Source organism: Microtus pennsylvanicus, chromosome 7 (assembly GCF_037038515.1).
Source record: "Microtus pennsylvanicus isolate mMicPen1 chromosome 7, mMicPen1.hap1, whole genome shotgun sequence".
Lineage (NCBI taxonomy): Eukaryota > Metazoa > Chordata > Mammalia > Rodentia > Cricetidae > Microtus > Microtus pennsylvanicus.
In genome coordinates, this window is record NC_134585.1 from 100,439,234 (window position 1) to 100,727,591 (window position 288,358).

The 288,358-nt window shown below is 44.3% G+C and overlaps 2 protein-coding genes and 1 non-coding gene across 7 annotated transcripts; all 3 read left to right on the forward strand.

Moving 5' to 3' along the window:
- The first annotated feature begins 23,567 nt into the window (after positions 1–23,567).
- LOC142855226 (U1 spliceosomal RNA) lies at positions 23,568–23,723 on the forward strand. Its single transcript, XR_012911484.1, has one exon. It is a non-coding gene; the product is annotated as a U1 spliceosomal RNA (small nuclear RNA).
- Positions 23,724–46,093: 22,370 nt separating this feature from the next.
- On the forward strand, positions 46,094–199,687 carry Cdc14a (cell division cycle 14A). Of its 4 annotated transcripts, XM_075981533.1 has the most exons (17): positions 46,094–46,257; positions 47,028–47,118; positions 64,232–64,307; positions 69,958–70,002; positions 77,195–77,287; positions 101,452–101,531; positions 115,461–115,527; positions 119,615–119,677; positions 134,405–134,492; positions 148,023–148,253; positions 154,620–154,758; positions 166,178–166,337; positions 175,020–175,132; positions 176,310–176,357; positions 178,614–178,736; positions 179,414–179,762; positions 197,531–199,683. In XM_075981533.1, the coding sequence occupies exons 1-17, from the start codon at positions 46,209–46,211 to the stop codon at positions 197,558–197,560; spliced, it is 1,845 nt and encodes a 614-aa protein (XP_075837648.1). In that variant the 5' UTR covers positions 46,094–46,208; the 3' UTR covers positions 197,561–199,683. The 4 variants fall into 4 exon arrangements, with proteins under 4 accessions (XP_075837648.1, XP_075837646.1, XP_075837647.1 ...); XM_075981531.1 differs by lacking the exon at positions 197,531–199,683 and having other exon boundaries at positions 179,414–179,958; XM_075981534.1 differs by lacking the exon at positions 69,958–70,002 and having other exon boundaries at positions 46,137–46,257; positions 197,531–199,687.
- Positions 199,688–220,058: 20,371 nt separating this feature from the next.
- On the forward strand, positions 220,059–224,067 carry Gpr88 (G protein-coupled receptor 88). Of its 2 annotated transcripts, none has more exons than XM_075981535.1 (2): positions 220,059–220,579; positions 220,995–224,067. In XM_075981535.1, exon 2 carries the CDS (start codon positions 221,067–221,069, stop codon positions 222,219–222,221), a length of 1,155 nt encoding a protein of 384 aa, XP_075837650.1. In that variant the 5' UTR covers positions 220,059–220,579; positions 220,995–221,066; the 3' UTR covers positions 222,222–224,067. The 2 variants fall into 2 exon arrangements, with proteins under 2 accessions (XP_075837650.1, XP_075837651.1); XM_075981536.1 differs by having other exon boundaries at positions 220,998–224,067.
- Positions 224,068–288,358: the final 64,291 nt, after the last annotated feature.

Below are 288,358 nucleotides of genomic sequence, written 5' to 3' on the forward strand. Positions count from 1 at the left end.
TGCTACCAGGCCACAGCAGAGACTGAATTTCTGATCGTGGGAGATTTGCTAACCTGTGAACTGAACTGCCCATCGTGAACTGGGTGTGTTCCAAACCATCTATATGTAAAGGCTGTGCCAAGAGGCATCAGATTAGGTAAAGCAGAAGTTGTGATCATGTACACTGCGTGAGAGGCGATGCCACTTACAGATGACTGCACCATACACTAACATTGATAGACACAGGTGTCTGCAGCACCGCACCCCATTCAGCTGCTGCACAGAATGTCAGTCCATGTAGTCCATCTGCTTGTCTGTTAGACCGGAACCCAAGTATTCTGACTCACAGACTGTAGCTGGCAGTTTGACTGAAGTGCTGGGGACTTAGAAAAATGTCTGGTAGTTTGATGACAAGGAGGACTGGGGGAGAGCTATGAATGAAATGTTCTGATGAACAGAGGACAAGCACTGTACCCCATATATACCCATGTGATACTCAGCAAAAGGTACACACCATGGAGGAGCCTTCCAGTGTACCAGATGACCTGCTTTGGGTGACGTCAGCCTTTCTGCAGTTGCTTACTGCTTTTTCAGTGACCGCGGTGGAGGGGATGCAGACTATGCATGGGCTCAGCAGCATGGACTTCTCTTTCCAAGACTTGTCTAGTTGTTCTGGTGCTAAGTGCAGCACAGAACTCTCTAGGTAGCACCTTGGCCTGGGAGAGGCCAGAAAACCACCTCCAGGGAGGCTGGTGTCAATGGAGAAGATGGCGATTTCAACTCCCTGGAAAATACGTACTCAGGATATGGGCTTGTCTTCCCCGACTGTGATGTTTCAATCATAACTATGTCTGGGTGCTTGGGACAGCATTTTTCTGATGAAGACCTAATTTCTAAGTCATCCTTATGCTATGAAAACACACTTTTCTTGAGATAGTGTCTTGCTATGTAGCCTAGGCTGGCAATGAATTCACAGTCCTCCTGTCTCAGCTTCCTGAATGCTGAGATTATAGGTGCATACCACCAGGACTGGATTAAACAGCATATAACACACACACATATATACTCTTTATTATATATTCTTATATATAATACACACACACATATATATACTCTTTATATTATATATTCTTATATATAATACACACACATATATACTCTTTATTATATATTCTTATATATAATACACACACACACACACACACATATATATATATAAGTTAGGCATGGTTAGACACATCTATAAACCCCTGTAATCTGTAATTCTTAAACTTTGGAAGAGTAACTTCAAGATTAGCCTGGACAGTGAGATCCTGCCTCAACAAACAAAGCCAACACGCATGAAGAAAACCAAAAATATGATGGTACTATAACAAAATATTTGTCTAATTAGGATAATGATATGGTTAATTTTTTTCTGTTTTTCAAGTTACTTCTGTGCCCAGGGAGAGATGCCAAAATAAGCTATAAAGAAAATAAAATGAAGATGATTTTTATTTTTAATATTTTGCTCTTAGATTACACGGATTCAAGTCGCTCAGCCTGACCTTGAACTTTCAGTGTAGTTGAGACTTCCTTGAGCTCTTGATCCTCCTGCTTCTCCTTCTCCGCTACTGGATTACAGGCACCACCAAGCCCAGCTTTGAAGACAAGTTTTAAGCCACAGTGGCCACAGGGCAGTTTCCCTGACCAGGAAACGAGCGAGCGTTGAGATTCTGATAATTTAACCCTGGTCGCAGTACTGTTAGGTTCTTCCAATCACTCAGACTGAGACTACTTCCATCCCTCCTTAGACAGTCTCTGTTGTCTCAGGGAGTCTCAAGCTTCAGGGCAATACTCGTCTTTATAGATATAAAAGTCTAGTCCACTCCTCTCCCAGGACATTCTGAATGGGTAGGTCTGGGTGTGACCTAGGGTTTGTAAGTTTTATTATAGCAATGTAGTGACTTTGTGTGTGTGTGTGTGTGTGTGTGTGCGCGCGTGTGCACACACATGCGTAAGTGTGTGGAAGTCGGAGGACAACTTTCGGTACTTGGTTCTCTTCTTCCATTATGATAGTCCTACAGATCCAACTCTGATTTTCAGGCTTGGTCGCAAGTGCCTTTACCCATTTCACTGGCCCCAATCTGTTTCTATTCCCCCAGGATTCCCGCGTGACTCAGGCTTACAGGTCCCTTCAAGGTCACGTCTTTAAGGAATAGTAGCCCAGACTTACAGGTGGTTCGGGGCCTGAAGGGACTGAGGGAGAATTTAAGTTAAGACGCGGAAGAAACAGAATCAGATTTCAGAAACACTAGTAGGAAGACAACCTCAAATCCTTTACCCCCGCCCCCTTTGCTTAGCATTGATTCAAGAAGTAGCACGTCCCTGTGCTCCTGTTACCAGCTTGGGTCTGCAGAGCGGCTGTCTATCGGCCCGCAACACAATGCGCGCTGGTATCAGATTGCGCTTCCACAACCCTATCAGAGCTGCCTCTAGAGCCGGCCGAGATAGATCTGACTCAATACCCACCTTGCTGCTTCTCAGTTACCTATTTTAAGGTTAATAACCTAACCTTGGATTTTTCACTGGAATGCTAGAAAAATCTATTCCAGCCATGTCAGACTCGGGGATTGAACTTGGATCACAAGCACTTTTCCCTGCTAGTCATCTCTTTGGCCCTGGAATAATGTATTTTTTTTTAGCTGCTCCGGAGATATAAATTCATTGGGAATACTTAATCATTTTAGATGTCAGACCTTGCACATGCTCAATAAGGCAGGCATTATCTCGCCGATGCACTCAGGGAACGTACTGTCAGGGTGAAAGTGTCCCCTGCTGAGAAACTGGGGTTGTGTCCCACTGACTGTCACCAGAGAATGGCGTGACCTTCCTGAAGAGGCTTTGAACTGAAATAGGACATGGCATCTCATCTCCCTCCTGGAGCAGCTCAGGTTTCCCTTGTCCTCTGTCAATGACAGAAAATATAAAGAGAGTTTCTATCACAGCCTAGGAGCCTGGAGTCTAACCTGGTTGTTCTTTCTCTTGCTTCTCTGGCAATCTCCCACCCCAGCTTCAAGGTGTATTGTTCAGGTTGATGTGGACAGCTGACCTTTCTTGCATAGCATATCTCTGAGAATCAAACACTTGAGATTGTTTCTTTTTCCTCAGGTAGACTTCAGATTATTTGATTGGTTTTACATAGTTATTAAAACTGCAAGTCATACACGCTTGCCAAGAGGGCTTGCGTGTTTAAAGGGCCTCTGAGAATCAAACACTTGAGATTGTTTCTTTTTCCTCAGGTAGACTTCAGATTATTTGATTGGTTTTACATAGTTATTAAAACTGCAAGTCATACACGCTTGCCAAGAGGGCTTGCGTGTTTAAAGGGCTAACCAAGATAGTCTTCTTAGCCTTCTATTGAGCTCTTCTGGCTCTGTAAGAACCTCACTCTGGGGATTACGGTTTTGGCTGAACGGTCCTTTCCCTCCACTGCATCCTAGGGAATTCTCTATTCACTAGAGAACTATCCACAGACAACATCAAAGAGGAAGAGAATAGGCAAGGTAGGGGAACAAAGACGCAAAGCAGCACCGCGAACAAAACGCCACAGAGGCTGGAGGGGTGGCTCTGGGAGGAATGAGCTCACCCAGCAAGCACGAGGGGCAGAGTCGGTATCCGCCACAGTCAACAAATGCCACGTGTGAGAACAGTGCCAGGGACCCCAGTCCTGGGTGGAGAGAGGATGGGTCAGATCCTGGGGGTTGAAATGGTGGGCTTTAGTTCAATAAAAGATCCTCTCTCACAGCCAAGATGGTGAGTGAAGGAAGCAGGGATCTAAGATTGATCTCTGGCTTCTACTCGTGTGTGTGTGTGTGTGTGTCATACACACACACACACACACACACACACACACACACACACACACACAGAGCCAAGACTGAAGCACTAAAGCAGATGGGGGGGCTCCCAAGTCTCACAGTAGGATGACATTTATCAGAAGGCAGAGAGGTTGAGGCGCGATTGCAGATCAAACAAGGAAAGCCAGAAGCAGAAACAGAATGCCACAGACACAGACCCCAAGTGACTGCAGTCCACCTCATGCAGGTAGCATCCCATGGTGCTCTTTTCTGTCTTGCTGAACCCTGGCCCAAGGACCCCAGGTGGCTCACTCTCTCAGACAGGCTGGTCCAGACTCACCTTTCCGTCAGAGGCCTCAATGCTGTTCCTTTCATGGTCCTCACGTACATTCTAGCTGTTGATAAAGCTTTGGTCAGTTTTCCTCATTTGCCTGGTATGCCTTTTCCTTTGTCAGGCACAAAGATTCTGGATACTTTATCTTTTTTTTTCTATCCCTTCTCTTCCCTTCCTCCCCTCTCCTCCTTTTCCTCTCCCTTTCCCTTTCTCTTCCTCTTCCACTTTCCCTCCCCCTCCCTCTTTCTCTTTCCCTCCCCTCCCCTCCCCTTCCCTTCCCTCTTTCTTTTCCAGATTCCTGTCCTCTTCTTTATTCCCTCCGTCTCCTGTCCTTTCTTTCAGGCCAGGCTGTGCCATTTGTTTAGTCTCCCTTGGAGAGAGTCCCATTTGTCCCTCTGGACCACCATGCTTTTGCTCTGTGCAGTTGCTTTGGTCCTTTTCTTAGCATCTCCCCTCTTTTCTCCCACAGCATTATGTCGTTAGCCACACCCTCATGTTCTGTTTCTTCCTCATTATCAGAGCTTCTGAACAAACCAGGTACCTCTTTTTAGCAGTTCTCTTGATTCAAATGCATCTGCGACCTTCTCCACACGGCAACCCACTTGAGAAATGTCTTATTGTCCTGTTTTGAAAGAGTTTATATCAAACGGCATTGTTTTCCTGGGGCTTATTTTTTTAATTTCACTTTTCTAAGTCTACAATTATTGACAAAAAAACCCCTAAGTATATTCAGGATGATTAATACGCCCTTTTGAATCGCCAAGCAGTGTCACAAGCTCATATCCAGCCACACATATAATTGCCCAGGCATCAAAGAAAACAGGGCTCGGCTCATCGTTTAAGCGAAGCATTTGAACTGAGTGGAGGCTGAATGACATCATGGTCCATTGTGCAGGTGAATGAATGTTCTCCAGTGATTCACACAGACGAACGAAGGGGGGAAATGAATCATGGCAGCACACGTAGTAGAAACCCTACCACGCAGACACAAACCTGCGACAGAGCAATCGGGACTTTGATAGTTTGAGCTAAACCACATTTGCCACCTGAAATGAAAGCAATTAATTTGACTTTTATTTACCTTCTGGATTTTTAGAATTAATTTACGAAATCTAAAAATGCTTTGTTAGTTGTTTAAAAGCTATATGTTGGTCACAGATAGCTCAGTGGACCTTGTCACTCTCATCACCTGAGTCCCACCCCTAAGACCCATGTAAAGGTGGAATGACAGAACCACCTCTACAAAGTTGTCCTCTGACCTCCACGTCCATATTGGGGCACGTGTAACCCCACACACCATGTTCACACAAAAATCATAATCAATAAGAAACAATTAAAATGTTTACATGCTGTGATGGCTAGTCTCGTCAGCCTGACTCACCGAGGAAGAGGGACCGTCCACTGAGAGCTGCCTCCATCACGTCAGCCGTGAACAAGTCGTGAGGCTTGATTGATGTAGTTCTGACCCAGCCCACAGTGGGTGGTACCATCCCTAGGCAGATGGGCCCGGGCTGTGTAAGAAAGGCAGCTTCATGGAAACAAAGGAGTAAAGCCAGCAAACAGCCTTCCTTTGTGGTCTCGGCTTCAAGCTCTGGCCTTCGCTTCCCTTGATGATGGTCTGTGACCCATAAGATGAAATAAACCCTCTCTCTTCCAAACAGCTTTTGGTCATGGTGTTTATCACAGCAATAGAAAAGCAAACTAGAATATATGCACACATGGTTTATAATTATTTATATATATATATATATATTTAGATAATATAGCAATACAAACAAAGGTTCATGCTTCTGCTTCCAACTGAAATGGAGTAATTTATTAGAGAGCTGAGCGACGTCCTAGTGGGTAAGTACTTGCTGTGCTAGTGACCTGAGTTCGAAACTGAGAGCACCTTTTATATAAAGTGGTGGTGTGCATCTGTGACCCCAGTGTTCCGACAGCAGAGCGGGGAAGGAGACAAGAGAATCATCGAACAGCAAAGAGACCTGTCCCAGCAAGGTGGGAGGTAAAGGCTGGCTCAGAGATAGCCACTGACCTTCACAAGGGCACCATGGCATTCATGCGCCAGCACGCATACACATATGTGAGCATGCGTGTGAGCGTGTGCATGTGTGAGAGAGAGACAGAGGAAATTAGAGCTATCCCCCCCCCGTGACAGCTTAAATGGTGAGTCAAAAATAGCATGGTAAATTTCAAGATATTAGCTATCAAGCAATTAGAGACGGTGTTCCTTGAGATATGGAAAACAAGCACAGATTGTTCCTTGCAGCCAGGATAAAGTTCTCAGGCCATAGCACAGTGAGAAGAAACCCAGGTGGATCCTGTGGAGATTCCCCAAGGTGAGAATATTATTTAAATTGAGATAGATTTTTTCATACCATATATTCTGATTGCAGTGTCCCCTCCCCTTACTCCCAGTTTCCCCCATCTCCTCTCCCACCAAATTCCTACCCTTTCTTTCTCTCCTTAGAAAGCAAAAAAATGGGTGGTGGGGATATGAGGGATCAGATTGATTGACTTGGGAGCAGGAAGGAGGGGGAGAGTAATGAAAGAGATATCCATTGAGCCCCGAGGGGAGAGATTTGATGGAGACATCCCTTTTGGGGCTTCGTGTTCTGAGGTCTCTCGCTTTCTGCATATTTTCTGGCTGTGGGTCTCTGTCCCCATCCCCATGTCCTGCAGGAGGAAGCTTCTCTTCTGATGACTGAATAAGGCATAGATCTATGAGTAAAGCAGAGTGTTGTTAGCAGTCATTTTATTGCTACATTCCCTTAGCAGAACAGTAGTAGGTTCTTCCCCTAGGTCGCTGGGCTAGTCTCGGGTTCTTGGCCACCCACGCAGTATTGGCTATGGTTTCTATCTCCTGGAATGGGCCTTAACTCAAATTAGATATATTGATTGGCTACTCCCACAAGCTTTATGCCACTGTTACACCAGTGTATCTTGCAGGCAGCTCACCCCTGTAGATCAAAGAGCTTGTAGCTGGGTTGGTTATTGGGAGAAGCTGTTAGATCCAGGCTGCCCAGACCACAAAATAACCACACAGAAACTGTATTATTTGCCACACTGTTTGGCCAATAGCTTAAGTGTATCTCTAACTAGCTCTTAGATCTAACCCACTTCTATTATTTTATATTTTACCACCAAGGCTCGTGGCCTGTGGGCAAGGTTACAGCAATAGGAAGAGCCACCAGCCACCAGGGGCCTTGGCAACAGCCTGGGTTATTTGGTAGTTTCCACGGGACCCCTTTGGCCAAGAGCTTGATTAAATGTAACCCATTCCTGGTCCTGGAAGCTTCACTTGGTGATGAGAGATATCCAACTGGGGCTCTGTCTCCCCTGTTATTAGGGAATTTTGTTTAGATCATGTTCATATACACACGTACTTTAGAAAAGGTTCTACTGTATTAGGTTTCCTTACTATCCTCAAATGGCCCTAGTTTTTCTGTCCTTTCCCATATTCCCTCCCTTGTCTCCTTGTCCCCTCCTCCTTCCTGTTTGTCTCTCCCATTCCAGCACATAAACCCCCATCCATCCCTAGCTATCCATTCTATCCCTAGGGAGAGTCCTCCCTCCCCCACAGTCCCTAACTCTCTGCCTAAACTGTGTTTATATGGACTGTAGCTTGTCAAGATGAGGATTCTGATGAAATGTTGAAGGGCCTTGCTTGCCTAGAGTTGGCAGGACAGAATACTAGGGAGATGAGAGAAAGCATCCCAAAATGAAGTTTAAAGAGAAACCCTCACCTACTCTGTAGAGCATTGAACCTCACTACCGTTGGCTGGGAAAGAATCACTTGAGAGGATTAGAGGAATTGCCCTCACACAGGGCTAAAAGGCTAGTCTGCCTGCCACCATGCCTAAAACCCTTGCCAAATTAGAAAACACCAGAATTCACAGGTAAGTGTGTTCTGTGCAGAGTTTAGGGTAGTCATGCCGCCATGTCAAAGCCAAGACACATCTAAAGGACAATTATTTTCTAGTAACATAATTATGGCTCAGAACCAATTCAAGGAATTTTTTTTTTAATCCAACCACCTAACATAAAAATCCCAACAGTAGCTGGGCGGTGGTGGCGCACGCCTTTAATCCCAGCACTCGGGAGGCAGAGGCAGGTGGATCTCTGTGAGTTCGAGGCCAGCCTGGTCTACAAGAGCTAGTTCCAAGACAGGAACCAAAAGCTACGGAGAAACCCTGTCTTGAAAATCAAAAAAAAAAAAAATCCCAACAGTATTTGATACAAAAAATAAAGAAAATAAAAAAACCAAAGTCAAGGAATAGCAGAGAACCGGTTTAGCATACAAGTAAGTGAACAGATAAACATCACCAGGCAAGGATACAGGAAAATATGAACCAGGATTAGAACTACAAGAACAAAACTCAATAGGAATTAGCAGACACTACTAAAATAGTATTGTCACTGTATTCCATGTGTTCAAAAGCTAAAGGAAAAGTTAAACAGGTTGGTTAGAGACAAGGGGCACATAGAAAGGACTCAAGTAGAATTTAGGGATAAAATCTGTGATACTTGAACAAGGGACACCCAGTGGGGCAAGCCTGGACTCTCAGCACTTGGGAGGTGGATCAGTAGTTCAAGGTTAGTTTTGGCTTCATGGTGTGTTCAAGGTCTGCCTGAGACCATTTTTCAGAAAAGCCATAAAAGAAAAAGACCTAAAACCGAACAAAACAAACAAAACTTACCAGCCAAACAGCGAAACAAAAGACAAGGAGACAGAAACTATTCCTAGGATATCTGAGATGACCAAGATACAGAAGGTAATTAAAGGGGAACTAAATATTGTAGAAAAATAGGTTAGTAAGCCTGAAGACACAGCGCTAGAACACTCCAGAGTGAAACACACAGAAGGAAAAATTCTGACTTTAAGGGAAATCGGAAGCAGAAACAGTGGGGCAAGTCGAGCTAGTATAACTACCTGCGTATAACCATAGTGCCCGAGGAAAGGAGGCAGCAGATGATGATAGCAGCGTCCTTCTGAGTGTCATGGAAACTATGAACCCATGCACCTTAGAAGCCCAGCAAACCCCAAACACAAAAGGAGAAACTCCAAAGTACTAGGGACCCATAAAAGCCAAAATAACTAACCTTAGTAGATCTGTACTACAAAAACATGTTAAATGAAGTCCCTAAGGGAGAAGGAAAATAACACAAAAGAAACAGGCAGGTGTAAGGGGTGCCCATCAGAAATGGCAGTGCCAGGGGTAACTGGATGCATGGAAATAGACTCATGACTGTTGGCCTTAAAGCTCTTTAAAGGGGAATGGGCTGTTTAAACAGCAGCACCGTGTGCAGTTGATGGCGTAGATAGCAATCGTCTGCATGACATCATAGCGCAAGGCCTGGGAGAATATTCCATAGGCTTCTTAAGCTGCATGTGGGGTAATTGAATCGCTTCTGGCTTTGCATCCTGGTTGGTAAAGACACTATAAAATAAATGAGTTAGATTTTTAATGGGATCAACTTAAATCTATAGATCTGTGATTTTTTTTTTTACTTATAAACATAGTGTGTCTTTATCCTGTTTTCTTTGGGCTTTTTGTATGAAGAATTGGAAGATTTCCTAGGACGGTCTATTCCAGGTATGCAGTGTTTAACAGTTAGTGTAAGGGGCTGAGAGTTTAGCTCAGTGGTAATGCCTGTTATATGTGCGGAACTGGGCTCAATCCCTAGCACAAGACACTCTAAGATTCTCAAAGCCTAAAGTGTAAGGTTCTCTAAACTTTCCTGTGAAGATAGGATGATAGCCACAAAACTTCTTTTCCTCATGTATAAAAGCAGAGGGCTCGGGAAATGGCTCAAGTTCTCTTATTTGCATAGCATGTATGAGTTGCTGGGTTCTGTTCCCACTCTTGCATAAAAAATAAAACAAGATAAATATGCTGGTTAGTTTTGCGTCAACTTGATCCAAGTCCAGGTCATCTTGGAGGAGGGAATTCAATTGAGAAAATGCCTATCTCTGTGCGGGGCATTTTCTTGATGGTGGAGGGCCTAGCCCACTCCGGGTGGTGCCACCCATGGCCAGGTAGTACTGAGGTGTCTAAAAAGCAAAGTGAACGAGCCAGGAGGAGCAAGCCAGTAAGCAGCAGTCTTTGTGACTTCTCCTTCGGTTCCTGCCTCAAGTCTGCTGCTTTGAGTTCCTTCCTTGTCTTTTTTCAGTGATGGAGTATTAGGATGTATACTGGAAGTATATGATGAAAGACACCTGTAAGACTTTAAGGCACTGTTTCTTCCCCAAGCTGCTTTGGTCGTGGTGTTACTGCAGCAATAGACACCCTAATTAAGGCAATAAATAATGTAAAACTGAAGATGTGTGATTGTCTTTAAAAAGGGTTATAGTCAAAATAGTTGTTTAGAATTTTATTATTTATTATTATCATTGTGAGACAGAGTCTCACTAGGTTGGCCTGACTGGTCTGGAACTCACTGCACAGACCAGTCTGACCTTGAATTCAGCAGCGCTTCCCCTCTCTGCCTCCCAAATGCTTCGACTGAAGCCCTGCCCAGCCAGCTGTCCAGCTTTCTCTTTCTATTTGTTTCCTTCAGGAAGGCTGCTTCAAAGCCTTCTTACTTAACTTTACTTTCTAGAACAGAAACAGAATTCCCCGAGCAAGCCCAGTGTGACCCCTAGGCTCAGGACGATGTGATTGTCCCCAAATCAGAGAGCAGAGGGCAGAAAGGCAAGCTGTGTGGTTCTTCAGTAGATAGTGAATCTTCCCATCCCCTCCCCTGGATAGCATGATAAACCCGAGTGATTCCTTCGGGTCTTTTTTTTTTTTTTTCGAGACAGGGTTTCTCTGTGGTTTGGGAGCCTGTCCTGGAACTAGCTCTGTAGACCAGGCTGGTCTCGAACTCACAGAGATCCGCCTGCCTCTCCCTCCTGAGTGCTGGGATTAAAGGCGTGCGCCACCACCGCCCGGCCCCTTCGGGTCTTTACTTGTGTTCTGGGCTTACTCAGATCTACAAGTTCTAGGTCTGAGACAAAAATGACTCTTTTAGGAAAGAAAAACTAAACAGGAACTAGAACAAAAATGAACTAAGAAGTCTGCGAAATCCATAGCTTATTTGTTTACTGTTTTTTTTGATGTGCTAGAGCCTTGAGCAGATGGATGTCAAGTACTTACTACTTAGCTACACTCCTGCCCTGCTTGGTATCTGCTTGCTTATTGGAAGATAAGGAAATGGTGTATATCCTGGCTGGTTTTCTGTCAACTTGACACAAACTAGAGTCATCAGAGAGGCGGGAACCTCAATTGAGAAAATGCCTCCCTAAGATTTGGCTATAATTTTCTTAATTTGTGATTGATGGGGGAGGATCCATTCCATTGTGAGTGATGCCTTCCTTGGGCTGGTGGTCCTGGGTTCTATAAGAAAGCGGGTTGAGGAAGCCATGGGAAGCAAGGCAGTAAACAACACTCCTCCATAGCCTCTCCATCAGCTTCTGCCTCCAGGTTCCCACCATGCTTGAGTCCCCTGCTTTTGATAATAAACAGGGAGTGAAATCAATCCCAAGTTTCTTTCCCAAGTTGCTTTGGTCATGGTATTTTTTCACAGCAGCAGCAGTGACCCTAAGACAGGTGTGAGACAGGTGTTAGTTTGGCTTTCGGTTCTCAACCTGTGGGATCACCTAAGACCATTGGGAAACACAAATATTTACATTCTGAATCATAATAGTAGCAAATTACAATTATGAAGTAGTAATAAAAATAATGTTATGATGGGGAGGTCACTATAATGTATTAAAGAGTCGCAGCTTTACAAAGGTTGAGAACCACTGCTTCAGGGAGATGGGCAGGCTAGTTCCATGTCAACTGGACGCTAGCTGGAGTCATGAAAGGAGGAAAACTTAACTGGGAAAATGTCTCCACAAGATCTGTCTGTAGGGCAGATTGATGGGGGAGGGCCCAGCCCATTGTGGGTGGTGCCACCTCTGGGCTGGTGGTTCTGGGTTCTGTAAGAAAAAGCAGGCTGAGCAAGCCAAGGGGAACAAGCCAATGAGCAGCCCTCCTCCATGATCTCTGTTTCAGCTCCTGCCCCAGGTTCCTGCCCTATCTGAATTCCTGTCCTTACTTCCTTCAGCGGTGAACATTGAGGAGGAAGTGTAAGCCAAATAAACCCTTTCCTCCCTAAGTTGTTTTTCGTCATGGTGTTTCATTGCAGCAGTGACAACTCTAAGTAAGACAGGAGAGCTCCATAAAAGCAGGAGCACGGAGAGTTATCTTCATTTCACGTTAGCAAAGGCATCGTGAATCCCAGGAGAACCATTCAATGCATGGTTCCTGATTTCAGCGGCAGCTCCTTTTCCTGTATTTTCAGTCATGAACCTTAAAGCTTCATCTTACTGTCCCAATTCCCTTCCTCCACTGCCTGCTCTCGTGTTCTCTTTCCTCTCACTCTGTTTGTTATTGTTGCTTGTCTTGACCTAAGAAGCATGAGGCCCCATGCTGTGCTTAGATACTGAGGATGAGACAAGAGCTGAATCTCCATGGACTTGGAAGGTCCTGAGGACACAGTGACTGTTGATGGAAGAGGTGCCCTGGGAGTCTATGCACTGACGTATATTTATGCAAGGAAAACAAAAGCAGTTCTTAAGTTCAAAATATAATTAACTAACCAACCCCTCCCAGTTTTTATTTTGTTTTATGTTTATTTGTTTTGGAGACAAGGTGTCCGATAGCCCAGGCTAGCCATTTGCTGTGTATCCCAGGGTATCTGTGCTTCTTGATGTTGAGATGGCAGATACATGACACTACCTTGTTTAATGGGATGCTGGGACTGAACTCAGGGCACTGTATGAGTTAGGTAAAGACTCTACTTAATGAGCTCCGTCCCTGGTCCCTTATCCTGGTCTTCTTTTCTCAAGCCACTCTAGGAACCCTGGTCATTGGTGGTTCAGTGGACAACATAGCCTTGAAAACCATTTTGCATTTATTTAATTTTAGTTTTTATTTGTGAGTAGATGTGTGCTGTGGGGTGTAGGTGGAGCTCAGAGGACAGCTTGCAGGAGTCTGTACTCTCCTCCCACCATGTGGGTCTCAGGGATTGAGAACGGCAGCCAAACTTGGCAGCAAGTGTCTTTATCTCCAGCTCCAGCCTGGCCCCTTCTTTTTATTTTTATTTTTTAATAGTTTTTCAAGACAGGGTTTCTCTGTAGCTTTCGAGCCTGTCCTGGAACTAGCTCTTGTAGACCAGGCTGGCCTCGAACTCACAGAAATCCACCTGCCTCTGCCTCCCGAGTGCCGGGATTAAAGGCGTGCACCACCACTGGCAAGGCCCCTTCTTGATATTGTCTCTATTTCTTCATTTATTCAACCTGAGATTCGGACTAATCTTGTACATAGCTTTTGATGCCCCAAGGGACTACTGAGTCAGGGGGTTGCTCCATATCTTCTCTCCCTCTCTTTCTCTTTCCTTCCTCTCTCTCCTCTCTCTTCTCTCTTCTCTCTTCTCTCTTCTCTCTCTCTCTCTCTCTCTCTCTCTCTCTCTCTCTCTCTCTCTCTCTCTCTCTGTATGTGTGTGTGTGTGTGTGTTTTGAGATATGTGTCTCAAATAGGATATGTGTCTCTACATATCATTGGCTGTCCTGAAACTCACTATGTAGACCAGGCTCACAGAGATCCATCTGCCTCTGCCTCCGGAGTTCTGAAATTAAAAGCACATGCCACTGCCCACCGCCTGGCCATATCTGCTTCTTGAGAGCCTTATTATTTTATTATTTATTTATTATGTATACAATTTTCTATTTGCATGTATGCCTGCAGGCTATTATAGATGGTTTGTAAGCCACCATGTGGATGCTGGGAATTGAACTCAGGACCTCTGGAAGTAACAGGCAATGCTCTTTCCCTCTGAGCCATCTCTCCAGCCCCCTCTGAGAGCTTTATTATTAAACCTCACTAAGGCTGGCACAATTTCTCTGTTGCCATGCCATTTCTTCTCTGCTGTAGGAGATGCCATTCTCCTTCCTGTCTTTGAGATTTTGTCCCCATTTTCCTTTTGCTTTAGCCCTTTCCCCTCCCATTCTGCCTTTTCGAGTCCCTCGCGTTTATTAATACAGTCCAAATCAACCTTTCTCCAAGTAACCTTTTTGAGCGCTCCAGCCCCCACTACAGTCTTCTCTGAATTTCCAATGTACTGTAGATTTCGGTCCTTAATTACATGCTGTCTCCTAGAATTACATGTTATCTCTGAGTAGACCCAATTATTTTCATTCATCCACTCAACAATTATCTGTTGAGTAGCTCCAACGTGAAGCACTCATTTTCTGTGTTATAAGCGCCTTGTAGCAGGTACATATTCCACAATAACTGAACTTTAAATGCTTAATCAATTCTTAGATCTGGGGGACAGGACAGATGGCACTGGGAAAATAAAGAATCAAAGTAGAGCTTGGCTGTGAGTTAGGGGTAATTCGTTTTCTCTCTCTCTTTTTTTTTTATTCTCCACCTTCCTCTCTCCTCCCCTCTGCCTCCTCCTCCCTTTCTTCCTACTGCTCCCTCCTCTTCTTCCTTCTTTTAAAGACAAGTATAAGTAGGAGCCTGTAGAGATGGCTTCGTGGTTAAGAGCACTGCTGGCTGTTCTTTCAGAGGACCCGGGTTTGAGTCTCAGCATCCACAAATGAACAACAGCTCCAGGGGATCCGACACCCTCTGCTGGCCTCATGTATACTTCACACACACAGTACGAAGACATACATGCAAGCAAAATACTCACACACATAAAATACAACATAAAATAAGAAGTCTGTAACTACTATTTAGTGCTTTAGAAATTTTTACTAAGAAAAGGGTTAAAATTTAGAAGAAGCCATTGTATTTTTACAACTTGGAAATTATTAATCACTTCTCAGAGAGAAACACCTCCAGAATGATGAGACAAAAAGTCCTTTGAAAAGGTTCTTGAGCTGGGGATGGAGCTCAGTTGTTTGAGAACTTGCCTTGCATGCACAAGGCTCCAGGTTTCGTTCCCAGCACTATGTACACCAGGCTTGGTGGCTCATGCCTGTGATCACAGCACTCACGATTTGGAGGTAGGAGGATGAGAAGTTTGAAGCCATTATCCACTGTGTAGGGACCTGGAGGCTGGAGGCCAGTCTAGAATGAGATTTTGCCAGAAAAAAAAATGAAGATGAAGAGGAAGTTATCCTATAAATCTAATACTAATGGAGCTATGAACAATATCAATATACTAGGGACTGTTCTTAGTGTTTGATATATTTATTCGTGGAATCCTCACTATAGTCAGGATATAGTAACAGATGTAGAAATGCCGAGGCAAACTCATTCCCAGTGAACCGATTTTCAAATCCAGAAGATGGGCACCAACCAAACCCTGAACACTTGAATACACTGTTGAAAAATGAGTGTTTCTCTGCTGCTCTTAGGGCAAGGCCTGTGCATTACTTTTTTTTTTTTGTTAATCAAAAAAGGCTCTCAGGAGTGTATTTGGCCTAGGCATACCTTGAGACTTTTGCTTTTTTTTGTTGGGGGTAACTCTGCAATTTCAGATGTAGTTGAAAGACATTGGCCAAGAGTTTACAGAAGTGCTGGGCAGAAGTGACTTTCAGAGCAGAAGTCAAAACTGTGAGAGAGAAGACTTGCTCAGCTGCTGTCCACCCTCCTTCCATGAGCTTCTTCTTTTTTTTTTAATTTTATATTGAGAAAAAGAAAAAAAAAGTTTCCGCCTCCCCCCAGCCTCCCATTTCCCTCCCCCTCCTCCCACCCTTCTCCCCCTCCCCCTACTCCTTTCTCCCTCCCTCTCCAGTCCAAAGAGCAGTCAGGGTTCCCTGCCCTGTGGAAAGTCCAAGGTCCTCCCCGCTCCGTCCATGTTTAGGAAGGTGAACATCCAAACTGGCTAGGCTCCCACCAAGCCAGCACATTAAGTAGGATCAAAACCCCGTGCCATTGTCCTTGGCTTCTCATCAGCCCTCATTGTTCGCCATGTTCAGAGAGTCCGGTTTTATCCCATGCTTTTTCAGTCACAGTCCAGCTGGCCTTGGTGAGCTCCCAATAGATCAGCCCCACTGTCTCAGTGGGTGGGTGCACCCCTCATGGTCCTGACTTCCTTGCTCATCTTCTCCTTCCTTCCGCTCCTCATTGGGACCTTGGGAGCTCAGTCCGGTGCTCCAGTGTGTGGGTCATGAGCTTCTTTTTAAAGATGGGTTTCATTTTGATGAACTGGACTTGTGTGTGTCTGTCTATGGGTGTGTGCGATGTCAGTGAGATGCTGTGGAGTCTCGGAGAGGGCTTGGACCTCCTTGAGCTGGAACTACTACACGTAGTTGGGATCTGCCTTACAAGAGCACTGAGAGTGGAACTCGGGTCCTCTCAACAAGCAGCAAGCTCTCTCAACCTCTGAGCCATCTCCCTAGCTCTGACTTCCATGACCTTTGCTGACACATTAACAATGTATCGAGTACTATTGTGAGCTGATTATTCTTTTTGTGGGCGTCTGTGTGTCTTTGTGTATATACGTATGGTACATGTGCATGTGTGGGTGTGTGCACCTGTGCCCATGTGAAGACCAAAGGACATCAGGCGTCTTGCTCCATCATGTTTTGTATTACTCATTTTTGAGTCTCTCATTGGACCTGGAGTGACGCTGGCAGCCACCAAGCCCCAGAGCGCCTCTCACAAAGCTCAGGCTAGAGGCATCCCTGTGGCCATACTTGGCTTTTTATTTGGGTGCTGGGATTCAAACTCAGGTCTCTATCTTTGTGCAGCAAACACCCTCACCCACCGATCCATTTCTCCCTCCACTTTCCCATCCCGATTATTCTTGTATGTTGTGAGGGCTGAATAGAGGGAATGCCGCCTGCTGTTCTGCATTGATGATACCATTTAAAAATAACATTGCAGGGCATGAACGAGTCCACTTTCCCCCTTTAGGTAGGAGCACAAAGGAAGCAAGAAGTTTGGCAGATTCAACTCTGTATAAAGAAGAGAAGGCAAGGCATAGTGGCACATAACTGCAGCCCTGGGAGCCTCTCTGGGAGGGAGGAGGTACGCAGTACAAAACAGCTTTATAGCAGTCCTGGGCTAGCCTGTGCTAGAGAATGAGACCTTGTCTCAACAAAATAGAAAGAAAACAAACAAAACCACGCCACACAGAACAAACGGGAAAACAGGAATCCATTCTAGTTTCTATCCCAGGGACATAACTGAGGAAGACTGTTAAGTTGGGCGAGCTGTGGGGTTTCTTTATCTTTGCAGTCGTCTTCTCCCTCATTTGCTTTGGTCCCTTTCAGCTCCACAATGTTAGCAGGAAAACCTCAGAATTGAGTTTATATCTCTTTGGCTCTTGTTGTTGTTGTTTTGATTTGCTTTTTGTTTTTGAGGACAACAAGACAGACCAGCTGGAAGACAAAGCCCACTCTCAACCTTGGGCCTGGTGACAGCATGTCTGTGGAATGTGTACTGCCTGGCCTGGTTAGAGGATGATAAGATTAAATGCTCAGAGGAAAAAAAAGCCACTTAAGAGCCAGGGCTGAGCTGTTCAGAAGCCCCCGTGGAGCTTCCAGGCAAAGGACTATGTTCTTCAATCACAACTGATGCTCAAATTGGAAAGAGTCATCCAGGGATAGTCTTGGTTTGACTTTCGTTTTTTTTTCTGTTTGTTTTGTTTTGGTTTTTTTGAGACAGGGTTTCTCTGTGATTTTGGAGCCTGTCCTGGAACTAGCTCTTGTAGACCAGGCTGGTCTCGAATTCACAGAGATCCGCCTGCCTCTGCCTCCCGAGTGCTGGGATTAAAGGCGTGCGCCACCACCACCCGGCTTGATTTGACTTTCTAACATAGATACTACTAAATTTATTTCTAATGTTCTAGTTTTTCTCTCTCTCTCTCTCTTCCTTTTTGCTATATCAGAGCTGTGTGAGATTACTGGAATGCTAGAAGTGAATTGTCAGTGTGTCCTGTCAGAAGTTGAACACCGTCTTCCTTGTGAAGAAAGAATAAACCTCTACCCCTGTCCGGAGTCTTTGGGGGTGTTCTCTTTTCAGAAGAGTGCACTCCCAGGTCGGGTGGGACGGATAATCTCATTGTCTTCAGAGACGCCTCCTGCTGGAAAAGTTTAGAGTAGTGGACAGCTGGGCTTGTCGATTTACAAGCTAAAATGAAGTTGCACCTGAATACAAACAACTGCACAGGGTGAAACTGGAGATTTGGGAGAGTCCACAAACGCAAAGTCAAATTCAAGGTCGTACCAGCAAAAGGAAGGAAAGTGGACCGCAAGAGGGTGAGCTCAAGAGAGCCGAGTTCAGGTGGAAGCTTCAACCCAAGTCCCCTCCTCCGTCTCCCTGCAAACCTGTTGCTTCTCAGAAAGTTTGCCAAGCTGCGCAGTGGTGGCACACGCCTTTAATCCCAGCACTCTGGAGGCAGAGGCAGGCAGATTTCTATGAGTTCGAGGTCAACCTGGTCTACAAAAGCTAGTTCCAGGACAGGCTCCAAAGCTACAGAGAAACCTGTCTCTAAAAACAAAACAAACAAACAAAACACAAATATTATTTTTTTAAAAAAAAACAGCAGAGATACAAGGAATGGAATTACTAAAGTGACTGGGAAAAAATTATAGCATTGGGTTGTCATAGAGTCTACAGAGAGAGAATTCATTTAAATGCAGATGTAACCTGGAGAGGATCCTACTAGACAGCTAGCAGAAACCAGCAACGGCGATTTTAGTGTTAATTTTAAGATTGGCTAGCAACTTCCTAGAAAAGAGAAGTTGGAAAGCCAGGGCTGCGGCTGGGCACAACCAAGAGCTAGAAGTTAATCCCGTCCCTCTCCACTTCTCCTTTCAGAATGTTGACTTCTATTCAACATTACTTCCCCCCCTTTTTTTCCAGGGCTAAGCCTGGTATCCCCCCACCCCCACCCCCACCCCAGTTACTGTAAGAGAGCTATCAGTTAAAATGATGAGTTTAGCTGCTACTCTCAACTTTCTGTTTCTGAGGTTCAAAGAACTTTCTAGAGCCACGTAAGTCACTCTACAAATGATCTTGAGAAGAGTAGAAACTCAAACCATGTTCATTCAACTGGTTTCCATCAAACACTAGGGAGTATAGGCTCTTTTCAAAGAGGCATATTTGGGCATGGGCATATTTGGAAATCGACCCTCTGTACTTGTCCGTAGAATAAACTCTTTATAGTTTTCAAAGGATGAACAGCATGCGGAATTCAGCTCACACTTGACTATTCAGATTTAACCAGGGATAATATTTTCTTAAAGAAACAATTTTAAATGGAAATTTTTTTTATTTAAGCATGTACCTTTGTATGGGTATTCACATGTGAATTCAGAGGCCTACAGAGACAAGAAGAGGGTGTTGGGTCCCCTGGAGCTGGAGTTACAGGTGGTCATGAGCTGTCTTAATCACTGAGCCATGTCTCCAGTCCCACACTCCTCATGAGTCATCTCATCAAGCCCAGGGATGGTATTTTTAGTAACAATACGATTTTATCAATGACTCCACCTACATTTTGGAATCTGATGCTGAATTAGATTGAATAACTAAACATTTGTGTTATATTATGCTAGGATGCATTGAAGGTTGGCTAGACTCTGGCCAAAGGCTTCTCTTGAAGCGCATTTCCTTTGCTGGAATTATCTCTTCAGGAGGGCGGAAGTGGGTGGTCTCCCGGTTTGATAAAGAAATGATAACAGGGCTTCAGAGCCCTGTTTATAAATTACAAAGTGAGGCTAATCCTCGAGTCTACCCTCCCTGCCCTTTCTGTGTATCTTCTCACAGCACCTTCTCAGACACTGTCCTGAACAGGTACCCCGGACACTGCACAGTGTGTTAACCCTTCCAAAAGATGTTTGTCTGCTTTGCCTTTTTAGGGCTCTGACCAAACCCAGGCTCTTGGGCACACTTCGAAGGTGCTCTGCTACCGGGTTACTTCCCTAATTGAATGCTGTTTTTTTTTTAAATCATGAATTCTCAAAATCAATAAGCTCTGGCCGGGCGGTGGTGGCGCATGCCTTTAATCCCAGCACTTGGGAGGCAGAGGCAGGCAGATCTCTGTGAGTTTGAGGCCAGCCTGGTCTACAAGAGCTAGTTTCAGGACAGGAACCAAAAGCTACGGAGAAACCCTGTCTTGAAAATCCAAAAAAAAAAAAAATCAATAATCTCTGAAAACTAAAGTAGGCAAATACGTAATTAAATGAATGAACAATACTGTGAGCTTCCTAATGCTTCTTTCCCATATATTATCTACCCAAGACTGTTTTCGCCCCGTCTTTTACAGGGCTATGTAGAATTTTTTGATCATTGTTTTATTTCATTTTTATTCAGCTCTTGCCTCATTTTTCCAAAGTATGTGAGGTCACTTACAGTAACAAGTGACAGACTTGGAAATAGTAAGCTATAACATAATAAACACGGGCTTTAAAATAGCAACCTATAAATCAGGCCCAGAGAAATAAGAACCAGAGGAGAAAGTCATGGCCAGGCATGAAAGTAGAAGTCAAGTGAACCCCTAGAATTAAGTTTCAGGACTGGTCTAGGATTCCAGTGGAAAGGGAGACGTGATCTGTATACATCGATCCCTCCTCACCTTTCTCAACACTCAGCTTCTTAGGGGAAATACACGCAGCTTTGCCCAATCCAGAGCCCCCAGAAGAAACTTCTCCTGTGAAGCTACTGTATGTTTCAATATCATCACCGTTCCCACAAAACTAAAAGCGAGTAAGTCTTAATTGAATAAAAGAACGAGTGCCTGTAAGCCGTGCTTGAGGTATGAAGGAAACAGTGAGTGTACATGGCATGACTCGGGAGACCCGTGTTTGTTTACCAACTTATGTCTCAGGAGCAAATAACCAGGGATTTAAGAACTCTCGCTTGTGTGCTCTGGAAACATCAGGCAATCACCTGCACGCTTGCATCATCCTTTGATTCATATGGAAAGAGCTGAAATGATGTTCACTTGATAACTGTTTGCTGAACAACGCGGACCGTGGGGTATCTTGTTGTGTGTTTATGCTGCTCTTCACATAATGAAATACTTTTGATCAATGGGCCATTAAGAAAGTGATAGTAATGTCTAAGGAAAAGTTTTCTTTACCCTGTTTATCTCCATCCTGGACAATATCGACTAGACTGTAATAGATGCTAGGCTAGCAGGGGTTAATTCAGACACGTCTCAGCCCATCTTGATCATATCACACAGTATTGCCTGGAATGCCCTAATCCCCTTCTCCCTGCCTGTGGGAGTTTCCTGGGCCACTTCCTGTTCCCAGTCCCTGCTCCTCTCTTGTTCTGACCCCAGCAAGGACCTTGGCCCAGTTTCCTGGAGACAATCTGTGTTTAGCCTCTGACTCCTTACCCTGAAGGTCTGTGGATGGGGGCTTCTGCTTTGCTCTTCTCTTCAAGTTCCAATGCTGGGCCAGCTTGCCATGTTTCTTTGGCTCTGTGAGTGGGTGTGCAACCAAACTTAGATCCTTCCTGAGTGTACTGGAGTCAGAGAGTAAACCCATGTGGTGAGCACAATGGTTTAACAAGGTGAAAATACTCAAAGGTGCGCGCACGCACACACACACACACACACACACACACACACACACACATACACACATACACACACACATACACACACACACACACACACATACACACATACACACATACACACACACATACACACACACACATACACACACATACACACACACACACACACACACATACACATACACACACACACACATACACACACACACATACACACACACACATACACACATACACACACACATACACACACACATACACACACACACACATACACACACACACATACACACACACACACATACACACACACACATACACACACACACACACACACACACACACACACACACACACCCCTGAAATGTTCAAACATGTACCCTTCTGTTCTAGTTATCTTCTTGTTGCTTTGATAAACACTATGACTAAAGAGTAACTTGAGGAGGAAAGGGTTTATTTCACATCACACTGGCATTACTAGGTAAGCCAAGGGAGGACATCAAGGCTGGGAACCTGGAGTTAGGAAGTGGAGATCGTGAAGGAATGCTGCTTGCTAGCTTGCTCCCTCTGCTTTGTTCAGCTATCTTTCTCATACAGGCCAGGCCCACCCGGCTGGAGATGGCATTGCCGGAAGTGGGCCAGACCCTCCTACATCACTTAACAGTTAAGAAGATACCCCACAGACACAAGCCAGTATAATCTGGTCAGTTCTTCAGTTGAGGTTCCCACCTCCCAGATGACTTAGGTCTGTGTCAAGTTGACAGCTGATCTAATAGGACACCATTCATCCATCTCTTTGCCCATCCATCTGAAAAATGTTCCAGTGTGTCGCCATCAGTCCATTTCTCCGTCATGTGCCTGGCACTGAGATCATGGAAGTAAGTGCGACGCTGGTTTTCTTCATAGTCTTATATTAATGATAAAGGAAAAGTCATTTTAAGACTTTTTGCTATGTAATTTATCATTTAGCTATAGAGAGGAAATAACTAAGCAGACAATAGGAAGAATGATATGGCAAAGATGATGTGTTTTTTATAGAGATTCTCAAAATGGGGTGAACATCTGAAGAGGTTCTGTTTCAGTTGTGAAGAGGTGATACAGTGGTTGGAAGTCAGGCATGCCCCTAACCAGCCTACAGTACACAGGACAGCTTCTTCAATATTACTAACTATCCCACAGTATACAGGACAACTCCCATAATGCCATTAACCATCCCACAGTACATAGAACAGCTACCCCAAATGTCACTAACCACCCCACAGTACATAGACAACCTCCCCATCAAATGTCACCAACCATCCCGTGGTACATAGCACAACCCCCCCCCCCCCCATCAAATGTCACTAACCATCCCACAGTACACAGAACAGCCTCCCATATGCCACTAACCCTTCCACAGTACAGGCCAGTATAATCTGCTTAGTTCTTCAGCTGAGGTTCAGGAAAGCTCCTCCATATGCCACTAACCATAACATGGTACACAGGGCAGCCTCCTATAATGAGGAATTATTGAGACCAAATTATCAACAGAACCAAATTATCAACTGGGGGTGTGACTCAGAGGGAGGATGCTCGCCTGTCATATGCAAGGGCCCTGGGCTCTGTCCCTGAAGAAATTGTGAATAGAACTGAGGTTTAAACCACCCCCCCCAACTGCTGTATATGCTGATCCAAACGTATCCAGTAGAACCAGTCTACAAAGTTTCCTTTAGCCTAATACCCATTGCGAGTTCCAATAATAATGTCTGGCATTTGTTGCTCATGCTGTGGCAGGCATTCTGATAATACTTTCAGCTGACTATATCATCGAACTCTGAAACCCCCAAAGGGTAGACATCATTATTAGCTTGATTTTAGAGGTGAGATGAGTTTGGTGGAATAAAGAAACACACACAAATCCTTACCTGGCAGGGGAGATGCCATGGTAGTGAAGGGGGTTTTCCCAGGCTGAGGCTTATCCAACGCACTCCAGATAAGCTGACCCCCGTGACTGCCACAAACTCAACGGCATACTTGGTGGTGGTGGGGGAGCTGGATACACATTCTTCCCTGTTGAAATGAAATTTTCCTAACTAAAGGAAGAAACCCACACAAGGGCTGGGGGGAAGGTATAACAGTTGCCTAGCATGCGTGAAGCTCCGGGTTCGATGCCAGAGCTGCCAAAGAGACAAGGTACTAAAAAGAAAAGAAATCTCAAAGCTTGGCCCAAGGGCTCACTGCGAGTGGCAGAGAAGGGCTTTCTGTTGACCCCAGGAATTGTGCCTCTTCATCTTCATCACAAGTGACCCCTTTAGCTCAGATGTGGAACTCCCCCTTGAGCTCGCTAGCAGCTGCTTTCGTGAGCTTGTGTGGGCCACAGGCTTCTGGTGGGAATCCGAGGGAGAAGAGGGTTGGCATACAAGTGCATACATTTAATCCAAATTTGGGGAAAGAGCGTTTTACACTTAAAAACAACAACATCTAGTTGAGATGGCTAATTAATGGTTCTCCCACGCAACTGTGCGGTGGCCATATTAATCCAATCTAATTAAACCAAATCAACCCAAACTGTTAGTCATCTCCAGTCCGGAGATGGCTGTGTTGACACAGAGTCAATGGTAGCTCTATAAATAGCAGATGCAGGCTGACAAGCTCCTGCACAGCCGGTCCTGCACAGCCGGTCCGCCTTCACTGCTGAAGCCTTCACTGCTTCGGCCTCCCCCGCCCCCACTTCTCCTTTACTAACAGTCCCTCGGCAGTTATGATTTAGAAAAAAAATTAGTATCCGACTGCATTCTTTGACAAATTTTGGTGTCTCCTCAATGCAGGGCCCTTAGTGCACCGGCATCCACCCCGTTGCTTGCACTACTGTGTCTGAACACTCACAGACTGTAAGCTGATCAAGTTCCTTAACCCCATAATCTAGCCGATAGAAGGTAATCGAATACCACCTCTGCCCATGTGATAGGGACGAATTCCTCTGTCTTCTCACCTGAGTACAACAGGCCTGTGCCACCCAGAAGAATGAAAAGGTAACTCAGAATATGTGGGGTCCGTACAGCCCAAGAGGATATCCCTATGAAGAGGAGGAGGTATGGGCCCCACAAATTGCAGGTCAGTGGGAATTCAGAATCTAGAACTCAGAAGCTGGTTTCCTTGCTCCCCGTGGGTTTTAAAAATGACTTGTGTTTGCCATAAGCTATTGATTTGCCTGTTTCGCTTTTGGGATTTTGAGACATGTGTGTGCCTGTGGGTGTCTTTAACACACCTGGAGGCATTTTTAGGCAGGATAACTTGAGTAGAGTTCATATCTGTTCGGTTGCCAGTGAATTGTAATGCCCTCATGTGAGTGGTCGATAGCAGTGTCTAGTGGGTTAAATGTCAAAGGTGTCACCCTTTCTTGAAAAAGCAAGCTTGACAGGTGCAGATGTTTTTGTGAGCAAGTGTCCCTTTGTCCCTTTGTCCTGTTTGTTATCGAGACCAGAGCATCATTTTTCTCCCATAAAAATTAGAGTGTCTCACAGAAACCATTTTATTTCTGACTTCTCTGAATTCATTGCATAGTAGATGGCTGCCCAATTTTGTGTGTGTGTGTGTGTGTGTGTGTGTGTGTGTGTGTGTTTCTTCCATCCTTTAGAAGCTATGGAAAAGTTAAATACTCTTTAAAATGTCAAGGTCCGCCATACGTTTAGGTCAGTACTATAGTCCTACATTTTAGAACCTTTCGGAAGGTATGCAGAGGTCCTGCTGTTAATCAACCTCATTCTACGATATCCTTTCACACGGCTCATACAGCTGCTTGGGACTACAAATATTCAGTGTCCTACTGAGTGAGAATAGGAACTGGCACCTGGTGCCTGCAACCAGTACCTGGAATGCTTTCTCAGTCTGGTTCCTCAGGGCTCTTTCATCTGTTCCGGTTTGACAGAGGAGAGGAGCGTAGTTCCTACGAAGCAGCGCAGACCGGTCATACAACAAAGCTGCAAGGGCCTGAATGAGGGGCTGCGCTGAAGCCACGCGTCAGGGGCTCCGAGTGGGAACTGTCCTCTGTGCTCAGATCTAGGGTTTCGCTGAAGGACTGCGAGGCAGGGAGGCAGCAGAAAGAGAGGTAGCCGAGCAAAGTGAAGGCTGATGTGGGGATCCGGTTGCCTCTAATTTTCTTCACCTGAGCTTCATAGCAGTTGTGAAAGGAACAAATTGCTCCAGAAAATTGGATATCCTTTCCAAATAGATAATAGTGTATTTTATCACTGTTAATTTTATCGAGAACTTCATTAGTTCATATAATGTTTTGATCACCCCCCATTCCTTTCTCTTCACTTGCTCCCCTGCCACCCACATCACTTTTCCCTCCAAACTACATGTGTTCTCTCTCTCTCTCTCTCTCTCTCTCTCTCTCTCTCTCTGTGTGTGTGTGTGTGTGTGTTTGTGTGTGTCTGTCTGTTTGTCTCAAAGCCCCAAATAAACTCTTCTCTAAATTGCCTGGTAATGGTATTTTATCACAGCAATAGAAAAAGTAACCAAGACACTTACCGAGTAGCTAAGGTTGACCTTGAACCCGTGCTCCTGCCTCTCCCTCCCAGGGGTTGGGATTATAGGTGTGAGCTACCATTCCTAGCTCTGAAAACAGAGTTAAGATACAGGTGGCAGGATATGCTGGAGACTCTGCAGACTTGAGGTGTCACGTGATGTAAATGAGGGTGTTGAAGATAAATCCAAGGTCTAAGGCCCACTGTTAATCAAATGAGGTGGTTGTACAGGGAGTAAGCTTTTTATTTTTAGCATCAGAAGTTTTGGGCTTGGAGAATAATAACATTTGCAAGATTGCATGCAGATCATGGTCAAGAGCCATGGGACTGGGTGAGGTCATAGAAGGAGTGGCTGAGGCAGAAGCATACCTGCCCTGAGCTCCGGGTGTTCTGGTTTTAGAAAGCCAAGAAAATAAGGAGCGGCATCGAGCAAAGAAGGTATTTTTGTGGACTTTTAAATTTCATTTTACTTAATTTTGGCATTTTTTTGTCTTATTGGTCTCTCGCTTGATTGTTTTGATTTACATTTTTGTGTTTCTTGGTTTTTTTTTTTTTGAAAGAAAGAGAGAGAAAGAATATAAAGTTGGGTGGGTAGGGAGGTGGGAGGGACCTGGGAAAAGTTTGGGGAAGGGAAAAATTATCAAAATATACTGTATGAACTTTTTTTCCAATAAAAATAATAAAATAAAAAAAAAGAAATTACAATAAGACTAAAAAAAAAAAAGGAGTCCACTAGACAGAAAAAGGACCAGCAGATTAGTCGGAGAAGCCAAGGAAGGGTGTGACTGGAAAGGGAGAGAAAAACCGCATTCAATAGTGCTAGTAAGTCAAGTAAAATGAAGAGTGAGAATTAGGGCGATTAGCAGGGCCCTGGTGACTTCATTAGGATAGCTTTGATGGCTTTAGTGTGATGTGGCCCAGAGATCTGACTGCAGTATGTTCAAGTGAGAATGAGCTGAGAACATTCGGAGACAGAAGCTAGAAAATTTTTGAAGAATTTTGCTAGGAATGGCAGCAGAGGAAACACACACACACACACACACACACACACACACACACATACACACACAGAGGTATGCTAGTGTGTGTGCACCCAGATGCATGTGGAAATCAGTGGACAATCTGGGTGCCCCTCCTGTCTACCTTGTTTCATTTCTTTGTTTTTGATACAGGATCTCTCACTAGGACCTGGGCTCACGGATTAGGTGTGGCTGACTGGTCAGCAAGCCCCAGTGGTCCTTCTGCCAGGCTTCCATAGCGTGGGATTAGAAGTGTGCCACCATACCTGGCTATTTGCATGGGATAACTGGGTTTAGATATGGTGGTGGCTTGAGCAGCAACACTTCACCAGCTGAGCTGTCTCCCCATGTCAGAGAAACAGCCTTTTATTTGAATAATCCAGAGAAGCTTATTATCATTTTTGAAGTTTCTTTTCTGGTGCTGGGATTTGAATCTGGGGTCTCTTGTATGTAAGGTGAAGCATTCAATAAACCCAGCTCTATTTATCTCACACCTCCCTCTTTTCTTTGGTACAATGTATTGTCCCTTCTGACTTGCCAATTTCTTTTCTTTTTAAATATTTACTTATTTATTATGGATATAATATTCTGTTTGCATATATGCCTGCTAGAAGAGGACACCAGACCTCATTACAGATGGTTGTGAGCCACCATGTGGTTGCTGGGAATTGAACTCGGGTCCTTTGGAAGAGCACACAATGTTCTTAACTGCTAAGCCATCTCTCCAGCCCCTGACTTGCCAATTTCTGTATCTCTCTATGCCTGGGGTTGTTTTTCTTTCTGGAATCTTGCATGCATGCAACTAACAAAAGTGCCAGGATATGAACCAGGGAGCAGCTCTCACCGATGGGTGATGGGATCTGGAAGGTAAATCTCCTCTTTTTGGGGGAAGAGGAGGTGGGTGGAGCTTAAGGTACTGTGACACCACTGTGGAGTGAATCCATGGGAAATGCATTCCAGCTGTTCACAGGGGTTGCTAGGCTTGCAGACAACATCCTCTGTCGATTGTCTTTTCTTCCTTCCTGGCCTCATTGTCCTCTACTCTCCAGATGGCGTTTCCTGTAACTCCCACTAAATTACTTGTACTTGAATCTTGTTTCAGGGGAACCTAAGATGCTTCATATTTAAATGTCATCTAAAATTTCGCGCAACTCTACGGCCCCGTGTGCTGGAAGGGCCACACTAGCAAGAGTGTGGAAGCTCCTTGCTTCTCCACACCTTCCTGATTCCTCACTCCAGCTGGCTGTTCCTGATTCATGTCTTTTATAACACGGTTTAGAGTTTGCAAAACTGTGCTTGAAAGTCTCCGTCTCAACAAATGCTTTTCTGGGGGGCAAGTTCACTCAGTGCATTAGAAAACCGCAAGATTACAAAACTTCTGCTAAAAATTTCTAGGCTTCTTTTTCTATCTGTGGCAATAAAACATAGACATAATTGGTCTTAGTTCCTAGTTTCAAAACTCTTAAAATCTCCTCACTAGTGAGGGTGATAGGAACATCTGTAATCTGTAAACGGTTTTAGACTACAGCTGAGTTCATGTTGCCAGGGTGACCCTAGATGGCTTCATGATGGTGGATGGCTGCTAGAGAAACCAAGCTCTCGGTGCAGTCGGCTCTACCCGTCTGAGGAGAAGCAAGGGGCTGGAGATTTAATGGAATCACGAGTGCCTAGTGGTTTATCAACTACTCCTAGAAAACAGAACTTCTCAATCAAACAAACGCAGGGTTCTGAGAGCTTCCCAATTGGTGAACACTTGGAGGAGCTGGGAGGGAGGTGTACCCAGAGAGAGAGTGGAATCTCTGCTGTTCTTCCACACGATTCCTATGCCTCTCCTCAGTGGGCTGTTCATGATGAGTCGTTTATAATCAGCAGGTGATGGTAAGAAGCTTTTCTCTTTAATCCTATGAACTATTCTTGTGAACCACTAGACAGAAGGAAGAAAGTGCAAGAACTCTTGATGAGTAGCTAGCTGGCCAATAAGAAGTGTGGGTGGCAACCCAAGTCTTGCCACTGGTGTCTGGAGTGAGACAGTCTTGGGGTAGGCAGTCCTTGACTTGTGGGATTGGTGGCTCCAGGTAGACCCTGTCAGTATTAAATCAAATGACAGGACACCCAGTCCATGTTGGCAGAGAAGTGCTTGGCATGGGGAAACCCTCACACATTCGTGTTGGAAGTGCTAGGAGTAAACTGGCAGGGAACTCCCATAACATAAATTCTCTTAAAAAAACATGCTCATTTCTTTAATTTTTAGTCATTAGTGCACTATGAGCCTTGCCAGATATAAGGATGAGGGGAAAGGTTAACTTCACGCCAGGCATATTAATTTTGCATCTGTGATATCTAATTATATAAAGTCTGAGGAAATTATTAGACAGTAATTCTCAGGGATCTTGGGCAATTTTTCTTTTAGGATACTCTATGCATATTAATTATTCAACCAGGAATCTCTGAAGGAGACAGCTGATTTTTGACTCGAGAAGGTTTTGAACTCCTCTTGAGAGACTAGTTTTTTTCTCAATGTAGTATGCTCACTGGTTATTTAAATAAACTTCTTATAAGTATCTGAAGAACACCAGATACCTCCTCTTATTGCTGCTAAACATGCAATTTCTCTTCTGTCTACATTAGACTCAAACGTGTTTTCAATGTAAAATAATCTGGCAGCTTGCCCGCTAAGTTGAGGACGCTCTCGCACTAGGAGCAGAGCACTGACTCTTCTCCCATCTGTGCTTCAGTGTCCTCGTGTCCGTGTCTCCTGAGAGGAGAGAAGTTGGTGGAAGTGTCGCATCTGTTCTTTACCACGTCTTAAGATGCTGACACGGTCACCAAAGCCTAAACCAGCACAGCGCACCAGTCTCTGATAGGACAAGTTTTGCAAAGGAGACTTTATAAGGCTTCTGTCATGTAGAGACCAGCAAAAGTCTCAAATCTGTCTTGTCAGGGTGATGGTTTAGGAGATGGCTCAGTGGGCACAGGCGCTTGCTGCGTAGGCCTGGAGACGGAGACTTAAGTTCAGTCTCTGGAGTCCATGTATAGGTAGAAGGAGAGAACAGACTCCATCAATGCTGTCTTCTGACCTCCGCATGTGTGATCACGGCATGATTGCCTGATGTCCATATAGCATGCACACACACAGTAATCATGAATAAAATTAAAAAGAGAAGCAAAGAAACGGATTCCTGAGGTGTTGGAGAAGGCAAGTGATCATAAGCAGAAGCAAAGCTATTGGCCAGGTGCTTATGCTCAGCCAAACTATGCTCTCCATGGGGCCTTGTGCTGAAAATGACTGGGTTTGTACAAACTGAGTGTGCAGGTTTTGCTCACAGAAAGTCAAAGGTTACCCAGCAGACACTGGGGCTCAGGTGAAGAGACAGCTGTTTCAGCTGGTTTGAAATAAATGACCTCCAAGTGCCCCCAAAGCAACTTGGGAGCCATCTCCATCTGACTGGTGCATCCAAAGTGTCATTTGCAGTAAAGTCACTGGGGCTCTAATGTTTAAATACAAGGCCTTTACATTTGGTTATAAAGAAAGTATAAGTAAGTGACTGTGAGGATAGAAATATCAGGAGTTAAAAGTCAGCTATAGAAACATAGCAGATCAGATGTCAGCCTGGCTGCATTAGACCCATTTTAAAAAGCCAAAACAAAGAGAAAACCAAACCAACTAACCAAGTATCCAACCAAACAAAACCACATAACTAAAAGCAAGTGAAACTAGAAAGTTTTATTCAGGTTTCTCTTCCACTTACTATTCCCCACAACAAATTCTTATATATTCTTTCTTGAAGAGGATTACTTGAAAGACATTTGCAATGTGTACTCTGATTGCTGTGTGCTAGCAAAACGGTTTCATCTTTGTGACGTGGTAAGGTGGGCACTCTTCTTGTCCCCACCTTCTGAACCCAGAAGACGCAGACAAGAAGCCATCACCTTGTCCGAGTTTCCACTACTAGGTGGAGGGACAAGCTGTCAGCCACAGACTGTCTCAGGAGTGACTCTCACACTGATGGGTTCACGCTCCTCTCCTGAGCATCTGCTCTGTGTACCCAGTGCTTCCTAGGTGTCTCCACCTCGCTGTCCAGCAAATGCTTCACATTCTACACAACACAAGCCGTGACTGGAGCCCTGGTTCCCCCAAGAACACCCCATGGCTCTGTTTTAGAAAATGACATCACCATTCAGGGAGCAAAGGCGCAGAGTTCTGGGCATTATCCTCGGCTCATCACTTCCCCCTCAGCTTCTCTCTACAGCTGTTTTGCATATTCTGTCAGGCCTCTTATAGATAGATGTCTTTAATTTTCCCTGCTGTCATCACCTAGGGGTGGTGTAGTTTGTGCATAAATCACATCCACCATGGAGATTCATACATTTGGACATTGGTGAGCTAGTGAAGAGCTCCCTCCCTCCCCACTCTCCCTCCCTCCCTCCCTCCCTTCCTCCCTCCCTCCCTCCCTCCCTCCCTCCCTCTTTCCCTCTCCTTCCCCCTCCTCTCTGTTTTTATTTTTAAGGCATGCTTTCCCAGGATGACTTCAATTCACAAGCCTCCCTCCCCTGCTTCCAGGGAGCTGGGATTTCAGGCATATGACACCATACTCACTACAAATGTCTATCTGTAAAAGGAAGAAGTGGAGTCTATAGGGAGATGGGGTGAATTCAATGTAATGGAAAGAAGTGCTGATGAGTTTGCCCAAGTAACCAAGTGAGGTTTCTGGTGCCTGATAGCACAATGGTGTTTGTTACATCAGAGATTCAGCATCATCTGCTTGTGGTACTCTGTAGTCAAATGCTATATAGAAATGGAGCCTTGCAAGAGAATGGCCCTTCATTCTGGGTACATACTGTAATGTTCCTGTATATTCGCTGATGTCTTAATTTTTATCTTTAAAATGACATTACAAGAGGAGAGGGAGATGCTCCATGATGAGGATCATGTGTTGTTCTTGCAGAGGATCCAGTCCCATTCCTAGCATCCGTGTCTAACATCTTACAACATCTATAGTTCAACTCTAAGGGACTTGGTGCCAATGTCCCCTGTGAGTACCGGCACTCCAGATATCCACACACAGATACACATAGTTAAAAATAAACTAGATCCTAAAACTTAGCCGGGTGGTGGCGGCGCATACCTTTAATCCCAGCACTTGGGAGGCAGAGGCAGGTGGATCTCTGTGAGTTCAAGGCCAGCCTGGTCTATAAGAGCTAGTTTCAGGACAGGCTCCAAAGCCACAGAGAAACCCTGTCTCGAAAAACCATTAATAAATAAATAAATAAATAAACTAGATTTTAAAACTTAAAAGATTTATATAAAAAAACTTAGAAGAAATTATAAATCTAAAAAGGTAAAATATTACATAACTACCTGTCCCAAACAGCTATTTCTATGGCTTAATGAACATGAATCGCTCTCTGGATGAAATGTGAGATTTTATTTTTACAATTGTATATTAAATCTTCAATTAAGTTCATAAATAAAATGTTCATAAACTTTATTCAAATGTGTTTTGTTTTAAGTCAAGTTTTCAGAATAGTTCCAGAGACAAGTGGGGTGATTTTTTTTTTTAAAGAAAGACATTAGCTGAGTGTGTTGGAACTCATCTATAATCTCAATATTCAGGAAGCTGAGGTCAGAGGATTGATAAAATTCAGAGTTAGCATCAGGCTAACTTTGGGCTATAGAGTGAGACCCTGTCTCAAAGTAACAGCAAACCAGAATTGGAGACATCGTTAGTTTTAAATTTTTATTTCCAGTAATGGAGACTGAACCCAAGGATCTGTGTATGCTATACAAGTGCTCTATCAGGAGCTATGACCAGAGCCTTAGAAAGCTTTAAATCACAAAGCAACAGATGTTAAAAATGCAGATAATAAGCAAGTCATCTGTAGACGAACTATTCTAAAACTATCATTTTAGTATATCATCTTTTAGTCATTTAAAACTTGTCTGCTTTAGATGATAATATTTAATATTTTTAAGATTAAATTTAAGAAAAATTTATTTTTATTCTATGTGTATTTGTTTGCCTGCATGTATGTTTGTGCACCATATATGCGCAAGGCCCTCAGAGGTCAGAAGAGGATGTCAGAGCCCCTGGAACTGGAGTTACAGTAGGGTTGTAAGCCACCATATGCGAATGTAAGAGCTGGGAACTGGACCTTGGTTTTCTGTTTGTTTGTTTGTTTGTTTTTTTGATTTTTCGAGACAGGGTTTCTCTGTGGCTTTGGAGCCTGTCCTGGAACTAGCTCTGTAGATCAGGCTGGTCTCGAACTCACAGAGATCCGCCTGCCTCTGCCTCCCGAGTGCTGGGATTAAAGGCGTGCGCCACCATCGCCCGGCTGGACCTTGGTTTTCTGCAAGTAGAACCAGTCCTAGTAACTACTCGGTTATGTCTCTACCTCTTAAAATTACACTCTACCTATATCTATCTATCTATCTATCTATCTATCTATCTATCTATCTATCTATCTATCTATCTACCTCGTGTGTGTGTGTGTGTGTGTGTGTGCATGTGTACCATGCACGTGTATGCTAATATATGCCATATGACAGATGTGGCAGTCAGGGGGTCAGAGGGCAGTCTTGCCCCTGAGTACGGATACAATGTGATCAGGTGCCTCACACTTTGGCCTCATTTCTTTCTGGCCTGATGGTTTGGACTCTCCCACAGAGTTACTAAGTTAACACAGCCCTTCCCTAGCAGTTTAGCCTCTTCCTGGCTGGGCTTGTCCATTTCTGCACCTCTTCCATCCCCAGAGTCCTCCAGGTTCTTAAGTTTTTGTTGTTAGGTTGTCTCAGAAATAAGAAAAATAACCAACATACATATTATACAACTTTTCACAATGGTAATATCAGTGCCCCAAAGTTGAAATATAAGGCCTTATTTGGTCTTGTTATCAGCAAGTTCTTTTTTTCTAAACCCTTTTGTTAGTGGATTGTCCATACTGAGTAGCAAGAAAGCAAGGGTATATTCTAGTTTTTACTTGGAACTCAGAGATCCCAACAGGGTTTCTTCTGTAATCGAGAGTTATTTTATCGCTTATCAAAAAGTTGACAAAACGGATGCAGAAGGCTGTGGTCCAGTACTTATGCAAGTGTAAGGACCCAAATTTAATCCCCAGAACCCACAGAAAATATGGACGTAGTAGTGCATGACTGTAATTCCAGTGATCCTAAAGGGAGATGGGCAGTAGACAGAATCTCCAGAAGACTGAGGGCCACCTAGTCTGGGTATGCAACAGAACAATGTCAGACATACCCTGTCTCCAGCAAGATGCGGAGTGAGACCTACACCGAGGTTATCTGCTCACCTCCACATGCATGCTTGGTCATACATGTACCCATGTGCCTGTATTCACACACACACACATACAGGATCAGAGATGGACAGAGAGACAGACAGAGACACAGGGACAGAGAGACAGAGACGGCAGGAAGAGGGAGAGGAGGAGGGGAAATCTGTGCTGGACATCAGCTGATGACTATAAATCTAGACTTTATGCTGCAATACCTAGTTGTTTGTATTCGTGCCTTTCCCAGGGTTCTTATTTGCTACTTAAAATCTTTTTACTGTTTTATGGCTACTGCACTCACAATTGCCATATGGTTATATGGCTTCCAGTCTTTAGCTGCTTTATGTGACTAGCATCGCTGGAAGGATCAAGGGTCGATTCCCTTTGAGTGATGCGTTAGATCGTTTGCAATCTGGTTCTTGTCTCGTTTCCAGCCCCACCTGCACTTTCCTGGTCTAACCACAGGAAGCTATGTCCTGGTCAAGCATTGCAGCCTGGTTCATAAGGCAGTGACATTCAGAGGTGGGGAAGAGTGAGTGGGACAAGACAGGTGAGGCAGATAGACACCTGGAGACCTTCATAGCATTCTGAAGGGAAAAGCTGATTCCAGTTAAAATCTATGCAGCTTACATTTGAAGGATACAACAAGGAAAGATTCCAACTATAGTCTTTTTGTCCTAAAGATACAAAGACAAGGCTAAGTTTTACAGTTTTTACTATGCTGAGATCTAGGGGAAGATGTGATATTGCCTGGAGGCTGATGTTTGGGACTCAGGATGTATTCTGAAGGCAGAGCAGGCAAGTCATATGAAGTAGCTGACTGTAGGGGATACAGGGAAGACTGGAATGGTCCTGAACGACTGGATAGATAAAGTGTGCACAGAGCTGGAGAATTCTGGAGGCGGAAGAGTGTAGAGGCAGGATGAGCAGCAGCCTGCAGCAGATCAAGCGCTGGGAGAGGGTAGGGTGAGGTGTTTTGTCGGACTTTTCTCTGTGTGTGTCTCACTAAAATAGGCAGCTGGGACTATTTACTTCAATGACGTTCCCAGATGATGGCAGACACAGGACAGCAAAAAAAAAAAAAAAAAAAAGTGCTTGCCTTTTGATTGGACAAGGGAGAGGGAGAGAGAGAGAGAGAAGATGCTTCCAAACTCACACTGAGAGGCATGACATGAAAGGCAGGGGTGAAGCAAAGCCCTCTGGGATAACCTGAGTAGGCACACTAGCAAAACTAGGAAGAAAGACTTCATTAAACAAAGACACAGGGACTATGTCTGCAGCTGCTGAATGCCCTCCTCCTCTTATGAGGACATGGGGGTGTGAGGGCAGAACCCAGAGCATGTGGTCTGCAATACAGCCCCTCCCCCAAACAAGCCTCTGCTGACCCATTCTTTCTTTAAGTTGTTTGAAAAAAGATTTATTTATTTTTGTTACTTTTCATTATGAGTATTGTGTAGATGTCAGCCACCACAGGGTAACTGGATGCTGGCACTGGATCTTCCTTGAGTAGGAGTTAGCTGTAGGCTGCTGGATGTAGGAACTGGGGCTTGAACTCTGGTCCTCTGCTGGGGCACTATGGACTCTCAACAGCAGAACCATCTCTTCAGCTCCTGGAAGTTATCTCTCTCTCTCTCTCTCTCTCTCTCTCTCTCTCTCTCTCTCTCTCCCTCTGTTATTTATTTAGAGATAGACTTTCTGGCCATTCTTGCCACTTTTCAGAAGTCAATTTTTCACACATTCCACACTATTGTTAGTGAAAAATTTTAATAAAGAGTAATTTTTGTATATTCTATTTTTAAATATTTGCTTTTTACTAAAAAGGTCAATGTTTAAGAGAAATATATTCTATCATCTCTGCATTTCTTTATGAAAATGAAAGTTCAGATGGGAGATGGTGGTGCATACCTTTCATCCCAGCACTTGGAAGGCAAAAGCAGGCGGGTCTCCAGCCTGGTCTACAGAGGGAGTTCCAGCCAGTGATATACAGAGAAGCCCTGTCTCAAAACAAACAACAGCAAGAAAAACAACAAAAAAGAAAAGAAAAGAAAAGCTCAGGAGTCTCAGACAGCTTTTCTTGATGTGCATTTGCTTATGTTCCGTGAAAACTGGTCAGATTCTCTTGTCTTTTGAGGGCTAGAGACAAGAAAAAAAAACAAATGATTCTTTTCAATGGTCCTCGGTCCATATTCCTGTTATAACCACTTCCTTAAAGATTATTCATTGACCTTGTGTGATTACTGTGCAGGCCTAGTGGTAGGTTTTAGATTTTTACTGATGGCACTTGTCTCACCTAATATAGCTCACTGTGCTGCTCGTTGCCCCCTGGGTAGGGTCTGACTTTTTTTAAAAAAGATTTAAAACAATCATATGTACATGTGTCTGTGTCTGTGTGTGTGTGTGTGCGTGTCGGTACGAGCATGTGATGTGAGTACAGATGTCTGTGGAGGCCAGAAGAGAGACTTGGGTCCTTGGGGTTGGAGTTACAGGTGGTTGTGAGCCAACCAAAGTGGATGCTGGGAATGATATTTGGGTCCTCTGCAAGGGCAGTGCGTGATCTTGACCATCAAGTCATTTCTTTTTTTAAAAAAAAATATTTATTTATTTATTTATTATGTATACAATATTCTATCTGTGTGTATGCCTACTGGCCAGAAGAGGGCACCAGACGTCACTACAGATGGTTGTGAGCCACCATGTGGTTGCTGGGAATTGAACTCAGGACCTTTGGAAGAGCAGGCACTGCTCTTAACCTCTGAGCCATCTCTCCAGCCCCTCAAGTCATTTCTTTAGCCCCAAGTTTAAAGTGATTTTTGTTGTTTAGATTATCTATCTATCTATCTATCTATCTATCTATCTATCTATCTATCTATCTATCTATCTAGTTTCCTGAGACAGGGTTTCTCTGTGTTAACAGTCCTGACTGCCCTGAAACTAGCTCTGTAGACCAGGCTGGCCTCAAACTCACAGAGATCTGCCTATCTCTGCCTCCGGGGTGCTGGGATTAAGAGAATGAGTCACCATGTCCAGCAATGTGTGTGTGTGTGTGTGAGTGAGTGTGTGTGTGTGTGTGTGTGTGTGTGTGTGTGTGTGTGTGGGCTGCAAGTGCTGTTGGAGGCCACAGGTATCGAATCCCTCTGGAGCTGGAGTTACAGGCAGTTCTGAGCCTCCCAAAGTAGCTGCTGGAAACTGAGCTCGAGTCCTCTGCACAAGCAGCGTGCACCTTCGACCACTAAAACTTTCCTCCAGCTGCAAGTCTCAAGCTTTAAGCCAATTTACCAAAGTCCTCCTTCCTCTCTTTCTAATTTCCATGGTGTTGGTGCCCAGTGACTCTGAGCGGAACCCATTTTTTGATTGCTTCCCAGTCCAAGTGTGTATTGTTCCCTCAGCTCAAGATGCCCTCTTTGCTCTCCCTTCCCAACCCCCACAGGAACTTGTTCACCCAGTGTTCACCCAGCAACCTTGTTATGTAATCCCGCCTAACTCCTGTTTTGCATCTCGGTCTCTGGTGACTCTGGGAACCCTCCACTTACTCTTCTCTATTGCTTCCTCTCACCAAAGCTCCCACTGCTCCGTCCTCACTCTACCTTCTCCCAGCTCTTGATGTGAGTGGAGTCTGACTGCCCATCCATAGCCTTTCTCTGAATGTAAATTCTTTAAGAACAGTGCCAGACAAAAGAGTGTAGTAAAGATTTGCTGACCGAATGCAAAGATACAAAAGTACATTGATGTCCTAAATAAAACAGGAAAAGTTTACCTAAAATATGTGTAATGTTTTGCTTGTACATACATTATCCAAAACACTGTTATTAACAATCGTTATTAACAACTATGAGTGCTAGTTTATATTTTGAAGACTAAGCTTGCATGGGAAAGCTTGGTCATACTAAAGATGTGAATTTGATTTTTTTTCCATCTGTGAGAATTGATACAATTACAGGTGCTATCAACAACAAAGCAGCTTCTAGAACTTGGTTCAGTTTAATAATAATAATAATAATAAATAGTATTTTTGTTGAAGAAGTAGAAACTAAAAGTCTCCTTCTAGTAAACTGGAAATATATTTCTTTTGGAGTTTCTACATAGGATTAAGATTCCAGAAAATATATTGTTACACTGTAAATGAAGGATCACCATGGAAACTGAGGGATACACATCATTTATGTCCCAGGCTTCTAAATCAGAATGATTGAAGGAAAGTGAGCCAGATCAGGGAAATTTCGGAAAGCACTGAGGATGCCTGAATGGGTTCCTTAGCCTGGATCCCACCCTAGAGAAGCATCCTATGGCCAGAGACAGTAAGAAGTGGAACATATTGTAATCACAGGACCCTGTGGCTTTATCACCTCTGGATGATAGAAAGAACATCTCTGTAAGTGTGTATTTCATGTATGGTCTTATTTTGGAGCAAACAAAATAACAGTATCTACACCCAAATAGATATAATTATAGGAAGCTTGTGGAAATTAGATTTCTAAGTCTTCGCTTTTTTTTTTTTTTTTTTTTTTTTTTTTTTTTTTTTCGTTTTTGAGACAGGGTTTCTCTGTGGCTTTGGAGCCTGTCCTGGAACTAGCTCTTGTAGAACAGGCTGGCCTCGAACTCACAGAGATCTATGCCTCCTGAATTAGGTCAGAGAATTTGTTTGAACAGGATTAGCTACTGCTTGCATGTTATAGCACTACCATGTGACATCTTATTTAGTTCTGTTACTACTATGAATTAGAGATTATTATAAAGCCCTGTTTAGTAGCAGAGAATATTGTGTCCAAAACAATGCTCATACTGAGCTTCCAGATATGCCTGAAATTCAGGTTTCTGTTATAAACCCAGTATTTTCCACTATTTACATACCTTGATGACTCCTGTAAGTTTATCTCTTCACATTTAAATTATTCATTTAAAAAATTAATTTTTCAAATCTTTGTAGAGTAGTTGCTTTGAGTCTATTTTCTCTTCTTTAAAATTGCAGTAATAACTGGGCAGTGGTGGCGCACACCTTTAATCCCAGCACTCTGGAGGCAGAGGCAGATGGGATCTCTGTGAGTTTGACGCCAACCTAATCTACAAGAGCTAGTTCCAGGACTGGCTCCAAAAGCTACAGAGAAACCCTGTCTCAAAAAAAAAACTAAACAAAAACAAAAACAAAAAAAATTGCAGTAAAATCATATTGATTTCACAGGCAGATGGCATGGGACCTGAGGTAAACATTGTTCTGACTGGTTTCCTTAACTTTATTTTCTTGAAACCAGGTCTCAGGTGGTGTAAACTGGCCTTAAACTCACTACTTCCGCTGAAGATGACCTTGAACTCCTGATCCTCTTGACTCTCCCCTTCCAAGTGCTGGGATTACAGACATCTGCAACTGTGCCTATCTTTTGTTTCCTTGACAATTATTATATTCCTGGTAGAAATATGTTAAGTATAGCAGAGACGTGTTAAAATGAAATTCAAATTATATAGTGATGTTCCCCAGCACGGTGATAGTGGTAGCGTGGTCAGAGTTGGGTGATAAATTATGAGGGAAATATTATATTACATTATTTACGAGAAAAAACTCATTAAAATAGTTATTTATTTATTTGTTAATTAATTTATTTAGAGTAGCCCAGGGTAGCATGAAATTCACTGTTGGTTTTGAAACCTTCCAAATCCTAGAGTCTTAGACTGCTGCTGGGCTTGTAGGCACGATCCCCCACATCTGGCTTCACTTTTACATTTCTTCTGTAATGAGAGTGTGAATGATAAGCAATTATAGGTAGATACATTCTATAATATGCAAAAATGCATTGTCGTTGGCTTACTTGAGACGGTGGACCAGCCACCAATTAGAACCCTGGTAAATGTATGCACCTGACCACAAAGGCGCCATTTTTTATTGGTTGTCTTAGTCGAGGATGTTATGACCACTAGTAAGACTAATGTTCATTAAACTAGTTTTTCCTCTTTTAAAAAATATTACTTGGTATTTGTGGTGTGTGTGTGTGTGTGTGTGTGTGTGTGTGTGTGCTCATGCGCACATGCCAGTGCCATGACTTGCGTGTGAAGGAAGTTCAGAGGACAACCTGTAAGAGTCCATTCTCTCCCTCCACCATGTGAGTTCTGGGGATCCAAATTATGTCATCTGAATTGACAGTATCATTTGATTTTTTTTTTTTTTGAGGCAGTGCCTCATGTAGTCACAGCCAAATGCTATGTCTACAGGTGTGAACCACCATGCCTGGCTAGTCAGACAAAGGAGGTTTACTCAACGTTGCTTCACTGGGAAGTGAAGATGTAGGGGGTTCAGTAACCTTCAACTTCACCTTGGGGGTACTGAAACTATAGGTTTAATAGAGGAAGAATCGGGGCAGGGTTTGAAAGGTGTGTGTGTGTGCACGTATGTGTGCGTGTGTGAAGCGGCGTTCACCAAGTGTGTTGTCCTGACCATTGCCCTGGTTCCCATTCTGTAAGGTGATCTGAAGAGGTCTCTAGGACTCGAGCCTCGCTGTATAATACATTACAAATGAAACCTATCACAGAAGCCCTCAGCATTGCTCAGACATCCTCCATCCCTCTTCCCAGGTCTGGTTGCTGCTAAATCCCTTGGACTTTATGTATCATATCTGAAAATGGAACTAAGCGATCTTCCGCATTCCTTACAGTTCTTTGATTCCACTTTGGAATCCTTAGACAGTCATTATTGTGATACAGAACATGGCTGAGCAACACCAAGAACTTAAGGTCTTTGTGGGCAGGTATTTTTTTTATGATTTAATTTTTAATTATGTGGTGTATTTGCACAAAAGTAGATTCATTCTATAATACTCAAAAAATGCATTGTTGTTGGCTTACCTGGGAATGTGAACTAGCTAATAATTAGAACACTAGTAAATGTATTCACCTGGCCACCTTGCTTCCCCTTCCCTAGTTTTTATTGGTTTGCATTAGATAGGAATGAGAATGTACCCTCAGAGGCCAGAAGAGGGGGTCAGATCCTCTGGACCTGGAGTTCCAAGTCCACAGTTGAAAGCTGTGGACCCTCTGACATAGGTATTAGAAACCAAACTTAGGTCCTCTGGAAAAGCAGTGGTTGCTCATAACCACTGAGCCACCTCTCCAGCCATGGGCAGGTATTTTACGAGCCACAATTACTTAAACAGTTTCGCATTTCAGTTCTAGTATGATAAATTTTGTATATGTATTTTATTTTTATTTATTTTACTTACCTTTTGAGGTACTTGGGATTGGACTTGAGGCCCTCAGAATGCTAGGTCAGTGCTTGGCATCTTCAGCCTTGCTTATGTATTTTGCTAAAAGCTGCTTTTAGTTGGCTTTCCTCTTCCTTCTTTTCTTTCTTTCTTTCTTTCTTTCTTTCTTTCTTTCTTTCTTTCTTTTTTTCTTTTTGGTTTTGTGAGACAGGGTTTCTCTGCAGCTTTGGAGACTGTCCTGGAACTAGCTCTTGTAGCCTCGAACTCACAGAGATCTGTCTTCGTCTGTCTCCTGAGTACTGGGATTAAAGGCATGTGCCACAACTGCCCAGCTTAAATTGGTTTTCATATCATACAGGGAATTATCAAACTATTTGTTCAATTTAAATTATACCAAATTTAAATTTCTCGGGCCTTGTTTTATAATCTAAAAGTAAATTATAAGAAGCAGTCATCACTGGCTGGGCAGTGGTGGCGCACGCCTTTAATCCCAGCACAGGCTCCAAAGCTGCAGAGAAACCCTGTCAAAAAACCAAAAAAAAAAAAAAAAAAAAAAAAAAAAGCAGTCATCACTCTATTTTTTTTTTACCTTCTTAGATAATATCACTACTGACTGCACAAATATGTTTCAACGAAATACTCTAATGATAGTAGTTAAAACAGAATATGTAAATTTCACGGCCATTAAGCCTTTGACTATTCCCGATTCATTTTTCCTTGACTTCTTTCAACAAAAGGGTATTTCTTTCTTAATCTTTACAGCTAAAGGATCATGCTTGGCTTTTAATGGCTTCTACTGTTTTTCTTCCCACCACGGTCTTCCATTACTTTTTAAAAATTTTATCCTTCCTACCTCCATGTGCCATAACTAGTCACACCAACTGAGTATCGGCCTGCGTGCCATTCTGGGACACAGTTCGGGAGAACTGTGAGTGTCAGTGAAGCGCTTGGAGTAGAAAGGGAGGAGGAGGTTTGGTTCTTGGACTGGAAGGAAAGGTTGAGGAATACGAGGAATTTAATCTAAGAACAGTCAAAGAGCTCCTTTGCATTTCTGAAGAGCTGTTGTGTCAGAGTGACTAGGAATTTCTGGTATAGCCTTGAAGGGAACACTTGGACAGCCGGGCTGGCAGAATTTGAAGCTGCATTCAGCAGTATATATTCTTTCTCTCTCTCTCTCTCTCTCTCTCTCTCTCTCTCTCTCTCTCTCTCTCTCTCTCTCTCTCCTTCCCTCCCTCCCTCCCTCCCTCCCTCCCTCCCTCCCTCCCTCCCTCCCTCCCTCCCTCTCTCTCTCTCTCTCTCTCTCTCTCTCTCTCTCTCTCTCTCTCTCTCTCTCTCTCTTTTCTTCCCAGACAGGGTTTCTCTAGCTTTGGAGCCTGTCCTGGAACTCACACTGTTGACCAAGGCTGGCCTTGAATTGACAGAGACCTGCCCATCTCAGTCGGGATTAAAGGCAAGCACCACCACCTTCCGCCCAACTGAAGCACTCTTATCTGCTGAGTCATCTCTTCAGCCCCCATTTTCACTTACTTTACAAGGCTTTTTGTTAGGTCACAATTCATTCCTCATGAGCAAAATCTCCAAGGCGAATTTTATGAGAGGCAATGTAAAATCACTTTAGAAAGCAGCAGGACGGTATCCAGTTATATCTGGGCTCTCTGACAGTGCTTTGCGGGTCTCCTGAGATTATGAAAATGGCTGTCACGTGACGGTTAGATGCTGTAACCGAGGCCTGTATTCCTGGACGGAGGATCAGGAGTTCATCATCACCCTTGTCGACACACAGAGTTCCAGACCACCCTGGGGCTATATGAGACCTATCTCCAAAAAAAAAAAAAAAAAAAAAAACAGAAAGAAAGAACACCTGGGTGGTGGGGTGCACCCCTTTAAGCCCAGCACTTGGGAGGCAGAGGCCAGCCTGTCCAACAGAGCTAAATCCAGGACAGTCAGGGCTCTGTTACACAGAGAAACCCTGTTTCAGAGGTTTGGGGGAAAAGAGAAAAAGAAAAAAAAAAGCAAGAGCCTGTGAAATGACTTGGTGGGTAAAGATGTTGGTGTTTGTCACCAAGCCTGAGAACCTGAGCTCCAATCCTACATGGTGGGAGTAGTAAATGCCTATGGCCATTATAAATAAACACAAGCCACCATATCTGACTCCAGCTTTTATTTTCAGTGCACTTTAAAAGATATATCATTCAGATGAAAAATTCTCTACAAGAATTTTAACCCACCAACTTTAGAAATGGGTTCAGAGTTGGCTGGTTTTCTAGACAAAGGTGTGGTCGGTTGCAATTCATAGATTTTGTTTTTCTATAGCTTTTGTACAAAAATCAATAACTTCTTTTTTAGTAAAATTATTTTGAATTGTTCATCCTAGCAGCACCAAGATATGGGGAATAAAGATGACTTTGAGAGGTCTTTGTTCTTAACTCTAGGCCTTGTGGCTCTTAGAATATGTTACACACTTCCAAAGATTCAAGCTCATTATTTTTCAGGACTTTTGACCATTTTAAATTTTTTGTCTTTTTCTTCTACTCTTCCTATTTCCCATATGTGAAAATGAGGGGTATGGACTTTGTTCTCAATGATTTCTCCGGCTTTCCATATGTGAGGTTTTGGGGTTCACTTGGATGTTGTAAGGATAGGGTGTGTTTTTAACTCTCTCACCAGCGATGTGTTTGGCTAGAATTACTGAAAAGCTGTGACTAATTTTTCTGCATATCAAATTCGTATCTGCTTATAGTTTTGTGCTTGGTTAGCTTTCTGGAAAGCCAGCAAAACAGGCTAATTGCGCTTAAGAACCCTGAGTTGAGTTGTCTCTCTGGCGTCAGTATTCCAAGTCACTTTAGTTGGCTCTTCGCTCGAGCGCCCCTTCTTCCCCTAGAGGTCAATGAGCAAGGGAGAACCAGAGCCTTACACAGACGGATCCCTGCTTCAAGGAGAAAGCACTCAGAGCGCATGCTCTGCTGATAGTAGCTCAGTAGCGCCATTTTCGTAAGGGAAGGACTGACCACTAATTACGTCCTTAGGACGCACAGCACAAAAGTTGTTCAAACTGGATCCTTAACGTTGCAGAACAAGTCCCGAGCCTCTTAGAGAGGAACCTTTGTACTCCCTGCAGCTCTCCAGCAGAGACTAAAGAAATTATCTTCTGTTTATTTCTCGTGTGGACAAGTGGTCTTTTCCCCTCTTCTCGACTTCTCTCAGGATAGCCTACAGTACGAGACCAGAGCCTTCTTAGACTTTCGTGAGGATTTTGCCCTTACACCGGTGGCCAAAATGACAGGATTTGGAGAACTGGATGGGAATGTTCTTTCCCTTGAGAACAAAGCCCAAGTGAGAGCAGAGTCTAGTACGTGGAGGACATCAGTCCACGTATTCCTGAGCTAGGAGGTAGCGCTTCTCTCAAAACTTGCTTATAAAGAAGGACACAGAGATCCCGTCGGTGGTGGGAAAATAGGGGTTGATGGAAAGACAGCTGGCTGTATGACCCGACAAGGAGGTCTGAGGGTTTTCAGTGTGTGTGTTTGTACGCGCGCGCACACAGAAGAGTTTAGAAGAAACTGAGTGAGTGGAGCGTGAGAAAAAGAGCTTGAAGAGGGACGAGAAAAATATGACGAGGAAGAAGACTTAAAGAATGCAGAAAGGGTAGTGGAGACAGAACATCCCTGCTTGCCAGGCTACAGCAGCTTCTTCGGAGGTATCCACTTCTCTCAACCCATCTCTTTCATTCATAAGTTTCTGGCCCCGCCTGACATTCCCCACCCCCACCCGGGCTGAGGGCTAAGTTTCTTGTGTAGCAATTGGTGAAAGGCAACAAAGCCTTAGCAACTGGCTCCTAGTGACCCGCGGGGCGCCTGGTAACTGAGGCCCGAGGCCGGCGCTCAGAAAGAAGCCGAGCTGTCCCTTTAAGGGATGGCCGCGGAGCCGTGAAAGTGGAGGGGGACGAGGGAGGGCGGGGAGGCAGGTCTGGGGGCGGACCTAAGAGGAGGAGGAGAGGGAGGAAGAGTTGCAGTTGAAAGGAGGTGGCGAAGGAGGAGTCAGAGCAGCTGCTGCCAGCCCCGCGGGCACCACCGGAGTCCTGCCCGCTGCCGCACAAGTGGCCACGGGCGCGATCCGGGCCAAACGCCTTGTCCTCCATGATCACTTTGGGAGCCGGGGGAAGACTTTGCTCGGCCGTGCGAACTGGTGTGCGTTGCCCAGGCTTGGCGGAGACGGTACAGCGGCAGCAGCTCGAGCAGCAGGAGCTGCAGCTGGAGCATCAGCAGCAGCCGCCGCCACAGAGTCAGGATCTCAGCGGCTACAGCCTGGGGCGTGTGCGTCCCGCGCCCAGCGGGCTCGGTTCCCCACGGAATGTCCCCGGGGCACCCCGCGCGCTGACCCTGCAGCCGCCTCCGCCTTGGGCGCCCGCCTCCTCCCTCAGGCGGGCTCGGTGATCGGGACCGCGAGCTTCCCAGCTCCTGGGCATTGGGGGAAGCCCCCGGGGGCGGGTGACCTCAGTTGGCCACGACCCAGCCCTCCCCCGTGCGGATCTCGCTTAAGATGGCAGCGGAGTCGGGGGAACTAATCGGGGCTTGCGAGTTCATGAAAGGTGAGGAGCAGCCGCCCGGCATCCTCCGGCCCTTCCACGCCACTCCCCCCAACTCCTCACGGCTCTCCCCTTTGTCCCAGCTTCTGCCATGGGTTTCTCCTCGGCCCTTGTCCCGCAGCTACTGCTGCTTGGCGCTTGGGCCCCTTCTCACCACTCAGCTCCCGGAGGACCCCCTGCTTCCGGCTTCTTTCTCGCGTCCTTGCTCTCTCTGTAGCTTCCTCGTACCCGGACAGTGCGGGCTTCTCTGCCTGAGCTCCTCCTCCAAACCTCTTTTGGGGAACCTGCTCGGTTTAATCATCTGTCTGCTAATCCTCTACCCCTCGGTGGCAGGCCAGCGCTTTCAGGACACCCCCCCCCACCACACCCCCTTGTCTTTCCTTCCTTCCTCTTGAAGTCTGCTAAACTGCAGGGGAAGAAGCTCGCCTCTCCCCGTTCCGCAGCAGCTGAGGTCTGGAGGTTTTCGAACCAAACTTGTGTCTCCAGTTTTGCGGGTACCCACAGCTCCTGTCTGTACCCGCCCGCCCGCAACCATGGGGTGAGGGAACACTGAAGATGTTCTGCCCCCTGCTGGGTCCTCATCTAGCCTCTTGGGAAAGTTGTGCTTTAGGGGCTGTGTTGCTTTCTGGAAGATCGTGTTTCTACAAGAATCCCACGTGTTAAAGGGCCTTTAAATGATGCCTAGCAATTATTAATCTCTCATGCATGATCTGCGATCTCAGCCTCACTTCCCTGTTTCTCATGTTTTCTTGTCTTTTAAACTTGTCTTTCAGATCGATTATATTTTGCTACTTTAAGGAATAGACCAAAAAGCACAATAAATACCCACTATTTCTCCACCGACGAGGAGCTGGTCTATGAAAAGTAAGTTTCCCTCTTTTTTTTTTTTTTTTTTTTTTGCACACCCCTCCCTCCGAGCTATTTAGCTTGCTGGTTCTTTCCCCCCAAGAGTCCAGGAGGCATTAGTAGCTTTTTAAGGACCATAGTTTTGGGGAGGGGCGCAGACAAAATTTACAGTTGAACCTGCCAACATTGCAGTCCTTTTAGAATGTCATGGGTATGAATTCTTCCTACTCCCACAGCGACTGTGGATTCCTCACACTCCCCAGAGTGGGACCAGGCAGTCGTACACTCTGTCACCACCAGACCTGTAATTGGCTGTGAATCAGCCACTAGGTATTTATGGAGAACCCACAGGGTACAGGCCAGTGTGTGCACTACAGGTGCTTAGGTTTCGCAGTTCACAAGGCTCCGGTTGTGTGGCAGGATGTTTTTGTTTGAGCAGACTGTTTTCAGAAAGTGGACCACAGGACTGCAGGGGGCTGGATCCACATTGTGGCTAGGAGGATGGTTTCCAGTGTGATTGAGTTATTTTAGTTAGGTGCCCTGACTTGATCTGACTTGATGGTTTTATTGGTTTTTTTTCTATCTTTGAGTAATAGAAAACTGCCTAAATAGCAATAATTTTTTTTGTTGTTGTTATTTTGCTCTCCTGGATTAAGATCTGAGAGTGAAAAATCAGAACCCGGAACTGAGTTCTGTAAAAGCCCATGGACGTAAAGGAAAAGGCTATTTGAATATTTTAAGCACAGTAAGACATTAATTGGAGAGCTCCATTTCCATTCGATGGAAGCAGTAAATCTTAAGAACTAGAAAGGCAGGACCGACTTATATTCTCTTACTAAAAGAGCTGGCATTTCGGAGCCACCCCACAACCTCTGATTTAGACATTTAATTTTACTTTGTTGCCATCATAGTCAAGTGGACAGCTAATGAGTGGAGTTAAAGGAACCGTAAGAGCTGTCTAGGGTTGGTCCTGTTAGAATATCGGCAACTCAGATTTAGGGGTGCCATGGGGCCTTGAAGAGGGAAGAGTCTGGACCTTCAAAAACCTGTTTTATCTGACAGAAAATAATCCTTAGTTGTCACTTCATCCTAGGGGGTCTTGGGACTGATGTCCTCTGGACGGTTCTCTCAGTAGTGCTGGGAGGAGGATGCTTCTTGAATGGCTGAAGCGGGTGGGAATGAAAGAGGCTTTTGCTGCTGTCCATGAATGCCTCGAGCTGCCCAGGCAGAGAGGTCTGAGTCCCCGGTGTCGGATTACAGCGCAGCTCCTAGACAGAATGGAGTTCTGAGCAGCCTGTTCCCTGACCCTGTGCACCTGGATGATGTCACCACCAGCAGTGTTTGTTGAGTGGACACTCCATTGTTGGGCACTGTCGTGGCTTTCTTTTTGTTAGCTGAGGGCCTAGGGACGTCTTGTGTGCCTGAGAGTAGGGACTGCGTATGCGTGCTATTTTGTGCACTTCTGCAGGGTAGAAAGTTTATTAATATGCATTAGAACAAGCTTCGGTTAGTGAGGGCTGAGTCACGTCCCTTGGGATTGCTAGGTGATAGACTTCACAAAGATTACAGTTAATCAACTAAACACAGTGTATCATGACTTTTTAGAAATTCTAATAATGAAAGTTTTGTGTAATTTTAATGTTTGTACTTCAGGATACAAATTATATGATATATATATTTTCCACCATGTTCCTCATGTTTTCCAAGGACAGACTTGCTTAGCGAACCCATCTGGTTCACTTTGTGAGTTTGGATGTGAACTTGAAGCCATGAGAAACTGAGAATGGTGGCACACCCCTTTTAATTCTAGCACATGGGGAGCAAAGGTAGAGGCAGGTGAATTGCTGTGAGTCTGAGACAGCCTGGTCTACTCAGAGAGTTCCAGACCAGTTAGAGCAACATAGTGAAACCCTTTCTCATGGAAAACAAAACCAAAACCAAACCAAAAACTGGGCATGGTGGCTTATACCTGTAACCACTTGAGGAACAGAGGCAGGGGGTTGCTTGGAGTTGGAGGTGAGTCTGAGTTATACAGTGACTTCCAAGCCAGCCTGAGCTATAGAGTGAGACAAGGAAAGATTTTCATCCTGAACACTGCATGTACATCCCCCGGTTTGGTGTTCCACACCATGCTACAGTAGCGGCTAGAGTCCCGATTACCTGCACAAACGCATCTTTTCGTTTTCCCAGCATATCACACTATGCTTGATGGTACAGGGAGTAACGTGATGAGCATCCATGTTGCTCTCAAGGTTTAAGGAACTCCAAACCTATATGGTTGGTTGCTAAGGGGAACTGCAATGAAAGGGAATAAAGTTACCCGAAGGGGAACCTTATCCCTGGACTAGGAAGGGTGAGGACATGTCCAGCCGACATGTTCATAAGAGGTTCTGTGGAGATGCTAAGACTGGCTTGAAGGATGGACAGGTGTGCTCTTTGGATATGGGTGTGAGAGAAAAGGAAAACGAGGCTCAGGAGGCATAGTGAGTCCTTCACCGTGCCTGGTGTGTATACAGGTCACACGGGGGGAGGTGTGGAGTATGACACTGAGAGGACGGGTGGGGACAGACTGAATGCCGGCGTGAGGAACCTGCAGTCACCCCGGCGTGCCTTGAGACTCTTAGAAGGGCTCTGGGACCCAGGCTAACTGCAAACAACGGCGTTCACAGCGCATCTCCCTCTGTGCCAGATGCTCTTGTAGGTGTTCTGTGACTACAGAATCCGCGTTTCCCCACAATCCCACGAAGCAAGCGTTACTGCTGTCCTTTGATCCAATAGTGCCAAAAGGGATGGTGAGGTTGGGTGCGATGCCCACAGTCAATGAAATAGTGACAGAGCTGACATCCGACAAATAGTGTAATAGCATTTAAGGCCCATTGGAGACCGTGTGAGAAACCATGCAGAGAAGCTTTGGGATGTTTAGCGGGAAAGAATCAGTGCCTGGAGTGAAGGGGTGTCGATGAGGATGAAAAGGCAGGATCTAAATCTATGTGTGGGTAGTTGATGAGGATGCCAAGGAAAAGGAACGGGGCGGTTCTCAGAGTAGTCTCTTCACAGTGGGCCTGAGAGCCTCATGAGCTGGAACAAGGAAACGGGGCAGTTGATTGGCTTTGGTGGTAAGAACAGGTGTTCTGTCTTGGTCAGAATGAATTAGAGAAATGTAAGGGATAGTTATATCATTTGAAAAGCATATACCTTAACTAACTAATTAATTTCCTTGTCAAGACAGACAGGGTTTTCTCTTTGTAATAGCCTTTACTGCCTTGGAGCTCATTATGTAAGTTATTAACTTAGACTCACCTTAGAGTTCTAGGCTGCTCTTGAACTCACAGAGATCCACCTGCCTCTGCTTCCTGAGTGCTGGGAGGCTGCGTGCGCACCTTTGAAATAACTTAAAGTTGGAAGTTTCCCAGGGACACCATGCAGTGTAAAGAATGGAGCTATTTCTGAGAAAGAAGAGGTCAAGGGTTTTCAGGATGAGGGGAGTAAAGAAAGACACCATAAATAATTAGCCAGCCAGGAGTCAAAACCTGAAGGAAGAAAAGAGTGGAGGGCGAGTGGCTGTGGAATGCGTCTCTTTGGCCTGCGAGTCCATGGGGCCCAGTGTGGCAACCTGGGTTCTATCTATGGACTATGTCCTGAGGACAGACACCCTAGTGCGCAGTCTTCAGAGAAGGAAGTGTGTTTAGGTACATTGTCACATGGGGCCTCATGTAGCTCAGTAGCTATAATTATTTGCTGATTGTCCCAATGAAATGTCTCCTGTCTGAGTAAATTATCACCTCAAAAACTATTAACCAGGCTCTTTAAATAAGAGTATGTTTAGTTCGGATACAGCTGTGTTTTGTGTAGAAGTCTGTTGAGTTATTAAAGGAGGCTCGAACTCCATGATTGAAACAGTGACCTTCTGAGAAGCAAAATGGCTTCATGAGGCCAGACTATGAGATCGAAAATTTGAACTTACTTTCTCTGTCTCTATTTCTCTATCTCTCTGATTTCACTACACATCCCTAGCTGGCCTGCAACTTGATGTGTAGAGCAGACTGGCCTTGAACTCACAGAAATCTGCCTGCTTCTCTTGAGTACTGGGACTAAAGGCTTGCACCACCATGCCTGGGTTCTACTTGGTTTTTAACAGACTATCTTGTTCCATGAAGGTCTGAGACGTCTTAATAAAACATGGATGATAAGAAATCATGCTTTATCCTTGGGTTCTGCGTGTTTTCATAGGCCAGAGTTAAAACAAGAGACTAGGCTAAAATATTAGTGGTTCAAACATTAGTTTCAGACCTAGAGCCTTTCAAAAGTTTACCTGCATTGAACTGAACTCTCCAAAGCACTCCCCTCTGCAGAAGACCTGGTTCTTTGGTGTTGGAGATGGAACCTGTCATCCAAATAGAGGCTAACTTTTAGTAATGTGGGTCATGGGTTTTGGCTCAAGAGTTAGCAAAGTAAAAAGTGTTCATTGTCAGAACCCTTGTATTCTCTCCTTGGGTGTGGCGTTGGATGCTAACGGTGTGGGATGCCAGTCTGCGAAAAGGAAAGTGTGTAATATATGTTTTCAATCATATGCTTTTTCATTTTTTCTGCCCTCGGGTTTTGTTTGTTTGTTTGGTTTTTGAAGAAAGGCACTAAAATTTCATGACAGAGCACTAAATAAAGATGCCAAGACTGAATGGAATTTCTTTGGTGAATCCAAGGATTGTCACCCAAGTGTTTTAACTTTTTAAGAGTGAGCAGCATTGACTGGGGTTATACCTCAGTGGGAGAGTATTTGCTTGGCAGTACAAGGCTCTGGGTTGAATCCCCAGCACTGGAATTGAAGATTGAAAGATGAACAGTCTTGGTTGGACGTAGTGGCTCCTGCTTGGGAAGCTGAAGCCAGATTGGTGAGCTCCTGCCTTTAAAAACAAACAAACAAACAAACAAACAAAGCCGGGCTATAGGTTCCTCTCTAGGGGTCTGTGACCTCCAGAGCTATGATTTACAACACAGGCCTGAATGCCTTCCTGTGGAGCAGGCCTCCAGCAGCAGCTGGTTACCTCCTAACCTTCATGCTGTTATTGCACTTTCTGGTAGGCGCATCTTGCTTGACAGTCTTGCCTTTTGTGCCTCTGTCCTGAACACACAAGTTGTAGGTATTAACTTGAGTATATATGCACCTGTGGTCACTATCAATGTTACTCTGTAGCCTGAATTATGAGGCAGTGCATGTATAGATATACATTTATGGTCAATTCTTCCTCTTCCTTTTCTTCCTCCTCTTCCTCCTCCTCCAGCAGTGCTGGCAAATCAAACCCGGAATTTTGTGTGTGCTAGATAACTGCTCTAATGTCGAGGCTCTAACACTCCTAGCCCTCACAGTTAGTTTTTTTCCTGTTTTTGTTTTCTGAGACATCTCACTTTGTAGCTTAGGCTGGCCTTCAGCTGTCCACGTAGCCTAGGCTGGTCTTGCATTCTTGATAACCGTCCTGTCTGAGCCTCTTAGGTGTAGAGATTACAAATAGAAGCCTCTGTGCTCAGTTCCTCACAGTCCATTCTTTGTCGCGTGACCCACCACCATCACGCCTTACTTTCATATTTGTTTAGGAACTTTCTGTGTTGACCTCTTAGGTTTTGGAAGTGTATATATAGTTGGTCCTTGGTCTCCATAGTGATAAGTTGCTACTCAGATTTTTTTCAGCTTGCCGGAGATAACCCTGGAGAACACACAGGTGCACTCAAATGCTGAGGAGTCTTCTTCCAGGGTTTGCTTCTCTCAGGCAGCAGGAGAGAGTGATCCCAGTGGGCTGTGGGAGATGGCGCTCTGTGCCAGGTCACCCCAGGGCGGTTTCATTATTTTGTTTGAAGTAGACTCCTAAGATATCAGATGTTCTCATTTGCGAGTTCATAAACACATTCCCAAGTCCAAAGTAAATGACTTATTTACTTAGCCACAGCTCAAAACAACTTTGTGCTTAAAAAAAAATTGAACACTTTTTTTTTAAATGGGATATAAGGTAGCACAACTTGAAATTTGTAAGTGGATGAAAATGGCCGTGCAAGAAAATAACAACACGTAGATGGAGTTGCAGGGCACTGTGCAAACTCACGCGCTGGAGAAACACCGGGAGACGCAGAAGTGGAGACAGAATGGAGGTCAGCGTAAGAAGCTGTGGTCTTTTGCGTTCGGAGTGAAGACAATGAGAACGCCTTACTGCCCTGGTCATTGAAGACATCTTCAGAGAGCGGTGTTTGATGTGTGATGAGCACGGGGCATTTTATGATGTCTGAGGGCCAGTACTACCAGTTTTCGTTCACTGTCCCAAGCCCTAGGCCTACACTGTGCTTGGCAGAAGAGTGGGGCCCCAGAAATTCAAGTGGAAGGAATGAGTGAGGCGGGCAGGCAGGCAGGGAAGAAGGCAGGCAGGCAGGGAGGGAGGGAGATTTCAGGCAGAGTCATCAAAGGTATGTTTAGGGCAAGCAAGAGTCTGTTTGGAAGGCAGTTGAATGGAGAGCAGGCACACAAGAGGCTGGACTTGGCTGTGGGATGCTGTATATCAGCCCGTTGGGCTTCTGATGAATGGGAAGGAGCAGACCCATGCTTGGAGCACAAGTGCTCCCATAGTTGGAGAGGACGGATGTTGGAGATACAGGTCTCTTTCGTTTGGATGACTGGGAGGAAATGGCAGGCGTAGCAGGTTTCTGGGTTTAAGTCTGAAGGAGGAGCGACCTGCTCGTGGCTGTGGTTCTGTTTTGTGTTGTGAGGTAGGAAACTGGGAGTACAAGGGGTTCCTTGTCGTGGAGTCTTTGACTTTTGTGGTCTTAAAGCAGAATATAGACAATCCCTCACCCGGACACTTGCCAGTTTAAAGGCTGAGGAATTGTGCAGGACAGCTGATCTCAAGGCCTCTGGAGTTATGGTTTGGGTTGGACCTTCTAAACTTGTGGATTTATTGTTTAGTTTTATAGGCTCTAATTTCAATTTAATGGAAAAAAAAGTTGTTTTAAAAAAATTAGTCCAATACTTGCAGGACTACCAAAGAAGTGTATATTGGGCAGGGCCATTCAAGTTCTGTTGTTGGGGTTGAAACGTTTAATCCTTGATGACCTAGATGAATGACATCTGATAAATGCCCACGACTCTTTGTGGTTGGTGATGAGGTCCTTCATAAGAAATGTTTGTGTTTGTGTTTGCTAAAGGTAGTAAGTGGCTCATGCCTGTAATCCTAGTGAGTTTGAGGCAGGAGGATTCCTGTGTGTTTCAGGCCAGCCCTGGGCTATGGAGGGAGAGCTTGCCTCAAGTAAACAAATGTTTGTATTGAACTGTAGTTTTAATTATTTTTGTGTTATTAGTGTGTGTGTGTGCGTGTGTGTGTACATCCCATGGTGCAAACGTGAAGATCAGAGAAGAGCTTTGTCGAGTCAGTTCCCTCTTCCCACTTTTCCATGGGGTCCAGGGATTGAACTCCGGTTGTCAAACTTCTCGTGGCAAGCACCTTCACCGGATACACCATCTCCTCAGCCCCTGAGCCACAGTTTTCAAATGAAGCCTTTCTGTTATTAATCAAGTTAGTGTTTTGGTTTTCAACATATTCCTATCTCGTTGATGAGTGGAAGAATTTGCTAGTTGGGCTTTCTTTGGTTCTAAGATACAATTTTCTTTTGAGGTCTAGAAGAGGTGCTTTGTTTCAGATTGGTCTCCTTCGTCAATCTCTTGAAGTAGAACATTTTATTGTTTTTGATCTGAGCAGCTGACAGTTCACTAAGGTACCTCATACAAAGAACTAGAGAGTTCCATATGTGTAATCTGGAAGAGCTAGAGCCCAGCTCATGGCTTCACCTACCCTAGGCAAGTGCTCTGTCACCAGACTACATCTTCAGCCTACAGAAACCTTAACTGAAACGCCATATAGCCTTCTAAAATGAACCTGTTTCTTTCTGTCTTAATGAATGGACTGATTGTGCTCGGCAGTAGTCAGACTCCATGGTTAGGAGTCCATTCACTAAACGGTTCACTGATTCAGGTTTAAGGCTTTCTAAAGATTAAAGGCCTGGGTGGGTGAGGCGGCTCAGAGGATGAAGATTCTTACTGCCAAGTGGGGTGAGCTAAGTTCAGCCTCCGAGACTCGCACGGTGAAACCTCTCTTGAGTTGTCCTCTTATCTCCGCATACATGTGGCATGCGCATGCGCGTGGACAGATAAGACAGAGAGGTAGGCAGACAGACAGACAGGCAGACAGACATATGCAACAGACGTAGACAAGCAGATAGACAGGCAGACATACAGATATAGACAAGCCGACAGGCAGGCAGACAGACATACAGACATACAGAAACACACACACACACACACACACACACACACACACACACACACACAGAGTCCTGCACTTTTCTTCTATATCAATGCCTACTGTTATCTAGCACTTTGACTTCTGTTGATGTTATTTGGTTAACTTTTATTGATAGCATATATAAATGAAGCTCTTTCTCCCCCCCCCCTTACTCCTTTCTTCCTCTCTTTTCTAGTTTCCTTTGGACAGGGTCTTGCTCTATAGTCCACACGAGACGGACTTGAGCTTGTGATGATCCTTCTGCTGCAGCCTCCCGCGTACTGGGGTGACATCTGTGTGTCATCATAGTTGGCCTTGAGTCAAATACTTTGCTTGCTCACTGGTAGGTTAGTCCTCCTGCCTCTGACAGCCGCTTGCACCTTGATCTGCTGCTGAGACTAAACACACAGTGGGAGTAGACACCAGAGATCTCGTTTTCTGAGCACTGAGTTTGAAACAAGACTGGACGTTGTATGAGACTGAGCCCCTTACAAACACAGCTCAAGGGCTTGCGTGGGTTCATGGTGAGCTTTAAGCAGAAACAATCCCACTTTGGTGTTTTGCTTACTTATGATTTGGGTCCACTTGGATTGCAGATTGGTGAGATTCCTGAGCTAGCAATCCTAGCATAACTGATTTCTTTCTAATATTTATTTATTTGTGTGCTTATAAGTGTGTGTTATATATGTAATTGTTCATTATATGCAGATGTGTGTGTTTTATGTATGTACTTTGTGTGTGTGTGTGTGTGTGTGTGTGTATACAGTGTATTTGTATAGTAGGTCTACCTGAACATGAGGTGTCTTCCTCAGTTGCTCCCAATTTTGGTTTTTGAGACAGGGTCTCTCACTGATTTGGCAAGGCTGTCTGGCCAGGGTTTTTTACCTGTCTATTTCCTCAGTGCTGGGGTTACAGGTACCTGTGGCCATAAATGGCTTTTCCACAGATGTTGGGGATCCAAACTTACACCTGATGCTTATATGGCAGACACTAAACTGACTGAGCCATATCCCTAGTGCCTGTAACTGGTTTCTTAGTGTAGACATTTCTATTCCTTAAAGGATAAGGAACTCATATAGGATTTCCATTAGTTGTGGAAATAAAATTATTGCTCTGGAGCAGCAGAGTAGATCTGAAAATCTTAAAAAGCATTTTATTTGCTGACTGTGAGATTAAAGGAAGGTTGAAGGGTCTTTTCAGGAAGCTGGGTGGGGTGACTCTGTGAAGTGCCGTCTTCCTGGTTTTGTCCACTCTTTCTCCATTGCCGGCATTGGGCTTGGTTCCACGGTGCTCATGGGACACATGTCTGCAGTTCTGGGACACCCAAAGTAAGTGCTCTGGAAAAAGTAAACTGGAAAAAAACTCTCTGAGACTGGATTGAAGAAGACCTTTTAGGAAGGGCATTCTGATGGGATGGGCCTATTTATGGAGCAGGCCTCATTTGGAGCAAATCAGTCATGAAGATGGGGTGGTAGAAGACTGTGAGGTGCCTCAACTTTTCTCGCCCAAGAGGGCTGCTTGATCTCACCACGAACAGGCCCTTTACTGTCCCTACATATTTGTTTTTTTGGGGTCAGTTTTGTTTTTTAAGTAAAAAGATTTATTTTTATGCCTGCAAGTGTCTGTGTGTATGACATGTCTGCAGGCCCTCGGAGGCCAGAAAAGAGAACAGAGTCTCTTGGAGTTACAGGCAGTTGTGAGTCACCTAGTGTGGGTGCTGGGAGCTGAACACAGGTCCTCTGGAATAGCAGTACATGCCCTTACCCACTGAACCGTCTCTCCAGCCCCTTCGCCTTGTTTTGTAACCAAGTGTTATGGGTCGCCTCACTCGCCACACTCAGCCTGGCATAGTTTAGAATGTTTAGAATGAGACCGTTTTTCTTTTCTCCCCTTGTTTTTCATGTGAACCAACCATGTACAATGTACCAATCCTTTATTTATTTATTTAACCGTCCCCGATTGGTGCTAGGGATGCCCAGGAATTGACTTTTAGCTCAGCTGTTTCATAAAGCTTGTCCTGCAGTGGGTTTTAGACAATATGCTTGTTAAATGTTAAAGACTTAGACCACTGTGAGCCCTTTGAAGTGGGAGAGACCTGTAGCATTTCTCTCTCTCACTCACTCTCTCTCTCTCTCTCTCATCTCTCCGTTTTTCGAGACAGAGTTTTCTCTGTAGCTTTTGGAGCCTGTCCTGAACTAGCTCTTGTAAACCAGGCTGGCCTCAAATTCATAGAGATCCGCCTGCTTCCTGATCTGCTTCCTGAGTGCTGGGATTAAAGGCATGTGCCACCCCCCCCACATGTTTCTCTTTTGGCAGGGTTTGATGTTTCCCAGGTTAGCCTTGAACTTACTATGTAGCTGAACATGACCTGTTATTTACCTTGATATGCTCCATTTTGTATAGTTCTGGGGATGGAACCAAGGACTTTGGGCAAACACTCTACCAAACAAGCTGTGTCCTTCAGGTCTTTGAAGGCACAACAGCGTCTGTGGAGTATGTACATTTGGGGAGCGATCTAAGAGGTGGGGATGGAAAAGGATTTCACTGAGGAAGGATGACTGGACTGAGTGAGACCTAAGGCATGGGTAAGTGTTAACCAGGGGCGGATAGTTGCGTAGGCTGAAGGCACACCTTTGATTCCAGCACAGAGGCAGGAGAATCTCTGAGTTCGAGGCCAGCCTGACCTACAAACTAGTTCCAGAACAGCTAGGAACACAGAACAACAGAACACAGAGAAACCCTGTCCCGAGAAACAAAAACAAAAACCAAACAAGCAAAAGTCTCCAAAGAAAGAGAAGGTAGAAGCCACACTACCTGGATCCTTGGAGGCAGGGTTGAGGGTGTTGGTTCTAATTCCAGGGGCTTAGAGAGGTAACATGATCACTGCTAACCACTGAAACAACTAAAGCTCAAGAAAGTACTTTAGAGTCCTTTTCAGAACCTGAGAGAGTTAGCCTTTTCTGAACAGTGGGCCGGCCATCACTCTGTTTCTGCCAAAGCCATGGGAATACTGTCTGCTTAGTCACCTTGCTTTCAGTAGCTGCTGGTGAATAACAGGGTTAACTCGCATGGTTTGAGAATGTTTCTGTGGGAGTGAGTTTTATTCTTAGCAGAGCATTCCTGGAGAAGCTGCCTCCTGCTTTCATTAGTTGGCATCTCGAAGGGGCTTTCCCTCCATTTACTTGCTCCAGAGCAAAAACACATGAAATTGTAGAGCTGTATGCTAGAAGGTTCCTTGACAATCTCTGGTCTTGTTTATTGGCTTTAAGGCAGAGTCGTCACTTGGCTTATTTTACAACTGAAGCCCAGGGCTAAAGAAAGTGCTAAGTGGAGGTTCCTCACATTCTTAGCCGGAGGCAGCTGGGATTTCTTGAAAGGCTCTATCCAGGGACTGGAGTTGATATGAGACCAAGGTACCTAGGGATGACCCGTGATCAAATCGGTACTGGAATCCTATGATACCAAGTGGCCTTTAGTTCTTTTCCAGGTTGTCCTGTGCACTGTGAGCTTGTTAGGCGCTCAGCCACTGGCATCTGTGACTGTGGCGGGTTGTGCTCTTAAGGGCACGAATGGGCTCTCTGACTTGTGCCCCAGTGTCTTAGGTTAGTATTCACCAAGCAATTAGGAGCTTCTGAAAAGGTGATCGTTATGAGTTCCTGTCATGACCAGAACCATTTGGTTGGAGGGATGCATCAACTGTAAGGCAAACATTAGCTGGTGGATGAGAGGCAGCACTGGTTAATCTCAAAACCAACCAAACAAAATAAAGCAAAACTGTAGACAAATGGACGTCTGTGTAGCCTGTGTGTTGGAAGGACAATGCTACTTTAGCATTAAATGTATTTGCTGTAATACTTCCTGGTTTTCTCTGTAGGTGGTGAATTACTTGTGGGTAGGGAATGGCCAGCAGTGGGCTCTCCGCAGGTAATGGAGAGAGCAAATGAACAGGCACAATCAATGGTGCTCTTAAAGAAGCTACAGGAAACTCTGTCTCAAAAAACCAACCAACCAACCAACCAACCAAACAAACAAACAAACAAAAAAACTCCAAACAGGGGGCTGGAGAGATGGCTCAGTGGTTAAGAGCATTGCCTGCTCTTCCAAAGGTCCTGAGTTCAATTCCCAGCAACCACATGGTGGCTCACAACCACCTGTAAAGAGGTCTGGTGCCCTATTCTGGCCTGCAGAATGCACACAGACAGAATATTGTATACATAATAAATAAATAAATGTTTAAAAAAAAACTCCAAACAAAAAAAGTTAAAGGTGGCTGGGCAGACGGTCCAGTGGATAAAGGCTTGTCTGATAACCAGAGTTTCCATTGCCAGAATGCACAGACGTACCCAATGTTATAGCACAAGAGTCTGTAATTCTAGCTTGCTCCTTGATGGTAGGCAGAGACAGGGTGCTCTCCAGAAGCCTCTGAGCCAGGTATTCTGGCTCAAACAGCTAGGAAGAGACTGACTCATACAAGGAGAGGTGAGGACCAGCACCTGAAGGTTGATCTCTGATCTCCACATTCATCAGAGGCTCCACACAAAGCATGTACATACAGACACACAGACACAGACACACACATGCGCAAATGAAAAAGAATTTGTATGCCTTATACTCTTATGGTATTTTTTATTCTATTTTTTTAAAGTAATACTCTTTTTGGTTTTATAATAACTCTTTAATGTTAACTTGTAGCATCTTGCTTAGAAGGGGTGTCCATGAATTTTATTTTGTGACAGGAGTAGGCAGTGCTTGCCGTATAGCATTTCTTTGTGTCGAGGGGTTGAACAATTTCTCATGAAGCTGCTTCTTCTTCCTCTTCTTCTTCCTCCTCTTCTTCTTCTTCTTCTTCTTCTTCTTCTTCTTCTTCTTCTTCTTCTTCTTCTTCTTCTTCTTCTTCTTCTTCTTCTTCTTCTTCTCTTTCTTCTTCTTCTTCTTCTTTCTTCCTTCTTCTTCTCCTCCTCTCCTCCTCCTCCTTCTTCTTCTTCCTTTTCTTCCTCCTGCTCCTCCTCTTCTCCTCCTCCTTCTTCTTTCTCTTCTTCCTCCTTTTCTTCTTCTTCTTCTTCTTCTTCTTCTTCTTCTTCTTCTTCTTCTTCTTCTTCTTCTTCTTCTTCTTCTTCTTCTTCTTCTTCTTCTTCTTCTTCTTTCCTCCTCCTCCTCCTCCTCCTCCTCCTCCTCCTCCTCCTCCTCCTCCTCCTCCTCCTCATTCTTCTTTTTTCTACAGGGTTTCTCTTTAAAACATCCCTAGCTGTCCTGGAACTAGCTCTTGTAGACCAGGTTGGCCTCAAACTCACAGAGATCCTGCCTCTGCCTCCCAAGTGCTTTGATTAAAGGTGGGTGCCACCACTGCCCGGCTTTGCACTAAGCTTCTAATGTGTAGAAATAAACGTAGTGGTGCTTCTAGTGATGATTTCTCTCAGAACAGACTCACATAAATTACAGCTCACTAGAAAAAGCAAAGATAATGATAAGCCATAGGTTTTGTAACTCTTGTGAGAAGAGCAGGACACGCTGGCGTGGCTGGTGGTCTCTGGGCTCAGCTTCTATTTCCCATCACACTGTGGACTCCACACCTGTGGGCAGCTGGTGACTCCGGAAAATGTTTTGTCTGTTTGTGGACTTCTCCTCCTTTGCCCTCTGACAAGGACACAGCCTTTCTTCTTTTTCCCCTGCTGCTTTCCATCTACAGGGCTTCCTATGCTGCAGTTGGTTCTTTGAATTTCTTTGCTGTCAAAACAAAGCCATGTGATTTTAGCTCTTTCCACTTATTGAGTGAAGAAAACCTGTTGCCCGGTGTTCATTTCTTAAGCTTCTCGGGATTCATCTTAGTTACTGATCTAAAGTTTGCTGACGTTGTTAGAGGAAATGAATATATTGGTGGGGAGATTGGTTTGTTTATCCATTCATTTGGAGATGAAGGTGCTATGATACAATGAAATGCTATATCCAACTCTTCCAATGAGGCTGGAATATTGCTCCCCTCCTTCAAGACAAAACAGGGCCAGGGTCTTTGCTTGCCATTGGATCTGGAATTCAACCAAACAGAGGAGCATTGACTCGTGAGTGCTTGGACTACACGTTCAAGAGTCCACTCCACCTTCAGATGTTTTCTTCCAAAAAATTAAATTAATGTATGTGTGTGGTTCATGGGCCAAAAGTGAATTTATGTAAGTGGACTTCATTGTTCACCTGTGCAGCTCTGAGAACAAAGTTGATGTGTAGTGGTTAGGATGAAGCTGGAATTACACGACTTATTCTCTGTGCTTCTTTTTAAATTTAAATTATTTTGTGGGTTTTCATTTTACTGTTTACGTGTGTGGGTGTTTTGTTTGCATGTGTCTGTGCACTGTGTGTACAAAGCACATGGAGGCCAGAAAAGGGCATTGGATTGCCTGTGACTAAATTTACAGAAGGTAGTGAGTCACCATGTGGATGCTGGGAATTGAACCCTGGTCTTCTGGAAGGGCAGCCAGTACCCTTAACCACAAAACCGTTACCTCTCTTAGCCCCAATTTTCCTTTTCTGAAGTTTGTTCAGTATGAATTTCAAAAGCTGAGATATCACCAAAATTCCATATTTAATTTAAAATTATACAAGGGTCAATATATATGTTCCAATAGGAAAAAAAAGCCAAGCTATGTTTTGTTAAATAGTGTTACTTCCGATGAACCCAAGAAGAATAAAATCTCTGCTGTAAAAATAGTGTTGCCCTTACCAGTGCAGTCGGGTACCTAGTTATATGCAGTTCTCATTTCCTGCCCTGGTCCTGGGGGTTGAACCTGTGCCTTGTGTATGCTGAGTGTGTGCTGTGCTGCTGAGATCACACCTCCAGCCCCCATTTTAGTAGTTTTCAATGGATTTTCCTTTATATTTATAGCTTAGCACCATTACAAACGTTAGAAATAAATAAGGAACTTCGAATCATTAGAAATTTATTTTTCTGGGTCATTTTGTGTTATATTATTTTTCCATGAACCCTGGGCATAAAGGCAGCCAAGTTTAGCTCTCTATGTTCCAAAGCATTCCCACCTTGTTTACCAAGGATAACACACACAAAGTCAGTATTTTTTTTTTTTAACTGAGGCCAGTAGGTATTGACAGACTTGTACTTGGAATGACATCTCATTTGGGTGGCAAAAAAGATTTAAATGCCTTCCTCGGCAAGAGGATGTTTCAAACACGGGCCTCTGCAAACTTGGTAGTATTTAATACGTTTGCGCATAAGGCTGAGTTGAATTTAGAGTACTGATGAGCGTTTCTGCATGGCGACTCATATTTTGTTGTATTGCATCTAGGACGTGCTTCCAAATGTGTGAGGTACAGATGATGGGGAGGCCCATATCTCAGCTGATTGGGTGGAATCTTCATGTAACATTCTCCATAATATGCCATGTTGCAGGCATTTGGCTGAAAGAGTCACTGAAATGGGGAGTTCTGAGGACTTTGAGCAAAGCTTAGTGAGGGCCCCCCCGAATGTGACTGGGAAGGCTTTGTGGAGGGGGGAGGGGAGAGGGGGGAGGGTGGACCGTTGCAGCAGGAATGGGTGAAGGGTTTGGAGGTAAGGGGTGGATGTGTCCTGTGGAATGGAGATCCTGAAGGGGACTTGTTAGTAGACAGGATCAGCCTGGAAGCCGGGAGCACAGTCTATTAAGCTTTGGTTGCTGGCGGTGGAGTCGTCCTTCAGTAGTGAGGGGCCGCTCAGCAGTTTTGAGTAATGGGAGGAGATGAAAGAAGTGAGGTTAGCTGCACGGTGAAATGCACCTTCATTGGGAAGGAGGCTGCGAATTCAGGCAGAACGTGACTAAGCTGCAGGGCAGCTGGGCTTCTGATGTCTCAGAGGGACCAGAAGGGAGGGGTATATGAGAATGGCAGCTTTTTGATAAAATAATAATTGTTTCTGCTGTACTATTATGTTTGAGAGGTTTCATGCTTCCATGACTCAGAAAAGCTCAGGGCTATTTTGAAGGAAAGGTGGTTTTCGGCGTACTGTGTTTGAGGTGTTGGAAGGCACTGAGTTTGAGGTGTTGGAAGGCTTGTAGATGGTGGGTCCAGCACAAAACCGAAGGCGAAGACCATTGCTGGGTCAGGGGCGAACAAGAGCACTCTTTCCCATTAGGTCACCGATTAGACTCTTGGCAGAAGATGAGGGATTTACATTCAGGTTGATGACTGTTTTGGAGACGTCAGGGTGGGTGTGGGAAGGGGAGCCAACATCTTCTAATACAGGAAGTATAGGAAGAATGGGCAGGGAAAAAGGATGGCTGCATTTAAGATACATGAGTGTTGAGGGTTTAAAGATATAGAGTCAGAGTTTATGAGTCCGTGAAGAAGTGAAAGCAGGAAAGAGCCCAGTGGTGGTGGCGCACACCTTTAATCCCAACACAGAGGCTGAAGGATCTCTGCGAGTTCAAGGCCAGCCTGATCTACAGGCTCCAAAGCTCCACAGAGAAACTCCATCTCTCGGGGGAGTGGGAGGGAAGGCAAGAAAGAGTGTGTTCCACGTGAGTTAATTCACGTTCCTCTTTCCCTTAGTTACTTTTCAATCCTTTCATCTAAATGACAGCAAGGAGTTAGAAGGACTTAAGACTGAAAATTGCCCCAACAGTTTTCTGTTAAGAGATTGGTTAGAACTGTAGGGCATCAGTAGGGTGGAATCATGAGGTACCTCGGTTGGCACGGAGCAGACTACTTAGGTAATGAACCTAATTCTGGAGATAATTGAAATTTGGTTACAAATTAGGTGAAGTTAAAAGTGAGCATCTATATTACTGAAAGCTGTGCTTGTACTAAATGCTATTTTATGTGTGTGTGTATCTCAGTTTCTATGCAGATTTTGGACCTCTGAACTTGGCAATGGTGTACAGATACTGCTGTAAACTAAACAAGAAACTAAAAGTGAGTATTCTAGACCTGTTTTATGTTTCACAATTGCGATGTTTAAACCAGGAAACTTGCCCCGTGGGACTGTTTTGCACCCACACTATTTAATCAGGTGATTGGATCTTCAGAAATTTGTGAGAGTTCACCCAGGAGTTGAAATCGATCCCCCTGGTGATGACAAAGGACATATTAACCTCTTTCTTTCTTCAGGACAGCTGCAACATGAGCTGCATGAAGTCCTTGCAATTGTGACCTAAGAAAGGGGCACAGCCTTTTAGGTTGTTAATGAGTTTCTGTCAGATTCCCTCAAAGGAGAATTTTTTTCCAAAGCCTCCAGATCTGCTTGCAGATGCTATTATGGGGTGATGAAGGGTCTCCTCAGGCACATAACCAGGTTTTGTTTGGTCAAGATGGAAAATTTTGCATATTTGTTGAGCGTCATCTCCATAGAGTTAATAACCAAGTGAGACCCATGAATCTGCAGTCCTAGAATTACCCGCTGTGGCAGAATGTGGGCAGGAATTCAGTATTAGCCTGCTGTGTTTATATTACATGAGATCCTTCTCATTTTCTGTATATGAATTGCGTATATGGATTTTGTCATGTAGACTTTTTCCTTTTAAACGCTGAGCGTCTAAGAAAAATGACATTTACAGTATTGAGTTTACTGCATGGAAACCATTGTTTATATTTTCTCCTTCCATTTTCTAAATGGACCTCTTAAATGTTTCAGTCTGGGATACAGTATACCATGATGTATGCTCATAGGGTAATCACAGACTTATGATGCCTAGTGTTTTATTTTTTATGCTGCATAAAGTGTTTCTGTTCTGCAGTACGGGGTCTCCCACACACAGCTACTCAGCGATTGCCTTTGGGTTTTTGGTTGAACTTAGATATAAATGTAGTCTGACGGAGCATCTCCTGTAGGATATATTGTGTGCTTTCTACATTTACAGAGTTTTCCATTGACATCACCGTGGTGTCATACAGTATGGTCATACAATGACATTTCAGCCAATAATTACATAGCACAAAAGCCTATCACACCCAACATGTTTAAAAATTAAGTCATGCAGTTTCATCTGACTTGAAAATGTACATTCATTTAAGAAAGCAAGAGCCAAGGAGCTGTTGTTTGTAGTTTAGGAAAATAGATATTTTTATGCTCATAAGGGAAGTAAATAATAATTTTTAAAATGAACTTGAAATGATTGGAAGGATCACTCGTCAGTGTCTAAACCTCATGTTTTCTTTGGGAGATCTAGAGGTTTCCTAGCTCTCTCTTTCCTCTCTCTTGCTCTCTCTCTCTCTCCCTCCTCCCCCCCCCCCGCATACATATGTGTATGTATAGGTGGTCTAGCAGAAGACATTGAGTATCTTGCTCTATCACTGTCCACCTTATTCTTTTAAGACAGAGTCCCTCATGATTTATGGAAGTGCATCATAGATATCAATATATAAAGTATGCAATATTACCTACTACATTTTAAAGAATTATATATAAAGTTCATGAGTGCGTAGCCCTGAGCCACAGGATTGTGGATTCTTCTAAAATGATTTTTGCATGTCTATGTTTCTTCTTTTCTTTAAGAAATATAAATTTTTATATAGTTAGTAATTTTATAATAAATAATATGTTAGTCAATATTTCTTGGTATAAATTAGGATTGGAAATAAACAAATGTTTCTATAAGTTAACATGACATTATATATTTTTAAAAAAGGGGTTTTTTTTTCCCCCCCAGAACCTGGAGCTTACTATTTGGCTATGCTGGCTAGGGCAAGTCTCTAGGATCTACTTGTCTGTTCTCTAGGTCTGGGGTTACCAGTCCATGTGGCTTCCCCATACCCTACTTTTACATGGGTACTATTTATTCAAATTCAGGTCCTTACACTTGTATAGCAAGTGATCTTATATCCACTATGCTGTCTCCCAAGCCCCTGTTTCCTAGTTATGCTATCATGTGGCTGGTATGAACTATGTACAAGTAATCATGGGAACTAAATACTATCTGGAGTTACCAGGGGAATAAATCATTATAGGAAGATGAATTCATGCATCTAACTCAAGTCTACTTACAGTGATTGTTTTCTTCTCTACCATATTCTATATGTAACAGTGAGTGGGTATAGAGACTTGCTTAAATTTTCTTTTATTTCCTAAACTTACATCGTTATGAAAATTCAGTAAACTTCAGACAGCCCCTCTGACTCATTCCCGTGATCAGTAATCAACTAGATGCCTGGAATGACATTGTTAGCTTTGATATAATTAATTGCTAACTTGGTAGCTCTCTGAAGGATTGACTTTTCAAAATTCAAATGTTAATTCTTTGAACCATACCAGATAGAAACTCTATCTCAGGAGACAAAAATTTACGCTAGCAATCCAAAACCAGAATTGCTCTGGACTTGTGAAATCTGTTTCTTCTCTATCACATAAGAATTCTAATCAGGGATGGTGGCACAGGCCTTTAATTCCAGTATTCAGGAGGTAGAGGCAGGTGGATATCTGTGAGTTTGAGGGCTGGTTTCCCAGAGCTTTATAGAATGGTAGTTAGGATTGTCTCAGAGAGTTTATATGAAAGATTACATTACTAATGTCATATCTGTAAGTTCAGACAGGAAATCTAATAACAATTCTGGGATGTTTCAAATACCTGTTGCAACCTTAGTGCTGTCATTTGCCTACAGGAAAGCTGGTCAGCATATGTCCAGGAATCTAAATGACAGCTGTCAAGACACAGGGAGATCACAGGGAGAGGTGGGAGGCCTTAAGAGAGATGTGCTACCTACTGGTGTCCCAGGTGAAGTCAGAGCTGGGTGTCATTGTTCACACTCTTATCTTTGCCTTGGGGGGGGGGTAATCTAGGCCTTGGGTTTAGGATCCTTCTGTGGTTACTGACCCAGGTGTTTCCAGGCCTTCTTACCTGTCCTGTGGCTGTGGCTGCCACCCTGGCACTCTGGCTGTGTTATTTCCAGAAACTTTAGACTCCACGCCCTCCTATTTGGAATGTACTCTTTCTGTTACACCCTCCTCACGGCAACACTCTCTCTGCCTCTGCCAGCAGCATCTTTACACTTGCAGTCTCCCCATCCTCCCAGAAGCATTGGTACCCGGCTGATGCCTCTCCTTCGCTAACCATGCTCCTTCATCTTGATCGGGGGCAGAACACCTGGTTACCGCACCTTGCAAAAGTCTGAGCTTGCCAGCTCCACTCTTGACATCTTCTTGTGGATCATTTCGTGTACTGATTTACTGGGAATGAAGGTATTCTTGTCACCCCAAGCCTTGCAGTTTACCCCACTCAGGCATTCAGTTCATCACCATGGCCTGCCTGTCTGAATGCTACATCCCACTGGCTTAAACCGAGAGAGATATGTTTGCAACCACGTGTGTGGTGTGTGTAGAGGTCAGAGGACACCTTGCAGGAGTCAGTTTTCTTCTATTACGGACATTCTGGGGATCAAACTCAGGTTGTTGGACTTGGTGACAAGTACCTTTACCTGGTGAGTCATCTTACTGTCCCCCTTTATAGTAGTATTTTAATTAGTAACTTCCTGTTAGAATTCTTCTCTTTTATGATTCCTTAATTTCTTTGTTTTTTTTTAATTCAAAAATTGATTAATTTTTAACAATGTGATTTAGGCACACATTATTTAATAATCTGGAGATTTTTATTCCTTCAAGTTATGATTTTATGATTTTTTTCTTTCCTAATTTCATGGCAAAAAAATGGATAATTTTTGCCATGAATTCTATTCTAATTCCCAAGTTTCCCTTCCTTCCTTCCTTCCTTCTTTCCTTCCTTTCCTTCCTTTCTTTTTTTCTTTCTCTTCTGTGTAGCCCTGAACTTGCTTTGTACACCAGGCTGGCTGGCCTTGAACTCAAAGAGATCCTCCCTCCTCTGTCTCGTGAGTGCTGGGATTCAAGGTGTGCATTGCCACACCCAGCCTATGTTTCTCATTTCTTAAATGTCATAGATATTTTCAGCTCAGTGCTTTGAGATGATTTATTCCAAATTTACTGATTTTTTTGATGTGTCCATGCACATTTGATTCCCAGTGACTTGACTTCAGTTTTAATTACATTGGTCAGAATGGGAAATTACCCATTATTTGAAGTGCCCCAAACAAAAGGCGTTATCCCTACTGCCGATAAAAACATCTGCTTGTTTTATACTGTTTAACAAATTGTTACTAACAAGATATGCAACCATACTACGTCAAAGTTTGTTATTTCTGATCAATTCTTATTGCGAAGAAGCAGCAATTAAAGAGGAGAGACTTAAATCGCAATGGAACAATTGAAAAACTGTGGTGTGCTGTTTATGTCCTCAGTGAGGGCTGGGAGGGCAGGAATTGTCAATCTGCTATTTCAAGGGATCTATAAACCATGAAATCATATGTACGCTTTGGTGTGTTCTTATATTTTCTTCTGGGAAGACTTATAGCACCTTGTTAATTCTCAGAGGTATCCCTAGTTCACTGAACTCCAATATAAATGCTTCGAGGCTGTGTTAGAAGGAGACAAAATCGGCAGTAATTAAAAAATAAACACTACTTTCTCCTAATTGAATCAGTTAAAAAAAATCAAAGCTAATTGGAAAGCCCGAGAATTTAATAAAAGTCATACAATTAAGCAAGGTTTTCTTAACGTAGTTGGTACTTTATTAATCATTGATTTTATTTTTCCTCAGAGAAACAGAAACTCTCAGCTTGGGTTAAAAAAAAAATTAGAAGAGAGGAGACGTTTTCTAGGGCAGCCACTTAAACCCAGAGCAGCTGCTGCTGCGAACCAGCAGGACAATTACAGTAATCTTGGACCATGTGGAAAGGATTCAAAGGATATTCAGACCTGTACAAAGGCTCCCCCATTACCTCTGCAGGATAAAAGCCCGGGAAGAGCGGGCGTCCTGGAAGAAAGGGTTTTGTTAAAGCACCGAGGGGCCGGGCAGGGGCTGGGCTCTGGGAATGCCCTTGTGGCTGAATGAATCAGGGCAGTAATTCTGTCCTGGAACCCGGGCAGCTGCCACGCTCTCAGGTGCTGATACACAAGACCTCTTTTAGTGCAATGATAGACACCGCCTTTCCATGACCACGAAAACAGGTCGCGTCTCCTCCTGCAGCGCTCTTCTGTTTCGGGATGATGGGTTTGGGGGAGAAGAAAAGCCAGCTACATTCTGGAGGCAGTCCATGTAGGTTTTAGAGGTGGTGGGACCTTAACTCATGGGAACAAGCACATTTGGAGCTCATCAGGCAAGGCATGGATGTTTCGTATGCATTCAGAAACTCTCAGCCGGAAGACCCTAAGAGAGTTCTCAAGTGCCTTCAAGTGTGTGAGCTGAACGGTTAAACACACATGCACATACACACAAATCCCCCTTTGCTTTGGGGACAGGGTCTCACGTAACCTAGGTTGGCCTGGCTTAACTGAGGATGAAGATGGTCTTGAATTCCTTATCCTCCTGCCTCTACCTCCTGAGAAATAATTTTATGAGTGATATTTTGTTTTGACCAAATGTGGCATTCATTAATGCAATCTACTGGGTTTGAAACAAAAATAGACCATAAAGAATCTTGTTTTCTTTTAAAATAAAAAATTCAACCTGTTTTTATCTTAGTTCCAAGCAAAACATGAACCATATTTTATTTTGTACAGCCAAAGAAAATGTTCAAGAATGTCCCTTTCCTGAGAAAGCTGGAGGTAAACACGTAGAGTCCTGGCTGCTCCCTGGAAGACCTGTTCACTTTATTGCTTTGGTAGTGACCCCTGATGGCTGTCGAGGTGCTGATTGCCCTGGCCATTGCTGGGCTGACCTAGTCACCCGTAAGAGAATGATGCCTTGGCCACCATGGTCCCTGCGCTGTGCTCTCCTTAATCTGACCACCATCACTGGCAACACGTGCTTGCTAAGAGATGTGCATGGGCTGTATTTCTTATTAAGGAGTATATTAATCTGGCTGTACTAGTATCTTCCTTACCCTGGACTGACTCACTTAGTTTAATTAGACACACTATCCTAACCAAATGACTCAACTGTTTTACTTTTAGCATTGCGAGCAACGTTATTGAAAGGCTGCTTCAGAATCAACGTGCCTTGATGTGACCCATTAGCTCTGTTTCTGTTAGTTTTGCTTCTACCCGCATCACATTTTGCTGTTGGATGCTTACATGGTTTGTGACTTCCTGACCTCAACAGAACCCGTGCATGATTTGTGTATGTCACTGTCCGCCGAGGCCAGCCTGTGCTAGTCTCTACGTTAGCATGCCTTCCTTTCCTTCTAGCCCTGAGTTTCCATGGCTTGCTTGTCTTGTAGTGTTGCTACACCTGAATGCAACCCTTCACATAGCTTTTCATTCAAAGACAGAGGATGTGTATGTGGCGTTATCCCCTTGATCTTTGTATCAGTCTGTCACGGTGTCACTTTGCCTGTTTGACAAGTTCCATTAAATACGCTTGATGATTGTGATTTATGTGACTCTCATAAAATTCTGATTCTCAGGTAAGTAAAGCAGGTCTAGGGATCTCTCTAGGTTTGACTATGTGAGTCAACAGGTGCTCGCCTGCAGACTATTTCTTTAGTCCCTGCGTAGTTGTTCCCTTGTTTACAAGAAGCCTTAGCTGATATTTTGCATCAGATATTAACTTGAGATCACACACGTGACTAGAGACAGGGTTTCCCCCATAAAACGTTCCGGGAGCAGCTGCTCAATCCATGCTGGTCGGAGTGGTGGAACTTATTTTAGCTTGGCAACTGGGCACAGCAAAGTGGCTGGCATTCTGTCTACAGACGTGCCCTATGGTGGATAAATTCTCTTGACAAAAATACATTTGAGCAAGGTGCAGTGGCATGCACCTTTCACTTGCGAGGCAAGGGCAGTGTGGATCTCTGTGAGTTCCAGGCCAGCCTGGTCTACAGAGCAAGTTCCAGCCCAGCCTGGTCTACAGAGCACGTTCCAGGCCAGCCTGGTCTACAGAGCAAGTTCCAGGCCAGCCTGGTCTACAGAGCAAGTTCCAGGCCAGCCTGGTCTACAGAGCAAGTTCCAGGCCAGCCTGGTCTACAGAGCAAGTTCCAGGGCTACACAGCAAGTCTTTTTTTTTTTTTAAAGAAAGAAACATAAATCTGTGGTCAGCATTTATGACAGACATATGGAAATGTACACAAAATTTTGAATTGTACCTTTTCTTCGTACATTGAAGGATTGGACTGTGCTATGCCCAATTCTTGTATGGAAACAGCAGGGTTGAGTTTCATGTACTTTGGTCGGAGCTGCTTTGGTTATTTGTCACCAGGCCCTCTCCAAGTTCTAGGACCCTGCGACTATCTGAATTTGAAGCCTCTGGAATAACTGTTGAATATGGCTTAGTCACGAGACCCCTGAAGGACCTGTTTCCCAGGTGTTGTTTCCTGTGATGGATGTATTCATTCATTGGGGCAAAGGTTTCTGAGGGGTCTGTGGAAATGCTTTTCTATAATGTGCTTTTGGAATTCTTTCACAAAGGACTTTGTTTTTCAGGAGGCAAATTGATTAACTGCATGGTGTTTCAGGATCACGGATTTTTTAAGGGGGGCTAGGAGGCGTGCATTGTATTGCCTATAATATTCTTCCACAATTTACTAATAAATGTAGACTAGTGAATCTCTCAGTCTCTCTTCTGCTGAGTCAGGAACTCTGGGAGGGCCCAGCAGTCAATGCTTTCTAAGTTCTCCAGGACCTTCTGCAAGCATGCAATGGAATAAAATAATATAATAATAAAATATAATGAAGTTTAGCTTTAAATTTATTTTTTTATTTCTGAAAAATTTTCATAATGCTGGCGTTTTTCAGTCCAAGACTTATTCAATAAATTCTGAGCCACAAAATTTGTTATGGCCTCATAATTGTGGTTTACACCAATTATTAGTCTCAGCGAGAGAGTTCTGGATTCTTCCCGCCTCCCACACTTGGCTGTGTAAGTGTTTGCAGCAGGCCTTTCCTGGTACCTGGCTTCTGTTCTGGTCAAAGCAGCATGCTTATTACATTCCAGCCTTGTTGGGACCTCTGCTTTGAGAAGCACTCTGGGTGCTGTTGAACCGGACCCCTCTGGCATCGTTGCTCTTGCCTTGGGAAATGACGAGATGTAGCAAACGGCCCACAGATATTTGCTGCTGCTGCTGCTGCTAGGGCCCATTGGTCTGCTTAGTTTGTGAATGTTCATAAGGTTATACACGTCAGTTTCAAGATGAAAATCTAAAATATCAGATGGGCAGTGGCTATCGAGTATGCTTTGTCAATGAGTTTGCCAGAGGCCTTTTACCTTAGCGTTACTTCGGAGACATCATCTTCTTTTGTGTTTAAGACTGGCTTGATTTTTAAAAAAAAGATTTATTTATTCATTTATGCATATTGGTGTTCTGCTTGCATTTATGTCTGTGAAAGGGTGTGGGATCCCTGAAACTGGAGTTACAGACAGCTGTGAGCTGCCGTGTGGGTGCTGGGAATTGAACCTGGGTCCTCTAGAAGAGCAGCCAGTGCTCCCAACTGCTGAGCCATCTCTCCAGCCCCAAGACTGACTTGATTTGACCAGTATTTACATTTACGGTGTTTTTGTTATCTCTGAGCATCTCAGCTGAAGGAGCCAAAAAAAAAATCTATAAGAATGGGGCTAGCTTACTGAAAGCCAGATGTATGCTCATGGCTTTGCAAATGTTTTCTTTGAAGAGCCAGGTCTACCTGGGAGACTGCAGAGGAGATGGACCAGAGGGATGAGGAGGGTGATGTTCTGCCAGAGGCATGAGGCTCTCCGCTGGACTTAAGGCAGGATCTCAGAAAATGTCGGTGGGCTCGTTTACAAAGTAGAATCCTGTTGTGCCTCAATTTGGTCTCTCCCCGAATGATAAAGTTTTTCTCTTAGGTTTACTTTTCCTGTTGCTGTGAGAAGATACCCAGAAGAAGTAACTGGAGGACAGAGGGTCTGGCTGGCCGTCCGAGGACTCAGTCCATCATGTCAGGGAGGGTCTGGTGGCAAGAGTGGGAAGGGTTGTTCAAAAGCAGAGAGGTGAATGTTGCCGCCCAGCTTTCTTTCCTCTTTTGAATTCACTCTGGGCCCCCAGCCAATGGACTGGTGCGGCTCACACGCAGGGTAAAGCTTCCTGGTAGCTATGTCTGGAGCTTTGTCTCTTAGGGATCTTTGATCCTTTCAATATGAACCATCGTCTTTATGAAAGATCTTGAGAGCTGTGTAGGTGTGTCCCCACCTACACAGGGGACAGGGGTACTCCTTCTGTGGTGCTTGGATTGCATAACAAGTCGGGTATGTTTTATTGAAAGGGCAGTTTTTTTTCATATTTGAAAGGAAAAACATTAAAGGTCTTTTTCTTATCAGTCCAATCATACAAATTATCAGCCAAATAGCTGACAAAGGATTTTATTCTCTCCAGCACTTTTTTCTGCAGTGTTAGGATGTCCTCTGTATGAACATTGACACTGGAGCTGATATGGGACAGGGTGACTCTAGGAGGGAGCTTGGCTGAGGGAAGGGGACATTAGACAGGGCTGCAGTTTACAAGGTTCTTATCTTCAGTCATCTGCTTTGATTGGTTTTGACTCATGAGGCAAGAACTGCACTCCCTTTTGCCTGACCTGGGGGACGGGACAGTGACCCGACTTCACTGTGGTTTGACCTAGAGGGTGGTGTCCACGCTCACCTGCATGGGACCATTCCTCAGCTATAGAGCTTTGGAGACCTCAACTCTGAAAATTGTCTGAGCAGGATAAATGCTCCAAAAGTTTCTCTATAGGGCAGCTATAAACTCACAGCAAACAAAAGTTTGCTTCCCTTGATGTTTTTCCATGGGAAATATTTTGAAATAGTTAAAGTCTCTAGAGCCAAGGAGATGGCTGACATGGAGACGTGTTAGTCTCACAAGCCCAGTGACCCAAGTTCATTCCTGGAACCCGTGTGAGGAGCTGGATGTGGTGGCATGTGTGTCTGTCACCGCAACATTCCCAGAGTGAGATGGGAAGTGGACCAGGGGATTTGCCTGGAAGATTGTGGACCAGCTAGCCTGGAGCACACGGCACGTCAGCAGAAGCAGTAAGAGACCCAGCTTTAATATGGTGGACGGTGAGAATGGACTGCAAGGTTGTTCTCGGCCCTGCATGTGTGCCGTGAGGCATCACCCCCCTCCCCCATGAGGCACCCCCCCCCCCCACCTAACCCATGCACAACTGAAGGAATAGTTAGCGTTTCCGGATAGATTTTGTAATGAACACTATCTGTTGTCATTTCTGAAAGCTTGTGAAATTTCAGATTTTGTGAAGGATGCTGTCTGTGGTCATTTTAAAACGCTTGTGAAATGTAGGAAGTTTTAAGTTTTTGTTTTTATAAAAATCAACTTGTGTGATCTTCACTTTAAAAATGTTTATAGACCCAGCATTGAGAAAGTCTTCCTCACAGCTCTGTCTTTCAGCTTCATGGCTCCATCTTAAGGCAGACTTTGTAGCCTACATAATTTAGAATGAAAGAAAGAGAAGGAGAACAAGAAAACATAGAAATTCAAAAAAAGTCTTACTCAAAACCCAAAATAAAGCAGCAGAACCATGTAGCTGGGTATGACAGGCACCCAGGTGATCTTAGCACTTAGGAAGCAAGGGAGGAGAAACACAAATCAAGGTCACCCTTGCTTGCAAAGTGAGTTCAGGGCCAGCCTAGCTTACTCTGCGTCCAAGAAGACAAAACAATAACAAACAAACCAAAACACTGCAAACTCCACCAAGAGATGAACATTCATAAGGAGACAGAAGCAGTATGAAACTGTCACTCTCGACGAGTAGATTTGAAACCTTAGTTTTGGTGTGACACCGAAATGCTTGCTAGATAAGTGGATCAATCTAGGGAATCCAGGCTCCAGCATTAGACCGGTGATAGTTTCCTCCTCCCAGTGGTTTGGGGACACAGGCCATGCAAGAGCAGGAAGCTGGGAGCTGTTGAGTCCCTGTGCTCAGTCTGACCCATGCACAAAGCCTCATTGGTGTAAGGCAGTCTTTAGAGATGGAGACTGTGAGGCCAGGGAAGTGTTTAAGATCCTACTTGATCATAACTTATTGATGGAGAATCTAGTACTCAGGAGGCAGAGGCAGGCGGATCTCTGAGTTCAAGGCCAGCTTGCTTTACACAGCAAGTTCTAGGCCAGCCAGGGCTACATAGTAAGACAAAAAAAACAAGACAGACAAACGAAAACCTCAACTTATTGGATGAAAAACAATAAGTGGCATAAATATTAACTAACAAACAGTAAACGTCAATAAACGCCAGAGATTCAGCAATTCAAAATTGAGAAAGCAACAAGCTGTGTATAAACAGCACTGATAAAAACCTCGAAGTCTTTCTGTTTTCGTCTTTTCAAGACAGGGTTTCTCTGTGTAGCCCTGACTGTCCTGGCCTTCACTTTATAGGCCAGGCTGGCCGCGAACTTACAGATATCCTTGCCTCTGCCTCCTGAGTGCTAGGCTTAAAGACATGCTCCATCCCTACCCAGTTAGCATTGAAGTCTTTAGAACACCTTCAGTATATACACTTGATGGAGTTGAATTTAACTCAACTACTCTTCTCTCTCTGCTTCTTACTAGAAAAGAGCATTGGTAATAGCAGATTGAGTCAGACACCAATTTTCTAAAGCTCAGTTAACAAGGACATTATTATTTCAGACAATGTGATTTGTAGTTATTCATGTCCGGTGTGGGGGTGGATGGTGGATAATCTCTTGGCCTTTGTCTGGGACGTGTGTAGCTACCAGGTTTCATGAATAACCTACAATAATGCACCTTGGTTCTTAGGTTTCACTTCTTGTAGAAAATAACATGGCAGTGCATTTTTTTTTGTTGACTATGTTCAGTGTATAGAGTATAAAAATCCACTTCTGTTTTCTGTGTGAATTTACAGACAGGATTCAAAGGCATTTGTGTGCCTGTATTGACTGAGCTGTAAAACAGTCTGTGGAAGTATCGTCTTATGTGCCTACATTTAAATTGCCATTTGTCACTAAACCAGAACAGTCTTGCAAGCCGAGGAAATTGTGTAGATTTAATTGAGCCACATCCATGTTCTCTAGATTTGAATTGTGACTAATGATTTAATTTAATCTAGCAGATATAATTATTACTTTTCATGTTTAGCATGTGCTCAGAAAGCCATTTGGGTTTTATTTTGGATTTACTTTAATACTTGAGCATGTTGCATATTGCCTGGCATATAACAATTGCTTAATGATCAAGCTTGTGAATTTAATATATGATTTATGATACTCATTGATATCCTTTTGATGGTGTCTTTTCCCCATTAACTTACTTTAAGCTAATTAAGGTGGGGGTGGGTATTTAAAAAGAAAAAAAATAAATAAATAAGGGGTATTTGAACATATAGTAGAAAGAAAAATTTAATTTTGGTCTCTAAAAATAAAATTTTTGGAGAAGATAATAGGATAGTTGACACAGCTTAAACTGTAAACTGTGAAAGGTCCCTCAACATCTCTTGGAGTGTCATAAGTGAGAATAGAGTGTTGTACTGAGAATAAAAAGAGTGGCTAAGTCATCTCTGTAAGACCAAGAATAATTTAGCAGAAATGGTTCTCGTGAATGGAGAACCAACAGTTTCCAACGGCACTGATCTCCTTTCTCAGAGACATCCATGCTTGTTAAATTATCAGTTCTTACATTCGATGGATTCCAGAAGAGGGGCTAGCAGCCCCCTCTTCCCCAGTGAGCTCCCTCAGCTACCAACACTCATGCCCAGATACCGGAAGCTGGGGTTGAAAAGCGTTGCCCGGTAGGAACCGCTTCGCATGCTAACGCTGAGAGAAGATGGTAGCCTGCGCCTGTTTGCCCTGTGGTAACTCTTGTTCTTTCCTTCCAGTCCTACAGTTTATCAAGAAAGAAAATAGTGCACTACACCTGTTTCGACCAGAGGAAAAGAGCAAACGCAGCATTCTTGATAGGTGCTTATGCCGTGAGTACTTCATTTGTGATTGTTCCCTGTGGTCAAGTGGGTGGAGTGCTAATGCCACTCTTGTATCCCAGCTAACACTGTGGTTAGATCGCAGGCCCCCTTCCAGTGGGATGGGTGTGTGCGTTGTTAGCAGGTTAGGAATGGATTAGGAGTGGAAAGTGGACTGCCATTAATGGAATACCTACTCTCTATTATTGCTGTTGTTGTTGTTGTTATTATTATTATTGTTATTATTTTGTTTTTGATTGTTCTGAGTCAGAGTCCTCTCTGGCTAGCCTGCCTTACTAAGTTGCTCTTAAATTTGAGATAGTCTTCTTGCCTCAACCTCCATGGTGTTAGGATTTCATGCGTGAGCCATCTCTTCTAGATATAGGTTTATTTTTGGGTAGTTAGTGAGAGACTCTTGGAATCGTGATGTGTAACTCAGATTCTACTGTTAACAGCATTTTAGTGCAAAGAACATTTGCACCTAGTGAGGACGTACCCAATGGGAAAGGTATATATCTGAGTGAAAAACAATATTATGGAAAATACAAAACCTGCTAAGGTGTTCTTTTTGTGGGGGTAGGGGAGAGAGAGCACATTCTAAATTGCCAAGGAGAAGATTATTATTGTTAATTTTTTTATCAATTCATGCATTCATCTATACAAGAATTTGCAATAGAAAAAATGAAATATAAACCATGCATTTATTACAGCATCCCTACTGACTCAATATGATCTTTACAGTAGTTAGGTTTGAGTAGAAGCTTTGTTCTCTGGAAGCACAAAAGTGTCTGTATGACTTTTATTTGAGCATGTCACAGGTCCAGGAAGTTTCTGGATAGGCTAGGACTGGTCCAAAGGAAGACAGGCATCGTCAGGGCTCTAATGTACCTCATGACTATGCATGCCCATTGAGGAATATGCTGGCTTGCTGGCAAGGGAGATGCTGACATTTATTTCTCCTCACCCCCAGAAAGGCTGGGGTGTCTTTGAAACCTGAAGCTTGCTGCTGTGTGACTTTTCTAGGCCTCATTTGCAGACTTTGATGCAACACACCATACTCCGTCATACCGAGCCCAAATTTCCATGGGGAGGAGCCTATAGTGACACCACTGGCAGGCCATTGGCAGTTTCAGACAGGGAAGAGGACAAACTGAGTCATACCGTGAGACTGGGTCTTGCTTCTGGGACTTAAGTCCCTAGTTCTTTTCATTTCTTTTGTAAACCCTGGGGCCATCCCTGGTGGCTTCTTTTTGTCTTGTTCTATAGACAACTAGAGGCTAAGAGTCAATAAAACATAGCTCTCTCATCCTGAAGGGGCTCTGCGCTGAAGGGGTCAGGTCACCTTCTCTCTCTGTTTTGTTTTCCTTGTCTGTGATTGGATGCTACGACTCTGAAATTTCCTTCCAGGTCTTAGGATACCTAGAATTATTTGTAGTGTCTGTCAGGCTATTGTTTATAGCTTAAGAACACACAGGAAAAGCCAGCCATTAGGGGGAAGGGTTGGTGAAATGCTAGCAGCTGAATTAATAAACAGGCATGCTATTTTTTACCTTATACTGATAATTGATGCTCCCTTGATTGACAGTGTGATTAAATATGAAAAGGCTGTACTGATCTCTTGATTCAAGTCATGAACCAAGCATGTCTTTCCTATGGGGCTGTGTGATGTTTTGTGAGCATGTTATTCTTAGGCCCTTTGTCATAAAAGACCTCTGTCAGGCTTTCCATCTCCCTCCCTCCCTCCCTCCCTCCCTCCCTCTTCTACTCCTCCCCCTTCTTTCCTATTCTTCCCTTCCCAGTTTTGTTTAGAGTGGCCTCTCCTTTCACCAGTTACAGCTGGAGTTTTGACATGAAGCCTAACTATTGCATATGCTTTGGTCTTGTGAGAAGGGAGCCCGAGAGAAAACAAAGGTGCCCGTTTCTGTCACTTTAAAGCAACCCTAGGAGAAAGAGCAGATTCAGTGGGAAAAGTGCTGAGCACAGCATGAGCTTGTTTTACACCTAGTCACAGTCCTGAGGAGAAAGTGATTTTTCTTGAATTGGCCACTTCCCAGCTGACTTTTCTGATTTTGTAAGTGTGCTCCCTTGGGGGGGGAGGGGGAGAAACTGTTATATAAAAATGACATTCAGAATTGTGGTCCTTTCTTAAAGAGAGATTTATGCTTTTGCTTCATGTATCTGCCTGCATTAATTGTTGACACAATCTCTATGAGATAGTAATAGGAGTTATACATATCAATTATTTTATTAATGTGGCTAGGAGGAGAATTCTTGCTCTTATGAGGGAATCTTCTCTGGGTATGAGCAGGCCTCGAACTTGGGAGCAGTCATGTAACCCCTGAGACAAAACAGGTATATATGTTTTATCGAAGAGATAAGGAGTGAGGACGATTCTCTCTTTAAATGAGCCATCAGCTGTTGTTCAAGTGGCACTGGCTCACACTTTGAGACAGGGCTTCTCTGGGCTTCAGTTTTCTCATTGGTAAGATCTGAATAATACCAGGGCTTCTCTGCCCACTTTGAAGAATTATGAAGACATCGAACTGTCTGTTGGATATCACCGTATTATATATCTAAATTATCACAAACTTATTGTGACGAAATATACCCTTCCCCTATCTGTCCCCAAACTGACTTATTTCCTCAGTAACCACCCCCTTTCAGAAAAGATTAATGAATCAAGTTGAAAGTTAGCGGTCACTTCTCTTCCTCTGTCCCTCATCGCATGTTACACTTACTCAGAAATGAGACCGCCTCTGACTCTTGAAACATATATTGAACCAGAATGCGTCTTCCCATTTAATGCGGCTCCCTAGACCAAGACACTGCCGTCGTTTTCCTCGATTACCTCCGTAGCTTCATGCATTTATTTCCTGCTTTCCTTTTTTATTCTTGTTAACTTTTGATTTTACTTTCCAGGGTGGTCTTTAAAGAATAAAAATGAGATCATCTCATGACCCGGGTTCTAATCTGGTGGCTGACTGTTCTTGGCATCCGTTCCTTTTTGCTTGGAACCCGTGTATCCTCGGGACCTCTGTGCTCATTGTCCTCCCATCATGCTGGCCTTCTAACTGAATGTCACGCACCTTCTCTCACCTGCAGCTTTGATGTTTCGGCCTTTTTTTTTTTTAAATCTAGAACATTATTACTCTTTGCATACCTGTCTCCCCCTCCCCCCCAAGTTACTGTCTTGGAGCCTTTTCCTCAAACTCTGCCCTGTTCCTCAACCCTTGTTCATTTCCTACATCTTTGCTACTTTATTTTCTTGGCAGCGCCCAGCCTTTGAAGTTGCTCACGTGTTCCTGCATTTACTTGCTTATTATCTCATTCCCAGACCAAAGGGTAGGGACCTTATCTGCTTGGTGCACTGCCCTGTCTAGAGGGTGATAAAATATTTAATGAGGGGTTAGGCACAGGCATTTGCTGGTTGAGTTGGAAGCTGGCCACTAGTCTGAGGCAGAATCCTGGAAACTTCCTGCTGGGCTGAATCGTGGGTAGGTCTAGGATCGGAGGCCACCACCATGAAGACACCAGGATGTCCAATGTGGAGGGGGCAGGTGCTGTGAGCAGCCGCTGTTTCCTAGTTGTGTCTGGGTACCAAACATCCATGCAAGGCTACACTGGCTGTAAGGTAAACAAGGCACATAAACAGTGAGGGAATAAACCCACCATAAAGTAGCAAGCTGGACATACAGTATAAGTCCCTTTCGCAGAATATCTGAGGTCATGTGTGAGCCAACTGGTACAGAATCAAAGGTGATAGCTGGTGTAATAAGTAAGAATGCAAGAGTGCCTTGTCTTCTTAAAAACAAACTTTCCTTTTTCTGTTTCATTTTGGTAAAATACACATTTCCTATGACGTTATTAGAGTCCAAACAAACAAAACAACTCCTCCCACCAACAAACCAGGACCTTCTATGTCTGGGGCTGTTTTTAGCTAACTGTCATGAGACTGACTCTGAACTTCTGATCCTGTAGTCACACACCAACCATTCCCACCCAATCTGTGCAGGGCTGGGGATCAAACCCAGGATGTCAAGTATGCCGGGAAGCATTCCACCAGCACAGGTGTAGCCCAGCTCTTGGAACCATTTTTTTAAGTGGCTAGTTCCTTGTATTGGCTGCCTTCCCGAGGCACGGCTTTGTTTACAGTTTCTCTCGTAGGTGATTTCCAGCATGGCTTAGAAACTTTTGTGTTTGTTTCCTTATCTGTAAGCATGGAAAGTCTAGCTAGTTAAAACCCTTTCTTCTAGAACTGTTTAAGGATGAGAGAGAGAGCGAGAGAGAATATGAGAAACCTCATGTTCGCTGGGGACCCACAGGAAGGATTGCCCTGTGAGTGATCGTGAGGCTAGGTTGCTGGATGGATGTGGTCACTGGAGATCATAACGGCACATACTGGTGAGGTCTTGTCACTCTCTGAGCTGTGACTCTGGAACCGGACGGTTCACGTTTGAATAAGGAAGTTCCTTTCCAATGCTTTACTCGGTGCAGCTGTAGAATCAGGATGCTGAGATCACGGGAACGCCCAAACATTCTCGCACGACTTGAAGAAGATAGGTTTCAAAACTGTGAGAGGCTGGAGGGATGGCTCAATGATTAAAACCACTGACGGGTCTTCCAGGTGATCTGGGTTTGAGTTCCCGGCCCCACATGGCAGCTAACAATTGTCTGTAATCCAGTTCCAGGGGGATGCTGCACCCTCTTCTGGTCTCTGTGCATAAATGCGATGCGTACACACACATACAGTCTAAATACTCATACACATAGAATAAAAAAAAATATAATCTAGAATAAAAAATTGTAAATCTTAAAAACGTATACTAATGAAACTCTTGCCATGAACTTCAAGACTAAGTTTTTACTCTGTGTTGTTGTATTTAGTTCACAGGCCTATAGGTTAGGCCAAGTAGAATTTGGTCTAGGCCATAATGTCTGTAGAAATGGGGGGGCGAGGTGGATTTCTATAAAATGATATATATTATATATAAGCATATAAGAGAAATTACAATAAATGTGATTTATTTAATTTAAAATTTAAGTTCAGAGTTAAAGAATTAAGAATTTTTGGTTTGCTATGGTGGTGAATGTCTGAACACCCTGGATTTGGGAGGCCGAAACAGGAGGAAATGGTGAGCTTGGCTACATAGTGAGTTCAAGGCCAGTTGGCCCGAGTTACCTAGCGAGCTAGAGGAAACAAATTATTTTCAGAGGTGCAGAGGATGCTTAAGCAGAGGTGGTAACCACATTGTAGCCTCCTTAGCTCACCTTTAAATCTTTGCCTTTCTAGAGATCTACATTACAGATTAACCGGGTGGAGCCTGAGTCAGACATTATGTCTGCACTGCGGATAACCAGGCTGAGGCTTGTGGACTTTCTAACTCTGCAGGTCTGTCTTTTATTTTGTAGACTACAGATAAGGCTGTTACTAGGGTCTTATTGTGCTAGTATGTCACATTCTAATTGGAAGGTGCCATTCTCCATCTGGCTGGAAAGCAACACTGTGGCATAGCCGCAGGCTTGGCTTTGATCCCACTCTAGCTGTAGGTCACAAACAAGCTTTTACTCCTCTTTAGGAACAGGGATAATGATACCACCCTTAGCAGAGCCACGGAGGCGGAAGGGGGCCTTGCCAGTAAAGGTGACATTGTGACAGTATTCTAAGCATTTAGAAATCCCTGGAAGTTCTGAGGCAGGGCTGATGTGTGACTTTCCCAAGCTTCCCGTGTCAGTTCCTTCCTCCCATTCCCTGTTTTGGGCTTAGACCCTCGACAGCAGCTCTGAAGGTTCATGGCCACCTTCCTCCTTTTGTGTCCCCATCTTCCCCATCAGCCCATTGTGTGTTTAAGGTTCTTCCTTGGCTCAGTAGCCATCAGGTGGTTGTGATCTGATTATTGCTTAATCTAGTTCTTCAGCTGTGAGTGTGAGCTTCTCTCATTGCTCCTCCTAGGATGGGATTTTCATGTTTAAAGGGAGAATCTATTTAAACCAAATGACCTTCTCTTGTGAGATGTGGAGTCAGGTCTTGATTACTTCAGTAAATATTTACTTGGGTTCTATGACCCCCGCCTGACACCACAGTGGGTTCTAAAGAATATAAATAAAGAATAAAGTAAATAAATAGATAGTAAAAACTCAGGTTAAAATATGGCCTTTGATCCCAGCACTCAGGAGGCAGAGGCAGGTGGATCTCTGTGATTTTGAGGCCAGCCTGGTCTACAAGAGCTAGTTCAGGACAGCCAGGGCTTTACACAGAGAAACCCTGCCTTGGAAAGAAAAAAAAAAAACAAACCACAAACCCAACCAACAAACAAACATAAGCAGTAAATTAATTGTGAAATAAATTAACTGTGAAAAGTCTGCAATAGATATGAAGCTTGGAGAAATGGGGGTTCACTCAATCAGTCTGCTTTGAAGCAGGTACCATGCTGGAGGTGCACAGTTCAAAGTTGAGGTAACCTTCTGCTGTTATTGTGAGGACCTGGGGCCAAAAAGGCAGCCAGGGCATTGGGATGGCCAATCCCAGCAGGCTAGGCAGAGCTGGAAAGGAAATGCCACATAAGGGGGATCACTGGGGAGAGGGTGGGGAATTTAAAAAGAGAATAATTTAGCAAGAAGCCGTGGGGAGGATTTTTCTTTTTTCTTCTTCTTACAATAAAAAATAAAAAAGCTTTAAATGTAGCTTCAGTGTGTTTCGTTTTGTGTGGTTGTGATGTAGTCTGAGTTTCCCCCACTGGTGGGGTATAGTAAAGTTTGTTCATCCCTTAATATTTTCTACATCTTTTGTATAGCATGTGAAACATTTTTCTGAATTATAAATGTTGTTATAGTTTTTTTTTAGCCCAGCTGCTCAGGCTTGATTTCAAATGTTCTTTTTTAAAAGTGGATTTTTAATCTTTAGATTGCTAAAAGTAGGATTAATAGGTTTTTTTCTTCCCTTTCTTTCTTTCTTTCTTTCTTCTTACTGTTTAAGGCTTATGGAACAGATTGTTGTAGTTAAACTAGTTTGTACAGTTGGCATTGTGTGGAATTTTAAATTTTATGTGTGCTTTAATTTTTTTATATTGATCTGTCTGTGCATGACAACAGCTCTAGTGTAGAGGTCAGAGAACAGGTGGGATTTTATTCTCTCCTCCTTCTACCCAGTGGCTTCCAGGGGTTGAACTCAGAAGTCAGGCTTGGCGTCTTTATCATCTGAGACATCTTTCTGTTCCTAAATGCTTACCTGTTGGGTGTGAACCTTACAATTCTGGAAATTTGATTGCTAAAAACTGTCACTTCATGATTTTTCATGTTGTTGTTTCTTTTGTTTTTGATATAGGGTATTACATAGTTCAATCTGGCCTAGAACTCACTGTGTAACCCAAACTGTCTTTGAACTCATTTGATTCATTCATTCATTTATTTATTTATTTATTTATTACTCATTTGCTTCTTATCTCATAGCTGACCTCCTGGTCCTCTGTTTCCTGCTTTCTTTCTGCCTCTTCTTCCATAATGTCCCCTGACTCTTAGGTGTAAGGGTTGAGTTGGTAGATGCACACAGTGGTTTAAAACAGAATTAGTTAAAGGTGGTTAAAGTAAGTGTCCATGTGTTTAAAAGAGCAAATTGATGTCTGGTTGGCTAACTGCCCATTCGTTTTTCTCTTCCGACTGACCTTGTTACTTCCTTTCTTTATGAACTTAGGATTCATCGGTGAATTATGACTTCTGAACTGCTTTAACTTATCACAAAATCTGTAGATTCAACATGTTATTAAAAACGTAGGCAGAAATGATCAAGAAAAGCACTGGTTCAAAATAATAAGGGCATTTATATTAAGCGCTTATTAAAACACTATCTCAGCAGATGGCAGAGATGAGCGGCCTGTCATCCTTGCCTGCGGCTTCCTTGTAAATCTAACCATAGCATCATGCGGAGAGGAAGGGAGGGGTGGGATATGGTTGTGGCTGACTGGTTTCCTGTTGGCAGTTCCTTCCTTTAGAGGGTTGATAGGCAAGTACTCTTTTGTGACATTGCCTGTAAATGGGCCAATTTTTTTTTTTTTTGTTCTTGTAAGCCTGTGTTTTTGCAGCATCTCAGGCTCCCTAAAAATTGTACATCATTCTTCAGTCTCTCCAAGACTGGTGTTCTGTTTGCTTTTTGCACAGGGGAAGCCCATCACCACCATCTCATAGTCAACTCTCCGTGTGTTGCCGCTAGCTGTGAGCAAGGAGAAGTAGCTCTTCCCCTTCTGTTTGCAGAAGCCATCACTCTCAATTTACTGCATAAATATTTCCAGTATTTTGTTTTTTATCTACTCCTGCTGGGAAGCTGAAAACAGGCTTCCTTTGTTCTCAAGCAAGCTCCCAAACACATCTGCCCAGTCATCGAATGAACTCAGTGCCAGAGCACTTGTCTGGCCTGTTTTAAAGCCTAGGTTCAGTGCCTACCACGGAGATGGCTCGGCAGGTAGAGGTGCTCGCTGAGCAAACAAGGCATCCTGAGCTTGACTCTAGAGCCCACTTCAACATGGAAGGAGGGAACAGGCATTCACAGACTGTCCTCTCTCCACATGTGTGCCCTCTCTTATGTATACAGCAAGGTGATGTTATTTCATGATCATACCAGGGTAAGATTTAATATCAAGTGGATGGGATGGTTTTACTCTTTTCTCTTAGCTTTAAAATAAACACGTTAGGTTGGAAAAACTAGGTCCAGTTTTGCAGGGTTACTGGAGTGTCTCCCTAGGAGATTCATCAGACGAGCCCTGTGTCAGGCCTGCTAGACTCCCAGCTGAATAGATAGATCCTGTGGCTTGTCCAAGATCAATTTCATTCCTTGAAGAGAAAGACCAGAACCGAGTCCCTAGGGTGGAACTTTGTTCAGGCGGAGCTAGCAGAAGCTCCTCTTTGGGTACTGGCAGCTACAGGATTGAAGATAACACGCAGGGAGGAAGGTGCTGTGGTGTTTCAAGTACACAGCTCTTCCAGGTGACAGCTGAGTGTTGATCCTGGCTAACTTGGTGAGCATCTATTCCCCTCTGTGTTCTAGCCACATGCAACCGTAGCTCTTTAGATTTGCTCTGGCGATGTTTGTGGATGACCTAGGGGGAGTCCGCCTGAGTGCAGTGACAGGGGAATGGGAGAAGGAAGTGGGTGAGGCTAGTATCTCAGGACAGGATTTGTCCCCTCTCCTCCTTACCCCACAGTTGCACACGCCTTTCACGTGTACAATTGAAGCCAAAGGTCTATGAGTTCATGAGGCAGCTCCTTTCTTCTCCCCCCCCCCCCCCCCCCCCCCCCCCCCGTCCTTGTTTGAGATAAGGATCTCATGCAGTTTAGGCTCAGACTCAAGCTGTAGCTGACTTGCATTTTTGATCTAACTGCTTCTACCTCCCAAGTGCTTGGGATTACAGGCGTGTGCCACCGCATGCAGTTAAGCGTGCTGCTGGGGACCCAAAACCAGGGCCTTGTGCATGCTAGGCAAGCACTCTATCAAATGAGCCACATCTCCAGCCAGTGGGGAGGGGAGAGAGGTTTTTACATTACCATGTGGGAGGCATATTATTTTCTTTTGTTAATATATATATATATATATAAAACATATGGGCAGTTGTTTGGTTTAAGATTAGCCCTCAACTCTCATGACCAAGTTGAAGGGAAACCGCCAGTGCTTTGAACTTCTCAGAGACTGGCGCGGCTGAATGACCAACACCTGAGTTCCAGGTGGATTTTAGTCAGCTGAAATTGGAGGCATAAGAAAAGTTGTTTGTTTTAAGTGCTCAAATACTAGAAACTTATCCTTATCACGTTATCATTTGAATCACTAGTTACCTTCAAACTTTTCCCAAGGCTTTTCCTTCCTTTTTCCTGGCAACCAAACAAGGCCTGTTGGGAGTAGCCTTGAATAAGAAAAGCCCATACTTGGGTGTCAACTTGGGGCCCCGAATTGGCAGTCTGAGCCTGCTAAGTCGGTATTGAGAGTCTGAATGTTCTCAAACCTTATACTTTAGATTTATAATGGATTTTGGATTGCCTAATTTTAATGTGTGAATTTCAAGACTCCTTTTCTCCCCTCAAACTGAATGTATTGGCACACACATGTAATTCCAGCATTTGGAGACCGAGGCTGGATGACTGTGAGTGCCAGGCTAGCCTAAGCTACGAAGTGACACCCTGTCTCAAACAAAAGAACAAACTCCTCCAAAACTCTCAACTCAAACCAACTAACCAACCAACCAATCAAACAAAACTCAAAAAGAGTGAAGTTCTATTTGCTATAAGGCATTCAATTTATATTTACATAATTTATATATTACATGTTAAATGATATTCTTTTTCCATTGTGCAAAGTGAACTAATTCACTAAAAATCCTCCTCGCCTGCAGCTTCCTGAAGTTTTAGAGGGGGAGCCAGCTGCTGCTCCTGTCCAGTTTGCTCCATAGACATCCCTAAGATACTTAGTATCTCTAAGATACTTGAGATGGTTGCTACATTTATAAACACAGACCCCGCCCGGCCCATGTGAGCCACTTGGTCCCCAGGTTACTGCTTGATCTTCTTTTCTCCTTTCACTTCCCACTTCCTCTTCCCCTGTCTTCCTCCCTCTCCCTCTTTTGCTTTCTTTCCCCTTCTCCTTCACTGTGCCTCCCCCCGCCCCTTGCTCTGTAGCCCTGGGTAGCCTCAGTCTCTACTGACCCCCCAGCCTCTGCCTCCTTGTGTCTTTATTAGCTTTTCTTATGCCCCTGCCTCAACCTTGCTGGCCCCTGTCCCTGCCTTTCTAAGTCTTCCACGGCAAAGGCTTGAAGGGCTTTTGACTTTTCATTGTGTAGATCCAGGTTATTATTTATTTTTTTTTATGGATAGTGTAACCTAAAGCTAACGATTTAGTTTGGCTGCAAGTAGCTTTGCTGGATGTTTCCTTCACCTTTGCCTGCAGGAAACACTTTAGTAGGGTTTCACGTTTATGGTTTATGCCTTCAGACTAATGAGCAGAGAGACCAGCCTTCCTGTGGGCCTATACATGCTGCAGGCTGAGTCACACCTATGGTTCTGTTCAGTGGGCTCATTTGGGGGAACTTCTTATTTAACCAAAATAATACAAAAGTTTTTTTTTAGACAGTCTTCTTCCTGGTGTTTCTCCTCCATGATCCGTCTGCCCCCCTCTCCTTCCCCTGTTGTCCACAGCGTCATTTCTTACCATCTCTCTCAGAACAAAGCTGGAGTATGGCTTTTCTCCCATTGCCCCTAGTAAGCTATGATGAGCTTCCCAGAGTCGCTTCTCTGTAGTCTCCCCTCTGCTAGAGCGAGTTTCTGGAGGATGATGATGTTCATCCATGTCCCCTGTGCCCAACTTAGTATCCGTCTCTGTGGTTTCAGTGAGTAAGGGAATGAATGAGCTAGGAAACTTCCCTTTAGGGATTCCGAGTCCCAGACCTGGGTGATCACGTGGTGAGCATGTAAAAATGGTGCAGATGAAATTCCAGCTCAGTCTCTCAGTCATTATAATATCCCATGTGATAGCCGATGCTCTCTTCTCCCTGATGCCACTTTCTGAGATTTCAGTCAGTTGTGGCCCTAACATATTAAATGGAAAATTCCAAAAATAATTCATGAGTTCTAAGTTGTGCACCATTTCAAATAGTATTATGGAGAATTGACAAGAAGGATCTCTATGCGCCGCACTAAAATTCTCCTTTGAAGCCTCTTGAGCCAGCCCCTGGCAGTTCACAGGACTCAGCACCAGTGTCCCCCATGCTTCTACTAGCATGGCCCTTTAAGCAGTGCTTAAAGCATTCCACTGCTTTCCTAACCCAAAGTTCCAAAGTCCAAATTCCTACAAACCTATCACTCCTGGTACCAACTTCTGTCTTAGGGTTTCTGTTGTTGTGTAGAGACACCGTGACCACGGCAACTCTTAGAAGGAACACATTTAATTAGGGAGGCTCACTTAGAGCTTCAGAGGTTCGGTCCACATGGTGGGGAGCGTGGGGGAGTGCACGGAGACAATAGCTTAGAGTCCTGCATCTGCAGGCAACAGGAAGTTGAGTGAGCAGTCTCCTGAGCATAGGAACCTTAAAGCCTGCCCCACAGTGACATATTTCCTCCAGCAAGGCCATACAACTTCCTAGTAGTGCCACTCCTTATGAGTTTACGGGGGCCAATTACATTCTAACTACCACGTCGACTATGTCTTCTATCTAATCTACTGTCTTCCTATGTCATTGTTTATACTGCAGTGACCCTTACCATGTTACTACGCCTACATCATCCACCTCTCCTCATCTGGTCACATAGGCCCTGCATCTTACAGGGTGAAGATGTCATAAGAAGATATTGAAAGAATGCATTCACATTGCTTCTATTAGAGAAGGCTGTTAACAATTTTTTTCTGTTATTAGTTTTTGTTGTTAAACTTCTATTTGGCCTAATTCATAAGTTAAACATTATCATGTATATGTATGTACATACACACATATGTATAAGCATGCATACATAATTGTATGTATACACACATCTATGTTTATATCTGTGTATATGGAAAAACACAACATGAAGTCAGTGGGATGGCTCAGCAGGTAAAGTGCTTCCCATCTAAGATTGATCTCTGGAACCCACATAAATACAGAAAGAGAGACCTGACTCCGACATACTTTATATACAAATGTCATAACAATGACCTGACTCCATGTGTACCCACATACGTTATACACAAATGTCATAACAATGACCTGATTCCATGTGTACCCACATACATTATACACAAGTGCCGTAATAATAAACAAGAAGCAATGAAAAAAAAAGCCAGTGCAAACCTCCAAAATGCATGTAACATGAATGGCTTCATGGTTTCAAGTTTCCCTTCTGGGTTGACCAATGTGTCCCCTGTGGGTGAGTGGAGGTCTCTCTCTGCTCTAATCCCAAGTCCGGGCCCTTGACTCCCCTCTCCAGTATCGCACTTGAGGGCTTTCAGTTTTAATCAACTGCTTTTTTAGATGGTGGCAGTGATGGATCTGTGAGGTACGTAGCATTGGAGGATGTGTTAACACTATGAACCGTCGTCCGCATTAGACTGAGGGAATCCCCTTAGCTTGGATGTGGTGAAGGATTAATATTTTCTCTTTCGGGGATGTCTGAGACTTTGAGAAAATTCTCAGGGCTTGCAAGTGAGTTGTAATTTTGGCAATAAATTATGTAATTTTTTTTTTAGACCTAATCTTTAAATTTAGTTTTTTTCTTAGAGATACTTCAGTTTTTTCTTAGATACTTACTTTCAGTAAGGGAAATTATGACAAAAATGTAGTTCGCATTTTACAAAGTTCTAAAATAATTTGGTTTTCCTACCTCCAAATAAGTGTATGTATTTGGAAAAATTAATTTTTTTCAAAGGATATCCTGGCTTTGGCCTGCTGCTATGATTAGCACAGAGATTAACACATGTATTAGATACTAGATTTTGTGTCTGACATATTGTACTTCTGAATTCAGGGAAGAGGAAGTTGTTGATTAAGATCTTCTATTACGTTGTTGGGTGGTGGCTCACATATCCCAGTACTTAAACAGAGACAAACAGATCACTTTGAGTTCGAGACCAGCCTGATCTACATATTGAGTTCTAGGCCAGCCAGGGCTGCATAATGATATACTATCTCAAAACAACCCCCCCCCCCCAAATCTGGCACAAATAAAATTTGAGATTTAAGGAATGTTTTTCCCAGAACTCCTAAATTCATATGCTTTAGGTTGGTCTCTGGCTTTTTTCTTGTCCCCTCCACCAGCCTGGAGAATCATTTCCTCTGCAGAGTTGCTCCAGTGGCCCTGGACATCGTCACAGCGTAGAGAGGCTTTCTCCATACCCCAGCCTTCCCAGGTTCCATCCTCACTGCGCCAGGCTCAGAACTTTTCAGAGGAGGCAGAACCCGGAGGGATGGGATGGCGTGTTAAAGCTGGCATTCCGGTATCCCGTGCCCTTGCCTTAGCAGCCTGGCTTATTTTTGACGGTCAAAGTCCAAGTGCGTACTCCGGCATGAAATAGCCAGCCCCATCTTCCTCGCCTTTTAAGTAGACCCCTCTCTCCCGCTGTGTTCTTTCTCCCTCTACTTCCAGCTCTTTCTTCTTCCCACCAGGCTGCTTCGCTCCTTTGCTTTTCCTTTCTCATTCTCCTTCTTTTCTTAATTGGCTAATGCATAGAATAGCAATGTTGTGATAACTGGAACTTTTTCCTTGCTTGGCACAGAATCTTAGACTTACTCCAGCTTAAATTTGATAAATGAGGCTGTGGTGGTTCATGCCTTTAGTCCCAGCACTCGGGAGGCAGAGGTAGGCGGATCTCTGTGAGTTCCAAGCTAGCCTTTTGTACATAGTAGGTTCCAGGCCAGCCAGGGCTACATGGTAAGACCCTGTCACAAACAAACCTTCTCATTTCCCTTTCATTGGTAAACCTGAACTACAAGTCTTGCTACTGACACGAGAGAGAAACAGCTGGCCTGGGGTATGTGTTTGTGTGTGTGTGTGTGCGTGTGCGTGTTCGTGTGTGTGTGTGTGTGTGTGTGTAGATGAACATGTGTGCTGTTTTCTTGAAGAAGTGAGGTTCACCCACTGAAGTGAGCCAGAATGGGGTTAGGGGTGGGGCAGGGTGTGTGGGAATGGGGATGGGAATTCCCAGTTGCTATGGGGAGGGAAGATGGACTTTGTATAATGTCAGTGTGGGGTGAGTCTGTGGTTGCCTTTACTTGTCTCTGCTCTGTTTGTGGAAATCAGTAAGCTACGGTGTGTAGGAACTTGCTTACTTAAAATCTTTGCATGCTTAAGAGGGATCAATTCTTTTATTTTCTTGGAGGACAATGCTGTCATGTGGCCTGTGTTTGCAAAGTTTAGGCTAATGCACGGACAAATGACCACAGGATCTGGTCTGCAAACTCCTGTCTAGTGGGCCAAGCTCTCGTTTCTCCTGCGTTCTCTAAGCAACAACCCTTTTGTACATACTGGAAGAGAACAACCAGTTCCTTGTCTGTGCTCATTGTTAGTTTTTCTATTCCTGAGCAGGTTCAAAAACAGGAGGAGCTTACAAGTCACTAGGAGACTCGAGACCTGAGGTTTAGTTTGCACACAGCGTCGTTCTGCGCCACCTTCCCTGCAAACTACTTAAAACTCAGAGAAGATCAGGATAAATACATTGGAAAATTCACTACAATTATTTCTTATTTATTTTTTGGAGGAAAGGTCTTGTGATGTCATCTAGGCTGGCTTCAAACTCTTGGTCCCTCATTCTCAGCCTCTGAGTGCTGGGATCACAGACATGTTAAACTTTTAATTAATTATTAATTAATTATTATTTAATTAATTATTAACAATTATTAATAATTATTAATTATTATTAATTAATTTTAATTTAGACAGCTAAACTTTTAATTTAAAGAACTAATTTAAAGAACTATGTTGTTGTTTAAAGTTCCTCAGGCATATGGTCTGGTTACGAGATGGACATTGAACAGCCTGATCTGTCTGCCTTCTTGCCTGCTGGGAGATCAGGCCACTGTATGGTGGGAAACAATCAACCTTGCCTGGGTTCTGTCTCTACTTAGCAGTCTTCCTCCTGTGTGTTTAGGAAGTGCTTTCTGTCTAATATTTCTTACCAGTTATTGCAAGAATATCTCTTATCTTTGTCCTGCCTCTCGTTGTCCCGAGCTTTAAATCGGTCCTAATGAGAATACCAAATGCCAAGGAGTATGCAGTTGGAAGTAAAATTGATATAAATATAATAAAGTAATATTAAAGTATTTGAAGTAATTTGGGTTTTAATTTGGACTCAATGAAAATGTATTCATTGATTTTCTTATTTTTAGAACTTTATTTTTCTCTATCATTGCTGTGTGTGTGAGTGGTCTGTTCACGTGTGGGTGTGGGTGCACACGTGATCTGGTGAACACGGGAGTCGGAGGACAACTTTGTGGGCTGTCCTTTCATTTTTCATGGCTTCTGGGGATGGAACTCAGGTTGTCAGGCTTGTAGCCGTCGCTGGCTCCAATTTTGAATTTTGATCGTGGGAAAATATTTCCAGAAATTGAGAAATTTGCCTTATAAGTAAACTCTGAAGTTTACTAGTTCATTTGTAAATGAAAGAATTTTCACACCACATGACTGATGTTTGGGAAATTTAAATGTTAAATCATGGCCTGTGTCTGTTACCAGCATCTTGTTCCTAAACATGCTCTGATTCCGTGCTTTTGGGGTCCGCCTTTGGGTTTTGCCCAGAGGTTGCCTCCTGCAGTGGTCATACACAGGCTTATGTTAACCTGTGTGTTGTAACATGTGACCTGTGGTTGCTTGTGTAACATGAGAAACTGGGGTTTTCTCAGGGGTCACACATTTTCTCACTTCCTTCTCTGTCGGGTTCTTTTAACTACCCGGTATGAGACCCCTGGTGTGATTTTCTTTGGTTTGCTTGGCAGAGGCTTGCCTGTGTCCTTATGATTCGACTCAGCGGTGTCTGTGCTGTCTCCGTGGTGGCTTGCTCCAGGCACGAGAAGGCCACCATGTCATTGAAACGGCGCTAGCAAGAGAAGTGCAACGGTCCCAGCTGTATAATCAGTTCTGGAAAGACATCTATTCTGGCTGATTATGAAAATTCTGCTTTCCATCAAATTAAATAGGGAGACACATGTGGCTAATGTCTGCGATTCTCCCAAATTGCCTTCGGAGAGCTCCCACTGGCTCCACTCTGATTGCGCCCACGAGAGGGGTGGAAGGAGCGTTCCTCATCCAAATGAATTCTGAAATCCAGACAATCATATGTCTGCTGCTTGTCAGCTGTCTGCTACTCCAAACCCCAACTGGAGATGTAGAGATGCCCGATGAGGCCATTTCAGAGCCAACACAACCTCAAACAAACACACACATGACAGCCACTTCTAGATCTTGTTCTCCAGAAGATGCCAGATGGAGTCTTTTGAGGTTAGACGTAAGCAGTGGGTGGGAGTGCGATGCCCACGTCTTCCTGTCTCCTCCAGTGCACCTTGCCCCTTTGTCTGGCAGAAGTATTGTGTTCCCCATTGCTGATCTCACAGGCTGTGAGTTCTATGGGACTGGAAGGGTAGGAAGAATATCTTGTTTTCTTTTATGCCAGGGTTCAGCCAGAGTGTGCAGGAGACATGATAATCTTATTTTCCTGTTTTAATTAGAAGATCGAACATGGTAGATTTAGAGCAGAACCAAAATCCAGGCTTTTGCGAACACAGTCGCATTCCCACTTTGAAACAGCAGGCTTGCCTATTTAACGACAGCGATTGTCCTACGCTGAGTAATTTCCATTGCTGTAAGTTAGAACAAAAGTGGGATTGTTTGTGCATCTCAGAAATGTGTGCCTTTTCCCTATTTTTTTTTTAAATTACCAAGTTGAATGCAGATACTGTTTTATTTTTCTAGTACTGAATAGAATGGGAGGATAGGAATAAGAATAAAATGTTGCAAAACATAAAATTTTAAATGTTTTTGTTTATGACAATCAAAGTTTAAATAAGTCTTCAGAAAAAAGTAGTTTACAAATTAAGCATCTTGACGTTCAAGAAGTCTGAGAACCAAGTCTTAGATATCAAGGACAGTGCATTAAAAGTTTCATGATGGCAGCTCTTTACAGAGTTTCTTGGTGGATACTGTCTTTAATAGACATGCTTCCTGTGGTTACCTGTAGCTCGTTCTTTGCAGGTAACTGGAATTGCTTTCCTCTCTAGTCTCTGTCCCCTTGTTTTTTTTCTCACAAAAGTGCAAATACAAAAAAAAAAAACATGAATAGTAACAGCAACTGTCCCTCCTTTGCATGCACTTGGTTGGAGAGACCCATGGGCCACCTCAGTGATCCTGTGATATTTTGAGAGTGGATTTCATAAAGCAGGGTTTAGTGCCATTTATTTTAAGATTGTTCATGCTAAGATACTGTGAGACTTGGAGACAGAAGAGGCAGGATGGGGAGAGGGACCAATGTCTGCACTTTAAAACAGGAGGGTTTCACTGAATGGTGGTCTCATTGCCATGATCTTGGCACTCACAAGGGGCATTTGCTACTGCATGTGTTGATGTTCATATGCCTGGATAGCCTTTTGGGCTTAGTTCTGTGCAATATCCAGATCTGGAGTCACAGAGAAACAGATGGTTGTACCAGTGTTCTTGTCACTGTGGCAAAATAATTGACCGAGCCCCCTAAGGTGGGCTTTATTCTGTAGCATGGTTTTGGCGATTTTAAGGCATCCATCCAGATCCTGTTGATTCAAGGGGAGGCAGAGAATCACAGTGGTGGGAAGGTGGAGGAGGAGGTTGATCATCTCATGGTAGACCGGGAGCAGGGAACAAAGGGGAGTGATTGGGGACCAGGTATAACATGAGCAGCCATACTTCTTCATGACCTACTTCCTCCAAGGAGGCCCCACCTTCTAGAGTTCTTAGCATCTGTCTACAGAGCACTGGTACCTGGGGATTCAATCATGTGAGTCTATGAGGGGCATTTTGTATTCAGACTGTAAGAGTGGTGAACAGGAGAAATTGTGGGACTAAGTTTATCTCTTTTTTTAATCATAAACTGATTGGCCCATTAGCTCAAGCTTCTTATAATCTCTTATAGCTTGCATTAGCCCATTTTTCTTATCTGTGTTAGCCACATGGTTCAGTACCATCTTCAGCGGCTTAGTCACATCTTACTTCTTCTGTATCTGGATAGAACTGCAGAGGGAGCTTCCCTCTTTCCCAGAATTCTCCTGTTCTCATTGACCCACCTCTACTTCCTGTCTGGTTATCACGCCTATACTTCTTGCCTGGCTACTGGCCAATCAGCCTTTATTTAAAACATAATTGACAGAATATAGACAATTGTCCTGCACCACTTCCCCCTCTTCCTTCCTTCCTTCTTTCTTTCTTTCTTTCTTTCTTTCTTTCTTTCTTTCTTTTTTTCTTCTTTTCTTTCTTTTTTTATAAAAAAACCAAGACCATCCATAGTCCATTTTTTGGGAATGTGGGTGTAGTTTTCCAGGCTACTTCATGCTGCTTGGGGGCACTGATAATCTTATGGGGACCTAAAGAAAATTTAGAATTATGATCAAGTCCTGACTTGAGTATACTGTGAGTCTTGATCATCTCAGGCAGCAGTCTTGAATCTGTTCTAGATGTAGAACTCAGACATCCGGGCCATCTGTTCCTACCAGAGATTTCTCAGGTGGTCTTCCTTGATCAAACCTGATTTTTCTTAACTCAGAAAGAAACCACAGCCTCTTATTTCCTTTTTTTAGTGGTGTAGTACATTTTGCTTCTTCTGTGTCTGGATAAGACTCAAGTTTATCTCTTCTGTAGTCTCTTGCTATGGTAGAGCTATATGTCAAGTGCAGTTAGGAGTAAGCTACATGTATGTTTCACCATCTAATCTCCCCAACAAACAACATACAAAGGTGGGTGACTTCTGTCAGGGAAGTTCATGGTCCAATAAATAATGTCTCTTCTTCACACCTTCGGGAACGGAAGTATAGAGAATTCATGGTGCCATTCATAGCCAAAAGAGCCTACGACTGAGCCCTGGGCAACTTGCCTCCTAACCTTTCTTCTTTGTTATCCTGCTCCCTAGTCCTGTGAATGTTGTGTTTCTGTACCCAGAGATCCTTCTTTCTGTTTGTTGTTTGTTTGGGCTGTGACCAACCCTTTTAGAGCACTGGCTATGGGCCTTGTGCTCTGTGAAACTGTGAAGACCCAAAAGACATGAAAATTACCTTCATTAACATATGCAGTCTAGCTGGGCTGACAGATGCAATCAGATAACCATAGAAACAAACTAGAGTAGGACTAGAGAGGTGGTCCAGCACTTAGTTGGAGGCTCTGTAGAAAAGATAAAATAAAACATTAAGTCGAGTGGATGAGATCTCTGGGATCTACGTGGTTAGCCTCTGACCGCCACACGAGCCCTGGTAAGCATGCACGTGGGCATGCATACAATTTAATTTTTAAAATAAGTAAAGAAACCTGTTTTCATGTTAATCATATTTGTGATTTAGAAGATAAAAATACCCTTGAGGCTTTACCAGTTTTCTCAGAGTAAGTACCCTTCAATTTCAGCAATTGATTTTCTGTTATTTTGCTTAATAGTTTGTTTGTTCAAAAAATGGCAGCCAGAGGTGGGAGTGGTCTTTCCCAGGCAGGTTCTACCCTGCTCCATTGCCATGATGGCTTCAAATTGTCATTCCAGTCATTTCTGAGTCAATGAAATTTCTTCCAGAAGAGATCTTCAGGAAACGGATGTTACCAGTTGAAAGAGTTAAGAACTAAGGTCACCTGGAGTATGGACAACACCCTTTCCCTTAAAAGAGACCTCCTTTAAACTCTCAGGATGGATGGCCAGGCCTAGCATCAGGTGGCTTTACCCAACGAGTCCTAGATTTCTTTTTTTTTCTTATTTTAAAAATTAGTAAGACCCCCCCCCCCCCTTTCCAAATAAAGCTAGAAACACAGTAAGGCTTGAGGCAATGTTTCCATGCTCATTACCAAATTTATGGTCTGGTTTAGACTTCTATGTGAAGGCAGTTAACGTTGTCTAAGAATCACAGATTATTCTTGAATTCTCAGTATTCCTTATTGTCCTCTATGTTCAGCTAGTCCGGATTTATCCCATGCTTTTTCAGACCCAGGCCAGCTGGCCTTGGTGAGTTCCCGATAGAACATCCCCATTGTCTCAGTGTGTGTGTGCACCCCTTGCGGTCCTGAGTTCCTTGCTCGTGCTCCGTCTCCTTCTGCTCCTGATTTGGACCTTGAGATTTCTGTCCCGTGCTCCTCTGTCTCTGTCTCCTTTCTGGCTTTGGGGGAGCCTAGGCAGTTTGGATGCTCACCTTAGGAGACCTGGATAGAGGTGAGCGGTCCTTGGGCTTCCCACAGGTCAGGGAACCCTGATTGCTCTTCGAGCAGATGAGGGAGGGTGACTTGATCAGGGGAGGGGGAGGGAAATGGGAGGCGGTTGCGGGGAGGAGGCAGAAATCCCTAATAAATAAATTAATTTAAAAAAAAAGAATCACAGATTATATATTGGGGAGAGTAAATCGTCGGGGCTGCAAATCCCAAGATGCTTCTGAAAACCATATATATTATCATTTATAGGCTTTATGAATCCAGTGACATTAGACTCTAGCTTAAAAGATAGTTTAAAAGAATTGCAAGTAAATCTTGAGAACGTTTTAAGTAATGTCTTGTGGTGGTCTAGTGTTCTGGGAAGTTAGGAGAGATTTGTTATTGGACACATCGACAGTGTGTGATATACACCCAGATGCTTCAAAGTTTAAGCTGTGTATCATAATATTCAGTTGTGTGCTGATTCCGTGACAGTTTCCACGTGTCACATGATACAAACACTTTAGATGGCACTGATTTACGGTCCCGGAGGCGCTGCATGAGAAGACTTGGTAGTCTCTTTATATATGATGTATGTGGCAGAAGAGTTAGTCTATGATAGCTGAAGTCTAGGCATCACTGGCTTGTTGATAAACATTACAGATTATTTTAGTTTGTAGTACTCTAATTTTTCGTATCTTTTTAAATAAACCCCTTTATCTCTTGATAGTATGTGTTACGATCCTGCCTCTCTGAAATCTCATATGTAATAAATGGAAAAATCTTTGGTGCCTGGTATGGAACTTAATTAAATAGAAAAAAATCACTTTAATTAGCAGACTCATGTTCAGTTAAAGAGAAGTAACTATATATTAATTTTTTTTTTTAAATTGAGAAGGTTTGTAGGACTTCCTGGCCTTTATAGAAGTAATGTACGTGCCATTCACTAAATTGGAGTTTAATAAAACACTGTCTATGCCAATGATTTTGTCAAGAGGTATCAATCAGAATTTGGGAAAATTCTACTTGTTGGATTATGTATGTTAATAGCTAGTGAGTGGAGTAGAAAATATATACACACACATATACACACATACACACACACATCCTTTTAAAAGCCAAAAAATAAATCAAAATAGTTTGCTTTGAAATTAGTTTCAGAAAACATTTTTAGAAGTGCTAGGCATGTCTAACACAACTTTGGGGCTCTTACTATCAACTATTTTTAGAGAAAAGATATATTAAACAATTCATAACTACTTCCCATTTAAAAAACAAATTTGTTTACACCTGCACAAAAATAATAATACAACAGAATGATCTCTTTTCTCCAATTCGACATCACCTTGATTCCTCACAAAACTCTGTTGTTAACAGTTTGAAATCACGTCATTTTAAAAACCGTGAATAGTTTCAAGAACTGGGAAAAAGGAGTCTTTTCCCCCAGGATGTTTGGAGTGGGGGTGTGTTCAAATTCCTACACCACTAAAGAGTGATGGTGGGAATTTGGAACAATCTGTACATTTTTTGGGCTTTGGATTCATTGATTAAAAAGCTCATAAATGTTAGTTTCCTTCCAGGCTTCAATCATGCCAATCCCTGGCTCTCTCTGTCTCTATCTCCGTATCTCTGTCTCCCTCTCCCTCCTTGCACCCCCTCTCATCTAAGAAGATCTAGCATAGGAATACATACAGCATGCATATGTCCTCTTGCAAAAAGATGGGATTTTGTATTTTAATGAGCGACCGTGCATGCCTCTTTCAACAATGAACTCCTGTCTGAGGAGACTATTTTCCCACTCTCCCTAAGCACTTCCCTCCAGACCGTAAAAGGTCAGCCCATAACAGACGCCCCAGGGATCTTCCTGGAATTTAGACGGGCTCTGTTGGGTTTCGCTTTGCACCTATTAATAATTTAGCACTGGGATAAAAATAAAAACAAAGGCTCTCATCTTGCGTGAGAACATGGCTCATGTGTGCTAAGTCATGCAGGTGAGATGGGGGAGCCCGGTGGAGCAGGCCTTCTGAAGAGCTTTTTCTTGTGGGCCCCGGTGGCTGCCTCCTGCAGCACTCTTGCCTCGAGATGAAAGGGAATTAGAGTAATTGCGCTTTAGGAGGAGGTGTATTTTTACTTTTCAATGGTGACTGTATAAGCTTTAATTATCTAATCTAAACACAGCAGCTTTCCCTGGTAGCAGCCATAGGCAACTTTCAAACACCCATGGCCTCCTTGAGCTTGAGAAAACACTGTTTTATCCCCAGCTCCATTACATAACCCACCCAGCAGGGTACAGTAAAGTCACAACGTAGGGTTAGTTACTGCAGATAGCACTTGAAGCTGGGATTGGTTTAAAAGGACTTTTAAAGTGATTTGAGCTGCAATTAGACTCACGATTCTCAGCCTGCAGCCCCAGTGACTCCTGCCAGTGGCAGCGCTGTGGAAGGCAGTTCATCTTGGGTGGTGTTTGTACTTCCGAATCGGTTCCCTTTGGTGGGTGTGCCTCCCCAGACCTTCTCTTCATGTGTCAGTGAGACATGGGAATTTGCTCTTGAGGTTAGGTGTGCTTGTGTGGGGGACACACACACACACATGTGCGTGTCTCTGTGAGTATGTATACATGCGTGTGAGGCCAGATGACAGCCTCAGGTGTCATACCTCTGCTGCTGTTCTTCCTGGAGACTCTGGTGCTGGAAGTTGCTAAGTAAGTAGGTTAAGATAGGCTGGCTGGCTAGTACTGGGATTATAAGCACACAGCAGTACACCCGGCTTGTCTGTCTGTCTGTCTGTCTGTCTATCTATCTATCTATCTATCTATCTATCTATCTATCTATCTATCTATCTATCTATGTGGGTGGGTTCTGGTGATAGAACTCAGGTCCTCACGCTTGCAAAGCGAGCACTTTAATGACTGAGCCATCTCCCCAGGTACTAGATATAATTTTTTGTCTATGATTTTCTAATATTGTAATAGTATTCAATAGAGAACCAGATGTGTATATACCTGTAATCTTAGCAGCAGCAGGCCAGGCATAGAGGTATATACCTGTATATACCCGTAATCTTAGCATCTGGAATGGAGAGCCAGGAGCTCCACTGTGAGTTTGAGGTCAGCTTGGTCTGTGCAGTTAGTTCCAGGCCACGGAGCTACAAATTGAAACCCCATCTCAAAACCAAAATAAAACCAGAGAACAGAATAACAAAAATAAAAATCTAAAACACATAAGAGAGCAACAGCTTCCCCATGGCTTGGGACCTCAAGTGGAAGAAACAAATACAAACTTGTGGAGTAGTTAAATTAGTTGTGTATAGTGCTCTAAATCTTACTTATTGTTTGTCTGTCTTAGGTCATCTACTTAAAGAAGACACCAGAAGAAGCCTACAGAGCACTCCTGTCTGGCTCAAACCCACCTTATCTTCCATTCAGGTACAGCTGCTGCTGCCTTGGGCTACACTTGGTGCGGCCATTTCTCAGAGTAAGGGTATGGGGTCTTGTAACTGTCCAGCCGTTGTGACCACGATGATGTCTGACCTGAAATGAGAACTTTTCTTCTTCCTCTACGTTCTGAGGATAAATATTATTTTTTTAAGCTCCTCCCTCCAGCTAGGCAGGAAAACGCATGACTTGGTCAACCCTTGAAACTTTTTTGTATTTTGACAAAGTGCTTAAAGAGCAGAGGTCCTGATTTATGAGCTAATTAGATTTCAGTAATTACATTGCAGGTTTAACCAACCAGTCTCTCACTGCACGAGCATTAATGGAGCTCTGGCTTTCTGGCAGGGCTACTGATAGACGCTGGACCCACAACTACATCCAGGGACCTAAGATCCTCTGTTTATTACACCCATTCAGGAAAGTTCCCTGTCATTTCAGCACTGTGTTAGTGTGTGTTGGGAGATGGAAAGGTTCCTCAGTCTATCTCATGTCTGTGTAACGTACCAGAGAGTATCTAACCACCCTCCTACAGTCAGGTCTGCAGGTCATTTCCTGTCCTTCCCGTTGTGGCTTTTCATTCACATCGTCTCAGGTGTGTTTTAAGAAGCTAAAGCTACTGTAGAGAGTTTTACTGCTCCGTTAGGCATCAGGACAGAACAGTCGTCTGTTGAAAGGTACTCATTATGAGAAGAGGATTTTTTAGGTATGCAGAGGTGCTGGTTCCCTGGTTAAGGCCCACATGTCTTACTATTTTGACCTTGACCATAACGCCAAGTCGTTTTTTCCTGATAAAGTTACGCTTGCACTAAACTGTGTCTCTGAGCCCAGCCTCTCTGCACACTGTGTGTGTGAAGTAGACAGCGCGCCATGTGGTGCCTTTGGAGACAGTGAGGTGTTCAGAGGAGAGGATGCTATTGCTCTTTTGGAGTCGGACAAAAGAAGCCACCTGCTGGCTACCCCCCCCCCCCCCATTCTAGGAAGTGAGTCGTTTCTAGTTAGAGACTGCCTGAGGCCATGGAATGTTTTCACAGACCTCTTCACACCTTTCTGGGTACCCACTGTGGCCTTGGCTCCATTACCATCTAGGTTATGACATTCGCAAGGCTTTTTACCCCTTTTATTTTGTTATACTTTTATCTTCATTGTCTAGACAGTTTTCAGCTGTTGCTATTATGTAACTGCTGTTAGCATTTATCCACTTAAAGATTTCTTTTTAAACATCGTGTGTCTGTGTGTGGGTCTGCATGTGTATAGTGTGTGTGCGTCCTTGCATGTGAGCGCTAGTGCCAGCCCCAGTGGTAGTGGAGGCCAAGGGCATCGGATCCCTTGGAGCTGGGGTTACAGACGGTTGTGAACCATTTGATATGGGAGTTGGGAATTGAACTTGGGTTCTCTCTAGAGCACTGTGTGCTGTAGACTGCTGAGCCATCTCTCCACCCCACCCTAGTTATCCATTAAAATGTAATTTTTTTATTGCTTACCTTTCTCTCTAAAACGGACTATTTTGATAGCATGTTTAAGGTGTGGTTGTCATATTTGTCTGTGCTCTTCCCTGAAATGTCTGAGTTCCCATACGTATTAGCTATTTTCTACTGCTGTGATAAGACACCGTAAATGTGACTTAGAGAAGGAAGGGCCTATTTGACCTTCGGATGATAACTCCCGTCATGGCCTAGTGCAGACAGCGGGCAGTGGGCAGCAGGGAGAGCAGCTAGGCAGCAGAGGGCTCACATCTTCAACCTCAAGCCCTAGCAGAGACTGCTGAATGGCTGAGGCAGGTGGCCTTTAAACAGGAGAGCCCATCCCCAGTGACATACTTCTTCCAGCTACCCACACCCACCTAAAGCTGGCCAAATAGCACCTCCAGCTGGGGCTGGGTATTTCAAATGCCCAAGCCTAGAGAAGATATTTCTCATTCAAACCATTACTACCATTTGAATGTATATTCTCACTATTCCTAATAAAAGAGGTTTTTTTTTTTGGCTACTGTGAACTTAAATAAAGCTCTTCTTCAAAATTTGTTCATTTAGCCTACATTTACTTGAGCTGGCAGTTCTATGAAACCACATTTCCCGCTTAAAACGTTGACAGTCCTCTTGCCTGTAATTCTCTAGGCAGGTGGGATCCTAGCCAGCCTAGCCTAATCGGTGAGCCCTCGCCTCAACTAAACAAGATGGCCAGCCCCTGGGAACGGGTTCTGCAGGCACCTTCACATGCACTCACTCACACATAAACATGCAAGTGTATTTGTCTTTCATGACTGTTGGCCATCCCTGGTGCGCTGTGGCCCTTTAGAAGTGACATTGGTTCTTTACTGTTTGAAGTCATTCCTGGGGTGCTCCCCTGAACGTTAAGGCATTTGGTGTTGGAAATTGTTCTTTCTCTTGTACTAAGAATGGCCAATGTGTTTATCAAGAGCGACTGTAGCTGAAAACTGGAGGGAAGGGATATTTTCTTCCTTTGAGTCTGTCTGTCCTCAGGACCGGCTTGGCAGCTGGCCTTTGTGGGAACAAGGGACTTACAGTTCTGGGGGCAGAGCCAGCAGAGTTTGACTTGGCAAGCCTGGATGAGTTTGGTTGCGGCTTCTCCTTTTCAGCATGCCCCAAGCTAAGTCTATGCCGTTTTCCAAGCATTTTATAAAGTCGGATTATTTGCTTCTTGTCTAAAGACCCACAAGACCCCTGTCCTTAGGGAATTGTTTTGTGGCTAGCCAGTGTTAGTGGTTGTCAGATCTGTACTTTTAGATACTCATGCAACTGTGAAAGCTTCAGGTTTTAACAAAAACATGAAATACTGACTAAATTGCATACTCTTGAGATTTACGCATGCATGTGTGCATATGTGTGTGCATTCGTATGTATGCAGACACACAACAGTGGAGGTATACTGTCTTCAGGTGCTGTCTGCCAGTTCTTTGAGTCAGGGTTTCTCACTGGCCTGAAGCGTGTCAAACAGGCTAAATGTGCTGGCTTGAGCCCCAGGAATCCACCTGTCTCTGTCCCCCATACTTTGATTACAAGCATATCTGGGAGGGGTTGGGAGAGGAGACGTCATAATCAGAATATAATGTATGAAAAATTTCCTTTTCAATAACAAAAAAAGATCACAAATAGAAAAAAAAATCTTTAAAGTCTCACCAAAATCGTTCCAAAACACTACCACCAAACCAGCAGCCAAAAACCAAACCAAACCAAACCCCAAGCATGCGTATAGCATTGCGCTATATTTGGGTTCTGATGCTCAAACTCAGGTCTTCTTGCCTACAAGGCAAGCACCTTACCAACTGTGCTGCTTCCTTGGGTCTTTGGAGTTTTAAAATCAGTTTGCTAAGGGTTTTTATTTTTGTTTGTTTGTGATCATTCCTAAATGTGCCAAAGTCAATTTGTGTTCTAGGATAGCCCAGGGAAACCCTGTCTTGAAAAACCAAACCAAACCAACCAACCAATCAACCAACCAACCAACCAACCAACCAACCAACTAACCAACCAACCAAACCAAACCAAGCAAAACTGAACCAAACCAAACCGAATAACAATAAAACAAAAAAGAAAGAAAAAGAAAAAAAAATTAAGGGGAGTAAAGTCACTCAGAAAATAAGACCCAGGGATGTAGTTTTAAAGACTTATTCAGGAAGCATGGTAAGGAAAAAAAGATTGCCAGGTGAAGAGGGAGTCAGATGGCCTCTCTCTAGCTGTCGGTGTGTTGTTTTGTCTTTGAGAGTTCTGGGTAAGTCCAGAAATAACATCTGTATGCCATGTCACTCCCAACTCCCCCTGATCTAGCGCCTCCACCCCCAAGCTTGCCGAAGTCTGGAGTCTCTGGCTGTTAAGTCATTGTTCCCGGAGTCAGGCGTACTCCAACTTGTCAGAGTACTTCAGAAGTTTTATGATGGTATCGACACTCAGGTTCCAATACCGGAAGTTCTGATGCAGCTGACGCCAGCTGAGATCTGGGCATTGGCTTCGGAATGCTTTCCGTATGACCCTAACGTGTGAACTTGTGGCCACTTAGAGAAATGCTCTCAGATGATAGAGGAAATGAAGCCCAAGCGGAATGATCAACGTTTACAACTTCTCTCTTGGGAATTTGTAAAGCATATTCCTATTTAAAAGAGTTGATTGACGTTGAATAATGAATCCATCTGTTTAACCCGAAAGTTTCCAACATACAGATTCCCTCCCGATTAACATGAGGCAGAACTACTCTCTGGAACATTCTAAGGCAGGTTTCCTGATTCACACCTGGGTGGAACAAAATGATCCCTTGGGATCAGAATAATTTGCTATGGTTTTGTAGAATTGTTTTTGTGCCTTTTCCCAAGAGTCTGGGAAATAAAAGTTGCTTTTCAAATAGTGACATTTTTATGCAGTATGAACAGGGCTAGCCAAGCTTTCTCCCAGAACATCCTGAGATCAGTATTCCTTAGCGAGACTCTAAACCTCCCACTGACAATCCTTTAATGCCACTTACTCTGCAAATGGACTCCTAGTGTTTGTGTTCAGGGAGGTGTTTGTTGTGTTTGTGGATGACCCTTTGTGATGACTTGGTTGCTGAGCTATGAGGCTGAACCTTAATGGGAGATCTCAAAAGCAATTATTGTACATCTGTTGGGCATGCCAGAACCTGCAGTTCTTTTAACAAAGGCACAGAAGGGTCAGCCACTTAGAACTTGGCACAAGGATACCTTCTTTGAAGCAAAGCAAACATATATTGGTAGATGTTGGTGATTATAAAGCCTATCTCTTCACATTAAACATACCAGATACCTGCCAGCTTAAATATGGCGTCATGATTTTTTGTCAAAGTTTGTTTAGTAATTAACTTTTTACTTCAAAGGGTAACAGTTCTTTATCACATATATATTTTTTCTGTTGAGTTTCAAAAATGCGTTTGTGATGGTTTTGTTTGTTTGTTTTTTGGAACAATTTAGTTCTGACTGTCCTGGAACTAGCTCTGTAGACGAGGCTGGCCTTGAACTCAGAGAGCTCCTTTTGCCACTACCCCCAGAGTCTGAGATTAAAGGCGCGTACCATTGCATTTGGCTAAAATGTTCTTTTGACTTTTTGTGGTCTTTGGGGTCCGTCCAAGGACTGCATGGATCTTTTATAAATTGTTGATTTGGGTGCTTAGCATTGGAGAAGAATTCAGTGAGGCGGACAACAGTTGGCTTCTGCCGTCCAGCCTGCTTAGTCTGTTTTGAACAGCTATGCAATACTTTCTGGAACTTGGGTAGCCATGGAAAATAGACTCTTACCACCTTTTTCTTCTTAATAAAATGGCAGTTAAACACCATTTACAGAGCCTGAGACCAGAAACAACCTAAAGTTTTGTGACTCCTTAAACTCACAGGGAGGTGAGATCCAGTGCGCTCTCTCTCTCTCTCTCTCTCTCTCTCTCTCTCTCTCTCTCTCTCTCTCTCTCTCTCTCTCTGTCTCTCTCTCTCTCCATCATCCTCCCCCAATCATATGGCAGTGATTTGTGTTATGAAAGTTGGTTCAGGATATTTTTTCTATTATTACTTTTGTGGGTTCAGATACTGGTGCCAAACTTGTGTTCTCTCTGTGCCTAGCAGTTTCGGTTGTTCATCTTAACACCCAAATGATAAGGGACTGTAACCACTTGCCTTTATGACAGTTTTCCATTATCTTTATTGTTTTAATTTTTTTTTCAAGACACGGTTTCTCTGTGTAACAGTCTTGGCTGTTCTGGAACTCACTTGGTAGGCCAGGCTGGCCTCGCTTCCACCTATCTCTACCTCCCGAGTGCTGGGATTAACATTATTTTTATTTTTAAGGAAATGTGGGCTGATGAGATGGCTTAGTGGGTAAAGAATTTATATTGTGCAGGGATGAGGATCAGAGTTATGATCCCCAGAACCCACGTGTGTGTTTATAACCCCAATGCTGGGGGTGCAGGAGGGCATGGACAGATTCCAGCGCTTGCTGTTAGTCAGTATCGGCAAATCTAGGTTTAGAGACAGATGCTGTCTCAAAAAGGAAGTTGTGGGGCTGGAGAGTTGGCTCAGTGGTTAAGAATATTTGTTGTTCTTGCAGAAGATTCCCAGCACCCACACTTGTGGTTTACATCCATCGATAATTCCAGTTCCGTGATATCCAGTGCTCTCCTCTGACGTCTGTGGGCACCAGGCACACACATGCACAGAAATACATGTAAGCAAAACACTCAAAACATAAAAAATAATTAAAAAAATAAGCTGTAGGGAGCTGGAGAAATGACTCAGCAGCTAACAGCACTCTTGGCTCATGCAGAGGACCCTGGTTCAGTTCCCAGCGTCTTCATGCTCATAGCTATCTATTACTCCAGTTCTAGGGGACCCAAGGCCCTTTTCTGACTGCTTAGGACACCAGGAATGCATGTGGGACACGCATATGTAGACAAAATATTCTTGCACATAAAAAGTAAATAAAAATTAATAATAAAAACAAATGAGAGAAATATTGAAAGACACCCAATATTGATATCTGGCCTCCAAACATATGTACACACACACACACACACATACACACACACAGAAAATCTGTATTGTTACGTGGGTGTCAGTCAACAGTCAATGAGAGGTGCAGAGCAGAGCTCTGTGACTGTCTTCTGGTACTATACCTAGTTTCGTACCGGTCTGTCTTGGTTGTTTGCTGTGACTCTTTAAGTCGTGAATTAGAACCAAGTTCTCATTTCTTTCTTTCTTTAGATGAGCCAAGTGATTTGTCTGAAATCGGATGTTAAGTCTGAAAAGCTTTGGACCCTGCCCTCATGAGGTTATTTGGCTTTGTCCTTTCAGGGGCAGCTTTGTTGTCTCCACAAATTATTTTCATCTTGTTGATCTAAAAGCTATAAGCAGTCCAGTCTGTCGTTCCCTTCAGGCCTTGCTCATATGCATCCATCTGCTCAGAGGTTCGAAGTTCTCAGATATTATGTAGTATTATGCTATCATGTAAGATGGACACAAAGTGTCCAGTTCTCAGGGATTGTGTAATATAGGGTCATACAATATAGACACAAAGTGTCCAGTTCTCAGGGATTATGTAATATAGGGTCATACAATATAGGCACAATAGTGTCCAGTTCTCAGGGATTATGTAATATAGGGTCATACAATATAGACACAATAGTGTCCAGTTCTCAGGGATTATGTAATATAGGGTCATACAATATAGACACAATAGTGTCCAGTTCTCAGGGATTATGTAATATAGGGTCATAGAATATAGACACAATAGTGTCCAGTTCTCAGGGATTATGTAATATAGGGTCATACAATATAGACACAACAGTGTCCAGTTCTCAGGGATTATGTAATATAGGGTCATAGAATATAGATACAATAGTGTCCAGTTCTCATGGATTATGTAATATAGGGTCATACAATATAGACAAAATAGTGTTAGTTCTCAGGGATTATATAATATAGGGTCATACAATATAGACACAGTAGTGTCCAGTTCTCAAGTCTAGGGCTGCACTGTTCACTATGTGCTCCTGAACACTTGGAATCTGTCGAGTCTGAATTGAGATAGATTGCAATCGGACGTTAAAGGGTGAGCCGGTGGGGGTGGCTTAGTGCGTGAAGCACCTGCTGCTGGACCTGATGACTTAGGTTAGGTCTCTGGGGACCGACATGGTGAAAGGGAAAGTTGTCCTCTGACTTCCATGTGTGCACCGTGGCACATTTGCACACGCGTGTAAGAGATAACACTCACACATGAACACATTTTGGCTTTGCCAATCAGTACTCATTGATAGAGAAGACAGAAGATAATGACCATGAATAGACAGAAAGGATTTGAAATTAATGCAAAGAAATTTGTTCTTGCTACTGAGAAATGAGGCTGTAGGCTACTCGAGTTAGCAAAAGGAATCCTAAAATATCATAGACCATTTTCTCTATGACCTCCCGAGCTTCTTTGTCTAATTTGAGCATGTAATTAGAGACATTTATTTATTACCTATTTTGTACCAGGTGCAAAGGTGACATTGATGAACAATGTATAGTTCCAATACTATTATAGACACAGAAGTCAAGAGTCAAAATAAACATACCAGGAGACAACTTTAAATTGTAATTACATCCAAGTGTAAGGGATAGGAGTCTAGAAACCAGATCTAGCTCAAGGTAGGGTTGGAGACCTCCCAGAGAGCCATGATCTTTGAGCTGAGGTCAGAAGGTACCTAAGTAGAGACGAGAAGAAGGTATACGGAGATACCCTGAGTAGAGGTGAGGAGAAGGCACAGACACCAGCAAAGGCAAAGGTTCTGTGGAGAGCCACGGGTGGCCAGATTTGAACTGCCGAGCGAAGGCCACTGAGGCAGGACACAGAGTGTGGACCAGGAGAAATGATGCTGAGAGGCAGGCGAGGGCATCCATCATGGGGCTAGGGGCTTTACCCTGAGGACAGTCAGGAAGTCAGGAAGGAGATGTGCTTTTAAGAAACACCCCAGTTTTAGTGAAGAAAACTGGTGAGAATGTCTAGGAATGGTTACATCACTAGAACTGGGAATAGAATGCTTTCTGGTGACCCCAAGAGACAGGGACGCAAGTAGAAAAAGGGGTCAGAACTTGACGGATGGTGCGAGTTGTGTTATTTCATTTTGTTTTTTACCTACGATGCCAGAAAACTAGTTGTTGCTAGTGATTTGGGGTAGGGGAAAGATTAAGATTCTCTCTCTCTCTCTCTCTCTCTCTCTCTCTCTCTCTCTCTCTCTCTTTCTCTCCCTCCCTTTCTTTCTCCCCCCCTTCCCTTTTTTTCAAGTTGAAGCTGTCTTTGAACTCTTCATGTAGCTAAGAATGACCTTGAATTTCAGTTGTTCCCTACCTTGCACAACTTTATTAAGTGCTTTGGATCCAATCTAGGGCTTGTGCATTTTAGACGAGAATTCTACCAACAGTGCTATATTCCCAGTCCAAGAGATTTTCTTCTTTCATAGTGAATTTAAGATGATAATAATATTTTCCAAAAAAATTTTTAGGTGGGTTTTTTTTTTTTTTGTTAAGATGAGATCTTGCTATTTATTTTAGGCTGTCCTCAAACTCATAGAAAACCTTCTGCCTCAGTTCCCAGGTCCTGGGATTCCAGGCACATGCCCCAGCACCTGGCTGCTGTACTCTTTTGGAGTTCCTAGATGGTGTACTAGAGAGAGAGATTTGAGGGCCACTGCAGAGATGATTCTGAGTTAGGAGGGTGTCCCCTCCTGCCTGCAGCATCAGCACCAGCTGAGAGCTCTAGAAATGCAGGGCCTCAGGCCCTGTCCTAGACCTGCTGATACAGAAGCTCCACAAGGCCTATCTGTCTGTTTTTAAGGAGCCGCCCAGGTAATATTGTTGCACATAAAGTCTAGACAGGAGTCTGCAGCGACAGGAGTTGGAGCCTGGGTTGGCGCTTGCTCAGGCCTCCCTCTAGAGACCGTAAGGGATAGCTTTGCAAGGGGGGTCCGCGAGTAACAATAGAGAAGTAGAATGAAAGCCTGGGGTCCTGAGAAGAGAGTATGAAAAAGAGAGGGTGACTTCTTGCTGAGATGATGCTTCCAGAATGTCCCGAGGATTGCGAGCCAGCAAGTAAATCCAGAGACACAGCGGATGAGTGGTTGCCAAGGGATTGGGAGAGGAGTGGCTGCAGAGGGATAGTTTCTTCTGGGTGTGGTATCAAAGTTCTGGACTGGATGGCCACAGGATCATTCTATGCGCACTAAACACCATTAAAAAGATGAAGAGGGTCTTCAGTGATCTCATTTTTAAGAGAGAGTCAGACAAGGTGGTAGCTGAAGAACCATATGGAACCGAGCAAGTTTCGCATGACTGGCTCTTTTTCAAAGATGACAGAGGCCTAAAAATATTTAAATTTTGTTGTGGAGGGGAGTCTTAGGAAAGAGAGAATCCAAATCCTTGAGTTATGACTCAAGAGCAGGAAGGGACTTTTCATCAGAGCCCGGTATTTCCCAAGCTCCTGAAGTCCTTTTTTGTTTTTATAACACAGATTAAAAAGCAACATTGTTGGCATGGGCTCTTCCAACTCTGCAGGTTGCCTTGGGCAGGTGTCTTGGTGGCTTTCAAGGGCATGTGCTCTGTTTACAAACAGCTCTTACTGTTTTGCTGTTCTGAGGGTGATGAATATCCACAGGTCGGGTTGGTTTCTTTGATGGATTGGAACATTGCTCCCGTGGAGTAAAATCTTTCAGCTTCTTCAGTGAACTCTCAAATCCCATTTGAATCAGTTCCTGCAAGCTCACCTCAGGAAGGACCCAGTGTGACCACTTCTCCAGCCCTTTGAGAATTTTTCTGTTAATTACTTAGTATTCGTTTTTCTTGGTCTTCTAATTTATTTCCTATTTATCTACCTGATTTCCAGTTTAAAGACTGTGCACCCCTCCCCACCATCCCTGTCTGGCTTGATTTTGGCTAAAGGAAGCCTTTAACGAGAGTCCACAGGACATGGTAGATGGACGGGTCAGTGTTCTACCTTCCCTGGCATTCGTTTTTGTGTGTGTTTGCTTTGGCCGTCTCTGCCCTGTTTACTCCCTTGCAACTGTGTATGAGCCAGATACCCCTAATAAGTCCCTTCTCTCTTGCCCAGTCTGGGGATAGGATTTAGGATCCTGCGGTTGTTAGCTAATGGTCATGGGGCTCTATGTATGACTGCGTCTAAGCCACTCGGCACAGTAGGCTCTCAAGGCTTGTTGTCTGTCCTGGAACGGAGGATAGACTTGATATTTGCTTCCCTTATTCTACTTCACTTTGCAAACCTTCTGTCCTTTTAGCCTTCAGTGAAAGCAGCATGGCGCACCAACCCTGTCCATGGCGTATGAACTTTCCTCTCACTGAGTCATCAGAGCTTGGCCGTCAGTCACTGTAGTAGTGGGGCTGTGAAGGTACAGGGGATGTCATGGAATATCAACATTCTCTGCAGGCATTCGGGCAGCCTGGGCCAGGCGCTTCCTCATGTTTATATACCTGTTCAAATGCGTCTAGGAGAAGGGATGGACTCGGGGTATAAGGACCTCCAAGTCTCTTCTATGCGCACACAGGTGTGTGTGCACTGCGTGTGTATGAGCCAATCCGCATGTTTTTGAGACAGGAACTCTCACTGGCCTGCCACTTGAAAAGAGGTGAGGCTCTCCTGGGCCCCATCTCTGTCTCCCTGGTGCTGGGAATACAAGTACACCACCACACCACATCAGGCTTAAAACAAAACAAAACAAAGCAAAACAAACAAACAAACAAAATATAGATTTTGGGAATCCAGTACAGGTTCTCAAACTTACAGGGCAAGCAATTTCTCACCTGAACTGTCTCCCCAGCCCTTAGATTAAACTCGAAAACACTTAAAGCAGCACCTTTAAACCTAGATTTCCCAAGAGACTTTAGAGTCAGGGATGAGAAAAACAATGCATTTTCAGTTTTACTCTCTTTCTAGTTTCTGAGATCAGAGTCGATTGCTCATGTTGGATGGTAGCTAGAGTGGAATCAGCAGTGTGGCGGTCACAGTAGAAATCACAGGCAGACACGTTATCACATCGCCGATCTATCTTAAGATAGTGTCTATGCTTATACTGTCTTGAAAATTAAAACAGTTACCAAATCCAAGCATGGCGGGGGTGGCCAGGGAGTTTCTCCGTGCCGGGCAAGCACGCTCACACTGCCACATCCCCTCTCCAGTTCCAAAGCACTCATCAAGGTGTTGTGTTGCACATTCTGGTTTTATATTTTGGTTGACTTGGCTTAAATTTAATTGAGTCCCCTTTCTGTTAATCCTAGGTATTTTATCTTATGTACTAAAATCATACTACAATAGAGAATGGGTCTGTAAGACACTATCAAATCGCTGGTCAAGGGGTTGCTGAGATATTTATCTTTAGGATAAGTCCTCTTCTCCTAAAGAGAGAGTGTGCACAAAGGAATCCGTATTCCTATAAACTAGTGGCTCATCTCAGACCTTTTCATGGAATGTGGAAAGGGAAGTGTTTTGTTTGGACCCTTGAGTTCAGATGGCGTTTAAAAACAACCCGAGCAGAGTCACTACAGCTCCCGTTGAAGTCTGATTAGCCCTCCCTGTTCACACAGGCTAACAGAAGTGTGAGGGCTCACGGGACATCTGTTAAGCTGTGCTAAGTCACTCTTTCTATGCTATGGCTATCGGATACTGAAGCTCTATCATGAAGTGGTTGCTTTTTAACTCACAGCTTGGACGCCACAGGGTCAAGCTTCCTTGGATAGTTGGTGACCAAACACTTGGTCTTGTGTTAAGTATGTGTGAAAGGCAGAGTTCCTCTGGCACCCTCCCTGGATGCTGCCCTTGAGCCAACCTCGTTGGGGACATCTGACTGTGCCAGGCTCAGTGCTTAGCAGTCCTTTGTCTTGGGTCAGCATTGGGGCCCAGCTGAGGGACTGAGAAACTCAGGGTCAAGTTTCTTGCTGTGGACACCTTGGAACGCTGCTCCTTTTAAAGCGCCAGGGCCAGTTCTTGCTTAGCTGACCCGAACTTGATACTTGAGGTTTAGGTTGCCTGAAACAGGCCTGTTAAGCCGCTCTATAAAACAGCCTGGAGCCCTCAGTTTTCAGTACAATAGGCTTAAGTATTATTTTTAATTAGAAACATGGTTTTGGACTGGACAGATGACTCAGTGGTTGAGAACATAGATTGTTCGTGTGGAAGACCCAAATTCAATTCCCAGGACACGCCTCAGGTAGCTCACAGCTGCCTATAATGACACCTTTAGGTGTGTCTGACCTCAGCCACACACACACACACACACACACACACACACACACACACACACAGATACACACACACATTAAATAATTTTGGTTTTGGGTCCCGGTCTTTTTTTAAAAATTAACTTATTTTGTATGCTTTGCTTATGCATATGTCTGTGGGAGGATGCCAGGTCCCCTGGAATTGGAGTTACAGACAGCTGTTGAGCTGCCGTGTGGGTGCTGGGAATTGATCCTGGGTTTTTTCAGGTTCTCCCAACCACTGAGCCATTCCTCTCACTCTGTAGACCAGGCTGGACCTCAGACTCACAGAGATTGGCTTTCCTCTGCCTCTCGAATGCTGGGATTATTGTCGTGCACCCCCTCCCCCCCGCCTGGTGGTTCCCTAGTCTTCCTGAGAACTCTTCATAGTGCATTCAGAGCTTCTGTTGCTCCCAGAAACTGAGCGAATTGGTGGGTGGATTAATTGCATTCTTCTTACTTTCTGCCTTGTTGTGGAGGGGTGGCATACATGTATTAAAATAACTACCAGGTTCTGTGGACCCTCGTCTGTTGCCCCCCTGGCTCTCTACCTTTTTAGGCTTGGATGAACTGGTTCCTGCCGGGATGTTGTTCCCCTCCCAGAACACTTTTATAGTCACGCATGCTTCATTTGAAACAGCTCCATTCACCATTATTAAGAGTAGTCATGGACCAAGTGTCCTGAGATGCTCTGTGATCTCGGTTCTTGGGAAACAGAAACAGAGAGATTACTACAAGTTTGAGGCCAGCCTGGTCTACACAGTAAGTCCCAGTCAGCTTGGACTATGTAACAAGGTTGTGTTACCCCTCCCCCAAAGAATAATAGTGACTATAATACATATAATATGTGCTTATTATATATTATATTATATTATATATGTGCTTATGCAGTGCCAGTCATTAGATGGAGGACCTCATGTCATTTTTATGACATTTGATAACCAATCCTGTGGATGATAGCGACTGTCATTATCTTCCTTTCGTATACGAGGATACCAGGTTTGGTAGGTAAAGGTACTTCTTCAAGCCTGTACCCATGGCACACAGTGTGGGAATATGAATGAAGTCTTGGGCTCTTGAATCTGCGGTGAGGTCCGGCCTGCAGGCCCAACTGACTCGGCAGTTTCTTATTTGAGACTCTGGGTGCGCGGTTCTAATGTCTTTATTTGTGCTTGCAGGGATGCATCCTTTGGAAACTGCACGTACAACCTCACCATCCTTGACTGTTTACAAGGAATCAGAAAGGTAAGGCTCTCTCTCTTCGCCAAAGCTGGGAAGGGATAATTGTCAACACCCGTGCCTGTTGTTGGAAGGATCTAGAGTCAGTAGCAGAAGGCTTTTCACTTCCTGAATAATTGATCTGTAAAATACAGTCAGCCTTCAGTTTCTGTGCTTTTTTTTTAAATTAAAAGATTTATTTTTCTTATTCTTTGAAAATTTTATACATGTCTATGATGAACTTTCATCGTTTTTGTAGCCTATTAACCTTTTTCTTCCCCTACCGCCTCCTATACTTTGGTTCTTTATTCACAAATCCAGCTAACCTCAGATTGAAAATATTTGGAAGTGGAGAACCCACCGGGACAGGAGAGTGGCGGGCTGTGGGGGAGTGGAAGAGAGGGACCACCCTTCCCCGTTTAAGCCACTTATTTGTACTTGGAGACAAATTTGCTCCCCCCGCCCCCCGTCTGTTGCCGTGACCATGGCATGGCTCCACCGCCCATTTGTCTCCTTTTCGAGTTAGCCCTTAGTGTGGGAGGGGCACAAGGTTATCTAAGCCACTGTTGTCAGTGGTTGGCTGTGTGCCAGGCTGAACTGAATCATAGAGTCTCCGGGTGGGACCCTGTGGTCTGTGTTTGAACAATACCTCCGGGTGATTGATGCGCTGTCAGGTCAGTTAATTAAGCGTAGTTATTTAATTATTTATGTGCCTAATGGAAAAGTTAAGCAATGTCTGGCCCAGGTTTAATTTACAGCCCGGGAAACTGTGCAGGCTGTACTCTGAATTCTGTAGAGGGAACAGGCACAGCTACTTGGTGAACTGGCTTTCCATGACCTGTTCAGCTATGAATCTAGTTGGAGTTGTTTTAGTGCAAATTTCTTTTTTTTCTGCTGTAACATAAAATGGACTTTGTCCTGTTTTGAGAAAATCAGCTTAAATATGCTATCTATTCCGTGTATCTGTTTATGACTTTACCATTCTTAAGCGGTTTTCTTTTATTTTAAAGAACTTTTTTGTGCCTGAGTGTTTTGCCTGCACAATAGGTATTTACATCATGTACATGTAGTGCCTGTCGAGGCCAGACGGGGGCATTGCAACCCTTGGAACGAGAGCTACAGAGGGTTATGAGCTGCAAGTGCGCGCTGGAAACTTTACCTGGGTCCTTTGCAAGAGCAGCAAATACTCTTAACTGCTAAGCCAGGTCTCTAGTCCCTTAAATAATCTTACTTTTTTTTTTGTTTTGTTTTGGCTTTTTGAGACAGGCTTTCTCTAGAGCTTTTTGGAGCCTGTACTATAACTTGCTCCGTAGACCAGGCTGGCCCTGAACTCATGCAGATCCACCTGTCTCTGTGTCCCGAAAACTGGGATCGAAGGCATGTGCCACCACTGCCCAGCAAATAATCTTAAACTCTCAAAAACTTTAAAGGAGTTAAAATTAAAAAAAACAAAAGAGCAGCAATAAAAACTATGGAAGCATTCAACCCCACACTTGCCAGCAGTACAACCCAAATGTTCACCCATAAATAGTAGTCTAGAGTTTTATGGACAGGTTACCCAACATAGTATAAGCCACTATTAAAACATTTAGGAACCACGCCTGAGGGAAGAAAGCATTTCTTGTTCCTGGCTGTCATTATTTTGCCTGTCCTTGCATCTGACAGAGGCTGTCTCTTCTCTAGTGCTTGTGCAATCCACTGTTCCCTCTGGACCATCCCTGCCCTATTATGGTATCTGGCATCTCAATATAGAAATTTATGACATCCTTCCTGCCCAACAGGAAAGGTGTGACTTTATTAATGAATGAAGGCTTTTCTAAACATAGTCCTTTCTCATGTCGGGGTGTTCTTAAGTACGGATGATGTTTTAAAAGGCTCTGATAGGTTTTTTTTTTGTTGTTGTTGTCTCCGACTGAGACACACATGCCCGTGTAGAGTCCCTCGCTTAAGGTGACACATGCAAGGCTATTTTCCTGCTACTGAGTGCATATCCTTTTGGGAATGTATACAGAGCGTGGTCATGTTTTTGCCTCTTAAGGGTATTTTTTTCAGATTTTGCCTTTATCATAACACTTTGTTCATGTATTTAATATGCAGGACAAACATAAAGGTAAAGGCAAAACAGTACACTGTTGAGTTTTCCTTGAAATTAATAGCTGTATGGATGAACTAATTAGCTATTTATTTTAACTAAATTAATTATTTCATCAATTAATTGTTACTATTTTTGAGATAGAGTCTGGCCTTGAACTCACAGAGGATGAAATGCATTGCCACCATGCCCAGCCTGGTTAGCTTTTTTTTTTTTTAAAGATTTTATTTATTATGTATACCATACAGTGTTCTGCCTCCATGTATGACTGCATGCCAGAAGAGGGCACCAGATCTCATTGTGAATGGCTGTGAGCCACCATGTGGTTGCTGGGAATTGAACTCAGGACCTCTGGAAGAGCAGTCAGCGTCCTTAACCTCTGAGCCATCTCTCCAGCCCTGCCTAATTAGCTTTTTAAAAGTTGAGATAATTATAACTTATTGATCGTGTCCCATCTACTTTGTAGGACTCATTCAGTTGGTCATTGTTGCCAGCATTTAGTATATGTAAGAATCATTAGGAAATCATGCTAAAAACTGCCTGTGAAGTGAGGGTGGTTTTCAGACTTTGATGTATTGCCATGATTATGTATTATCATACCCAACTGAGTATATGTTGTATGAACATAGACAACCACACAGTTTAAAGATAAAGGGGGAAGAAGTGGATTGTTGAGTTTTCTTTGGACCTAATAGTGTTTGTATCCTGAGTCTGGGGCTGCAGCTCAGCTGGTAGCATGCCTGTCTAGCATGCACAATGCCCTGGGTTCGATCCCCAGCACCACCTGCATTGGTTATGGTGATGCATACCTGCGGTTCCAGCATTCAGGAGGGGGAGGCAGGGTGATCAGCCAGTTCAAGGCCAGCCTAGGCTACGTGAGCCTGGGTCTAAATAAACAAATAGCTTAAAGAAACTCTTCTTGTAGCCCGGCCCCAGAGAATCTGATTTACACTCTGGGAAGGGGCCCAGGAGCCTATTTTATAAGCAGTCTTGGTGTTTCTGGTGTGGAAGGTTCAGGTCCCACGTTTTGATATACATTCTTATCTCCACGCACTGCAGCTTGGCTTCCTGGCATCTGTCTCCCCCCCCCCCCCCCAGACAGGGATTCTCTGTAGTTTTGGAGCCTGTCTTAAAACTAGCTCTTTTAGACCAGGCTGGCCTCGAACTCACAGCGATCTGCCTGCCTCTGCCTCCTGAGTGCTAGGATTAAAGGTGTGCGCCACTACCGTCTATTTTTAATGACTCAATCGTAGAACTTTTAAATGTATCTATGGTTTTATATTCGGCTGTCATCTCTATAGTTTCCTGGTGTGTGTGTGTGTATATATATATATATATATATATATATATATACACACACACATACTTCTATTTTCCTGAAAATATTAGTTGTGAACAAGCTAGCTAATTTTAAAGAGTTTTGTCACTGCATAAAAAAAATGTATGAAGTATTTCTTTTGTTAAAAAGTCCATTCTTCCTTCTGAATTTTAAGAGCAGATGGTATATCCTTAGGTTAGCTCAAACTACCATTAGGAAACATATAACCTCCAAAACAGAGTTTTAGGAATTTAGGGCCATTAAGGAAAAATGCCCTTTGTGGTAAATACTTTGTTTCGGTAAATATTTTATTATGGTTGAAGGAAGGCAAGTTTGTCTAAGAAGAACTGGTTTTGCTCCTGTGTGAGAAGTTAATCTCTGTCATAGATTTTGTCCAAAGTCTCGTTCCTGGTAGGTTTTGGCTATCGCTTTTCTAGTATGCCCCGTTTTATGTGTGTTATTAGTTTTGCATATAGAACGGATATAAAGTGGGGAGGAAGCCTCCTATCTGAGGCACACATTCACGTTTCCGGAGAATGTAGTTCCAAAGTTGTCACTGTCGTAAGTGGCCCTTGTTGGGCAGTGAAGAGCTCAAGTCCGAGGCTCTTACAGTGAGGCTGTGGGGACCATCCTGGGATTAGACGGAGGGACGAGGAGGGGGTCCTAGTGCTGTGTGCAGAAAACTAACTCAGTTCTACTTTTAGGGATTACAGCATGGATTTTTTGACTTTGAGACATTTGATGTGGATGAATATGAACATTATGAGGTTTGTACACTTAATTATTTTTTGTAGAATATAATTTCATGTTGGTTCAATTTTTTTTTAAAAAAATCAAACACTATTACCTGTTAAATAAAAACCATTTATCTTTTAAAAATAGTGGTCAGCTTTGGTTATTAGGGGGGGGTCATCAAGTTTTAATTTAGATAGAAGAGCTCTATCATCTATCTATCTATCTATCTATCTATCTATCTATCTATCTACCTACCTACCTATCTATCTTCTATTTATCTATCATCTCCCTACCTACCTATAGATTCATTCTCTTGTCAAACTTCATTGACAGTCTCTTTGTAATTTTGAAGTGTAGTTTGGTAGTGAAATTCTAAATTACCTGCACATTAGAAGTAAGCTCTCAGTTAAGACTCTCAATGCTATGCATTGAAATGCAGTTGCTTGCACTCAGTTCCAACGCTTGGCCACTTGCTTCCATCGCGAACATCGCGAAACCAGCTCTTTCCCCCACGGCACCATTGTGAACTCTGCCTGCACAGTGACGGATAGTGTTCAGGGGTGCTTGTCTACCCTGGTCTGAGGAGTAGTCGTAGGAGAGGTCCAGAAGCATTAATGTTTCTGTGAGCTGAGGAGCCCACAGAATGTGAGGGGACCGACATGGCCTGAGCATAGCTTGTCCGTTGGGTTTTTCCAGGAGAACCATCAACTCCATCACTCTCCCTAGCAGGTGGAGCTGACTCCCCTGGTTGGACTGGTGTCCGGAGCATGTCTATTTGAGTATCTTGCTTGTGTGTCAAGTGTACCCTGTGTTTGAAGATAAACTGTTCATCTTTCATTCAAACTTGGTCTTCTGATCGCTTCATCTGTGATAATGGAGGGGCATCTTGTTGTTTACCCAAACTCAAGACTAGAATGCCCCCTTTACCCCCCATCACAGTCCTGTGAGTGTTGTGTTCCCATGGCTGGTGACGGAGGATGCCCTTCTGTCGTTTCCTTTACCCTGGGTCAGAACTCTTCTCCCTGGACTGTTAGAGTTGCTCTCTACCTGAGCGCTGGTCCCTTTCTCAGGCTTCTTCCACAAGCCTAGCTGGACGATCTTAAACAGCCTCCGTCTTGTCTTGTTCTTGGCCTTGAGGTGAGCTGTGTCCCACTCTCTCAGCTCTGCCAAGCTCCGACTGCCTCTGGAGTCTCACTATTGTTCCTTGCTGTCCGCAGTCCTGTTCCAGCCCGGATTCTCAAACGTCTCTGCCCTGACTGAGCTTGCTTTCTGCAGTTCTCACCTTCCTTACCTCCTCCTCCTCAACATTTCACCGTCAGAGTCTGTGGAGACCAGATCACCCTTGGGGAATCCCGTCACCTTAGTTTCACCGGTCACAGTTTGTGCCTATTTTTCTAACATCAAGGCCATTTACATACAACTTTAATTTCCTTCTTAGTCTGCAAGTTCCTTGTAGGTGGGACATGGCTTAAGGGGAAAACATATTCTGTGTTCTTGCATAGAAATCCTTAAGTTCAGAAACATTATGTCTAACAAAGTTAATAAGTTTAGTATAATTTTTAAAAATTTGAGTCTATTGTTCAAACTGTGTCAGTGTGTGTGTGGCATTTTTAGTCCTGGCAGAAGAATCTTTTCATTTTAGGCAGAAAGAGAAAACAAAGAAAGAGGAAGGTAGGAAGGAAACAAACAAACTCCAGAAAACTAGAAATAAAGGGCAATGAGTTTCTAATGGACAAGACTGGTTTAAACATAGACATCACTTATGTAGTCATTTTAAAAAGTAATTGATCTATACTTCTCTTGGAATGATTTATTTATTGGAATGATAGTGCTTATAGTTTGATTCTTCTTTGCAAAAATAAAACAAGTCCTAAAAGACCGCTTCCGATACACATGTATGTATATAGCTACAGTGTGAGTTGTGTTTTCTCTGAGGCTAATGAAGCTCATATTTTATAAACCTCTCACATAGGTGCCTCTTAAGGTTGTGTACCTAACTCTGCTCATCCCCAAAGAGCTCCAGGCCCTGGATCTCTGCCCTACGAATATGAACATGGAGAACATACCATTAAATACGCCCTTAAATGCTAAAGACATTTCAATTAAAAGAGCTGTTCAGGTGTGTGGGACAGAGGAAGAAAAGGAGGCCCAAACACCTCACACAGAGAAAAATGATACAGCACAGAAACCTAGCTGACTTCTCTCCCTCTCCACATGCTGATGTTGAGACAGCTGTTGATAAACGGTGCTGCGTGCTTCTCACAAATCAGTCAACCCAGCAACCGGAATCTGGTAACAATGTGGTCCTCCTGCCGTCCCCAGAATTAAGAAGAATCCAGAGAGTAGGAGGAGAGCAGTGGATTTTGGTGACTGTCTTGAAAGGATGCTCTGTGGCCCAGGCACTCCTTGCCAGAATGTCCTTGCTGTTTGCACTGCTCCAGGGAGCCTGGTCATTTGGTGAACTGTGAAGCAGTCAGATTTGTGCACTTCACTTCGTACAACAAGGCCAATATTCCAGGACAGGACTTGTAGGTTTCAAAGTAAAACTGTACTGTGAGACTTGCTGGGAATGATCTGGGGATATTCAGGATGTCTTTTCATAGGCACTTTCTTCTTTTTATTGAAAAAAAAAAAACCATGTAATTTAGGTAGTGGCACAGGGCTAGACAGAGAAACCCTATCTTGAGAAACCAAAAAAAAAGGTCCCCCCATCTAGTTACACCCCCTTTCTGTCTCTCATTAGAAAACAGACTTCTAAGGGATAATAATAAAATAAAATATAAGATAAAAGAAAAACTAACATCAGAACAAACAAACCGAGGGAAAAGAGCCCTAAAAAAGGCCTAAGAAACAGATATAGAGACCTACGGAAAGTAGGTCTTTAAGTATATATTATGGCACAATCAGGAAGCCATAATATGTACTTAAAGGACCTGTATGATAAAAAGAGAGAAGAAAAAAAGGTACGTAAAAATAAAATAGAATAAAATAAAAGTAGAAAATAAGATAAAATAGAGAGAGAGAGGCTGACCATCTACTGCTAGGCACGCAGCTTTGAAGAGACACCGTGACCATGGCAACTCTTATTTATAAAGGAAAACATTTAATTGGGGCTGGCTTACAGTTCAGAGGCTGAGTCCATTATTGTTATGGTGGATGCCATGCAGGCGGACATGGAGCTGGAGAAGGAACTGAATTGTGACACTGAGTGTCACTTGAGCCTGCCCCTACTGTCTCGCTTCCTCCAGAGGTCAGACCTCCTAATCATGTCACTCCCCTATAAAAGCTATTTTCTTTCAAACCACCAAACCTACTCTTGGGAGTAGTTTGCTTCTCCAGTGAGACTTCCTCGTAGAAAACTAACTTTTCCTATACAAATGATTATCAGTTGGAGATTGCTTCTGGCTTAGGAATGAGGGCTTGCATCCACTTCCTTCAGTTCTAGGAAGCCATCTGGGGCAGACAGAGCAGGTCCTGTGTCTGCTGCCTCAGTCTCTGAGGGTTCATATGTGCATCAATTCTGTTGATTGAGATCTCGGCCTCTGGCTCTACACACTTTCCACTGGAGTGTTCCAAGGTCTCTAACTTTCTGTTTCTTGTCTGTCTGGGTTTCTGTTATGTGTTCCTGTGTTCTGCAGGAGGAAGCATGCCATTAGATGTCATCTTACATTTTTTTTTTTTAAAGAACAGTAGTATCTGGCTTTCTCCTAGGCCCCTGGGATATTGACTCTCAGGTTCTTAATCATCAAAGCAATGCCAGGTATGGGTTCTATCTTGTGAAGTGGGTCTTAAATCGAATCGAATGGTTGCTGGTTCCTTCTACAGATTTGTGCCACCATTGCATTGACCTATCTTGCAGGCAGTAAACGTTTGTAGATCAAAAGGTTTGTGGTGGGGCTGATGTTTACCTTTCTCCTGTGTAGCACACAGAGTACCTTCCTGCACCAAAGATGCTAGAGTAGGGATGAAAATTATAGGTAGGCCCCAACTTGACTTCTCCGAGTTCAGTGAGCTGTGCAGGTGTTGTCTTCAGCAACGGGGCCTTCTTGTCAGTTTATCTTGGCAACCGTGTTGGTTGTTTGAGCGGGCCAACAGCTCAGTCAGATGCAATCCAATCCTGGTGACAAGAGATGTTCAGATGGGGCTCCCCCACCCCCTTATTTGGTGATTTAATTTACTCTGCCTTCATATATGTATACGCAGCCTCAGCTATATTAGGTTTTCATACTACCCCTCATAGGCTGTATCTCCCCATAGTCCCTTGCTCACTCTTACCTCCCCATCCTTACTTGATCCTCTTGTTCCAGTCCCCACCCCGTCCACCCATAACTATCTCCCTTTTCTAGGGTGATCTTTTTGTCACCCAGTCCCTTACTCTATACCTAATCTCTCTCCCTCCCACTCCAGATGGTTCTTTTGTGTAATAGCATTGGCTGACCTGGAACTCCCTTTGTAGACCAGGCTGGCCTTGAACTCACAGGGATCCACCTGCCTCTGTCTCCAGAATGCTGGGATTAAAGGTTTGCCCAGCCCTTTATATCTTCTTTGTGGTTATAGCTTGGTTATCAGTGACTTAATAAAAGCTAAATCCACATATAAACAAACGCATGCTGTGTTTGTTTTTCTGAGTCTATGTTACCTCAGGATGATTTTTTTCTAGTTCATTTACCTGTGAATTTTTGATTTAGTTCCATTTACCTGTGAATTTTATGATTTCATTTTTTTAGTGGCAGAGTAATACTCTTGTGTAAATATACCACATTTTAAAAAGTTTATCTGTTGAAGGACATTAGCTTGTTTCCAATTTATGGCTATTATGAATAGAGCAGCAGGGAACATGGTTGAGCAAATGTCCTTTTAGCAGGAGGAAGCATTCTTTGAGTATATACTCAAGAGCAGTATAGCTGGATCTTGAGGTAGATCAATTCCTGTCTTTCTGAGGAACCACCGTATTGATTTTCATAGTGTGCTTCCACCAGCAGTGGAGGAGTGTTCTGCTCACTCCACATCCTTGCCAGCATGAGCTGTCATTTGTTTTATCGATCTTGGTCATAGACACTTGTTTACTAAACATTACATTTAATATACAGAGGATTATCATGAATTCAAGGCTAGCCTGGGTTACTGAGACCCTGTCTCAAAACCAACCAACCAACCAACCAACCAACCAACCAACCAACCAAAACAAAACCCCTTAAGTCAGTGAGACCACAGCTCTGTGTGATAGCAAAGAGTTCTACCCCATTTTTATATTTGCATGTGATGTGCCCATATATACATATGCATGGTTTTGCATGTATGGGGACACACATGTGTTTGTATGGAGATGGTGAATGTACATGTGTGTGCATGTGGAGGCCTAAGGTTGATAAATCATCTATTTTTCTTCTACGTTATTCATTAACGAAGAGTTGGTCTCTCAGTCAAACTCAGAATTCATCCATATGTCTGTTCTATGAATCCCATCTCTGCCGACGGAGGCTAGGATACAGGCAGACTGCCATGCCCGCCAGACATTTATGTGGGTTTCTGGGGATCCAGTGCTGGTCCTCTCATTTGTGTGGCAGGCGCTCCAACTGTTGTCTTCTCAACCTGTTAGAGGAGGTTTTTTATGGTCAGAGCGCTACTTATAAATACAGACGATGGGTCAGCAAGGCATAAGTACCTGCTGCGAGTCTGACGCCCGCTCCTCAGAGCATGCCCACTTTCCCCTGCCAGTCAAGGCTCTAAAGCACGTCATTTGTAATTAGTCATATAAATATTTCAAGCATTCCAGCAGCCATATTTAGAAATGCTAAAAGAAAGTGGGGAAAGTATTTTAAGTAATATATTTAATTAATTCAGTATCTCCCACATATTCTAACATACAGTTAAAACACAGGTCATTAATGAAGTATTTTATTTTATTTTTTTTTAACATGAGGCCTTCAAAGTCTAGTGAGAAGTTTGCACCATGGCATACCTGAATTTGGTCTGGTCACTGTTATTCTTTTTTAAAAAATGCTGCAAGATCCCCGCGGCAGTAGGCAGCAGAAATGCTGTAGGTCCCAAATGGTGGCGGCGGGCCATGTGGTGGCAAGCAGAGGGCCCTGGGAGCAGCCAGTCCCAGGCAAAAATGGCTGCCGGTCCCAGAGCGGCGGCCCGAGCTGTGGTGGCCATGTGGCGGCAGGCAGCGGGCCTTGGGAGCAGCCAGTCCCAGGCAGAGACGGCTGCTGGTCCCCGAGCAATGGCTGGTCCCAGGCAGGGAGACACATGGCAGGCAGGCAGAAGACAGAAACATGGATAGACACGACATGCAGGGTGAGGTTGAATGTTTATTCAGGGGGTTATGGAAGAGGAAGGGTGAAGGGGGTGACAGAGAGAGAGGGAGAGAGAGAGAGAAAGAAGAGGAGAAAGAGACAGAGAAGGGGAGAAGCAGAGAAGTGGGGAGAGAGGCAGAAGCGAAGCTGCCTCTCCGAGAGGAAGATGGAAAAGAGAGCAAGCTCAGGCTGGAAGCTGAAGATCAGCCTGCCTCAGCGGATGGGGAGGGGGAATGGGTGTGGCTTGTCTCTTAAAGGGACCAAAACCATAACAGTCACATTTTAAGGTATAGTAGCCATGGGTATCCAGAAGAAAGATTCCACAAGAACGACAGGCTTGGGCGTGTACATCACGGTCCTCCAGTGTGACACGAAGCCTTGGGGAGCCACACAGGGTTTATCCGCTTGTTTTTATCTGGTCTGACTGTTCGCGTGAGAGTCCTTCACGACTGTCCAATTTGGAAGGTTTGGAGAAAGACGTCTCAGGAATTTGGCTGTTTTCATGTGATCCACAGATGGCTCATTCTCTTCAAGACTGAGAAATAGCACCAGACATGGGTCTTGTAAAATGCCCTCCAAATATGGTCTCTCCAGGTTCCATGCCAGCCCGTCCGTCCTGCTGCTCTTACTCACATTGCTCAAGCAGGCCGAATTCTGCAGCAGTACCAGAAATATCCAGAAACAACCAGTCAGGCAGTCAAACAACCAAAGTCACGAGATGACAATCTGCGAGCTCCCTGAACAATGAACCCGGGAACTAAGACAGCAGCCACGCCTTAGAAATCTAGCTCTGGATCAGCTCAGAAAGATAACACAGACCTTTTGTCCTAGGGAGAAATGGTGACGTTGAAAGAGTCCTAGCGTTCAGTTCCCCCTGACGCTGTGTACCTGCGTATACATGGACAGTTCGCCCTCTAGTGGTGACGCCGGTGCCAAGCCTTCTGCTTTGAGGACCCTGGTTTAGTCAATTGTCTATACACCGCGGTGTGTGTCAGCGTTTCCTGTGTTAGTTTCGGAGGAGATTGTTCCTCCCTAACAGACCATGGGTTTAATTTCTGTCCACCAGGGAGGATCCAAAGTTGGATCATCAATTTGTTCCCTTCTCTTTCTGTTTTTGATTGGTAGCCCTTGAGCAGGTGACCTCCCAGGATAACACAGTACCTTTGTTCTTAGTTGGGCTCGTGGGTGCGGAGAAAGGAGCTTCACCGGTGACGTTTAGTGTGTGTGTGTGTGTGTGTGTGTGTGTGGTGGGGGTGCTCATCCCGTCATTCACATTTATTACCAATTCCAGAGTTGCCCTACGTAGGTGATTAGGTTCAAAGTTCGAGATCAGCTTCAGAACTTAGCAATGAGATTGCTTTCTTTGAGTTGTTTTATATCTGTCATCATCTCCCACCCTGATAAAACTGCCCCGTTTTTGAAGAACACTTCTTTGTGAAAGGGCGCTGTGAGATGGAGGGGCACTTTTTTTCCCTTTCAGATTGTCGAGCTATTGGTGACTTGACCTTGTTCTCTTAGGCTCTGTCAATCTGGCCACGTCTTGAGCACACCTGCCTATTGTCTGCTTGAGGGCAGAGGTGCCGCTGCTTCCGCAGACACAGGGCTTCTTATTGGTTTTACCATGGCGCCCAGAGATAATTATATTTGTTCAACGCCCAGTAAACACAGGTCACACCTGTTGGCAACTCGGGTCTCTGTTTCTCTCAGCTCCATGCCCAGGCAGCTCCATTCTGATCACTATGATGAGGAAACTTTGCTTTTCATAGATTGACATTGGGACTTGGAAGATGGCTCAATCCGTAAAATGTTTGCCCAGCAAGCATAGAGGTCAGATTTTAGATTCCCAGAACCTACCCAGAAAAGTGGCTCGGCGGTGTGCGGTCTGTAATCCTAGCACTGGTGGAGAGCGGGGAGAGGGTTGAGATAGGCAGCTCACTCTATTTATGCTGCCCTCCGAGAAGCCATTCCCAGCCCTTGTCGCTCATCTCGTGTAGTGTTAGGTGATACTGTTTACACGTCTGTGTCTTCTGTGTACTCTGCTTGTGGGCAGAAACGGTGTCTTATTTGCCTTTGCGTGAATAAAGCTACCCCCTAGCAGAGTAGACACACCATAGACACAGTTGTGTTTAGGAAATGAAATAGCAGACAGGTTGATGAGTCAAAGAGCCTCAAAGGCAGAGCGCAGAGTATCTCAGGGCATCTCCAGTGAGCTAGTTTCAGTGAAAGCTGATCAAAACCTTTTGCTTTTTTGCTTTTGAGATTATAATTTTTTTTTGTTTTTTGTTTTTCGAGACAGGGTTTCTCTGTGGTTTTGGAGCCTGTCCTGGAACTAGCTCTTGTAGACCAGGCTGGTCTCGAACTCACAGAGATTATAATTTTATTACAACATTACTTTCTTCCCTTTTCTCCCTCCAAACCCTTCTGTGTACCCCTCCTCACTCTCCTGCAAATTCATGGCCTCTTTTGTCCCTAATTGTTTATTTTTTTATTTTATTTATTTTTTTAATATTTATTTATTTATTTTGTATACAATATTCTGTCTGTATGCCTGAAGGCCAGAAGAGGGCGCCAGACCTCTTTACAGATGGTTGTGAGCCACCATGTGGTTGCTGGGAATTGAACTCAGGACCTTTGGAAGAGCAAGCAATGCTCTTAACCACTGAGCCATCTCTCCAGCCCTTGTCCCTAATTGTTATTGCATGTATCCGTGTATCTGCATATACATATATCTCTCAATATAAACTGCTCGGTCCATATAATGCTACCTGTATATATGTTTTCAGGGCTGATGGTTTCGATTCATGCTCTTCCCCTGGGCAGACCATGTCTCCCATTCCACGACTTCATCAGTTGCCTGTAGTTCTTTGTGTGGAGTTGAAACCTCGTGGGCTTCCCTTGTCCAGTTTGATGCGTTCATTGGTGTAGCGCTTGTTCGGCTCCCATTAAGGCAGTCGTGTTGGTGAGACTTTATGGGTATAGCTTCCGATATTGCTAGGAGACACTATCTTCCAGCAAACTCTCTAGACTGTGATGTTTAATTAAGAACCCATCCTGATTTTGTAGTACCCTTCTAGGGAACAGACAAGCTCCACTTTTTTAGTATTTTTTAGTCTAACATTCTTCCACCTGAGCTATTTCGACTTATACTACTCTTTGAAATGATGTATCCCCCCCCCCCCATCAGCTCATCTATATTGCGAGATTTTATGACTTAAAAAAATCAATTTGCAGTGTTGATCTAAGATCGGGCTCATATGTGATGCCAACTTAGTTTATTATATGACTTGGGTATGTCAAGGCTGACCGTGTTCTTCATTACATAAGGAAACTGTTACACTAACCAGTGGATGTTGACTCTGGACTTTTTCCCCTTAGCCACTCTGTGAGACTCGGTGAAGTTTGCTAGGGCCTTGCGAAGTTTGCAAGGCCGTGCTTGGGAGTGGCTCTGTAGAACAAACTGGAATGGAATCTGGATGCTGCTTAGTCTGTGATCTTCCCTTGTTCAGAGATTGTGGGCAGGGCGGTGTACTCCTGGCCCAGGACCGGGGTCAAGCGGGCCCCAGGGTGAAGGTGTGTGGGCATGTCCTCAACCATCTGGCTCAATTATGGAGGTGCGCCTCCCGTGGGGAGCTGGCTATGAGAACTATTTGAAGTATGCTTCTGGAGCCATCCTGTTGTATTTTTTTTCTCCACTCAAAGGCCACAAGTTTAAGGAAGTCAGATTCCTTCCTGGCTACTCCAGCTGCTGCTGGGAAGGGACCCAGGGTTTCCACATGTGCTAATAAATCACGCATTGCCAGTTACACATCTTGTTGACCAAGTCTATAAAACGGTTTAGGTTTCCCTCCCCTAGACAATCCCTCATATATTTTTCCTTCCTTTTAAATTATTGTCTGATTTCTTTTCTTTCCTTCCTCTTCCTTCCCTGATTTCTTTCTTGGTATTTTTTTGTGTTTGGATTTTGCTTTTCTGAGACTGGGTCTCACTGTAGCTCAGGTAGCCTGGAACTCATAGCAGGCCCCATGCTTCAGCTCTCTGGGTGCTGGGATTGCAGTTGCGTTCTTTCACTAATTTCCAAACTATTTGAGATGTGGTCTCTATAACTAGTATGGTCTGCTGTTCCTGCCAGCATAGGACTGTTCCCAAACCTAATAGGTCAGGTTTGGTCTTCTTCCTCGGGCAGCTCCGTGGCTCATCTCTACTTTGTAAGGTGGTGGCACTTACATTTCTCTTCTTGCCATCTCTGATCATCTTTTTTTTAACCTTTTAAATCTTTTTTTCCCCTTTGCCCACGTTGGGATCCTGCTATTATATGACCTCATGATTTCTGGTTGAACACGCTTTCTGTGCTTTGAGTACACTGGCTTTGAAGTTTCACTAACAACGTGTTACTTCTGTTCCCAGGCCTCATTCCTTGAGCATTAAAAATGACATTAGCAAGCACACTGGAGTTTTGTATTCTGTGGCTGAGTCTGCAGGGGTTGTTCACTGGCCAGGATTATTGGGACAAGCTCTCTCTCTTTCTCCCATCCCTCTCCCTTGCCCATGGCCTGTCTCCCTCGCTCTCCTAGTCAGCCCACAGTGGACACACCCCAGGTCTTCCACCACACTCCCATTCAAAAGCAGAGCTTACACAATAATCTGCACTTTGATGCTTCTCTAGAGCCAAAGGGCATGGAAACGTAATTTTAACCCAAGAACTCAGATACCGAGGATGCTTCCAGCTCATAAAAGGTCCAGCTTCATGGCACTCTTTGCATTTTGTAGTGAAGCTGTGCTATTGGTGTGAATTTACTGTTTCAGAGGTTAAGATATGCAAAAGCATCTTTAAGATGACTTTCTAGAAAGACATTGCACTCTATCTGCCCCCCTCCTGTCTGGGGATCCTATTGGGTGGTACGCAGCAAGTTCAGTGCGGCTCTTCTGGAATCGAAGACGGGGACGGCAGCAGTGCTCTCTTCCTGGGTGAGTGCAGGGATTAGATGAGCTGCACGCTGGACAGTTCTGCAGAGTGGAGATGTAGCTCATTGTTGGAATATGGGCGGCGGGGCTGCGTTCCCGGCACCCGGCCGCCCTCACGGCTAGCTTTACCCGAAATAATTACACGGAAACTGTATTCTTTTAAGCACCGCTTGGCCCATTTCTATCTAGCCTCTTCTAGGCTAGCTCTCCCACCTGGACTAGCCCATTTCTAATAATCTGCTGTAGCCCACGAGCTGGCTTACCAGGAATGATCTTAACCTGCATCTTCCTGGAGTAAGAGAATCATGGCGACTCCTGACTCAGCTTCTTCCTCCCAGCCTTCTGTTCTGTTTACTCCTCCCACCTATGTTTTAACCTATGAGGACCAAGCAGTTTATTGCTTAACCAATGAAATCAACAGATTGATATATGACACTCCCACATCAGCTCATATTTGATCTTATCATTCCCAAACCAAAGCACTAAGGATGCCTCTTAATATTCTTTTTTTTAATTATATTCATTTATTTTAATGGTTTTCCTCTTATTTATTTATTTATTTTTTTAATTTATTTATTTATTAAGGATTTCTGCCTCCTCCCCGCAACCGCCTCCCATTTCCCTCCCCCTCCCCCGATCAAGTCCCCCTCCCTCAACTGCTCGAAGAGCAATCAGGGTTCCCTGACCTGTGAGAAGCCCAAGGACCGCCCACCTCTATCTGCCTCTTAATATTCTATGTGTTGCACCAGGTTACAGTTCTTAGCACATGCGTTCTGGGAAAGTCTCGACATCAACCCGAAGGCCTTTTGGTTTTTACTGATGACCTGTGGCAATGGTAAAATGTTCTGATATTTGGACTGGAAAGGGTATTTGTGAATAGTACACCAGAGATACACATATATTTCTTATATATATATGTAAGTGTAGAAGCATGCTTTCAAGTTAAATTCCATTTTAAGAACAGCAACTTAGCTGTTCGAGAGAAATTGTAATCTTTTGTGGCCTGGAGAATCCTAGAGTATGGTCAGTTACAGCATCTAGACACATCCATTCTAGAAAATGACGTTTGTCTGCCTGGGGCTCTTGGAGTGCAGATCATCTGCGGTGTTTCTAACTGGTATCCGGTGCTAGCTTTACATCAGCCTAGATGCTGAGCCAATGGCCCTTGTCTCACCCTCCCTTAGATATTTCTTTACAAAATGTTGTAGGGCTGGAAAGTATCGGAAGTTTCTGTCTGATCTAGATTCTTTAAAGTTTAATTAGGAAAACAGGTTTGTGTCATTTAAAATATTCTGTCACTAACACCTTAGGAGCATGGACGATGGTTCTGGGACATTACCAAAGCAATCTTACGTTGTATTAGGTCAGCTAAAAGCCGTAACCTTCTTACTATTTTTCTTTCAAACTTAAATCTAAGACCTAAATCCTATTGTATATTCTACAAACCTTTCCCAGGCTGCTCAATAGAGCTGAACATCACCTAATGCTTACCATTTAAGGTCGGAAGGTTCACAAGCCCGATTCTGTTGATACTGTAGTGAATTTATCTTGCTGATGTATTATAGTGGCTTTAGCTCACTGCTCTATCCAGTGACTGATTATAAAAGGTTACTGTTTAACCAAACAGATGTCTGTAATCAAAATGAACAGATACTGTAATACAATATATTCATCTGCCCTCTTTAGGGGTCAAGGATACAGAAATAGTGAAGACAGATAGCCACTGCCTTCTGCTGTTGATAAGAAATTGCTTTTGTCTGTTGATAATTGAAGTCTATGCTTATTCTTGAATTTTTACAGTGTATTAAGCTTACTCAGGGGCACATTGAATCTTTCACTTAGACTGTTTCATTTAAACAAGAAACTGTTTAATTTCTTAGTGGAAAGTTATACATTTGATTCTTTATTGCAATTGTTACAAAGAGATAGCTACATATGTGCTTATATGTCTGCAAGATCTTGGGGGCTTATGAAGAGAGTATGTTTATTATGATTAGGTTACTACAATGGACACATTTTCAAGATGCCATGTGAAGTTTCTTTTATATCTTTTATGATTGGAAAGATTTAAGGAATAGGAATTAGCCATGTTTTGATTTTCATGGCGGTGGTAATGGGTCACACAAACGAAGCAGTTCCTCTGATTTCCTTGACGTTCAAATGCATTTGATACATGTTTATTTTGTACTGCTGAAGAGTTCAAGCTCTGTTTGGCTCAGACGCCTATCATGGATGCCCTCACATAAACCAGAGGAAGAGTTCTTTACCCGGAAACCGTTGCTTCCCTGATGAAGGTGGAGACTTGGGGCCAGGGGTGGAGTGGTTTGTGTGCAGGTGTGAATATTTGTAATGCATTACACGGAAGTCTCCCAGTCACCTGAAAAGCCTTAGGTATAACCCATCCCTGTTCCAGTCCTGATGGGTTAATAGTACAAGGAAGGGAAGAGAAAGGGAGGAGGTACTGGAACCAGGCAAGGTGACCCATCTTCTTGGTCTTTAGGCCTTTTCTAACGATTACTTTGAGTATGGAAACCAAAGGCTAATGCTAACCAATCACTCAGCCTGCAGGTACAGTTCACTTGGTTTCATAGGAGTTAAAAGCTTATCGAAAGATAGCCAACGTTTCAAAGAAGGATTTCACGGAAAAATCTAGTTGGAAGGTCTGACCTGGTAAATCAGCTTGCCGGGTGATTAGCCAGAGGTAGAAGCGGCTGTCTTATTGCCAGCCTTTGTTTGGGTTTGGCGCCCCCCTGCAGGAGACATCGTCTCAGCGGTTTCGCGTGTACTCAGGCAGTGGTTCGCAGTGGCTCTCTATGGGTCGTGACCCCTGAGTGTTCAAGCGATCCTTTCACAGACATCGCTTAAGACCATTGGAAAACAAAATATTTATATTATGAGTTGCAAAATTACAGTAAGGAAATAGTAACGAAAATAATTTTGTGGTTGGAGGTCCCCACAACATGAGGAACGGTCACCACGAGGTGGAGTCTCAGTACTAGGAAGGTTGAGAACCACCGCTCGGAGGAATAATGTGTCTCATTCTGCCTTCCTGACAGTCTTTAAATTAGCACCGGAAGTAGACTCAGCTCCACTCAACAACAACAAAAGCAACCAGGAAAAAAAGGGAATGTGTTTATTGTGAATTATTATTATTATAATTATTATTACCATGATCATGAAAGGTTTTCTCTTACCTCAGCCTATATTTTTTACTTTTGCTGGAATAAGCACTATTTTCATCTTATTTCATAGTAGACTGACTAGGAGACATAACTTTTTCAGAAAATCTAAATATTTCATTGTTTGGGTAGAACGCAGGGACTTCACAAATAGTGTTTTGTAAATCAAGTGCAACTTGAAACTTCTGTCAGCTTGTCTTCGTTCAAGTCCCGTTGATCTAGTACTGATAGTGTGATAAGTGGTTTTATTTGTAAAGATTGCATAAGTTGCATAAAAATTATAAACTATTTTCTTTTCTTTTTCCACAAATTCTGCCAGCGAGTTGAAAATGGGGACTTCAACTGGATTGTTCCAGGGAAATTTTTAGCGTTTAGTGGACCACATCCTAAAAGCAAAATTGAAAATGGTAGGTTGTGTTCTCCTTTACCAACTAAACATTTATTTTAGTTCAATTTCATTACTTCCTCTATTTCTGAATCTGTTCTTTTCCTTTGCTAATATCTTTTAAGGAATATTTGTTTTATGAGTTTCAAAATTAAATGGTGTATTAAATGCTAAACTTATAGTATGTTGCGCTACAACCTCTTTTTTATTTTTATTTTTTAAAAGCAGATTTATTTTTTTGTGTGTATGTGTGCATGCATACGTGCGTGTGTGTGCCTGTATGAGTGTGTGTTTGTGTGTGTGTGTGTGTGTGTGTGTGTGTGTGTGTGAGAGAGAGAGAGAGAGAGAGAGAGAGAAAGAGAGAGAGATAACTGTCCCATTTAGGGGTGAGTGCTCAGCTTATTCTCAGCCTCTAACTGAATTTATGAATCTCTGCACTGACAGCTGCTCACAGCTTCTCTGTCCGTGGTTGAGAGCAGCGCTAGTTTATGGCTTGAACAAATGTTTAGAAGGCAGTTTAGCAGGGTGTTCAGTTAGCAAAATGACAGCAGTAGATAACTCCCCTCCTCCCCTTTTCCAGGGCCTATGACCTCCCCAGTTGAAGGCTTTTGACCAGATTTATAGTTCTAGGCATGGATCCCCTCCCGTGGAATAGACCTGAAATTCAAAGAGAAAGCTGTTGGCTGCCTGACAGGTTGGTCCTGTAGCCTGTAGGGTCTACAGCTGGGTAATGAATCCATTGAGCCACCTTAATTCATACTGTTTTGGTAATGGGGAAAGAGCAGGCCTCCTCTTTTTTTTTCTTTTTTTTAAAAATAAGTTTGAATCAATGAATTATAACTATAGAATGAAACACATATTTTGGATTTTAGATTTCAAAACATTTCTTTTAATAGACAATGCTACACACACACACACACACACACACACACACACACACACACACACCCCCCACACACACTCTCGAGGGTTGGAGGGTAGCTTGAGACAGAGAATCCTGGAAATATGAAGTCTTTGTAGGGAGACTGAAGCCTGGCTTGCTGTCCCTTACTGGTTGCGGGACCTGCAGTGAGCTTCCTAACTTCTCCGCGCATCGGTTCCCTTGTGTAGCCCAGTGAGGGGAGTTGATTTTCACCTCAGAGGACTGGAGATACCAGATGAAGGGTCTTAAGGCGTCAGGTCCGTTAGCTACTACACAATTAGATTTTTATCACTGATGAGCTAACCAGCATAACATCATACACAGACTAGTCATTTAAGCCAGCTTTTCTTCACTTTCCCACCCTTAGAGCGAGTGCTGGGAAGAGATGAACTGAGGTCTCTTTTAGCTCTGAAATTGTGTGTGGTTAGCCTGCTCTTTTGCGCCTCTGGGTCCTGAGCCTCTCTGATGCGATGTCGCCATCTAGTGGCAAGATGGAGTAAGGGTTGGATGAGCCACCCATCCGCCCTGGGTAGACCACATTGCTGGGTAGACCACATTCCCAGGGAACCACATTGCTAAAACACTAGTTCCTTATGGCAAGTCTCCTAACGCGATGATAACACCGCCACACACTTGTTGCGAAGTCATAGGATGTTTGGATTATTTCTTGACTTTAGTTAATTCAAAGACATTTTAAGACTTTCTTTAGTTTGTTTTTAAAAAAACTCCATCCTAGTCTCTTCCTTGGAAGTAAGTTGAGCCTTACCTGAAAGAAGCACTGGCCCAGGTGCTGGATCTGAGTGAGAGGGTTTAAACGCTGCCTAGCTACGTGAGCACGGACAGTAAGCCATTCAGGTCTTAGTTATTCTATAACGGTGGGGTTTACCGAGATAATCCATATGGGGCACTTTGTATGGTGCCTGGGGCACAGCAAGTGATTAGGTATTGTTACTGTCCAATACCATGTGTTTACAAGTGTGCTCTGGTGCTTCCTCAAAAGATACCCATGATTTCCCTTATAGTCTAGGTGTATTAGCTCAACCTTCCATCTACTCCTCATGGACATTCGTGTATAGGCAGAAATTCTCACACCTTGGTGGTAGAGAAACCAGATAGGTATCAAACCTGGCAGGGGCCATCAGGAGGTTCAAGGGATGCCAGGAACCCACGCAGAGGTTCCCAGCAGCTGCTACAGCTAAGCAGGGCTTCCCATGGACTTGGAGTTCCTACAGAAGCTTTTATTTCCTCATGACAACCCTTTGTCCCGAGCCTGTTGTTGGGAAATTATCTTACCAAGGAAACCAATAGGGAAACAGATTTGATTTCCATAAGTAGAAAAGCAATGCTTTCTCTCTGTGTGTATAAATTATTGTGTCCACACAGGAGACGAGGAAGCTTCTTGTAGCCTGGTCCCTCGAATGTTCTCAGGCTGGGATTAGTAAACCCTGCCTTCCAGTTCTGCCTCCATCTTTTGTTGACCATGGCCAAGTTCACCAGCTAGTGCTCCTCCTTGCAGGCCATAGAACCAGTTCTGATAAGTGAACTAAAACGACGTCTGTTGGCCTATGTGGGGCAACTCACAAATGCCAAGAGAAGGCCAGAGAACTAGAAAATGGACAGTGGTCAGAAGAAATAGTGTATCTTCAGGGTTCCTGTAGGAGAATGGGAGCCATGCCTGGGACTCCAGCCAGAAGGAATTTTTATTCACGCACTTAAGATCTTTTAAAATTAGCCAACATGGTATTAGATATCATTATGGCATTTTTGAAAGAAGTGTGTTTGAGTAGAGGTGCTTCCCTACCATCCTACCTACTGGCCCTATACCCCAACTTTCTACCATCTCACCTGCTGTCCTGTATCCCAGCCCTCCATCACCTCACCTGCTGTCCATACCCCAGCCCTCCATCACCTCACCTGCTGTCCTGTACCCCAGCCCTCCATCACCTCACCTGCTGTCCTGTACCCCAGCCCTCCATCACCTCACCTGCTGTCCTACACCCCAGCCCTCCATCACCTCACCTGCTGTTCTACACCCCAGCCCTCCATCACCTCACCTGCTGTCCTGTACCCCAGCCCTCCATCACCTCACCTGCTGTCCTGTACCCCAGCCCTCCATCACCTCACCTGCTGTCCTCTACACCCCAGCCCTCCATCACCTCACCTGCTGTCCTGTACCCCAGTCCTCCATCACCTCACCTGCTGTCCTCTATACCCCAGCCCTCCATCACCTCACCTGCTGTCCTCTATACCCCAGCCCTCCATCACCTCACCTGCTGTCCTACACCCCAGCCCTCCATCACCTCACCTGCTGTCCTGTACCCCAACCCTCCATCACCTCACCTGCTGTCCTCTATACCCCAGCCCTCCATCACCTCACCTGCTGTCCTGTACCCCAGCCCTCCATCACCTCACCTGCTGTCCTACACTCCAGCCCTCCATCACCTCACCTGCTGTCCTGTACCCCAGCCCTCCATCACCTCACCTGCTGTCCTACACCCCAGCCCTCCATCACCTCACCTGCTGTCCTGTACCCCAGCCCTCCATCACCTCACCTGCTGTCCTCTATACCCCAGCCCTCCATCACCTCACCTGCTGTCTTGTACCCCAGCCCTCCATCACCTCACCTGCTGTCCTACACCCCAGCCCTCCATCACCTCACCTGCTGTCCTCTACACCCCAGCCCTCCATCACCTCACCTGCTGTCCTACACCCCAGCCCTCCATCACCTCACCTGCTGTCCTACACCCCAGCCCTCCATCACCTCACCTGCTGTCCTCTATACCCCAGCCCTCCATCACCTCACCTGCTGTCCTGTACCCCAGCCCTCCATCACCTCACCTGCTGTCCTCTATACCCCAGCCCTCCATCACCTCACCTGCTGTCCTGTACCCCAGCCCTCCATCACCTCACCTGCTGTCCTACACCCCAGCCCTCCATCACCTCACCTGCTGTCCTGTACCCCAGCCCTCCATCACCTCACCTGCTGTCCTCTATACCCCAGCCCTCCATCACCTCACCTGCTGTCTTGTACCCCAGCCCTCCATCACCTCACCTGCTGTCCTACACCCCAGCCCTCCATCACCTCACCTGCTGTCCTACACTCCAGCCCTCCATCACCTCACCTGCTGTCCTGTACCCCAGCCCTCCATCACCTCACCTGCTGTCCTACACCCCAGCCCTCCATCACCTCACCTGCTGTCCTACACTCCAGCCCTCCATCACCTCACCTGCTGTCCTGTACCCCAGCCCTCCATCACCTCACCTGCTGTCCTGTACCCCAGCCCTCCATCACCTCACCTGCTGTCCTACACCCCAGCCCTCCATCACCTCACCTGCTGTCCTGTACCCCAGCCCTCCATCACCTCACCTGCTGTCCTGTACCCCAGCCCTCCATCACCTCACCTGCTGTCCTACACTCCAGCCCTCCATCACCTCACCTGCTGTCCTCTATACCCCAGCCCTCCATCACCTCACCTGCTGTCCGGTACCCCAACCCTCCATCACCTCACCTGCTGTCCTACACTCCAGCCCTCCATCACCTCACCTGCTGTCCTGTACCCCAGCCCTCCATCACCTCACCTGCTGTCCATACCCCAGCCCTCCATCACCTCACCTGCTGTCCTCTATACCCCAGCCCTCCATCACCTCACCTGCTGTCCTGTACCCCAGCCCTCCATCACCTCACCTGCTGTCCTACACTCCAGCCCTCCATCACCTCACCTGCTGTCCTGTACCCCAGCCCTCCATCACCTCACCTGCTGTCCTACACTCCAGCCCTCCATCACCTCACCTGCTGTCCTCTATACCCCAGCCCTCCATCACCTCACCTGCTGTCCTGTACCCCAACCCTCCATCACCTCACCTGCTGTCCTACACTCCAGCCCTCCATCACCTCACCTGCTGTCCTGTACCCCAGCCCTCCATCACCTCACCTGCTGTCCTACACTCCAGCCCTCCATCACCTCACCTGCTGTCCTCTATACCCCGGCCCTCCATCACCTCACCTGCTGTCCTACACCCCAGCCCTCCATCACCTCACCTGCTGTCCTACACCCCAGCCCTCCATCACCTCACCTGCTGTCCTGTACCCCAGCCCTCCATCACCTCACCTGCTGTCCTACACCCCAGCCCTCCATCACCTCACCTGCTGTCCTGTACCCCAGCCCTCCATCACCTCACCTGCTGTCCTCTATACCCCAGCCCTCCATCACCTCACCTGCTGTCCTACACCCCAGCCCTCCATCACCTCACCTGCTGTCCTGTACCCCAGCCCTCCATCACCTCACCTGCTGTCCTACACCCCAGCCCTCCATCACCTCACCTGCTGTCCTGTACCCCAGCCCTCCATCACCTCACCTGCTGTCCTGTACCCCAGCCCTCCATCACCTCACCTGCTGTCCTACACCCCAGCCCTCCATCACCTCACCTGCTGTCCTCTACACCCCAGCCCTCCATCACCTCACCTGCTGTCCTGTACCCCAGCCCTCCATCACCTCACCTGCTGTCCTACACCCCAGCCCTCCATCACCTCACCTGCTGTCCTACACCCCAGCCCTCCATCACCTCACCTGCTGTCCTACACCCCAGCCCTCCATCACCTCACCTGCTGTCCTACACTCCAGCCCTCCATCACCTCACCTGCTGTCCTGTACCCCAGCCCTCCATCACCTCACCTGCTGTCCTGTACCCCAGCCCTCCATCACCTCACCTGCTGTCCTACACCCCAGCCCTCCATCACCTCACCTGCTGTCCTGTACCCCAGCCCTCCATCACCTCACCTGCTGTCCTCTATACCCCAGCCCTCCATCACCTCACCTGCTGTCCTGTACCCCAGCCCTCCATCACCTCACCTGCTGTCCATACCCCAGCCCTCCATCACCTCACCTGCTGTCCTCTATACCCCAGCCCTCCATCACCTCACCTGCTGTCCTCTATACCCCAGCCCTCCATCACCTCACCTGCTGTCCTACACTCCAGCCCTCCATCACCTCACCTGCTGTCCCACACCCCAGCCCTCCATCACCTCACCTGCTGTCCTACACTCCAGCCCTCCATCACCTCACCTGCTGTCCTACACCCCAGCCCTCCATCACCTCACCTGCTGTCCTACACCCCAGCCCTCCATCACCTCACCTGCTGTCCTACACCCCAGCCCTCCATCACCTCACCTGCTGTCCTACACTCCAGCCCTCCATCACCTCACCTGCTGTCCTGTACCCCAGCCCTACATCACCTCACCTGCTGTCCTGTACCCCAGCCCTCCATCACCTCACCTGCTGTCCTGTACCCCAGCCCTCCATCACCTCACCTGCTGTCCATACCCCAGCCCTCCATCACCTCACCTGCTGTCCTCTATACCCCAGCCCTCCATCACCTCACCTGCTGTCCTACACCCCAGCCCTCCATCACCTCACCTGCTGTCCTGTACCCCAGCCCTCCATCACCTCACCTGCTGTCCTACACTCCAGCCCTCCATCACCTCACCTGCTGTCCTGTACCCCAGCCCTCCATCACCTCACCTGCTGTCTTACACTCCAGCCCTCCATCACCTCACCTGCTGTCCTCTATACCCCAGCCCTCCATCACCTCACCTGCTGTCCTGTACCCCAGCCCTCCATCACCTCACCTGCTGTCCTACACTCCAGCCCTCCATCACCTCACCTGCTGTCCTGTACCCCAACCCTCCATCACCTCACCTGCTGTCCTACACTCCAGCCCTCCATCACCTCACCTGCTGTCCTGTACCCCAGCCCTCCATCACCTCACCTGCTGTCCTACACTCCAGCCCTCCATCACCTCACCTGCTGTCCTCTATACCCCAGCCCTCCATCACCTCACCTGCTGTCCTACACCCCAGCCCTCCATCACCTCACCTGCTGTCCTACACTCCAGCCCTCCATCACCTCACCTGCTGTCCTGTACCCCAGTCCTCCATTACCTCACCTGCTGTCCTACACTCCAGCCCTCCATCACCTCACCTGCTGTCCTGTACCCCAGCCCTCCATCACCTCACCTGCTGTCCTGTACCCCAGCCCTCCATCACCTCACCTGCTGTCCTACACTCCAGCCCTCCATCACCTCACCTGCTGTCCTGTACCCCAGCCCTCCATCACCTCACCTGCTGTCCTACACCCCAGCCCTCCATCACCTCACCTGCTGTCCTGTACCCCAGCCCTCCATCACCTCACCTGCTGTCCTGTACCCCAGCCCTCCATCACCTCACCTGCTGTCCTGTACCCCAGCCCTCCATCACCTCACCTGCTGTCCTCTATACCCCAGCCATCCATCACCTCACCTGCTGTCCTGTACCCCAGCCCTCCATCACCTCACCTGCTGTCCTACACCCCAGCCCTCCATCACCTCACCTGCTGTCCTCTACACCCCAGCCATCCATCACCTCACCTGCTGTCCTCTATACCCCAGCCCTCCATCACCTCACCTGCTGTCCTGTACCCCAGCCCTCCATCACCTCACCTGCTGTCCTGTACCCCAGCCCTCCATCACCTCACCTGCTGTCCTGTACCCCAGCCCTCCATCACCTCACCTGCTGTCCTCTATACCCCAGCCCTCCATCACCTCACCTGCTGTCCTCTACACCCCAGCCATCCATCACCTCACCTGCTGTCCTCTATACCCCAGCCCTCCATCACCTCACCTGCTGTCCTGTACCCCAGCCCTCCATCACCTCACCTGCTGTCCTGTACCCCAGCCCTCCATCACCTCACCTGCTGTCCTGTACCCCAGCCCTCCATCACCTCACCTGCTGTCCTCTATACCCCAGCCCTCCATCACCTCACCTGCTGTCCTACACTCCAGCCCTCCATCACCTCACCTGCTGTCCTCTATACCCCAGCCCTCCATCACCTCACCTGCTGTCCTGTACCCCAGCCCTCCATCACCTCACCTGCTGTCCTACACCCCAGCCCTCCATCACCTCACCTGCTGTCCTCTATACCCCAGCCCTCCATCACCTCACCTGCTGTCCTACACCCCAGCCATCCATCACCTCACCTGCTGTCCTCTATACCCCAGCCCTCCATCACCTCACCTGCTGTCCTACACCCCAGCCCTCCATCACCTCACCTGCTGTCCTGTACCCCAGCCCTCCATCACCTCACCTGCTGTCCTCTATACCCCAGCCCTCCATCACCTCACCTGCTGTCCTGTACCCCAGCCCTCCATCACCTCACCTGCTGTCCTCTATACCCCAGCCCTCCATCACCTCACCTGCTGTCCTGTACCCCAGCCCTCCATCACCTCACCTGCTGTCCTGTACCCCAGCCCTCCATCACCTCACCTGCTGTCCTGTACCCCAGCCCTCCATCACCTCACCTGCTCTCCTACACCCCAGCCCTCCATCACCTCACCTGCTGTCCTGTACCCCAGCCCTCCATCACCTCACCTGCTGTCCTACACCCCAGCCCTCCATCACCTCACCTGCTGTCCTCTATACCCCAGCCCTCCATCACCTCACCTGCTGTCCTGTATCCCAGCCCTCCATCACCTCACCTGCTGTCCTCTATACCCCAGCCCTCCATCACCTCACCTGCTGTCCTACACCCCAGCCCTCCATCACCTCACCTGCTGTCCTACACTCCAGCCCTCCATCACCTCACCTGCTGTCCTGTACCCCAGCCCTCCATCACCTCACCTGCTGTCCTACACTCCAGCCCTCCATCACCTCACCTGCTGTCCTGTACCCCAGCCCTCCATCACCTCACCTGCTGTCCTGTACCCCAGCCCTACATCACCTCACCTGCTGTCCTGTACCCCAGCCCTCCATCACCTCACCTGCTGTCCTGTACCCCAGCCCTACATCACCTCACCTGCTGTCCTACACCCCAGCCCTCCATCACCTCACCTGCTGTCCTCTATACCCCAGCCCTCCATCACCTCACCTGCTGTCCTGTACCCCAGCCCTCCATCACCTCACCTGCTCTCCTACACCCCAGCCCTCCATCACCTCACCTGCTGTCCTGTACCCCAGCCCTCCATCACCTCACCTGCTGTCCTACACCCCAGCCCTCCATCACCTCACCTGCTGTCCTCTATACCCCAGCCCTCCATCACCTCACCTGCTGTCCTGTATCCCAGCCCTCCATCACCTCACCTGCTGTCCTACACCCCAGCCCTCCATCACCTCACCTGCTGTCCTCTATACCCCAGCCCTCCATCACCTCACCTGCTGTCCTGTACCCCAGCCCTCCATCACCTCACCTGCTGTCCTACACCCCAGCCCTCCATCACCTCACCTGCTGTCCTGTACCCCAGCCCTCCATCACCTCACCTGCTGTCCTACACTCCAGCCCTCCATCACCTCACCTGCTGTCCTGTACCCCAGCCCTCCATCACCTCACCTGCTGTCCTACACTCCAGCCCTCCATCACCTCACCTGCTGTCCTCTATACCCCAGCCCTCCATCACCTCACCTGCTGTCCTGTACCCCAACCCTCCATCACCTCACCTGCTGTCCTACACTCCAGCCCTCCATCACCTCACCTGCTGTCCTGTACCCCAGCCCTCCATCACCTCACCTGCTGTCCTACACTCCAGCCCTCCATCACCTCACCTGCTGTCCTCTATACCCCAGCCCTCCATCACCTCACCTGCTGTCCTGTACCCCAGCCCTCCATCACCTCACCTGCTGTCCTACACCCCAGCCCTCCATCACCTCACCTGCTGTCCTGTACCCCAGCCCTCCATCACCTCACCTGCTGTCCTGTACCCCAGCCCTCCATCACCTCACCTGCTGTCCTCTATACCCCAGCCCTCCATCACCTCACCTGCTGTCCTACACCCCAGCCCTCCATCACCTCACCTGCTGTCCTGTACCCCAGCCCTCCATCACCTCACCTGCTGTCCTGTACCCCAGCCCTCCATCACCTCACCTGCTGTCCTCTATACCCCAGCCCTCCATCACCTCACCTGCTGTCCTACACCCCAGCCCTCCATCACCTCACCTGCTGTCCTCTATACCCCAGCCCTCCATCACCTCACCTGCTGTCCTACACTCCAGCCCTCCATCACCTCACCTGCTGTCCTACACCCCAGCCCTCCATCACCTCACCTGCTGTCCTGTACCCCAGCCCTCCATCACATCACCTGCTGTCCTACACCCCAGCCCTCCATCACCTCACCTGCTGTCCTACACTCCAGCCCTCCATCACCTCACCTGCTGTCCTGTACCCCAGCCCTCCATCACCTCACCTGCTGTCCTCTATACCCCAGCCCTCCATCACCTCACCTGCTGTCCTACACTCCAGCCCTCCATCACCTCACCTGCTGTCCTACACTCCAGCCCTCCATCACCTCACCTGCTGTCCTGTATCCCAGCCCTCCATCACCTCACCTGCTGTCCTCTATACCCCAGCCCTCCATCACCTCACCTGCTGTCCTACACCCCAGCCCTCCATCACCTCACCTGCTGTCCTGTACCCCAGCCCTCCATCACCTCACCTGCTGTCCTGTACCCCAGCCTTCCATCACCTCACCTGCTGTCCTGTACCCCAGCCCTCCATCACCTCACCTGCTGTCCTGTACCCCAGCCTTCCATCACCTCACCTGCTGTCCTGTACCCCAGCCTTCCATCACCTCACCTGCTGTCCTGTACCCCAGCCCTCCATCACCTCACCTGCTGTCCTCTACACCCCAGCCCTCCATCACCTCACCTGCTGTCCTACACTCCAGCCCTCCATCACCTCACCTGCTGTCCTGTACCCCAACCCTCCATCACCTCACCTGCTGTCCTCTATACCCCAGCCCTCCATCACCTCACCTGCTGTCCTGTACCCCAACCCTCCATCACCTCACCTGCTGTCCTCTATACCCCAGCCCTCCATCACCTCACCTGCTGTCCTACACCCCAGCCCTCCATCACCTCACCTGCTGTCCTCTATACCCCAGCCCTCCATCACCTCACCTGCTGTCCTGTACCCCAGCCCTCCATCACCTCACCTGCTGTCCTGTACCCCAGCCCTCCATCACCTCACCTGCTGTCCTGTACCCCAGCCCTCCATCACCTCACCTGCTGTCCTACACCCCAGCCCTCCATCACCTCACCTGCTGTCCTACACCCCAGCCCTCCATCACCTCACCTGCTGTCCTGTACCCCAGCCCTCCATCACCTCACCTGCTGTCCTACACCCCAGCCCTCCATCACCTCACCTGCTGTCCTCTATACCCCAGCCCTCCATCACCTCACCTGCTGTCCTACACCCCAGCCCTCCATCACCTCACCTGCTGTCCTCTATACCCCAGCCCTCCATCACCTCACCTGCTGTCCTCTATACCCCAGCTCTCCATCACCTCACCTGCTGTCCTACACTCCAGCCCTCCATCACCTCACCTGCTGTCCTGTACCCCAGCCCTCCATCACCTCACCTGCTGTCCTCTATACCCCAGCCCTCCATCACCTCACCTGCTGTCCTGTACCCCAGCCTCTCTTATTACCTCCCCAGTTTCTGTTCCCACTTTCACGTCACTGTGCCCCTCTGACCCTCCTTCCTCTGCTTCCTTAGTGCCTCTTTCCACCCTTTCTTGCTCTTCTCTCTGGTTTTCTAGCTTTATTTTTTCTCTGTCCATTTGTATAAATACAAGTATTCATTACAAACTAGGACCCACAGATGAAAGACAACATGTGGTTTTTGTCTTTCTTAGTGTGGGTCACCTTGCTCAATATTATACTTCCCAGATCTACCCATCTTTATTTTTTTCCCTGCAACTTTCATTTTTTTATGGCTGAGTAAAATCCATGGCAAATTGATACCACATTTTCATTACCCACTTGACAGTTCATGGACATTTAGGCGAATAGGGTAGCAACAAGTATGAATGTGTATGTATGTCTGTAGCAGGATTGGAGTCCTTTGCATGTATGTTCATGAGTTAATAACTAGGTCTTAAGGTCGATCTGTTTTTAACTTTTTGAATGACCTCCGTGTGGATTTCCATAATGGCAGTACTAGTGTGCACCCAACCCCCAGCGAATAAAGGCTCCTCTTTCCATACATCTTCAGAAGCACCTGTTGTTAGACATCTTGATGTCAGCCACACTCAGGCAGGGAATTCAGTACAGAGAGTTTGGCACAGTGAAGGCTAGCAAGAAAGACAGCCATGAAGAGTGTAGTGGGTTCTGGAGAAGGCAGGGAGTCCCCAAAGGCTGGGAGTAGGAGGACCGAGGATCACAGAGGCTGGGGATAGGAGGACCAAGGACCATGGAGGCTGGGGATAGACCGAGGACCACAGAGGCTGGGGATAGGAGGTGCTCAGAGGGAATAACCATTGCTGTGTAGATTTGGGGTTTGAGGAGTGGACACCCCGAGGCTATGCTGCCAGAGAAGATGTCTGGCCTGTGCAGGGCCTGCCGGGCTAAGTTAGGAGTTCTGATGGAAATGCTGTCAGGATAAGAAGAAAGCCTTGCTTTGGTCGCCCTCTTTGAGAGGGCTTTGGTCTCTCCTACTTTGAGAGCAAACAGGAAGGATGCTAGAGAAGTAATTTGCATAGAGACTAGCATTCAGTCTTAGAATTACAGAATTACAGTTGAAGGGCTGGCTTGGAGCTGAGAGAGAGAAAAAATACAACGGACGGGATGAGCAGGGCACAGAGCCAAGAGCACAGTGTGCAACCCTCTGGCTCACATGAGGTCACTTATCTGGTTTGCCAAGAGTCGGTGAACCCTGAATGGGTGAATCCCAAATGACTGATAGGTGGTAATTGGTGTCTTAGGAAATTAGTCTTTTTAGCTCCTGGGGTTCCCAGGGCTTACAGTGGCCCAAATTCCCAGTGGTCACTGTGGATGATTGGCCAAGAGTAGATCAGTGGCCCAGTTCCCTCTGAAGCCCCCAAGAATGCTCACTTAGCGGGGGGCATGCCAGGGCAATCTGGAGATTGTCTCTCCCACCATAAAGAAAGTGTCTCCCCAAAGTTACCCTCTTAATTTCCTTCGAAATGCTAATATTTTCAGTTGAACACATATATATTTATGCTACATGTATGATTGATTCTAACAATGTACACACTGTGGGGTGGCCGTCAAATTTAGCACGTGGATTCAGGCCAGCACGCTGCTTTTAATTATAGTCAACATGTACACTAGGACATATTCCTCCTGTCTAATGGACCCCTGTGGCCACCATCTGCCCAGATGCTATTGTAAGGAGGTAACTTTGAGAAATCTTACATGCTGTGATTTGGACATTGTAGGGAGTCATACTGTAGATGGAAACTGTAGCTCTGGCTTCAAAAGGGCTCTAACCATAGATGCAATACATTTGTTAAGTAAAGAACAGTGTTCAAGGAGGAATATCGCCACAAGTCACCCCAGCACTGCTCGGCACATCTGAACTGCCTTTTTGGGGCTCCAAGGTTGCGCTCCAGGATTCTGATAACAGAGGTTGCTATTTTCAACTTTAATGAACTCTTTCCAATACAGAGAAGGTTTTGTTTGTTTGCGTTGTTGTTGCCTCTGGTGTTTATAGTTCGGTCAGCCGCTGCTTTGCCGGGCCAGCTCCCCTGTGGACTTCACACTCTCCTGAAACAGTCTTAGCTCCCGAGAACAGTGAGATTCGAACACCGTACTGTTTATTTGAGATGGACTGCGGCTCTCTGCTCACTGCCCCTGTCTGCCTATAGGTTACCCTCTCCATGCCCCCGAAGCCTACTTTCCGTATTTCAAAAAGAACAACGTGACGGCAATCGTGAGATTGAACAAAAAGATTTACGAGGCGAAGCGCTTCACAGACGCTGGCTTTGAGCACTACGACCTGTTCTTCATCGACGGCAGCACCCCCAGCGACAACATCGTGCGAAGGTTCCTGAACATCTGTGAGAACACGGAAGGGGCCATCGCGGTCCATTGCAAAGGTGTGCTCGAGGTCTCAGGGGCTGTGCTCGGGAAGGGCGAACTAGAGCAAGACCTGAGGGTGATAGAGAACAGCGGGGTGCTTTCTTTTGTATCAGACTGTTGGGATTTGAGCCTATTTGAATAATCCCTTCCTAAAGGAAGGATTAATCGGATTAATCGCCTTGCTGGTGGCCTGGCTTTCTTGACAAGTCAGAGCTTGTAGTTTTTCTAAGCCCAGGCTCTGAGCATTATAAGTAGGGGAGGTAACACCGGGGTGGCCACAGGCTGGAAAGATCATCTTTCCTTTGGGAACGTGTTAAGAGGTAAACGTTGCTGGTCCCTTGTCCTCTTTCCTTTCAGAATTATATTTTCTCCATACCCTTCCACCATCTGATGTTTAGTGCTTCCGTGTTGGAGCGTGTGTGTGTTCACGTGTGTGTGTGTGTTCACGCGTGTGTTCACGCGTGTGTAGGCCAGAGTTCGTAAACAGGTGTGTCTTCCTCAGTCTCTCTTCAAGGTGGTTTCCTTTTTTATTGTTTTGAGACAGGGTCTGTCACTGAACTAGGAGCCTGCCTTTTTGGTTACACTGGCTGGTCAGTGAGCGCCAGGAATTCTCCTGTCTCCCCGTCTCGATTTTGGATTGTAGGTGGATTACAGTGCCTGGCATTATTGTGGATCCTGGGGCTCTAATCGCAGGACGCCATGCTTGTTTGGCAGGCGTTTTACTGACTGTTGTCCTAGCTCCCCTCCCTTGCTTTGCTTCAATGGTTTCTCCACCCTCTTCTACCCCGACTCCACCCCTCTCCTAAGTCCTATGTCTTATAGAATGGAGGGTCATCCCACCCGTTGCTTGATACGGGGATATCTTCCAATTAACTGGTTTAGCTGTGCAAGATTTACCTTGGAATGGACACCCCGGTCAGAGTATAGCAAGTGTAGGTCTGTTTCAACAAATCAAAATGCAGGATTCCCAGTTAAACTTGAGAGTTGCGTAAACGTGGAAAGCAGCTCAGATTCCGCCGCAGGTTTTCCAGTTTGGCGGTCTCAAGATTTCAGCTGAAATCCCGGGGATGGAGCCTCTAGTTCGCCTCCCGCAGCTCTTCACAGTGCCGCGAGGTGGCGCTGCTCACACGGCTTTGCGTCTACAAAAGGGTTTTTGTTGCATGTTATGCAAATCGGCCAGTAGGTGTTGGGGATGGTACAGTTCTTTTCGTGTGCGGAGCGCTGCTGTAACTGCCTTATTCAGACAGTGTGGCTTTGCTTCTGACAGAAATTAAAATACCATTTTGTAGGCCTTTGTTTCTATGTTTAAGATCTGAGTAGGTGGAGGAACTTTGCTGAACATGTGAGCTGTAGCAGCGATGCGAAGCTGCATTCTCCCAGCAGCCTGGAAGCGAAGCGCACGTGGCCCTGGATTTAGGGATGGCTCCCGAAGTGGGGCTGCAGCCACCTTTGAGGCAGCTCTTGTGCGGCCCTCCTTCGCGGACAGTCCTTTGGGTTAGGTGCTCCGTTCTCACTAGCTTGCTTCTGGGCTCTCTTCCCTAGGCAGGGAGCTGGCTTGTTCTGAATGTATTTCACAGGCACCCTAAGTTTGTTTTATTGTAACCCTCCCGGCAGGAAGGAAGATACTCTAAATAGAATCTTGTGCCAGCTGCCTTTGGCTCCCAGGCTGTTGAGATAATAGGCCCCAAGAAATTGAATTTTCCGCAGGAACGTCGTGCTGGGAGAAGGAAAAGGCTGAAGCTTGGTGCCAGCTAGGATAGCGCTCGCTCTCTCTCTCTCTCTCTCTCTCTCTCTCTCTCTCTCTCTCTCTCTCTCTCTCTCATTTCACATCACTTGACAGCTTGTAGGATCAGGGTCACTTTGCAGGTCTTAAGGGGGTCACTGAACCTCCGCCCACTGAAGCTCCTTTTCCGATTTCTACCATCAAATGTATCTTTAATTAGAACACTGCCGAATGGGTGACTGAACCTGGCTCGTTTGTGTGTGTGTGTGTGTGGGTGGCGGTGCTGTTGGGGTCCAGGCCCTGTCTGACCTTAACTATTGTGGTATCAGTATTTCCATATTGTTAAAGTTTGCTCAGACACAAGACAAGGCCCGTGTTTCATGTGTCAGCATAACTCGAGGCTTGTGGATTGTGGTGGTGAAGGTTTAGTAGATGAGCCTGTCATCTCTTTCAAAGTTTCAATGTATAGGTAGGTCTGTCTATCTATCTATCTATCTATCTATCTATCTATCTATCATCTATCTATCTATCTATCTATCTATCTATCTATAAAATCAGCATTTTTCCTACGAAATTAATTTGGTCTTTCCTCTTAGTCAATTGTTTTACTATTACTAGGTCATGTGTCTTTGTGTGCTTATAAGCCATATTTTGGCTCAACAAATTCGAGGGTGAAGGCAAAGCTTTCATTTTTTTATTTAAAATATTCATATAGTATTTTTTTTATCATTTCCCCTCTCCTCCAACTCTTTCTCTATCCTTCTTATCTCCCTACCCGCCTACCTTTATGTTCTGGTTCTCTCTCAGGACAACAGGAAAACAAAATATGAAACTCAAAACAAACAAAAAATCAACAAGACAGAAAAAAGTTCAAGCAAAATAAAATGAAATGAAAACTCCCTACCCCCAGAAAAACATGGCCAACTACTTCTGGGTATGGGATCTGCTCTGAGGTGTGGTTAACGTATACAGTGAGATTCCACTGGGCTGAACTGATTTCCCTTTGCTGGCGGGTGTCTATTGCAGATAGCTTCTCACTTAGGGGTGGGGCCCCATGTTCACTTCCCCTCTCACTGATGGGACCCTTTCTAGCTTGACCGTGTGTGCAGATCTTGTGACTGCTGGGACAACCGCTGTGGGAGTGCTGGCCCAGTCCCTGTGAGCTCACATGTGTGCCTCAGTCTTCTTCTGCGGTAGATGGTGCAGAGAGATACTTTGGAGTACTCGGTCCTAAATGGGATAATTTTTTAACCTCCCCAACCCCCCCACCACACATCTCACACACACACCACACACATCACACATATACACATCACACACACACACACACACACACACCGAGGTTCAGGGATCTAAGTGGAAACAGAGGTGGTGGATGATGCCAAGGAAACAGTGTCTTCCAGACACTATAGTGTCTCTCTTGGTAGTTCATCACGTCTAAGACATACTGGGGAAAGAAGACTCTGCGGTTAAATATTCTTGTTACAGGCTTTCTCTGTATATCACTTACCTGTGAATGTTTGCTTCTTAAGAAATGAATATACTCCAAAGCTACATAGAGAAACACTGTCTTGAAAAACCAAAACAAAAAAATACTAAAAAAGAAATAAATCCACATTTTTCCCATCGCAGAGTTATTCCCCCATATTTCCAGCGTCACTTCTATAAGGTGTTGAAGTGAGTTCTCATGGAGGACGTCACATTTACATGTGATGCTCCTTAGATATCAGGTGGCTTCATCCTTTCCCCCCGCTTGTTCACACATGTAGGAGTCTTCTGTGAGGTCACGTGAACCTTTGCTTTAATTGCAGATGTTTTATTTTTAATGGCGTACTTAGCTACCTGGGCTTGCTAATTACTTTGACATCTGCCCTGATTAAGTCAGCTTAATTTTCTGGAGAGTCAAGCGGCACTTTGTGTTTTAATTGTGCTAAAAAGAGGTAGAAGGGAGCCTCCTATCCTTTGCTTAAACGAACTCTCCCGGGGACTGCAGAGAAGGAGACTGTCGTGTGTCAACACGCAGGGTTACACAGAGGCATCAGACATGCAGGGTTACACAGAGGCATCAGACACAGCCTCGTACAAAGGTATAAAACCCACAAGCCAGTGTCCGCGGTCCACTCTGTGGTGGATTACAGGGATGGCTGTGACTGTGAGACAGTTTCTAGCAGGAATATTAATCTACAGTACAGCACAGCTGCTATTCCCTTGTGTGCATATTGATGCCCTACTGGGGATCCAAAAAGGACTGGCAGTCTGAAGCGCTTGGAATAACTAGGGCACTGTGCACCCTCGCCAGGCTGAGCCAGGGAGCCCTTTAATTACGGATGCTTTCACATCTTTGCTAAAGTTTTAATAGAAACTTAGCGAAGTACTCCTATTCTGTTCCTGTGGTAAGAGCTCCCAACTATTGAGTGCTAAGTAGGTTCTTTTTATAGACCTAAAATTATAGACTCTTTGCGAAAGGGGGGAAGCAACTTCAGTTTCAGAGAAATTTGAAAATTTGCAGCACCACCTTTCGGGTACGAGGAGGATGGGGGAACCTGGCTGGGGACACAAGGCAGCTAGCTCCCTGCATGAGGAGCAGTTGGGGGCGACTCCGTGAAGAAGCCCACCTGCTCTGCAGACAGGGACCCATCTTGGAAAGCCAGGAGACTGGCTCGTCCTGGCGCCTGCTCTACCGTGCTCGGTTGCGTTTCCTCCATGCAGTCAGACTAGCCGTGTGAGCTCTCCAGAGAATCGGCCTAACGGTTTCTCCACACTAACGCGGGAGTCCAGCGCGACTGTGTTTAACTTTACCCTCTTATTGATGTCCATGTTTGATCTGGGACAAAAGGGTGCTTGACGTAAATAGGACACACACGCACACCTCATCTTATAACATGGTTGTGTGCTTTCAAAACGTAAAGGTGAATGGGAGGGCAACACCAGGTGCCAAGGGCATGAGGGGGGCCGCCCTTTGTCCTTTCCTTTTCCTGTCTGATGCACATTCTAAGCAGTAGCGCTGTCAAGTGGCTGGACTCCTTGTGTTGGGTAAAATCCTTTTTATTCTTCCCCACATAAAGTACAGATTTACAAGCGGGGTATAGGTACCCATAGCAGGGCAATTTCATGGTGGGCGATGAGAAGGAAAATGTCTATAGACGCTCCCGGGAAGCAGTACTATAAAAAGGTCAGATGGCTCAGTGGGTAACGATTTGTCGGGGCTGCCCACCTGAGTCTGATTCCCGGATACACACGGTGGAGGAAATAACCGGCCCCTGAAAGTTGCTTTCAGAGCTCTACACACACGCATACCACAGATAAGTAATGTAATTAAAATAACTACGGAAAACTGATTTAAAGACATTAGTTTTCTACATCTTGACACCTCTTTAATTAGATTGGGGTTAAAAAATTGATAAGCAATGTTGTATCTTTCACCATGGGACATTATGACTGTTTAATGTTGATTAAATAGTGTACATTTCATAGTCCTGGGAGATTAGATCATCTTCATTATTTGACCGAGGAAAGCTGAGAAAGGGGGTCCTTGAAAATACAATATTCTGTTTCTTTTTCTTCAGTCAGTGGTTTTATTTATTTATTTCAGCACCAGGGATTGAACCCTGGTTCATGCATGCTTAACAAACTCCCTGTCACTAAGTTAGAGCCCTAGCCCTAGACTGTTCAGAAACAAAGCTATTAACTAGAGTCTCTCTCTCTCTCTCTCTCTCTCTCTCTCTCTCTCTCTCTCTCTCTCTCTCTCTCTCCCTCTCCTTCCTCTTTCTTACTGATAGGGTCTCGCTATTTATCCCAGGCTGGCCTTGAACCTCATGATCCCCCTTCCTCTGTCTCTTCTAGTCTAGGATTACAAGCATGCGCCACCACACCTGGTTTCCTTTTCTAATGAAATGTTTTCAGGAATGAATTTCAGGGTTAGAAATTTTAGTCATTTTAAAATTCACTGTGACCCAACCAAAATGTCTTTCTAATTCATCCGTCATTCCTTATTGCTGTGTCCCAGCCCCTCTTGGCCATTTTTGCACCCCGGCCTCTTTCCATCCTTCCCTTCTGCCATCCCTTCCTCCCTCCCAGCCAGTTTCCTCTGCCGGATCCACTTGTTTCTATCCTGTCAGTCTCTTACCCTAAAAGGCAGGGCAGTTTCGTTTTGTGCTTTCCATTGGTGAAAGAAAAATGTAGGTGGTTTTGTTTTGTGTTGTTTTATCCCTTTTTTTTCAGAACTGGGGATTGAACCAGGGTGTACATGCTTGGCAGGTGCTTTGCCATTAAACTACATCTCCCGCTTGAAAAATGTATACGCATGCATGTGCGTACACACACACACACACACACACACACACACACACACACGCACACACTTTGGTTTTTCAAGGCAAGGTTTCTCTCTGTAGCCCTGGCTGTCCTGGAACTCAACTTCGTAGACCAGGCTGACCTCGAACTTAGATATCCTCCTGCCCCTGCCTCCTGAGTGCTGGCATCAAAGGTACCGCCCATCAGGGGACAAATGTATATTTTTACATGAGAGAAGTTGTGGGAACATCAGCCATGGCTGCTGTCATCATGCTAGAATCCAGTGCGGTCCGCAGACAGGGTCATCCCCCTGTTTTTGTGGATGCAGTTGCTACACTCAGCATTTCTTCTGTTTCCTTTTGCACAGCTGGTCTGGGAAGAACCGGGACGCTGATAGCCTGTTACGTCATGAAGCACTATAGGTTTACACATGCTGAAATCATTGCTTGGATCAGAATTTGCCGACCAGGCTCTATCATTGGACCCCAGCAGCACTTCCTGGAAGAGTAAGTACCCTTTCCCGTGCGACTGTACTTCGTTCTTGTCCCCGGTCCTTCCTACTTCTTGTTCCCCGGCTCTGGACCGATTATGAAATGGCTGCGTCGTTGGAGAAGGCAGCGCCTCGGGTAGACTATTGTTGACTTGACAGCTAAGGTGCTCTGATCCCGTACGTTCTCTCTCTCAGATCAGGTGACAGAGAGAAGAACACACCATCCCTGCCTACCCCCTTTCTGTCATCTTCTCTGATGTGGCTACGGTGCAATTTTCGTGTGGCATCTCACTTGGCACTGTTCATTCCCTTCTTTTGTTTGCGTGCCTAAAAGCAGAATGACTTAAAAAAAAATAGAAACCCTCACAGCTGGGGTCAGTCAGTGGGTTTAGTGAGACAAGCAAGCTGCTAGTGAAACGGCAGCTTCTGGCTTCCTGCAAGAAGGTGTGGAGGAATGGAAAGGTAAGACGAGGTGTCCATCCTGGTCCAGGTCGCTGCCGGCTTCCTGCTCATCAGTCGGGAATTCCTTATCCATTCACTTGTTCTTCTGCCTTTCCTTTCGACCCCAGGCCGCCAGGTGGAAAGGCACGATTTGTAAGAATGCTCTTTCTGAAACAGCTGGTTTCCCCTGAAAAGACGAAGCACTTTCGCCAATTTACCGACAAATAGAGGGAGGAGGGTTTTTTTTTTTTTTTTTTGGTTTGTTTAGAGGCAAGGTAAGGTTTCGAAGCTTTGTTTGACCTTGACCTCAATATGTAGCTGAGGATGACTTTGATGTCTGTGCTTCTACCTTCTGAGTGCAGGGATGGCAGGCGAAGTGTGACATGCCGTTGGGGACTGAGCCCAGAGTGTTTCGAATGCTAGGCAAGTGCGCTAACCACAGGGCAACACTTCCGTCCTCACTGGGGGAACGGTGAGGATGTTCAGTCTACTTTGAACACACTTTCCATCACTCATATCTTAACGCAGGCACTCCCATCCTTTGCTTTCCTGTTGGAATGACTCTGTTGACTAACTCTGTCTTTTCTAGAGAATGATTCTATTCTGACTTAAGTCAGTTTAGTTTGGATGAGGCGACCTAAGTTAGAAAGAGATCCAAGGAAGCTTTTAACATCTGAAATGGTTAAGAAGTCTGAGCCTGAGGGATTATTGGTCTACCAGTCCTCCAGGGAATATCTGCTAAGAAAACGAGCATCACGAGATGGGCAGGAAACCCTCTGCCTGAGAGCAGGAGACGGAAGTGTAGTGAGTTTTAAAGAAAACGTATGCATAGATGGGGTCGTTAAAAGGACGGACGTGTCTGGGCTCCCCCCCCCCCCGTGGGAACAAACATAATTAATCTGTTGTTCGGGTTCATTCTTAATGAGACTCCCAACCACAGGCTTCCGCTGGTTGCCTGTTGTGCATTTTATGCGTCTGCAGAACGGGGTGCATGCCATGTGCCTATTATATTAATTGCGTGGTAATACTGAATAAGTGGCCTCCATATTCAAAACTCAAAACCCAAGTGTCTCTAGACCTAGTTGTTTAAGCCATTTTCTCAGCCTCAAAATGAGCAGTTGGAAGCCAGCTTCTTCGAAAGGTACACCATTCCTTCTGGCTCTCTGCTGGGCACAGCTTACAGGACCCAGGACACCACTGTTTTAGGTCACGGTATTTTCCCCCTCACGGTGTCAGGGCCCACCATCCTCCCCCTCTCTCCTCGTGTCCACCCCCCCAGTGCTCTCCCCACCCCATTTTTCTCTGCCTTCTCTCGTAATGGGACCAGAAGAAATTAGGGTCACGAGGCAGCTGTGCTCCGGCTTAAAGCAAGGCCTTTCACCTGTAGGTGCACACACTATAAGACTTTGGCAGCATCCTTCCATGTGAGTCATACTGCAGTTTCCAGGTGTGCGGGAACGACCTACTTCCACAGCTAAGTGTTGTGATGCTTGGATCAGAACCTTCCAGAAGGTAGATTTCTTTTATACTTTGTGAGATGTTTTAAACTTGCACAGATTAATGCCTATGAGGCTCATGGGTTCTCCCAGCCCTTTCTTAGCTAGCCTTCTTTGGTATTGTGGTCCAGGGCTATTCTGCCAAGTATCAAAGAACTTCTTACTTTCCTGTTCTCTCTTCTTTGGCCCTCTGTTTTGTCTTTTCCTAGCCTGTGATTGATGTAGCTCCTGGGGGATGTCATTTGGTGCAATTGGGATGCACATTGATTCAACAGCTGTGTATTGTTTGCAGGCTTGTACCAGACAGTCTTCTTGCTTCCAGGGGGTAGCTGGTTACGTGTCAGCCAAGGTTCTTATGATAACTCGCCTTTCCCCTGGGAGCGGAATGCAGTGGGTGACTATGTGATAGCTTTTGGTGGCAGGTGTCGTGACGATGTGATAGAGACAGGTGAGGTGGATGACAGGTAGGGGCGAGGAGATCTCTCTGCACGGGGAGGTCAAGGAGAGTTTCACTGGTGAGTGCTGAGCACTGCAGGGCAAGAAGAAACGAGTCCTGTCTGCATCCTAATGCGGTCCACACAGGCTGCGGTTTCAGTCTGGAGTGAAGGCTATATAAACAAGGTACTACCGCAGTGCATGGCGACCCTGCAAGGCCCCATAAAGTTATAGGTGAGCCTCAGAAATACAGAGATACTGTCTCCAGAAAACCAAGTGATATAAAGGAATAGAGCGACACTTAGTGTCCATGAACTGTAATAAGCTGGGTGTGGGTGTTTGGGGGGGGGTCAGTGAGTTAACAAAGCTACCCCCCTGTATAACCTTCCTGAGCCCAATAAGTAGAGATCACCAGCACCCCACACCTGGTCTTGTGGTCTTCACCATTCAACACCCAGTTCTGACAAAGTGACTTTTGTTTTGACCCGCCACATCGCGGATGGACTATGCAGGCTTTTGAGCCTTGTCTGGGCAGAACCAAGCAGTGTGTGTACCCAGCCTTTTAAATTCCACGCTCTTTGGTGCTCTTGACACGCATGTCTGTTCACTTCCAGTGCTATGTAGCTTTACAGTGTTTGACTATGTGATGTTTTGTTCTCTTGCTGAGTGGTTAAGTCGTTCCCAGTGTTGGCTAGCTTGGGTCTTTTGCTTGCACTGTTTGTTGGATGCGTACCTGTGAGAGAGCGGCTGAGTAATACTTAGCAGTATTAACTCTCAGTTTCTGGAGGTCTGGCGGCTGAGGGGATGAGCAGAAGTCTGCACTGGTGCGGGGCTTGCATGCAGTAGGGAGCAGAATGAGAGGCAATACAGGTCTCTGGCCTTTGAACTTTCCTTTGAGAGCAGAGGACTCTGAAGGGCTGCACTGGATAATAAGTTTATTTACTTTCCCTCTCCCCGTCCTTCCTGTTATTTGTCTTAGCAACTTTATTTCAAATGCCCTTTTCCTGCCACTTTAAACACAGCACTGAGCTTTCTTCTAGGCGATTTTGTGTTAACAGCGATTTCTCTTTTGCTCTGTTCCTGTGTTGCCGCCGAGAGCCGACAAAAGGCTTTCTCTGTGAAGTGTAAACAGCTCAGAAGAGAGCTTGTCTCATCTTCCTTTCATCATGCGCCCCTAACTTCCTCACGAGGGGATTCGGAGTAGTTGGTTTCTGCCTCTCTTCTCTGTCTTCCCAGTCACCTGCTAAGAATTAGCCTCCCAAGAAGAAAGATTTATATGAACTCATGGCCTCCGAGGCGTCAGCCCATGATTGCTTGGCCCTGTTGCCTGCAAGGCCGTGCATCCTGGCAGGCGGCGGACGGAGGAGCAAAACGGCTGGTCCCACCTGGTTATGGCTGGGAAGTGCCCCACCCCGTGACTTAACTTCCCTGTATGTTTCATCCTCCCATGGGCCAGGAGCCAACCGTAGAGACCTTTGGGGGGCGCATTTAGCATTTTTGACATTTGCTGTTATAGTTGTCTGGGTTTCGGGTTTTCCTCAGCAATCTTTCATTTGAACATCGAGATCACTCTTGTCTACCTTTGAGATCGTGCCAGACATGGCAGGGTCCTTCCTTTCCTCCTTCCCACCCTTCTCTCTTTCCTTCCTTCCTTTTACAAACGTGTTGAAAGCCGCTATGGAGGCACCTGGGAAGTTGCAGTAGAAGTGACAGCTTGGGTTTTGACCCATGGAGTTCATACTCTGGGGTTAAGGAGAAACGCGCAAGCAGAAAATGTATGAATTACGCAGCATCTCTGATGGACGCCATGCGGAAAAATAAACCAGGAAGAAAAATGCGGTGGGGGTGGTGGAGAAGGCAGCTGTAAACAGGGACTGCATTAGAAAGCGCAGATCACGCGGAAAACCTTGGAAATTTTTTGTGATTTTGTTTCTTCCATCTGGGTTAGTTTTCAGTCTGACAGGCAGACGGATATACACGTATGGTGTGCACGGTGGGCCGCCATGTGCATGTGTTGTGCAGTGGCTAGCTAAGTGGATTAACAGATGTCTCCCCTCACATACTGTCACCTGATAAGGCACAAACATAAAAATCCACTCTTTCAGCAATTGTCATGTGTATGGTGTGTGGCTGTTAGCCGTAGACACCATTCTGTATCACAGCCCTGTTGAGCATATTCCCCCCAACGAAAATTCTGCCTCCTTTGGTCAGCATCTCCCAACCCTCCACCCCCAGCCTCTGGTGGCCATCAGTTTACTCTCAGCTTTTGTGAGTTGGACTTTTTAGAGTGTTTATATAGTGAGGGACTGCAGCCTTTGCCTTTCTGTTCTTGGCTTATTTCACTTAACATAGAGTCCTCCAGGCTCTTCTGCTTTGTTGCAAATGGTGGCATTTCCTCTTTTTTTGTTTGTTTGTTTGTTTAAGACTGAATGCGATTGCAGACACCCTGCTTTCTTTGCATGGATGATTTGCATGGTTTGATTTCTTGGTTATTGTCGATTATGCTGTAGTCAACGCAGGCGCAGTACTGGGTTACTCCAGACCATATTGCATATTTTTTTCTTTTGAGAACTGTACATACTGTTCCCTATAACAGCCATGACTTGCATTCTCCATGGGGGCAATGCGGCCAGGAGGTTTCACTGAAGGAACAACACTTACTTGCCCATGAGAATGTCTGGGAGGCCCTTGGGTTAAAAGAGAGACGAATAGTAGATGATACCAGAAGGTATAGAGGTCAGGCCACTCAGTGTCCCAAGATTTCATCAGCTCTTTTTATCTATTTATTAGTTTTATTTATTTTGTGGGATTATGAAAAGTCAGTGAAGGTATCAAAAACTTTTTATTTTGAGGTAACTGTTAATTCGCATATATTCAGAAATAGTAGCGAGAGATCTAGTGTGCCCTTTGCCTGTTCCCCCAAATCCCTAACCCTTCCTAGACCAGAGTGTGGCTTAACCAGGATGTGATGTTGGTGCGGTCAGTGGGGCTCATCCATCCCCACCAGGATCTCTCGCCACCCCTGCTGTCTAAACTCCTGGATGCTGTGGGACACACACATAATCTCACTCAGGCCTTGGAAGGCTGAGGCAGGAGCAGCCCAGCTTTGAGGAGTCACCCTCTGTTTGCTATCTAATCTAAAATGCTATCATCTTGCAAGTTTGTGTGGTGTCTAAGGAAATGTTAGCCTACCCCTCACTATGTATCGTTATTTTAGCTGTCTCCCCAGTGAACACTTAGAACCACAGTGGAGGGAGTCATAGTCTTGCTTCAGTTGTCATCATGAGAATGCAGAAGGAAGAAAAGGCCCACTTTGTTCATCCTTATTATTCGTTGTTCTAGTCTTTTCTTTTGATTAAAGGAACTTCTTTAGGTGATTTTCTTATCTTGAGTCGTGTGTGTGTGTGTGTGTGTGTGTGTGTGTGTATGTGTGTGAATGCATGCATGCCATAGCACACACTGGGAGGTCAAAGGCCTGACCACAGAAGCATTGAAGGCATCCATGTAATGAGGCAGATAAGGAGATCTTGCAAGCAAGGCCCCAGACATCCTGGTAGGGGTGGGATTCTAAGGTCCCATCTCAGCCTTGGCTGGTACGCTAGAATAGGGCCACTTTTGTTTTGCCTTTTCCCCTGTGGTGCTGGTTGTGCTAAAACATTCACTGTGGGCAGTTTTCCTGTTTTACTAGGATCCCCCTTTCTTGCCCTTTGATTACAGAAAGCAAGATTTTGTTGACGGGGAAAACTATTCCATCATCATTTGTGGCTCCTTCCCTTCTTTAGAAGCAAATATGAGATTTACATGCAAAAAGAAACCCCTGCAACCTCATTGCTATGTTGTCTCTTGAGTCTCATGGTTCCTAACTGGTTTGCCTTCATCCGTTTTTTTCATATATGGGATTTTAAAAATTGATTTAGTGAGAACAATGAGGGAGAGTATGTGCATTTCGTCTTCCTACAAGTGGTGTCAGCCTTGTCTTGGGAGAAAATCGGCGTGGCTGTAGTGTTTGCCTGATGTCTGTTATAATGGGCTGAATTGATGGGCCTGATGGGACACTTCATAATCTCTTGTTCCTGCTGGGTAGCCCTAGAAGGAAAGAGGAACTCTGCAGAGCTGATTAAGGATCCTGGTTTTGGTGGGAGTATCCTGAACTACCCAGTGCACCTGCTCAGATCTTACAGTCTCAGAAAAGGTTCAGGGACTCATTTAGAGAAGGCAGTAATGCAAAGAATACATGGCTGTACTTTGAAGGTGGAGGAAGGGGACATACGTTCAGGAGCTTGGTAGTCATTGGACACAGATAAAGATGAGAAAACAGATTCTCTCCTCAGAGCTTCCAGAAGGAACTAGTGCTGACCACACTTTGGTGTTAGCTCACTGAATCTTTGATTAGATGCCCAAACTGCAGAGCCATGCGGAAGTGAACTTCTGTGTTTGTTGGAAGCACTGTGTGTATGGCCATCTACAGAAGCTCGTGCGTCGTCAGGAAGTACTGACAGTAAGATGCTCAGGTTCCAGTGATAGATGAGGTTATTCTGAACTTCTTGCAGTTGTCCTACTTTTTAGCAGCGGGGGTGACGGACGGGAGGGTCGTGTGGTGCCAGTATTGCTCAAGGGGGACCGGGCTGTAGCCTGTGCGAGATGAATCAGATAGATGGAGGTCAGCTTTGGGAAGGCTAAAAAGGAGCCTGCTGCAATCTGTCAGGGAGACAGGCTCACTCAGAGGCGAGATATGGGCTGAAGAGTTAGAGACGCGTACCAGGAACATTTCAAGGGGAAAAAAACTAGGCTTTGAAGATGGATTCTATGAAGGATGGAGAGTATGAAGTCAGCCATGACGCAGAATCGTGAATAATTAACAGGGCCATTAGGAGAGGAATGGGGATGGGTGACAAGTGTTCCACAGTTTCTCCGTCTGTCACAAATGATGGAACAGGCAGGAGGGACTGCAGTTTTTTTTTTTCTTTTGGAACTGGAAAGCCAATCAGGGCCTTTTGAGCTGTATCAGTTCTAAATCTGTGTCTGCAGAAAAGCTGGTTAGTCATATTCTAATTTCCTTGAAAATTATAAAAGTCTATGTCCAGGTGGATGGATGTGTCCTGGGTACGCACTCTTCTTTGTCACTGGCGGGGAAAGGTGTGTGACGGCACTGATGCGCATGGCCGATCAACCATCACATCAGCAGTTCCAAGCCTCTTTGTTATGGCCTGATATTTCTCTATTGAGAGATTTCCCTAGGATATAAATAAAGCCGTGTTTGTTCAAAATATACACCAAGTGTTTTTCTTAAACTTGAAATCAAAAATACCATTCTTGAGCTATAAATATCACCACAGGCCCAAAATGTTTCTTCTCTTAAATGCCCTCTAGATTCATAAGATGACACCCAGATATTTCATTGTTGTTAGCCCACCCTGAATGCTGGCTACTCAAAGGCAGTCTTCGACCTGTAGATGTGTGGAGTCAGACTGTGTTTGTTAGACTCCTTTCTTACCCATGTCCCACTCTGCCCAAACTTCCTCCGGAGAAACCCGCACAGAGCTGAAAACCTTGATGCTGTGGGCCTACTGTGAATTAGCTTTACAAAGTAACATTTTTGTGTTTGAAACCCCTTTCAGTTTTTTAAAAAAGATCTATTGTGTGTGTCCTCATGTGTATGTGTGTGCGCGTGCACATGCCTGCTTTTCTGTATATGCACCCAGTGCATGCAATTGCCTGTGGAGACCAGAAGAAGGCCTCGGTCAGATACCCTGGAGCTGGAGTTGTGGGTGGTTGTGAGCCACCTGATATAGGTGCTGGGAACTGAACCTGGGTCCTCTCTAAGAGCCCCCAATGATCTTAACTGCTGGGCTGTTTCTCCAGTGCACCCTGCCCTGCTTCAACCCTTTCCAGTTTTAAATCCGTGGATTTCCAAGCTCACCATCCTGCTTTCCTAGCATGGCTAATACGCGAGCTGTCATCAGAGACTCTTCTGCATTCATCCGAGACTCTTCTGCATTCATCAGAGACTCTTCTGCATTCTCAGGTAGCTGCAAGCCCTCTCTTGAGGGTTCCTCGGCCATCAGAGTGCTTAAGGGTCGTTTGTTAAACACTCATCCTGAGCAGATCTGGGGTGGCCTTTGAAAGTCTGCATTTCTAACACAATTCACTTGTGTGCCCCCATGCTGGTCCTTACCCCACGTTCAGTAAACAAGGGACTTCAATTCATTTTTACTCTGGTCTACCCTGTCTTAGTCAGTTCTGTGAAGAAATACCATAACCAAGGCAACTCTTATAAGAGAAAGGACGTAGTTGGCACTTGCTTACGCTTTCAAGGTTTAGTCTGTTATCATCACGGTGGGCAGCATGGCAGCGCAAAGGCAGACAGGGTGCTGGAGAGGTAGCTGAGAGTTCTGCATCAGGATCCGCAGGCAGCAGGAAGATAGAGCCACTGGGCCTGGCTTGGGATTTTGGAAACCTCAAAGCCCACCTCTGGTGACACACTTCCTTCAACAAGGCCATTCCTCTTAATCTTTTCAAACAGAGCCACTTCCTGGTGACCAAGCATTCAAATCTATGAGCCTATGGGGGCCATTCTCATTCAAACCACCATATACCACAACTATATACCACAAGTTGCCAAGTTATACCACAGCTTTCACCGGTCCTTAGAAAAGTGGGTGAATTAGTCTCACAGTTGGTTTGAGCTGAATGAGAAACTAAAGTAGTTTAACTACTTTTTGTTTTAGGAAATTTCTGAAAATTACACACACATACACACACACACATCACATACAAGCTCAAAAAAAATGGATTAGGTTTCTATATCAAATGACCAAATCATGGATTTGGATGGACACTGAGGTTAATGTTGGTTCACCCTGGTCAGCTGTGTCCCAGACTGAAGGAATGAGCACACGGAAGAGCCCGGATAATGGAATATGTTATTGGCTCACCGTAAGGCCTCGGTGAGGGAGAATGTGAGAGCCTCAAGGAAAAGCAGCTTCTCTGTGTATCCTGTATTCAAACCCAGAAATACTTAGAACGGTGCAACTGACCTGATCTGCACTAACAGCAGGCTATTGACAAAGAGGCTTCCAAACCAATTACACATCGGCTCACATTGAAGCCGAGTTATTTAGTTATCTTCTCATATCCCGCATCGTTCCAGCCCAGATCCGACTAATTTGGGCCGGGATGTGGCCAAAATCAATTATCCCAGTCCTGGCTACATCTCTCTGGGAGGCTGCATTCAAATCAAGACACATCTCCGCCTGTTGCTTCTAAGAACGTATTAGTGAAGGGCCAGTCGTTTCTTGCTCTTGGAAAATGCGCTTGCAGGGTTGGGAGATTGGCTTCCAGCAGATGTGTTAGCTCCACGAGAACTGAGTTTTCAATGCTAAATACTTTAAAATACACGTTTTACTTCTTTTGTTTGAGACGAGGCTTTTAAGGGGCGACAGACACCACTATAAAAGTGAGCACTGTGTGCGTCGTCTCTGGGAAGGCATCTGCGTGAAACGCCGCTTCCTTTCGCTCAAGAGGCAATTGCGTGCGTCATTGCTTAGCAACAGTCGGCTCAGCGCTGACACCTTATTCATCTTTAATATTCAGGTTCAGATCAAGTCTTTCCAGAGACAGGGTAGGCTGAGTCTTTTAAAGCAAGCAAGTGGAAGCTGTCATTTGCGATTTTCATCCCAGGGCTGCCAGCACCGTCCGAGTTTTCGTTTTATCCCTGCTGTTTGAATCGGACATTTCTTTTCATTTTAGCGTCTTTTAGGTCCTATTTCATATTGTTTTCTTTTAACTCTCAGAAAAACACTACCATAACCTCTGTATTTGGGGCATCACATTCAAATATCATAGCCCAGCTCCCGAGACCCATCATGAACCAGAGTCCTTCCCTACATCCTCGGCTGCAGGCAAATCCACCAGCCCTATGTTCTCTGCCTTGCCATTTCCTCAGCTTGTGCTTGCCTTGGGGTCCAGGGTGGGGATGGGGAGGATAATCTTGTCTGCATGAGTCCCGCTTGTCTTTCCAGATGGGGCCTTGCTTTGCTTAAGGACAGGGATGTGTTCTGAGAAGTGCGTCTTTAGGCAGTTCTGGCCACTGGCTGATATACTTAGCAACATGGATGGTATAGGTTGGCCAGTCACCAACATGGAGGTGCATGCAACTGCTGTGTTATAACACGGCATTGTGCTTTATGGTAGACTTCCAGATAGGGCTGGGCCCCTTTGCCTTGGGTTTTGCATGAGTCTAGGCCACTGGCCCTCAGTATGCTGGATTATAGTTGTTTACTTTCCCCATCTTAAGAAACTTCTTGAGGAACAAGGATTCTGTCTTTTTCCTTAAATTCCATCTTTTCTCTGTGCTTCACGTATGTGAACTTGTCAGCATTGGTGGACAAGGCAGAGCCCCTTCCTTGCAGTAACAGTTGAGTGCTCTGGCACGAATTCATCAGCTGTCTTCTGACCTATTATTCTTTCTCTGTCAAGGACGCTGCTACTTTCCCACTGTTCAAAGCCCATAAGAAGAGTCACGCATCCCATCAGGGCTGTGATAGACAGATGGACGTGTGAAGTAGAGAGGCCGAGGGGCTTCAGAAGTGAAGGCAAGACGCCTCGAAGATATAAAAATATAAGAGGCTAGGCTACAATTTTCTAAACATTTGCACGAAGCAAAGAAATATCGCGATTGTTTTGAATCTGTGTTTTTACAGCTGGTATAGAAAATGAACTCTGACCCGGTGGTATCTAACGTCATCAGTTTATATAGCCTAGGCTTAGAAAACACCGCTTGAGAATTAGCTTCCAAAAGCAACTTCTACCTCGATAGAAGACAGGGACAGCCTGACTTATTAGTAAACTAGGGTGGATAGATTTCTGAACTGTGGTTCGTATTTTAAAAATCTCATTAATTTTTAAAAAATATTTAGTTTCTCTAGACACATAATGGTATATTCTATGATTCTATCACCTTTCTCGTCTCATTGTTAGATACTTGGTTACTATCTTTCTTGTTAAGATATCATAGCATTGAGATGATTACAGTTTATTTTATTATTTCTCTCATTTTTACAGGAAACAGGCATCATTGTGGGTCCAAGGAGACATTTTCCGATCCAAACTGAAAAATAGGCCCTCCAGTGAAGGAAGTATTAATAAAATTATTTCTAGTTTGGATGATATGTCTATTGGTGGAAACTTATCTAAATTACAAAGCGTGGAAAGGTTTGGAGAGGTGAGTTTTCCCCGGGAGAAACCTGCTTCCTTAGCACCAGCCTTCTTCATGGTTCCCCACTGAACATGCAGCATGGGGCTCTTTCTTTTCTTTCATTTTTAAACATTTCTTTCTCTATTTGTGTCTGTGTGTGTGTGTGCTACATCACGTATGTGGTAGTGAGAAGATAACTTTTAGGGATTGGTTCTCACCTTTTACCATGTGGGTTTTGGGGATCAAGTTGAAGAGGTCATCAGGCTTGGTGGAAAGCATCTTGGCTGCTAAGCCTTACCACCAGCCCAGAGACTTTATCTCTTCCCTGAGCTCCCGAGAGGGCTATGTTTCTAAGTGTGGGGTCATTGGCCTCTCGAGTACAAAGCAGAACACAGAAACCAGTTGTCTTTGTAAAGGAAGACATAATTTAAGGGGAGCAATTATCAAGAGAGTGATTCTGATGTAAGGAGTATTTATAGAAAGGCAACAGAAAAGTAAAGTTTCCATTTGAAAACAGAAATAGATTCCAAGAAGAGAGTTTGACGCTGCCTTTGCTGAAGCCGTGCCTAGCACAAGTGGTACTCTGAAAGCCTCCAATTCCTCTGATTTCTAAAGAGTCAGAGGGAAAGCAGAGTTAGGACAACTTGTTTTACCCAGCCTCTCCTCTAAACAAACCACTTTAAAGAGTTATTCTTTAGCGGCTGATCTCATCTTTACTACACCCAGTGAATTAGGCAATATCTCTGTGTAGTAAGGAAATTGTGTTCCAGAGATGTGTTTTAAGGCATGATTCGCTCTGTGTCTGTCTGATTCCAAACTCATGGTTTCTTTTCTTTCTTTCTATTATTCCCTACTACCTTTGAAGTAGCAGGAAGTGACTTACAAAGAACTTGGAGCCTGAGCATTTTGGGAGCTGGAAGCAACTGTACTAGTATAATTTGTTCTAATTTTTTTCTATGGAAAAGAAATGAGAGTTCCAAAACTGTGATTTGCCCAAGGGTCTTGAGTTACTGAGTAATGGAATCACTTTCAGAACTGGGTATTCAATTCTTAGTTTATCTTCTTCCTCCTCCAGTTCTCCCAAGAAAGGGTTTATAGTCTAGGCTAACCTGGAACTCAAGGTGGTCCACCTGCCTCAGCCTCCCCAATCTGGGATTAGAGGCACAAATTATCAGACCTAATCCTACTTTACCTCTTTGAGGTAAAGCTGAGAATTTGGATTATATTTTTATATTCCTCAAGAGGCAAAAGAAATGGAACTGGCTGGGGAGATGGTTCAGTGGGGGGAAGATGTTTGTTGCCTTGTGGCTGTGAGAACTGAAACTTTAGATTCTCAGACGTCACAGAAAAGCTGGGCAAGTGTGGTAGCCACCTTTAATTTCAGAACTGGACAGGCAATGGCAGGAGATGCCCAGGACAAACTGACTGGATAAACTAGGCAGTATCAGCAGCATAATTCAGTAAGTCAAGTGGAGAGTCACCAAGGAAGATAGCTGATGGCAACTTTGGAACTTTGGACGATTATGTACATGTATATGTATATGCGTGTGACCGTGTGCATACATGGCGTGCGCGCGTGCACGCGCGCGCGCGCACACACACACACACACACACACACGCAGAAATTAGTCTGATGAAATATTTAAGCACTAAATGTAGTTTACAGCCCCTCAGCTGGATGCCCATAGAGCCAGACCAGGGCCCTCAGGAGGCCCTTAGCCTCCAAGAACCTACATGGCAGGAGGGCATAGCTGTCTCAAACCAATGCTGGGCATCCCCCAAAGGCTTCTCTTAGACAGCGAGACAGCCAGAGCTTGGTGAGGGGGAGGGGAGCTTCATTCTAGGACACAGGGTGGAGACTGGGACGGGAACTGGTTTAAAATCTTGTGTTTGCCTCCCAGAACAGCCACAGATGGATGGAGTGGCTGAGTTTACTGTTGAGTCATCTGTCCTGACGAACTGTAAATCTTAGCCAAGGTCATGATATTCAGAGCCTTTGTTGACTTTTTTCTTGCCTCTGTTGCAGTCTGGACTATGAGAAGCAACTGAAGGATCTGAGCTAAATTTTAATGAACTAAGATTGCTAAATAAGAACACCTTTTCTTTCCTGTTCTGGCTTGTGACTTCTGAGAAGACGAGTGTACCATTGTGCCTACCTTTCACCAACAAAGGCTTTCTAAATTACAATCTCTTTAAATTACTATCTTCCTCAGAGGTTCACAACCTTTCTAGTGCTACAACCCTTTAATTCGGTTCCTCATGTTGTGATGACCCCCAATCGTAAAATTATTTTTGTTGCTACTTTGTAACTGTAATATTGCTACTGTTATGAACTGTAATGGAAATATCTGTGTTTGATGGTCATAGGAGGTCCCTGTGAAAGGGTCATTTAACTATCCAAAGGGGTTGCGACCCACAGGTTGAGAACCACGGATCTAGCAGACTGTTTCATTTCCATCCATTTTTACATTCATATTTGTCCAACTCAGGATTAATTGCCCTTTACCATGGGAAGATCAAAGGATGCAGTATGATTGAAATTTAAAGTATGTTAGCTTGGAAGTATAAGTACATATTTAGATGTTTCTCCCCCAGCTTAGTTTATTCAAGCTCACACAACAAAATACCGGAAACTGTGTGGCATATGAACAACAGCAGTTTATTTCAAGTCATTCTGGAGGCTGAGAGGTCCAAGGTCAAGCGAGGCCTTGGCTGAATCACTGATGGGGGCCTATCTTCTGGTCATAGATGGTACATTCTCCTTGACCTCATAGGATGAAGGGGAGAGGCAGTTTTCTGGGACCTTCTCCACTCCTGAGGATTGCCTCATGATCTAACCACTCTCCAGAGACCCCCACCCTCCCGTCACTGTGGGTTAGAATCTCAACATAAACTTTGGGGCAACACAAATCTGTAAATTTTGTTGGGGCCCATCAGTAGTTATTTTCATCTTAGCCATTCATAAGTGCTGTTGTTCTTACAGCTGGAATAAAGAAATGAAAAACAATAAAACAAAACAAAAAGCCCTCAGGTGCCAGAGCACAATGGGATATTAGCTACTGACTTCCTTGTTGGGACCAAGTATCTGGCAAGGAACACTTTGGGGAGGAAGGGCTATTTTGGCTCACGGTTCGAGGAGACAGAGTCCATCATTGCAGGGAAGGCGCAGCGTCAGGTGTTTCCGTGGCAGTGAGAGCATTTGGCAGCAGTTCCTGTCGTAGCCAGCAGGAGCAGAGAAACCAGGCCTGGAAGCTGGGAACGGCTCTAAAGCTCAAATCCTGCCTTCCCCCATCCCTCTTGGAGACCTACTTCCTCTAACCAGGCCCCACCTCCTGAAAGCTGCACATCCTCCCAGACTCCAGCTGGGGACCAAGTCTGCAAACACAGAAGCCTGTTTGTTGCATCCGTACTGTAACAGATAGTGTGGCCTTGCAGAATGACTTCCATGTGGCTTTTGGGCCACGCCACACCTAGGAGGGGTCCACGGTGGTTCTGGATTTATTTACTTGGTATGTAAAGCACAAGAGGCTACATTCCCCTACACGTGACCATTATAAAAATAGAAGGTTGAAAGCAGAGGATCTCAATTTGCATTTGGTCCCGTGGATCTACGGCAGTGTTCCTCTGATTGGTCATTAAGAAGCACCGTGGCAACCGAGTCTGCTAGAATAAAGGAAAACCATGGCTGGAAAGGCTGGGGCTTTCTGGTAAATTTTTCAGCACACTCGAAGTTGTTAGGAATCAGCGCAAAGTGGTGCCCTTGTGGAACCTGGATTTCAGGGCTGTGAATTACACTCAGCACCCATGTTGGGGCGGCTTATTCACCCCCGTCTTGCTCCTGCTGAGCTGTGAGCTTTTCTCCCATGCGGAGGTTTTTAACCCGTTCCCATTACATTCTGCTTCCTGGGCTGCAAAGTCTTAGTAAATGTTACTTGAACAAAGAGGAGCATAGCATTTCAGATTCAAGGATAGAAGAAAACAGACATAAAATTGACACTTGCCCAATTGGTGCAAGGACATTACATTGTTGAAACACAAAATAATGCCAAAAATAAGGATTCTCTCTGACACTCAGGGGCCTAAGAAGCCATCGTGAATTGGGATTCTAGAAAAAAAATGTCCAGGAGGAGGACTGTGAAGAACTCTAATACAAATATTAGAGTTAAACTAGGTATTTAGTGGTTACACCCACCTAGGTAGCATCCACTGTGTGCCGAGAACCCTTTTAAGCCCCTTACATGGATTAATCATGTGACCATACAGCACAGCCACTGGAAGGAACTATGACCCTTTGAGAAAGACATAGCAGAGGTAGAGAAAGGCAGGCCCCTACCCAATGTAACACACAGACTTTACTGAGTTGCTTTTTGAACTTAGGCACACTGGTTCACAGACTGTGTTTCTTCAAGAGCCCCCGGTGTGGCTCTAACACATATATGACTTAGAACAAGACCTTGGCCAGCTCCTCCTCTGAAACTCCTCTCAGAGTCACAGTAAGTTCAGTCTTGCATTTGGCGACTAGATCTAGGGCTGTGGTCCTGCCTCCTCCTCCTAACCAGTAGATGCCCTTGACTTAGAGAGATGTTCATTGGCTGCAGGTGCTGATCATGTGACTTCATGATTGAGCGGATAGGAAAGTAGTGCTCCATTTTTGAGAATTGCATCTTGGAGCTATTGCATTTTATTAAGTCTATCAAGTGCTCGCAAACTGGGTGCATCTTAGGAAATTCCAGGAGTTGGGGATTTAGCTCAGTGGTAGAGTGCTTGCCTAGCAAGCGCAAGGCCCTGGGTTCGGTCCTCAGCTTCAGAAAAAAAAATTCTGTAAGAGCAGCACATCTCCAAGGCCTCTGAAGTTCCTTGCTTCCACTTTTAGGATGGAGAAGATGTGTCTGCTCCATCTGAATGCCACCAGGAGCCACCAGAGGCTATCGGGAGGTAGTGGTAGCACCCAGATTGAAACTTTGGGGTGCCTCTTATGGCTTTAGTTTAGAAGGTGTTGCTGAGGTCCACAGAAGACTGGAATAAAGGGCCAGGGAGTTGGGGAAGTGGTCCAGCTTTCAAAGGTCCTGGTCAGTGCAGCAAGGACACTAAGTTGCCTTCCTTCCTTTGTCCTTTCTTCTTTCCTTTCCTCTCCTCCTTTCCCCTCCTTCCTTCCTTTCTTTACCTCTTGTGCTGTTGGGATGAGACCCAGAGCCCTGCACATTCTAGTCAAGTGTTCAGGCTCTGCCACAGAACCACACTTCCAACTTCTGAAACCTAATCTCCTTTCTGATCTCAGCCATGTCCATCTGTTTAGCTCTGTATCTCGGGAGGCAAGAATCTGTTTCTTGTTGTTTGTTTTGTTTTGTAGTTTTGAAGATTGTATAACTCAAGGCAACTATGTTTTGACTAACATTATATAAGCTTGTGTTAAGAATTTGAGAGCACAGAGGACCATAGTAGCACATGCCTATAAGCCCAGCACTTGGCAGGGAAAAGGAAGAAAGCAGAGGTTCAGGAGCTTGAGGCCAGCTTTGTCTAGATAATGATTTTGAAGCCATTCTGCACTGCATAAAACCCTGCCTCAGAAAACCCAAGCCCAGCACAAACAGGCAGAAAATGTGTTCATTTGCTTACTGGTGTGATTATACCTCTGTACCTTAGTGCCTCAAATGCCCTTAAATCTGTACTTAAATAACGGCACTTTCTATCCTGGGCTAGGTTTCTTTGGACCTATCCTGCATGTCTAGATCTTTCTTTACTTTGCCTTCTCCTTCCTCACGTCCTGATGTCTAAGCAGTTTGCTGTATTCTGGTCTAAGCCATCTTTTCTCATCAGACTATTAGAGAAGCCACTTAACTGTCCGCCTCATTCTTGATCCTTTCCTTCCCCAATTCATCCTCTGGCCATGGAGAAGCTGGAAGGAAATGCTTGCAATATATTCAGATACATTGCTAAGCATATACAGAACTCTTAATGAATGAAGTGTATACAAATAAAAATTATGAGAACTTCATGGTTCCTAAACACAAGATGTGTCTACATCCCTAGAATTGAAATGCGAATTTACGTATTAGGGTGCTATCTATATCTAATAAAATATTAAAGAGGCACTCTCAAGCCTTGCTAGGTGAAGTTTGGATATTTATTTTGGAGGGTAATATGTTAACATTTAGAAGATAGCTGTAAAATGAACTTAGCAATTCTACTTTGTGAACTTTCCCCTCTCAGTGCTAGGGTAGCGTTAGACAGTCATTTGCATCTAGGACGTGTTTGTTAGAGCTGTGTACAGTGCTGAAGGCAGAGAACAGCCTGACCTGAAGTGTTTGTTAAAAAAGCAATTTGGTATGTCTAGACAACAGGACTTTATGGGGCTATAAAATGGCAATGCAAGGTTCTTTTTCATTTGTCCTGGAACAGCATAATAAACATGCATTTTTAATGAAGAAATCACTTGCGAAGCTGCCTGTGTAATACAACCTGTTTTGTTAGGCAGAAAAATGTCAGGGTAATGGGCGAGAGCATAGCACAGGAAGATTCTGGAGAACTGTGCCATTTTTTTTTTTTTGCTTTTGGTAGTAAATCTGTAGACGATTTAACATTTCCAGGCTTATCTGTATTTTATTTTCTAAGGCAGATATATGATAAATATACTATATATAATCTGTTGTCTGTCATCTATCACATCTATCAAACTATCATCTATGTCTGCCTGCTCGTATGTATCTCAAACTATCATTTATGTATGTATGTTTGTTTGCATGTATGTATGTATTTGTTTGTATGTATCTGTCTGTCTCTCTTGCTACTTTTCTGTTGCTATGGTAAAGCACCATGACCATGGCAGCTTATTAGGGAAGAGTTTGTTGAGGCTTACAGCTCCAGAGGGTGGGGAGCTTGGCGGCAGGCAGGCAGGCACAGCTCTGGAACAGTAGCTGAGAGCTTGTATCCTTAAGACAACAACCATGAGACCAAGAGAGGGCAGACAGACCCAGAAACTTCCAAACCCACCCCCTCTTCCAATAAGGCCACACCTGCTAATCCTTTCAAAACAGTTTCATCCACTGGGGACCAAGGACTCAAATGCCCAAGGCTGTTAGGGCTGTCCTCATTCAAACCACCACACTCCACTCCCTGGCTCCCACAGGCTTGTAGTGATAGCATAATGGAAAATATATGTAGTTCACCTTCAAAAGTCCCCATAGTCTTTTAGTTCCAAAACTGTTTAAAAGTCCAAAGTCTCTTCTGAGACTCAGACACTCTCTTAACTGTAAGCCCTTGTATAATCAAAAGCCAAACTATATGCTTCCAGTATACTATGGCACAGACCATAATCACTATTCTGAAAGGGAGGAATGGGGGCTTGGTGAGGAAATACTGGGCCAAGGCATGATTGAAACCCCTCAGAATAAATTCGAAACCCTGTAGCTCATTGTCCAAGGTCAAAGGACTTCAATGGTTCCACCCTTTCACTGTGCTGTGAGCACCGCAGTGCTACTCTTGCTCTTCCTTCTAAGAGAAGACACCATGTTCTCCTCCAGGGAGTGTGAGCTGGGACTATGTATGTATTGCTCTCTTCTTTAGGAGTGAGACTTCAGTAAGGTAAAGGAATAAAGTAAAAACAACATATTAAATGTAGATAGTTAGGTGGGCGACAGTTTGTTATAGTATTATTTTATGTTTTTGAAATCTGTCATAGTTTGGATCAGGCCTCAGTGCTGAGGCAGGAGAATCAGGAGCCTGAGCTAATGAGGCCCTGTCTCAAAAAAAAAAAAAGACGAAATCAAACAACAACAACAAAAATTTAGCATTTTAAAATTTGCTACTTTGTAAAGAAAAAACCCATATGTAATTATTCTCTTAAATATTCTGTTCATTTTATTTAGCTGTATATCTTTTAAAATTAGTTTTATTTTTAGGTATTATGTAAACATGGCTTAAAACATGAAAATAAAATACTAGAAGAAAAATACCTTATTTCACTTTCCCCCAGACCTCCAAGTAGGCCACAATGCCTGTTTCACTGTTAATTTTCTTAATATGAAAATGTATTAAAAATTTTTAATTTTTTTTTTAAAAATTAAAATAAAAAGTCTTCTACCTCCTGGTTGTGGTAGATGGGAGCTAGTTCTCCTGTCTCCCCTCAGGGCTCCTTTTGAGTTACCACAGAGAAACACTAGCCAGCCACTTCTTTTCAAACTGAGGAACTGCAGCAGGATACATACTTCCCTGGTTGAGAGTTGTTGGCCCTTTAATTCCCAAGAGTCCCTGAGTGCTTCCTTGAAGGTGAACTCATGCAGAAAGGGACTGTGTAGATGTCTTCAGCTATTTTACCTTGCATGCTTGTAAATCGGTTATGGATTTTGCAACAGTGGTATCTGGAAACATTTATGATGTGTTTGTAGATTGAGGTGTGCCAGGCTGTCTTCCAAAGCCCAGTGTGTTCACACGAGAGTTTCCGCTTTTGAGCCATTGTCCTAGACAAGCTTTAGACACTCCAGTATCCAGCCCCATATTCCTTCGATTTGGAATTTTTCCCATATACTTAGATGCTGAGTGTTCTGTAGTGTGTGCTTACTGCTGGGTTCCTAACACATTTCAATGGCTTAATCTACAGAAAGACCATTTACATGTTATCCGTAACTGAAGATGATCTGTGCTCTATTAAGAAATCGGTATAAAGCTAAACTGTGTGTAATGACCTTCCTATGGGACTTGCCTGTCTTTCAGAGTAATTTTGAAGATGAAGATGTGGAAATGAAAAACAACGTCACGCAGGGAGACAAACTACGTGCCTTAAAGAGCCAGAGGCACCCTCGCTCCTCGCCATCCTGTGCATTTAGGTAGCCCCGGCTTAAACCTTTCGGTTCATAGTGTACTTCCGTTGTGGGTAAAACATTTCACCTTCACTTCAGAATACAGTTTTACAAATCCCGAGCGTCCCTGTATTTTCTTTTCACCCTCATCGCTGGCTGTTGTGTGTTTCATCGTTGTGGGGAGTAGCTAAAATTGAAATGCTTCTGGATATAGGTGTGACATTGCTGTTTCTGGAATTCTGCCTCGACTTGCTGAGCAGTTATTTTAGACCAGCAGTAATTTCTGTTGTGAATTCTACTCGGAGATTCCCAGGCGCGGTGGTGGCAGGTCCTCACCAGTGTGCCAAGGGTTCGGATCGGAGCCAGCCCGTGAAGTGGAGTAGGTTGTGCCAAGTTTTGGCATATCCCACTACTTGACTTCACCTTCAGTTTTTGAGATTTGGATAAGCGATTCCTCCATGTGTCTGAGAAGTAAGCCATCTTGAATCTGAAGTGTGAAATCAGTCGACTAAGTCAGATCTGGGAGTGGTCTTCTGACCACAGAACAGTTGAGACCTTGTGTTAAAAAGAAAGAAATCTTACAGAAGGAAGGGTTACATTGGGACAGCAGTTCTCTACCTGGGGGTCGTGACCCCTCTTGGGATCAAATGACCCTTTCACAGGGGGTCACATACGAGCTCCCCTGCATGTCAGATGTTTGCAATGAAATATTTTCTGGTGTGGGGGGGGTCGCCACACTATTACGAACTGCAATTATAAGGTCGCAGCATCAGGAAGGTTGAGAATCACTTTATTGGAAGAAAGTATATATGCAAATACATATGCATTCAAGACCAACCCTTCCTGTACAGATCTCGGAAGCCATGTTTAGATTTAAATTCTCTGATATTTTCTCAGGCGGTAGACTTCAGTTTCCGCAATAACACTATGGCACCATCAGGAAACACTTCTCTACCGAGCAGTTACACTGCCCCCCTTTTGTGAAAGAGCAAGATGCTCTAACATCATGGTGAAATAACACTTGCATTACCTGCCGGCGGGAGGGTTCGTTTTGTAAAGTGTATGGAGGCCGATACCCACCGGCGTGGTTTTTCTCTCTTGATGGTTTAGTATCTTCATGTCTCTGCCTCAGATGCCGTAGGGTGGTATTTGTTTAGTTGTGTGCACCTGGTCACACCTGAGTTCTTGTCTTTGATTTCTGCAGGTCAGATGATATGAAAGGACATCAAAGAGCAATGGCCCAGACTTTCAGGTACTGTTAACAGATGTACAACTAGCTGTTGTAAATATGTATGGCTTTTTAAGACATTTTTTCCAAGCATCAAACCCCATGAAAATAGACATAACTATACAGCTTTTTCTGTCCATTTATTTATTTTAGTAGTTGGAATAAAACTCCACCCTTTCACTGAGCAACACCTTTAACCTGTCTTACAGTTTTTCAAATCGTCTTTTCTCCTGATTGTAAAACAAGCTTCTTTTGTGTGTGTGTGTGTGTGTTGTCGTTTTTGTTTTTGAGATCAGTTCTCTTTACATAGCTCTTTGGCTAACCTGGAACTCACTACGTTGACCAGGCTGGCCTTAAACTCACAGAGATCAACCTGCCTCTGCCTCCTAAGTGTCACCACTAAAACCATGCCTGGCTTAAACTTAATTTTAAAATGATTTATTTGTTTTTATTTTATGTGTAAAAATGTTTGGTTGCATGCATGTATATGCACCTTGTGTGTGTGTCTGGTGCCTGCCTTCAGAAGAAGGTGCTAGACCCTCCTGGAACTGGAGTTACAGACGTTGTGATCTGCCATGTGGGTGCTGAGCCCCAAACCTGGTTCCTCTGCAGGAACAGTAAGAATCACTGAGCCTCTCCCTAGCTCCGAAACTAGCTTCATTTTTAATGTTTACTATTGAAAGGGCATTTCCTCCCCCGCCTTCAGGTTGGGTGCTGGTGGTCATGACCTTTACACTCTGAGCTCCCAGCCCCTTCTGGTCTTCAGTTAACTCCAAAGTGCTCTGTGACTTTCTTCTTTTCAACCCAGAGATAGATTCTGGTCTCCTCCCGTTTTTAGCTCTCTGTACGCTACTTTTGTGTGCATTTGTGCATCGCTGTGTAGGTTTTTTTTTTAACTCTTTCATCCATAAGAGGAGGAGATATTAGTGCTTATCTCTTGAAAAAAAGTCTCCGACCCTCCTAGAGTTATACCCTGACACCGGTATTGCCAGGGACCATTGTGGCACCTGGCAAGAACACTGGATGTGATTGGTCAGTATTGTTGATAAAGCGGGACAGAGACTCAGCCATTTTCTCCTTAGGATTTCATTCTAACCTATATTGTTGACTGGTGGTTCTGCTCGGCCCAGGCTTCTTCAAAGGCCCGAGTCATTTCCTGGCATAACCTTTTCACTTTTTTGAGGGGGAAAGATGGCATCAGCAGTGCTTAGGAGGGCGGGTGGTGAAGGGACGTTGAGGCAGAGAAGGAAGCACAGTCCAGTTTCATGACAGGGTTTATCTAGAACAAAAGGTATTTGGTATTAGAGTTGTGGCTGAGCTCTGGTTTGCTCTAGAGGAGTCACTTTCCCCTTTGTGCCCACCGGGAACTTGGTTATAGATCCCCTGATGAACCCTTGGGAGTGGAAAGGAGAGACAAATAAGGCTTTGCCCTCTGGGAGTTTGCATTGAGTGATGGAAATAGGCAAAACTGAGCTGCTGAGGGATAGCATACGAGCCGTGGTTTACTGAGAGTGTGCTCGTTGAAGCAGACTGCTGATCCTGCTGGGGAATTCACTCAAGCCTTGCTGGGGGAGGTAATAACCAAATAGGCCATTCAAGGGCAGGTGGGTAAGAGTGAGCTGGGGGGGCGGAGTTGAAGACCAGAGGTAAGGAGAGGCAAGGACAGAGGATGCCCTGCAGGAGAAATGGGGAGAGTGCAGTGTGGTCAGGAACCCCACAGCTAGGTGAGCATGTCTAGTCGACCTTTCTATTTGTTTGACGTGACAAAGACGCTGGATGCAGTCACACAGAAATGATAAGTGGCATTGCCCCTCACCTGTGTATGGAGACAGGTGAGAACCAACTAAAACGGATAGGGATGTTTGCGGTCATCACACCCTTGACTATGTGGGTTTCGTCTTGTGGGGCTTCTCCACGTGGAGAAGCAAATGCCAGATTTTAGAGGTTTCCACAAGCCACGCCTTTAACTAGGCTTTATGGACCTGGGAGAGAGGTTAGATGGTTTGAATAGCGAAGGAACAGAAGGAGATGGTTTAGATTTCGTCAGAGGGGATTTACGGTCTGAGAGGAAAGTGTGAGAAATATTGACGGCCTCATACTCTGTAGGGCAGTCACCAACTGGAAGGGAAGGAGTGGATTTGTGTGGGACTTTCTTACCATTTGTGGTGCCTTTTGGGGCACTGAGCTTTCTTAACTTCCTTTGTTATAGTTCATTGGGGAGTATTTTAGGTAGCACAACCGTGGCGGTGTGACACTCTGTCCTCTTTTTCTCCTCCAAAGATTAAGTTCCTCCCCACAACCATCTGTGTCTACTGTGAAGACCCCCAAGGTGTGTTTGTCGCCTTCAGCAACAGCCAAAAGGATAAACAGAGGCTCTTTGTCTTCAGGTGCAAATATGAGAAGGTAATTTTCCTCTACCTCTTCCAGGACTCCAGCCTGGGGTAAGAAAGGCCTACCGCAGGCCAGGACTATGGCTGCAGGTCTACGGGGAGGGGCTGGGAAGAAGTGGAGAAACGCCAAGGAGCCCTCTATTTTTTCTGGGGCTTCTGGTCCTTCCTCCCTGACAGGGTGAGGCTTCAGAGGGGATGGGTAGGTGTGCACTGGTCTTCTAGAGCCTCTTCACTTTGCTACATGTGATGTAGATTAGTCAGCCATACTAATGATTGACAGTGCTGTTGGTCATCCAGTGTGTAGAGACAGCGGGCACCAACTCAGATGGGTAGAGTTGCTGGATGCCACCCTATGCTAGAAAATGTCTGGGTTAAATCGTGGCCTTAAGTCAGCTTCCAGACTCTCCGTATGGTTACTCTTTGCATCTGGCAGATACAGTTCTCAAATATTCGATTTTAAGACCAACCAGTGCTTAAGCCAGTTTCTTGGGTCTTGGTTAATTGCTTCTGACCAAGAAACTTGGCATGAATGAATAAGGCCACAAGTGATGTTGTCACCAAGAGTGATGATATTATTTAGTCATCTGTGTGGATCAGAACCATCCTCTTTGATATCCCATGATGCTGTCTTCATATGTGAGTAGACATTGTCTGTTTTTTTCCCCCTCCCCTCCCGTGTTTCTCCCCCAGCTTCTCTATAAACTCCCGGCTAGCCAGTTCTCTAGGGAACTTGAATGCCACGACCGATGACCCTGAGAACAAAAAGACAGCCTCACCCACCAAGGCAGCCTTCATAGCCAGCCCGTTCACCAGCTTCTTGAATGGCAGCTCCCAGCCACCTGGCAGAAATTACCCTGAGCTCAACAACAACCAGTACACCAGAAGCAGCAACAGCAGCAGCAGCGGTCTTGGGGGCAACCTGAACAGCTCCCCAGGCCCCCTGAGCGCCAAGCCCGAGGAGCACGCTACCATCCATAGACCCTCCTTCTCTGGGGGGCTTTCTTCCTCCTCAGTGAGATTCCTGAGCCGTTCTATCCCCGTAAGTTCACAGACACCACCTCTTGGTCCTCAGAACCCTGAATGCAACTTCTGTGCCTTGCCTTCCCAGCCGAGGCTGCCACCAAAGAAATTTAATAGTGCCGAGGAGGCCTTCTGATCGACGCCTTTCCTCTCTGTTGTGCAACTGCCCATGCGCTACATTCTGCTGGCTCCTCTTCGAGTAAATGCCGAGTTTCAACCGGGTTTTCCTCCTTTCTTCTTTCTCTTCCTCTCCCCGGTGAGGTGGGTTTTTCTTTAAAAGGGAGAGAGCTTTCGTTCCATGGGTCCCGAACACCAAAGGCTTTGCTACTTTTCGGTTACGTTTCCCAAGCATTCTGAGTGTCTGGTACCAGGCAAAGGTGCTCGATCCATGGCGTTAGTTTTGCTCAGGTGATATGTTGAGAATGCTTCCCTACTCCCCAAGGTCAGGATTTGAGGCCTGCAGGAACTCTGTCTCCCCACAGCTGAGCACCAGGCCTCCTGCAGGGAACTGACCCACAGTTCTTTGAAGTGGCAAATGAAGGTGCTAATAAGAGGTCAGAGAGAGGTGGGTGGCAACCTGGACTGCCAAGGTTGGAGCAGGTAGTCTCTAGGAAGACATTTAAAATTAGCTACCTCTCTTCTAGAGGCAAGTGAACACTGCAAATGATTTTTTTTTTTTGTGCCAGAGATCTTTATTTAGATACCAGATTCCCTTTTTACTAGCCCCATTGGACTGAAAAAAACTTCTGGTCAAGTCTTTAAAAATTTAATAATTTGATTGTGTTAAGAGGTGTTTATCCATAGGATGTGAATTTAATTTGGAGAGGGGAAAAGGGCAAATAGAGCTATACCCAACAAAAGGAGAAGGTGAGATATTGGGTCTGTTGGTTGCACTCTGGGCAGGAGCGAGCCTGGTTCCCTGGGAAGGCTCTGTCTGCGTTCTGCCATGCACCTGCTCTTTAGTCGTTTGTTCAGCCAATCAGCAGGGTTGAAGAGGAGAGGAAGAAAAGGGCTGCCGAGTGGCCCACTCAGCAAAACACATCATCTGTGGTTTTATGCTGGGACCCAGTTTCCTTAGCCTATATGAGGTTGTTCCCTACGATGAGAACTGAGTTATGCAGTGTGTGTGTGTGCGCGCGCGCGCGTGCGCACGCACACGCTTTCATGTATAGGTTCTCTGGATTCATCTTTCTTACAAGCTTCCTTTCAAAAGTTTTCTACATTCCATATGCAATTCTCGCATGTATAAATTTCCATGTCTGATTTTTATTTCTATGAAAAATTTCACCACTATCTAAAAATTTTAACCTTTATGTTTATTTTATGTGTACAAACACATTTCCTGTATGTATATGTATATGTATGTATGTATGTGCACCATGTGCATGTAGTGCCTGCAGAGGCCAGAAGAGGGCGTCTCATCATTATTTTAGATTCTGTTATAGATCAGGGTTCCAATTAGCTATCTACTCACTCTTTGACCTGATTCTGATCTGATTTATATACACTGAGATTTGTGTCATAAATATGGAAATCCAGGGGTCGGGGTAGGGCTGGGTGGAGGTAGGGGTTGCAGGGTGGGTACTAGATATGAAAGGACAGAGTATTTAAACTTTCACACTGTGTCCACACATCTTGTACTTGACAGAATGAACTGGGTTCTGCCAATGTTTTCACATATTGTTTTGTAGATCAGCCTCTTTTTTAGAACTGACTGCGGATCTTTGTATTTCCAGGAAAAGTGTTATATAAATAATTATACAAACAGCTCATAGATTACACTGCTAAAGGCTTGTGCCATCCAGTCTTAAAGTTCGATGCCAGAAGCATCAGTGCATTGACAGTCTTATATTCTGTGCTCCCTAGTTAGTAGGGAGAAGTGGGCTACCCATTCTCCTCTGCTAACTGGAGCCTGGGGGAAGGGGTGGGGTTCTTTACACAACACTGATTCCTCCTGCACCCCATGATGTCTCCCTAAGTGAGCTTTGGCCTCATTCCACACTTAGCTGCTTCTTTTTCCCTTCCTCCTCCTCCACATCCTGCTTTTTGGCTGGAATACGGTGACTTTCCAGTAATTATAAAATATAGGCAACTGAGTTGCCACTACCCCCGCTTCTTCCTTTGTTGCTGCATTGTAAAGAAAGGCATTTATGATCAAAATCGGCAGTATGGCTGCCTTTTCCTCCCCCTCAACCCGAGAGGAAGGAAGAAGCAAGCAGGTCCCCTGCATAGACCTCCCTTCCTTTATCTTTGCCTCAGGAGCCTTCTGTGAACCCCTGTACGTGAAGGCTTAAGTCCGCCCTTCATGACTAGCTGGTAGCAAGTCAAAGGAACATGGAGGGTCCCACTTCATGCCGTGATAAGGAGGTGCTCGGAACTGCCCTTCTCCAGGGTGCGCGGCGAAGCTTTTCTGTGGGACTGGCCTTTTGCCAGTCGGTGTGGAAGCTCAAGCAGTGCAGGACCCAAGAACAAGGAGGACAGACTCACTCAACACAAGTGTTTTAGGGGACATCAAGCACTTGCCTCTGCAAACACAAGGGCCTGAGTTCAAATCCCTGGAGCCCATCTACAGCTGGACCACAGTGCACGTCTGTAACCTCAGTGCTCCTGTGGTGAGATGGGAGACAGACAGGAGAATTTCCAGGAGCTTGCAGGCTAGCTAGCCTGGCCTCCACATCCCAGTGACATATGGCAAAGAGGCTCTGTCCCGAAATAAAGTGGAAGGTCAGGACAACACCCAAGGTTGTCCCCTGACTTCCACGCACACTCCAGGGCATGCACATCCCACCCCACCACACACAGCCCACTTGAAACTTCTTCGGTAAGAAAATGGAGTCTGTGTGGTAGTCTCCTCCCTGTACCTTTAAGAAAGACCCAGAAATGCTTGGGGGCTGGGTGTTTAGAGGGAGTCTAATATTTTAAAGGCTACAATTAGCATCTCTTTTGAAAGCTGCAATTGCTCTCTCACTTTTTTTTTGCTGCAGCTCAGCCCCCAGAAAAATGTAAAAATGATTTCCTTGTTCTGTCATTAAAATTCTTTAACACGGAAAACAGGAATAAATGTTAAGGTACCCTTGTGGTTGTGGCGGAATGCTGAGAGGTAGTCAAATTTCAGTTTTATTATCTTGACCTCTTGGATTCGTCTTGTCTCTTACCATCCAGTGCAAAAAGCTCACGGCTCCCCGTTTGGTGACCTCCTTACTGCAGAAATCAGTTTGATTCCTGACTGAGAAGTTTTCGAGTGCTTTGAGGAATGGGGGGCATGTGACGAGGGTGTGGGTGGGGTGGAAGTGTTTCATTAAGTTGAAATTGCTTGTGGTATCTGTCTTGAAGATTTGCGCGGTTATATTTTTAATGACACTTTTCACTGAACTGCTGTTCGTCACCCTGTCCTTACCTGACCCCCCAAGCCTGTGTTCCGGCATGATGTTTCCCCCTATAAGCTGTCCTGTGTCCCACTTTGGTCCTCCATGTTGCACTTCTCAGGATGGTGGATTTGTCCTGTAGGCTCTAAGCACTGTGGGAGCGGAGATGGTGGTACCTTGATTTCCATGGTTACATGCCTGGATCCTGTTACACAGTAGGCACTCAGCAGGCATAGATTGATTGGATAAAAGGATGGATGGATGGTCAAATGAATGAGTACGGTAAGAGTGATTACTTCTGTTTTATGTATAGAAATCTCAAGGGGAAGAGATATTAAATTTTTGCCCAATATTGTCCTGCAAAGAGACAATAGTATCATAATTTGAACCCAGGGCAGCTGAAATTCCCCAAACACAATATTTTGATGGCTTTATGCTGTGTATATACTGTTACAGGGGAATTAAAAGCTAGAGCTTTCGATGATAGATAGTTAAACAACATTTCATTTTTTCCCCCAATAGGCCAGGGAAACTGAGGAAAGGCTAGTGTTTTAGTCAGTTGGGTCTGGGGGATGAATAGGAGTCTGGGGGTGGGGAATCCTAGTGAAGGCAGGAAGGCGGGGAATGGCTGCTCTGTGCAATGGGGAGAAGTGGGAACAAAGTCACACCAGACTCTTGTAGTTGAGTTCTTAGGTTCTGAAAAGAAGTTTACCTGGGTTCAAATTCTGTTTTGGACGCCTTTTTCTTTAATGGAGGTATTTGGCAGCTCATTTAACTTCTCTGCGCCTCTGGGAAAAATTGTAATTATAATGATCAGGGGCAAATCAAATTTTCTTGCTTGTGTGAAGCTTGAACAATATTTCAGGACTGTTTAAGATAAGGAATATATAAGATTTTTGGTAAATTTTATATAAATATGTGGCTGGTGGTTTACAGGATGTTGGAGATGATGTCACCATGTCCATTGTAGTAGTCAAATGGCTACAGTGTTTGAGAAAAATCCCACGAAGTGTCGTGCAATTGCTTATCAATATTGCTTGGTGGTTGTCAGCTATTATTGCTAGTATTGCTGAGCATTCTCTGGACAGCTGCAGGCCTGCATTGCTGAAGACCCGGCTGGGAGGTTAAGTTTAAGCCAAACTGGGAAGTAGAAGTAGGGTAGGAGGTGTGGGGGCTTTCAAACAATAAGGAATTGATGTTTCAGTTGTACAACTAATGCTTTTGAAGTATTTATTATATATTTTTTCTTTTGAGAGAGGTTTCTTTCACTGTATATCCTTGGCTGATCTGGAACTCGTTATGTAGACCAGGCTAGCCTGGGACTCATCTGTCTCTGCCTCCTGAATGCTGAGATTGATGGCATGTGCCACCATGTCCAGGTTAACTTTTCAGTATACAAAGTAATGGGATTTGTTGTGACATTTGTAAGTGTCTATTTCTGTACTTTGCTCACCTTCACACCCTCGCCACGCCTCCTTGTTCCCCCTCCTTCCTTCCTCCGCTTTCCTTCTTCCTTTCGAGAGGATAAGATGTCCCTTATAGCCTCGTCAACTTTTGTTACTTTTTGTTTTCTTGATGACAGTCATTCTGACTGATGGCGTCTCAATGTAGTTTTGATTGTCATTTGCGTGATGACATACATTTCATGTATGTCTTATCATTTGCATTTTTTTTTAGAAATGTCTGTATTGTTCATTTGTCCCTTTTCCTGATTGGATACTTTAGGCTTTTCTGGTTTGTCTTTTTGTTGCATGTTTCTGGATATGGAACCCCTGTCAGATGTATAGCTGACAAAGATTTTCTCCCTTTCTGCAGGTTCTGTTTCTTTTTTCAGTGCAAAACTCTTTAGTTTCATGCAATTCCAATTGTCAATTTGCCTTTTCCCCTGAGCTATTCTTTTCAGAATGTTCTTGATTATGCCTGTGGAAAGATCTGATGGAGGTGCTTTCCGCACCTGTGTGGAAGGGCGCTCCTGGTGGAATACCAGAAGCGAGGAGACCCGTCAGAGCCCTTTGTCATGCTTAATGCCTGTGTATGTATGGTATGTTTGTGTGGGCACACATGTGCCATAGCATTTGTGTGTGGAGGTCAGAGGACAACTCCACAAACTTGGGTCTCTCTTCCTTTCTGTGTGTCCTTGGGATTGAACTCAGGCCATCTCTCTTAGCCCTATATTTAGTAAATGAAAACTTAATCACCTCAAAAAAAAATTAGAGTCCTTAACTAGGCACTTTTAATTTATTTATTTTATTTTATTTTTGGATTTTCGAGACAGAGTTTCTCCGTAGCTTTTGGTTCCTGTCCTGGAACTAGCTCTTGTAGACCAGGCTGGCCTCAAACTCACAGAGATCTGCCCGCCTCTGCCTCCCGAGTGCTGGGAATAAAGGCGTGCACCACCATCGACTAGGCACTTTTAAAAATGATGTTCAAGCATGCAGCGTTGTAAAACAGTGTGTGTTGTTACTTTAAAGAATGTACATGTTCAGTCACAAGATTTCAAGAAATTGTCCTTTTCTGTTTGGGGCTTCACATATTGCCGCTTTGTGGGGACATCCCTTCAGAACAAGAGGCTGAAGCAGTGGCTGTCGGACTCCTAAATTTGACAAGAGAGTTTGGTGAGATGCTTCCCTGCAATTAGATCTTCTGGAAGCTGCGTTGGGCATCACATACTGAAAAGTTTTTTGTTGAGTTTTCTAAAATTGTGGCCTCCATTGAGTTTCTTAGTTGTCCACACAAACGTTAATTGTCACATGTCTCAGTAATACTGCCCTGGTGAAGGCTGTAGGTTCCATCAGTAATGGCACTCATTGTTTCTAGATCATTCCCAGTGTTCTTGGTTCTGCTGTTTTCTTATTCCTTCTGCTGTGTTGACATCTTTTATGATTTTAACTCAGTCTCTTTTACTTTTAGCTCATATTTTAGAATTGGCAGATATTTTCTATAATGAGCTGCTTGGTCTCCGCTGGATCTATGCATCTCTTTTGCCCTGCATTGTCCCCAAATGCTGTGGCCTTTTGCATTCTTCCTGCATGGTTTTCTCATCCACTCTTGGCGTCAGGAAGATATTTCTTGAAGCCCTCTGCTCTCTTCACCAATTTTTCTTCTTTAAAGATGTCTGTTATCTTCCAGCTCCTCCCTCAACAAACTGAACTCAAGTGCTTTCCCTTTTAGCTTGTGCGTCTGTCAGTGAATATCTAGTACCTTGTTCTTATTGACATAAAATCTTGGTTTTCTATACACAATCATCAGGATTTATGTATTGTCCATATATATGTTATTGTAATTTTAAACTTACTTAATAGGGACATTTCATGAGGTTCTTGAATTTCAGGGCTTTTAATATGTTGCTCAGACACATTAAGTAATGAAAAGTTGACAAGCCTACTTGGTTTCAAGTTGGAAGGAAGATTGAAAGGAAATACATACGTCTGACTTTTCCTTAGTCACTACCATTGCTGCCTCCTCACTCCCCCATCTCCTTATCTTCCTCTTTCCCCCTCTTTACTCCTCCTCCCCCTCTTCTGCACTTCCACCCCCCATTTTTGACACAAGGTTTTACTATGTAGCCCAACCTAACCTCAAACTGCCAATTTTTCTGCCATTAGCCTCCCAAGTGGCAGGACGGCAGGCATGTGCCACCATGCCTGTTCCCATGGCTAGGGCCCACTCTTGTGTTGAGCTGGGTAGGGCTTTCCTTTGGTTGTGAACACTCTGGGTGAGCAAACTGAGTAGCCAGTGCACCATTAGATCCTTCTATGGTCTACCACCAGACTGTAGGTGTATTCTAGACATAATTGATACTTAAGTAAGGCTTGGAAGAACATAAAAAATTTAATTCCAGACTTGTTCATAACAAGCTGGTGAAAATCTGAGTGATTGGCAAGTACATTAAAGCATATTCATTGTTAATTTGGAACATTAGTGATGACAATGATCTGCTATTTATTGATTGATCCAGTGGCTGCTCCCAGTAAAAATCTCCTTCCTCTCAGTAGTGTATAAATGGGTTTCTCTAATTTCAGCTTGATTCCCTTTCTCTGTTTTGAAAATAATGACCCTATCTTCACTTTAAATGATATTTCATCATTGAATCATTGTGAATCGTTTACTAAAATAATAAATGACAAAGCTAAAGTTGAAATTTATTAAATATTTTGAATTCACGTTTATTTAATGGAATGTTAGTGTATGTAATAGTGAAGATGATTCTAGATTTCTAAACTTCTATTGTCTTAAAATTGCTGTGATTATTTTTCACCCCTCGTCTTTGTTCTGGCCTTGCTTTGGAGTGATGCATTGTCTTTCAGTGGAGAGACATGAGACGCTGGTGATAGTAAGAACGTGAACTCCGTCCCTGCTTTAAGTCATACCTTTGGCATTTGCTCAGCACTGCTGCCCGTTCGGTCCCCTCTCAAAGGACCCGGGCATTTTAGTTGTGAAGGTATCCCATTGTTTCATGGCCAGCAAGGTGCAGGCGATGTCTTTAGGTTTGCATGCATCTTTTTCTGTAGTGTTTGCAGATGTACCGAGCTGCAATTCCAGTCTCCGGTGCTAAACAATGCTTTACATTAACTGTCTGGATAAAGCCTGCCAGCTATTCTTGTCTCTCCATTTGATAGCACTTTTCAAATACAAGATTTGCAGTAAGTGGCAAAGTTGATTTAAAAAAAAAGTATGGCATTGAGGCGGTTTATATTCTCTTAATTGCTTTTAATATGAAACTTAAATTTACTTACTCATTTTCCTCATCCTCTCTTTTTTTCTTTTTTCTACCTTGTAGTACTGAGGACTGTTTTAGAACCTGTCACACGCTGGGCAAATGCTCAGTCACCAAGTTAGTTATATCTTCAGCACTTTTTTGCTTTGTGTTTTTGGGAGCAGGTCTCACTAATTTGCCTGGGCTGCTCAGAGCTTGCTCTGTAGCTCAGGCATCCCTTACCTGATCCTCTAGGTAGCTGGGATTAATGGTCTGGGCCCCCAAACCTGACTGTATCTTTTTCCTTGTATAATAACAACAATACTGTTAGGTTGCAGGAGCCAGGAATAAAAGAAAGTAAATACTTTTCATATGTATATAAAGTTCAACCAATTAAAAATGTTCTACCTAATGTATGGTATATATCTTCACTCCAGAGCTCAGTATTATTTCCCTGAAGCAGAGTCAGAGACACACATTGTTTTCCGCCAGTCTTGTACATGCATCTCCTGGCTCAATTCATCTTCAGGCTCCATTCCTAGTCTGTCACTGTGTTCCCACTGCCACCCACCGCTTAAAATACCCACTTTCTAATTTAAGACTGTAGCACAATTAATAAAAACCCAGAGACAGATATTGGGGTTCAAGCTGAAGAGCAGAAAAGCAAAACAGTCACGCCACCAGAGAAGTCTTACCTCTACCAAGACTGGGTGACCTGAGCCTCTGCCTCTTCCCATTTTATATTCACCTTTAGTGCTGGGATTAAAGGTGTGTGACTCCCTAGTACTAGGATTAAAGCTGTGAGCCACCAGCACCTGGATCCGTTTCTGCATTGACTTTGTGTAGCCCAGGGTGGCACTGGACACACAGAGATCCATCTGCCTCTGTCTCCTGAGTCCTGGGATGAAAGGTATGCCACCACTGCCTGGCCTCTAGTGGCTTAGTTTTGCTCTCTGCGTTTCAGGCAAGCTTTATTTATTAAAACATAAATAAAATATTACTGCATAGGACTGTTTCAAAGCCTTGTAGGATGGATTGTACTGTAAGAAGATTTTTTTTTTTTTGCTTTGAAATGTATTAGTTTCCAAACACATCCAGGCATAGACTTAGGACACTCATTGCTATTTGTTCTTCTTGTGTTCTGATGGCTTTCTTTTGTTTGTTTGCTATGGAAAATTCTCTGCTATCATTTTTTAGATGTTACTTTTCTGCCTTCCCTTTGCTTCCTCCCTAAACCTTGGAGAGAGACAGATAAAACCTCCCATCCATGTGCAGCTACCAGCTGAAAGTACACAGCGTGCCGCAGCTACACAGAAGAAAATGAGTTTGGGATGTTTATGCGGAAGCCCGTCACTACAGCCTCAATATTTCCGACCTTCTGTTTAATATTTTAAATCCGGAGCCCAAACTAATACAGTGATTGAATTCCTCCTTTGGTTTCCAGGTACTAATTGTCTTTTACAGTGTGTGCTCTAGAGTGTATGCCTGTTTATGGGGTGCAATGCAATGATTTCAATGGCCTCATCTTTTTTAACCTAGCATCTCTGATTCCTTTGTGATTACAGTCACAAGCTATGGTTTTTTGTTCTCTCTTACGATCTTGAGGTTCTCAGATGCTCAACCCTCTCCCTGATGCTTTGCATTTCTGTCTAGGAGACTTTGTCTTGGATGTGACTTTGTCAGTTCTCAGTGTCACCTTCCTTCTGTGGTGTAGCATTCTAGTTGACAGGTTCACACTGACTCTGTGTGTGTGTGTGTGTGTGTGTGTGTGTGTGTGTATCAGTCAGAGGTTGATGTTTAGAGTCTTTGTCATTCTCCACCTTATCTTTTGAGGCAGAGTCTCTCACTGAGACCCTCCCTGATTTGACTGACCGGTCTGTAAGCTCCGGGGATCAGCCTGTGTCTGCCTCCCCAGTCCTTGGGTAGCAGGTATGCGCCACTGTGCTCAGTTTCAGTGTGGGCACTGGGGGTCTGAGTTCAGATCTGATGTTTGTATGATAAGCACATTGCTATGGGAGCATTTTAAAAACTTGTCAGCTTTGCTTTTCCTTCATCTAATGAGTTTCTCATCTTATTTTGAAGTTTCATTTCATTTTAATTGATATATTAATTATGTCTATTTATGGCATTCAGTGTGATTATTTTTTTTGGCATGCTGTGGTCATATTATTAATATGGTATGTGATTAGCATACCTACTACCTTGGCCATTTATCCTTTCTTGTGAGTTCTGCTGATTTGTGGGGTCTTTTAGTGTAGAAACTGGTCCAAAGGATCCAGGCTCATGTCTTGGTGAGCTGGGCCCAGGCTTTCTTCTCAGGCATGGATGTAGTTCTGAATAAGCCCTGGTCTGTGGATGGTGGCTCGGGCTTCTCCCAGCACCCTTTCCCAGCTGGGGGAGCCTGAGTCAGCCTTGGCTTCATGCCTGGGGATTTTGGCCCATGTGTCCTTGAGAACAGAACAGCTGGCCACCTCTGTTTGTCTCCAACTCTGTAGTCAGTGGCCTACCACCGAGGCTTGGTTTGTTTCCAGGGCGCAAAGATGTTGATCTTGCTTTGCGCCCTGCAGAGGTTTTGCTTTCTTCCTTATATTTTACAAATATTTAATTTGTCCTTGGAGGGGTTTGTTTGGATTAAAGCTTGCTGGTCCATCCTGACATTAAGTTTGCAACCTTCCATTGTAGGGCCTTTTGGAATTTATCCAATCAACTATTAAAGATCATTGCCCTCTGCTTGTGAGCATTAATCTCCCGATTTTGTCAAGCAGTCCCTCACATTCTTGGACACCTCCTGCTTCTCCTACCTGCCATTTCTTATGTTCTGTATCCCCAACCTAGTCAGCCTTCCTCCTTCCTACCATCCAGACTCTCCTGTGCAGCTTTCCTTGGCCACGCTTAACTATAGCAATCATGGCCTTTTCTGAAATCATCCTATTTTTCTCGTTTGTCTACATCATTCCTCTCTTGTATAGAGAGTTGCTTATCTCATGCTTGTAGACCCTGGATCCCTGCATCCAGCATCCCTACACCTAGCTCATGGATGTAGTACTGATTGGTAAACCTGAAGTGAGACAGACATATCAGTATAGAAAACATGACATCTAACTTTTGGGGGTATCTCATATCTAGCTTTGGGATATGTTTACCTATTTGTTGTTGGCTTATTTATTATATATTTTCATAATTTTGCATATTTCTTTCTTTCAGAAATTTTAAAATTCTCTTTCACTCCCCATTCCCTGACTCCTTTTTTCTATATTTAAGGCCTATTTTTATTGCAGCCCTCCTCTCATATACAGGAGGCGTTCACGTGGGTTGTGTATCCTTGCACAGATAGCACACTGTCACAAAGTCTTTGAGTCTGCCACAGCTGCCACTAGATCCCATCAGTTCTTCCCACGAAGTACCTGTTGTCCAGTGTCCTTCCATCCTTACCTCTACTATGAGAGTTGGTCTTCATGAACTATTATAGACCCTCTGTACTTTCTTCTGTCACAAGCAATTCTTGCCTCTAATTTTTCATATGCTGTTGTCCATATTAGTTTCTAAAACAGAGTTGATCAAGTTGTATTCATTTGGCATTGTTCAAGGGTTCTGTCTGTCTATAGAGATAAGTCTTGATCTCTTGACTTGCTGTTCAAGGTTCCTGCCTATCATCCCTATGCCTTGTTGTCTGTGTCCTCTTCAGCGGCTGTACTCGGTGTCTTGGCATCCTTGAATCCATGCCCTGATTGGGCTTGGAGCTGAGGACATGACATTCACTCTGTGTTTGTTTTGTTTTGTTTTTCATTTCTGTGACTGGTTTTATATTTCCTGACTTGCTGGCACAAGTTCTTTTGATGGCACACCTGTGCCTGATCCAGGTAGAAAAGCTTTTTGCTTCTCAAGTCTCATATAGTAGTTCACACACCTGTCACTCACAGTCATGTATCCAAGATTTTCTGTCCTCTGCTGGCTTTTGAACTGCTCAGTGCATCTTTGTTTCTCAAAGCTCCACAATATGGGGAGTGCTTAATCAGTTGTATCGAACTGAAAGTCGGGTGCTATCTGTGCTCATGTTAAAAAGCAGATGAGCCTAGAAGGTCGCATACCCCTGTTAGCCTTGCTTGTGTGTGAAACACTAGTCAGAAGAAAACCAAGTTTTCAGTTTAACGTTAATATACAGTAATCTGGAAGCTGCCTATTTTTTTTTGGAGGAATATGGCTTTGCTAAGGTAGACAATAAATTTAAAACGAGCTTGCATCAATATAATTTTGATGTTCGAATGAACTGAAAACACTCATGTCATGGTTGACTTAGTCAAGCAGGGTGTCAACAATCTGTCATCTAACAATTGAACTCTTTGTGATTGTTGAAAAGCCTATATTAAATTCTTCCAGAAAAGAAGACTCTATTAAAAGCCATGTAGGAAGGTAAAAGAATATTTTACATCATGTTTTAATTAGCCAGAATTGTCTTGTTACATCTTGGGGCTCTAGGAATACATAAAGGACACAAGGAAACTGTATATACCCTTTTCAAAGCCGATTTTTATCACAGCAATTTAGGCTTTTTGTGTTGACATGGTGACCACAAAGCCTTCTCCAGTGGTATTTCGACTACAATCCCCGAAAAGTTTGCGTTGCGTTGCTGGAAATGAGCTTTTTAAAGTGTGGAGAAACCACATTTGTGGAAATACGTATTGTGTGCACATTCTGTGTGTTAACTCTTAAGCAGTATAAAAAAGGCTCAAGCGATTATAGAGACATGAAAAGGATATAAGAGGGGAACATAAAGGGAGCTGTAGATTAAAATTCCCCTGGTGTTCACTTGTTCAATACTTTGTATGCAAGAGTATAAAATAAAACCCCCTATTACCAAATGTGTAGTTATCTTAATTACCTAAAATGTTAAACTAAACTCCTTTCTTTGCTTTGTTTTTGGCTCTATAGTTGGAATTCATACTGGGGATAACAAACAGACCAGGTTTTTCTTTCTTAAGAGACTCGGGGAAATAGATAAATAGAAATTCAGAGTACCAAAAGGGCACACAGGCTCTGACTTTTCCCGGGAGCTAACCTTGAGAGCATTTGTAGAAACCACTGGAGCAGAAGATACCTCCTTACCTATCTACTGTCAAGGTGCTAATCTTCTGTCATTTTCTTATTTGTTGCTTTTGACAGCCAGCTTATGGCTGTATTTACTGTCTGTACTGTAAGCATATCTATAATTATGAGACATTTTTCTGCCACAGCTAAGTAGCTGGGTTGTTTAAGAAAGAAACGCCCCTCCAGAAGCGCTGAAACTTTAAAGTTATTATGTACATCTGCCAATCTGCCAAAACAGATTAGAAACAAATTCCCAGAACAGAACAAGCCGTCTTGATCTCTTTACCTAACACTTTGCTTTATATCAAACCTTCCCTACTTTTAGGGAATGAGAGTCCTGGGGGGAAGCTCGTATTTTGACATAAAACACTTTGAGGCTGAAAATACCAAGCAATTAATTTTAACCTTATTTCCCAGGTTGAACATTGCTGCATTATTTTATGGTATCCATACTGGAACAATGCCGTGTATTATTCATAATAGACTTGATCTAGTCTGAGAGCCTCGTAGAACTTACTGATCAAATGAGCTCCAGATTAAATGTCAGTTATATAAAACACTTGTGAGCATAAAATAATTTTTATACTTCAGGTCTCATGACCACCTCCATTTTCTTCATCATTATTTTTATTTATTTATTTTTGAGACAATGGCATTGACACATGGAAGCATCAAAAACGCTGAGCAAACAGAATTAAACCATTATTTAGCCAGAATACTCCAAGTATGGATTTGCTTTTGAGATAGGGTCTCTCTGTGTTGTCCTGGCTGTTGTGGAACTCACTGTGTAGACCGGCCTTTCCTCTAATTCACGGAGATTCTCCTGCCTCTGCCTCCCTGATTCTGAGATTAAAGGCATGGGCCACCACATCTGGCCATGGGAATGTTTTTATAATGATTCCTTTTTTATTCAGTTCTGATGAAAAAGAATTTCAAAACATACTATCTAAGGTGATACATGTAATATCTGTTTTAATTTGTGTAACTGTGCTCTTAACAGGGTGAAAGAGCCTGCTAGCTGGAAGAGGTAGTGATCACAGGATAAATATTTGCCAGGCTCCCAGGCTTCAGACTCCATCATGGACTCGTTGAGCAATCTGGGGCAAATAACTTCACTGCTGTGTGCCACACTTCCCTCATCTGGGAAACGGGCAGTATGAAGGATTTATTGAGTAAATACATCAAAGATGTCTAAACTGGGTCTGACGTATAGAAAGGTACTCAGTGAACATCTCAGAATAGATGGCCTGCCAAGTAATGTATCCAATTTATTAAGAACTCAGAATGGTTTCTTCTTCATCTGGTTTTGTAAAGTTAATAGTAATTATAGTGTTTTTCAGATACAAAGTACATTTTTATTATAAAAATTAAAACTCTAATAGCTGGCTACTATCTTTACTACATAATACTGGTTGAGCATCTCTCATCTGAAATGATTTTGAATTTTATTTGCATACACACACACACACACACACACACACATACACATATCCATATTATGCTTACTGGGGTCCGCATATGACCGGATTATGTTTGCTCTACAGCTTACGGATATAGTGTGCACTTTTGATGTCGTTTCTTTGTTTCTTGTGCCTGTATGTTGACTTCCTCACCATATGAGGCCCCTGTGGAGTTGTTGCTTATGTTTAGTAGTTGTATATTTTGAAGTCTTTTGGAGTTTGGCTCGCACTTCTGCGCCATACAGACAGTTGGAAGACATTCTGTACAGTTGGTTGTCCTTGCAGGTACCTGTACAAGAAGCCTGAAGTCATGCTTTGCTATGGTGTGCATTCGATTAAACTAGCAGCTGGGGCAGCTTTAGGCATCCATCATCTGTGCCGAGATCCCACTGCAGTATACAGGAGGCTTTTCTTCAAGGTCTCCGTGGAGCACGGGGACCCAAGAGCGCAAGAACCTGATCTCATTCCGTAGGCACCCAGTGCTTTGGAATCTATTGTTTACCGCCGTACACTGCTCCTCCTCTAGAGAAAAGGCCTTGGGAGCGTTAGCTGCGATTTCTTGAAGTCAGCATGTCTTGTAGACTCTGTCCGGTGTTTCTCGTTCCCCTTTAGTCTTTTTCATTAAGCAGTTTTATTTTTAGACTGAGAATAAAAGGAGGTTAATTTCTTACAAAACACTGAAGTTGCAGTAACTTGCTAAACACATTTTTACTGATCTTTGCTTGTATTCTTTTAGCTTTCCCTTCTATCTTATGAAGAAAGAAACCGTGGGATATTATCTGTTCCGAGAGCCTTAGCATTGCATTTTCCTCCCACTCTGACTAATATTTCTATAATTGTTTGTCGAACAAGTGAATTGGCAGGACCAAAGGTCCTGCTTTGGCCTAATTTGTTTGCAAAGCTCTGCAGAGCCAGTTCAGCAGCGTAAGAGAGCAAACTGGGTGTGGAAACCACGAAGCAGGAGGGACCGTGGCAAACAATGTTTAAGGCTGGACTGAATCCCAGGGTCCGTGGGCCTTTGCTATACAAAAGCAGAAGCTTTAGTGGGGAGACCAGTGACTGCATACTGCATGTGAGTAACAGAAATCGGAGGTATTCTAAGTTATTTCCGCCTTCCAGATCAGGGAGTTAGGAAATGAAAACTATAAATACACACCTGGGTTCACGACATGCACCTGATGATGTCTGAAGTTTCCTTTACGGCTGTTTGCTGTGTTCTCCGCTGACTGGGAACTCTAGGAGGAGTATGCCAGCGCAACTGTGGTGTCGTAACTTTGTAAGCCATTTAAGGAGCCCTAATTTCTGTTGGTGAGAGCGCTGGCAACTTTTCTAATTGGAGCAAAAGCCTGAGTTGAACGTTCTGGATTGCACAGGTGTGGTGTCCTTGCTGCCAGGGAGACACTTCACTGGCTGACTCTGAAGTCAGACTTCAGGAGATGCAGGGGGTGCGGGGAGGGGGAGCAGTTTGGGCAATGATTACCAACATAGCTACTGCTCAGCACGTGGGTTTGATAACATTAGCCCACGCCACAGGACATTCCCTCTGTGGGATCACCACTTATAGTATGTTGCTTAATTCTTATCGTCTCCCTTCTTATTTGAAGGTTTACTATAAGTCAAATCTAAGAAAATCAGCCTGCAAAGACCCTTTTGCCTTCTCTAAGAGTGCTCGACCTTGGGCGTCTTTTGGCCTCGAGAGCCACCCCTCTTCCTTTTTCTCTTGTTCTTTGCTGGTGGTACACAATGTTTATTTTATTTATTTATTTATTTATTTGGTTTTTTGAGACAGGGTTTCTCTGTGGCTTTGGATCCTGTCCTGGAACTAGCTCTTATAGACCAGGCTGGCCTCGAACTCACAGAGATCCGCCTGTCTCTGCCTCCCGAGTGCTGGGATTAAAGGCGTGCGCCACCACTGCCCGGCCACAATGTTCATTTTAAACTGTGCACATCGCTATCTTGTTAAATACATATCTCCACCTTTATTTCATGTGTTATGTCAGCGGGCTTCACCTTTTGTGAATAGGATCATAACTGCCAACTTGGGTTAAAAATATTTAGTAAGTGGCTATTGATGCAGAATAAAGTTTCATGGGACTTTGAGATGAACAGTTAGCTTTATGTTTTCATAAATTCTTTGGAAGCTCTCTCTGTGTGTGTGTGGTGTGTGCACGCATGCGTGCGCATGCATACACGTGCATTACTGATAGCTGTATCATCACCAAACTGGACCAGTCTGGAAATTAGTAAGATCTATTAATAAAATACTCCTGATAACAAAAGGCTGCAGTTCAGATTGAAAAAGTATTGCGAGAAAAGACAGCATCTTGCAGAGAACCACGTAGGCTTTGTTGCTGTAGGCATTTGATGAGAGGAACCAGGCAAAGGGCTCTGACTGCTCAGAACCCATCTGTCTCCTCTGTGTCACCACCACGTGCTGCCCAGAGACAACTTTGGTGAGCTTCCTGCTGCTTTTAGACTTCTCCTGATTGTCTCTGCTGTCCTGGCGTTCTGGCACGCGCTCTTCTTCTATCAGTGTCCCTGTCGCTGTGGAAGGATCTGTTTTGTTCATTCCTGCTCACGGGCTGTGCAGTCGTCACTGGACCCTTGTGCTCGCCATGCCTTTGGGTCCTCAGATGAGATTCCAAAGCCACTTGTGCTTTGTGTTCCCACAATGGAAAAGATTTATAAGGTATTTACTAAACTCAGGCGTTCTTAAGGACCATCTTTAAGTGGCTGCTAATTCTGTTTGATAAGCACGTTCATGCCACTTATGTGTATTAAGTAAAAAAAAAAAATCCAAAGCTTCTTCTCACAGCTCTCAATTAGTTACAACTATCATTTAATATTTCTGAGTCAGAGTCAGTATTATTACTCTAAGGCTCAAGAATCAAATCAAAGCAAAGGCTACACCTTTACTTTCAATCATTACTTGGTTGTAATCACGATGAAACATGATTAAATCTTTTGAAATAGAAAATGTTCTAACAGCTCCTTTACCTAACCAAATGTCTTGCTTTCTTAGTAGAAGTGCTCTCTCCTCTCTCCTTTGCTTTCTTAGTTCATTTCATGTGTCTTTTACATAACAGACCCGAACTGCCTTGTGTTGAAGGAGGAGGTTGGAGGACGTTTTAGCAGCTTTACGTGTGATGGTTAACCTCAGCTTGTGTCTCTCCCTACACAGTCCCTTCAGTCTGAATATGTTCATTACTAAGGCTTTGCCACTCCAGCGAAGGCGGTTCCGTTCTTACACATCTGGACGCTCAAGGCGGAGGGGAACAGCTGCTTGCCCGGATGATGTCCCTCTCTTCTGAGCCTAGAGAGTGTTAAACACAGCGCCGTTGAGAGACTTGAGACCGGAGCACTGGCTAACGACTACTATAAATGCACTGCAACCATCTTAACGGAGGCGTCCATACTTGTAAAGACAGTTTTCATGTTGAATTTGGTATTTTTCAAAGGTTATTTTTAATGTATTTCAGTAATGCATTTGTTACTGCATTTACATGTACAGTGTTACATTATATATGTATCGTGAACTTTATAAAAGACTATTTTGATAATTTTATAAGTATATAAAATTATGTAAAAGCTAGACTATATTTTGATTTAGACTTTTCCTGCTGTTTGCTACCAAAAAAATTGTATTTTAAATTTGTTTGGCTTTAGTATGGCTTTGTCTATGATGAGTAAAGAATTCTTCCTTATTAAGTGGAAGGAGGGAGCACCTTTTTAGAAAGTGACTTTAAGGCTCCCCCTGTGAGTTCAGAAGATCAGAGCATTCTCGGCTGAAGTCTGCCTGAACTGGAGTTCATCCAAATATGTCTCTACCAAGAGTGGCGTTGTTTGGTAGGGTTTATTTAGGAAAAAACCTTCCCCCTTTGTTTTGTTCTTCAACTGTTTGAGTAGGAGGCTTAAAAAAAAAAACAAAAAAACAAAACAAAACAAAAAATCCCACAAAACTTTACCATCTCTTTAAGACCAAAAATTGCTGTGAGTCTCTCCTAAAAGCATAACTTTTTTCCTCTATGAAATGACAGAACATTCCAAATGCTTTATTTTCTTTCCTCCTCTCATGAGTGCTTTTTTTAAAAAAATGCCTTAAACCATGTATTTTGCTTATACCTCCTTGTAAATATGCCAAGGAAGGATACGGATTTTAAGAAACATGCCTGCGGTTTGTGAGAACACTCTCAGTTAATGTACAATAATGCTGTTAAAGACCAAAAAGCACTTCAGGAGAGCTAACAACTCCGAACACTCTGCTTTGGGTACGAGGTGATCATTGCCTGGTAAGCAGGCGTGGTCTGATGTCAGTTTTCAAAGCAATGAAGGAATAAACCGAAGAAAATGCTGCTAAGTCGATCTGTACACTAAAGGAGATAGATTAATGGAGCATACCCCCCTTTGTCTAGACACGGGTCTGCCTAGAACTGGATGTCAAAGTGAAAGGGCCCCCGAGGGTACATCCAGCCCTTTCATGCGAGTATGATTCCATATTTGTTTCCTGAACTCTATGGGCTTCTTGTCTATATGAGATAGGGAGTCTTAGATACTGATTCTCTTCCAGGCTGCTTGAGAATGGGCAAGGGCTAGTTAAACTGATCATGCAAAGTGTTGAGCTATTTATGATGTATTTATTAGGAGGGGGTATCTTCAGACTAGTATATGTGCTTCAGCAAGATACCTTGTTCACCTTTTACACTTTTTAAAAGGCATTGGAATGAATGTTTGACTCAGGTTTGTTGACATCATTCCCCATGACTGCAGTACCAAATAATTGCACTCACCCGATGGAGAGTTGAGCTATATGTTTTTAGAATCAAAAAACATAAAGAGGAATTAAATTGTTTATATTTTCTAAAGTTGAAAAGTAAAATATTTTATTATGAGTTATTATTTTAAAAAGTTGGTTCGTTGTATAGGAAGAGAATACTATTTCTTTCAAGTTCTCATTGAAAAGTGGTTGCAGCAGCATTTGAGATGTGGGCGAAGAGAGCCGTGCTATTGTTTTTAGTTGTTCTATGAACACCAAGGAGTGCAGCTACTAAAATGATTGTAAAGTTGACTCCTGTAAATTTTCCATGATTACGTGTGTATATACGTCATATGTATCTACATGTGTATGTCTTAAGCTTATTTATACACATGAACATACATAAGGCACACCAAGAAGGGGATGTATATACTATAGAGATTATATAGCAGAGAGATTCTCCACTTCTAATAAAAATGGTTTGCCATGTATTTTGTTATGAATAGTTTGTCTCCCAGAGGATATTTTGTTCTATTTTGAAGTGTAGAAGAATACACTGCTAATAAATAAAAGTTTTACGCAATTTACTCCTGGACATTCATCATTTCGATTTTGAGTTCTCGGGTCCTTAAGTCTCTTTGTAACTTTAGTTTGACTCCACGTGGTTGGCTCTCTTTGGCTCCCTTGGGCTCAGCATTCTTGATTTTCAGTTATTTTATCTTGTATTGCTATCCTTATGCTGCTCCTCATGCACAAGACCACACTTTCAAAGCAGCCTTGTTCTTCGGATCTCACCGACATCAGAGAAGACTGGGTTCCTCTTCTCTCCCTACAGCTCTGAATTGTGCTGTTAACACAATACCGCTAGGGACCCAAGCTGTGCCTGCTGTGCCATTCCCAACTGTCGACCATGCTTGTGCAGCGGGCTGCACATCTCTTTCTTTCGGAGAAGAATGACCATTTTTCTTTTTCTTTTCTTTTTTTTTTTCGCTTTACACACCAATCCAAGTTGCCCACTTCTCCTCTCCTTCCACTCCCTCCCAACCTCAACTCCATCTATCCCTCAGAGAGGGTAAACCTGGCCCATCACTTGGTGCAGGACCAAGTCCCCTTCACCATCCCCATATCTAGACTGAGCAAGGTATCCCTCCATAGGGAACGGACTCCAGAAAGCCAGTTCATGCACTAGGGATAACTCCTGGTCCCACTGCCAGGGACCCCACAGACTGCCTAAGCCACACAACTGTCACCCACACTTGGAGGGTCTACTTCAGTTCTATGTAGATCCCCCGCTTTCAGTCCAGAGTCAGTGAGCTCCTACTAGCTTGGACCAGCTGTCTCTGTGGGTTTCCCCATCGTGTTCTTGACCCCTTTGCTCCTACAATCCCTCCTCCTTCTTTTCAACTGGATTCCAAGAGCTCGGCCCCAGTGCTAGCTGTGGATCTCTGCATCTGCTTCCATCAATTACTGGATGAAGGTTTTATGATCACAATTAGGGTAATCATCAATTTGATTACAGGGGAAGGTCAGTTCACGCACCCTCTACACTATTGCTAGGAGTCTTATCTGTGGTCATCCTTGTGGGTTCCTGGAAGTTTCCATAGTGTCAGGTTTCTCTCTAGCCCCATAATGGTTCCCTTTATCTCTTTCCTTACTTGCCCTCTCTGTCCCTCCCCCAACTCAATCATGTTCTCCTCACCCCTCTCCTCTCCCCCTCCATGTTCCCAGTTTACTTAAGAGATCTTATCAATTTCCCCTTTCCAGGAGGACCCCTGCATGGAATGACCATTTTTCTTAAAGGAAAATTACAGAGCTAAATCAGATGAGCTATTATGGGACCCTTTCCAGAAAGCAGAAGGAACCCCTTTCCTGTGGATAGCAGGGGTTGTTGTTGTTTTCCTCTTCTCGGTGCTGGAGGTGGAGCCCCAGATTTCATGCTAAGCAGACTCTGCACCCTACACTACAACCCCGGCTTGTGTCTAGAGTTGGGAAGTTGGGAATTTATAGTTAACTCATTCTCAGGCAGGGACCGGAACAGCTGAGGTCAAAAGTTATCCGGGGATGGCCTTTAGAGGTTTATTTTTTATTTTATTATTATTTTTTGAATCCACGGACCTGTTTCAAAGAGCAGAAAAAAAAAACTTTGGTACAGCTTGAATTACTGTGAAAAGGAGGTTAAAATGAATGGAGTTAGCTCACCTCATCAAACTCTTCACCAACTGGTCATTGGGTTTATGTGACATTATTACACTTAGATCAGTTGGTAATGTTTTAAACCTGTGACTCAAATACAGCAGGAATATGGATTTACCAACAACATACACACACACACACACACACACACACATATTCCCTTTTTCTTTTTTGTATTTTTAACACAGGGTTTCTCTGTGTAGCCCTGGCTATCCTGGAACTCACTCTGTGGATCAGGCTGGCCTCGAACTCAGAGATCTGCCTGTCTCTGTTTCCCGACTGCTGGGATTGTACACCACCACTGCCCGGCATATAACACACTTTTAAGACTGCTCTTATGCGCATGTTTTCTTTGGTCATGTGTTCAGCCCTCTCTGTGAAGTGTTTCTCTGTCAGCTGGTGTCTGAATCCAACAGAACTCTCCAGTGTTGCAAGGGCCTGGTAGTCCTCTTCCCAATGCATAGAAAAGCAAGAATTTGGTCACTGGGTGTCTTTTCTGAAGATTAAATAGGAGTCGTTACAATTATGGGAAGACAGAATTGCATTGAAGGATTGAAATACTTTATTTACAAAGGGGTTGATTATAGAGGACAGCACCCATGGCAGACAAAGGAAAATGGAAAATAATGTGTTAAGTTATTTTGAACCGAATTGAAATGTTAATATATTCCCACCTGGTTCCTCCTCTATGGATTGAATTATGATAATTAGATCAAGAGGGAGAAAAATGGCTCTTTTAGAAAATTTTAAACCTTTTTTTTTCTTTTGGTAAGTAGAAAGAATGACATTTAAAGCAAAATATACATCTTTTGGAGGGGCAGTTGGTTTTAAACGGGCACTTTCACACCCGTGCCTTGTTTTATCTTACGTATCACTGATATCGAGGCGAGTGACTTCACCGTTACCTATTTCTCCTGAGTTTTAAGCAAGTTGACCAAAACATGTTTGCGCAGTTAAGCTGCACGGGAGAGTGGGTAGTGAGGCCTATTAATAGCTCTAGAAATGGCTACAAACACATAAGCACGTAAAACCTCAGAATAATTGCAGCTTGAAGCATTTATGCTAGATCTCCGGAACTGGGAAGAATGGAGATTATCCATCAAGTCTGTCTTCTTTATATTCCGACTCTTCTAAAGGATCCAGGGCAGGGCTTCAGCAGTGTCCTGCAGGAGATAGCACTGGGGCTGGACGCCAATTTCCGAGACAGCTGATACTAGGACTTAATGATGAGATATTCCAAGATATCTGTCATCCTTTCCTTAGTCTAAACAAATTGAAAACACTCCTTTAGATCACTCCAGGACTCTTACTGAGATTTATTGTGCTCAAAAATTTAAGAATTTTTTTCTTAAGTTAGAGGATCAATTTTAACATTCAGAACTCCAAATAGCTATAGAAAAACTGAAAAAAATCAAAACCAGAGACCATGATAGTACAATGACTATATATCATCTATCTGCCTGTCTATCTATCATCTATCTGTCTATCTCTATCTATCTATCTATCTATCTATCTATCTATCTATCTATCTATCTATCTATCTATCTAGCATCTATCTATCTACCTACCATCTCTCTCTCTCTCCGCCTACCTACCTACCTACCTACCTACCTACCTACCTATCCATCTATCTATCTTTCTAATCTATCTATCACCTATTATCATCTCTTTACCTGTCTATCACCTACTTGGCCTCTGAAAGGTATCTGTAACTTTAATATAACTATAGCATTTCCTTTAAGAATTGGGAAGTCAGATAAAACCTAGAAGCATCAGAAGCTCCAGAGACTCAAGACTAAAGGGGCTGCTTCCCTGTGGTCATTGTAGGGTAAGGGGTGGAGCAGGGCACTGATTATAAAATCTGGATTTCCTACAGGCAGAGAGCCTTTTACTATCATCACATACATTTTAAACGTTCTAGCCATAGCCCAAGAGGATCATTCCTATTAGTTTTCCTTCCATTCTGGGAAGATTTGATCATCTTGAATTTTGCCTATTGAATTGTGAGGCCGCTGTAACAAGGCACACATGTGGCCAACTGGATTAAACAGGCTTGACCTGAGGAAAGATGTATTTCTCTTCCTCTTTCTTCCTCCATACCAGTCTTGGGTAACCCGTCTGGGGCTTTTCATGCTACTTTTGATCTAGTTAGGAGTTCATGTCCCATTTTAGACCATGTGCCTTCCATGGCCAGAATGGAGAAGAAACTGACATGCCTTCTTAGAAGACACATTGGTGGTAGAACCAGGGCTCAGAGCCTTGTGTCATTAATAAGTAATCTTTGCTTGGGGTGCAGGGGAGTCTCTATGATATCATACCAGAGACCAGATAAGGGACAATGTTGTGTCATGGCAAGAACTGGACTGTTGAGCACAGCCGTGACCTTTGTCAGCTAAGACGACGAATGGAGACTTCTAGATAGCTTGATCTGTTTTAAAGTCAGATCTGCTGGGGAAATTATTCTTAATTAAGGATTCCTGTTTAAGTGACGGGTTGTTAGGATTGCTAATTTTAATTAAAGATTCCTGTTTAAGTGACGGGTTGTTAGGATTGCTAATTTTAAGGTAAAACAAGAGAGGAAAAGTTCACCTTTTCTGCAGGAGAGAAAAAAAATCAACGACTAAGTCAGGATCTTAGACTGGGGGAAGCCATGTACTGGGGATCCCCAAGACCCCTCCCAGTTTCTGTGACTCCAAGAAAGAATACAAAGTAAATAGAGGAAAGGGAAAAGACCTAAGGCTGAAGTCTCATGTTTCAGATCCAGTCTTCAAGGAACCTATTCCTAGTAGAGTCCAGAACACGGTCCCCAGTAGCCACTGGTGACCCCAGGAAGTGCTGCCCACTAGGAAACCCACAAGAGACCAAGCAACTAAGGGTGTCATTGGCGGTCCTGTGCTCACTCTGCTCAGCAGCAGCAGGATTCTAGGCTCCCAAAAGGAGAGCAAAGACTCCCATAGCCAAGCCATTGCATAGTCCAGGCACAGAAAACTGCTTTTACCATTGCAGGGAGTTTTACTTTTTTATTTTTATATTTTAATTAAAATTAATTTTTTCACACCCCCCACTTTCCTCCCTGCTACCTTCCTTGGAACTCCTCCCATGTATGGCCCCACTCTCAAGCTGATAATTTTGCTACTGTTATGAATCGTCATGTAAATACCCAATATGCAGGGCATCTGATATGGGACCCCCATGAAAGGACTGTGATGACCCTCCCCACCCCACCCCCAGGGATTGTGACCCACAGGTTGAGAACCACTGTGTTAGTGCTGGGGTTAATGCTTTTCAAATGCATAAACATGAAGCTTCAATGGTTTCTCTATTGTTCACACACACACACACACACACACACACACACAACACACACACACACACACACACACACACACACACACTACAAACCAATAAACCACTGCCCAGTGCTCCATATTGCACTTATTTCAGGCCAAAAGAGTGTAGGGAAAACACACCCACATCTTTGTTTTTCAGAAGTATCATAGGAGATGTGGCTCAGTGGAACAGCGTTTATCCAGTCCATGCAAAGAGAGGGAGAAAACGGGTGGTGTGTGTGTGTGTGTGTGTGAACTAGTCTAAAGATTTTGCTCACAATGCCTATTTCATTTATTAAATAATCAAAAGAAATAAAGTATATTCATGTAATTTAAAAAAATTACCATTTAAAAATATTAAAGGCAAAACTAATGATTGCCGAAAGAGGCAACACAGAACATTTTGAAAGGATAAACTTAAAACTATAATAAGCATGCAAGGAAAAGAATGTGTAGCCTAGCTATAGGGCCGTCACACGGGATGTGCTGCCTGGCTCACAGCGACTCTATTGTTAAAAGTACTCCCAGGCTTTTCTGCTTTGCCAAGTCCCCAGTGTCAGACTGGCCATCCAACAAAGGGAGTCTCACTCAGAGGCAGCTTCATTATATTTGTTCTGTTGGGCCTCTGACTCACAAGACCAGTCCAGCCTCACCCAAGAGCAGGCAGAGTGAAAGACTTGTGGGCATTTGCCAGTTTTTTTTCCTCCCCCACAGTTGTTCATCATATTAAATTTAAAAAAAAATATTTAAATTCTTCACAGATCTTGAGAAGACAATAATCAACTTTATATGGAAAAACAAAAAACCCAGGATAGCCAAAACAATCCTATACAATAAAGGATCTTCTGGAGGCATTACCATCCCTGACTTCAAACTCTATTACAGAGCTACAGTAATGAAAACAGTGTGGTACTGGCATAAAAACAGAGAAGTCGACCAATGGAATCGTATAGAAGACCCGAATTTTAACCCACAAACCTATGATCACCTCATTTTCGATAAAGGAGCTAAAAGTATACAATGGAAGAAAGAAAGCATCTTCAACAAATGGTGCTGGCATAACTGGATGTCAACCTGTAGAAGAATGAAAACAGACCCATATCTATCACCACGCACAAAACTCGAGTCCAAATAAATTAAAGACCTCAATATCAGTCTGAACACATTGAACCTGATAGAAGAGAAAGTGGGAAGTACCCTACAACAGATGGGCACAGGAGATCGCTTCCTATGTATAACCCCAGCAGCACAGACATTAAGGGCAACATTGAATAAATGGGACCTCCTAAAACTGAGAAGCTCCTGTAAAGCAAAGGACACTGTCACTAAGACAAAAAGGCAACCTACTGACTGGGAGAAGATATTCACCAACCCCTCAACAGACAAAGGTCTGATCTCCAAAATATATAGAGAACTCAGGAAACTAGACTTTAAAATGCTAATTAACCCAATTAAAAAATGGGGCACTGAACTGAACAGAGAATTCTCAACAGAAGAAGTTTAAATGGCCAAAAGACACTTAAGGTCATGCTCAACCTCCTTAGCGATCAGGGAAATGCAAATCAAAACAACTTTGAGATATCATCTTACACCTGTCAGAATGGCTAAAATAAAAAACTCCAATGATAGCCTTTGCTGGAGAGGCTGTGGAGGAAGGGGTACCCTCATCCATTGCTGGTGGGAATGCAATCTTGTGCAACCACTTTGGAAATCAGTGTTTCGGTTTCTCAGGAAATTCGGGATCAACCTACCCCTTGACCCAGCAATACCACTCCTGGGAATATACCCAAGAGATGCCCTATCATATGACAAGAGCATTTGTTCAACTATGTTCATAGCAGTATTATTTGTAATAGCCAGAACCTGGAAACAACCTAGATGCCCTTCAATGGAAGAATGGATGAAGAAAGTGTGGAATATATACACATTAGAGTACTACGCTGCGGTAAAAAACAATGACTTCTCTAATTTTGCATGCAAATGGATGGAAATAGAAAACACTATACTGAGTGAGGAAACCCAGACCCCAAAAGATGAACATGGGATGTACTCACTCATAATTGGTTTCTAGCCATAAATAAGGGTCACGGAGTCTAATATTGGTGAACCTAAAGAAGCTAAGTAAGAAGGTGAACCCAAGGAAAAACATATAGTTATCCTCTTGGCTATGGGAAGTAGACAAAATTGCCGGGGAGAAAATTGGGATCTTGGGGGTGGGGTGGGATGGGGGTAAGGGGAGATGGGGAGAGAAAAGGGAGAAGGGGAGGATGGGTGGAACTTGGGGGAAAAGGATGATTGGGATAAAGGAAGGCTGGATAGGGGAGCACGGAAGCACAATTCTTAGTTAAGGGAGCCACCTTAGGGTTGGCAAGAGACTTGAACCTAGAGTTCAAGGTGATGTTCCCAGTTAGTTCCTTGGGCAGCTGAGGATAGGGAACCTGAAATGACCCTATCCTAGAGCAATACTGACGAATATCTTGCATATCACCATAGAACCTTCATCTGGTGATGGATGGAGATAGAGACAGAGACCCACACTGGAGCACTGGACTGAGCTCCCAAGGTCCCAATGAGGAGCAGAAGGAGGGAGAACATGAGCAAAGAAGTCGGGACCACGAGGGGTGCACCCACCCACTGAGACAAGGGGGCTGATCTATTGGGAGCTCACGAAGGCCAGCTGGACTGTGACTGAAAAAGCATGGGATAAAACCGGACTCTCTGAACATGGTGAACAATGAGGGCTGATGAGAAGTCAAGGACAATGGCACGGGGTTTTGATCCTACTTAATGTGCTGGCTTTGTGGGAGCCTAGCCAGTTTGGATGTTCACCTTCCTAGACATGGACAGAGTGGGGAAGACCTTGGACTTTCCACAGGGCAGGGAACCCTGAAAGCTCTTTGGACTGGAGAGGGAGGGGGAGAGGAGTAGGGGGAGGGGGAGAAGGGTGGGAGGAGGGGGAGAAGGGTGAGAGGAGGGGGAGGGAAATGGGAGGCTGGGAGGAGGCGGAAACTTGTTTTTTTTCCTTTTCTCAATAAAAAAATATTTAAGTTTTACTTTTTTATATTTTAATTTTCATTTAATTTCATGTGTGTGAGTGTTTTGCCTACATGTTTGTCTGTGCACCACATGCCTGCCTGGCATCCACAGAGGCCAGAAGAGGGTATCAGATCCCCTGGAACTGGGGTTGCCTTGTGGGTGCTGGGGACCACACCCAGGTCCTCTGGAAGAGCAACACGTGTTCTTAACTGCTGAGACATCTCTATAGGCTCTATTAAATTTTTTAAACCAAGTCTTTAAACAGTATTTTTACATTTTAAGCCATTTCCTTATGTATTTTTATCCATGGATCTCCTCATCCTCTCACCACAGTGCCCAAAGCAACTCTGAGAAGGATTTATTTAGGTTCACGGTTTGAGGGTGTGGCTCATCATGAAGGGAGGGCATGGTGGCAGGGGTGGTCTGAGATGGGTGTCTGCTTGCCCACTTCAGAGATGGGACAGGAAGAGATGCTGGGCTATAAACCTCATGGCTTGTACTGCATGGATGTATTTCCTCTAGTTAGGCCTCAAGTCCTAAATATATTAGGACCTCTCAGAACAGGGCTGTCAGCACGCCGGAGGGGGGGGGGAGTAGGAGGGAGTTCAGTATTCAGACAAATGGGCCCGTGAAGACAATTTACATACAAATGTTTTTTTAACACGGTAAATATTTTTAATAATAAAATATATGATAAAACAAGCCCCCAAACTTTGGGATTGGGCAAAACAAACAAACAGAAGGAAAAGAGCCCAAGAGAAGGCACAAGAATCAGAGACTCAGTCATTCACACACTTAGGAGTCCCATGTATACACTAAGTTGGAAGCCACAATATATTCACAGAGGACTTGATATCGACCTGGTGCTTCAGTCTCTATGAGCCTGTAGGAACTATGATCATGTTGACTTAGACTGAGTCCTGTTCTCTGGGTGTCCTCCATTCCCTCTGGCTCTTAAACTCTTTACCCCAACCCCACCAGGGGTGCCCTGAGACCTGAGGAGAGGGGTTTGATGGAACTGTACCACTGGGGCTGAGTATTCCAAGGTCTCTCACTCTGCATGTCTTCCTGTGGGGTTTTGTATTTGTACTGTTGCTCAGTCACATCATGACTGAGCAAAGCCTACAAATACAACAGAATGTCATTGGGAGTCATTTGTTCACAACTTTGTTTTATTTTGTTTGGTTTCTAGAGGAGTAGTATTTGGTTTTACCTAGGTATGTCAGCTATCTTATCTTTTCCTAAATTATGTTTTTAGTTATATGTTTGAGTATGTCTCTGTCTGTGAGATCAGTGCCCACAGACGCCGGATCCCCTGGAGCTGGAGTTAACAGGTCGTTGTGAGCCACTTGATGTTGGGTTCTGAGACTCAAACTCAGGTCCTCTGGAAGAGCAGTACATGCTTTTAACTGCTGAGTAACCTTTCTAGCTGTCACCCTCCCCCATCCCTGATTTATTAGAGAAACTGAGTTTTAGGCAACAGAAGCTTTATTGAGCCCAACAACTGATAAGTACCTGGCTTTCCCCCAGGCGTGGCTGGCACTAGAAGGTCTCTATTCACAGAAAAACTTCATTTGCTCCTCAGTGGGAAACACAGCTGCTGACAGAGGCCATATTTGTCGCTCAAGTTTTGGTCACCTGAAAAGGGACTGTGCTGATTATCGGTCCCTGAGTGGCTCCCATTACCCCTGGGCTGATGAATGTCCTTGGCGTATGAGAGTGGAGCTGGCAGGGCCAGAACTGGGCTCACAGAACAGAGCATCTTGTTCGAAATCAGATGAAAAATACTTTCAGGCCCACAGAGATTTTAGTTCCCACAACATACGTGTAGAGAGTTTTGCTGGAAAGATGGAATGAGTGCCTACACGCAGTATACAGCAGGCCAGGTGCTGCCGGACGACTGTGGACAACAGGGCACGGGGCATAGAAGTAATAAACAGATGCATAGCCGGGCGGTGGTGGCGCACGCCTTTAATCCCAGCACTCGGGAGGCAGAGGCAGGCGGATCTCTGTGAGTTCGAGGCCAGCCTGGTCTACAGGAGCTAGTTCCAGGACAGGAACCAAAAGCTACGGAGAAACCCTGTCTCAAAAAATCAAAAAAAAAAAACCAGATGCATAAAATATTATGGTATTTTATGCCCCATCCTCAAATCTGTAAATCTTTAGAGCAACTTCTGCTCAGGGATGAGTCTGCATACCAGCACTCTGAGGAGTGAGGGCTGGATAGGATGGAGTGAGGCGACCCATTCAGGGCTACTTTATAGACCTCCAGACTGTGGGCACAGAAGACTTCGGTTTGATCTGTGTGGTTTAAATGGCATCAGGAGTACAGTGAGAAGCACTGCTACTATATTTGACAGTTGTTTCCCTGTGTTATATGGCAGAGAACACAACACACACTTATACTACATACACACTCACACTATGCCCTGCCCCCCCCCACACATACACACACACCACACATGCACACCGCACACACTATATATATAATACACATACAACACACACACATATATACACTACACACATGCACACTACACACATACCACACACACCATACACACAGACCAAACACACACACACACCATTACACACACACTATACACACAGGCCATACACACACACCATGCCCTCATACCACACACACACACACACACACACACACACACACACACACACTGCACAGCCCTTCCTTTAAAATGTGTTGGATCTCTTCAGTCATCTGAAACATTTCTTCATGTTTGCACATGTCTTCTCCAGCTAGCCTCTATCTCTATCAGATTGAAAAACTTTCAAGTGGTTTTAAAAAAAAAACCTTATAGTCAACCTTTTACTGGAAAAAAGTCCACTTTTGGACAAAAACCAAAGTTAAAAAGCCAAAGCAATTTTAGCTCAAGTTGGTTTTCCTGGAAAAGTTGAAGATGCAGCTCAGCAAAGAAACGCTTTGGCTTCTCTACAAATCCACACTCAACACTAACAAGCCCAGTCTAAATATCCTCTGCTTCTGCAGCTTTCAAATAGCGGAGAGGAGAAGAATCGTCTGCTGGTTGTTTTATTCCCGAGCTGGTTGAGAGGCAGACGCTAGCTCCCCAGCCAGGGGACGGGGAGCAGATCTAGGTGACCTGGTACTAGAGATGTGGAAACCACAGCTCACTGAGTTAATTCACAACAGGCAAGTGACGAGATCCTTAAATTGATAAGACTCCAACAAGGAGTTACATTTATTTCAGAAGAATTGTCTCCTGACCGCAGTTCATTTCAAAAGAGCTACCAGACTGTGAGAGAACTCCATCACTGTCCCTGTGACTTTGGTAAATGATAGTGTGTTTAAGTCTCCACTTCCTTTTTAATAAGATGCAATCAGATGGTGAGAGTCTTCTGAAGCAGCTACAGCATCACACCATAGAGGAGGGAAGGCATAGGTGACAGAGATTTATTCTGCACAGTTCTGGAGGCTGAGTGGCCCAAGATTAAGCCCTCAGCACAGCCAGTGCCTGGTGAGGGGCTACTTCCTGGTACCTAAGTGATGCAAGCTCTTTTGATATGAGATCTCTTGCTGTATGGGTACGGAAGCAATTGTGAAACTCCGCCCTCACGGTTCTATCATCTCCCTGTTGTGGGATATTTGTTCACTGTGTGAAGATGTATTGCTGTGATTGGTGTAACAAAAATCTGAATGGCCAATAGCTAGGCAGGAGAGAATAGGCGGGACTTCTGGGCAAAGAGAGAACTCTGGGAGGAAGAAAGGAAGAGTTGCCATCCCAGACACTGAGGAAGCAGGATGGACAGAATGGGGATGAGGTAATGAGCCTTGTAAAAGAACATAGATTAAATAATAGGGGCTACTTTAAGTTATAAGAACTAGTTAGGAACAAGCATAAGTTAAGGCTGAGCTTTCATAATTAATAATAAGTTTCCTTGCTGTTATTTGTGGGCTGGCAATCCAGACGAAAAAGTACTATTACATCTCCCCAGACACTCCATCTCCTGATACCATCACCTTGTGGGTTAGGATTTCAACACCTAAGTTCCAGAGGGATACAACCATTTGGGAACAATATCAATGACTCTTAAATGTGTTTTTAAATTCTGTTGAGAGGCCAGTAAAAAAATGTGTCTCTCTAGAAAAATGCACAACAACACATTTTTGTATATAAATTTAGGGTGAGTCATTATTCTTTTAAAATGCTTTCCTTAGCCTCTGCCTTTGTCAGTGGTCTATTGCTGTGAAGAGACACGATGACCACAGCAACTCTTATAAAGGAAAAACATTTAACTGGGGTTGGTTTAGAACCCTATCATCATGGCAGGAAGCATGGCAGCACACAGGCAGACATGGTTCTGGAGAGGTAGCTGAGAGTTCTACACCCGGATCAGTGGGCAGCAGGAAGAGAGGTAGACACTGGGTGTAGCTTGAGCATTTGAAACCTCAAAGCCCACTCCCAGCGACACACTTTCTCCAAGACATACTGATTTCAACAAGGCCACATGTCTATAGCCCATGCCACTCCCTGTGAGCCTACAGGGACCATTTTCATAAAAAGCTCCATATTCATGGCCTCCATAGACTCGTAGCCACATAATAATGCAAAAATTCATTCATCCCAATTTCTAAGTTTATCTATATCTATTATTCATTCGAGGAAGGAACCACAGTATAAGTTTGGGGACCCACTAGACCTGCTATGAGTAGACTTCAGCCTAAACTCCATTTTGGGGTCTTAATTCCAAAAGTGTTCAAGCTGACAACCAAGAATGTCATCACAAGTCTACCCCTGTCAACTTGACCCACGATTATATCTTCTTATTTCGTGATTAATTTCCAAATGAAAACAATAGCCAAGTCAAGATAGTGCCTAAACATAGTATAACTATGCAGCATACAATCACAAATGCATTGTATATTTAAAATAGGTGGTAATGTCCCTTGAGGGACATCCTTTTATTGTATCAAGGATAATGGACTAAACCTTTGACTATAATCCAGACTCAATTAGATGGGTTTACTTCCTAAGAGTTCCCATGATCATGATGTCTCTTCACAGCAATGGAACACTGACTAAGACAGGTTTCCATGTTATTTGAGTGTGTGGTTTAAGAACCCCCCCCACACAAGTCAGATTTTCTGCAGATGATGTCACCTTTGACATCATTGGCCCATGGCAGGAGTCCCCATGCTCACCAATATGCTCAATACACATGATAAATTCCGGCTCCTTTGCCCAAGTGTTGTCGTAGATCTAATTATTTTTAAGCCCCACCCCTCCACCAGGTACATATAGATCTGATCCAGGTGATGTCTGCTGTTTATCTCTTTCTTTGAAAAGGTCAAACAACTTGTTCAAAGTTACTTGGATGGTAACAGACTTTGGATGTGCCTTTGATCCCTTAACCTCTTTGGTAAACTGCTTAACCCCGCTCTTGCTGACGTTTTGGGATGGATAATTCCTTACTGTGAAAGAGCTGTCTTGTAGATTGGGAGATGTCTCTCACACCCTTGCTCCTGTACTCATGGGATGGCAATATCATATCCTCACCCAAGTTTTGAAAACTGGAGATTTCTCTTGGAGTTTCCCAGTGCAACCTGGTTGGTGTGCGTTTGTTGCGGGGTGGTGTCAGTTGTAGTTGAAAAGGATTGCTTTGTGGTTCACTCCTGCCCCTGATAAGATGCTGCTGCTGCTGATTGAGATTAGCAATCCTCTAAAACCTGAGGAGGCAGGAGAAAAGGAGGGAGTCATTAGGGCAAGGTTTTGTATGCTCTCAAGTGTTCAGGGTGGAACAGGCCAGCTCGCGAGTCTATAAATTCCTAACTTCTAAAAGCTTTCATGTGGAGGTAAGAGCTTATATGCAGATGAATGACAGCTAAGTCTGGTCCCAACAGGCAACCAAAGCAACTAAGGAGTTTGCTCCATTGAAAAGTCTGTAGTCTGAACAGGTCCCAGGCCAACATGAGGGGCATAATCTCAGAGATCCGAGGAAGGACAAGGGGCTGTGGCCAGTCTCGGTGTTGAACTCAGTGAGGTTGTTAGGGGGCTTGGCTCAAGCAGAGAGGGAAAGAGGCTGAAAATGAGCTTTCAGTTACTGCTGCCATAGACGCTTTTGTTTTCAGGACACTTGAGCAGTCCAGGCCGCTGCTGCTTTGCGTGTGGAGGATGGTGGACTTCAGCGTTCGGAAAGCACCCTGGTTCTTCAGAAAGTCAGCAACCGGGGGATGTTTCCTGTGAAAGCTCTGTTTAAACATCGTCTGGCAGCATAAGCCACAGAATGTGGTTCCACGAAGCCTTTAAGTATTTTAGAAAAATAATAACAGCGCTGTTCTGTGTGACCCTAATACTAGCTTCTCTCTTGAGAAGATAACTGAGGTTGAAGTTGTGGTTTACAGACACCCCCTTAGGGCCCTATGCAGTGAATTTTTAGTCAGGAATGCTGATCAAATGGAGAGCCTTGTTTATCATGTTAAAAAGGGAATTGCAGTACCCAGGAAACAGAGGGTCACGCTGGTCCTTTGGGATACACAGGTAGACAACCCGATAGTGGCTGAAGCATGTGCCAGCTCCTTGATTGCATCCTAGGGACTAGGACACAGAGCAGGCCAGAATGAGGGCAGGCTCTCAACTCCAAGGTCTTTGCTCCAAATACTTGGTTCCTCCAAAGGGGCCTTAGGTACCAAAGATTCCAAAACCTCCTTATGTTAGCCAGTCTAGTCTTGACAGAAACTAGAGTTACAGTTGAGGAATAGTCTGCAGATGGGCCTATGGCTGTTCTCTTGACTGCAGGTTGATGTGGGAAGAGCTAGTCCTCTGTGGGCAGTATCGCCCCTGGGAAGGTAGACCTGTGCTGTGTGAGAAAGGTAGCTCAGGGGTAGGGAGCAAGCCAGGAGAAGCAGGCCAGTAAGCAGTATTCCTTTTGGCTTTCCAATTCCAGTTCTTGCTCTGGCTTCCCTCAATGACGGGCTGTACACTACAAGAGGAAATAAATTCTTTCCTCATTCCTCAAATACTGGTATTAGCTAGGGACCGTGTGATCAAACACAGAAGCCCATGGCCAGGGCGTTGGGTGGGCATTTCACATTCAAACCCTAACAATCCCCAAGTGGGCATGATTTTGTATATGGATAGTCCTCTGGTTGGCTGTTAAGGAAATGCCTACCTTTTCCAAACTCTGAGTCTCTTGGCTCAAGAAATATGGAGGTCTTGTGGCAAACACATGGACACAGGATTTCACTTCATGAAAGAAAACCAGAAGGTTGTTTATGTCAGATGAGCTCTTGACTTCAAGGCCAGTGCAACTGTGGCCAAGACCTGAGTTCTAAGCGCTCAACCCTCAAAATTCAGCCCAGTTTCTTCATTTTTCCTCTACAAAGAATTCCCTGACCTTAGACACATGACATTCATTTTTCTGTGGCTGGTCTCATGCCCACTTATTTATGGTTTTGTTATAGTCTTTAGGACTTTGTCTTACGATAGTTTTTTCTTATCTGCAAGCCTGCCACTGTAGACTGATCTCACCAAGGACCAGGAATGGATCTTAGTTATCTTCATACGTTCACTGCCCAGTACATAAGAGAAATCAGTGTGTGTGTGTGTGTGTGTGTGTGTGTGTGTGTGTGTGTGCATTTATTTATTGGGCAAATAAGTAGCTGAACAAATAGGTAGAGATGTACTTCACTGTCACCGTACTGCCCTTGACGACACAAGAAGCCTGTCGTGGGCTGGGGAGATGGCTTGGTTGGTAATACATGCCATACAAGCATGGGACCCCTGTGTAACAGCACATGCTGATGATCTTAGTGCTGGGGAAGTAGAAACCAAGGATCCCTAAGGCTCACCAGCCACCCAGTCTATCCAAATGGGTGGGCTCCGTATTCACCGAGAGAGCTTGTCTCAAAGTAACATGGAGAACAACAGAGGAAGACATCTTGGTGGGGTTCTAGCCAGCCCAAACCTGGCAAGCATGGCTCTGGCAGGCCTTGCCCTTGTCCCCAATTCCATCTGCTTTGTTAAAAAGCATTAGATTATCTTCCTGAACCTAGGCCCCAAGGTCCATCCCTTATCTGACCAATCCATCCTCTTGAGACTGATTACCAAGTTCCAGATATCAAAGCATTGAAGTCCAGCAATCAAAAGCCCCCTTTGGCTGCCTTAACTAACTAACATGCCCAATGAAAATTAAACACCTCATCCTAACATGGGATTTTCCATTGTACCTTTATAAACTGCCATTTTCCTGCATGCCATGTCTGTCTCCTTATCCAGAGGCAGTCGCTTGTCATTCCCTGCCGTCTCTGGTACAAACATTCCTTCCCCCGTCCCTTGTCCCCTATCTCTCATCTTTGTCTCTTTTCTGCTCTTTGTCCATCTGGGGGAAATACATCTCCTTTGTGCTGAGAACTTGGTCTTGGGGGTCCTAAGCCGATACTTTTCCCGACACACCTAGCATTAACCTCTGACCTCCACAGACATGAACACACACATACACAGCTGACACTTAAAATTTATGCAATATAATGATAAAATGTCAATGGAAGTAGAAAATGATTTTTTTAATTTAAAAATAAAAATAATATTTAAAAATATAAATTTAAAAATATACATAATAAAATTTTCTTAGGAAAAGGTAATACTTAAATAGACTAACTTTTAGAGTGATTAAAATTATAGTAAAAAGCATCAAAGAAAGTGATCAGTTTTACATTTTATACCAAAGCTTTACAAAATCTGCCAAAAACTTGCAGAAAAAGAAAAAAAATCCACCTTTAAATTATGATTTTATCATCACCCTGATACCAATAAATGAAAATATAAAACTGAAATACGAACATATAAACTACTTAATATAAAATATATTAAGTAAAACCCTTCTATCAACACTTACAGGAGAAAAAGCATCATTTCATATAAAAAAAACTCTCAGTAGGTTTGAACATAAATGTTCTTGACTCTAATGTGACATGTCAGGAAATGACAACTAAGGCCATATTTGTGTGAATTCTTGGGAACTTCGAGGGTATCCATGAAAGAGACGGCGACAGGACAGAACACAGACTGAAGAGGGAGTTAAGCTAGAAGGTCTGGGTAGAATGAAGGCTGTAGAGCAGAATCAGGGTGGCTTTTGGGGAAGAGTGAGAGCGTGGAGTAAGACCAGGCTAATCAGGGAGAGGAAAGCATGAGAAGAGACCCAGGAACAGAGCATTAGGAACGCTAACTAAGGAACCCATGGCACCTGAGTATTGTGGGCGAGTCCGAGGCAGCCTAGGCAAGTAAAGAGCAGCCCAGAGAGAAATGGGTGGAGGATGAGTGTTCTTGGGTGGGGGGTGGATTAGAGGCTGCTGTTGACCTGAGCTGAAGCTGTAGGGAGAACCAAAGGCAGGGTGGGAGGACATTCAGCGGGAGAACAGGAAGTAGAAGCACGTCTAAGCCAAACCGGAAGTGAGCTGTGTGGAGCCACCCTGGGAAGGAAGTGAAATCCAAGGAGACTTCAGGAGGCTGTGGTGAAATCGAGCAGCCTTATGAGTCCACAGGGGTGCAACCAGTGCAGGAGAGAGGCTGAGAACACAGCAGGAAGGGAGATGGATGGACTGAGCTCCTCTGCAGGCACTAGGAAAGTGACAATAATAATGCTAATAGTAATTAATAGTAGTAGTAGTAGTAATAATAATAATAATAATAAATCGTAGCCTATTTTCCAAAGGAAAAAAAATAAGTAAAATCATGTCACTCATTCATTAACCCAAAAAGCATTTATGAAGTATCTGTTGTATGCCATGCCAAGTTGTCACAAATAAAAAAAACACCCTTCCTACCTTTCTTGCTTAAGTCCAATGACCTAAAACAGAAATGAAATTAAATGAAAAGCCAGACAAGACGTTGGCCTATCAGGCCTGTACTAAATAAAGGAGTATGTCTTTGGAAGTAAGTATGCTTTCAAGATAAGCAATCCCTCAGATTGGTCCTTACTGCTTGTTACAGAGAAGAGCAGAGACCCAGAACCTGGAGTTCAAACACAGAATTCCTTTACGACTAAGGCAAGACATGGCACTTGAACTGCGGTGGCATACTTGAATTGAAGCTGATAGAGGGATTCCTGATAGCCTTGCTGTGTTGGATGTACTCGAGGCTTTAGTGCAGAGAAAGGATGGTGGACAAAGATGAGGGCAAATGCTTCACGTTATCAACAGGCTGGCCATCTGGACCTTGGTTCCAGTGAGGCCAAACTACTGCCTCTTTTCTTTCTGCTTTTGCTCTTTCTACTGGAAGCCAGGATCTACTCAGACCAGTTCGGCCATGCTTGTTAGCACCGTTGGAATTCTTCGCAGTCATCGACATGACTGGTTTTCATCGGCTTTGAAAAGGAAAAGTAGGGGAGGTACAAGCTGATTTTCCTTCTGGAGACCTCAAGGACAGACTAGGAAAGGTTCCTGACCTGTGAGCGAGGACTTCACCCTATGTTCCACACTGGAGGTCTATACCAAGTGGCAGAATGAGGAAGGAGAAAAGTTAAATGTGTAGGGACTCAAAGGTAGTTTGGAAGAAAGGGGCCTTTGACATTGCTGAGTGGATACCTCTGTCCTGCCGAGGCGGGGATAAGCTTCAAGACTAACTGATGGTGCCCTCTTAGAACCCAGGACATCTGAAACTCTAGGCGACATTTTCATATTGTATGTATTTTCTCTTCTCTATTGAGTTAAATTTGTAAATAAACAACGTTGCCAGTGGTTGGGAGGGCATTTGGTATACCTTTTTGGGGGAAGTTCCCATGTACACACGTAAATCAACACTTGCACCAAAACATATTTGAACACTAGTGCAAATATCTGTGATATTCTACATCATGAAAAGCTCAGAGGTCCTTGCCAGGCATACTAGAGAGTGTTGAGGGAACATGCTTTTCCCAACACCCGTTTTTTTTTTTTTTTTTTTTTTTTTTTTTTTTTTTTTTTTTTTTGGTTTTTCGAGATAGGGTTTCTCTGTGGCTTTGGAGCCTGTCCTGGAACTAGCTCTGTAGACCAGGCTGGTCTCGAACTCACAGAGATCCGCCTACCTCTGCCTCCCGAGTGCTGGGATTAAAGGCGTGCGCCACCATCGCCCGGCCCATTATTCAAAAATAGCCTTTAAACTTTAGTTTAAGCTTTATAGCAAATCGGGATAAAAGGCACAGAGTGAGGACACAGCACAGTTAGTAAAGCGCTTGCCAAACAAGTATCAAGACTGAGTTCAGATTCAAGGCAAAGCCTGGTGTGGTGGCACACACCAGTAATCCCAGCTCTGGGGAAGTAGGAGCAGGTGACTCCCGGAGCTCAGTAGTCAGCCAGCCTAGCTCAACCACATCGGTGCAGTGAGAGTCCCTGTCTCACAAAATATGGTGGAGAGAGATTAGGGAAGGCATCCAACTTCAACCTCCAGTCTATGTATGGGTGACCTACAGAGAGAGAGAGAGAGAGAGAGAGAGAGAGAGAGAGAGAGAGAGAGAGAGAGAGAGAGAGAGAGAGAGAGAGGAGAGGGCAAGGGAGCTCCCACACAATCCATGCCTTGCATAAACACATCTTCCCAGTTATCAATATCTTCCACTAGACTGGTTCAGCTGTGACAGCCGATGAAGCACCCTGGCATGTTTTCAATGAGTCCAAAATTTACATGTGGCTTCTTTGGATGTTGATTATTTTGTACATTTGGACAAATTTGCAATGAAGCGTTCCACCATTAGAGTATCATACAGGGTAGTTCCCCTGCCCTGCAAGTTTATTCGCCCCCTCCACCTCCCCTGCCCTGAATGCTTATTCACCCCTCCCACTTCCCCATTTCTAGCCCCCCACAGTTGGTGATCTCTCTCCACAGTTTAACTTTTTCCAGCATGTAATACAGTTGGGGTTGTGTAGTATGTGACCTTTTCAGAGCCCCCCCCTTTGCTTACTAACGATCCTTTCCAATTTCTTTATGTTTTGACAGACAATTTCCCTTTCTTGCTAAGTGGCATTCCATTATCTAGATGTATTATAGACACCATCTTTAGACCGCCTGACCATTGTATCTGCACACCCCTTTCCTCTCACCGAAACACAAGCCGAACTTTGGAGAGGTGTCTAGCGGTGAGAAGAAAAGAATAGACGTTATGATTTAAGCTAGGGATCACATATTTTCTGTAGCAATTACTCATGTCCCACTTTGCCAGATGGGGGGAGGTGAATTTCAATTCAAATGTAAAGTCATTTTCCCTGAAAATAAACGGGAGTATATTTATCTCTGAGAAAAAAAAATGTCTTGCCTCCAGGATGAATCAGACTGAGATGAAATTTTACTCTAACATTTAAAAGAGAAGGAAAGGAAAATCAGACAGAGGGAGGGAGGAAGGGAAAGAAGAAGAGAAGGAAAGAAGAAGAGGAGAGAGAGAGAGAGAGAGAGAGAGAGAGAGAGAGAGAGAGAGACTTACTAACTAACAGAATTCTCTGAGCAAGGTGTTTCTCTCCCTTTTACCAGTTAGAAGTTACTGAATAATTCATGACAGCAGGGAAAGGCTGTCTTCTCCCTGGGTGATGGATAACGGAGCAGGAGAGCGCTCGCAGTGGGTTTGCCACATCAGCCAGCGCTCTTGCTTTTGAGCACAGGGTGCATGCCTCTCCAGCTCAGCTTTTCTTGCAGCCAGGCATCTTCGAGGCTGCTGCCTGCCCACCCGCCTGGGCTTGTAGCTTTACCACTTCACTTTCTCCAATTCTGCTGCCAGCTGAGGAGACTCCCCACAGCTGCTGGCTCCTGCCTGGGACCATGTGTGTGGATGCTGCTTGGGAGAAGCAAGGCGCTTGCTCCTGGCATGGATCCCAGCTCAGTTTCTCCTGTTGACTTCTGGACCACAGATGCTGCTGCTGAGGAGGGATTTCCTGGCATCTCTCCTGCTATCATCAGCTAAGGACTGGCCCCAGATCAAGGTACCTTCTACTATGTCTCCTTGGCATTTTTTTCCCCAGCCAGGAAATCTCCACTTTCTCCTGGTAACAGGGGCTCTGGCTGGGACAAATATTCTTAACTCATTCTCTCTCTCTCTCTCTCTCTCTCTCTCTCTCTCTCTCTCTCTCTCTCTCTCTCTCTCTCTCTCTCTGTGTGTGTGTGTGTGTGTGTGTTTGGGGAAATTGTTCTTGGTGTTGGTATGACCTTAGAGCTTCCCTACTGTTTGCTGAGTGTAAAGCGGACCTTCTCTGTCACTGGAGACATTTCTGAGGCAGGCACCTGTCATCTGCCACCCCCGTTTCTCCTTCAGTTCCCTCTCCCCCTCCCCCAACCCATTATTCGGCTTCAGCCTTGTGCTGGTGGCAGAGGGCTGAAAGGATGTCTTTGCCCTCCCAGCAGGCAAGTGTCAGGATGGACCGCGCTGCAAGAAGCCAACGCTAGGGTGCGAGGTGTGAAGAGTTGTCCAGAATGACCAACTCCTCCTCCACTTCCACCTCCTCCACCACCGGGGGATCGCTGTTGCTGCTCTGCGAGGAAGAAGAGTCCTGGGCCGGCCGGCGGATTCCGGTGTCTCTCCTGTATTCGGGGCTGGCCATAGGGGGCACGCTGGCCAATGGCATGGTCATCTATCTCGTATCGTCCTTCCGAAAGCTGCAGACCACTAGCAACGCCTTCATCGTTAACGGCTGCGCAGCGGATCTCAGCGTCTGCGCCCTCTGGATGCCACAAGAGGCGGTGCTGGGGCTCTTGCCCGCCGGCTCCGCGGAACCCCCGGGGGTCTGGGACGGTGGCGGGGGCAGTTACCGCCTGCTCCGGGGAGGGCTGTTGGGCCTCGGGCTCACCGTGTCTCTCCTGTCCCACTGCCTCGTGGCGCTGAACCGCTACCTGCTCATCACCAGGGCACCTGCTACCTACCAGGTGCTCTACCAGCGGCGCCACACGGCGGGTATGCTGGCGCTGTCCTGGGCCCTGGCGTTGGGTCTGGTGCTGTTGCTCCCGCCCTGGGCGCCCAAGCCGGGAGCTGAGCCCCCGCAAGTCCATTACCCCGCGCTCCTGGCAGCGGGAGCGCTGCTTGCACAGACGGCGCTGCTGCTACACTGCTACCTGGGCATCGTGCGCCGAGTGCGCGTCAGCGTCAAGCGGGTCAGTGTGCTCAACTTTCACTTGCTGCACCAGCTGCCCGGCTGTGCCGCCGCCGCTGCCGCCTTCCCCGCCGCCCCACATGCTCCGGGTCCCGGTGGCCCCGGGCACCCCGCGCAGCCCCAGCCCCTGCCGGCCGCGCTGCAGCCGCGTCGCGCGCAGCGACGTCTCAGCGGCCTGTCGGTGCTGTTGCTTTGCTGCGTCTTCTTGCTGGCCACGCAGCCGCTGGTGTGGGTGAGCCTGGCCAGCGGCTTCTCGCTGCCGGTGCCCTGGGGCGTGCAGGCGGCCAGCTGGCTCCTGTGCTGCGCCCTGTCGGCGCTCAACCCTCTGCTCTACACGTGGAGGAACGAGGAGTTCCGCCGATCCGTGCGATCGGTCCTGCCCGGCGTCGGGGATGCGGCTGCAGCTGCCGCGGCCGCCACCGCGGTGCCAGCCATGTCCCAGGCGCAGCTGGGCACCCGGGCGGCTGGCCAGCACTGGTAACTCACCTGGCCCTGGGGAGCTTCCTATGCCATCTGCCGCATCACCTCCTCTCTTTGTAAGCTACCCCCAGCCCCAGAGAAGATCCCCATGGGGGAAGAGTTTGCCTTCCTTTCCCAGTGCAATACCAGAACCGAGGTCTTTCCCTAAATGGAGTCCCAAAGTAATCGTGCACCACCACCAGACTTTTCTCCTTTGTTCCCGTGGTTTAGAGGCACCCTTACGTCCAGGCACCCAGACTGCAAGGATTTGTAAACTGACGTTTTAAAAGAACCAGTTAATTTATTTCAAGTTTGCTTTGGAAACATAGCTTTTGAAACATACAACCCTTCCAACCTCCATCGTCTTATATATATGGAGCGCCTAGAGTGTATGAGTGTGTGCATGAGTCAAAGGGAATACTATGGAGGAAGAAACTGCGTGTGTAGACAGCATTTTAATCATGCTTCCTTCTGTTACAGTTTACTTAGTCTTTGTATATTGGCCTGAAAGAGTGAAACCACAGGTGTGTGCCCCCGTCTGCATTGGCATTGAGACCTCAAGCCCTTTATTCTCTAAAGGGTCATTATTGAGTCACTTAGGAAATGAGATAGACACTCAGCCGGTGAGGAAACAAACCAAATTCATTGTTTTACACCCCCTCTCTACTCATTTCTAAGGTGGAAAGCTAGCGTTGGGAGTGTTCCATCGAAAAATTTCAAGCTTGCTAATGGATGGTCTGAAACCAGAAATGGAATTTTGGAAACAAAAAAAAAGCAAGGGGGGCTATCTATTTTAGGTAGTAGTTCCACATTTTCTAAAGCATGCACACTTCCTGCTACCCACATTTGTAACCGAATTATTCGCCTCTGAGTGTGACCGCAGCTTTGAACATTCTGTACTATACTGGTTGCTAAGGAGAATGAATCCTGCCTTCTCTTTAAGATGTCTCAATGCACACGATATACTTAAACACTAATGCCATAATTGCATAGCTCATGTTAGCTGCCGTTGCATGCTCCTAGATGCTAGAACGTATTGGGCATGTGGTACCCAAAGCAATACCCACGAGACAAGGACATTCTACTTCTTCCAGACGCCAGAAGGGATGGTCCTTCATCATTTGGAAAGAGACACAGATACACCTGTGGCTGCCTAGAGTTCTGGTCTTGACCTGGTTTATGAGAAAACTGCCACTCGGAACCTCAGTTCCTAAGCGAAACTGATGGTCAAGATGATACACTATTACAGATTGGCTCTGCAAAGCCACTTGTGCTTTTCAGGGGTTAGGCAAGCCACCCGCTAAGAAGTATCACTGTTTTATGTTATTCATAGATATTGCCATGCCATTTAAAATCAGCATTATGTCTGTTGAAGATGGGATGGTACCCTCAGTTGTGTGTCAAAGGCACGTTCCAAATGAGACTCTACTCTCAAATGTCTCAGTCGAGGTTTCCCGTCTTCATCTTTGTTTTTAGATACATTTTCAATGTGCAAAACAATGTGAAATCATCTCATGAAATTAAGCAGGGAAGACAGTAATAAGAGGCACAGAGCAGTCTGTTAGTCCCATCGAGTCTGGGGCCAAACAGCCTCAACGAACTTCATAATTCAGAAGTAACGACGGCTTGCTTGGCTGCACCCTTGGACCAAGAATGGTAAGAACACTTGTACATTTGAATAATTATGGGAGACACAGAGAATGGACAGTTTTGGAGGAAAACAAAATAAAATAAATGTGTGTCCCTAACAATACATCAGCAGTCATGTTATTAACCAAACTCTGTGCATGAGCTATTTCTCTCATGAGGATTTCATCTGTTCCTGGCTTCCTGTATTCAGATATTTAATTAAATTTTAGATAATGCTTCTCCTGGGTCCATTTCTTCTTTCTTTGGGTATCTTCTCTATGTCTTTGTCTTGATGATACTGTACCAGAAGACACCATGTTCCCAAACACTAGTGATAGGAAGTGACTTCTGAGTATTCTAAACTGCTTCCTACTTCATATAGCTAGGTAAGGTCTTTACAATGGTCTCGGAAAAGAGTTAGGTCTGGTTCCCTTCTGTAGACATTGTGGAACGGGCCACAGAGAAGTGGGGATTTTCCATTTGGGGGTGCAGTGGGACATCTTTCTAAAGCCTTCTAGTTAAGCGTTGTCCTTGTTTCCCGTTGCGGGTGATGCCAACAAGTCCTCTCTCTGTCGCTATAATGTGCTACACACGTAAAGATTTGCAAATGAGGATCTTATACCTTGCCGTGTTTCGGGCTAGCACTGAGAACTGTTGGCTGGCACCGTGCCATGTGGGAGATCTACTTCCGATTAATTTACTAGTAATTAACTCCACAGGACTGATTCACTTTTAATTTTAAAGCCGCAGTGACGTATCTAAAAATGCCTTCCTAGGCACTGCCTGTGAGTGTTGCAGTGACTTCTTCGGCAAATTAAATGAATAGAGACTGTATTCTTATTTAAATGAAACTACATATTATCCACCCAGGAATTAAAAAAAAAATTCCCAACTGCTGTCGGGCTTCCCCAACTTGCTTTCTTGTGCCTTTTTTCTTTATGTGCATGCCTATTAACATGGGTAACATCTACCTTCCTTCTGCATCCATTTAAAGGGCTGAATTCCAGGGTAGAACAGTCTGTATCTGCAGTACTTTCTTCTCAAAATGAAGACGGTTAATAAACTAGAATTCTCCTTGGTACAGGGACATTTGCCGATGTCGTTTCAAGTCAGATAAATTTCTCCTTGTCTCAGAACTACAGAAAATATTTCCACACTGAAATGTATTTCTTTTCAGAGGGACGCAGTGGAGAATGGCATGCAGTGGGAGAAAGGGTGAAGGGCAAAGAGGCTTTCTTTAAAGCCTGATAAACGAAGTTGGTCTGCTTTGAACTCACAGTGTAGGACAGCCTTGTCCCTCCGATGGTGACATATTTACTGGCTTTGGCATCACCTTTACTGCGTAGTCCAGGGGATTCATACGATACTTGCCTAGCTCTACAGAACTCTTAGTGGCTGATTTACTTGACAGGGACTGTCATGGTGTGACTCTGCATGAAGAACAAGGAGGAGCTGGGGCAGCGGCTCAGTCAGTAAAGTGTTTGCTGTGCAAATATGAGGACCTGAGTTCAAATCCCCACAATCCATTTAAAAAGCCAAGCATGGCACAACACAGCTGTGATTCCAGTGCTGGGGAGTCTGAGACAGGTGAATCCCTGGAGCTTGCTGGCCTGACACATTGGCTGATGGGTGAGTTCAAGATTTCTGTGAGAGACTCTGTCTCACGTGCGTGCGTGCACACACAATTTGCACACATATGAATATTGTATGCACACACATGAACATTGAGAAAATCATGATGTCCCTTCCTCTCAAAGCCTGTCCTTAATGTTTGTGACCTGTGGGCCAAGAGTGCTGCTCCCCATGGAGCTTTGGGTCTATGGGAGGGGACTATGTCTTTCTTGGTATTTGCCCTTTTAATACCTCTAGGAACCTCATGCAAATGTGTGTAGCTCACCCTGCAGACCTGAGTTCTGCCTGTATTTTCATCTCAGCCAGATGCCTTATCACCTCTGTTATTCCCCGGGTCACAGTAGCCCCTGGAAGTGGTCTCTGACTCTTTGGGCGGAGAGCTCCTGGGTTCCAGGCACCTGCATCTGTTGAGGGAAACACAGGCTCCAGGCTGGCATGGGAAAGCAGTCAGAGGAGGACAGACGCCCTCAACTTAAAATGCAAGACCTAGGTTGGAGTTCTGGTTTCTCTGAGTGCAGTGGCGCTGTCAACACTCTTGTTTATAGACCCTATCCAGGCACCCGTGCCCAGCCTGTCCCACCTATAGGGCCTCCTTAGTGAAGTCCCACACTGAGATTCCCAGATACTCCCAAAGGCTTGATGCATAGTTGAAAGTGAGGGGAAGACTGCAGCTGAAGAAGAGGTTGAGTGTGGATGTCTGTTGGAAGGATGTAATGGGTACTTGGGATCCCCTGCACTGTTCTCCCTGAAGCCGAAGAAGAGGTTGAGTGTAGATGTCTGTCGGAAGGACATGATGGGTCCTCGGGATCCCCTGCACCATTCTTCCTGCAGCTGAAGAAGAGATCAGATGTAGATGTCGGTTGGAAAGATGTTTTGTGTACCTGGCATCCCCTGCACCATCCTCCCCACTGCCGTGCATCTTTGGAATTTTCATAAGGACACATGCCTATGAAAGTGCAGCCCAAGCTAAATAAATAACAAAAAGAAAGAGAAAAAAGGAAGAGCACAGAAAGGAAAGCAGCCACAGCCCGAGATCCCACAGGGTTAATTAATGCAGACACTGGGCTGACAGGTTGGTCTGACTCTGGACCACGAGACTGCAGCTCACATATGAAGGTGGCAATCAGGACTTTGAATGAGGTATGGAATCTGCTTCATGGCGTGACCACCCCCTAAGCCTTCTCTCTGATTCAGATCTGCTATTAGAGGCCAGATGTCATGCACACTAGCTCTCTGCACAGAACAGCTCCATGTCAGCCTCCGGCCACTCAAGAGCTTTACAGGGTTACTCCGGCCTTTCCCTCTAAGCAGGGTTCATTCACCAGCCACACCGTCTGCCTCCTCACCAGGACTCTGCCCCCCCCCCCCCCCGTTTTGGGCTCCTTCTCCAGACTCCATGTACAGTATAGCGCCAGGCTTACGTAGTCCCTTTTTATATTACCTTTCTAAAATTGGGGGAGGAGGGAAAGAGAGAGAGAGAGAGAGAGAGAGAAAGAGAGAGAGAGACTATTCAAAACTATATGTTTTTCTTTCATTTATTTTTATCTATTTTGTAAAGGGTTTCCTTTTAACCACCAGTCATTTGAAGTACTTTATATATTTAATATGTTTATAATTGAAAACAGTAACCTTTTATTTTTAAATGATTTTATATATGAAGAAATGGGTATTATTACGACATCTTCTTCACACCTAAGTGTTATGAGAATGGCAGTTTTTAAAGAAAAAAGGTTTGACTTGTTCTCTTGAGTGTTTATTTTTCTCCTAATGAACTAGACCCAAGAATAAATCCTAGTTTTCAACTCATATCTTACCAAAGGTTGTACAAGGTAATAAAATATGGGACTGGGAGGCAGGCATACAGTAACATAGAAGTCTGTCCCCTCCTGTGTAGCCAAGTTTTCTTTGGACTGCCAGCTCCTGAATAGTAACAGAGACTTTTTATAAAGTATGAAAGCTGGGCCTTAGCTTAGGTTTATTCCCAACTAGCTTTCTAGATCTTATAATTTAAATTAACCCATTTTTATTAGTTTATTTTCTGCCATATTCTCTTTACCTCTCCTCCATATTCTATATACAACTTGTCCAGGTCTTGCTGGCAAATCTCCTGCCTCAGATTCTTCCCAGAGTTCCTTTTTCTGCCTGGAAGTCAGATCCTCTCCTGTCTAGCCTATCCTCTCCTGTCTAGCTATTGGCTGTTCTGCTCTTTAAACCAATCAGAAGGTGCCGCGGGTGGATGAGGAGGACAGAGACATCTTCCCACAGTGTGATCAAATATCCTGCAACACTTCTGTCGTAGTCACTGTCTACAGGACTAAATCAACATTAAGATATTTTGGTTCTCATCACCTCTTTAAATTCAATGAGGTACTGCAGTAGGTGTGCACTTACTTCTGAAGGTCTTACTTCAGAAAGCTGTGGATTTTGAGTTGAGAAAGCCCTATATATTGCTAATCAGTGACCAGGCACTCTGCTGCCAGAACCTGGGAGAAATGACTACGGAGTGTATTTATCTTTTCTCTGCGGTTCAGAGAGTGGCAGCCTGGGAGAAAGTGCTGGGAACCCTCTAGGTTGAGGTTTTGCTATGTTTATTAGGCAGAAATGACTTGACTTTTCAGAATTTGTTATGCAATTTGGGCCCAGGTTCCAGTTTTGTGCTTTCAAGGGTAGAAAATTGTGTAGCATCTTTTGTGGGGCGAGGAACAGACACTCTGTTTTTAGCCAAGAGGCAGTTCTAGGACATGTTAGCTTGGCTTTATACCTCTTAGTACTATAACTTATATCATTCCAAAAGGTTTTATTTTATGTGTGTGTGTGTGTGTGTGTGTGTGTGTGTGTGTGTGTGTATGCACATGCATGTGTCTGTTGTTCTCTCATGCCATTAAAGGTCAGAGTACAACTCTTAGAAGGATAGAATGCATGCAATGGTAAACCAAACTATCACCCTCTTCTTCAATAAAGTTGAAGTTAAGTCAGTGGGATGGCTCAGCAGATAGAGGTGTCACCAAGATGGACAAACTAATCCAAGTCGAGCCTGGAGGATATAACTTAGTATGGCTGTCAAGAGAGTGTCACTAATGCTTTCCTTACCAGGCTAAGGTTAGCACAGATGGGTTGAGTAACCTTAGTTGGTCCAGACTGAAAGAAAAGGGCAGAGACCACATGGCTTTCATGGAAGACCTTGCTGAAAGAGAACTGCTCTGTGGAGAAATGTGGGTGGGTAGCTGTTTCCCAAGTAGTAGGCAACTCACTTCATCCTGAACGAGTGGTTTGAAAATAGGGAAAGAGGCCAGCCGTGCCAACAAAAATCCTTTTTGCGGGGGAGCTGAACAAGTAAAAAAACGACATTCTTCTCTCTAAGTATGCTTCCTGTGGTTTTTGAGGCAGAGACAGGCAGGCATAGGACACAGTCACTGTGGGGAGCCCTGGTGCTATGTTTCTATCCAGTTATACCAGGCAGAGGAAGTACTTTCCATTTTCTGATCACAGGTAAACCACCAATTATATAAGGCACTTGGTGTCATGACCCTAAGTGTGAGCTGGAGCAGCAAATAAGGGCTATCTCCAGGATATTTTTGAAAACCATGTTATGAAATACGATTAAAGGAGATGATAAGCTGGAGAAAAATGGGTAGATAGGAAAAAAGGTGGTTTAAATATCAGAAAGATTGTTGATAATGCTGCTGCTTCTTTTCACAATAGCGGTAAAAGACAGGTATTGATGGGGCTGGAGAGATGGCTCAGTGGTTAAGAGCACTGACTGCTCTTCCAGAGGATCCTGGTTCGATTCCCAGCACCCACATGGCAGCTCACAACTGTCTGTAATTCCAGTTCCAGGAGACCCGACACCCATGGCAAAACATCTATGTACATAAACCAAAAATAAATAATACAAAATTAAAAAAAGACAGGTATTGAGCCAGGTGGCACATTTTTTAATCCTAAAACATGGTAGACATAGGCAGGAGGGTCACTGTTAGCTCATGGCCAGCCTGGGCTACACAGGAAGAACCTGTCTCCAAATGACAAAAAAAGATAAGGCAGGTATCGTGGTCTGTTTTATGATTGATAATCTTCCTTCCTGTCCATAAATGTTACCAGCAAAGGAGACTGACGACTATTGAACTCAAGTCTAGTTGACTTCAAAGCCTGGGCTTGTAAACATAGTGCAAAATGCAGAATCCAGAGCAAATGCTAGAAGCAAGGTTTGGCTGAGTGGGTGGGAGATAGATTTCAGCTTAATAGGAGGAAAAAAAGAACTTTATCTCAAATGATAAGTGCTCAAAATAGTTGGGGCTGTCTCGGGAGATTATGACTTCCCCAGCACCTGAAGGATACAAGTTGAGGTGGAAGATTAACTTGCTAACGGGCGTCTATGCCAGGTGGAAAGCTTCCCTATGAAAAGCCGGAGATGCCTTTAAAGGCTTGTTTCTGTGATTACATAATTGCTTTACTGCTCGGAGGTGACAAACGCTACCTTGTTCTGGGTCTGTGATATTTCAGCTGATTAGTCACAAGGAGCATGCCTGCTTCACGTCTTATCCTCACCAACCAAAGAGAAGCAAGCCACAGTGACAGCAGGTAGCCCTCTTTGGGCACAGGGACACCAACAGGGCACATTCTTTGTCACCTTGCCCAATTCGTGCTTCTCTGGTCTGTCTCTCCTTCGGTCCCCAACTTTTTTTTTTCAAAGAGGAATATAGATTGGAAGAAGTGTGTGCTAACATTTTCTTATGCTAAATATGGAGACACAGTATATTAGCTATACACTTTTAATTTTAATAAGGACAACATTTTTGATTGCTTTATTTTGGTGGCATAGAACAGATCTGGATGAAAAATAAGTTGAATGAAAAATAAAGTAAGGCCAGTTTTCTTGGGAACATTGCCTTTCCTGAATGTGTTCTCAGCTGAGGGTTTTGCATGTGATGCAGTCTCCAACAGATATTAACCAAACCCTACTGTGATGGCTATTTTTGGTTGTCAGCTTGACTTTATCCGGAATTAACTAAAACCACCTATGAGGGATTTTGCTTAATTTAAAGTAGCAAGATCCACTTCTGATCTGAATCTTTTGAGGTGGGAAGACCCACCTGTAATCTGGGTCACACCTTCTGATAGAAGGCTAGACACAGATGTGGAAGAAGGAAGCGTTTGCTCCGAAATTGCTTGCTGTTATCTTGCTAGCAAGTCCATTCCTCTATTGGCATTAGAACCCACTTTTTTGGGATTCTGGCATATACTGAAGCACAGGTGAGACTTCAAACCTCGTGGACTGGAGAACTACTGGACTCTTGTACCTTCCATTTATAGGCAGCCATTGCTGGATTAGCTGGACCATAGCTTGTAAGTCATTCTAGTAAATCTCCATAATAAATAAATTCTCTCTCTCTCTCTCACACACATGCACACACACACACACACACTTTCGTTCTATACGTTCTGTTACCATAGAGAATCCTGACTAATGCACATGACTAATGTATATGTCAGGACTGGCACAGGGCAGTTATAAGCTGGCCCCTGCCTGGGTTTTGACACAGTGAAGGTTAGATCTATATACTAGAAGATCCTAGTGCTAAAGCTTAACACAAAGCTGTCTGTCTTGGATTCATTCTAGGTTAGTAACAGAGACCGGGCTCACAAGCTTAAAATCTTTAGATTCTATGCTCTCCAATTTACTTAAACAAAAAGAATAAAGAAACTCCTAAATTTATAAACATTGTATTTAGTGAGGTAGGGTTCTACAGAGGAATAGAACTAATATAGTCAAAGAGGATGCATTTGATTGGCTTCTACAATACCATCTGGGTAGCCTGACAATGACTGTCTCCCAGCAGAGAAGTCAAGAATCTGATATTTTCTCAGTCCGCAAGACTGAATGTCTTAGCAGTACCAATGAGGTGCTAAAGATCTGGAGGATTCTTAGAAAGATGCTGGTCTAGAGTCTACATTGGAAGCTGAAGAAGCTGGTTCTAATATCAGTGAAGGAGCAGCAGCAGTAGGGGAGATGAACTTGCCAGCAGGAGTGAAGGCAAACAGGCAGAACACGAGCTTTCTTTCATTTCCCTTTTATCTAGGTTGCCACTGGAAGGTGATGCCCACTTAAGGGTGGGTCTCCTCATTTTGATAAGCTGACCAGGAAAATCCCTCACAAAAGTGCCTAGCAGTCTTTTAATCGATTCTAGATTAAGTCAAGCTGGCAACCAATGTCAACCAACTCAAGCACTGACACACCTTGGTATTAGCGAATAGAGACAGTGCCACTGATCTTATTTTACTAGAAATGATCATGATTTTATAATCTTTATCATTGTTCTCACCATTATCAATAACTGCTTGCCAACAGTTGAGAGCTGTTATATGTAAATTGGATTTTCTATTTAAACTTACAAGTATTGATCAGCTCATTGTTCTATGGGTTCCCTTTTTTGATGGGGGCCACCTGGATGATACTTCTGCTATTCTCAGATGAATCTACATATGAGCCTGCAGTCAGTGGATAGCCCATGGACCACACATCTTCCTGGAATTCGACTAGCTTCAGCTGGATTTGCACTTGAGTGGTTGAGCTAGTCTAGGCCCATTCACACAAGGGTACGCCAGAGTTCAGCTTCTGTTATCTTTGCTAATGCATATTGGTCGAGTTAAATCACAGGGCAAAACCAGCTTTAAAGTTCATGGATTGGACAGCTAACACCCACTAGGACAGTGTTGAGAAGTGGGACCCCCTAAGAGGTGGTTAGGCCTTTAGGACTCTGCCTTCATAGATGGTGAGTGGGTTGGTTATGGTGGGAGAGGGTTCCTGGCACAGGCATGGAATTGGATTCCTTTCCTCACTCAGGTGTGTTTTCTTGCTCTTTGGCCACCAGATCATTCAACAAGAGGATCCTCTTCCTGGCCAAGCATGTAGTCTTGAGGCTGATGCAGAAGGGTCACAGGGTTGAGGCCAGCCTGGGCTACTGGGATACATACAGAATCACGGGTCAGCTGGGCTACCTCAAACCTTATATCAAAATACAAAATAAATAAATATAACCCCCAAATGAACAAGTCCAAAAAGCTTTAAATTCAAGTCTTCTCTAACTCTTGAGCTCCCAGCCTCCAGAACTTCACGAAATCTTTCTTCTTTATAGATGACTCCATCGCAAGTATTGTGTTATAGCACCAAAAAATGGATGAAGATGTTTAATCTCAACCTAAGGCTCCTTTTGTCATGAAGCATAACATATTCACAAGCACTCTGGTCTGGAATATGACAGTGAGTGATTGCTCTGCCTCCCACAGACGAGGAACTCAAACTAGATGTCGGTGTTTGACTGCGAAGGAAAGTTCAGGAAAATGAGGCAGAAGGCAAGCATTTTATGGATATAACCTTATTTTCCTTGCACTGTCACCCTTTGGGGTCAATTCTATGGCTGGTCTCGAAAGGTTTAACAATTTCTCTGAGTAAATGTGAAATTTGTTAGTTCTCTTTTGTAATACTCATTTTTTTTCTCCATATTACTTTTAACCAAGAATCAGGTTTTGGTTGTTAGTGTTTGTGTTACAAGGCAATTAAAAAACAAAACCAAACCCATTAGATTGTATTTCAGACATGATCTCTTCTGGGCCCCCAGTGCATCTGTCCCTAGGACATCCAGACCTCTGTCATCTTTCTGGCCTGTCTGCCCATGCGACAAGGTTCTTTGCAAAGCCTGCCGTGTGTGCTCACTCTGCATTCCAACAACTTGACTGAGACTGTTGTCCCCTGAAGTTACCTACCTTGTCATTGAACCACTCCTCCCACCAACCAGGATAGTGCGAAAGTTACACTGTTTCGGAAGGCCATGTTTATGAACACAATAAAAACACAGAATTGCATCTATGCTTGGATTATGGGAGAATTATTATCTCTCTCTTTCCATCTCTTCCTCTGTGTGTTTGTTTCACATGAACTGAGAGGGTGGGTGGAACTCACAGAGGTCGGAAGATAATTTTTTGAAATTGGTTCTCTTCCTTCACTTTGTGGGCACTGGGGACAGAACTCAGGTCATCAGGCTGGGTGGCGAGTGCCTTTATCTTACTAGCCCAAGCGTAGCCTGTTAACCAATTGTATTTTTATAGAACATGATATCTCTGACGAATGTCTTGGCCAAATTTTGTCTTTTTCTCTTTGGATCAAGTTTCCCTTGCTGGGGTTTGAGTCTACACTGTCATTACGGAAGTATAGAGGTCGATTGCTATCATTGGAAAAAGCAAAACACTGCCCGGGAAAGGCTGAACCCCTGAGCTGGCATGGAGATTAAGGGAGAAACGCTTCTTGTCTTAAAGATTATCTTTCCTCATTAAAAAAAAAAATCAATCTCACTGCACTCTGGAAAAACCATAAGAACAGGAGAGCTCGTTCACAGAGATGAAGATCTGAACGCATAAAAGGCTGGCAATTTGCTATAGCTAAAAATACATCCCATCTTGATGCGTTTCCATCACGTGTGTTGCTAGCGGCGCGTCCAGGCTTCATTTGTGAGAAAGACACCTCACCTGAGCCTACAGTCAGGATGGGCTGCAGTGGCTTTAAGGGACTTTCTGTAAGGTGTCATTCTAGCTGTCTCCGTTTGACACTAGTGTCACTTTCCTGGAGTCGGGTGACGGCAGGCTCATCACAGTTTGGGTCTAGTCATTTACATGAGCCTAACATGCACCTGTGTGAAGAGTCTCTTCAGCCTGTGCCTTCTGCAGACTGAGATCAAGTAAGGGAAATGTAAGACAAATAATTCCTCAATACTGGAAGCAACCAAAGGCGAATGCATGAGCCGATATGAAAATGTGTAAGAGGGAGAACAAAATCAAAACACCAAAAAAGCCTGAGCATCAAATTTCAAATCAAATCAAGTTAGGAAAATTGAAAAATTTGACTGTACAAGAAAATGAAGAGAGTGACCCAGAAGATATCAGATAGAAACTGGTAGGAAATTCTTATTCAGGATATCACAGATAGCAAAATGTAAGATCCAGAGCAAAAAATGTAAATGCCGCTCAACCTGTAGAATGATCACCTTCCAGAATGGGTGTCGCCAGACGTCAGGGGATCAGTTGAAAGCCATTATCTTAAACCATTTTTGGAAGGCAATTTGAATTCAAAATTATGGACTGCTTCCAAAGCATGGCTGCTATCAGAATATGCTCTTATATTCACAGACTCCGGAGTGGGCAAATCATTGCAGGCGGGGCTGAAATGTTCTTTCAAATAATTTATGTTGAGTTGCAGCCCTTAGCTTAAGGGCCATCAGCATAGATTGCCAGCCCCAATTCCAGGTGAATTGATGCTAAATTGATGATTGGGTTACAATACTAATTTTAAATCTAATCTAGGAGTAACATTTCACGAAGTCAGTCTGACAGAACAGTTAGCAAAGATAACAGGGTAGGAGAATCCAGAAATAAATCAGGGAGTGTATAGGTTTGAGGGAAACAAGGGATAATCTTTAAGATATTAGTTCGCTAGTTGAAAAAAATGTCTGGCATATTTGCTAATGAATTTCTTAAGGCAGAACAGACTTGCAGACATAATTACTTCTTGAATGAGCTCTTAAGGGAATCCTACAATCCTGTGGCTACAGCTACTGCGTTTAGGTTGTTTGGACAAGCGCTGGCCACTGGTCCAACTGCAGTCTGTAATAAGCTGTAGGTCTAGTTTTATGTTTTCCCTCTGTATCTTTTCCTCCTCCCTCCTTTTCTTCCCCTCTTTCTTCTTTCATGAACCACTTGTTCAGGGAAGCATGCACTCACCGACAGTGTCTTCAGTCTTCACGTTCTTGAGTAAAGACACGGAAAGCTTGACTGCTCCATTGGCAGGCAAACAGAATGAAGGCTTTAGAGGAATTCGGAAGTTTTACTGAGGGAGGGTTTTGTAAAAACCATTGATGTTAGTGGAGGCTGTTCCCATCTCAAAGAAAAGGCTACTGAGTGCTATTTCTCATCATATTATAGAATAGAGACAACAATAAATGAAGTTAAGAACTAGGGACCTGCAAGCCCAGAGAATTCTCTGAGCTGCCTTCTAGCTGCAGGCTCCAGGTGATTTGGCCAGTGTTGTTTTTTTTTTTTTGGAACAAGAAGAGTCCTCTATTTTTGACTCATGTCTCTTACTTCTTGTAAGAACTGAAAAGATGCTCACGAGACTTCTGACCCTTGCAAGGCCCTAGCTGCAGTAAACACATTGAATCAGTTCCCGAGGCTGCTTTGAATGAGATACAAAGAGGAAAATAATGTATTCACTGACCTGGAGAAGGATCACTAAAAACTGTGAGATTTTTAAGCTTTGATGTAAAATGTGTGTGAGAACTTTGATGGGGACTGCAAGTCTCCGAGACTTTATCGTCCTGACACGGTGTTGATTTTCCTAAGTAAACAAATATCTCTTTGTCCACAGGGATGCTACTGATAAAAGGAATAAACTCAATAGCGGGGTTTAGTTTCCCTGTTGAAACCATTTGAGTTTGGGGGGCTGGGTGGGGAGGTGGCTTGTCAGTTAGTCATATAGGTCAGTCACTGTGGGAAATTGTGAATTAATTGTTTATGACTCTAAGATCTAGAATACAGCTCCATTGCTACCCAGAAAGTCTTTGGACAGGGAGGGGTATCAGTGAGAGATCTTTAGAGAAACAGAACCAATGGAATGAATGCCTATTACAATACAGTCCGGGTAGTTCTACAATGGCCCTGTGCATGCTGGAGAGGCTGAGAACCCTGTGGCTGCTGAGTCTATGACACTGGCTGCCCCAGCTCTGCCGTTCTGGTATTAATAACTTGGAGGGTTCTGGAGAGCTGCTAGCTCCAGCCTTCTCTGGAAGATCGGAGAAGCTATTGTCAGCAGTGAAGAACAGCAGCGATAGTGTAGATGTACCTAGCGCTAAGGACCAAAATCAGGTAAGCAAAATCAGCAGTACCCCACTTTACCCCACCCCTGGTTAGCCAATCTCTTTCTATTTAGGCTGCTGCTGTTGGAAGTACTGTCCTCTCCGGGGACTGTCTTCCCCCTTTCAGTTAGTACTTGGAAGAAACACTCTCACACATATGCCTATAGCTGTGTCTTTAGTTCATCCGACCAGACTGACAAGCAAGATTGAACAGTATAGGTGAGATGGGAATATTTCAAGGGTCGTTCTGAGGAATAGTAAGCCTGTGCTGCATTAAGATTTCTCTTCAGGAGTGAGGCCCCTGAAGGGCACTGGGTTTAGAGATCACTGAGGCAAGCTAGGGAGTGGTTTTGAAGGCTCTGTCTGGATTTTGATTGGCTCAGCACCTTGTAATAAAAGCAGTCTGAGCCCGAGGAACAGAAACTACTCCAGTCTGTTGATAATCTAGTTCCTAATGTCATTTGATTTGGACTTCTAGCTTAGAGTGCAGGTTTCTTCCTAGAACTGTATCACATAATTAAAAAAAAAAGATCCAACAAGGAAACCTCTCAAGTTTGATTAGAAACGACCAATTTGGAGGCTTTTTTAAAAAAAATTACTCTAAGAAAAAAATTGGTGTATTATGATGAGATTCAAAGTAGAGTGTCCCTAGAATCTACTGACTACAGTCTGTCTTTCGGTTCACTTCCAGCACATTTTCTCTTTGTGGACTTAAACGAGTTATTGGAAACAGCTTACTGGGAAATCCATCATCATTATCACAGGAGAGACAAGGTCAGCATCCCTTCCTCAGGCCATCAGAGGGCGAGCTTCCCCTCCTCAGGCCATCAGAGGGCGAGCTTCCCCTCCTCAGGCCATCAGAGGGCGAGCTTCCCCTCCTCAGGCCATCAGAGGGCGAGCTTCCCCTCCTCAGGCCATCAGAGGGCGTGCGTCTCTTCCTCAGGCCATCAGAGGGCGTGCTTCCCTTCCTCAGGCCACCAGAGGGCGTGCTTCCCTTCCTCAGGCCACCAGAGGGCGTGCGTCTCTTCCTCAGGCCATCAGAGGGCGTGCTTCCCTTCCTCAGGCCACCAGAGGGCGTGCGTCTCTTCCTCAGGCCATCAGAGGGCGTGCGTCTCTTCCTCAGGCCATCAGAGGGCGTGCGTCTCTTCCTCAGGCCATCAGAGGGCGTGCGTCTCTTCCTCAGGCCTTCAGAGGGCGTGCGTCTCTTCCTCAGGCCATCAGAGGGCGTGCGTCTCTTCCTCAGGCCTTCAGAGGGCGTGCGTCTCTTCCTCAGGCCATCAGAGGGCGTGCGTCTCTTCCTCAGGCCATCAGAGGGCGTGCGTCTCTTCCTCAGGCCATCAGAGGGCGTGCGTCTCTTCCTCAGGCCTTCAGAGGGCGTGCGTCTCTTCCTCAGGCCATCAGAGGGCGTGCTTCCCTTCCTCAGGCCCGTCAGAGGGCGAGCTTCCCTTCCCCAGGCCCGTCAGATGGTATAGGTTGTTTTAAAAAGGCATTCAAAGTAAAGCTTGCTTGTTCTCCAATGTTCTTTTCCTTCCATCAGTCACAAGTTACGGAAGGCTTGTTGTACAATACTATTTCACTAGGGTGTGGCCCCTGCAGTTGTAATCCTAGAACCACATATTTATTTTTCTGGTGATTACTTTTGGGATTGCTCTTCTAGCCTCATAGTTTATTTCCAGTTTCAACACTGAGAAATTCGTCATCATCAAGATAAAAAAATTCCAAATGTTTTTATTTATTTGTGGTGCTGGAGATCAAACCCAAGGCCTTATGGAGGTTAGGCGGGGCTACATCATCGTCTCCCAAAGGGCATCGGGTCTCTTGGAACTGGAATTACAGATGATTGTGAACCTTCATGTGGGTGCTGGGAATTAAGCTCCAGTCCTCTGGAAGAGTAGTCAGAACTCGTAACAGCTGAGTCATCTCTCCAGGCTGAAAGACAAAAACCTTGCATCCTCTGAGATTTCTCCGTTCTTTGGCTTTTAAAGAAACTGTTTTATGCCTGACTCTCTCATATTTCTGCATCTCTTATTTCTGTATCTTTGTTTTCTCTTTTCTCTTCTCCTCTCTCTTTTCTTTTTCCAGCTCTATCCTTAAACACAGTCTCACAGGTAAGGTCCCTTTGACAGCATCCACACTTCGGTTTGGCCTTTCTTGCTTTCACGTCCCGCAGCTGTCACTCTGATCCTACGAAGCAAATGCCGATCTTCCAAACCCCACATGTGTGCTAATGAGTATCCAAGGAGGGAGTCATGTTCTCAGACAAACCCAGAACGGCTTACACAGCCTCTCTCCCTTCCATCTTCTTACGCTCAGCTCACGCCGACTCACTCTGGCTTAGTCACGTTGACTTTGACTTATTTCCTAGACGGCTGGTGCTCTACTTAGCGTCCTGATTGTTTTTTTTTTTATTAAAGACTAATCTTTATCTGTAAAATCGTATGCATGTGTACGTGTGTAGGGCTGTGTATGAGTGAGTGCAGGTGACGATGAGGTCCAGGAGAGGGAGCCAGATCCTCTGGAGAGGCACTTAAAGGCAAGTTGTGAACTGATAAACATGGGTGCTAGGAAACCAATTCCGTTTATCCGCAAGAAAGGGTGTGCTCCGTCTCTCTAGCCACAACCTCCTGACTTTGATAAACTATCTCCTTTGCTTACAAATCAGGCAGACCCCTCCTTGACACCTTTCAGCTGCGGGCAGAGACACCCAAACTGTTGCAAGCTGTGCCCACATGCTTTCTTGATAAATTTCTACTTCACACCACGATTCACAGAACTCTTTGATAACAGTCTGTAAGTCTCTCTACACCATAAATTCTTTAAAGAATAGTCCTGTATTTTGATTAATGTCATTTCTCTACTAAAGCCAGGAATTTCAAAAGTGTTGATCAGATGAGAGAGGCAGCCAACACCGGTCTTTTCGGAGGAAGAAGCTGCGCTGGTAGTCTTCAGACAAGGATAGCTCTGAAGCTCAGTGGACACTCCTTGAACCTCAGAAGTGAAAAAGCAACCACAATAGATGAGAAGAGAAACTCTTCAGAGAAGGGGAGACAGCACTGCCCACTTCCCAGCTGCCAGCGGACTCTGAGGAGAGAGAAGGTCTCCACACCCAGGCACACAAGGCCATCAGGTTGTGGGGAGGAGAAGAGGCCAGAGGAAGAACTAGGGAATCATTAACAGCTCTGCTTTCTCTCCCTCCTCATCTTCAACCCAGAAACAGGCCTGGTTGCACAACTGTTCCCCGCCCCACCTCTCTTCATGCTTCCCTGTCCCCTGCCCCGGCCCCTCTTTATGCCTCTATTCTAGTGCAAGCCACTCTGGTTCCTGAAAGCCCCTGTGCTTTTCCTCTTCGCAGTCTATTATCAACCCAGCAGTTTTAGAGCTCCTTTTGGCCTGCCAAATGTGATAACGTCATGCTTTATCTTAAAATCCTCTAATGGAATCCCATCTCCTGCCCAAGGACCTCATGACCCTTGCGAGATGGTTCTTGGGAGACAAGAACGCTCATCTTGCTGTTCTTGTCCCTTGTTGCTTTCCCGTCTCTTCACTCCTGCTGCCTTGCTGCTCCTCTGACCTCCAGAGACGTACTTTCATTAGCATATGAACAACACTGACATGTCTCAGCTCATGCAGTCCTTCTTCTCCCGTCTCTTTGGTGTGAGAAGCACATACCATGTTCATGGTTCTGAATCTTGCTCTTTTTCACAAGGAACTTAGTTCTTTTTGTAACTGATATATTGATATACTTTTTAAATCAATCAAATTCACCATGACTTATGCGGTCACACCTTTATTGTTGAACATTTGAATAGTTTCTAAATACTTCCTAATACAATCTTTGGTGCAATAGGTAACTTTATAATGAAAGACATATCTAGATAGAGGGATCCATTATGGGGTTAGGGAAACCTGTGGCTGGTATGTCAAATGAATAAAAATTTTGAAATAAAAGTCAGCAAAAAATAGGTAACTTTATGAAGTTATCTTAGAATATTTGCACAAATATTCTAAGATAACTTCATAAAGTTACCTATTTTAATTTTCAGTAAGAGAGTTGTATTGCTACTTTCTATTTTCTAGAACTTTCCTGTATGCTGATCATAGCCTGCTGTCTCCCGACTAATTTGGCCTCTACTTCACTGGTTTAATTATGATATTTTGTCTTTAAGATAATCACACACATTTAGCAGAAACTATACATTGGTTAAAAGCATTTTGCTAAGAGTAAGGTGGTCTTCTGAAAAGGCGAGAACATTCTAGAAAAGGCAAAACAAGAAGAAGCAAAAGGTTGAGTGTTTGGCAGGAGTTGGAGTTGGGTGGGGGAAGGACACATGAACCGAGGGAACACTTGGGTCTTCTAGGGCAGTGAAAGCATCCTATACAATAAAGTAACATGGACAGAAGCTATTATGTGTTTGCTAACATCTGCAGAATGTACGAAGTTAATGTGTGTAGACCTTGAAACTATGACTTTGTTCATGGCAATATGTCAGCATGGATTCGTCAGTTAAAGCCAACTTTCCACACTAATGCTAGGTGCCAAGAAGAGGGAAATGTGCCCCAGCAGGTGGGGGCAGGAGATTATATAAACTTGGCCTATTTTTCAATAAGCCTACTACTGCTAGAGAACAAATACTTAGTTAAAGAAGAAAACAGCAGCCCTAAATTTCAGTTTTCTTAGGAACCTGGATAAAGAGACTATAGATTAAGTGGGGGGAAAAGAATCTACTAATTCCTCTTATTACAGAGTTGGTTGGGGGTGACAGGAGGGTTAAGGAGAAATGGTATCTCCAAATATTTGCTGGTGTTGAGACAGAATGGTACTCTGGGTACCTGAGCATGAGAGAGAGGCTCTGGAACTGAACAGAAAGGCCCAGGGCCAGGAATTGGATAGAGAGGCATCTCTGAAAACAAGGTGAGGAGACATTTGAGAGAGGAGGTTCAGAGAGAAGGGGATTCTCGTCTACAGGTGGAAGGCTTGGTTCTCTGGAGTGAGGAGAGAGGTAACAGTCAACTGCAGGCTCAATAGGGTGGATCAATCACTATGGGGACTCTGGTGTAAAACCTCCAAGACTACAGCAAAGTCTGCCATGCACACAGTCACTGGATTCACCCGAGATTGGTTGCTGTGGTTTTAGAACTCTATAGTAAAGGAGTTGGGGTGAGTTCCACTGAGGAAGACAGAACAGAAAACTAACTGGCCCTCCACCCTGCGCTCAGTTTTGGATGCATGGCAGAAGCAGAGACTGGAAGCCAGGGTGACCATGAGAAGCCCCAGAGATTTTGTTTTTGCAGACATCTTGGGAAGAGCATTGAATGAAGGAGCAGGACTCAACACAATGTCCTGCTGAAGAGGAGGAGGTCTTTCTGTTTACCTCAGCATTACCTGCGCCTCCTACCCTCTTTGTTGTTGCTGTTGTTGTTGCTGCTGATGTTGTGTTAAAGGTGTCTACATGCCAGTGGAAATTAGCTCTGGTTCAGCTCCATCGTAAGTCTGATCACGAAGGGATCTGACCGGAAGTCCAAAGCTGCACTACACAGTGGAGAGGAAGCAATTACTGAACTGACCCTGGAAAGTGGGGTCGAGTCAGATATGGATGCGAATAAATCATTTAACCTTTGCAAACTATGTTATTTGTATTTTTAAGTCTCTGTGTGCAGGTGTGTGTGTGAAGGGGGTGTTGGGAGTGTGGGTGCACATACTACCATGAACAAGTGGAGGTCAGAGGTCAACCTCAGGTGTTGGTGCTTGCCTTCCATCTTGTTTGAGACAGGGTGCCTTGTTTGCTTGTGTATGACAGGCTAGCTGAATGGGGGAGCTTCTGGGGGCTTCCCATTTCCCTTTAGGATTACAGTCTTGTGTTACTGTGCTTGGCGTTATGGTCCTGGGGATCCAGACTCAGGTCCTTGTCCATGTATGAACAAGGGCTTTATCCTCTTACCATCTCCCCAGACAAACTATTCCACAGTTAAGTGGAAGTTCACGGTTGCCATGAAGCTAGACAGCGCGAGTGCAGATTCAACCTCTGATGAATTCTGTGATCTTGGCTTTGAGAAAAGTGTCCAGGGGAAGATGCGCCAAGTTTCTTCAGTGTCTTCCACACTTAGTCCATTTGCATAGGCGCATCTTTTTTAGCAAAACCACTCAAAGCTTCAAGGCGGTTCCGATAAACCCAAGCTGGGAAATAAAAATAATCCTGAGCTCTGAACTGCAGATGAACTTAAAGTATTTTTAGCAGGCCTTTTGGATAAGTGGTGGGGCCCGCTTCTGTTTTTGATTAAGGCTAGAATTTCAATTGCATTCAAAAATTTCAAGATGCATGATCAGTGGATGTAGCGATTGCAACACCCAGGAGTCGGAGTCCCGGAAGGCTGCAAGTTCCAGGGTAGCCTGAATTTCCTAGCAAAACCCTGCGTCCAAAAACAAAAGCTACACCCAAGTTAAATGGGATTTTGAAAACATATCATAGCCCCTCTGCCATTTCCTGCTTTTTGCATAATCACCTGCGAAGGTAGAGAACGTGGGCTCTCTGCTTAGAGACCTGTGCCGTGAGAGGGGATGTTACCAGCAGCTTCCGCAGCGATACACTAACGAGCAGCCATCCCTCTGAAACCTGACCGCACAATTCATTTTACTGTGGCAGTGTAAATACAGGTTCTGGTTGGAGGGGGTTATAAGTAAGATGGCAGCTTGTCATCTACTCGTCTCGTTTGCTTGGCTGTGTGCAAGCGCCTTATCTGCCTTATCTGAGCCGTTGGTGGGACTCATTGGTCCACCCCTTTGAGGAGGAGTCACAGTTTGTTTCTCTTTTCCCGACTTCAAGACTAACTGCACCAGGGTAGCCTGAACTTGATACATTAAATGTTTTCAGCTGTGCTGTTTATCGTCGCCTCTGCAGCAGAGGGTCTCCGTCAGTTTCTACACTGGAGGCAGAGAAAATGTGTACATTTTAGTCGCATGCCAATAGACTTTCGCTGGTGGTGCGGAGCCAAGGTTAGTAGGAAAGCACCATCCTGGAAGTTGTTAGATGGACGGACACACACACACACACACACACACACACACACACACACACCCCTAGACCTGATCTTGCTTCATGTCACAACACACATACCCTTGAATACAGAAAGAGATATTTATGTTATGTTTGTAAGACTTATTTTACTTTAATTATGTGTGTGTTTGGGGATTGAGTGTCCATGGGGACCATAGGTGTCAGATCCTCTGGAGCTGGAGTAACAGGCTGTTGTAAGTCACCTGACTTGGATGCTGGAAGTTAATTCAGGCCCTTTGCAATAACAATATGAGTTTTTATCCTATGAGCCATCTCTCCAGTGCCTAGTTTTCCTTAATTGCCTCTAGACATGCATTGTATCATTCTTGCAATTTTTTTGGCAATTTTCTCCCTATAAATGAAAGTTAAATTTAATTGTATTTTGGGAATACATTTGGCTTTGATATTTTTACATGAATAATCAATTGCAGTGGTTATTATCAAATGTCTTTTGGAATAAAAAAGCAATTATTTATCTAGACAAAGTATGAAATGTTTTCACAGAACTGAGTTTCTCTCACAAATATTTCTCATTAGCCACTGTTTGGAGCACCCACAGGAATGTTAGTGTTTTATATGGTCATTTCTGAGGCACATTTTTTGTCCCCAGGGAAACTGGCTAACCCTAGCAGTTCTAAGTGGGTAACTAAAGTGTAAGCCTAGCTTTATATAAATACACATAGTCAAATGAAAGGACACTGCCAACAGGAGCTAAAAATTCAAAACAGGAACTGAGGAGATGGTTCAGTGTGTAAGAGCACTTGCTGCTCAAGAATCAGGGACTGAGTTCAAACCCCTAGAACCCATGATAGGAATAAAGACTTGGCTATTAGAACAGTGTTCAGAAGGAAGCAATCATGCTATCAGCATGGCACGCATTCAAACTGAAAAGGAAATGAAAGGCACACTGATTAGGAAGGAAGAAACAAAGCTCTGTCTGTGACATGGTAGTATATGTAGACAATCTCAAAGATTTGAAAGAACAAAATGTGAAACTAATTTGTGGTTATAGTAAGCTGCAGAATGTAAGATTAATATAAAGAGGAAACTGCTTTCCTTTATACATTATCAACAAATGACTGAAATTTTAACCTAAATTACAATACTACTTATATTATTATCCCACAATTAAATGCACAGATATTTATTTAAATACTTTTGCACAAATCTGATGTAGGATTCCCTTTTTATGATATGAACATGTTTTATTATCATTGGTTGTTAAAGAAGCTGCTTTTGGCCTTTGGTTTGGTAGAGTAAAACCAGGCAGGAAAATCAGAACAGAGATAGAGAGAGTAGGTAGAGACAAGGAGATGCCATGTAGCTGCTGAAGGAGAAAGACACGCTGGACTCTTATCAGTAAGTCACAGCCTTGTGATGATACACAGATGAATAGAAATTGGTTAATTTAAGATGTAAGAGTTACTTAATAAGAAGCCTGAACTAATAGGCCAAATAGTGTTGTAGTTAATATAGTTTTGTGTGGTTATTCACGTCTGGGTGTCCAGAAAACGAACGACCCTACACAAATCTAACATGATCGGTACAAGATACATATAAAAATTATAAAGTTCTAATGAAAGAATTAATGAAGATCTAAATAAATGAAGAGATATTCCACATTCTATCAAGGGGCCAGTGACTCCAAACCACATCTGTAGATTCAACATAACTCCAAATCAGAATCCTTTTATTTGGTGGACATTGATGAACTAGTTTTACCACTTATGTGGTATATACATGTGCCTGTGTGTGTGTATGTGTGTATGCATGTGTACCATGTGTATGTGTGTATACTGTGTGCATGTGTATCATGTGTATGTGTATTGTGCTTATGTACATATGTATAAGTGAGTATCTATACATGTGTATGCATGTGCCTGGGTCATTAAGGAAGGATGAAGTAGGAGAACTTTAACACTATTTAAGACTTTGTGTGAAGATGCAGTAATCACGACAGTGTGGAACAAGCTAAAGCACTGAAAGACAGATTGACGGAATAGAATAATAAGTACACAGAGTAAACAAGTTGTTGGCAAAAAAGCCAAGGCAGGGAGCTAGAGAGATGGCTCAGAGGTTAAAAGCACTGACTGCTCTTCCAGAGGTCCTGAGTTCAATTCCTAGCAATCACGTGGTGGCTTACAACCATCTATAATGAGATCTTGTGCTCTTCTGGCATGCAGAGGGAACACTGTACACATAATACATCTTAAAAAAGAAAATAGATATTAAGAAAAAAATTCAATGCAATTCATTGGTGAAAGGATGATGGCTTTTAAACATATGGCTACACACACACACAAATTTTTTAAAGCCCACAATATAGTGTTTATGGGAGTTATAGTCATAACTGCTCAAACTTGGGAGCAATAGGATGGTCTTCAATAGGAAAATAAGCTATATAGCATGTTTTCATGCAATGGTATGCTATATATGGAGAAAGAACTAGGTGTTAAGTTAAGACAAAATATGGGTGGTACTTAAATATATACTGCTAGATTTAAAAAAAAGCTAGTTTGAAGAATACTACACACTGTGTGACTGCGGTCATAAAAAGGGTAAAATTATGGAGACAGTAAAAAGACTGATATTTGCCAAGAACTAGGGGTTGGGGAAAAGGGAGAGGAATAAATAGATAGAGCATTGTAGCCCAACATCTACATGTGCTATGGTGTGGTTTGTGAGTGGGGAAAGAAGTGGAAAGGGAAAGGAATAAATAGAGAATTGTAGCGCAATGCCTGCCCTACATGCTACGCATTACAGTATGGTTCACGAGTTGGGCAAGGGGCTGGAAATTGAAACACACACAGACACATAGATAATGCCACGAATGCCCCAAGAATGTTCACTTTTTTGTGTGCCAGGGCAGCTTGTATAGGGTCTCCTTGACTAATGGCCATGCCCTAACTCAGCTGCAAGCCCACCAGAAACCACTCCCCTGCCATCAGGACCTCCTGAGGGTCTTGTGCTCAGAGCAGCTGCAAGGATAGGAAAACAAGTTGTTTACTTCAGCAGGCAGAGGGTCACAGGAAATTCAGGGTCTGGGGTTTCACAGTCCCCAACAGAGCATGGGAACTTTTTCAGAACAGTTAAATGCCATTGGGTATGATACTGCAATAATGAATACATATGATTCATGTGTTCAAATTCACAAAGCACGATGTAAAAATGAACCGTAATACAAACCATGGGTTTTGTTGATAATGATGGATTGGATAGGTATCAGGTCACAGGTGACCATGGAAGGAGGGGACAGCAGACACTTGGTCTACTCCTATACTGAGAACATAGCTCCATTCTATGTAAAGGACCAAACTATTCACCCAAAATGTTTGACCAAATGAATTTAAGCGGGGCTATTTTGGTTCATGGTTTCTGATGCACCAGGACACCAGCTGACTCCAGTGGCTTTTAAAACAGCGGCAAATGCAGACCATGACAACAGGAGGGTGTGGTGGGAGAAACTGCTTAACTCATGCCGTTCAGTAAACAAAAGCGACAGGGGGAGGTCCTGGCAATATATAGTCCTCAGGAGCGTGTCCCCAGTGATCCACTCCCTTATACTACCCCGTGTATCTACGTTTCCATCTCCTCCCCAAGGCTTATGAAATTATGAGCCCATCAGTGGATGAATCCGTTGGTGAGGCTACGGTCTTCGAGCTCCAGTCCTTCCATTCTCAGCACCACCTTCTCACATTGCTGCACTGGGGACCAAGCTTTTAAAATATGAGCCTCTGGTGGGATGCTTCCTATCTAACCCAGAGCAGTAACCTAGGCATCATGGTGATACAACCTGAGACCCTTATCCCCAAGCCTATGGATCCCAGATTTGATTAGAAAAGTGCTCCCAGATATTCTTTGATACAGGCCTTCCTCTTAGATCATTCTGCATCCTCACCCCTGTCCTCTCTGAGATCAAGGTGCTACCGTATTAAACCGGCAATTGACAGGATGTGCTTATGAGGATGTGAAATGGCCATTAACGTGCAATAATGGTTTCCTGTTTAGTAAATGGGAAACTCGAAATGCGAAACCCTGGTGCTCTGGGTTGGGGACAGGCTGTTTCTGTGACTCTCTGGTCCCCTCCTCTAGGTGGGGGTGATCTTGAGCCCGGTGTTTATTTGGATGGTGAAGCTCCAGGGACTTCTGTCGAACAGACCGTTCCCCATCCAGGCGAGACTGCTGAGAGTGCAGAGTTCAGCATCTAGGACAACATCTTCCTGGACGAGCGTCTCTCTGCTGGGCAGAGGGCCTGGAGCACTGGAATGAGACGAAAGGTAACTTCAGGGTTTGGAATGCTAGCCAGTAGACAGGCGTTTATGAGTATTTCAGGCCTTTTCAACTTGTATTTTTTGGGTTTACTTTTTTTTCCCCCCAGGAGAATTGATCATTTTTAGACTGGGAAGTTGTTTAATAGATTTTTAAATTTAAAAAATAAAAGAACTTATTGTGCTTTTCTTTCTGTGCATATATGTGTATGTGTGCACGCACGTGCGTATGCATATGCACACACATGCACATGTTCATGTGCCGTGTGCATGCAGGTGCCTGGGGAAGCCAAAGGAGGGCTTCAGATCTCCCGGAGTTGGAGTTGCCAGCAGTTATATGAGTTGTCTAACCTGGATCTTGTGAATCAAACGTGTGTCCTCTGGAAAAGCAGCATGCACTCTCAATCTCTGAGACATCTCTCCAGCTGAGAGTCACAGTTATTACTGTCACTGGCTGATAGCACCTGACCAATCAAAACCAGTGATGGACCAGGGAGTGTGGATCCAACCCCGATGTTCGCATTTTCATTTCACACAGACATGTTTCAGTTAAGGTCATCAAAGTGATTTTATAATCCATCAAACTGAGGGGAAATTCTTTCCACTACCAAGTCAATTTCCTTTCCACAAATTGGGGTCAAAGGAAGCTTAATGCAAAAGGTAAGAGCTGAACGTTAACGCTCCAGCAGGCGGGGAGGCTCCCCAGGGGCACTCCTGTCTTCCTCTTGTCTCATGTGCTACTTGTCAGGCCTTTCTTCTGGAAATGGTTTGCAATAAGCACAAGAGGACAGTTTACCTGCTGGTCTGTGCTGATAAAAGAGGCAGTTTACTTATTTAACAAAAGCTTTTCATGTGACAGCGCTGGCTGGACTAGAGAAAACTGTCATCCTAGGGGGTAAATCAGTGCTCGAGGAGCTTCTAGTGGAGCAAAGAAAGGTCATTTGGGATCGGATTGAGCACAGGGAAGGAGCTGAAGGGAAGTAGCGTTTACTGTTTACCGAGTGCTCATATGTTAAAGCAATAAAGACGTTATACTAGTCTTATCTGATTCCTCTGCTAGCCTCTTCACGGTATGGGGGCAAGGGAAAATTCCAGGCAGCAGGACCGTTTTCACAGGTGGAGATGACAGCTGGAAGCAGGCATTATCTCTTGGAAGTCAGTTCCAAGGCAAGGCGACTTAGTCTTCCTTTATTTCTGTAATTTTATTTAGGCATTATTTCTACAAATAGGGGTCATCAGAGTAAGTGGATATATAGCACGATATGGAGAATTTAGGGCTTGTATGGAATTGCTACTGATTTTTTTTTTAAAGATTCTGCTTGGTGTAGTCACCTGAGAACGAACTTACAGTCCTAGCCCCAGCGCGGGCTAACTTGGTTTCAAGGCCTCCAGAAAGTGACTGTCCTCTTATGTCCTCTTCTGTATCCTTTAGGCATCCGCTGAGAGGTTGTTTTGTTCCTTTTAAAAGGAATCTCCTTGAATTTTTTTTTCCCTAATGTTGCTCTGTACAAAATTCAGGGACACAGAGTGGCCGGACGGTTTGGAGCCTCTCCCGGAAAGCTAACCTTCTCTGAAGGGGGTGACTCTGAGAAGGGGAAATGCTTGCTTTTCAAAAATGCCTCCTCTGGGAGGCCACGGGCGGCCTCGCTTCTGCATAGTCAGGGAAATTTCATCCTCAGATAAGGGAATTGAGGAGAGTTGGCTGTGATGGCATAGAGATTCCACAAGGACAAATGTTCCGGGCACAGTCAAAGCCATTACTCCGGAGCCAAGGTCTCTTTGTTTATACCCTTCCTAGCTTTTCCTGCATTCCTGTCTTAATGGCTTCAGTATCATCCCTGTTCTGAGTCTGGTGCGTGAGGCACAGTCTACGGGGAATCAGCTCAGGCTGGAGAGCTTTTCTTTCATTCATTGATTCCTCAGTTCATTCATTCCTCTGAAGAAGGGGTTTCTAGTGCTAAAAACCATTCATTCCAGAACTTTAGTGTTTTTCTAGGGGAAAGTTGGGAAACTGCTGTTTCCTTTATCTCTAAAGGCACGTGGAGGCTGCGTTTCTAAACAGTTAGCCACATTGATGAATGGTGACACTTTCCCTCCTTTTGGGCAATGGAAATCCTTTTACCGAGGCAATCTGTGACAGCAAAGGCGAATTAGTTTTCTACATTCATTCTCCCCTCAGAGTCTGGGAAAGAGCAAAGAAGACCTAAGAGGACAGAGACAAACAAGCAGCCAATGTTTGATGTCTAGGTACGAAGCCTGAGTCTGTTTTTAGTCAGCACCCTGCTAGGGTTGAGTCTTGTTTTAGGGAACCGTACCCTGCTTCACGTTTGGCTTGGTCTGGTTTGGGTGGTGGTGGTGCAGTTCACCCAGCTGTCTTCCTCAGCTGCCACATCCCCGTCAGTCAAATGCTAACACCATGTCATGTTCATAGATCAATCTGTTTTGTTGTCCGTTTTGAACCTAATACCTCGTCGGCGAGGGTGGATAGGAGGACTATGCAGAGGATGTGCGCAGAATCATAAAGAAAGGGGACATTTGCTCATACCCGAAGAGACAGTCACTTATCAAAGCAAATATCAAGAGCGGTGTGAAACCCAAGGGGCCCAGTGCAGTCAGCAGCCCCAGGCACATGTGCAGGGCAGCTGGAGCTGCTATTGGAGGCGGGCTGTGCCCGTTTCTGTCATCCTCCACTTCGATAGTCCCGTCACCACCCCACACATGTCTTCGCCTCTCTCCTCTTCTTCATTAACTCCTGGAATGGGCCTGAAGCTTAATTTCATCCAGCCCCTAGAAATAACTCAATTTGGTATTTCATGGGAGTTTGAACATGCTGAAAGAAAGCCTTAAACACAGACTTTCACGCCTCCAGGAGCTGAACGAGATGCTCTTTAGGAGAGAGAACTTTCAGGAGCCCTGGGAACATGTGACGGAGCAGATCTAATGTAGTATGTTCTTTTCTCACCTTATTTTTCAAACGTGAGTTCTTGGAGTCAAATTTTGGTTCTTGCAAGGCGATTATGTTACCAACTGAGCCATCTTACCCATGTTCATTAAAAAAAAAAATAGTGGCCGGGCGGTGGTGGCGCATGCCTTTAATCCTAGCACTCGGGAGGCAGAGGCAGGCGGATCTCTGTGAGTTCGAGACCAGCCTGGTCTACAAGAGCTAGTTCCAGGACAGGCTCCAAAACCACAGAGAAACCCTGTCTCAAAAAACCAAAAAAAAAAAAAAAATATATAGTGGCCTGCGTTTGCCATGACGCACGTGTGGAGGCCAAAGGACAGCTTCTGGCAGTCAGTGCTCTCCTTCCACCGAGATGAGCATGGGGACTGAACTCCAGGTATCACCATGGGCCTTTCTTTACCTATCTCAGTGGCCTGTCAAATTCTTCTTCTTCCTCTTCTTCATATGTTATATCCTGTGTTGTCTTGAATCATTGTCTCCAGATTTTCTTGCTTCCTGGATGTTCTTATCCAAAGCCTCAAAGATTCCTTTATTAGGTTCCTCCATTAAAAACTTCTATATATTGTTGCTCCTTAGTGATTAGTATTGGTCCCTTCTCTAAATTGTCTTGTTCATCTTCCGGGGTTTAAAAAAAACCATCTTTATGTGGCTACCTTTTTAATTTTAATGGCTATCTTTCAGAGTTATATACTTATAAATATGTCTACTTGACATGTCCAAAATAAATTCTAAACCCTTGCTTTATTATTTTTCTTAATTTGCTCTCTATCTTGTAGTTCTGGTTGTCATGGAACTTGCTATGTAAACTAGGTTGACCTTGAACTCATAGAGATCCACCTGCTGCTGCATCTACCTCCCAAGTGCTGGGATTAAAGGCATGAGTCATTACACCAGGCAGCCTTGCATTATTTTCAAAATTTATTTTAAAATTTTAAACATTTAATTTACTTTGAAAAGGTAACACAATCAGGGCTGGAGAGATGGCTCAGAGGTTAAGAACTCTAACCGCTCTTCCAGAGGTCCTGAGTTCAATTCCCAGCAACCACATGATGGCTCACAACCATCTACAATGAGATCTGGTACCCTCTTCTCATGCGCAGACATACATGCAGGCAGAACACTGTATACATAATAAATAAAATTCTAAAATAAAGGTGACAACCATCATCACCATTATCATCTAGTAATCCATTCTGGTGCTTGAAACTAGAAACCATTATCTCTCATTTTTTAGCCTTCTTCACCTCCTTAGTCCATGGAGTCAGAATCCCATCGATTATGTTACCACAGCATCTCTGAAGCCCATTCTTGTCTTTATCTCCATTGTAATGTATTATGAGGTTGACAAGCTTCCTACCACACCAATGAGGTATCCACTACTGTAATTTGTAGACTCTTGACTCTTCCTTGGGTCCTGCGATAGTTTCTTCATTAATAGCTCTGCCTCCGCCCTTTCTCAACCCTCATAGATAAAGCCACTTGAAAAGCAAAACTGTCATGGTTCGGTGTGGATATTCTGGGAATGTGTGACTGGGGCTTGAATCCTGGCTCCCTCACCAAGCCTACGAGGTTAGGCTTGAAATGGAAGCAGCTGTAATGATTCTGGTAACCAGACCTAACTGATAGAATCATTTTAATAATTAGATGGATGTTTTCCAGTTGAGTATTTTTTTTTAATGAATAGCATGTTGCCTACCGTACAAAACACTTATTAAAATGTAAGTAAGAGCAAATCTGCTAGTGGCTTCCTACATACTTGTTGGAAAATTCAGGCTCCAAACCAGACCTTTCAAGTCTCACATGTCTTAGCCTTGCCTCCACCCTGATCTCATTTCGGGTCACCTCCCCTGACTCTGAGCTCTAAAAAATCAGGCCTTCTGTCTCCATGCTATTTCAAGAGCTTTTCACCCTCTCCCGTCTTGACCTAGAATCTTCCAGTGTCTAACTTCATTGTTTACTTCAGACTCTGCCTACATGATAGATCTTAGCAACGCTTTCTGGCCCCCGTGTCTGAGGAAAGGTCCACGTATTTACTGCTACAGCTATCCTTTGTCATCTGCACACCACTCATTTCAATATTCGACAATTATATTTGTCATTTTTTGCCCTTTTCATCAAAATACAACTTCCAGGAAGCCGGAGTAAGACTAGTGCAGCCTTTGTTGGCTTGCTGCTATCCAACAGGGTGCCTACAATGTAACCTTTGATAAATGAAAGAAACGACCTTGAGCTTCTAGCAGAGAGTGATCTGTGAGCCAGAATCTAAGTTCTATATCCTGTATGAGATAACACACCACACAGTACTGGTCACCTGCCCTATTTCATGGCTTAATAAGGTATGTGACACTGTGTGACAGTTGTCAGTCTGGTGGAGAGACAGAACTGGACATACAACTAGAGCCCTGTTCAGGATCCAGCATTAATCCTTCTCTGTGACCTTGTAGAGGGGATGCATATCCTAGACATTCACTTTCCCACTGGAAAATGAGATTTCTGGAATAAGCAACTCACAAGTGTCCTTTAACGTAATATTTGGATTTAGGCACTGTTTCCGCAGAGTAGTTAAATTATGACCTCTCGTTCTCCTGGAGGGGATCAGTCCCTGAACTGCAGGAGAATGAAGAACCATCCCCAACTTACCTTTGGCTGCCCCCTAGAGGTAGATAGGTAAGTTCCTGTTGCTGGATGCACCATGCTCTTCCGACACAGGGCCCGGAAAGTCCTGAACTAGAGCTGACCTGAAAGTCTTCGGCCTGAAGAATAATTTTTATGGTACCAGAATGCACCATACAAGCTTCCAAAACGAAGGAAACAGCCCTACCTAGCATTGCTGCCTATGAACCACAATGACCAGCATGGCATGAAAACCCAAGGGTGCAATAGTGGCATGCATACCTATGTGGTAACCAACAGCTCTCCAATTGGACTTAAGATCCATGAAAGAAGAGGAAAATCACGTCTGGTACCCAAAACCTAAGCAACTCCCCAGGGATAGTGAAGTTGTTGACCTTGGAGGGGAACCTAAAACTACAAATGTAAACAGACACTGCACTTTCGTTTCCCAGCCACCCAGACCTGAATAATCACACAGAAATTATATTAATTACAACATTGTTTGCCCAATGGTTCAGGCATATTTCCAGCTAGCTCTTATATCTTAAATTTATCCATTTCAATTACCTTTTAGTTTACCACAAGGCTTGTGGTTTGTTACCTTACGTCTTGCCCACCTTCTTTCTCCCTGCATTCAGTTTAGTTTTCCTACCTAGCTATATTCTGCCCTGCCATAGACCAAAGTAGCTTCTTTATTAACCAATGGTAATAAAACATATTCATAGCATACAGAGGGGAATCCCACATCATACAACCTTACTAGCCAGCACAATTCCTAACTATAGTCTCAATATTTGTTCTTGTAATCACAGATAAATGTAGCCCTTATCTCTCATAAAGGAAACGTCTCTCTGTGACAGATGGAGACCATTACAGGAAATGACAATCAAAATGCAGACTGGCAGAGTAAAGACCCAGTAGATACATCTACAAAACATCTTCCATCCCTAAGGCTCAAGAAACACTATGGAAAAGGGAGGGGTCAGAAAGATTGTAAGCACCAGAGGATCAGGGAGTTTGCTCTTAGATTGTGTCTCCTGGTAATGTCAGAAGCTACATTCATAAAGTCTCACCAACACAACTGCTTAAACATGAGCGGAACAAGGACAGCACCTATTAACTTGCTAAAGTAGGTGGTGTTTAAGGACTTGAAAGTGTAAGAGATCACCAAGGAACAATGCGTTTATCTGTGCATTTCTTAAATTTCTGCACTTCATTATTAGTGGATGTTCACTGGCACACATTGCCAGAACAAAGTCCTCCATGACAGCCTTACTATCAACTACTGTCATAAAAACAGTTTAGGTTTGAGTCAATGTAACAACTTAGAAAGAGCACACATCTTGGTTTAGTAATGAGTTAAAATCGAATATGTTCGTATTGAAAATCCCAGCAAGGGGTCTCAGAAAAACTTCTTGGAGTGAGTGTCTACAGGGGAAGGGAGGTGGGAAAGGGTAGGAGGAGGAAGTGAGAAAAGGGGGCCCTAGAGTTGGGAGAACAGACAAGAGATTTGCTCTGGTCCTGTGAGTAGTTAAGTTAATCAAGTAAGAGATGCCGAAGCCTGGATTTGAGTTTAGGCCTTACATACAGTGAAAAGAATTAGAGGGTAATTGAGGAAGGTTTAAAACAGATTCCAAACTTGGGCCTACTTGGAGATTAGAACAAAAGTAGCCACCCAGGAAGTATCCCGAAATCTGAAATGTTTGATGTGAAAATCACTGTTTCCCCCACTTCTGTCCCCAAAGAAGCTGGGAGTTGGTGAGGATGTATTCATGATTATGTGGCACTGTGCCTAGCTTATTCTACTTAGCCCAATGGCTTCATCTATGCTTTCAAAACGAAAGAAAAATGATGCACTTTGAAAGGTTCAGTACGTGAGATAACGAATAGAAGGTATTTAACAGCATCATTAGCATGTGTTAGTGCTGATATCATAGTCTTAATGCAAACCATGATAAGGCAATATACCAGGATGCTGTAAATCGTGGGGGCCAAATCAGAATTCAGGAATCCTGGTAGTTTTATGAGTAAATTAATTTTCAAAAAGTGATTCCATCATTGCTCATTTTTTCTTTTTTTACTTTACAAGCAATGAACTCAGAGAATTTGATAGAGAAAAATAAGTTACTCATAATGGTACCATTTCAACACAATAGAAGTCATTATTCCAGAGATTCTGGAGTCACGAAATTTGTCTTAGAAAATGCTGCTGTTTCATCTCTTCTCTACTTTCTAAGACTTTTTTCTCCAGAGTGTAAGTGTTTTTCTTTTCTGTTATGGCTTTAAAATACCTATATTATAAAACTAATTATCTTAGGTCAGAGGTGTGGATTAGGCACAGCTAATGAGAAAAAAAATTATAATTATAAAGAGAAGACATTTAAAAATTGATAGCATAGTCATGGGAACAGCCAATGCTTAATTTAATGGAAGGATGATATTGATATATCTGATGGAGAGAAATATAATGTTATGACAGACAATAAATCCTCTCTTATCTGCTGCTTAGTTAGAACTTGGTCTTCAGTGTGGACATTAGGGGGTGTTTCTGACTTTCTCCCCTCTTGTCTTCACTATCAGTGTGAGAATTCAGGACATCCCACTCCCAGCTCTTCCTGTCACACACGGTAGTCGTCACTTTGCTCTGATGGGAAAATGGTTTTAGTCCTTTTGTTTAATTTGTATTTGTTTAATGGTAAGCTTTAGAAATCTAATTAGAAATTTAATTAAAATGTGACTTTTTTTATCTTCTTTATTTGATGGATTTTTAAGTCTCCTAATGAAAGCAGAGTCCTTAGCTCTCCAGAAACAGTGAGTGCGCTCATGAGAACTCCCAGAAATCAGCCAGAATTTAGCAAACATCACCTGCTGCTTTGGTTTGGGTCCCATCTGTCAACATTTCTTGCATTTTGGCCACAGATTCCTATCTAAGTATCTTGTCTACATTTTCTGTGTCCCGAATTTCATCCTCCTTACAGCTATCAGGTAAACTTTTCAAAAATAACTCACATACAATCATGTTGTTTTCTAGTCCCATCCTATAGTAACTTCCACAGCCTCCCATTTCTTGTAGGATGAGTCTGAACATCTTGGTGTAGTACAGAGTCCTTCATGATCCAGATTCTGCCCACCTCTCCAATCTTCTGCCTTCTGGGCTCATATCCTGTGTCCATCCCTTTTACAAGCTGAGCTTCCTGATACATATTGTGATTTCTAAATACTTCTGTGCATCTGCAGTGTTTTCTCCTGGTCCATCTTTCCCAGAGTGCCTCTAACTCCTTTATATGTTATTGTGTGTATCATCCAGTGGTTATGCTTCATGACAGACTTAGTGTGCTGTGTGTTCATGGTATAGAGCTGTTTGTATCACTCTAGACGCAATTCCTAAAATGTCCTGAGTAGCGCCTGATGCTCTTTCTAGCTTCCCCATCTCTGGCTAGGTGGAGCGAATCTTGGAGGAGCACTCCAAGGTTAGAGGGGATGGTGTAGTGACTGCATGGGAAGCCTGGTCACTCCTTGGGCCACCTGAATAGAAACACTCATGACAGACAAGATCATGGACAAGGAGGAAACTTCTATTGTGTGATCCAGAATACGAGGCTTATCACAGTAGTTGGTCCATAGAGAGGAGCAGATGCGTGCACAAAACTTTCTTCTTTTGTGATCCAGATCTAAGACAGTTTTTGTTTGTTTGTTTGTATACAATTCATATTCTGGTGGGCAAAGCTAGTAAATAATTTTATTTATTTATTTGTTTGATTGTTTATTTATTTATTTATTTATTTATTTATTTATTATTTTGTTTTTTTTTCAAGACATGATTTCTTTATATAGCCCTGGCTGTCCTGAGCTCACTCTGTAGACTAGGCTGGCCTCCAACTCAGAGACCTGCCTGCCTCTGCCTCCTGAGTACTAGAATAAAAGGCATGTGCCACCACCACCCAGCGGATAATACATGTCTAAGACAACTATAAAACATGATATCTAGGGTTGATAAGTGCTGTGCTGCAAGATAAAAAAAAACAACAGAATGGAGCCAGAGTAGCCTAGGTTTGTGCCAGAGAAGGCTGTGATAGGGATGTGGTAATACAGAAGATCTGGATAAAGCAAGAGATGGGCATGTGTAGTCAGGGAAATAGTCAGGGTACAGAAAAGTCAGGGCCTGGGTGTAGGAAATAGCATGAGAGCTTATATCAGTAATATCTATAGTGTGAGGAAGTGCAGTCAGGAGTCAGGTGAGTGGGGGGAAGCTAGGGGAGGAATCTTAGCATGCCTCAGCTCTTCCCTTGTGACCACGTGAAAGGGAGGTCACTAGAGGGTAGCCAACAGTTGAGTGGCATTTTATGCAGTTACTCTTATAAACAGAGGTAGAGTTTTTCTTTTGTCCTGACTGCCAGTCCCATAAGCTGATATTAATTACAGAATGTTCAGTCTATAGCTCAGACTTATTACTAACTAGCTCTTACAAGTCAAATTGACTCATTTCTATTAATTTATATTTTGCCGCATGATTGTGGCTTTGCCTGTCCTCTAGCATCTTTCTTCCCTGGTGGCTGGTTCTTTTCTCTGACTCCGCCCCTCTTCCTCTCTGTATTTTCAGTTTGGCTTTCCAGCCTAGCCTTATTCTGCCTTGCTATAGGCCAAATCAGCTTTATTACTAACCAATGAAAGTAATACATCTTCACAGCATACAGAAGGATTACTCCATAGCACACTCTGTCTAACGCGAGAACAGTCCGGACCTGGGATTGATGTGGGCATATTTCCCTCTGCCTCTGATGCCTCTGGCCACTAAAGGCTGTGTCTCTGGCTCCACAGGGCAGCCACAGGCACGCTTGTCAACTGTCTTGTGTGCTGTGACACTTCATCACCCTCCAGGTTTCAGAGCTAACCTCATCCAACTCTCCTAATTTTCCTCTTTCTACCAGGCTGCCAGAAATCCTCATGGCTCCCTGCTGTCCTTTTCAGTGACATAAGAAGCAAGTTCAGGTGACAGCGAAAGCAGGAGGCTAGAAGAGGCTGAGTGGGGGAGCAAATTCCCTGAAATTTTGTTGTCATATTTTTACGGGCTTAAAAAAAAGATTAAGTGGGCATTTGCCATTGTGTACAGACACAGCCAGTTCTAATTAGAGAAACAATGCCAAATAAATAGCTTTGCTTTATTCATTCAATCTTTTATTCATTCAATAACAACTTCAATGCTTATTATGAATCAGAAGACTAGAATGCGTCTCTTGCTAGGAGCCCAAGAGGGACATCTCCTAGACCCATACACAGTTTAAAGGAACGCCATGGGGACCGCTGTATGGTTTATCTGGTAGACAGTGTGAAAGTCTTGAAGGATGAGAAGGTGAGTCCAGGCCCTTACCTGGGGCTGGCTGGCTCAGGTACAGTAGCAGAAGATCCAACATAGGAGTGAGAATAAAGCATAATGCAGACATGAGCTTAGTGTCACGGCTTGGTGTAGCTACGGAAGACTGATAAAGAAACGGAACCTGAATGTGTAGAAAGATTTGGAAGAATGAAGGACAATGAGATCTTAGGCCAGGACAACATACTTTACAGAAATAGAGACATTTGTTCATAAGGTGGGGGGTGCTTGGGAAAAATGCGCGATGGGAGAAGTCAAGCACACGATAAGGTGCCTCTCCTGCAGAGCATCTGGCCTAATGCCAGGGCAAATCCCTGAAGCTCAGCTCTCCCTGGAGGGATGGACATGAAGAAGTGTCTTCCTTTGCCTATTTGTGCCCCAGCAAGCCTTGGCATACTATGGAAGGAAACCCAGTTTCTTCAGGGACTGAGAACATCTGGGGATGAACTCAACCCCAGGCGGGAAGCTAGGTGGCACTGCATTACTGCCCAGCTACTGCCCAGGGCATCTTTGATTTGAAATGAAATTTGGTGGCTATAAACCACCCAGCGAAGCCGTGAGCTAGACGTTCTGGAGACGTCTGGAGAAAGGAATGTGGAGTTCTTTCTGCCAAATTTATACAACCAATCGTTTTTATTTGGCTTAGCTAGTACAGCTGCCTGAGCTGTGCTATCAAGGACATAATACTATCTGCAGATGAAGATCACATTGTACTTTGCTATTTGAGAAATTCTTTGTTGAATTCTGGTAAGGAAAGCATTGATGTGATTACAGATATATCACCCTTGAAGCTTCAACAAAGAGTAAATGCCCATGTTCTTCAGCTAGAATTCAAAAGAGGGACATAAAGGGGCTTAATGGTAGAGGTGGGAAGCCCACTGAGGCCTAAATAAGAGTTTTCCTGGGTAAACTGTTGCTGTTTTGATTTCCTTAAAACATTTCTTTCTGGGGGTGTAGCCTTAAGTACTAATTAATTTGATTATGACCCTTTGTTGCTAGTGAGCTGTCTTCAGCAAGCAAACAAACAAAACCACACTAATAAACAATAACAAACAGAATTAAAGGGTTCGCCTCGAAAGCAAAGTGAGCCTGGGAAGAGGACTAGACATTCCCTTTTGATGAAATATGCTGCTTTAGAATATCAATGTGATCTAGAAGAAGATGCTCTAAGCCCAGAGGAAAACAAAGAGTCAGGGCTTATATAGCAGAAATTATCTGAAGAGTTTGTGGTTTGGGTTGAAACATTGTCCCTTCATGGCATTTTTCTCTTGACTTGGAGTTATAATATGGCACTAATGGATTTGAACAAGGGCTTTCAATGTAGTTCAGCAACAAAACACTTGCTTAGTATGTTCAAGGCTCTGGGCTCGATTCCCAGGACCACAAACAACTAGTGTAAAGACAGGATTCCACAAAACATTCAACCCCAATCTTGTCACCAGCTGTAGCATCCCTTGCCCCTCACATGAAGGCATTGCTTCTTGCTACTTGTTAGCTGGATGAGATTTTGGGGAGAGGGAGGAGTCATAGGAGACAGTTGAGGTGAAATATAAATTTTCTAAGACCATGTAATGCGGGGAGAATTGGGATTGGGACTCTGTGGTAATCTTGGAAGCACAGCAGAAAATAGATGTCCTTGAGAAGGTCAGATCCACAGAACCCAAGGCAGGCAATGGGCAGAAGTCAAGCAGGACAGAACCAGAGAGAGATACAGAGGCCAGAGAAAGGAAAAGGGGGAGGAGGGAGAGGGAAAGAGAGAGATTGGGTATAGGTTGACCTGGTAGTAAAGATCGGACCAGTTGTTTTCTATATACTTTTCTGGCTACAAGCTGCTATGTTTTTATTTGTTTCTGTTATCTTTATTTTGTTGAGATAAGATTTTGCTGTGCAGCCCAGGCTGGTCTGGAATTTACAATCCTCCTGCCTCTGTCTCCTTCATGCTAAGATTACAAGCATGTGTCATCAGGCTCAACTGATACTGTTGTAGCTTTTATACAGTGAAATTATCAGCTCGATTGAACCTTCGCTCCTTTCTTCATGGAAGTGAGGAAATAGTTGTGCCTGACACGCTTCTAGGTATGTTCTGAATTGTGTGTATTACCTGTGTGTACACACTCACACATGCATGCACATGGAAGGTCCACATCAGGTGTTTTCCTTAATCATTCTCTGCCTTTGCACTTCTGCGTGTTTCTCTGTATGTGTTACACACACACGTATGTGTCTGGTGGCTGGAGGGACATGCGGAGGCGCTGATCTTACTCTTGGCCTTAATCTTTGAGACAGGAATTTTCACTGAACTTAGAGCTAGGCTGGTGGCCACCAAGGTCCAGCCCAGAAATCCTCATTTCTCTCTGCTTTCCCCGTGCTGGGGTTTTAGTAGTGCACTGTTACACTGCTTTGTATGTAAGTTCTTGGGATCCAAACTCAGGTCCTTACGTTAGCTCAGCCAGTGTTCTTACCCACTAAGCCTATCCGAACCTGGTTCTCATCAATTCATCTAGGCTGGCTGGCCAATGAGCTTCAGGAATTCACTTGTTTCTGGCTCCTCCGCACCTAGCCCTTTTGCACAAGGGTTGGGAATTCAAGTCCTATTTTATGCTTTACCCACATCTGCCAAGTTATCTCCACAGCCTCTGGTTCACCAGCCAACCTTGTGTTAAAGCATTCGCTTGGGTCTTATCACTGGGAATAAGGTAGAGCTGTCCTGAGGAAATGTAATGGGAAAAGAGGCTATTCAAGACTCAGAGAGTTATCAGGAAACAGTAGAGACGTACGACTAGAAATAAACTTGGTAGGCACTATTCCCTGAGACAACTAAACACTTAGCCATCTTCGTTTGCCTCTGTTTTGTTCTGAGACAGCCTCACCTTGCCGCCCAGACTCACCTCAGACTTCTTGGCTCCATCCTCCAGTGCCAGTCAATGTGTGCGCCAACCGGATGTTAGTGCATTGAAAACAGGGTTGAAAGAGGACACGTGTCATTTCCTACTATAACTTCGGGTCTATAGTTTGGCTATTTTGGGTTGAAATCAGTCAGCTGTGATTTTGAAATCTCCAAAGTTTCTTCCAGTATATGTATGCCAGTTTATAAACAATGAAGATAAACAAAAAAAGTCCAAATTGAGTTCTTTGTAAATAGCCCACTTTCCATATTTAGTGAAACTTTTATCGCCAGGATATTTCTCTTCCCCTCAAGTCCTTTTTCTAACACACACACACACACACACACACACACACACACACACACACACCCCTGAAGGAATATTTCTTATTTCCTAGTCAGGAAAATATCAGTTCTGAACCAGCCTGTGAGTGCTGCGATGTCACATGTTGGACCGAGTAACCATAGCGACTCATAACAGTAACAGCAAACTCGGGCAGAACAATTACACTCTAGGGTCTTAAGTAGGTTCTGTGGAAATGAAGCACAATAATAAGTATATAATAATATAGATAATATAATATATTATGATATAGAGTATATATAATATATAGCATGGTAATAAGCATAGTAAGTCTATGAAACTGTCAGTTTGGTAAAATTCAAAGCAGGCTTTTGATATCATGTAAGTATTAATTGGAATTTTATGCATGTCATCTTTTTTTTCATGATTTTTATTTTCTTTCAGATCTGCTTTCGATAAGACTATTTCAAGGATCTGGGTTCCTCCTGGTGTTCCAGTTTCCCAAAGAACATGCTTACTGAGGCTGTGAGAAGAAATCCTTTCCCTTGATTTCTGATGTAGAAATACAGCTAAAGCAGGGTTAAGTGTCATTACCCTTGTGGCTACTTTGCAGAAAAAAATCACATTATACTACTAGGGAAGAGGGTTTGTTTTGTTCTTTTAAAAATGCATAGCTGTGCATTTTATTAAAGCAAAAGTTAAAGAACTTCTCTGTCTCAGCAGTCAGAGGTAGGTGCTATCTTGCTGCATCTCTGTTACCCCAAGTGTCCTGTTGGAAGCTGGGCACTGTGTTTGTACTCATGGCCTCCCTATGCTTCTGAGAAGCAAGACATATGTCTAACGTCACCCAGTCCTCTCATCTTGGCCAGGGCCAGGGCAATGCCAGCATCCTGGATAGGGTTACAACATCTTCTCATTCAGCATGGCCTTGACTTCTCGCTTTTAATAATTCCGGACTTTTGATAATGTTCTCTGCCTTGGGCAGAAGTGGGGCATGAACTTCATTAGATATGTGTGCTTCTCACACTTGCTTAAAACAATTGTTTCTCACATGAAGATCATGTGTTTTAGGCTGAGTGATAGTGTTCAACATTTGTAAGATGTCCCAGGACATCTCAGCCTCATGCTCCAAGGTAGCCTGGCACCCAGGGGTTAACATCTCGGCTTCCCTGCTCATTCATTCTGGGATTATCAAACCCTTACTCAATCTCTTGGAACTTTGGTTTTTAATCTGGAGAGTAAGCTAGAGCGCTGTATAAAGTATTTCATAAACATAGTATTTTCCTATTGAGCTTGCCCCCAGGCTTCTTCTCTTCCTACATGGCTTCCCTCTAAGTCCTCCACAAAGCATTATGAGACAGGAACTCACTATCTCATTTCACAGAGAAACTGGCTGAGGGACTCATATGACTGTCTCAAGTGATAGAGACCGTACAGGGAGTGGGCCATCCTCAAAGTGTGATCCACATACGGACACCATTAATATCTGGAACTTGTTCAAAATGCAAATTCTTTTCATACTCTAGACTAACTAAATCCAAATGTTTGGATGTGGGGGTCTAGGGATATGTGCCTCGCTCAACCAGCTCTTTGAATGATTCTTAAAAGTATTAAGGGCCAGCATTCTGTGTAGCCCTGGCTGTCTGGAACTCGCTCTATAGACCAGGCTGGTCTCAAACTCACAAAGATCCATCTGCCTCTACTTCCAGAGTTCTGGGATTAGAGCACTTTCTCTGTCTCAGCAGTCAGATGTAGGCACTATCTTGCTGTGTTTCTGGTACTGCAAGTGTCCTGTTGGAAGCTGGGCACTGATTGTACTCATAGCTTCCACATGCTTCTGAGAATCAGGACATGTGTCTAACGTCACCCAGCCCTCTCATCTTGGCCAGGGTCAGGGCAATGCCAACATCCCAGCTAGCATGATAACAGGGTCCTCATTCAGCATGGCCTTCACTTCCAGGCTCTGGAAAGTTGTCAACAGTTTCTAGCCAGTTCTGTGGCTGTTTCCTTGCACCATTGCCGATCTGCTCATACCCATACCTCATCCAGCTGCCCTTGACCCCAGCAATGGCCTTGAAGGTAACCAAGTGCTTAGGACAAACTCTTCTGCTGTGACTGCCAGTGTCAATCACTGCCCCCCCATCAGACAGGATTCTGTAAATCTTCTCAATTAGAAGACTTTCTGTGTCTACAATTCAGACACTGCTCCAGCCACTGAAAATGCTTTTGAAAATGAGAACATTTACTTGTGCAAAGTACACGTTTCCCTTCCTTCCCACTCAAGCGACTTTGATAGGCTTTATCTGTTCCAGGAGATTTTCAAGGCTTTTAGTTATTTGTGAATTAACCAGCGAGCGCTGCATACTTCTCTCTTTCTCTTGAAAAAAAAAAAGCAATGTTTATGACCACCAGCGATAACAGATGTTGTAAATAAAGCAATTTGGGGGCTTGCCAGATTGTTATATAAACCTTCAGGGGCTATTAAAAATTCTTCTAGAAAAGAATGGACCTTTTCTTTTTTTTCCCCATGGCCTTCACTCAATCCCAGCACCCTCCAGACACCATATCAAATGAGTCTGAATTCCTTCCACTTGGTTGCAAATACAGAATGGCGATGTTACATTTATAGAGTGAGAAGAGACAGCAAATCTCAACAGGAGAGAGAACTGACTCTCACCATTAAATCAAGATTGGCTATGAAAATTCAGAGAGTACAAGAGAAAAACAAAGATTATTTGCACTCCCAGTATTCAGCACTAACCAGGGACCTATAGTATACACATTAATTTGTGTTTATAGCTAAGTATACGTTAGACCAATATTTTACCAACAACTAAAACCTACTTCATACCCCCCTTTTCACAGTGCAATTATCTTGGCTCTTCAAGTCTGCCTGTGTTCCTGCAGACACTCATGAGCTTCTGTTGCTGTTGGCTCCACGTGCCAGATGTCCTGTGTCACACTGAGATGCCATCTGTGCAGACATGGGAAATTATCATCAGATATGAAATGCCACATGGATTGTCACTCCTAAATCAAATAAAATGACGGGGTAAAGTTCTGATGTCATTGATTCTGCCAGCCATAGCTTGTCTTTATTTTTCTCTCTCTTTCTAAGTATTAAATAGTTCCATTTTGAAAAAGTTTAACTATTAGGTACACTCAGTCATTTTTCTTACCAAATTAGATATTCCAAGATAACATGTGGATTATTTGCTTAGTCTTCATTTCTCTCAGGGAAATTCTGTTCAAGGAAGAATAACAACAACAACAGAAAAAACATTTTAAGGGAAATTCCAAGGATCAAATTCAGGCCGTTGAGCCATGATTTAACTGTTTAGTTGTTAAGAATGATGAAAGATAAAGAGTTTGCTCCAAGTTTGAAAGGAACTCGGGCTAGGCTGTATTTATACTCAAAGAAGCCTGGGAAGAGACACCCTTGAGTGTAATGAAACCACCAGTCATGAGCTTGTTATCAGCTGAGCGCAGTTGGCTGCATTCTTACCCAGCTGATTTCAGTGGGTGGACACTTTCGTTTGTGGTAGGCTTGTCTGTTTTTTTTTTTAAACAAATAGACTTTGTAAACACAGTAATTTTTTATCAAAAGGTGACAGGTCTAAATATTTGCCAATTCAGGATAAGAATACCTATCTGAATAGGGTGCTAGGCAAAGGCAAATTCTGTGTTTATATGAGCTAGAGAACAGACTTTGAAGGCCCATAATGGAAGTTGGGGGCTGATAAGTGGGGTGCTCCTTCTCACCCAGTTCAGAGCAGGTCAGCCCCTGGGTTAACACTCTCCACCTCTTCAGAAGATTGCTCAGCTAGGTTCTCTGATGTTTCATCCTTTATGCAGAGATGGTTTTCTCTCCCTTCATACTTATTACTTTAAAAAAGAGGGTCAACATGGTACGCAGCTAGTTCGAAAAGGGCAAGCTTATAGGTCATTGAGGATGGACCCCTCCCTCAACATCTCCTTTGGACCTCACCTTCTGTTTCCCTGGCAACACAGTAATTTTAATGAAGAGGAAAATATCATGACTGCCTCTCTTTAGAGTCTGAAATGCCACGTGAAAGGATGGAGGAAGCATAACAGTTGCTCCTCCTTGAAATGTAAAATGTTCCATGAAAGGGAGGATGGTGGAGGTAGCAAAGCTTTGCTGAAGTCCTTTAATGGGCACTGGAAATAACCTGTAAAGTTTGTTTCCCTTTTTTAATTCATTTTAATATGGCCTGTTATATGATTTAGGGTCAAAGAATGGGATCTAAGTTGCATTTTTGTCCCTGGCTGGAGACATGACATTGTTTTCTTTTTTTAACTTTTATTCATCTCTCATACATTAGATCCCGACCACAGTTTCTCATCCCTCCACTCTTCCCAGTCTTTTCTTCCCCTACCTCCTTTCCCTCCCAGATTAATTTCTTCTCTGTTGAGAGTGACAGACAGAGAGAGAGACAGAGAGACAGAGAGAGACAGAGAGACAGAGAAAGCGAAAGAGAGAGCAAGAGCGAGCAGGCCTCTCAGGGATATCCACCAAACATGGTCTAAAATGATGCGAGACTGTACACAAACTCTCATACCACAGCTGGACATGGAAACCCAGAAGCAGGAAAAGGGTTCTAAGCGCAGGCAAAAGACTCAGAGACATCCCCAACTCCCATAGTTGGGAGCTCCACAAGAACACCCAGCTACACAACCATAAGCATATGCAGAGAACCTAGCTCAGATCCACACAGGGCCCATGTTGAGACATGGCATTCTTAACCACTCAAAAGATCCACCAATTATCTTCTAGCTGGTTCCCTGGTAAAGAACAGAGCCATACCATTGTTTTCTGCCTTATAGAGTTAGTCTAAGTCCTACCACCTGGACAGGACTGCCCCTTCAGGAAAGGGGCAGGATACTGTCTACCTCAGAATGTGGGCTAGCACAATGGTCTTTGATCATTGTCAGTTCTCACACATGAGAGCCTTTTTCTCCTCAGTGCCCCCCCTTTTTTAACTCTACCAACTCCTACCTTACTCTGTAATAAACTCTATCTTCTGTGCTCTTTCTGTCTTTCCTGAATTCTTCTGACTGAAAACACAAGGTCTCAGGGGCTGAGGAGGCCAGAGTATGCTTCCAGTGACCCTTCTTTGTCTTTTTACATCCTTAGAGAATCTTCAGCACTGGGAATCTCTGGCTCTCCTTGTACATTGGGATTTGGAACAGTGCGCTGTCTGAGTGGCCTTTAGATTGAGCTCTAGTTTTATATGGAAGATAGACATGAAATAATCCTTTACAAATATTTGATTGGTGTTCACTTGATTTTATGACTTAAAATAAATAACAGGTTTACTTCTGTATCCCTGTGAAAAGCTCAAGACTTTTGATTTCCCTATCAGCTTTTGAAGCCTCTCAGAGAATCAGTAGCTCCTAGTCCCGTATGTGCCCTTGGACAATACCTGAATGGACATGTGGGGCAGAGCAGTCCACCTTTGGCTATGTTCATGTTCGTGAGTAGGTGAGTGGATAGCTCTTTCTTTGGAGACCAGCAAGAACACCAGAGACATAATGGTTGGCGTCCATCACAGTGTTTCTTCAAGTAACAAGCATTTCAGTGTGAATGGTACTGACTTCAGCAAGAGGAAAGGAGGCAAGGTGGAATCTGGGTTTTGTCTCCCAAAGGTGAGGAGAGGCTGGGGTCCTATGAGTATGAACCATGGGCAACCAGAAATTCAGTAGGTTCAGATGAACGTCCAGCTGTATCCTTGCATGTGAACCTTTCCCTGGTCCAGCCTGTGCCTCTTTACACCTAGCTGTTTTTTCTCCTTGTCTCTCCAATTTCTTATGGCTGGGGTTAACCCAGGCAGAGCTCTGCACACGCTGCAGGTAACTTACTGTGAATTTTAAGCCTTTTCTTTTAAAACTGTATTTGTAGCCTGCTTCATCTCTAAGGCGAGGTAAAACTTTCCTCCCTGGTGGGAGCGATTCTGACCCACTGGAGTCAGGAGGCCTTGGGGACTGGGTAGCAACACGTTTTACAGATGCCTCTTGGAGCTGCACAGCCAGGGAAGATTCAAGGGCTCCATCAGCCTCCCTCAAGCTCTATGATGCGGCTGACATGCCTATTAGGGAGGCCAAAGACAGTCTGACTTTATTTTGAACTCCAATTCTTTCTTGCTAGTTGGGCAGATGACTTAACCCTGGAGCACCAGATACTTCACCTGGAAGATGCAGATAATAATAGCTGCCACCTCCCAGGACGGTTGCTATGAAGGTTGAATGAAATGCTCAGAGCTCCCAGATGGCACCTCAGTCTTCGTCAGGCACTCAAGAAAGCGATTAGCTGTTACCTTAAAAAGAAAAACCAAACGGAGTAGCGCTCGCTACTATTTTCCATTGAGTTTGAACAAACATTGGCCTTGTTTCCACCGAGAGAAAGGGGTGCCTGGGTGGGAGAGAGGAGGTGAGCGCTTCAGTGAGCTCGGATGAGTGTATCATGCAGCTGAAGACACGGATGCAGCACAGGCAACCACGGGGATGCTGTGAGTGACACCTCTCCTCCTCCTTAAGGCTCAGTGCTGAAATAACGACACGGATGACAGGGTTTCATGTCTCCCCCAATTTTCCTGCCTACGTGGTTAATCGAGGCCTTTTCTCTGTACACTGTGCCTGATGAAGACACCAGGAGTCTATCAAGGTGTTGGAAATTTGTGTTAAAATTTTGCATCCAAAAAAATGTATTATCGAGACCTCCAGGGATCCTAACCCTTTGTCAGAAAGCATAAATAAAATCATACTGCGTATTAAGACTTTTGAGGAGTTAGAGTCTAGGTCTCTTTATTTGAGAACTCACTATATTTAGACAAACTCATATAACAGAGCAAACAGACAAGAAAACAATCATCTGCTTCAGTTATTAAACATTGAACAAATTATTTTTATAGGGAAGGAATCCTCCCCCACCCCCCGCTTCTCTTTCTCTACTTGGAGTCAGGGTCTCATGTAGCACAGGCTAGACTCAAACTTATTATGTGGCTGAGGATGATCTTGAATTTCTAATCCCCCTGCCTCAGTCTCCCAGTAGGTACCACAATACCCTTTTTTTTATGCCTTGTTGGGGATCGAACCCTGGGCTCCTTAACATGCTAGTCAAACACTCTACCATAGAGCTGCCTCCCCTGCCCCATAAATTTTAGTTTCTTGGAGGTGATTTGGAAAATGGTATTGCGAGAGGGAAGGGAAAGAAGGGGAGAAGCTCACTGCTTTCTTTAAAATTTTTAAATTTTTTATTATCTATTTTCTATGTCCACACATGTGCACACACAAGCATGTGTGCATACCATGGCCTGTATATAATAGTCAGAGAGGACCATGTATGGGAGTGGGCTCTTTCCTTTCACCAAGTGTGTTCTGGAGACTGAACTCAGGTCATCAAGTTTGGTGACAAGTGCCCTTACCCAGTGAGCCATCTTGACAGTTTTAACCTTCCCTCATCTTCAAGATGGAATGTACCCACATACCAATGATGTTATAGCTATGAAATAATTCTAAGCATATATTATTCTTACAATACACTAAATCTAGCTACAAAGAGCTGTAGGGAAGGAGATTATCTATTTGGTTTATTCTTCCCAGTCATAGTCCGTCGTTGAGGGAAATCAGGGCAAGAACTCAGACGGGAACTTGAAGGCATGTCTGACCGCTATTCCTTGCAGCCTTATCTCTAACCAGGAAGCACACTCACAGGCGAGGAAGTGCAACAGATATCACGGAGGGACATTCTTTGTTACCAGGTAGTGATGCCGGCCCCGATGGGCCGGGCCCTCCTGCACCAGTTAGTAGTGGAGACCATCCCCACAGTCACAGTTCACCTGAGGATCTCCCCTTAGAACTCTAGGCAGTGTCAAGTTGATAATAAAAGCTAAACAGGATGTCCTCCCACATCCCCTTATGAAAATCGTCAAGCCCAAAGCAAAGTGAAAACACTTGTGTAGCAAGCGTTTACATGCCTCCCAACTCATGTTTTTTTTCTCTTTTAATTTATTTATTTATTAAAGATTTCTGCCTCCTCCCTGCCACCGCCTCCCATTTCCCTCCCCCTCCCCCGATCAAGTCACCCTCCCTCATCTGCTCAAAGAGCAATCAGGGTTCCCTGACCTGTGGGAAGCCCAAGGACCGCCCACCTCTATCCAGGTCTCATAAGGATGTATGGAATATATACATATTAGAGTATTACTCAGCAGTAAAAAAACAAGGACTTCTTGAATTTTGCATACAAATGGATGGAAATAGAAAACACTATCCTGAGTGAGGTAAGCCAGACCCAAAAAGAGGAACATGGGATGTACTCACTCATATTTGGTTTCTAGCCATAAATAAAGGACATTGAGCTTATTTGGTTTCCAACTCATGTTTTACTGCTTCTGTTCACCTTATCGGCTCCCTGTCCTCAGTTTTAGTACATCTCAGAGAAGCTGCAGGCGTCATGCTTTCCCTCGGACCGCCACCACATCTGTGTTATTAACCGCAGCTCAATATCTATGTAGGTTTCCTCCTAATGAAAGTTTTAACCCCAAATTTCCATTTGTGATTGCTTCTTGTCTTTTTGGCTAAGATTGAGTATAACTTAACATTTGTGAAGTTTTGGCATCTGTGTGATCCTAGCCCTTAATAAGAATACGTTATTCAATTATGTTATCCAAACATTCCCCCATCCCGTCTCCCTAGACCAGGGGTTCTCAGCTTTCCTAATGCTGTGACCATTGATTGGTTCCTCATGTTGTGATGACTCCCAACCATAAAATTATTTCATTGTTACTTCCTAACTGTGATTTTGCTACTGTTATGATCATAATATAAAATCCAATAAGCAACCCCCCTATGGGGGTTGTGGCCCACAGGTTGAGAAACCGTTGCCCTAGACACTTCTACCTTGATTCCAACCATAGGGAGTTCTAGTTTTTCCTAGTCTAGATTATTTTTTTTCTGTTATAGAATTTCATAAATGCAACCATATAAATTATTGTCACCTGTAATCAATACAGGCATCCCTTTTTTTACTGCAGATTCATAGTCTATTATTTGTTTTGTTTGATGGATATTAGGAATTTTCTGTTTGTGGTTACTATGAATAAATCTTCTATGAACACTTCACATGACTATATTTGGTGTGTGTGTGTGTGTGTGTGTGTGGTCTCTGCATGTGCACATGTATGTGTGCAAATGTGCATGCCTTTGTATACTCAGTTAAGATAGAGTTTATCACTAAACCTGGAGGGCACTGTTTCCCACTTCGTTTAGCAGTCCTTCTGTATCAGTTTGCCCTGCAGTGCCAGGATTGCCGGCACATGTGGCTACATCTGGCTTTCTATGCCGCGTTGGGATCTGAACTCATACACTCATGCTAGTGCTGCAAGCACCAAGTATCTTCTCATTTTCCCGTGTGGGTCTTTTCAGGAACTCACGCCTTCTTCGTTTGTTTGCGGTAAATACCTACGCGTAGAATCGCTGGGTTGGTGCATGCTTGTTTTTGAAAGAGAGGAGCCTTTAAAAATAACATCGCTCTCTTGTCCACAGCTCTCCAGTGACTCTACTGTAGCAAATATAAACTCTACCACAGCACAGGTCCAGAGAGACTCGCTTCCCCGACTCCCCAGCTCACTCTTATACTAAGCACATCTCCGGTTCCACCCACCAGCGAGCTTGCTTCTCTCCAACCTGCTCCTTAATGAATCAAATGTGCTCCCCACTTGCCCACACCCTTGCTGCTACCTGGGCCAACAAGGCGATCCTTTCGACTCATTGCACACACCGACTCGTTCTCCGGTGCCAGCTAACACGCTGCCTCTGCAGAGACCATCAAGGCTTAGTGAGTCAGCAGATAATAGAGTCACACTGTCCATCCACACAGGCAAGCAATCTGAGTATAACACACCTTCCCTAGCCATCTTAATACGTAAGTCTTTTCTCAGGGCTTTGTCTTATGATTTCTTTGCTTTTTCATTTTTACTTACTCTTCACTGTCCTTTTTCCCCCTACATTGCTTGTCCTGCTCCTTAAGCCTCTCCCTACCCAGGTCACCTATGACCACCTGATCGTTCAATCTGGTGGAAATCCTTTTCATGCTCCATAGAACTTTTTTTTCCCCCAGAGCATCTGACACAGTGGACCATTTCCTTGCTTGAAATTTGCCTTGTCTAAACACACTTGCTACTGTCTTTCTATATCTCCGTCCGCATCCTTGCTCTCCATCATCCCTTTACTTTTTTGCTGGGTGCACCGCTCTTCTTTGGTCTGACTTTTGTTGTACCCCATACTCTGTTTCTGGAGGATCTCTTCTGTTTTTAGTGTCAACCACTATTTAAATAGCGATTGCTCTTCAGTTAGATTTTCAATCTGAACATGGGTTGAGTCTCTCTAATTTTATTGCATTGGGTCAGACTTCAGAAATGGGTCACGGTGAGCTATTCTTCTCCGTCTTCCTGCAATCTGTGCTGACTCACTCATGCTTCACTGGTAGAGTTCTGCAGATAGGACACTATGTGAGTTTCTTGCAGTTTCAGTCGGGGCCTCTGGAAGTGTTTGGTGGATACTGTTTCTTGTAACTCACCTGCCTTGTTATGAGAAGCTCAAGCCATAGAAAGAGGCACGTGGAAGAAGGCAAGCTGAGCTCCTATCCAGCAGCACCAATGGCCAACCATGTGGGTAAGCCATCCTGGATGTCCAGGGTTAAGAGCCCTCAGAGGACATTTGGCAGAAACTGTAGAAGAGACTCTAATGAAGACTCATAATGCTGGCCCTGGTCAACTCAAGAACCCTAAGAAATAATCATAGCTTGTTGCTTTTTGACTTGCTATGATTTTGGAGCGGTTTGTTATACAGCAATGGATAACTGAAGCAGGAACATCCTAGTGTGTTCTTAAATAGAACAAACTGCTTTTTGAAATGAAATATAACAGTGAAGGAAGCATTTCCACATGGCCTGGGATTGTATGCACAAGGGAAAAAAGAGCTGAGGAGGCTAGGGTACCCTGGGAACTCTTATGTCAAAGACACTTGCTTGAGGAGTAGGCCAATCACTGTTATTTTCTTTTCTTCTCAAATAATTGTGACTTGGAGAGATAGTAATGAAAATGGGCCTTGCCTGCTGTCATGTTGACTGTCGCTATAGGAGGTGACACTCACCTCGGGCCGACAGTGCCATCTGAATTTCCCTGGGAAAATTCAAGGCTCTAAATCAACCCAAGAGAACAAAGCAAACAAACTAAACAAATTGCTTTCTCCATCCAGGAAATAGCTCAGGTCTGGCTGCAGCTCATGCCAAAGAAATTGGCTTAGGGAGTGTACCCTGGAATTGTCTGACTTATGACTCAGGGAACTCAACAGCAGAAATGCTGGCTGATGTTAATGGTATTGGGTGGGGGTGGAAGAAGAGAAACTCAACTCCCTGAGATTTGAGACTGCTGTTACCCAGCCTTTCTTGATGGTATGCATGCAAGTAAACTTGGCATGAGTAAATATGCTTTTCCAGGTTCCAGAGGAAGCACATGCTTGTCTCTTGCATCAAGAAAGTGTTACGGGCCTCTTCCCGCTGACACTAGTATAAACCATCTTTTCTTAGTGGCCTGGATCTGGGGACAGGTAGAAGTGTAGTACTGTCACTCAGATGAGACGGCAACAGTCCGCTTACTCAGGACCAGGCATCTTGAGTGACCAGCTAGAGACACGTTTGTTCCAGAAGGCTTGGCTGATGTTGGAGCCACAGCTTACACTGTAGACTCCATGCCAGTAGGACTGAACCCCCATGGGCCATGTTCTGAGTCCTTATGAATGACAGTAGGGTCTCCATTGCTGACTTACAGGAAGAATTAGCCTTAGGTCAATGTTACAAAGGTGTCGTAGGATACAAAAGATCTGCATTGGAAAGAGTCCTCCATATAAAACCCAAACTAAATGTTTTATTGTTAAAGGTGTGGATATGTGGTCACTCAGTTTCATGTTTTTTTTGAGTAACTACTGTTTACCAGGCTCACACTAGGGACAAAAACCTTTTTTTTATTTTTTTTATTTTTTACTGAAGGTACCTAACTCACACGAGAGGCTCCCGGCTATATGAAATGTTGTTTCCCTTATCCTGATCAAGATCAAGGTGCTACAATCGTGTGAATCATGACACGAATCTTCTTTCCTTCTCTGGACAGTACCAAACGCTTCTAATACCTGAGGCTTCCATGTTTGTCTGTAACAGAAGCAATCAATTATTTCAAGACTCTAGTGATTATTTAGGTTGCCAAAACTTACTCAGCGAAGGTCTTTGTAACTAAGCTATCAAAATTGAAACTTACTAAGGATGGTGACTAAAACCTCTTGGTTCTGGTTGACTCCATGGTTAGTCAACTAGACAGTTAACAAAATCGCTGGCATTATTTGAAAATTTAGGAGACTGTTGACCTCTCCTTGAGTTTGTCTCCTTGTTCAGTGCAAGTATTTTTCGAAAGCTCCCAATGTGTGTATAGCATGCTGCACTGAATTCTGAGATAAACCCCAAGCTCTGTCCCTTGCTCAAGAGTCACTTCAGCTGTTATTGTTATTACCCTGCTTATTTGTTTCTGTTGTTGTTTATCACATGTATGTGTGCATGCTGTGTGTGTGTGTGTGCATGATGTGTGTGTGTGTATGTGTGCATGCTGTGTGTGTGTGTGTGCATGCTGTGTGTGTGTGTGTGTGTGTGTGACATTTAGAGGTCGGCTTTCTCTTTCTCCATGCAGACCCCGGGGAATTGAACCCAGGTCATCAAGCTTGCTGGTAATTCCGTTAATCCTCCCAGCTTTGGCATGAGCCCACAACTCTCATTTAATGACACATTTAAGTAGTTGAACCACTCAACAGAGAAAAACAATTAACTTCTATATGAAACACCCTTTAGCAGCTACAGGTATAATCTTTCCCAAGTGCTTGACTGTGACACTACCTTCTGTCACAGAGAAGGAAAGCAAAAGGCAAAAAGGTGTCAAAATATGATGGGATTAGTGGTGTGTTCTCTTTTCAATCTTGGGCCATGGCTGTGTTGGTACTGCTTCTTTCATAGCTGTCTGTCCTTGAGTACTCAAGATATCTTCTGTCTCCCCTCTCAACACACACCCATACACACACCGCTACACACACACATACAAAACACACAAACATACACACACACCAGATACATATAGACACACATCATGCATATATAAACACATGCACACACACACATACATAGACACACACATGATTCACTATACTGGACAAATGGTTCCAACAGACAGATTTCTTAGACTATCCAATCTTAGCTATTGAGACAACATTAAATAGCATGTGGGAACTCATATAAGATCCAGCAACTGAGCATGAGGAGGGGTATGAAAATTTTGGCAGCAATGAAATATTTCTGATTGTGTAACGACCTAAAACAATTACAAACCAAATGTGCAATGAACTCTGCGGGTTTCTGGTAGACCTTGCCATATTGCATTGCGAAATTTTATTAAATTCTTAGTTCCAAACACACAGCACATGAACTTTGCACTGGGCGTGCTATCACTCCCTGCAGCGGCAGCAAATAATACCTGAAACTCCTCAGCTGTTGAATGCTCTGAGCTGCAGGCTTTTCACTGTACTTACAGTTCTCTGCCCTTACAGAAACACAGCGGCTTAGTTATAGGAAGCAAACCTTTCAGTATTTCCTACCATGATTCCTTAGCTTGCATCAAAGTACTGTATCTTTGGGTTGTAATGTGTTGCATACATACACATATATGTGCAATTTGTTTCCATATTTAATAAATAGTCAATAAATGTGTATCAAAATTGCCTGAAAATTGATTTGTTTATGACTTATTATCTGCAAATTATTTGAATACCTATTTTATCCACCTACTTAGCCAGGTTTGCGTGACATTTTCTTGAGGAGGAAGGGTTTTGAGTGTGAAAAGTTTAAGAAGCACTGGACGCAGAGATGGGATGTAAGTAACTTACAGTAAGTGGCCAATAGAATCCCCGAGACACAGGATCATTAAATTCCTTCCCTACCAAAGAACAGAACAATGTGGAAAGGTCAGGAAGTGTAGAGATACAGCATTAGAAACAAGAGCCAAATCACTGGCAATATTTAATCCCAGGTGAATGCATTGTATTCCAGAAGAGCTACAATTTCCAATTAAATCATTGCTTTGAAGTCTCCTTCCTGAAGGTCATCAAAATAGATTTCAGTTTTGCTTTCTAAACCCACTTTTGCTCTGATAGATTAAATTTAAAGCCAAGCCAAACCATCCAAGCAGAGTTTTGGACTCTGCAATGTGCTGTCTTGGTCTTAGTCGCTGTTCCATTGCCGTGAAAAGACATCATAACCATGTCACTCTTATAAAGGAAAATGTTTAACTGGGAACTGGCTTACAGTTTCAGGGGGTTAGTTCATTGTCATTGTATCAGGGAACACGGTGGCATACGTGGCTGATTTGGTATGTTGGAGAAGTGGTCGAGAGCTACATCCTGATTCACAGACAGAGATAGAGATTCTGGGGCTGGTGTGGGCTTTTAAAACCTCAACACCTACCCCTAGTGACTTACTTCCTCCAAAAAGGCCAAACTTATCTAGCAAGGCCACCCCTCCTAATCCTTATAATCCTTTCAAATAGTTCCACTCCCTGGTGACCAAGCATTCAAATATATGAGGCTATGCAATCATTCTTATTCATACCATCTATTCATATTTAACGTAGCATATACTCCCCCAGATGAAGATGAATCATGATAGGTGAACAAGCTCTAGGCAGAGAGCACAGACGTCTAGACGACAGAAGTCTAGATGGAACCATCAAGAGAGCTCTTCAACCCTGTTATACATTCCAAAGGGGATGCTCTCCACTGCTGCTCTGTGAACAGTGAGTCACTGGATGGCCACCCCTCCTCCTGCTTCATCACACAGCAACCATCCTATCAGAGGTCTTGTGAGCTTGTGTTCCCTTTCAATCACAACTCTCGCTGTCTGTTTCAATTGCTGTTCTCTCCGAAATGGATGTTGTCTGATGTTGCTTGTCTGATTTCTCATTTCACAATGACTCTGCTTTTAATTTAATACATTTGGATTAATTATTTACATTGACCTTACACTGACAATTGCTCAACTTTGACATTGTAAATGATGGATAGAAAATATTGAAGTTAAAAAGTGTTAGGGACTGATGTGGCCATTAAAAAGAGAGTTGATTAGGATTAAGCATGAGTTTGTTGTGCTTTATAGCCTGGGTTACATAGCAAGACCCTTTCAAAGGAATAAAAAAAAAAGTTTACTCGGACTAAATGGAGGTAACATTCATTAAGAAATAAAGTTCATCTTTGTTTGGGTGTAAAATTGGGAGCCAGTTAATACATTGGAAGAGCCATTTATATTTATTAAAATAATATGATTGTTATTAAATATCATTGAGGTTTTACATCTCAACAGAAACTTTGTTTAAATATAAGGGATCAAATGAATATGACATCGTCCTGTCATTTGGGGTTTTAGGTGGAAGATAGACCACACCCCTTAAAGAAAAAGTCATTAATGGAGATTTCAAGAGCTGAGAACCAACTGATGGCTCTTTCTTAGCTAGAAAGAGCAGAGCTGGGCTCTGGTTTGGACTCCTTCTCTTGTTAATATTGTAGCTTGAGGGCTTCAATTCTTCAAGCTTTCAACTTTTCGCATATAAAATAGAGACTGTGTTCTCTGCCCACCATTTCCACCAGGTTAATGTAGGATTCAAATATGGTAGGATTTATGGAAGCGTGGAATAAATTCTAACATCCCTGCATTAATCCTCAGTGTGACCAATTTCCTCTCTCTTTCTCACCATGGAGTGAGACTCATAAGCTTTTCGCCTTTCTGTTTGAGTTTAGGAAATATCTGAAATTTCTATGTTGTGAGTCTATTGCATGGTATAATCTTATTATACCAAAGAAATGAAGCCCAGCAGACATTTGGGCTCCTCAGTGTAAGGAATCCAGCACCTCATCCTGAAGATAACATTGTCAGAGGAAGGAAGCCATCCTTGGAGGTTGGCTCCGTTCCAGAAAAGAGTATTCCGGTATCCTCATTTGACAGTGGGGCTGACTGAGTTTTCATCATTGAACATCTTTTCAACAACGGTTTACAAGAAGTCTCCTTTGCACCTGAGGTCTTGATGTCACAGGGAAATGGCGAAGGGTCGGGCACTCAGTCCCCACTGCTTCCCTTGGCTGATAACTTCTTAGCACTGATATATCAATCATCTCTCTCCTTCCCTCCTCCAAACCCCCAAAGTTGGTTAACTATAAAACATAAGAGCAGTCTTACGTCTTTAAATATTGAAACACAGCTCTTTGGGCTGACGAGGGAGGGGGACTTGACCTGGGGAGGGGGAGGGAAATGGGAGGTGGTGGCAGGGAGGAGGCAGAAATCTTTAATAAATAAATAAATAATAAAAAGAGCAGTCTTACGTCTTTAAATATTGAAACACCAAGTGGGAAGAAGAAGGCTATAAAAACCTATTTTTTCCCCATTGTCAGAGGGGCAGTGATGGCCATTCCTCGGAATTCTGAGGGTGTGCAGTGAGAAGAGCCCCGGGTGGGTGTGGAACCTGAGTGGGTTTCTGGCTTAGCTGGTTCTTTCCCTCCAACAAGTGAGTGAGGGAACGGGAGCCTGGGCAACACAAGCCAGCTGCTTTCCAGTGTGGGAGCTTCAGGGGGCAGTTACGGGGCTGAGCCAGGAAAACAGTCTGGGTCAGTTAATTAGAGAATTTCACAACTTCGTCACGGGCTAAAGCAATGTTTTCAGGCTGCTGGAGATCTCCCATTTGGTCAACATGCCTAAACATGGAATGACTGCTAAGCCCCGTGACTCGGCAAGTTTCTCCGTCCCATTGTCCTTAATTTTCCCCATACACTTGGCCTCTTGGCTTACTGTGAGATACAATAAACATAGAAAATATAGTATGTTAAAGTAAATCAAGTAAAAGGCAGTTAATGAAGCCTTATTGGAAGCGAGAGCTGAGATGAACTCCCGGGGAGTCCCGAGGGCGAGAACAGGTGCCGCATTCGCCAGGATGAGTTTCCCATGAGTGAAGTAGCTTGGGACAGCCGTTCTATAATTCTAAAACCGCGGCAGTTTGTAAGTCAGGCAGCAACCATGTTTAAACTGTGGAAGGCTCGAAATTATTCTCATTTTGGATTCCACCCAGATTCAGCAGGCTTGGCAATGTTCACTTTATCTTTAAAAAAAAAAAATCTCTATTTAGAAAGGGGAGCACGTAGATGCGCTGATACTGAAGGTGTCATCGGAACGTGCCACTAGGCCTGTAAGGTGCTTGGACTCAGTTATAAGCACGGGGAGTTTCTGTTGTCACCCAAAATCGCTAATGGGGCTTAAGGAAACCCTGCAAGTGTGTGTTGGAGTCAAGATCCTCGGTTCTGTTGCCCTCAGGAAAAATGCCCAAGTGAGAACAGGCTATGTGTTTTCCAGGGCAAAACCTTTCGGAGTCTGTCTGACTTTTTTTTATCTCCGAATTTCAGAGATGTAGACCTTATAATGTAGATGTAGACCTTAGGTGTAGATGGACACAGCACCCGTCCTCAGTGTATTAGGGGAAAGGCAGAGGAAGAATTCACTCTGGTCTTCCCAGATTCTGTCGCTCAGCGTCTTCCTGTGTCTAATATTGAGCGCATGACTAAGCTACTTAAGTAAGTCCTGAATTTATGATTTACAAACCCAGGAAAAGGGCATTTATCACTCCAATCATCCAGAAACATGTGTCAGAATTAAAGAGGGAAATTTGTCCTCTGTAAACTCTGCCTCAGGCTATTTAAAGCGGTTGTTTTGAGAAAACTTGTATGCTCTCCATGGATCTGCACACTGAATTGTTCTCTTGGTCCCGGTGAACCCCGAAGTACGGGTCTCAGATGCTCAACGGGATGACTGGTTCCCATCAAGAGTAAAACTGAAAATAGGAAGCCCTTGGCTGCCGACTGGGAGATAAACTTGCTTAAATTGTCTGCCCAGAGCAGCTGGTCATATGAAAAGCCACATGACTAACCAGAAACGAAAGGAGCTCGGGAGGTGCCAGGGTCGATGAATTAAATAAAGTGGATGGGTACACTCGCCAGCTCGTGGGCCCTACTGTATTGTAGCCTGCGCCATTGCACTTTCCCTGGCGGGCTCCATCAGATGACTGTATTAAAACTGACATGTCAGGCAACACCGAGTGCAACTCACTGCTCATTGCTATTTGCTTTTTAGTGACTCACCTGGTTCTCTATTCAATACATTGCTAAGACCTTCTCTGTGAGAAGCGTGGCAAAAAGAACAGCAACATTGTTTTCTCACGACTTCTGACCCTTCTAGTGTCTGCTTCTCTTTCCTGGTACCCACTAGCCCTTTGGTTAAAATTTCCACGGTAGCTTCACGACATATGGCTTTGGATTATAACAACTTGCAATCATGTTTTGTGTTATTCTTCAAAATCAAAACAACTGCTTTGCGACTTTTTTTCTTATGTTTTCTTATGTAAAATATATTCCATAGTATTTTAAAAGAAATTTGTCTTATTTTTAGTTATGTGTCTGTATGGAGGTATGTTTATGTAAGAGCAGGTACATGCAGAGGCTCAGAAAGCATCAGACTCCGGGAGCTAGAATTATACTTGGTTGTGAACCACCCATTGTGGATGCTGGAAACCAATCCTGGTCTTCTATAATTGCTGAACCACATCTCCAGCTCCTGTTCTGGGTCATTTAAAATAGCATTGGCCTAGAGTGTGTTCTCAGTATTATGAAAAGACTGTGGTGGACTGAATATTTGTTGAACTGGATAACTGACTGCTCCATCTCATCCTAAGTTATGCTGCTGGGACAAAGACGGCCAGATTTTTGAAACCTACGTCATGTGGTTTAGTTCTCACCCATGTCAATGTCCACACTGGTCAGCATATGATCTTACTTCTCCTCTATTTTATTCTAAGATCTGGGCAGGAGGAGCAGCTTCTAATCAGAGTAAATGTGTCTTTGGTAGGGGACAATAAAAAAGATGGCAGAAATGTATGCTGGATCAGAAATAGCAGATATCACTTCTGCTCAAATTTATTGGTCAAAGACAGTTATGAAGCCAAACCTGTTATAATGGGGAGATAGGTCTAACTTCCCACAAGGAAGGCAGTAAATATTTGGAAATAAGAATATAATATCTTGTCGGGCAGTGGTGGCGCACGCCTTTAATCCCAGCACTTGGGAGGCAGAGGCAGGTGGATCTTTGTGAGTTCGAGGCCAGTCTGGTCTACAAGAGCTAGTTCCAGGACAGGCTCCAAAGCTACAGAGAAACCCCGACTCGAAAAACAAAAAACAAAAAAAAAGAATATAATATCTTTAAAAGACCATTTCATTTTAAGCAGCTAAAATAGTGTTATCTATCTATCTATCTATCTATCTATCTATCTATCTATCTATCTTTATATATATAAAATCATGAGGTGCAAGTAAAATGTTGTAAAGGGAAGAGGAAGAAGAGGCCTCATTCATCTGGGCTTTTTTATGCCTGGCTTGAGACAGAATGTGTTCTTTATATTGTGAATTTACAAATCATATTTTGTGTGAATCAACAGGGGAAAGTATGAATAAAAGAATTTAAGATGATCGAGAAGATAGTGTGAAAAGTCCATTTTGGTGGAGGAAAAGACTCCACAGAAAGAGACACTATGGTCCCTTACCTTTTGAACTGAGGAGTTTAGCATCTATCCAGCAGGCAGACAACTGGAGGTTTTGAAAGCTTGCTTAAGAATGGGTTGGAGAGATATTGAAGACATTTATGAGGCTTCTTAAAGAGCTGAAGAGGGAGGTAGTAAAACCAGAACTAGGGAGGTGGCGAGTGTGAACCAAGACAGAACACACGTGCCAAGCTGCAAAAGCAATCAGCGTAAGCTGCGAACAGGTTGGTGTGGGGAGTCACTGTGGAGAAAGTTAGAAACAGAAAATGAACAGAGAACGGTGGCATCACGCAGTGGAGAAGACTTAGCAAAGATAAAATATGGTGGGTGAAAGCAGTAAAGGGTAGAGGGGGCCTGGGATGGCTTCATTATAGAGAACGGCCTCAGAAGTTTATAATGACAGACACTAAATAGATCCAGATGGTCTGTAGAAAGCCCACCCTAGAGAAAATGACAAGTATTGAGACTATGAGGTTGGCATGCCTTAAGACAGACAGGAAGGTCACTGTGGTGGGAGTAAGAGGCGTGAAGAAGAGTAGACATTAAGCTGGAAAGACAGGCCAGATTGTGTGGAATCTTGAATAATTTTATCCCACCGCGAGGGAAGCCTTTTTTAAAAAATCTTTATTTCTGTTTCTGTGTACTGGTGTGTGTCTGTCACGTGTGTGAAGGTGCCTTGCAGAGGCTTCCTGATGTAGGTGCCAGGAACCTCTCTCTGGTTCTCTGTAAAAAACAGCATATACCTATAACTACCGAACTATCTCTCTTGCTGCCTTGGGTGAGTTTTGAGAAGGATTTGTGTTTAGAGAATTGACTGCTCTTCTTGGCTGCTCTGCAGAAAAGGGGCATAGAAGGTCACCTGAGCAGTGACCACTTAGGGGGCAAAAGAAGATAGGGTTTAAATGAAAACAACAGTAGTAGTCATTGGGAGAAAGGAAAACATTCTAGATATGATTCTAGTACTTTTGCCAGCAGCTATATTTCATGTATATAACTTTTTATTTCATTGACCCCTATAAAGTGCACAGTTAAATGGCTTTAGAGACATTTTGGGATTACAACACGGAATAGAGAGAAGTGTGATGATAATGACGTTATTTGGGTTGTGGGTTAATGCTGTGGGACAATGGTCTTTTATCCTGTCACTTGTATTTTTTTTTTAATAAAACGATTATTGGCCAGTAGCCAGGCAGGAAGTAGAGGCGGGGCAACAAGAATTCTGGGAAGAGGGAAGTTTCAGTCTACAGTTGTGACCCAGCCTCAGAGGAAGCCAGATGTGATTGCCTCGCTGGAAAAGGTACCAAGCCATGTGGCTAACTCAGACAAAAATTATGAGCTAATGTAAGTTAGAAAAATTAATAAATAAAAAGCCTGAGCTAATGGGCCTATCAGTTTATAACTAGTGTAGACCTCTGTGTGATTTTTTTTAGGCTTAACAGTTACAGGACCGGACAGGACAGCCAAGAGGTTAAAGAGCTATATAAATTCTGGGGGCATTTGCTGAGTTTTAGAGCAGTAAAGAGCAACATACCTATAACATTGGATAGAAGATGATCTATGAGAACACAGAAAAATCACATTCTGATTCATAATATATATTTGCCTATTCTTTTTTCTACCCAATAAGTAGATCAAAGGTGTAGTTATTCAACTCTGGATATACAGTCAGAGAGATTAACCCTGGGGACTGACTTGATAGTCATTAACCAAGCTGTGTGTTTTGAGAGCTTTCTATTACCTGGGGTGGGATTGCTCTCCTACCCATGACAGAAGATAAATTTCTTCTGGAAGCTAAGTAGCATATCACCATGCATTAGATCTTCTCTGAAAAACCATGGAGCAAATTTTGGTGCTATTTTTGGTAGGCTACAGAATAACCTCTGATAGCATCCTCTCACAGAACAAGAACAATCACCGAATCAGATGATGCATCCCCGTTGCCCAGTAAATCACTGATATGTGAAATTGGGTGATCTCCATTGGGATTCCCCAGCATTAATTCTGCAACCCTGAAGAGATGTGCCAGTTGCACCAGTAAATTGTGTGTTTATGTAACATAAATTTACAAACAGACTTGAAGATGTATGCGTTAACACAACTAGAAGACCCAAGCTTAACACTAGTGATCCACATTCATCACTAAACCCTGGATAAGCAGGAAGAAAAGTCAACTGGGTTCAACATAGAAAGGGAAATAATGATTAGTGGGAAATTGGGAGTCTGGATTTTTGCCTTATTTGGGGACCCACTTGTCTCAGTTATACACTGACGTTTAGCCAATCATAATAATGCTTTATGGCTTATAACTCTTTACTGTAGCTTCTTTTAGTGTTGAGAGAGTTGACTGAGCTCATCTGGGTGGTCTTTACCCAGGGTCTTCATGACTTTTTAATCACATAGCTAAATAAGGACTCTACGAAGCATCGTTATCCGTATCTGACACTTGGTTTCCTTGTACTTTCTAACACAGTGACTCACATTTTCTTACATGGAAGTCCAAGGCTCCAGGAAGTGGGAAGTCCAAATTCTCACAGAAGTACAGTCTGGGGCTGACACAGTCTCACCATAACTGCTTTCTTTTGGTTGAAATAGTTAGCTCAGATTCTTCTGCACAAGGCTGTGGAACTGGGTAGAATGAAAGAAGCTGATGATAACCATTTGATAAGTGAGCTACACTTAGTGAGCAGGAAACCATTCTCAACTCACATTGGAATAATCAAACCTTTCATTAAAAGATCATTGCAGGGACTTTGGGAGCTCAGTCCAGTGCTCCATTGTGGGTCTCTGTCTCTATCTCCATTCATCGCCAGATGAAAGTTCTAGGATGATATGCAAGATATTCGTCAGTATTGCTATAGGATAGGGTCATTTCAGGTTCCCTATCCTCAGCTGCCCAAGGAACTAACTGGGGACCTCAGCTTGGGCACCTGGGAGCCCCTCTAGGGTCAAGTCTCCTGCCCACCCTAAAGTGGCAGAAGGAGGGAGAACATGAGCAAAGAAGTCGGGACCACGAGGGGTGCACCCACCCACTGAGACAGTGGAGCTGATCTACTGGGAGCTCACCAAGGCCAGCTGGACTGTTACCAAAAAAGCATGGGATAAAACTGGACTCTCTGAACATGGCGAACAATGAGGGTTGATGAGAACCCAAGGACAATGGCACGGGGTTTTGATCCTACGCAATCTGCTGGCTTGGTGGGAGCCTAGCCAGTTTGGATGTTCACCTTCCTAGACATGGACGAAGGGGGGAGGACCTAGGACTTACCACAGGGCAGGGAACCCTGACGGCTCTTTGGACTGGAGAGGGAGGGGGAGAAATGTGGGGGGAAGGGGAGAGGGGTGGGAGGAGGGGGAGAAGAGTGGGAGGAGGGGGAGAAGAGTGGGAGGAGGGGGAGGGAAATGGGAGGCTGGGAGGAGGTGGAAATTTGTTTTTTTTTGTCTTTTCTTTATTCTCCTTTTATCAATAAAAAAAATTTTAAAAAAAGATCATTGTAAAGCTAATTCTATGATTATTCATTAGAATGGCAATTATTAGATGGATAGGAAATCTTAAGTATTGATGAGGTAATTGGAAACTTTTATGCTATTGTTGGAAATGCGAGTAGCATATTCACTGTGTAAAACAGTGTGGCAGGTGCAAAATAAAATAAAAAAATACCCCATTATTTGGCAATTCTACTATATAACATTTATCACAAAGAATTGAAATTTGGGTCTTAAGGAGGTATTTTCACACACCTGTGTTCACAGAAGTACTAGTCAAAATAAATAAATCAGAGAGGTAACTTTGTGCTCATTGATGGGTGGAGGGATATGCAAAATGGTATTTATAATTAGATATTACTCAGCAATGACAAGGAAAGACACGCTGGCCCATGGAACATGGATACATCTTGAGGGCATTATGATAAACGAAATAAGGCAGTCACAAAAAGACAAATATGGTACACTCACACTCAATTGTGCCAGAAATAACTTTCCAGGGACAAAGCGTACGGCAGTGAATCTGAATAGGAAGAAAGAGGAGAGTTTAGTTCATATGGAGTCTGGGACAGGGAAAAGAATTCTACATATGCATGGTGGTACTAGGTGTACATTATGAGTGTATTTTATATAATTGAAACATGCAATTTTATACATTTGAAACATATAATTAAAAGTTAGGGTGTTATGTTGTTACCTCTATGTCACTTTAGTAAAAATAAGAAATTCGAAAAGAAAATTAAGTGGCTAATTTGATCAGTAGAGGAAACAAACAAACAAAAGAGTCCTGATTATCTAGTATATGGTTAGGTTTAATTGTCATCTTGACACAGCCTCGGATTACCTGAGAAAAGTATCTCTGAAGGATTATCTAGATCAAGTCTAGATTGCTTTGGTTGATAGAAGAAGATTCAGTCTCAAGATGGATTGCACCATTTCCTGGTTTCGGGCCCTGGACTGTAGAAGAGAAGAGAAAGTTTGCTGAACAACAAGCATGCACACACTTTTTTTCCCCTCCATCCTTGAAGGTAGATTTGCGATGACCAGCTACCTCGAGTTCTTGATGCCTTGATTTTTTTTTTTTTTGCTATGATGGACTATAACCTGAAATCAGGAGCTAAAATAAACCACTTCTTCCTAAAATTATGTTTCATCTGGGAATTTTATCACAACCAGAGAAATGAAACTGAAATATCTGGTTCCTGGTATCATGATCATTCTGCAGTTAGAAAATACGATATTTGTAGTTTCCTTGATCTTGAAAAACTTATCCAAGATCTGCACAGGATTTTCACACGTTAAAGCCACCAGAAAAGAAAAGTTCGAGAGCGATGTTAGTGTTACAATAAGGACTTGGTGGAATTTTGTGGAAAGGCTCTGACATTCGTTGGCTCATTTATAAGAAATCTAAGATGGCTCCAAAAGGAAGGTGAAATGACCTCAGCAAGAACACCATGAGAATCCAAACCGTCGCATCCTGTATCAACAGAAGCTCTTAGCTGCACACCCTGATATAAGGGACCAATGACAAATACCGTAACTCAAATAAAAAAAAATAGCAAAAATCACCCTGGGTTTCCAGAACTGCCCAGCTAATCAAAAAGCCTGGAACTATTCCCGGCAGTTTTTTTGAAGTCTAGACAAAGCCTCCAGATAACCCTTGTACCACTGATCTAGTGCCAATGGGGTGTAAAAAAGACAGAGATCTATGTTACCAAAGGGATTTCATAGAAAAGAAGTGCTTTGCAAAGGAGACAAAACCAGAAAAATCTGCAGAAATCACTTGTGGGGAGTGATGGGGGTGGTGGGAGAGGGCAGGGAAGCGTCAAGGGATGAAGAAACAGTTCTGCCATGTGGAGGAAGTTGATCAGACTTTAGCTTCCCTAGGGGATAAGCAACTCCTTTTTTTTTTTAATTATTACCTTGGACTTGGCACCAGATTTGTTCTCCGCATAAAGACTCCAATTCAAACCCAGGAAAAACCCTGAGGGTGGTAGGAGGCTTTTTAATTCAGAGATAATGATAAGCGAAAATCTCTTTTTACTCACCGGTGATGCTCAAGTGGAAATTTTACATCCCAGAGTAGCTTCTGGGAAAAGCCCTTTGGAGCACTGTTTATTTGCCTGTGAAAACATCTATGTACTAATGGCCTGGAGTGCACAGATAGCTACAGGTTGGGCCAAAGGTATCACAGTCGCATCCAGCTAGAGCACTTGCATCGTTTCAAGAATCTTTAATGCCTAGATTGTTAGGCCTTTGACATTTCCTGAGGGTCCTAAATAAATTTCATAAATACATTGCATAGATTCATGCACAATAGTTCAACGATACAGTTCATGTGTCTTCTAAGCTTCCTCCTGACCCGGAAGGATTCCTGTTCAACTTGGTGAATTGCACTTACAAATATTGTAAGGAAAAGCCAAGTGATCAGACAGATACCAATAGAAGGTCATCCCCTCTAAACCCATTCTGAGAAAATAATCACAATAAACAATTTAAGCATAGCCTCAAGGTCATCCCCTCTAAACCCATTCTGAGAAAATAATCACAATAAACAATTTAAGCATAGCCTCTCCTATAGTAAGCTCCACTTCTAAATGAAATTTCCACCTCAGACATATACAGGAATGGTCCCAGAACCTTTATTCCTAATAAGCAAAGAGGAAACCAGCACAAATAGTCACCAAAAGCAGATAATACTAACTGTTCAGAGGGGCAAGCTATGACGACCTACAGCAATGTGGGTGGGCACCACAGACACAGTACTCAATGACAGAATCTAGACACAAAAGGAGATAGCATCAGATGAAGTTCAAGGATGGGGAAAACTAGGGTGAGAGAACAAATTTTGCCTCTGGAGGATATTAGATGGTGTGAACACAAGAAAGATGGCTGAGAGTCTTGAGATGCTCCATTTTGTCTCCAAGACAGTTAATAGTTGCGCGTGTAAAATGTGATTGAGATGTAACATACATTTAAGAGTTGAGAAAATTACAATTGACTTAATGCTTGTTGTGTATTAACTTGGAGAAGAAGATATGTACCTTCCAGAATTTTGTATTTGAGGATACAGATTTCAAGCTTGTACTCTATGTGTTCGTTCTGCATGGATGTATGTTGCAGATGTGATGATAGCAGTATTTAATAATTACCTGCAAACACAGTATCCAGAATCTTACAGAAAGAAGCAAAATAGAACATAGCAATTAACATGTGTACTGGTATCAGAAAAATAATATAAACTATCCTTAACCATGTTACATGATACATGACATAAAATCAGCTAACTTATGTCCCAAGGTACTTTTTGTTAATTTTTAATTATCCTGA

Coding starts and splice junctions, on each gene's coding strand:
- Cdc14a (XM_075981531.1), top strand. CDS start 46,209: ATGGCAGCGGAGTCGGGGGAACTAATCGGGGCTTGCGAGTTCATGAAA. Junction 64,308..69,957: donor AACTAAACAAGAAACTAAAA/GTGAGTATTCTA, acceptor TATTTTGTACAG/CCAAAGAAAATGTTCAAGAA. Junction 148,254..154,619: donor CATCGCGGTCCATTGCAAAG/GTGTGCTCGAGG, acceptor CCTTTTGCACAG/CTGGTCTGGGAAGAACCGGG.
- Gpr88 (XM_075981535.1), top strand. CDS start 221,067: ATGACCAACTCCTCCTCCACTTCCACCTCCTCCACCACCGGGGGATCG.